Below are 288,358 nucleotides of genomic sequence, written 5' to 3' on the forward strand. Positions count from 1 at the left end.
CACCTTTCTGTGATGGAGATCAGCTGCACCACTTCCCAGATGGCTGCAGAGCTTCTCACAAAACTCATCTTTCTTCTTGCCTCTTGAGGCTCAGGGGATGTTTTGGAGTTGGATGGAGTTTCTCTGCCTCTAAATACAAATGGCCATTTAAATTCCAGCCTTTGGAAGTCATTGTTTCCTCTGGGGTGCAAGTCCAGAACGCCCTAGTGACAAAAACCTTAAGGTGTAAAACCAGTGTGGAACAGGGGATTTGTCTGCTTCCTTTTGCAGAGACTTCACCCAGCATCAGGGTTTTGCTGGCTGATGGGCTACAGGCACAGAGCAAGGCAGGTCAGCATGAGGAGAACTTGCAGAGGCAGCTGCAAGACTTAAAAAATGAAAAAAAAGAAAGAAGCAGAGCTTTAGCAAAGCCTAATTCATCACCAGGCAGCAATCACAACAGTTATATATAAATGCAGTCTGTGCAAAATGGAGCCATGGTAATTAAGCTTGTGACTTCTTTTTTTTTGTTTGTCTTTTTTTTTTTTTTTAATGTGGCTGGAGAAGAGGTTTTAAATTGTGATGTTTAAAAAAGCCCACCCTCCTTCTGTTTTTAACATCCATTCTGAATGTTTTGCTGCTTCTTCCAGAATGAATTTGCCTCCATATGTCATAGCCATTCCCAAGGAGAGATGTCTGATAGCATTAAATCCAATACATAAAACACTTGGGCTGTGATACCCATTCTGAATATTGTGGGGCTTAATGCCCTCAGCCACCATACAACACTCTGAAATTTGGAGATGTGTGGCTACAGTACAAGGTAAAAAATTCAGGCTGTCAGACTAAGTTGATGGGAACTGGACAGGCCACTTTTAGATGTTAAAAGAGATACAGAATATGTTGTACTTAATAACTGGAAATTCTAGGGCTTCTTTTTTGCCTTGCTGCTTCAGTCTCTTAGCTCACAAAGAGATTTACAAAATCAGCATGCTGAGTTCCAACCAGATCAAAAAGCAACATGAATAGTTACTGTAAACCAAAATGTGATACAAAAAGCTTTATTGCTTCCAAGATAACATAATAGCTCTACTTATAATAGGAAAAAACATTTAAAAAAGGATGAGAATCCTACTTATAAATCCACGGCTAAACCTAAGAAAGTTCTTGTTTGCTGTTGAGGCAATTCCAGATATTCACATGCCAACAACCTACATTATCCTGTTTCTTAGGCTGTAGGAAATTCCACTTACATCATTGACTTCCTGCTGCTGTGGAAAATAGGTTTTGGTAATGGTTCAGAGTTAGAATTATCCCTCACCTGCCTTGTGCTTCAGCTCTCCACCATGCCAGTTTAATTACCCAGAAATTATTCGTGTAGTCTTTTGCTTTCTGCTTCTTTCATTGCCCAGCATTTCCCTCCCATTTAACAAAATCAAGTTTTTGCAAACCAGACCAAAAGTGGGATTTAAAGCTGCTAAGAGAAAAAAAAAAAAAAAAAAAAAAAAAAAAAAAAAAAAAAAAAATCTCTTGGTCTTAAAGCTATACTGGCAACAGAGCATTCTTAAAGGGAGGAGGAAAATGTTAAAATGCTGATTTCTGCCACTGAGAAGGGCTGTGATGGCCCTTTGCAGAGCTCTAGAGGTCAGTCACAATGCCTGCATTGCCTGGGCAGAGCAGGGGGAGAAACATTTCTCATGATTTAATCCAAAATGCAGCCGTGAGCTGTTAGATTAGGAGTGCTGCTGCGTGTCAGAGGTGCCTGATAGGAGCTGCCCTTTCTGCTGCTGACAGTTTCCAGAGGTCTCCAGCAGCTGATACAGCAGTCTCAGCCCTTGAGGGATGTGGCAATGACCTTCAGTGAACCAGCTGGGGTGGGGTTTGTGCTTTTTGGTTGGATGGATTAATACAGGGTGGGTTTATGCCTTGTGCTTCAACCCCTCAGTCTCACTGTGGACAAGGTGTATTTGTTGGTTGTGTCTGGTAAGCAGAAGGAACAGATGAGAGAGCAAATAAGAAACAATATCCACAGAGGAACAGAGAGGATCCTGATGGTGCTGGCAGAAATTTGTGCTTTCTGCTATAATTCATCCATTTGCAGGATTATCAAGGATTTCTTAAGGCATCACAACAGTCAGACCAGCTGATCTTCCTACCCCTTTGCCTGCTGAGAAGGGATGCAGAGCCTAAAATGGCAAACATTATCCTTCCTTGGGAGTAAATGCTTTATTGGGTTTACATTCACACACCCAACAATGTATTTCAGGAAGGTGATCCCTACCTTAGCTCTGGAATAAATATTTATGGGTGAGCATTTTGCAACTCCTGCATTCCCAAGCAAGGGCACTTCCACATGAGCAGGAGGTGCCATGCTCATCCATTCCCACCCCCTCTTTTTGGGTTTGCTTTACATCTGATGTGTTTGACAGAACCTTCTTCCAAGGGCAGAGATTTCCAGCCCAGGAAATATTCTTGTTTACTCTGATTATTTTGCTGAGAAAGATGCCCTGCTGTGATATCCAATGAGAAGAAAACAAAGCAGGGGATGTGATTAATGAGCTGCCTGTTGATGTGGGGATGAGTGGGCAGATTAGGCACAAGGGCAAAATTAAGCAGCTAAATCTGGGTGCAGAGAGGGTTTCTCAAAGTGATAAGGTATTTGCATGTGCTTCATTCTCGAGCTTCTTTCATAATTCAGATCTTGGATGCCATTTATTAAGAGTGAAACTGGGAGGCTTTGCCATTTGCCAGCCTACATGGGTAGTAATTGGCCATTAGAGTGGAGTCCTGGTTTTTGTAATTAACTCTGTGTCAAAATTTCTTTGTTCATTATCTGTGGAGAACACTCACAAAACAATCAACATCCATTTTACTAGTTACTGCTCAATGACCTAATTTTCTTCAAGATGTTACCCCAAATTCCCTGACTGCTCGCTATCTGCTTCCCCTGAACATGCCTTGGAAGGATTGACTGAGGATGGCATGAGTCTGAGGACTTTTTTAAATATTATTTATTTATTTATAGCTGTGTATGAACACGCTGGAATATTTGAGAAATCTCATGCTGAGTAAGTAGATAATACATAATTTTAGTATTTGTGTTTATTGTCATATCCAGAGGCTTAATGGGGTCTGTTAGAAAGGATTATCAGAGATAAATATTCATGGCAGGCATTTCCTTCCAATGAACCCCTTTAATCACCCCCATGAATCACCTCGTTATTACACCATTTCCAGAATTCAAAAACCAGCAGAACCTCCCTGTTCCCCAAATTTTATTCTTTCCACTTCCCTCTCACCAGCTGGAGATGGGTGGATTGCTGGCTTAGATATCTAGGTGGTAGTAAAATATCCACCTCTGCAAATGCAGGCAGGGTCATCCTGTCATAGCCCCAGACAAGCCAGTCCACTTTACTGCTAGAAATGTCACCAGAAAAGGAGCTTAGTGCATTTCTGCTTTGTTCATCACTGAGGGAAATTAAGCCTAATTGACCTAAAGGACATTCTTCTTCTGCCAAATCCAAATGGAAAGCTCCATAGGAATTGTGTGTCTTTCTCATCCCAGGACTCCCTGATCTGCTTCCCTGCACAGAGCTGGGATTCACAGTGTTTATAAACCTTCCCCTGTTTATCCTTAGGCACTGCTTGGAGAAAAAGCATTTTTAGGGATAATGTGTATTTTTAAGAACTCCACCACAATCTCAAGGTTTCTCACTCCTAAGACACCTACAAAGGAAGAGCATCGAGGTCCCTCCAACACCTGGCCCTGGCCCTTGCTCTTTCTGTCCCCACCCTCTCAAGTCACCTGCTCAGGCCAGCATTAGTGTCCAAATGCTCACAGAGGAAGGCTCTCCACAGGGAAACTCAGAGCTGCTGCTGTGCAAGTCCCTGCAAACTACAGCTTAGCTGAGCCTTCTCCCAGATTTTCAGCTCTTTCCTTAATTTCCCTTTTAACCTTAAAGCAGTTGAAAAAGGTGGAATAGAGGGAATTCTTTTGTTTCAGGCAAATAAACCAGAAAGAAAGACAGAAATCAAACCAGATTTCTAACAGAGCTCACCTGCCTCCATTTCAACAACAGGCAGCCACCAGGTAGAGCCTTGCTGCTGTCTGTAATTGTCAAGAAGCTTGGATAGTATAACACAAATTGGCTCCCAGGAGTCATACAGACTAAACATAATAGTCTATCAGCTCTAATTTGCTTTGAAAGTGGTTGGTAGGAACTGCATTAGAGGAGGATGTTAAGAATGGTGCATTACAGAAGCTGCCTGCTTGAACTGCTCTCCCAAAGGACAATTTTTTTTCCTGGGTATGCACTCTTAATTGCAACAGCTCCCTTCTGGACCTGTTTTCTTAGGTAGGGGGATGGTTTTTTCCCTAAAGTTTTGATTTTTCTTTTGATTAAAAGAAAGCTATTTTTTAAAGTCATGCTAAACTTCTCAAAATGTCTCAGGGCAAGTTCCACCACTCACTAAGTGAACATGTGTTTTCCTTAAATCATAGCAAGCAGAAAAACCTTGTCCACTGAATGGCCCCTGCCTTTTCTGAGAGTGAGGAGGTTTAGATTAGATACTAGGGGAAAATTCTTTACTGTGAGGGTGGTGAGGCCCTGGCACAGATTGCCCAGAGGAGTTTTGGCTGCTCTATTCCTGGAAGTGTTCAAGGCCAGGTTGGATGGGGCTCTGAGCAGCTTGGTATGGTGTAGGTGTCCCTAACCAGGGCAGAAGAGTTGGAAGTCAATGGTCTTCAAGGATCTTTCCAACCCAAATCATTCTAGGATTATTTTTGTGTTTGTAAGAATGGCAAGCCTAGCTCACCTCTTTTATTTCCTCCTTTATTCTGCTTTGTTGCATGTTTACTTCCAGTCATCTCCTCCATAAAAGGACTCAGTCACTCAGAGCAGGCATCCCTGCCCCTGGGTGCTCACAAAAGGGCTTTTTGTGGGCTGACCTGAAGGCACTCATCCTGCTGCAAGGTACATTTCCATCTCCTTGTGCCCCAAAAATGCAGCAATTACTCTAAAATGAGAGTATCACATTTGCTTGCTTCAAAGCAGCAGCCCCTTGGCTTTCTCCTTCCCAGCCCTGCTCTCCCAGCCAGCCTGACTTCTGAAAAGAAGAGAATCACTTCACTTTAATGGTGGATTTTTGAGGTGAGTAGTGTATAGGGTACTTTGTGACATAGCACAGAAGACCATAAAGCTTTAGAAAAAAGGTTTCCCATTTATGGCAGAACACCTTGTTTTCCTGTGAGACTAAAAGACACAAAGACCTTCTTTCCCTCTAATCAGGTTACAGCATCACAATATGGCTCTCTTTATAAGGGGCCATTAGATCTTTTCTTTGGGGGGGGGGAGAGAGTTCTTCCCACAGCTTTGATGAATTCACTCTTTTGTCTGCACCAGAAGGTGCTTCCCTCAAGCAAGCTTTTTTTAGGCTCCACAAAACAATCTCAACTGCCTGGAAGTTGCATGTTTGTTTTACTCCCTTTGTTTGCAGAGATACTTTCTGAAGGAAACACCACACAAGCTTCACACTACCTCGAGTGGCTTTCTTTACCTGCTGGCTGCGTTTTTTATATGCCACTAGGTCTCTGGAGAAACCTGGAAAAACTATCACAATACTCTAACAGTGTAAAACTTTTCAGGAATTCTGTCAGTGAAGACACTTTGCTCACTACCCAGCCTGAATTCTGGACAGCAAAGGCAGCATGTTGGAATTTCTATCCACCAATGCCTCAATTTTAAGAAGGAATCTTTTTCAAATTCAATATTTGTCTTCATTCATTTGAGTAGTGTGTGGATGGCTTAGTATCATATGAGTTTGTTCCTGATTTGCAGCTTCTCTGCTATTTAGAGTTAAGCTCTAAATAAATAGATACAGATATGTAGAGGTTAGAACAGTTGCTACAGCTTTCCATTAAGGAAAGTCATAACAGAAAGTTACTGTTACTAGGTAGCTTTTTATATCTGAGGAATTCTTCTGCCAGAACCATTGAAAAATGCTAAATGTTCTTCTGAGCTGAGATTTACCTATCTGCCTGAATTTATGGTCAGAAATAAAAACCCTCTGTGCTTTTTATTGTGGAACTCTTCCATTATTGAAGTGTCATTGCCCTGGGGAGCCAAAGAGCCACAATGAAGCAACTTCCTTCTGAAAAGAGGGTAAAAAAATGCTATAACTAAGTAGGCAGAGGAGATGTTTTGAGGGAGCTGCAGTGACCTTGGATGAAGCAGCATTCACCAGGAGGGAAGCAAATCAGCCACCTTGCAAGCATGTGAATATACAACAAGTTTTTCTGTAGCCCCAGATGATATCTACATAATGAATAATATCTCACTGTGCTATACCCAAAGAGTTTAAAAACCAACCCATGCCATTCATGGGTACTCACTATAGCAGGCAGGGAGAGCTCCAAGCTCTTGGATTCTCTGCCTGTGCTCTGCTGCTGCAGAATTAGTGGGCAAACAACATCTGGGCTGGCATGAGGGTGAAGGAAATCAGTTTCTTGGCCACTCTGCTGAGCCCTGGCACTGAGGACAGTGGCCCAGTTTATCCACTGTTGGAAAGAGAAGGATCATTGCTAGCAAATATGATTCTCTTCACTTCCCTCCTGTTCTCTCTGCTCTGCCTGGCAGGAAACCTTTCTGCTGGCAGTGCCTGCACCTTACCTGCTGTCCTGTGCCTGTTCCAAAAGTACCAACACTCTTCCTGCTGTGAAAGGCTGAATTGGATTGGAAAATGGCAGTCAAAAATCTGCAAACTCCTGTCACATGCTCTAAACTTACTCAGTGGATGGTGAAATAGGGGTTAAATATGTCCAAAATGAGATTGGAAGGAAAATTGGAGGACACCACCTAATTGTGTATTATTTTTAAGGAAAAAAGAATTGAGGCATTAAATTTGTGCTATTAAGTGCTTTCTGTAAAGCAAAAATACGATAATGGCATCTGAGTAAAGGCTGAAAAATCCATGTTTTCAGTCATAAAATCACATCATGAAATCGCAGATGTCCATGGTGCACTGCCATGTGTGAGACTCCCTCTGACTACAGCCCACACAGGATCTGCAGAAGATCCTACCTACAGCTGCCAGCCTGGGCAGGTTAAGTTTTGCAACCCCCAGCACTCCTTAGGTAATTTGAGGTTTATCTGGCTCTGCTGGTTTATTTTTGTTAGACTTTATTTTAAAATGTAGCTTCACAAGTCATTCACCATTCTACATCTGTATCAAAATGATTTGGAATTTAGAAGAGTAATTAGTGTCTCAAGGATTTTTGCTGGCAGTACTTGGCACAAGTTAAAATGTTACCTTTCTTTCCATCTCATTCTTTTGTTCATAGATACATATCTAACACATGGCAATTTTTTTTCCACAATTTTAATAATAGTTTGAAAAATTAAACAATAACACAAATTATATGTTGCTTCAAAATTACTTCTGAGACAGAATGAGATTGCAAAAATGTTTTAACCTCGTGAAAAGCATTGGCTGCTACTCAGTATTCTGCTCAACTTTGTTATCACAAGGAGAAATGCATGATTTCTCTTCCTTGAAGCCACTCTAATTCTCCTTGCGTGTTATAAGGTTTCCTTCCTTCAGGAAATGAATCTTTGTTCCACTTGTAAAGGAAATTTTCTCCTTCCTAGATCATACTGAAAGAATTTTAGTGGTTTTTACAGAATTTAAGGCTCCTGTCACTGCACTTTAAATCCAATTCCAGCAATTCTGTGGGCTCTCCTCTTTTTGTTTTAGGGCTAAATGGCTTTTCGTGTTGTTTGTGACTCTTTCTTCCCTTTTTTTTAAGCTTGTTTAATTTAAATCTTGAAAACATTCTTTAAGGATCACCAGAAGAGCCTTTTTGCTATTTCCTTTTACCTTCAAGAGTACATACCTTCAGTACAGGTCTGATTATTTCCTCTACTCTTCCAGATTGCAGAGCTCCTTCAGCCTTAATCATCTTGTTCCATTTGATTTATTTCCCACATACCTAAATTTGCTAAACAGCCTGCATAGCCTTGCCTTAATTAACAGCTTCTGGGCCAAGCAGTCCTATAATTTAATTTATTATTCTTTGTACTTCAGAACTTTTAGTCCTGCCTTTGTGTGACTTCTGAGCTGTGACTCTGCTGTCCACCTTTAAAACTGAGACAAGGATGCTCTTGGCGTTGCATTAAGAGTAGAGACATTCAGAAAATTCCAGTTGAAGCTGGGGCCCATTTCAGGCATTGCTCAGTCTCTCTGAGGTGTCTTCTGTGAGAAGCTAAGCAGAAAAATCAGATGTGGGCACAGTGGTCAATAGAGGGGATGTGATCAGGGTCTGCTATCACCTCTGAAAGGAAGATGATATTCTCCAGGCTACCAATTTCATATCATCCTTTTGATCCCACTTCCTCCTAATAGTGTGTTTTGTTAGCAAGCAATACTAATCATTATGGCATAAAGTTGAATGACCCAAACCAAACAGATCAAGTGCAACCTGGTGGTAGAAAATAAATGAGACAGCCATGGCAGCACAACTGAAAAAGTAGTGGGCTGCTCTTCAAAAGTCCTTTCAAACCTGATGTTGCCATGCTGCATTCATTCAGCAACTTAAAGGACAGTACTTTTCAGCCAAATATTATTCTGGCAGGAAAACATAAGGAGTAAGCTAATAAATCTAGCAATGTTTAAGAGCATTTTGAAGCATTTGCTTCCACTCATGTCTCATTCTTATTTCTCTTGATTTACACTGGTGGCTTCTGTTTGTCCCACATAATGAACAGCAGGGTTAAGCAGTAGCAGGCCAGTAGTCAGAACCTGGTATGGCAGCAGGATGGTGTGAGATGCCAGCTCCAAAATCTGGAGGAAGATGCCCCACTCAGCTGCTGGCAGCCCATCAGAGCTGTGTGTCCCCTCTTTGGTGTGGCAGCCCTGAAGCACACGTGGTGCAAAACAGGGATGTTTTGATCCCTCCTGTGCCCTCCAGCATGATCACCACTGTGGTTCTCCATCCATGCAGACGTAGCTGTCTCATTGTCTCATTTACTGGTGTCACATTTGATACATCCAAATCTGTCAAAAGCCAGCCACTGCCTTTGGAGTCATCCAAGGACTCAGAGCTTATGACTGAGCATGCAACAAATCAAGCAGCAGGGATGGTGAGGGCTCATTCTGGCTTCTGAATGAGGTCAGCCCAACCTGATTCATTAATGTTTTCCATTTATAAACCTGCTGGTCTTCACCACAGCTGAAAATACAGCTGCAGACAATAAGATGTACTGCTAATCTTTGGGAAGTGCAATAACAATAACAATAATTGAATAGATGCAACTGTCTCAACAAAATCCAGCTTTAAAGCTGGTTTTGGACTGGCAGATATGTGACCTATGTTTGCCCTGATGTTAATGGGAATACCCACAAGTGAGGTCTGTCAGCAACAGGGACAAGGAGTGTGTCTATTGGAGAAATAGCAGCTGTAAAAGCAGGAATGCAGGTGGATGTTTCTGGATCTGATGGAGAGGGGAAGATGAGGAGGAAGCATCTGCCTGGCTCACCCTGGGTGTCATGTTTACACCAGTGCTAGGAAGAGCACCAAGCTGAGCTGAACAGACTTGCTCTCACCTCCACTCTGGGTGATGGGCATTCAGCAATTTCATACTGTAGTTATTTGAAACAGAAATGATCTCAAGATTGACAAATCTCCTTTTCACAGCTGTAATTATTCTAAAGTCTTCGTAAAAACACAGAAAAACAGGAGCATATTCTACTTCTCAATAGGAAAAAAAAAAAAAACTAAACCAAAGAGAAATGAACACCTTTTACCTTCGCAGCTGCTGCCCTCTTTTTCAGTGAGACAGCTTTGCTGTTCCAGTCTGTTGGGTTTATTGTATTTACTTTTTTCCTCAGATTCATTCATTACCACAGATAACCTCAGCTTTACCTCTTAATGATCTCAAAACAAGTTGTCGGACTACCTGGGGAAAAGGAATGCTCTGAAATGACTGTGCTGCTGCTGAAATTGTTGCTGGGGGTTTCTTTGCTATTTTGACTATTACTATAGTCATAGATTCTGACTTCTCTCCATCTGTCACCTTCTAAACCAACTAATGCACGCCATAAAGCCAAAGAGTGGGGCAGAGCTCACTTTTTGTGCTGACTTGATATCTTCTGTCCTCCCTTTGACCTCAGCCAAAACACTTAGGAAAGAAGAAATTCACCATCACCACCACATCAAAACTTCTGGCTCTGTAATATGCACTGGCAGTATTTATTTTTTCTATGCTACTCATCTTTATAAATCAGTCTTACTGTGGTTTTTTTTTTCTTCCTTCTTTCCCAGGCCTACAACAGTTAATTTCCCTTCTCTGGGGGAACTACAGAAAGTGGTGAAACTAATTATGTAGCTACAAAAATTATAATTTCTGGTAATGACTTCTTCATTATCTTGTCTTCTGCAGCATGAATACAAGACCCATAGCTTCTGTTGCAATTCGGTGTTTGTTGATAGGCAAAGAAAAGAATATCCTTAGCCTTGAAATAATAAAATCTAGGGCAATTCAACTAAACATTACACTGACAACAGACAAATAGTTGATGCTTTGTCTATGGCTTGCAGAATAGAACAGTTGTATTAAAATAAGAAAAATAAGAGCTGTATTTATTCAGATGCTTTTGTTTTTCACATGTTCCTTCAATATTTGAAGCCACATCCTTAGGGAAAACAAAAAGCAAACTGGAAAGCTGTAAGCTTGCCAGCAACTTTGCAGACCTCAACCTTCAAATCATCTCTCTGCAACTAGGTGACAAATAATTTATTGTCTTACTGGATTATGCAGATGTTGAAAATAACATGAGGTTTTCTTGGTTCCACTGTGTCCTGCTAGGCAGCCTGGGCTCGCCTCCACAGTACTGGGATTTGGCTGGCCTGGCTCTCTTGGATTCTTTGATGTTCATATGCTCTGCTGGACTTCCTGGGATTTGCTCCTTCCTGATTAGAAAAAAAGTAAGTACTTTCCCAAGCCCATCAATTCCTGGCACTTCTCTGAGCCATGAGTCACAGGAGGCTAATTGAATCAGTGGTGCTCAATTCCCTCCATCCCGAGACCTGTCTCTGGCAGCCCACACTGACTTCAGGGAATTGCAGCTGAGAGCTGCTGATATGCTGGATATATATAGGAGAAAGAAAGGAAGAAGGAGGATTTTGTGTGAAAAGGAGTGAAATGGTGACAGTTAAGTGACACCTGAGTAAATGGGGGTTTGCCACCACGTTTGTGAGGTCTACTCTTTGGGGTTTTTTTCAGACTGAGACAGATTTCACACCTCCCTGATTATTTATTCTTTGCCATCTATGCCCGAGCTTGCTGTGTTTCTGTGCTTTGCCCTGTCATCCCTTGTTTCAAACCAGAGAGACAGGTTCAGCCACAGCAGCCTCAGAGGGACCTTTGGGAAGCATGGCCAGAGGATGCTTCCAATTCCAGAGATGCTCAGGGCTGTGAAAGGCAGGCTAGCTAGGTAATGCTCCCAAAAAATGAGTCATCAGCATCTTTCCACAGAAGCCTCTTTCCCCAGCTCCTGTGGTAGCTGTTACACTTCTCAGGAGAGAAGGAGAAACTCCTCAGTCTGGAGCCTGAGCCACACAAGAGCCTGGGAGATGGAGGTGAGGCCACAAGTCTCCACCTGCCAGGCAGGGCTGCAGCCATGGGGCAGGCAGTCGTGTTCCTTCTTGCAGGCTTCCATTGAGGCAGATTTTGCAACACCTTTGATTGCAGTTCCTAAGGTTTTCAGAGCAGCCAAAACACACAAATTATACAAAAGAATGAGAGAAGTTGAATCTTCGTGTTTAGCTTGAATTTCCACTGGAGTCTGGAAGGAAAACGAGACTTTCCAAGAGGGTTTTGTTTGGATGTGTCCCTTTAGCATGTCCTCTTCCCCCTGGAAAGACAAAAGTGCAGGCACTCATTAGTTCTCAGGTAGTGACACTTTTTTTTTTTAATGCCAGAAAAAGCCTAAAGGAGAAAAACCTGCCAGCTGTGATGGTCTTAAAGAAAAGCCCTATTGATTTACATTTAAATGCAGCTGTCACTGTATATAGCCACTGTATTATAGCCAGCAAAGCAGAGGCAATACTAAAACACTGCAGGAGTCTCATGTGCTCAAAAATCACCTCCCTCTGCTGCCATCCCAATAGCACAAGGTGCCAGGGAGAAAATAGGATGAAGTGGATACCAATACATGGTGTTGGTGAGGGGTGCAAGTAAAGCCCAGCCAGCTCTAGGGGTGGCTTGGGGGCTCCATTTGTGTGCACAGGGCTGCAGAGCAGAGAGGGTGGGTGGAATTGGGCTGGACAGCAGGAGCTGCAGCTGCTCTCCTCCTGGCTGCCTCTCCCTGTGTCCTGTGTCAGCCCCTGCACACATAAAGCACTATTGTTCCAGCCCAGAAATTGTCAGGGGAGTGCTGGACAGCATCCCACCTCACAGCATTGGGAACCCCATGTGTTCCCTCTCACACCCACACAGGCGCAGATGCAAGCAGTCAACGCCAGGGTCCCACCAAGAGAGCTCCCAAAGAGAGCCACTGGCTCCAGGCTGTCCCTCAGGGAACTCATGGGGAGCACTTGGAGGGGTGGGAATGGATGGACACCTCCACTGGATATGAGCTCAGGAACTCCAGCTGACACATCCCAGCCCAGCAGTGATCGTGAGGAAAACCTGTGTAATGACTGAATGAATACCTGGTAGCAGACTGAGTTAATTCATGGCTTTTTTGTTCCTCACTTGGGATGGAATATTTGGCTTTTACGTGCAGTTCTGGGGTTTTTCGAGCCCTCTGCAACACTTGTGAGTGTAGAGTGACACGTACCAGCGATAAAAGGGACCACTTCCCCAGCACTAGGTTTTAATTCTGCATATAACAAACACTTCTTTCTTTAGTATTTCTTTCAACTCCACTTTTGAAGTTGATTTATATCTGCCTCCTGTTTCGCTCCAGTTTCAATCTCCTGGCGGCGTTCCTTGCCAAGCCAGCCTAATGCCCACATTAAGCCACATGCTTCTGTACAGGCAGCAGTACATGTTTTTTCTGGGCTGAGCTTTGTTTGCCAAATCTGGGCCTGTATTCACAGATAATGACTTCCTTTTTGTCTCCTTCTCCTTCTGTGAGCTTTTTTTTTTTTCTTTCCCCCACACGCAGCCTTTTCAAAATGTAATGTGACCCTCATACATCATTTTTATCAGCCTTATAAACCCAGTGTAGTACAGCATATGATGTATGTAAATTCATGCACCTAAAGGCAGCCAGGAATAAATATTCTAGTCCTCTGTCAGGAACAGAGGATAGCTCGATGTCATTCAGAATCAAGGTTTTTTCCTACCTGAAACTATTAGCTACAACAGTCCTATATTTAGAGTAAAAAAGTAGAAATACCTTCTTTTCAAGATGTCACAAGTCATTTTTCTCGGATGGCTTCAGATGATTCTTTTCATTTTGAAAAGTACTTTTATGCTATATTGAAAGGGATTTATACAATAAACCCCTTTAAGTCAAAATTTTAAAAAAAGGGGGAACAAACAAATAAAAATTATTTCACAAAATGCCTGGGAGCTTTAACCTGTTTTTCTCACTGATGAGAAAATATTTTGGGGGGGATGCAAAAATATTCTTTCAGCCTGGTATTCAACACAGCCATATTTGCAGAGTTGCATCTGCATGCTGGATACAGGATGGTACAACTGGGGCTGGGGTGAACGGGCCTTAGCCATGGCATCACGGGATGTTTTTGGGTTGGAAGGCGCCTTAAGGACTGCAAAGAACCTGATGTGTGTCAAGGCTGACCTAGAGCAGAGACTAGACAGAGCTGAAGGATAAAGTAGGGATTTATTAGGAGGCCTCACTGGATCCACCTTGGGCAGCACAAGAGCCCAGCCAGGGCTGCACCCCAGGTGAACCCAAAATGGTCACAAAATGGATCATCAGTCATGGGGTATCACACTTTTATAAGTTCTGCTCCATTTGCATATTGGAGTCAATTGTCCAGTTACAGCTTTAGATTATCAAGTCCCATCCTTCTTGTTTTTCTCTCTTCAGCCCATGTTGTTTGTGCTCTTGGGCCTGAGATTTGGGTCACTTGTCCTTGGTCCCCAGCCAGAGCAGGAATTGTTCTGTGTCCCTGCTCTGTGCAGAGCTCACCATCCCCTCATACAAAGCTCAGAGCTGCACACTAAAGCAGCACAGAATCTGAAAAATATAAAACCTGAGGCATCAAACCCATCTTTGCCACGGCAGCCAAGCACACTTTAGAGCTGGAAACTCACTTTTCAGGGGCAGAGTAAATTTAGTTTGGGAGGGCCGGGGAAGCGTTGCCTCAGGGAAAGGCCTGGGAGGGGAGCTCGGGCCTGCATGGAGGGGAGCTCAGGCCTCGGCCTCACAGAGGCACAGGGGCTCTGAGGTTTCACTTTGTCACTCTATACCCCTGCCTGTGAGACTCCCTGATAGCATCTGGGATTTCTGAGCACTGCCGGGACTTCTTGTAAATGGAGTCGCCTCACAGTGTTTGTCCTGGACTGAATGCGCCGGGGCAGACAGCTGATAAGGGACCTACAAGCTTGACATCAATACACGGTTGTGCTGTCATAACAATACAGCCTCAGCCTCTAGGTTACAGCTTCTCAGAAATAAGGAATGCTCATTTAGGGGGGCAGATAACTGGGAGTGGTTTCCTCGAAAGGAAAGCCACTCCAGGCACTGCAGTGTGGAGGGCAGGCCTTCACAATGGTGGCATTGTTTACAAGTCGTTGGCATCTGCAAACAAAAATCTGTTTAACTCACTGTAACAGTCTAAGGGGGACAAAAAAACCCCAAATCAGGAATCTGTTATCCTTCTGCCCCAAAAGGAGTCCACAGAGTCAGCAAATCTCCCTGCCTCTGTAGGTAAAAAAAACCCAAATCCAAATCAGGAATCTGTCATCCTGCTGCCCCAAAAGGAGTCCACAGAGTCAGCAAATCTCCCTGCCTCTGCAGGTAGAGCAGGGTGGTGTTTCTGAAGGTGTTCATGTGAGTGCCAGAGATTCCCTTTGAGGTATCTCCTCTCCTCTCCTCTGGTGGATGTGTGATCAGGCTCTCTTGGCACATATCAGCACTCATGGGAGCAGAGCCATAGGAATATTTTTCAGCAAAGACTGTAATGCAGAATACTGTGGTGCACTTTCACTTTAAAATATTTATATTTAGGCTTAAATGCAAGCATTCCTTTGAACTCTCCTAATCACTCTATACCTCTCAAGTTCTTTAAAATTTACAAGCACAAAATAAAGCCATTTAAAAAACCAAATCAACCTCCAACTGAATTAAAATTGTTGTACAGACAAGTGCCTCCAATATACAGACACACAGATAGTCAGTCTACTCTAGAGCTTTTTATTTTGAATCTTAAAAGCAGATTCTGAAAGACCTGCAAACCAAGTGAATATCCTTCAGTTTTATCAATAATTATGAAGTGCTACGGGGAGACTACAGCCACATTCTTTGGGCCATATCCTGCAGGGCCTGATATCCAGTGTTATGTCCATATAACTCCTTTTCTCCCCTCTTTCTCTCCTCTGCCATCAAGAGCCCTCTCCCTGAATCCCTCCCTCTCTGTGACACGCACCCATGGGCACACATTGTGGCTACAAATGAGAAGACAATGAAATGAAAATGAAAGAATTCACAGGAAGCTTCTTCAAGTGTCAAATTGCAGAATGAAGACAGTTCATTGCCTCTGTGGAACCAACATAACTTTCAGTTTCAAAATTATAAAATTTGCAGGCATGCATGTGTTTCCTTGTAATAAATAAATAAATTAATAAATATATGGCTGGGAAAAAAAATCCTTCCTAGCCACCAGTTGCACCTCAGTAGCTCCAGTTCACTTGACACTTGACAAACAGAGAGATAGAAGTGAGTTATATGTTGCTATGGTTTTCTGACCAAAAAAATAAGTCAAGGGGAACAGGTATTATAACATTTAGACATTTCTTTCCTCTCTGTCCCTGAGGGATTTTTTCAGTGGCAGTTTCTGCATTGAGAAACAGCAAAAAAGAGAAAAGAGAGAGGAAATCCTTTAATCGCATCCTTTACTTTCAATCCAATCCCTGGGACACCGAATTCATTATTTAGAGAAGAGGTTTGTACCTGAGATGGACCCTTGCAGTTCCTGGTTGGTGAGTGGCACAGCCTGTGCTGACCAGGGTGGACATTTCCCTCTGCAGTGACAGAGCACTCTGTGTCCCTGCCTTGCCAATCCAGCCAGAGTGGCCAAACTGCAGCCAGGGATAGCTACAGCTATCTCTGGGAAAAAAAATATATATTTTTTTTAATCCTTGCAGCTTCTATTCTATTATTATGGAGTTTTATGAACTGTTGCAGATGAATTGAGTTTTTTTTTTCTTTTTTTTGAAAATTCAGCTTTTATAATCTTTTATTCCTTCTTGGGGAGTGTTAATGGGTACAAAATGGAAGGATTGCTGTGACAGTGATGCCACACTGGGAAGCCCTCACAGCGGAGGTTCCTGAGCCAATTTGGATGTTAAAGCAGCTCCTCTCTGCTGCTCTTTCCATCCTGACAGAATTATGATGTGCTCCTCAGCCTACCATACATTATTGAAGACTTCTCTGGGTAAACACGTGCTACTGCAGTCTCTGGCTGCAGGAGAGACATTACCCAGCTGAAACTGCTGTGACAGCAGCCAACTCCTTGCATTTCCACTTCCAGCTCCTGCCCAAGTCAAAATGTGCCTCCACCATGCTGCTATGGTCACAGAGAATGCACCCTGAAGACTGAAGAGAGGATTTTGTCAGGCCCAGAGTTTCCCAAATAGCCTCCAGCTGTGCCAGGAGAGGTTTAGATTAGATTATAGGAGCAATTTCTTCCCTGAAAGGGTGGTCAGGCATTGGAACAGGCTGCCCAGGGAGATGATGAGATCACCATCCCTGGAATTGTTCAAAAGGGCTATGGATGAGGCACTTGGGGACATGATTTAGTGGTGTAGATGGTGGTGCTGGGCTAATGGTTGAACTCAAAGATCTTAGAGGTCTTTCCCAGCCTTAATGGTTCTATGATTCTGTGCTCTTTAATGACAAGCTTTTGCCTGTCTTCACTGGCCATAAATAAATTTAATGCTTCAGTCTCTGCAAGACTGATAAAACTGGCTTAATTTTATCATTGCCTCTCACTAACTCGTCATGGACAGTGTGAAAACCATCACTGAATGAACATCACTGAAGGTTTTAGATTATATGGACAGCTCAAAGGATCAGGGCAACTCTGATTAGAAGTGCTTGATCTCATCCAAAGACAGTTCTGTCTTTAGTGCCCCTGCTGAGGAGGTGGAGCAAGACACACTCCAGGCTACATCTAATTTCTGCTATGGCATGTGAACTAAAGTACTGCCAATTTTGTCCAGTGTTTGCATGAAATAGGGTAAAGCATCCTTCTTGCTGATTAATTAGTATGGAAATTTAATACTAGCTGATTTATTGGCTTACAAATATGTTTTGGCCATTACAAGAACCTACTGGACCCACTTGCAAGGTGAAATCCTGAGAATTTTTCCAATAATTCAAATTAAGCCAAGATTGACTTTGATCCAGTAGAAGTGAGAAGAACATTTTATCTCCTTAGGTATCTTTCAGTATGTTGAAACTCTTGCATGTATATTTCACATATGAACATATACAGCATTTTATGGTAAGCTGCTGGCTTGATTAATCCTATCTATATATTTTTATTCTAATTTACAATACTTGGATACATGGGAAATGCTTGGAAACAGATGAATTTGCACAAGATCAGATTTTCTCCACCTAAAAAATGATAGTAAATATGCCAGTGAAATTTATGCTCAAATAATCTCTGGTATTCTACTAAATTTAAAAAAATAGAACACTCAGATTCCTCTTTGTTCACAGCACAGACATTGATTTTATTTTACCCTTACCTCCTCTATTATCAAGTATAATTTGTGTTCCAGGTTCTGGTACCAGATGCTATTATCTTGAAAAGCTCTTGATATTCCTAAGTGTGTAAGAGCCAATTCTCTAAAATTTTCCACAGTTTCCCGTGTTTCCATGCAACACTGACAGCATCTTGTTAATTAGGAAAATCAGGTTTGCCCAAGGAGGGAGAAAACACTGTTGGTATAAACAATGGTGAGATCTTTCTCTCATTGTCTGAATCACACATTTTGTAATAGGAAGGTAAAATGTGATGTACTTTAGAGGATAGAAAGAAATCCAGTTTTGCCAGGTATCCACTGAGCAAGGATAGAGAGATGCTGTTCAGGCTATGATGAGCAAAGAGCATTTTAGGCTCTAGGAGCCTAAATGATGACAAAGCTCTCCTCCAGAACACTGGGTAACCCTGAGCTAGCAGTGAATAGAACAGGGTGTTTCATTTTTGTGGTGCAGAATTCCAAAGAGTAACAGGATCCAAGATGAAGTTTGGCTCAATAGGGTTAACCTTGAATGGGAAAGCAATGCACTGATGCCCAGTTAGCAGAAAGAGAGAGAAGAGAGCTCTGTAAAAGAATGCAAGTGTGGCTGTACTGCTGGCACTGAAGGTAAGCTGGGAAGGACGGGGCACAGGAGCTGGGTGCTGCTCTGCAGATCCAAGACACAGTCCACAGGGCAGTAATGTAGTGATGGTGGATGTCTGTTTTTTTTAAAGAGCAGGCTTATCAGGTGGCATCAGCAAGGCTCTAAGGAAACACACCAGCCTGGGAAACTGAAAGAAATTGAGATGTGTTGAGGGTGCTGAGCACAAACACTGTAGGAAATGAGTGAGCAGCGCAGGTGGACGATAAACAGGAGGCACCGCAGTGAAAGCAATTTATAGAGCATTTGCTCAGTAGCATGAACTGATTTTGTAATCAATGCTGATAAGAGAGCAAGGATCTGGGCTGCTTTTACCTTGAGGCTCCTTTGTTCAGGAACAAAGGGATGCAGGACCAGCCAGGCAGCATGGGGTCCCAGCGGTACCTCTCCTGAGAGCGGGGAAGGATAAGCCTCGGCAGCATTCCCGAAAATATGGGCACCTGCTTCAGTGCAGGGGGTGTCTTGTTCACCTCATGCACACAAATCCACCTGCTGCAAGCATCATAGAGCAAAATATCAGCTCCATTTGCAGCATTTCATGTTTATGCCATAAATTTATTTGGGGATGAAGCAGTGCACATGGAATAAGGCAACAATTCCTTGTGAAAAAGGAGTCAGATTGCTCTACAGCAAACTGCTACAATCCAAACATAATGGGATGATCCTAATCAAGGATTGTAGCTATTGTTCAGGAGTCAGTTATGAATGATTATTTTTCTACATTTAGTCAGCATATCCTCCAGAATATCCCATCTGACAGCGGTCAGAAAGCCGGTGTGCGTGGAATTTGTCTGCTGCAGAATTTAATTGTGCCTTATGGGGATTCCCTTCTGTCAATGATTTGTTGGATATTGATCCATATAACTGGAGGACCTTTTCCTTTTCTTTTTTTTTAATAATTGATCTATAATCAGGCATTTGAAAGAAAACAGACTAGCCAAGGAGAGCTTTCATCTTTCAAAATTCTGCTGTTAAAAACCCTACTAATAATCGATCGATATCTCGGATCATGTCCTTTGCTGATGGAAAAAAAATTAGTATTATTTCAGGGAGTGAACTGGAGTTGGAGCCATCTTTTAGGGCTTTTTAAATTATTTCATAAGACATCCCATTATTTTTGTGGTGCACAACAGGTGCAGGGAAGATTATTCAGCCAAGGGCAGAAAGACCTAAGCACACGGCTGCTGTTCAGACAGTGCCACCTTGATTATCCAAGCATCATGGGGACACTGAATATGTTTGCATAATTAAGGCCTTGGCTAATGGTAGTGCTTTTAAATGCAATTAATAGCTTTCTGGGGATGCAATTATTTTGAAAAACAAGGAGATTGTAGTAAATGAGGTTCAGATAACTGTGGTAGAACTAACAAGAGTGTTCATTTTTGATACGATCAAAGCATAATAGCAGATGATTTCCAATCACAATATGTATTAAATTTAAGAGAAAGCACGAAAGCAAAATTATGTTTATAAAATGTTGAAAATTAAATTTAAAAAAATGTGTTAAGTAGGACAAATTGAGAGAATCATTCCATTAGCAGTTTTCATTCTTACTCATTTGAGAGGTGGTCATTCTCACTTTGTTCAGGGTACCTTCATGCATGTGTAACAGAAATAAGATACTTCCTTACAGTACAATCTGCACTTTTTAAAAATGATCAGTCATAGAACAGTTTGGTTTGGAAAGGGCCTAAAAGACCTTCTAGCTCCAAACCCCTTGGGCAGGGACACCTCCCACTATCCCAGGTTGCTCAGAGCCCCATCCAGCTTGGCCTTGAACACTTCCAGGGACGGGGCATCCACAACTTCTCTCAGGAAAGATATGCAAATAACATGCAAATCCACCTTATGCAGCCCCCTTTTAGAGAAGGGAGACTACAACTGCACAAAGGCAAAGCATCCCAGAGCTGTTTTCAGCACCCCCAGGCATAGGGCAGACATCAGCATGCTGGCTGGGACTGGGGGTCAGGGGCAGCCCCTGGGGCTGGGCAGGGCAGGGCAGGCAGGATGGGGGACAAAAAATGCTGGCTTTGTGTCCAGAACTGCTTGGAAATATAGTCCATCTTTTCATATGCTCAGAGACAGCCAAAAGGGATATACATAGATGCTCCAAGAAAATACTTGGAGTATTAGTTTTCACAAAATCTTTAACTTTTTTTCTTCCCCCTTTTAAAAAATAACAGAGAGCTACTGTACCCTGCTGAGACCAACATCTGTGCAGACAATTAAACCCTTTGAGACTCTGAGCAGGGGGGAAACTCAGAGGAACTGGCCCTTTTCTACTACATCCTCTGAAGGATTACAGATAAAGAAAAGATTTTGCAAATAGCTAGGCACATACATAATTACAAAGAGGTCCCACTGATTTGTTTTTAAATAAATTTGGTTAACAATGAAGTTTTATTTTCTGAAAAATACTGATATTGGCACTTGGATCTCAAATACAGCACTAACATCTTTGTTGTAAACCTCTTTTGGTAGGAAGCCAGACCTAAGACAACAGAATAAGAAGCTGAATAAGTCCTTGGGTTTTATTCTTCAAATTTCTCAGGAAATGATTTATAAAACTTGATTCACAATGATATGACCCCAAGAGCTCATTACACAGCAGTCTGGTTTCTTTTTTTTTTTTTTTTTTTTTTTTTTTTGTTTAGCTAGAGTTGGGCAAGTGGGGCAGAATATTTTTTCGAGGTATTTTCACTAATTATTTTTTTAAACTTGGGATTTACTTAAGAAAATGACTTCCAGCATGGAGGGATGCCACTGTGGTAGTTCAAATGTGGAGTGAGTTCAGTCCCTGCTCTTCATGGCTCAAGATCTCAAAGAACAAGGTAAGCACTGAGAGAGGAAAGATGAAGGAAGATGAATTAAAAATATTCAATTGCAGACACCTTTTTATGAGAACTTTATGCTGAAAAAGAAAAAAATCTTTCTGCTGAAATTATTCTGACCCAGGGCTGTGTATTAATAGCTCTTAGTGCTAATTGCTTTTATGTGCTTCCTAGTGCACACATCATTCCACAGAAACAGACAGCCATACATCTATTAAATTACTTTTATTTCCCTGGGAAATGCCCACCAACAATTTCAGGTTTCCAAGCAAACAGAAAGATTAGCTGTGGTTCTCCTTCCCTGCATCCCTCCTGCCTGCCTGTGCCCTCCCTTGTGCTGCAGGAGGGAGTGCCAAAGAACAGGTGGGTGTTTTTCACACAGGGATTTTGGCAGTGCTTTGTAAAGCTGTGATGAGTGGAGGCAACACTAAGGAAAAGTGTGCTGTGGGAAATATGTGCCATCTTCAATTTGAGATGCTGGTGTGTTTCACTTCCTGCAACAGAGAAAATCTGACCTGCCAAGATGTAACCCCTTGGCATACACTTCAGCTGACTTCCATCCCTCTCCCCAACAGCCACATTTCCATGGTAGAGAAATCTGGGGGAAGAAGCTGGACTGTTCCCTGGTCAAGGTCTAGGTCATGCAGCAAAGCCACAAGGTCCACAGCATGCTGCTCTCCTCCTTGGCAACAGCAAGGAAACTGCTAACCCAAAAGCTTCTCTGCCTTCACAGGTCTTCTGCATCCCTTCCAGGCTTTGCCTCCTATTTTAAGGTCAGTGCTCTGTCAGGGAAATGATAAAGAAAAATTGTAGGCAGAAGATAAGGCAATTAATGTTTGGATGTGTCCCCCTTGTCACCTGTGCTGTCACCTGGGGTACCAATCTTGTCTGCAAACCTGAGCTGGGCTGGCTGGGGCACCCACAGCAGAAGAGAAGTCCAGATAGGGAGAAAGGTTTGGTTATAAACACACAGATAAACCTGTCTTTCTGAAAGCCTAAATATGCTTCTTATTTAAACATAAACCTTCAAACCAATCTGGCTCACAATAACACTGGGATATAAACATGATGGTTTCAAAAGACACCAAAACTGGAGCAATGGAAATGTTTATTTCAGTGTGAAAATACAAGGCTTCCTAATATTTAGTGTCTTTTTAAATATTTGCTTCAAAATGTGGCTTGGATTACAAAGAAAAGAATTTTAAGAGCAAATAATTGTTTAGTTAAGGTTGCCCACTGGATTAACTTCATAACAGGATTTATAGAACAGATAATTATGAGAGGTTGGCTAATAGATGCTCTCAAGGTGAAAGAACACTCCTGCCAAAACAGAAATAGGATAGGGATAGTCTGAAATAGTCAGTTTTAGAAACCTGCAGTGCCTCCCCATGGCCAAGCAGGTGCTCTCCTGCTCTGGTGTCTGCATTCGGTGGATTTTGTGCGAAGGAATTCGTTATGGTAGTTTGTAGAGGTATATTGGTCATGTTTATTACCCTGAAGGCGCTGAAACCTGTTGGGCCTCTTTCCTGCCCTGCCCTGGAATGGTGACTAGGGAACAGCTTTTAGCTTTTCATTAGGGTCACAAAACCAGAAACATTGACAGAAACATTTTAAGTGGGGAGGGAGGGTGGTAAATGCTCCTTACCTCAAAATTAAATGGAAGCAGTCAGCTGTAAAACAGAGGAATGGGTCAAATGGAATGGACAGCTGCTTTTCCATATGGATAATGACTCCTCAAGAAAGTCAAACAGCTTAGCCTCAAATGAAGCTTGCATAAAAATAAATAAATAAATTTAAATAAATAAATAAATCCCCCCCATCCCTTGCTAATATAAGTGATTGTGTACTACAGCAAAAACTTCCAGACAGAATTCATTGGCCCCAATGATCCTGATGGACCCTTCCAACCCAGCATATTCTAGGACTCTACTCTGAAGTAATGCAGAGCAGACACTGCAGTCTGTAAATGAGGATTTCTCTAAGGGAAATCATGGCAGAAATTTTAGTGATTCCCAGTGAAAGACCATTTCAAATATTGAAGAGGTGTAAAAGAAACACCTGCTGGGCTCATTCTCCCTTTTCTTTCTCTCTTCCTATTGCTATTTCATTCCCAGACAGACAGACACACAGAAATATCTATGTGAAATTATGCATACCAAAGAGGTTTATTATTAAAGTTTCTAACAACCTGAAGCCTGGGACATCAAAGACTTTTGGAGGGACTTTGCTCTCTGTTCTGGGTAGGGTTCAACTCTTGCTGTATTTGACCCAGGTTGCTCCAGCCCTCTAACCACCACCAAAACAAATTTCAAGAGAAAGTTATTTTTTGGCCCATCTCTGGGTTCACCTGTCATTTTGGTATTTAGATATAATATTTATATTTATAATAATATAGTTTATTTATATTTATATGTAAATTATTTTAATATAAAAATATAAATATTTTATATTTGGTTCCTTTGCTAAGGACATTGCCTCCCCAACATGGGGCATTACAGCTGCTTCTCCAGCCACAAGTAATCATTCCTCATTTATTGTCACCTGATGTGAGTCCCAGCTCTCACTGACAATTCCCATTCAGCACTTACTGTGCTATATTTCACCTCAGAGTAATGAAAGTACTCTTCAGGATGACATTAAATAGTGATATAAAGTGACTGTGACTTACCCTTGGGGTCCTTTCATAATGTGTTGGAATTCTAACATTACAGGTAATTTTTGTAAAAATGAAGTTCTTACCTTAGTTCCTTAATCAGTGAAAGACTAAAAGTTTAATTAACATAAAACATGATGTATTTCACCTTCTTCACAGCCTAAAGGCTCCAAGGTTTTTCCTTGGCATATCAAAAAGTCTTCCTAATAAATCACCATATGCTACTAAAAGTAAAGACATAATAAACTTGTTCTGTGGTATTCTGAGACTGATTTAAATATGTGATCCTTTTTTTTTTTAATCAATCATGAAATATAATAATTTACTTTAAGGTTATGTAGTATAAGGCCTGCTTACATCTCACACTGCTCAGTACAGAGCCTGTGTGCTGTTTGCCCTTGAATGCTTCATAATTTTTCTTAATATCTTTTAAAAGACCTGAGGGAAATTGTTGAGCTTTTTTTCCCCTTCTAGAGAGTGCACATTTCTGAGTGTTATGCAGATACTGTCTCTAACTTAAGTTCTCTCCAAGCAGACTTTTCCCCAGCTTTTCTTCCTTTATCCTCTAATCTATCCCCGCTGAAGTAAGCTGCCATTGTAACCACGTTCATACCAAAATTTTATTTTTCTGAGAGCCAAGTAATTTGGACATTCATGGCCTGATTTCTTCAAAAACTGCATTTGACATGTTATAGGTACTTCATTTCTCTTCCTTGAGCAACTGGCATCATGACAAGAGAGTCAGTAAAGCCCCACTTAGCATCAGGGTGACTACCAGTAAAGCTGTTGGGATGCAATGAACAGATTTAACTTCCAGATTTGTACATTTGCTGAGCTGTTTTACTGGATAAGAGGTGGCATTTCTGATTTAGAGACTTTAAGAGGTTTAGGTTTTAGAGATTTTAGGTTGCTTGGTTTAATGAAGACTGAGTAAGAGCCCAGCAGCTTCAGTGTGACCGTGTACAGTTGCATGATGATGTGTTTCAGGTTTTCTGGATTCCAGACAAACAGTTTATTTTCCCAGTGTCTTGCTGTCAGTAATTGCATCCCATTACTAAACTCCATCAAGAGGATGGAATACAGATGCTTGAAGGAGTAATGAGATGCATTCCTTCAAGTAGAAAACAAAGACTAAGCCAGAAAGGAAAAGCTTTCCAAATGTTTAAACAGATTATGAAAAAAAAAAAGAAAAAGGTCAAAATTGTTTGAGTTTCTGGGGCATAGCAAAATTAGTGCTTTTAACTAGTAACTATGTGCTCATGGTCCAGGCACAAGATTCAGGCTAGTTTCTCTCCTCAGCTGAACTCTACCATCTTGTGGGTTCCCAGGAAATTACAGTTTTAGTCTTCAAATCATCTTAACACACCAGCTAAAATAGCTGACAGCACTGCTTTTGGTTTTTTTTAATGACTAAGTAGCATATTATGGACAAAATACTATTAAAGATTTTTTTTTAATTTATTTACTCTTTCAATTTGTGGCTTTCTAAGCTATAACACTAAGTGTGCATTCCACATATTTCAGTATTTCCCAGTTACTTGGCAAACTCCTGATTTGATCAGTAGAAGTTTTACTGTGACAACAGAAAAGAGAATAATAGAAGCCCTTTGTTGCAATTTAGGGCTTTGCATCTTGTGACAAGGAAATCAGAGCACTTAAAACAAAAATGAACAAAAAAACAAGCACTTGCTTTGAGATTCTTTTTCTTTCTCCTGGTCATTTAAGTTATCCTTAAGTGCCAGAAATCAGTATAGTTTTGGCTTTGAACTGCAGGCTTTCCACTTTTTATGTGGTAGGGATTTTTTACAGGAACTTTTTACTTCCTTTTTCTATTCAGGAGTGATGGGACTCATCCACTCATTTGATGGGAATCTGAGTCAAATAATGCTGAATTTAACACTTGAACTGTAGAGGATATTATTCAAAACCTTTTAAAATGTGTTGGCTGCTGAGTTCAGCAGGGTTTTACCAGCAGCCAGGCCATGAGCTATTAAAAAAAACCCGAAACCTTAATTAAAAAAAAAAAAAAAAGAAAATAAGAAAAAGCCACAATATGCAGTTAAAAGCACTGTGAGGTGCTCTAGCTGTTAAAGGAAAAAGAAAACATGGTGTTGCAGAGCAGGTGTTGAAAAATTAAACTACTGAGTTCAGACCAGTACATTTCTAGGCTATAAAACATGACTGGAAAAACACTTTAATGTTCTTTTTCCAAGCAGAGTGAGTCTATTAAGTAATAAATATCAAAAGGCCAGTTCAGCTCTCATTAGTGAGACTGGGATGGGAACTGAGAATTGAATCAGGCTCTGTAAGTCAGATGCTGCTGTCTCTGTCTGGGAGGATGTGATGCTCAGTGACACATTATGACTACTCCCATCTGAATTGTTTAGTGTTAGAGCAAGTGAAACTTGAATGATATGCCATGTTCAGTCCTCATAACAACAGCAGGACCCCTGGTGTATTATCTCTCTAATAATGAAAAGGTAGAGTTCAACCCCTATTGATTTAAATCAATATTATTCTGCCTCAAGGACTGCTAAACTGCATCCTGAGAAAAATGTTACAGTAATATTTTTATTCCTGGAGCATCACAAGAGAAAGTGGTGGAGCAAAGGTGTTTTTCACTCTATCTGTCCCTAGCTGAAATACAAAGTGGTGTTAAAAATTCAAATGCAGTTAGTAAGAGGAACCAACAGAGAAAAAGTTCAGTAAGAGGACCAAAGAAAAATAGATTGACTCATTTATCAAACACACCCTGCACCCTCTTAAGAAAGAAATGTCTCTCATCAACGAAGACTTCCATGATGCTGGGGTCTGTAGATGATCATAGAATCATTTAGGTTGGAAAAGACCTTTAAGATCATTGACTAAACTGCAATGATGCAAGTGTGGGCAGGATTCCAGCTGCCCTCAAGGAATAAAGAGAATGCCCAGTGCCCAGTCTTGCATCACTCAGGAGCACGGAGCATCAGACAGAGCCTTTGTGCTCATACCTTCAGCTCATCAGACAGAAAACACAGAAACCTGCCTGCCAGATCTGCTGAATTCATAACCAGTTCCTGTTCTGGCTGCAGAATAAAATTCTCTCCCTGCTGTGTATCCAATTGCAACCCTGAGACCTCTGAGGGCTGTGCGAGATAATAGGTATGCATTCAATTTTCATTAGACTTACCCAAGGAAAAAAATTGCTTAGAAATTTTTTCTTCCCTACAACTCTTTTCACTTCATTCATCAGCCCTCTGCTTCTGTACTGTCTGTGCCTTCCAGCACAACGTTTCAGCAGCATCATGGCCCACTTCAGGCAAGAACAGCATTGGAAGCACATTAAATGTGACAGCCAGATGTGTTGATCTGTTGACAATGGACACTGAGGTCGTTATTAAGACTTTGCAGCGGAGCATGAGCTGGACAGTGTTGGGATTAGATTGCTTCTTCCATATCTGGAGGTGAAAGCCTGATGAAGTGTTGGGTGGTGTTATCAACAGAGCTGGAGGCAAGACAAAAAGTGCAGTAATGACCTATTCTTCACTTTATTTCCATTCTTGCAAGTTAAGAGTGGTGGAGTGCTTCTTAGCACAGTCTTAACTCAGTTGAAATGTATTTGTTTTAATCTAAAAGGGGTCAAAACTCAACCCACACTTATGCTGATGAACCACCAGAGTAATTCCACTGACATGCACAGACTTTATAATAAAGGTATTGCTTAATAACTCCCAAAGCTGCTTCAATTTTAATGGGCTTTTCCTTAGCCATTAAAATAACTTTTTAAAAAGTACAGTCGGTTTTAAAACATCTTCTAAGTTTGGCTACATTTGAAACAGCTCACAGTAAAAAAAAAGATACAGTTGTAATAAGAAAATTATTTTAAAAAAGCTGCCTGCAATTATTTTTGTAACTGAAAATTGTCTGTAAAGTTTTGTACAACTTTTTATAAGCATTTGGATTTAAAAAACATAACTTTCTGAATCCTAAGGAATGGAATTTTGATATATTGAAACACTTCAGGAATTTAAAGGGTGCTCTTTTTTCTTTCATGAACGACTTATCTAGAAAAACATTTTTACATCTACAGGTACAAAAGGCTTAAGCAAATTATGTTTTTAAAGAAATTCTGAAATATTTACATTTATCATATCAGATAATTTGATATAATTGCAAATATTAAATTACATGGCCTGCAAACTGTCAAATAGATTTTGTTTGATTCATTCTCATATACATTTTCAATGTATAATTTTATTTTAATATAATGCAAGGGGAACACACGACAATTCTGGGATCTAATATTGACAGACCTTAGTTATGATTTTCTAGAGTAGCAAAAATATGGTGCTTTAAAACCTATTTTCTAGATATTCTCCTGTTTTCTGGGTATTCTTTCTTGCCCAGAATTTTAGCAATTTTGCTTACAGCATTTAAAAGGCTGATGTTTTGCTTTCATATATTTGAATTTCCATACTTTTGCAGCAGCATTTCCTATTTTGACCTTTGAGAGAAGAACCCAGAGGGAAGCAAAAACTATGGGCACAGAAGAGCTTGAACAATGTCAGAACAAGATTGTGCCTGTTCCACATGAAATATAGTTGGCTAGTAATTCTAATCAGAACTGGGGAAAAAACCAAAGCCCCTTTCAGGGACAGAATGTTTCTCCGTGCTGTGTTTTGGACTTGGAGGTCAAATTTACCTGGCAGATGTGAAAACTTCCATGTAGTGAGGAGTGATTGGGACGTGATGAATGCTCAAAGACTTGCTCTAGTGAAGATGCTATCTTATGTTCTTGATGCTATCTTATGTTGGTAATCATCCCCCTCCAGCCCATATAATCTTATTTCTTCGCGAATCGCTGTTGGATTTTGCTGGCTCATAAGACACGAGCATTTTTGTGACAGAAGGTAAAGAAAACACCTTTCGAGAGCACCCAGCGAGCTGCTGGCTGCAGGCAAGGGTCGATGCACGCCTGTAGGTGGAGTTAAATATCAAAGAACTGGTGCAGAGCGCGGCAGCGCTGTGGGTCCCGGCGAGCGGCGGCGCAGATGAGCCGTGCTCAGTTGTCCCACGGATTTATCCCCCAGCTCCCCGCAAGAGAGGAGGATGTGTTTACACCAAGAATAGTTCGCAGATGACTTAGCTCCCACTGAGCTAGTGCAGCTAGGAAAGGCAGAGCGCTGCGAGGCACTAAAGCCCTTCTGCAGGTCGGTAGCAGACGCTGAGAAATGAAAAAAGTACAGGCAGACCACAGCGCTGCCATACAGGGAGAGGTGCTGTGTCCACGGGGTCGGGGCTGATGGCGGGTGTGAGGATCCATCCCTAGAGGAAACAGGGATTTGCAGGAATTACTGGCCCGAGGTAGCTCTTTGTGTTAGATGACAATACGGAGCAGGAGCCACCCGGTCTTCCTTACTGCTTCAGTCAAGATTGCTGCTAATTTTCATTTGACCTCCCTTTCTTTAATCATATCCAGGGTCCTAGCGGGGAACAAACTGCCTTTGACACCACATCCTTCAACACTTTCCTACTTTTGTTTTCCACTTATTTTCTCACTTTTCCGACTTTTCCATGCTGGAAAATACACTACCAGGTTCTTAAACTCACAGAGATAAATAAATTCTGTAATTTGTTGATCCCTTATGCGGCTATGCTGGATTTACCTTTTCACTTTAATTGCTAGATTTACCTTTGCGACTATAATCGCCGTCTATAGATTTGTGGTTTTGACCGCTGCTTGTATTTAAACGAAAGCTCACACAAAATTAAAAATTTTGCTGCCTGCGCCGCCGCAGGGAAAAGGATCCTCCTCGATTTTCTGCAGGCTTTTTGGGATGGAGGAAGGAGGGGGCTTTTCGCTCGGCACCGAGGTTCCCGTGGGATGCTTCGGCATCCCGGTGATGCTCCCGGGCGCCGGGAGCCGCGCAGAGCGGCGGCGGCAGAGGGCGCTGCCGGCCCGCGGGAGGCGCGCCCGGCGCCGCATCTTCCCGGGATAACGGGACCCGCAAGTTCCCTCCAGAGCTGCCTCCGAAGTGAGCGGCGCCCGCCGCAGCCCCGTGCCCCGGTACGCGGGGCAGCCCGACCCGCTCCGCTCCGCCCGGCCCGCCGGGCTCCCGGCTCGCTGCCCGCTCCAGGCGGGAGCGTCCCGGGGGACCCGCGCCCCGCTCCCGGCGCGGCCGGGGGCTCCCCCCGCTCCCCGCCCGTCCCGGTCCCGCCGGGGCGGCCCCTCAGGTGCGGGGGGCGGGCCGGGGCGGGGCGGCGAGGCTCGGCGGCCAATGGGCGGCCGTGGGGGGAGCCGGCCCGGGCGTCAAGAGGGCCGGGATCCATGAGCGCCGGGCAAAGTTGGGTCCGGGCGGGCGCGGATCACGGACCGGCTCGGCCGCCGTGCGCCCGGGCATGCCGGCGGGGCGGCGGGCACCGCGCGGGAGCGGCGGGCCGTGGGGGCCCCGGCGGTAGCGGCGGCTGCTGAGCGGCGATGCGGCGCGGCGCCCCCGGCCGCCCCCCAGCCCCGGAGCGGCGGCGGGAGGAGCGGCGGCAGAGGCAGAGCCGGAGCGTCCCGTGAGCGCGGCGCGCCGCCGGCTCCGCTCCCGTCCGCGTCCGGAGCGCAGCGTCCGCGGGTGCCGAGAGAGGCGGCGGGCAGGGCAGCGGGAGCGGGTCAAGCGGCGGCGCCGGGCCGCCCCCTCGGGGCGCTGCGCCCCCGGGTCGCTATGGGCCGCCCCCCCGCCGCCCGCGGGCCGCCGCCGCCGCTGCTGCTATCGCTGCTGCTGCCGCTGCTGCCGCCGCTGGGGAGCGCCGCCGCCGCCGCGGAGCCGCGCCAGGTGTTCCGGGTGCTGGAGGAGCAGCCGCCCGGCACTTGGGTGGGCACCATCGCCACCCGGCCCGGCTTCACCTACCGCCTGAGCGAGCACCACGAGCTCTTCGCCATCAACGCCACCTCGGGCGCTCTGCACACCCGCGCCACCATCGACCGCGAGAGCCTGGCCAGCGACGTGGTGGACCTGGTGGTGCTCTCCAGCCAGCCCACCTACCCCAGCGAGGTGCGCGTCCTGGTGCTCGACCTCAACGACAACGCGCCCGTCTTCCCCGACCCCTCCATCGTGGTGACTTTCAAGGAGGACACGGGCAGCGGGCGCCAGCTCATCCTGGACACTGCCACCGATGCTGACAGTGGCACCAATGGCGTGGACCATGGCTCCTATCGGATCGTGGCCGGCAACGAGGAGGGTCGCTTCCGTCTCAACATCACCCTCAACCCCAGCGGCGAGGGGGCTTTCCTGCATCTGGTTTCCCGCGGAGGGCTGGACCGGGAGGCCACCCCCACCTACCAGCTGTTGGTGCAGGTGGAGGACAAGGGCGAGCCCCGTCGGCGAGGGTACCTTCAGGTCAACGTCACCGTCCAGGATATCAATGATAACCCCCCCATCTTCAGCCAGACACTTTACCAGGCACGAGTGCCTGAGGACGCGCCCGTCGGGGCCAGCGTTCTCCAGGTGACTGCGGCCGATGCCGACGAGGGCACCAACGCTGACATCCGCTACCGCCTGGAAGGAGGCGATGGCAGCGGTGCTGGGGATGGGGCTGGCAACCTCCCTTTCGAGGTGGACCCCGAGAGCGGGGTGATCCGCATCCGTGAGCGCTTGGACTACGAGGTGCGGCAGCAGTACTCGCTGACGGTCCAGGCCATGGACCGCGGGGTGCCGGCGCTGAGCGGCCGGGCCGAGGCCCTCATCCGCCTGCTCGACGTCAACGACAACGAGCCCCGGGTCAAGTTCCGCTACTTCCCGGCCACCTCCCGGTTCGCCTCTGTGGATGAGAACGCGGCCCCCGGCACGGTGGTGGCCCTGCTTACGGTGAGCGACGCCGACTCTCCGGCGGCCAACGGGAACATCTCCGTGTCCATCCTGGCGGGAAACGAGCAGCGGCACTTCGAGGTGCACAGCAGTAAGGTACCCAACCTCAGCCTCATCAAGGTAGCGGCCGCGCTGGACCGGGAGCGCATCCCGGCCTATAACCTTACCGTGGCGGTGGCGGATAACTATGGGGCCCCGCCGCCACCTCCAGGCTCTCCCACGTCCGTCTTCTCCCCCGACGGAGCGGTGGCAGCTCCCGTGAGCCGCTCCTCGGTGGCCAGCCTGGTGATCTTTGTGAACGACATCAATGACCACCCGCCCGTGTTCGGGCAGTCGGTGTACAGGGTGAACATCAGCGAGGATGTGCCCCCGGGCAGTTACGTGCGGGGCCTCAGTGCCACGGACCGTGACTCGGGCCTCAACGCCAACCTCAAGTACAGCATCGTCTCAGGCAATGAGCTGGGCTGGTTCCGCATCAGCGAGCACAGCGGGCTGGTCACCACGTCTGTCCCCGAGGGTGGCACTGCTGCCGGCACGTCCAGCTCCAGCAGGCTGGACCGAGAGACCTCTTCTCAGGTGGTGCTCAACATCAGTGCCCGTGACCAGGGTGTGCAGCCCAAATTCTCCTACGCACAGCTGGTGGTGACCGTCCTGGATGTCAATGACAACAAGCCTCGCTTCGGTCAGCCTGAGGGTTACCAGGTGTCCCTGGCTGAAAACTCCCCATCAGGAACTGAGCTGCTTATCCTAAGTGCCACTGATGGGGACCTGGGGGACAACGGGACTGTCCGCTTCTCCCTGCAGGAAGCCGAGCCAGTGCTGGCAGCAGTTGGCCCCTCCTCTGTGATCCCTCGCCAGATGTTTCGCCTGGACCCTGTTTCAGGCAAGCTCAGCACTGTCTCACAGCTGGACCGGGAGGAGCAGTCTCACTTCTCCTTGCAGGTCTTGGCCAGTGATTTGGGCTCTCCTCCCCTTTCTTCGGTAGCCCGGGTTAACGTGACCATCCTGGATGTGAATGACAATAGCCCCGTGTTCTACCCCGTTCAGTATTTTGCCCATATCCAAGAGAACGAGCCGGCCGGAACCTATGTGACCACCGTGTCTGCCACGGACCCTGATCTGGGCCCCAATGGGACAGTCAAGTACAGCATCTCAGCTGGAGATACCTCCAGGTTTCAGGTCCATGGGCAGACAGGGGTCATCACAACAAAAATAGCCCTGGACAGGGAGGAGAAAACTGCTTACCAGTTGCAGATTGTGGCCACTGACGGTGGCCATCTTCAGTCTCAGAACCAAGCCATTGTCACCATCACTGTCTTGGACACACAGGACAACCCTCCTGTTTTCAGCCAGGGCACGTACAGTTTTGTTGTCTTTGAAAACGTTGCCCTGGGTTACCACGTGGGTACTGTTTTTGCTTCCACCATGGACCTCAACACCAACATCAGTTACCTCATTACCACGGGTGACCAGAGGGGCGTGTTTGCCATCAACAGGGTGACGGGGCAGATCACCACAGCCAGTATCATTGACAGGGAGGAGCAAGCATTTTACCAGCTGAAGGTGGTTGCTAGGGGTGGGGCAATAACTGGCGATGCTGTGGTCAATATAACTGTCAAAGACTTAAATGACAATTCCCCACACTTCATTCAAGTGGTGGAAAGTGTAAATGTTGTTGAGAACTGGAAAGCTGGGCATACCATATTCCAGGCCAAAGCTCTTGATCCCGATGAAGGTGTTAATGGTGTGGTCCTTTACAGCCTTAAGCAAAACCCAAAGGGCTTGTTCTCAATCAATGAACAAACTGGTGCTATAAGCTTAACGGGGCCGCTTGACATAAATGCTGGGTCTTACCAGGTCGAAATCCTGGCCTCGGATATGGGAGTGCCTCAGCTCTCCTCCACCTTTATCCTGACTGTCTCTGTCCATGATGTAAATGATAACCCGCCTGTGTTTGACCAGCTTTCCTATGAAATTACTATTTTGGAGTCAGAGCCTGTGAATTCCAGGTTCTTTAAGGTACAGGCTTCTGACAAAGACTCGGGAGTGAACGGTGAAATAGCTTACAGTATAATTGAAGGAAATGCTGGGGATGCCTTTGGCATATTCCCAGATGGCCAGCTGTATATAAAAAGTGAACTGGACCGTGAGCTTCAGGAAAGATACGTTTTACTGGTCGTTGCCTCTGATAGAGCAGTAGAACCACTCAATGCCACTGTGAATGTTACTGTGATTCTGGAGGATGTAAATGATAACAGGCCCCTGTTCAACAGTACCAACTATGTGTTTTATTTTGAAGAGGAGCAGAGAGGTGGGTCGTATGTGGGTAAAATAAATGCTGTAGATAAAGACTTTGGGCCAAATGGTGAGGTCAGGTATTCATTTGAGCATATGCAGCCAGATTTTGAGCTGAACACGGTAACTGGGGAAATCAGAAGCACTTATCAGTTTGACAGAGAAGCTCTCATGAGACAGAGGGGAGCTGCAGTATTTAGCCTTACAGTAATAGCCACAGATCAGGGGTTGCCAAAGCCTCTGAAAGATCAGGCAACTGTACAGATCTACATGAAAGACATCAATGATAACGCCCCCAAGTTTTTGAAAGATCTTTACCAAGCTACTATATCAGAATTGGCAGCAAATCTGACACAGGTGCTGCGAGTTTCTGCCTCAGATGTTGACGAAGGGGTTAATGGGTTGATTCAGTATTCTGTAATCAAGGGAAATGAAGAAAATCAGTTTGTAATAGACAGCAGCACAGGCCAAGTGACCTTAGTAGGCAGACTAGATTATGAGGCTACTGCATCGTATTCCCTTGTCATCCAAGCAGTAGACTCTGGAGCAGTTCCCCTAAGTTCGACTTGCATGTTGAACATTGATGTCTTGGATGAAAATGACAACAGCCCTTCCTTCCCTAAATCAACCCTGTTAGTGGATGTCTTAGAAAACATGAGGGTTGGTGAGCTTGTGTCATCGGTCACTGCCACTGATTCTGATTCAGGTGACAACGCTGACCTCCACTACAGCATTACAGGGACAAACAATCACGGGACCTTTAGCATCAGTCCCAACACTGGGAGTATTTTTCTTGCCAAGAAACTGGACTTTGAGACACAATCTCTGTATAAGTTAAATATAACGGCAAAAGACCAAGGGAGGCCCCCGCGATCCTCGACCATGTCAGTGGTCATACACGTTAGGGATTTCAATGACAACCCCCCTCATTTTCCTCCGGGAGACATCTTCAAATCAATTGTTGAGAACGTTCCTGTGGGCAGCTCTGTCATTTCCGTGACCGCTCACGATCCGGACGCGGATATTAACGGGCAGCTAACGTACGCCATCATCCAGCAGATGCCGAGGGGCAATCACTTCCGTATCGACGAGGTGAGAGGGACGATATTTACCAGCGCTGAAATCGATCGGGAGTTTGCCAATCTCTTTGAGCTGACGGTCAAAGCCACCGATCAGGCCGTTCCCGTGGAGTCCAGGCGCTTTGCCCTCAAGAACGTGACCATCCTGGTGACGGATCAAAACGACAACGTACCCGTGTTCGTGTCGCAGAACGCCCTGGCAGCCGACCCCTCGGTGGTGATCGGTTCCATCCTGACCACGATCATCGCTGCGGATCCTGATGAGGGTGCCAATGGGGAGGTGGAGTATGAGATAGTCAATGGAGACACCGAAACCTTCATCGTGGATCGCTACAGCGGAGATTTAAGAGTGGCTTCAGCGTTGGTGCCTTCTCAGCTCATCTACAATCTCATCGTTTCTGCCACCGACCTGGGCCCGGAAAGGAGGAAATCCACCACTGAGATGACTATAATACTGCAGGGGGTTGATGGGCCTGTTTTCACTCAGCCAAAATACATCACCATCCTGAAGGAGGGCGAGCCCATCGGCACGAACGTGATCTCCCTGGAAGCGGCGAGCCCGCGGGGCTCCGAGGCGCAGGTGGAATATTACATCGTGTCCGTGCGCTGCGAGGACAGGAGCCTCGGGCGGCTCTTCACCATCGGGCGCCACACCGGCGTCATCCAGACCGCTGCCATCCTGGACAGGGAGCAAGGAGCACGGCTCTACCTGGTGGATGTTTATGCCATTGAGAAGTCGTCTGTTTTGCCCCGCACGCAGCGAGCAGAGGTAAAGGTTTATTCAGTAATCATTGGTCTTTTTACTCCTGTCTTTATGGCTGATGCATCTTTTTACTCCAGGATTATGGCTGATTTTTCACTGAAGTTGTGGTGTCAGTGTTGGGCATGAGCATGGGCTCTGAACAGCTCATGTCATGGAAGTTCTTGCCATCTCTGCCTGGCTAAGTCCTTCAGATGATAGGTCTCCTCACGCACCTCCAATTTTGGTTACTTTTCTACCTAACTGACTGATGAGGATGGAAATGGTTTTGTTTCTCTTCCTGGATGTGACAGGTGGTAAAAGTGTAACGTTTTAGTTCAGAACTTCCCTTGTCACAAAGCCATTTGTCTTGACTGAAGGGTCTTTAAAGGTTTTCTGCCTGACTAGCTTGAGAAGCAATGGGTGGAAACCAGGTTTGGAACATCATCTGTGAAGTACAAGTGTTTTATTCACTCAATCTTCAGTCACAGAGCTGATCATTCCTGGTGCTTTTGCTGTCTTTTGTGGTAATATTGGGAAGCCAGGTGTGAGAATGAGTCTTGTGTTTGCTTTAAGTTCCAGCATGTCCTGGAGCTGCCTGCTGCACTTCACCACAAGCCTTTGACTTGCCATTCCTGGAAATTTGAGGCTGGCGCTGCTGAGTGGGCCAGCCAGGAGAGGATGGTGGTAGTGTGTAGTGGTTTAACCATTTCCCTCTCTGGCTGAACATACCCCTCAGTACTGCACAGCCCCACAGATCCTCCAGCCATACTTCCTCCTGGGAATTAAGTGTTAGTTTTGATACTGTGGTGGTTTGCAGGTTTGGGTTGTTTTTTTTTTTTATTTGATCTTAGCAAAAGTGGTATTTCCAATTCTTACTTGACAGCTGTGGATTTTTTTCTCTTCATAGCTGCTTTTGTTGTTTCTCCTGCAGGTTAAGTATGATCTGTGTGCGATGTTTCTCTCCCATACTGGCAGGGACAGATCCTCTCTGAAGTGATTGTCAGAGATTTTGAGCACTGGTACATCTCAGAGATGTGATCCCATCCTGCTGTGTGTGCAGTGTGCTGCTGATGGTCATGTTTTGACCAACAGTAGAGTATTGGAAAAAGATCTGTTTTAGTAGTGCTGCTGGTTTAAGTAATTCATGCTGTTTTTATGAGAATATTCCTGTTGTGCAGGGCTCTGTAACCCTGCAATTTGTAAAAGATACACCTTTATAATATTTTCCTTACTATTGTGTCCTATTTTGTCCTGATGGACAGTTGTTTTGAGGGTCAGGCCTTTGCCATTGGGCATTTGGATCATGACCCTTCAGCTCTGAGTTTGAGCAAAGAGTTTCTTGGCTGGGGAAGGACTCACAGGAGACCCGACCCTATGGGTGCAATATTCTTACATGTTGTAAAAGCATTTAACATGAGTATTTGCTGAGCAGGGAAGAGAGCAACCATTGAAACTTCAAGCAGCTTTTACATTGTTGAATGCAAACCACTTCTAAAATCACAAGCAAATGTTTTATTCTGTAAAGAACACTGAGAGGCATAATTGGGAGTTAGAATTTCCTATTACTGGTTGTATCTTTATAGCCTCTAAAATGTGCCTTCTCCCAAATGTAATTAGCTTACTGTGCTTCTTTATAAATGTATTATAAATTATAATCAGCTTTCAACTTTCAAAAACATAACCATATGCAGTCTTCCCTTTAACTGATGGAATTTCTCTGGAAGGCTTTTGCTGTCCAGCACAAGAACAGCTACAGTGACATTCTGTGTGCAAGCTGACTGTCAGTGGGTGCTGAATAAGCAACACAGCTTTTTTTCACATATTTATATATATTCTCTGTTTGATTTTGTTTGTTGGTTTTGGTTTTTTTTTTTTTTTTTTGTGGGGAAAAAACATGAGTATTGTGTATTTTCTTTCTCCTCTTATGAAGAGTGTTGGGTTCTGTGTCTCGGTATGGTTAAAGAAAAGGGAAAAACAGTAATAGGATATTCTTAACAATGTCTACATGATTATTCTTTATTGCCTGCCATCCTCTCTTCCCTGATGCCAGAAATCATCTTAATTGCAGCGTGGCATGTGAGTGAACCACTGCACATGGGGAGCTGCCCAGTGCTAGACGTGCTGTGTGAGATTGGCAAGGAGAGCAGTGGGACTAAGGAAGTTAATAGATCTTTTGTCTAATACAGACTGCAGCAATGGCTTTGGGTGACAGATACCTGGTGTGAAATAGAGATATTTACAGTTTTGAAACAGTGACTCAGCTTTGTCTGGCCAGCAGGCAGTATAATAGAAGAGCAGGCTTGCGTGAAACCACTTTGCCCGGGAAGTGAATTAATCCTTGTCCTTGGGAAGTGGTGTGATTTTCCCCCCCTTAAATTCTGTCACTAATTTTTTTACCTTCTAAAATAATACCAAATATATGGAAAAGTGCCCTTACTGAAGAAGAAAGTATCTTTTCAGTATTTCTCATCCATCCTTTGTGAACAGTGTCCAAGGGCAGAACTTTGCAGTGGCAGGACTGTGGGGAATCCTTGCTGATCCCAGAGCAGCTGACATGCCTTGAAACTGAACAGTTCTGTTATTTTCAGTAAAGAAACAATGAAAGTTTAGGAAACACAGGGGTTTGTTTACAATTTATGGTTTATTTTTCCATCACTAGCTTTTAATCTTGTGTATGTTTCCATGTTTGTTGTTACTATATGGAAAGAAAAGTGGTGGTGGTGATGGGGTGTGTGTCAGAAAAGTGCAAGTAGTGAGGTGTAAAGCTTTCTGCAAATACCAAATATTTGAGATTCTAAAGAAAACTCAAGTGCTTCTTTCAGTGGATTTTACAGCTAGATGGTGTAATTTTGGATGGTAGTTATTGAATCTGAAAGCTTGTTTTTTAATTTTACTTTGGATTTTTATCCTATTTATAATCTACAGTGACAGACCAGATGATTTGACGTTGTGTGAATGTGTTTGGTGGTCAGTCTCAGCTTTTCCCCCTGTTGTATTTATCGTTAGGTTAATACAATCATCACTCTTTATCTCAGGTAAAAAGAGTAATGTAGGTGTCCTAAAGGGGGTACCTTCAGTTTGCCATTCTGTACCTTTTTCAATGTTTCTGCTGGGGAAAAAAAACCCTCAGCAACTGCTAAACTCCTTTCTCTTGGCTTTCTGACATAAATCCTCTTTTAACCTTTTGGGCGGGGCTGAGGGTTTCACCACCATGATTTTATATTTAATATAGAATGGCTAATGCCTACTGGCATCACTTGCACACCTCCTGACTCCCCTCAGCCCTGCCTCCCCAAACAAGATCTGCATGCTGTGGGATATTTTGGGTGGCCCTGTGTTGTACCCTGCTTTGTGTCTGGCAGCAATAATAGGAACCCAGGGGCAATACCTCATCTTCTGTGCTGTGTAACCAGGGATTAAGAGGAATTAGACAGGATCTCCAGTTTGTGTGTTTAACCCTTCAGTGGGTGGCTTCCTTGAAGGGAGCTGTGTATATAATTTATAGTGGTTTATGTGTCAACTGTGCCAGTTGAGAGGGGGTAACACTTAGGGAGGTGAACTCCTCAACATCTTTCATACACTTTAAAGAGCTTCATAGCTCCCAAGGAAGGGAGGGGAAGGGTGTAAAGGAGCAAGGTGTGTATAAACTTCAAGTGAAAGATTTTGTGGTGGTATTGATTTGAAAATGGAAATACATGGAGGGGCAGGTCAGCGGTCTTGTTAGTGCTTTTTACTTGGGAATGTTAATATCCTCTCAGAAGAGGGGGATTGTCTTTGTTTGCAGGCAGGGTGAAATGAGACTCTGGGTTTTATTTTTGTAGCTTCATCTTGTGAGTGCTTCATGATTGCTGTAGGCACACAGTTTGTGGTGAGTGGGGTGGGGCTGTGGCTGAGCCTCATCCCCAATGGGCTACAGGTGTGCAGGACAGGTGAGCAGCATTGAAGGTAAGGAGTGCCCAGGGCACTGACCAACCACCCAAGGGAGCAGAGGGCACACAGGTGCAGGGCATCGACAGGAGGGGATAAAAGGCTGGGATAAGGACAAGAAGGGCAGATGTCTGCAGCCTTCTGGAGTGGTGTGGTATTACTCTGGGTGGGCTGAAGCCTTCTGGAATATATGGTGACACTCTGTGTGTTGTGGCTGTCTCAGCTGTGACAGATTGGCACTGTTGGGAATCTTGGACTTCCAAGCTGGGGAAGTGCTTCTTCCTTAATCAGGAAAGATGTGGGGATTTCAGACAATGCTTGGTAAAGATCTTGATGTTAATGAAGAAAGGCAGAGTGAATGGCCCTGGCCTCCTGGAAAGACAATCACAGGAACTGCAGCCATTGCCATAAACCTAGGATTGCACGGTGTAAGGAGCTGATGTGGAGATTTTTGTCTCAGCCCAGGTTGAGCTAGCTCTCTGTCACTCCTCCATCCTTTCTGGTGGGTTCTGCCTCAGGGGTGTGGTGTCACTCACCACCCCACTGGGAGAGCAAGAGGGGTGGCCTGGTGGGTCCAGACACTGAAGGTGCTGCTTCTCCAGCCAAGCTGGCTAATGCAGGGCTTCAAATTTAGTAAGGGAATTAGAAACCCACTTCAGAGAAGTCTTATCTGGCCTGTCTCATATTTACCAGCACAAATAAGAACAATGGGGTTCTCCTTGTATTCATGCTATTTATAAATTGCTTCATTCTTTAATGATACATGGCCCATCAATTGTTGCCTGAAAAAGGAAACTGCTTATGAAATGTTGGAGTAAACAATGAAAATCTAATCCCTTGTCCCAGCTCCAAAGACACTTTTTTTTTTCTTCCTAAAGCTGATATTGCTGGTTCTAAGAAACGTGCAGTTAATTAATTTAAGTTGCTGCTGTCATTTGCATGATCCGAAAAAGGATCTCCAAGCTGTCCTTGAACTAGAGTGGGAGATGAATGTTCCTTATGTGGAAAGTTTCTCAAAACCAATTAGTGTGTTTTGGTTCAAAGTTGGCCCTTTTTTCATCCTCTCTAATTTCTTTAATGAGTCTGCCTTGCTACATGTTCTTAATATCTAGAATTTTTCATTTCTTTGCTATTTTAGCAGCCTTTGAGCATTTTTGCATGTGAGGTCACCTAATAATTTTTATGTTAAAAATCACTCGACTTCTAAAAACAACATTCTTTATTACGGAAAATATTATTTTTCATGTGTCTCTAGTGCAAACACTAGAAATAATAGCCAAAAAACCAGGGCAAAATTTTCATGTGCTTATTTTTGCTAAGTGTTAAATTCTTCATACAAATCTCCAAATGGTTCTTGGGTCCTATAGATGTTAATAAGTGAGTCCTTTTCCACGTAAAATGATATCCCCAGGGCTGAGGGAGTGCAGTGTTCTTTCCATGTGTTAGGTGGAGCAAGGAGTGGCTGCCCATTTGCTCCAGGAGTTGGTCACCAAAGCCTGCTTTGCCCTCTTGGTATCCCCAGCTCTCACCTGTATCTTTACTGGGGCAAGACTGTGTTGGTGGTGGTGTCTGAGATCTTTGCTGTTTGTCCTGTTTCTTGTGCAGTTTTTCTGAGGCTGTACCTCACCCAAGGATGCTCATTCCCTTTGGACTGGCTGAAGCATCCACCTTCTGAGTCTTTCCAAGTTTGAATTGCCACTTCCCACCCCTCCAGGAGCAAGGTGTCCATTTAATTTATATCAAAGCAAGCCCTTGGCATGACATAGTTCTGCTGGTGCAGTTTGTTTTAACTGTGTCTAGACTAGGGAGCAGCACTGCTGTTAACTCAGTTTGCTTTCTTACTCTGTGCAGCACCTTGTGTGGAGACAAGCCCTAGCACACTCATGTCCCAGTCAAAAAAAGGAATTTATGGGGACTAAAACTGAAGCGAAACAAAGAGTTTTCCTCACGTGTTCTCCAAGTCTGGAAAATCAATGCTAGATCAGAATGGTGCATCAGTGCCATACTGATTTGTTTCAGTGAATTTATAGCCTGGCTGGGCTTTGCCAAGAATAATAGCAGATACCTTAGAGAAACTGTGTCTTTGTTTTACTGCGACGTTTCTCTCTACTCTCATAAATCTTAGTTTTAATTAGACCCTCAGTCTAGACTGTCAGGCAGGTTTGTTTTTACAGTGCTCTATTTTTGTTTACTTCCTCGCAGGGAAAACATTCCAAAAGGACAGTAGAACAGATGGAAACTGATAGCCATGATCACACTGTAAAAATACATCAAGCTGCATTAGTTAATGCAGAAGAATTTCAAAGGGCCTGTTATGAAGTGGTAATTTATGTGCCAGCAGCTATGCAGAAAGTAATGGAAACAAGAGTTTGCCTCAGCATTTCGTGTCTGTAGCCATCACACGTGCATGATGATGGTAGGTAGGCTGTGGCTTGTGTTGACACAGTCCATGTAAGTGATCTTGTTCCTAAATAAGGGTGCAAGGGTTCTGCTGCAGTTAATGCAGCCATCCAGAGCTACAGACAGAAAGGCATTCAGCAGCTCTGAGGCTCAGACAGGTGGAAGGAGCTTTGGGGGCTCCTTTTGGAGAAGAGCATCTTGTTGCAGATGCTCTTCTACCTTCCTGTCCTCTTCACTCTGTCCCAAAGGTGGCATCATCCCATGGCCAATTCTGGGTTCCCTGCAGTGGCCATGTGAGGATGATATGACTGCTAGGAGCCCTGTGAAGCTGATTTGGATCCTCTCATAGAGCTGAAACATGTAGACAGGGTTTTTCTCCCAGATGTGTAAGTGAAATGAATGGGAATAGGTTTGTGATGTGCCATATATTGAGCCTGGTAAATAGTCCCCCTCCAGCTCTCTTGTAGACCCTTTAGGTGCTCTGAAGTTTTCCTGGATTCTTCTCCAGGCTGAACAACCCCAGCTCTGTCAGTCTGTCCTGACAGATGAGGTGCTCCAGCCCTCATGTCATCTCCTTCTTATTAAATTGCTTATGAATGGCACTGATAAAACTGATGAGCTGGAGCCTCTGTGTTTTACAAGTTTCTTCTGACTCCTTTCCAGGCCCTTAGTTGGATCTCTCTTTTATGGGGCATCTTATGAGTACAGAGCGTGACTGTCTCTGTTGCTGATGGGAACCAAGAGGGGATTTATGAGCTGGGTTAGGACAGCAGCTGCTTTTGGAGGCCTCCATCACCAGATGGAGCCTCACAACTCATTCCTGGGCTCTCTCCTGGAGAGCAGAGCCGGACCTGCAGCACCCATGTGCGTGTCCTGCCTTTGGGAGCAGGCTCTGCCATCCTGCCAGGGGCTGCTCTGCCAGGGGCTGGGTCATAACTCTGCTCTGATACTGCTGCTGCTGCAAGTTTATCATCCCCTACTGAAGCAAAGATTAACAAAAGACAACTTTCAACCCAATGAGTTATGCTAATGAGTGCTTGTTTTGTTTATAAAATCGCTGTAAATTTTTTCCTCAAGGATTTCTTTGGAGATATTTGTTTGAATTTTAATGCTTTTTGAAGCCTTTTCAAGATTTTGTTTTGGTCTAGAATATAAATGAGAAGAACATTAATGTAAGGTTTTAAACAAGTGCTCCATACCTAGTCCACTTTGGGTTTTAAGGCAAACATGTTAGTTTTGGTCCCTGCAGTATAATCCAGGAGAAGACTATTAGTTCTAAGAACTAATGATATTTCACTTACCCAGATGTGCAGTCCTCTTTCTAGGCTATGAACAGAATTTATATCCTACTTGTACCAAATTAATTTAAGTAGCATCCAGCACTGAATTACACAGAGCTATGCTAATTGGCTTTCAAAACAAGAATTTGATCTGCAGCATCCTGAAGCATTTGAGGAGAGGAAAAAAAAAATCCAAGTTCTCATCACAGGGCATGTATGTCTATTAAGAAAAGAAAAAAACTACTTGAAGCTGGAGGGGTGTGTTTGCCATGGGCACTGTGCATGGGGAAATAAGTGATTCTATTTCCCTCTGAGTGTACTAGGGGATAAATTGTTCCTTGGAGAGAGCTGAGCTGGTGCTTTCCATGTCAACTCCTTTCTGGATCATTTTTGATAAATTAAGAGAATTCTCCTGAAATAGTTCAGAGGAATAAATAAGATGCCAGAGCTGTGCTGCACATCTGTAGTATATGTGTTTAAAGCTTGAATTTTCCATAGGGGTTTTCTTCTATAATATTACACTTCAGGGTTCCTGGTGTTTTCCCTATTTTCTTTCCTTATTCTTTTCAATATAACATTTCTTTTTAATCTATCAAAGTGTCATGCTCCCTGAAATATTGAAGACATGTTGCTGTTACAAGGCTGTTTAGAAACAGAAGGCAAACTCAGTAGTTGGTTGTACTCTTAATCTTTTGAGACTTGCATTTCTGAGTGTATTTAAATTGCTTTTTTTTTTCCTGAGCATGATTCTGGTCCCTTTGAAAGTTGCCTTATGTTTTTATGCCTGCTTGCTTTGAGGAAAGAATTTGAGCCTTTAGGATTTCAGTGAACACATTAATGAAAATCCAGCTTTTTAACCTCAGTAGGGTCATGTCAGATTGTCTGGAAACTGATTTATGGCAGTGGTGATTTTCTTACCACTGTGTTCTTTCTTTAGCAGTGCTCTTAGCTCCTGCACTTTAAACTTTTGAGGAATTAGCCTGTTTTATTTTATTTTTACCTGTACATTTCTAAGCTCCAGATAATTCCTATGGTCAGCACTGAAAGTTGTGTGGGTTTTTTGGGCCAGGCTCCCAAGTGGGGCTGCAGTTCCTCAGAGCAAGGTTAAGTGTTTGTGTTGAGATTGTAATTAATTAAACATAAGCACCAATACCTTGTTATGTCAAGTCCTGGAATTAAAAAACTCAGAGCATTGCCTGAGCTGCACCAGCAGAGAGGGGAGGAAGAGGGAGGGGACTTTTTCTTGCAGGGCAGGATGATATGGGGTAGGAGCAATGCCTGCCAAAGTGCTTGGATCAGACTAAAGGAACACAGATGGCTGAGGCTGATAAAGGTGTCTCTTATTGTGTTGGTCTGGTTTTGTGGTTTTTTTTTCTTTTCTTTCTCCTCAGCACTGTTTTGAGTTTGTGTGAGGGACTGGGTAAGAGAGGGGAGGAAGACAACTGCATTGTATGATGTGTTTATTTTGATACATTTTACAGCCTAGGAAAGGAGTTGTGTAAATTCAATACTCCTCAGTGGGACGCCAGAGGCTGGAGCTAAGCCCTCCTTTTAGGTTTCTGTAACAAATGAACAATAATGGATCTTCAGGGATTTATGTCATGCTGTCCAACCTTCAGTTCTTATCTGCTAATAGAAAAATCCCCATCCAGTGCCTAAAGTAGCTCCTAAAAATTGGACTGAGAAGCCTTGCAAGCACGTGGCTGCCTCTGCTCATAACCAGCTCTCCTCTTACGTGGTCCCTTCGTGTCTCCTGGACCCCCAGGTGATTTATCACTGATTATTTATTTACTGCCATGCTTTATGGTATCTGTGTGCAAACACTGGGTGCATGTGTGTATATAAAATACCCATGTACAAATAAATGTCCTGACCTCCAAGAAGGTGGTGCCCAGCTCTGCCTGGTAGAAGCCAGGCCACCGCAGGACAGGAATGTGTTAAGGAATAACAAATCCCACAAACTCTAAATCTGGGCAAAGCCTAGTTCTTCTTAGCATTTGGTATTTATTGTTCTAGAAATTAACTGGTCACTGCTATGTGGAAGTGTCATGCCTGAACTTTAAAGCTGCTTGAATGCCTGATGTGGTGGCTGTTCCAAGTCTGTCAGAGCTGTTCCACCCATGAGCAACACCATCCATCAGGGCAAGGCTGAGGAGAAGGGAGTAGAAGCAAGGTCTTTTTTCCCCTCCATCTATTTAAAGCAAAAACTTTAGAGAGGCAATTTTCATTCTAGAGGGCTCTAAGATTCCTGTCTTGTGAATGATGGTGGCAGTGTAGCTGGAAATCTGCAAGGTGTTCTTCCCAGTGAGCATGGAAGAAAAATGGCACATGAGACTTCACACCAGGGCAAATAAATTTAATTTTGGATATCTTTTTTTTCAATTTGCAGTCATTAAGTTGAAATATCACAGTTTTTTTTTCACAGAAACCAAGATATTAAAAACCTAATTGCATAGTCCTGCTCCAAATGGTGTAACTAAGCTTCATCCAAATCAGGGCTACTTTGCTCTGTTGTCTTCTGGGTATTCTTTTTGTCCTTCCTTGATCATCCCACATGGGTCTGTTTTTAAAACACACATGGAAATACAATTTAAAACAGTAAAGGTGCTCAAAAGTGATGGAGACAATCTTTCCCTCTGAGATATAGTGCCATAAAAATGAATGTGCTTTTCTGATGCCATGAGGTCTCACATGTGCAAACAGTCTCTTCTGAAAATATACCCTAATATTATGATTATTAATTGTGGCTACCACTATACAAATAGAAAAATAAATGCAGTCCAGCTACATTCCCTTTTCTTAAAAAAGAAAAAAAAACCCTTTGTGAAAGTAACAAAATGCTACTTTTTTTTTCCCCTGTGAAAATATAACATTGTTATTACAGCTTTGGCTCTCTAATGGATGTATGAAAGAAATTATTACTAAACAGTGGACTGGCTTTCCTTTGAGTTATGCTAATTTTCCTTCACTGTAACTCTCTTTTATTTAGTTAAATTGCTCTTAATTTAGATTATAATAACCAAACAGAAAATAAGGCCCCGAGTACAGGAGAAGGACCTTCTATTTGTGGAAATTAAAATCTGTATTGAAAGTGACACGGGGTAAACACTAAACATCTAACAAAAAGCTTGGCCCTTGCCAAGGCAGTAAGGAAATCAAGACATTCTGCAGTCTATGGTTAGGCACTTTCCATGGCTGGAACTCTGTAAAAAGCAATGGAAGGCAATGGTGGCAACACAGGGAAAAGAAATGGGGATAAACTTTGCTGTGAACTGCAGGGCAGCTTGATGGGGAAGAGTTTTGTGGGAGCCTGGGTTGAGAAGTCAAACTCCAGAATGCAGTTTGAAAACAAACACTCTGCTCCCCTCTCATATAATTAGAAATAATTGAGTATTAATTTAGAGGCTTTCTGTGGTGGCATAGTTCTAAAAAGTCAAAAATTGGCTGTTTTGTCTGACTTTTGTAGGGACTTGATGTCCACATAGGGACCTGTGTGCCTTGCTTAAAGTAAAGCAACTATATTTGGGATTTAGTTAAATTTCAGTAGTAGATCCCATAATAGATGCAGGTTTCTGTTTACACTGGGAATAGCAACCAGGAGATCCTTCTGGAATGCTTGAGAATGGGTTGGTGGTGACAGGTCTCCTTTCTGAGGCTCTAACTTCACCTGCAGATGGAAGGGTATGAAATAGACTGTGGTGAAATTCAGTGGCTCAGAAATACTTAATCATGTTTAAGTGGCAGTCTCCTGATAAGAAATTCAATTTACTAATAGTTATTAAAATTTTCATTTCAGAAAGTTATATTGGAATGAAAGAATTGTTCTTAGTGGGCTGAAATACACCTTTCACCACCACTCCAAAATCAATTTTATTATGATTACAGCAAGTAGCTGTGTGTGTATTTCTTCGTTTCTTCAGCTGTGTGTGTATTTCTTCATTTGAAAACCAGAAGGCTGGTGTTTAGAATAAAGGATTCTGAAACAGAAACAGTGCGTTAAATTTCCTTTGCAACTTCCAGAGACATTGATTAATTGGGACAGTCAGCATGGCTTGCTTTTAGAAAGAAAAAGCTTAATGATTAACTAAATTCTTTTTCTGTCCCCCCACTGAGCATATAAAACGGTTATAAAAGAATGTAGAAGAGGCACAGTTGGAGTTGTTGTTGTTGTGCACAATAAAAACACAGGCAGATATTTCACAATATACTAAATGTAGCCAGAAACATTCATTTCCATGTGATAGCTATCAAGATCTTAATATAATCATGTGTGCTCCAGGTCATTTGATGGTTTTGGGAGAGAAAAGCTGTCACACTCTGTGGATTTTAGGCTAAGTAACACCTACATTAAATGATTTAGCAACACTTCTTTTTGTGTTTGGCTCTGCTGGAGTTGCAAACCAGGGATTTGATAAATTTCTACCAATTCTAAGCCAAATGACATTGCTCTGGCTTGACATTTCTGAGTGCTTGGTGAAAAGCAACAAGGCTTGAGATGTACCCTTTGCAACATGAGATTTTTTTGTCATCTGGGCAGATGAGAACTTTGTCCTGGAAGCAGGGGAATTGTAACCTTGTCCAACACAATTGACAATGGCTATCATATTCCACTGGTAATTTCATGTTGTTGGTTACCAGCAGCAATGATTGCATCTTGCTAAAAAGTGTAATTATGTAGCTCCTGAATGAATCCTGCACAATATCCTGGCTTTTGGAGATACCAACATGTGTGGGGCACTACAATTTTGTTCTCTTCAAGAACATCAGTTATTGAACTGATTTAATATTCTCTGCTTTAAACCAGGGAGCTTGAGAGAAGTTATTTTTTGGAAAACTCTGCTCTGTTGGGGAGGAGTTGTACTTAATGTTGGCTGATATCACTTTGTAAATTGCTGAGATCTTCTCCCCTGGCTTCTCCCCTGGCTTCTCCCCTGGCTTCTCCCCTGGCTTCTCCCCTGGCTTCTCCCCTGGCTTCTCCCCTGGCTTCTCCCCTGGCTTCTCCCCCCTCCCCAGTCCTGTGAAGAAGAACAGTAGGATATAGCTGTGTGATCCACCACAGCTTTACAAGTACAAGAGTTTAAGTGATGTAGTGGCAGCCTTGAATCCATCTAACAGATGGTATGTATAGATTTAGGTGAAAGTCACACCAGGCTTTAATTTATATGTTTTGAAAGATCTATCCTCTGTTGAACTACTTTATGAATATGCCATTGGAGGCTTACACAAGTCAATGCCCATCAGCAGCTTCCAGCTCAGTGTTCTCATCTAATAAGTCCCCTAAAAGTCATTTTCCCTCTAAGATATTGAGCTCAGCCAGTGGTGATTTTCCAATTGTCAGCTTGTGCATGCTTAAGCATTTGAAATTCCTTTCTATCATGACAGAGGATGGCATTAGGTCTCTTAAGAGTGTGTGAAAATCTCGTCAGAAAGATTTACAGCTTCAATCCCAGCCTAACATATACTTCTGAGGGATTGTTTGTGTTACAGGCTGATAGGTTTTGTCTGGCTCCCCTGGATTTTGAAAACATTGGTGGGATGGTGACACGCTGATGGGATGGTCTGGTAGTCTCTTGTCTTGAGGATTTACTGTCTTTTGAGGAATGTAAATTCTGCTCCAGGCTGGTTTGCATTAATTTTTAATGATGACAGTGGCTCTATTTTCTGAAAATGGCCTGCACTGGACATTGGTATAAAAACATTCAACAGGTTTGGGGCATCTGCACAGTCTCCTGGGACTTGGCTCTTTCTTGTGTGGCTCTTTGGGGTGGGAAGGGATTCCTCTGTAAGGCTGGACCTTGCCCTCAAGGGAAGGGCCACCATACTGTGTATATATCTTTGACATAACTGGAGCCACAGAATAGCCCATTTTCTTTAGGACTTTCTCTATACCGAGCCTCCATCTATTCTGGTTTTGTCTATAAAATTCTGTTCTCTGTCCTTATATCTTTTTTCACAGTTGCACTTCACATTTCTCTTTAATCAACCCAAAATTCAGGTTTTAAATTAATTAAAACCCGAAACTTGTTGCTTTAATTTTTAACATAACTTCTGTTAGCAGCTATTCTTTTGAAGCCAGAAGCGCTGCAGTGGTTGGGTTTTACCAGTGCCTTGCAACAAAGCTGCCAAAAAATAAGAAAGCTACCTAAGATTATTTAGTGGTGCAACAGCTCTCTCTCATCCTGGGAGGATAATGGATTCCAGGAATGAGTGGAATGAAGGAATGTAGCTGCATCCCAGGGCTCCAGGACAAATCAGGGTTGTCCACAGCCCCAGTGGTTGTTGAGGATGAGCACTTGGCTGACTGCAAATGGATTTTCTCCAGGCATGGAGGTTGAGAGCTCTGGCAGCAGAGCAGATGAACACCCTTGTGTTGTGTACATGTCCTCTTGCAGAGTGTAGAGACCCTCCAGTGGGAGAGCTGGGGAGATGAGGTCAGGGCAAGGAAATGGGATGTGTCACCTTCCCCAGGGAAAGAGATGCAGCCTCTGATCCATTTAAATACCTTTACTGTAGAAGACAGGTGCTGTTCTTTTTTTCTTGAAATTCTAGTCTAGTTTTCTCTGTCATTGGTGGCACCCAAGGGACTTACTCCACTGTTAATTTCCAAATGTTAATTATCTATGTTTGTGTGTGTTTGAGTGAGTAATCATTTGTATTTATTGTTTTTGTTTAACACTTCTTCCTGCTCTGTTATTGGCAGCGGTATTTGATTTATTTCTGTGATTAATTCTTGCCCCTTTGAAATCCACAGAGCCTTTAAAAAAAGAAGAAAGAAATCCTAACAATAATAGTAGCATTCAAACTCCTTTATCTTCATTTTGTTCCAGTGCAGTGGTGGATATTCCAGATTCTCCATGGTAATAGCGAAGTATTTCAGAAGCAAATACCTTGCCAGATCTTTGCATTTTCACTACAATTCTTGCTAAGCAGAAAGAGTACTTTATCAGCCATAGGCTTTGTAACACCAGAACATGGACATTTCAAGCTGATGCAAATGAGAATTCTCTTTTCATTGTGAGCTTGCTGCCGAAGCAGTGCAAGTTTTTTAAGAAGCAGGGTTCTTTTCTTAGAAAAACTCGCCTGGCATCTCTTTGGTAAGCGAGCGGCGCGGGGCATCCCTGCGGTTCCTTCCAGGCGGAGCAGAAAGGTCTCTCCTTCCCTGGGCTGCCTCTGTTCCCCAGGGATTATGTGCTTTAGCTGTTCTCCCTTTGTGTGCTGCATTCAGGGCTCTGCTGCTGGGGCTGCACTGGCCACTGTGGGACTGTCCTGCTGACACGGAAAGAGCAAAGGCAAAAAAAAGAGCTGAGCGTTTCTCTGCTGCAAAGACAAGTAATTAACCGAGGATTTTTATGGGTTTGAATCGTGGAATGCTTTGGGGACAAGGGACCCTAAAGATCATCTGGCTCAACTCCCACAGGGACACTTCCTGCTAGACCAGGGTGCTCAGAGCCCTCCCCCATTCAACCAAATCAGTCCAGGGTTTATTTTTTTCTTGGACATGTGCTGGTCTCAGGTAGACATCTGTAGGATTCAGGGTGTCCCTGATGAAGGGGAGAGAATGATGAGAGGCATCTGTCCCCATCTTATCAGAAGGCTGATTGATTACTTTATTGTGCTATATTATTCTGTATTACATTACATCTGGACTGAATCTGCCAAGCACTCAGCTCTGCACACCTGCACTCCTCTCATGACTCTCACCCACACACACACACACACTTGGCCCTGACAGGCCAAGGAAACAAAACTCCATCACTTTGGCTAAACAATATTGCATTCTATTTTTGCACAAACACAGGCACAGCAAATGATAAGTAATATGTTTTCTTTCCCTGAGGTTCAGAGGATGTGAAACCCAGAAATATTCTTGGGAAGAGTTGTGCCTGCCTTTTCTCTCTGAAGAGAAATTGGGGCTGCAGACATCTCCCACCTTTGGTGTCACATCTGGCCTCCACTGCAAGCAGAGAAATCATCTGTTGCTCCTGGAAGTTCTGCCTGATCTTCCAGTGGCACGAATAAGGGTTTGTTCCTCCACTGTAAATCTTCCAAAATCAAGGGTTTGGAACTGCAGAGCTTCTCTTCATTAATCAAAGGCACATTCGAGTTGCAATAACAAGTACATTGTTTTTCCTGTGATAATGTTGTGTTTTTATTGTTTCATTCCTGTCATTTATTCCCATAACAGACATTCTACTTTGGTCTGAATTTAGAATTAGCACTTGTATCATTAAACTGGTGTAATATCTGTTTATTTTACTTTGAGACTTTATGAGATAAACGCTACCCTTTCAGAGCAAATAGTTATGTATTTATTTATTTTCATCTAGGCTTTTTATACTAAAAACAGCTCTTGTTGGGTAAGGAGTAGTAATGAATGCAGCACTGTCCTTGACCAGGCTAATTACCAAATATTTTAAATTAAGTATATTCATCAAGTAAACCCATGAAAGAAGTGATCTAATAAAAAAATTATGCTTCAAGAGCTTTCATCTCCAGTGAGATTACTTGCATGAGTCAGTTGAAAAACATTCACCTTTGTTCACTGACATTTAAGAAGTAAGTAGCTTGGAGCTACATGTTATGTTTTGGTTATTTAACACTTGTTTAACTACCAATTGGTTTGTCTGGAATACAGAGGATTAATTCTGGAGAAGTTTTGTATGATAGCTAATTTGATATTTAAGGCTTCCTTAATTGCTAGGGTAAAGGATTACTGCTGATAATTTAGAAGAATTGCTATGCCAATAATTAGTAGTAATAAAACCACCTCAATTCCCTGGATTAATATGGCATAATATCTTATTAAAAGTTAGTGCACCTACCAAGTCTTGCCTGCAAGGCAGTGGAACTCTGTGAGACCTGGGCAGACACTGAGTCCAGCCACTCCAGTATAATGCAAGACAGAGGGCATGGAATGGTCTGCATTTGGAATAATGTATTAAGAGTCTTTTTATAAATTAAACTGCTCCTTTCACTAGGGTTTGATGGGCATTCCTGCCAGGATAAGAACATGCATGTTGGGTGGAAGAAGAAACTAAAAAACTGTGTAATGTATTTGTGAGAGCTGAACTCTTATGAGAGCATTGCATTTGGGTCTGTGATGTATGTGTGCCCCTGTGTCAGCTAAAAAAATGTGTGTAGAGGAGAAGGAATTTTACCTCTCCTTACAGGCTTCAACAAAAATTTCATGTTGGCAGATTACTTTTTGAGACATAATTGTTTTGTGGATAAACATCTCAATCCAAGTGGAGTTTGGATCAAGTGTGTGGAGGATTGTAGAAACGGGTATCATCATTATATCATCACCTTTGAAATATTTTTATGGCTGGCACTGCAGTTTGTGTTGCTGCTGTACCCCAAAAAAGATGGTGTATCTTCCTAAGGGTAGTGTGTGGATAACTCCTGAGTGTTCCTTGTGATGTGCTCCTCACAGCTTTGTGTCATAGCCCAGGGGAATTACCAGGGAAGCTGAGAAAGGCCACTGTAGGGAAGGACAAACTTCTGGTGCAGCTCCACAATGCTGGGCTCGAGTCCCAGCGCAGGCTCTGTCCCACTAAGGGGATTACTCAGTCTGTGCCATGACAGCTCACCCAAAATGTGTCAGAAATATTAGTCACCTCTTAGTTCAGATTAATGAGCTTTACACGTTTGTGTTTGGCAGGTCTGGAGTAGGTGCTGCCAGTTTTTCCCTGTAGTTTGAGAGGTAAGTCAGCCAGCAGCACACCCTGGAGGGAAGTGATCTATACCAGCACTTGAAACCCCTGCATCTGCCCTATTGCTGGGACCTGGCCCCTAAAAGCAGAGAGCCCCAGTGTCTGCTGCCCATGGCCATGTCTAAAGGAAGGTTTCTATCCATTTGACTTTGAAATGCTCCTTTTAGCTAAAGGATTGCCAAAGACTGGGACTCTGTCGGTTAAATATTGTGGTGGTTTGCTGCTCAGTCTAGCTGAAGAGCCCACATAACAAGAATATAACCTTGCTGCTGAAAAAGAGCCATCTGTGTGGGTAGTGTTTGTACTGCAATGTTTTGAAGCATAATGAAGACACTAGAATAGGCAAACTAAATGTTGACTGCCTTCTAGATGATCTTACTCAGTTCTGAAAGCTCCCTGCTTGGCTCTGAAGCATCATGTTAACTTCTAGAACTGTTCAGTCCATATTACAGGATACTTTCCTATTACTAGTGATTGTTTCTAGCAGGTGGTTCCTACACCCAAAAGATTTTTGAGCTGATGTAAAAGACAAAGCAAATACTTGAATGAGCAAAAAAGGAATGAAGATGCAGGAGTTAAGAGTCAAAAGGATGATGCCTATGAGAGGAATCCTTGCTGCATGAACCAGGGGAGCTGCTCAGAACTGCAGGGAGTTGTATTGAGAGGAGCAACAAGTTTTGGGTACACTACACCTGGTGTAGCTCTGGAGACAGAAACAAACTGGAGGTGATGCCTGTTGGATAGAAGTGATGGTGCCTTGGGTGAATAAATATTTTAAGTGAGCTGTGACTCAGGTAGCCTTCTGATTAATGACAGATGTCATGTGGATGTAACTTATTTTCAGTGTTTCTTTCAGTGTCTACCTGTGTTTTGGCACTGCTGATACGGATAAACACCCTTTCCTAATGAACCTTGTTAGGTATTTGTTCTCATCCCTGTTTCATTGCATGGGGATATTAACTTCAAAATAATTTTTCATATATTTCATTCAAGGTTTGTCTTAAACTGTCCCGAATGAAAGCAAATGCTTGGTTGTCCACATAGTATAAAGCTTTGGAGATTTTTATCTAATATGAGCCTGCTTCTAGAGACATAGTTCTGTTGTGTTGTGAGCTGCATGGGATTACTCATTTCTTAGAGGCAATCAAGTTTTTCTTACTTAACTTGCTGTTGACAAGTGGCTTTTTTTAAATGTAATGCTCTTAGAAGGTCATTTGACTTTTGAGGGTTATTCATGTTGTTAGCCCAAACACTAAAACCTTGTGTCCTTGGGTTCTGATTAGTGACACTTTAATAAAGTCATTTGAAGTTCAGTAGACTGAATTTTCCACCTTTTCTAATGTTTCTATGGTCACAGGAAAGCGACCTGTATTCAATCTTTTAAATGCAAATCTTTTGAAAGTTACTGTGCAATTTTGTGTACCAGGCTTCTTCATGGGTTACAGAAAGCCCCCCTATTTTTAAAACAGCTACAGCAGTGTCTTTTCTCTTTCTTTTCTGTATTCCTCCTCTCTTTCTTTCTAGTGATGTGACAGCAATTGACTAAACTTGGGTCTTTTGGGATAACAAAGGATAGAGAAAAATCCTAAAGGTTTTTATTGCCTCACTTGTTTTTTTGGCAGGGCCAGGACAGACGAAGGCCTTTCCACTTGATTAGATAATAAGGCTAACGTAGTCTTTGAGTGAAAAATATCTTTGCATTCTGCTCTTCTTTTTTCACCAACCCCAAAAGAAGGGGGGGTGGCGAAGGAGAAAACTATGCCTAATCAGCAACAATTAAATCTTTCATGGGGAACTCACTTTGGAGGAATTAATGCATTTTGTATTGCCTAACAACTCGAGTGAACATTTCCAACACGTGAGAACTGAGAGGAAGAAAAATTATGGCTTTTTTCTTTTTTTTACTTTTTTTTTTTTTGTTTGGTTCTTAAGGACCAGGGAAGGGCAGGGCATTGACTTTTGATTTTCATGGGAAGGTTGACTCCGGAGCGCTCGCATATCCAGGAGCGGAGCGAGGGGGTATTGACAGCTGGGCTTTGGGGAGGGGGGCTGAGGGAGCAGGGATGGCTTGGTGGGGAAAAACAAGGGAAGATGGAAAACAAAGCCCAGAGAGAGGGAACAGTAGCTGCAGTGTCCCAGGCTGAGGGGCCGCTGCTCCTTGGTGCTGGATTTGTGTTGTGCTTGGACTCGCTGAGCTGTGGTGGGGAACTATCAGTATAATGAAAGGGGCTGCCCTTAAGTGAGGAATGGTCTGCTGTGAAAGGAGCTGGAGAGGTTGTGCCTGTCCCTCCATGCAGGCTGTGGAAGGGTAGAGAGGGTGCTCAGTCAGCCCTTTCACACCTTCTCACTGCTGAAGAGCAGCTCATGCCAAAGAAATCTGGGAAGCCAGGTGTGTTTTGCCAAGATTTCTTAGTAAGTTCTGCAAGCTAAGAACAATAACTAAAGGTGTTTTTTTCTAATTAGTATTTTCAATATTTCTTTCATCTGACACCTGCTTTGCTTGTATTCTGTGATTAGAAATAATCTGAATGCTAAGGTGGGCTCGTGTTAATACACCAGTCCATCTATTCCCCCCTCCTGGATCCTGGATGTGGACACATGGATATTCATCCAGTCTTGTCACCCCCTCTCCTGAGAGACAAAAATGCACTCCTTGTCCTGTGCTCCTTGTGACCCTTCCTCTGCCAGACTTTTCCCTCCTCCCTTCACCCTGCACGCTCATTCCCAAAACGGTCACAGCCTGCAGGACCTTGACTCGTCATTTGTCTCCTTTTATCCCATTAATCCCGTGTCTTTCTCGTCCCTCCCTCTACCTCTGCCATTATTTCCCACCCTCACTGCCTGCCAGCAGCTCTAGCCCCAGCCAAGTTTCCCTCTTGCAGTGGTTTTTCCAGCTTTTTCCTCTGGAAGGTTTTGGTCCCTTTTGAGCATCACGTGTGGGATATAAGATTGTTATTCAAAGTAATATTTTTTTTTTTTCTCCTTAAGAAGTCCACACTTCAAGTGGAGGATTCATTAAAGCCTAATCTCATTAGCTATTAGAGTAACTTCAAGGCAAATTAAATTTGTGTGTGGCTTTGCAGGTAAAGGAAGCATGGAAAGAGCCAAAACAAACAAGTTTGGCCCTTAAATGCTCCCTAAGACAGGACTCTCTCCACTCCTTTAGGCTCTTACCTTGCACCCAGGCTTTATTTTGGGCTCCAAAATGTTGACACCCTTTGGAGCAGCTAAACAAACCCCTCTCCTTGCTCAGGGTCCCACACCTGGTTGTGTGACCCAGTAGTGAAGGTTTCACCACTGCATGCTGAAAAACCACCACCTAAAACCTCAGAACCATTTCCTTTTTTTTTTTTCTCTTTTTTTTTTTTTTTTTTTTTTTTTTTTTGGTTTTCACCACTTCACCAAGTTCTGGCAGCAAAAACCTTGTTGGCTGTGTCAGAAGTTTCTTCATTCAGTTAACTCAGGTCATTTAGAGCTGGGAAACTGATTGGAAGCTGGGAAAATACTGAGAAATAATAATTCCCTTACCCAAAAATAATGAAGAAACTGTGAGGAAATGACATCTGCTAGTTGTGTGCTCCTGGAGAGCAGGGTGACAAGAGGTGATGGCTGGTTTTTTCCTTCCACTCTCTGAGGCCAAAGGAAAGGCAGGGAGGTAGGAGCTGTCTGCTAGTAGCTTTTTTTCTGACCTACAAACAAATAACTGGGTTTTTTGTTTGTTGGTTTGGTTTTTTTAATTTTTTCTGTATTTTTCAGGCAATTTAGCATGGTTTCACTGAGTATGACTTCACAGATGATTATGCAGTTAAGTACATCTTCATAGCCTCATCTCACAGGCAAATTTTCATTAATTCTTTGGAATTGCCTGTAGTGGGCTTGTGAATATGTATCAAGCTATGGAAACATATGAAAGCTGTTTGTTTTATTTAGATGTGTATGTGATGTTCCTCTGAGAAGTGCTGCCTCCTTTAATAAGCAATACTTACTGTTTATTTTTGGTTTTTTTGAAAAGAATTGTTTTGTCATTAATTAGCTGGTCTTGTGAAAGTATTCTTTAAGTTTTTTTAAAAGTCCATCAGCTGAATTTCCCTTTTTAGAGAGCTGGGGTTCCTTTCACACATGCAGCCTTTAATTTACAGAGTTGCTCTGAATTGGAGCTGTTCTCTGCAAAGGCACAGAACAGCAATCCAAGGCAGAGTCCATGGTTTTTGATGCTGGCTGAAAGCAAACCGACCCACACTGCCCAGCATCCAAAAAACCCTGGGGTTAGTGCTGCACAAAGATCACTATAGGAAGTGGCTGAGTTGTTTCTTTTTTCTTTCCTAGCGCTGCCTTTTATCTGAATCCCCGCTTTGCTTGAGCTTTAGAAGTCAAATGAGCAGAAGAAATGCAGGAGATGATTGGAGATGTGTGTGGGAAGAATGGGAGCTGAAAGATTGGCTTTCTGGGGACTTCGCTCAGTTCCTGCCATCCCAAAGAGACCACGGGGAGGTTTATTCTTCCTGACTGCATCTCTGCAGCAGAATAATTGCTTTGAGGATGGTGCTGGGGAAAAACATTTATTTGTCAGATTGTCTTTGTTTTATTGGTGGTTAAAGAAAAACCAAACAAAAAAACAGCACCAAAGGAACGGAAAGGCAAGCAGCAGTGAGCAGGGAATTGGTTTAGCAAAATGAAAGTGTTTTATGGATAATTTAATAGGTGTAAATGGCATTGTGAAAATCAAGCAGGAATGTTGGCTCCTGAGCTTTAATGAACGTTCTGTGTTTCACAAAGTGGGAACTGTGAGTGTTGGGACATCGCTGTGCCTTGTGAGCTCTTCAGTCTGTGTGGGAGCAGGGGTCTCTCTGTGCTTGTGGTGTGGTGGGGGTGAAAGGATGAAAAGGAAGGGGGAGGATCAGGTATCAGGAGGCCCTGGTGCACTGAAAGCTCAAGGCAGCTGTGTGGGCACCACAGGGACAGGACTGGCAGCAAGTGCCTTCTGTCTCCTGGAGTACCCCTTACTGGGTATTTCCATCTGGAACATCTGTCGGGCAAACCTGGATTCCATGGGATCTCCATAGCAGGGGCTGATCAAATGCTGTCCTCAGCTTAGACCTAAGGTGCCTTAATCAATTAGTCCTGGGGAGCAGCTCCCAGCTGTAATTGGTCTGATCTGTAATCTTTATCACCTCGCCCAGCAGATTATCCATTTTTAGCTGATTTTTGGGCCAGCAGCCATGCCCATGCTCTCAGGTCACTCCCTCTGCTTGCAGCATTCCTATAGCTGCCTCCTTCCTTTCTGGCAGCTCAGTGCCTCTCTGAGCTCGTGAGAAGAATTGACTGGAAAAGGAACATCAGGTCAGGAGAAGATGATGTTTGAGTGTTCAGAGAAAGCTGTGTATTTTTGCTGCTCATTCAAGCAAAAGAAAGAAAATCTGCTTTCGTTGAATCCAGAGCTAATGTACTAAGATGACAAATCGTGGTGCTCCATGTTGTAGGTAGACAAATGTGGTGCAGTGATGCTACATAAAATACAGTAACAGCTGAAAAGAACTGAAGGCACAAAAAGGGAAAAATGAATTTGTGAAGATTTTGTATTTCTGCAGGCAACTGCCATTTTCATAACAAGCTGTTTCATAACACCGTGGCTGTCACCCAGCATATTTCTTAAGTTGTAGCCCTTTTGTCTGAAGTGGAATGAAAAATTTCTGATTCAACCCATTGTGTATATTTAGTGAAATTATTCCAACAGGACAGTTAGGGTGGAAAGTAATTCCTAGACATTCCTAGTTAACATGATTTCCAATTATTTGTCACACCTTCATTTCTGTCTCACTACAAAGAGTGAGAGTGTTTTCCATTGCCACCCCCCAGGCTCCAGACCTCACTGCTGGCCTTTCTCCACCCCATGCTTTCTGACTGAAATCTTGGGTATTTTATATTTCTACCCTCTTCTAACCTCTTGCACACTGAAAGGGTGGAATCTCTGATTTATCACTCCCATTGTTTGTATTATGCTAGGCCTCAAGTAGATCTATTCTCTATTTTCAGCTTTTATTACTAATAGTATTCCCAAGTTTCCTGGCACTTTTTTTTAGTGGTTGTGTGGTTGGCTATTGCAGAACTGTAATTTTTCTGAAGTCACTAAAAATCCCATTGCTGTTGGTAGCAATTAGGATTTCACGATCCTGATGAACAAGCTGATTCTCTCTGTGTCATTTCTCAACTTTGTTCCTCTGTGCATTATTAGAATAAAGGCACACATTGCTCCTTGCAGTTTGGGATAGGCAACTGAGCTGATGCAGTTCTTGTAAGTTAGACAGCTTTTATTTCCAATGCATGTAAGTGATTAAGTGGCTTGGCAGCTGGTCAGTGATTGCTTAAGGACTGCAGTATCTTTCAAATGGAAAACAAGCCAGTAATTTAGTGATATCATTGAGAAACATGACATTCTTTCAAAGCAGGCAGAGATGTTATGCACAAGGGATAGACATCATCCCTGCTTTTGGCCTCTGCTGGCTCATGCATTCCTATACACTGCTTTGCTCCACGATAAGCAGAAATGAGTGCTGAGTATTTTCTTTAATCTAGTGCAAGCTTTCCTTTCTCTAAAGCCATAGGAGGCATTAGAGCACATCCACCCTGGAATTACACACTCTTGCTTTGTGCTGTGTTAATTGGATTAAGTTGTTAGTGTTATCTCTTCAAGAAGAAGAGACAAACTCTCCCTGGCTGTGCTAGTTAGCATGGGGCAGCCTGTTTGTGTGAGTGGCTGGGCTTTGTTGCAATCTTTGGGAAGCAAACTGGCAGTGGGGATAGATCTCTCCACCTATGAAAAACAGTAGAGAGGTGATGATCCAGAAATCCTTATCATTCACAAGGCAAGATGAGCAGCAGCACAGGAGGACACAGGCACACCAAAGTGAGTCTCCTGAGTCTCACTCCAGTGCCATCCCTTAGGTTTGTATCATTTTAAATTCCTGCTGGCTTTTTTACTGACAGTGCTTGCCCACCAGGGGAGTGTGGGCTGGTATGGACAGGGGAATTTCTGTTCTAGCTGCAAAAGCCACCTCGTAGTTGTACAGTGTTGCTCTAATTGCATGCTGTTCATTTTCAGGACTAAAATGAATCACTGTCAGGCTTGTGCATAATTCCATGTTTGGTCCTAATGCAGTGGTTGCAGAGCTTGTCTTTAACCACACACACACACTTGTTCCATGGGAAATACATTTTGTCAAGAGTGGACAAGGGAAAGCTAACAAAACATGTCTTGCTCCAATTTCCTTCACAGAAAGGCTTGGATGTGTAAATTGCCTTTTAGAAGGCACACAGCAGTGCAGGGCAGTGTGAAGCATTATTGTGTGTTTTGGGTGGATGCTGCAGGTCTGGCTGTGGCAGTGCCAAGGGCGCTGGGGATGGCTGGCCCGGCTGTGCTCTGTGAGCGATGACCCACTGAGGCTTTCCTTACAAATCAAAGCAGCTTTTAGGTCTGGCCCAGCACAATTCTCATGTCTCATTATTCCTGTGAAGGTAAACCAGTCTAAAATTGGCACTGGCTCACAGGCAGGAGTGGGGCTGTTTTGTCCAAGAGCTGCCTGCGTCGCAGCTGCTTCCTGCGATTGACGCCGTGGCATCCGGAGAGGAGCAGCCTGGCTGCCTGCACTGCGCAGGGGTTTGGTCTGTGCTGTGTCTCACACACTCCCCTTGGTGGGTGCTGGGTTCCCCAAGTGGATAAAAAGCCTCCTGGTCTGTGTCTCTGAGTTATTTGGGAGATGAGGTGGGTGCTGTGGCAGTGCTCCTGCCAGCACACATAGTGCTGCTTCCATACCCTCTCCTCTGCATGGCTTGGGTCTTCCCTGTCTGTTTTATCCAGCAGGGAACTGAAAATACCAATTCCTGGATAATTTGGCCTTGCTTGAGGGAATCAAAGACAAGAACTTGTATGTGTAATCTTCAGCAATGCCAGGGCTTTGGGGGAGGGAATGATGATAGCTAGAGGATCCATTTTAATGGGATTTCAGATCACACTTGCATCCTTTATGTGGCTTACAGCTCCTTCCTTAGGCAGGGCTCTCTGGGGGTGAGGGATGCTCTGTTCCCCCTGCCCATCAGCCTTGGAGGTGACACAGTGATGTCCCTGCATCCCTCAGGCTGGTACCCAGCCTGGGAGCACTGAGGGCAGAGAGGAGCAACTGACCACAGGAGACTGGGCAAATCCCACTGAGGAATTCCTGTAAATTGAGCAGCTCCTTGTGGTCCTGAGAGCAGGAGTCAGCCTGAAGGCTTGAGCAAGCCTGATGTTTAACAAGTCACTGTTAATCCAGCCCCTCAAGCTTTATCAAATCCCAATTGCTCTGGTTTTGCCTGTGTGATGTGATGGGAGCTTCCTTAAATTACATGGAATAAGGGCATTAAGATAACTTCTATTTTTTTTTTTCAACTCCCCCTAAAGGAAGGTGTTTCCTGAGAGAGTGCCAGAAAAATTCCCATTTGTTTGATAGGAAGTGTGTGTGATGTTAGGAGAAATTACAGCTTTAAGCAGTCAGTTTGCTCTTGAGGAGATTTCTTAACAGTACAAACTGTTAAGGCACACAAATGCTCTCAGTAATGACAAATTATAAAAGAAAAATCCCAAATCGTGTAACTAGCCGACAGTTTAGGCAAAAATTTGTTTCTTAAGCCCAGTACTTCCAGCTAGTAATTTGCCTGTAGTCTGGGATATCAGGGAGCTGCCACCAGTTTTTTTCCCCTAGCATGGCAGATTGTATCTGCAGACTGCATTGCTAATGTATCAGTTTTGATTCATGAATTGAGTCTTGAGGTAATTTGTTCTGAAGAAAAACCCACCGTGTAACTGAGTCAGAAATGGAGAAAAAGCTAGAATTCAACAAATGGCTTTTCATTCTGTCCCACAGGTAGAAAGTAGTAAGAGAAAAATTGACTAAGAGTGAACAAAAAAAAAAATTATACAAACTTACATTGCAGGAAAAAAAATACTAAAAATTTTATTAGCTTGATTAAAAAAAAAAACAAAAACAAAAACCCACAAACCTTGTTTTCAGTCCTATCGTTCTTCTTCCCATTAGCAAAATAAACCCTCTAGACCCTTCCCCCAGCTAATGTTATCCTGCACACAGCGACATTCAAAAGCCCATTGACAAGCTGCAAATGATGTGTGAAGCAAACTCCAGGATTAAGTTTATAACCTTTCCCCAGGGGGAAAGAATTTGGAGGCAGGAATGAATTTGGGATGGTGAAACAAAAAGGTACAACTGAGATGGTTTAGGAAAACTCATATTCATATTTAGCTATATGAAAAATACCAGCCAGTCCTGGTTTATGTGGGATCCCAGGGGTTTCCCACGCAGGTATGTAGGACATTATTTTGCAGCTCCTTGCAGGTTTTACTGCTTTTGCTAATGAGAAACCACATTTTTTTCTCTTCAGCTTTGCAGCTGGGATTTGGAAGCATGATAAATAAAATATAAATGGTAGAAGACAGAGGGTTTGTAGCCTGTGGATATTGTTTGCCTCTTGGGTTTTGAAAGGCACGTACCTTCCTCTTGGAGGGGTTGTCATTTCCCACTGAGTTTGTTGTGGGATGGGTGTGAATGGGCTCTGGAGGCCTTTAGACACTGTTAAATCTCAGCTGTTAATGAAGTGATGGAGCTAGGGACCTCCTTCCCTGCAGCAATCAAAGAAACAGCCCAGTGCCTTCACCTAGCCATTGGATTATTTCCTTTCATCTGCCAGTATCAGTTTCTTTTGAAGCCATTTAGTCTTTGCTCCCTCCCATATAAATTGAGAAAAGTTATTTTAAGCAGCTCAGTGGGGAAAAGCAGATTGTTCACAAAAAGAGGTCCCACCTCTGGAGTTACCCCTGTCACCACTGAGGACCCTCCTACTTAGTTGGGCCCTGCTGACAGCTGGATGCTGGGTGAGCTGTGCCCAGCCAGAAATGTGGCAGAAAATGTGGAAATAGATAATTGAGGAGATCTACAGTGAAAAGCAACTAAAGGCCTGCCAGAACTGCTGCTTCTTCAAAAAGGAAAAAACCCCAACCAAACAACAAAGCATGGGTTATAAAATCAACAAGAGGCATGAATTGGTTCCTGGAAGAGTTATAGGTACTCTGAAGTAAAGTGGAGGGTAAAGTGGAGTTCAGCCATTCCCAAAAAATGAGCTCACAGAAAATCATGGCATGGTTGGAGTTTGAAAGGATTTTGAAGGTTTTAACCTTCCACAACAGCAGGCTGCTCAAAGCCCCATACAGCCTGGCTTTGAATATTCCCAGGGATGGAATGTTTCCACCTCTCTGGGCAACCTGTGCCAGTGCCTCACCTGCCCTCATCATGAGCAACTATTCCCTTATGCCTGGTCTAAATCTACCCTCCTTTAGTTTAAACCCCTTGTCCTGTCACTGTGAGCCCTGCTAAAAGTCTGTCCCTGTTTCCTTTTAAGTTCCATTTGAGTCCTGGGAGGCCAGGGTGAGGTGTGGTGGTCTGACCAGAGCTGGCTTCCCACTTCCCACATGTTGCTCCACAGAATCTGACACTTGAGCTTTTGGCTTATTTTTGTTTCCTGACAGCACACTTATGAAAATGAAAAATCAGGATGACTTGCTGGTGGCTGCCAAAAATAGGAGCAGGGAGCTCCTGTGTGAAGCTGGGCTCTATCAGCAGGACAATGCAACAGGACACACATTCCTCCTGCCAAGTTCAGATGTATGCTTGGAATGAGAGGTCAGGCCCCCACAGGAATAATGTGTCATTATTCCATCTGATGCTCTATTATCAAAAATATGATAAATTACTGTCCTCTTTATGCTTGTGCCAGTCCTCTCCCCCTCTGGATATCAGAGCTTTGGATCACATGTCTTCAATTTTAAGGACAATAGCACCTTTCCTCTCTGTGGGTCACTGTGTGCTCTTGGCACTTCTGCCTGGGCCACTATTTTTAAGGGGGATTGTAGTTTGGAAAGCACAGAAATGTGTTCTTTCAAGAATTCAAGACAAAGTATTTGGCAAGGCTTTTTTGTGAGATATCCTTTGGAAATATGATAGTTCAAAAGTAAATATGAAGTAATAAATTCAGATTGACAGGAAAAAATTTTTAGTAATAACCAGTCTTTTTCATATAGGAGTGAAGTTGGTATCATCTATCTTTTTAATTGCAAAGCATGAGTTCATATTTGTGTTTCCAGCCCTTCTCTCCCCTCTCAGCCCTCACCGCCTGGATTGCAGATGTTCCTGCTGTGTCCACATCAGGGATGATGGAAAGAGGCAGCAAACAACCTACAGCAACTAGCCAATTGAATTATGGAAAATATGCAAACACACATTGTCTTCTGCTTTTCTCCCAAGTACAAGAGTTCCTCACCACAGCTTACTCCAAAAGAGTAAGAGTAATGTCTCCCAGAATTTAAGGACTGGTGTGCCGTGACTGATCCCTGTCTCCCTGTGTCAGAGGGGGTGGTTTCCAGTAATCTGTTTGGTGTCTCCAGGTGATAGCCTTAAGGGGAAAGGCTGTGGGCTCCTCCCCAGCTGTTGTTCTGTCTGGTCTTTCTGTCAGACATGCTTCTGTGGCAGAGAGTGGGGACGACAGGTGACTTTTTGCTCAGAGGTGGGCAGTTACCCTGAAGTGGGAAAACAGGAGAACAGCTGAAGGCTGTGTTTGTGTTTGGCACCCTGCAACAGCCTGTTCCTACACCCCAGCTATTTTTCCTGTGTTCACTGTCAAGCCCTGAGTGTGATATTTTGGCTGCATTTGCCAAATATCATGGTCAAAAAGCTGTATGGATTGTTGTGTGGGGAAGAGGCTGCACGTCATCCTGTGGCTTTGGGCTGTGATACACATCAAGCACTCCCTTCTGTGCTATCACTTAAGCCCCTGCACCAGAAAACATGGACATTCCACAGGCTGTCCTGTTTGTGTGTTGGTGTTGTTGCACCTGTTGCTATTGTCCAAGCCAGAGGTGGAGGTGATGGCAAAAGCAGACGGAAGCCGTGGCCATCCGCAGGGAGATGTGGCAGCAGCCAGCTGTGAGAGTCCCTCAAGCTTGGATGAGAAGCTCTGGCTGCATGTCTGGCTGCCTTGTTTCCAAACAGGCTTTTTTTCCCCTTGCTGTTCCTTTGTAGTCCTGTTTTATGAAAGAAATCAAAGAGCAGATTACAGTTCTCTGTTGGGAGAAAGGAAGGGGAGACCGTTGCCCAGATCTTCTTTAGAGGTTATCTCAGATGGTTTTCAGATGATGGTGGAAGGGGAGTGTGCCAAGAAGTTGAATCATACATTGTCATACCAGAGCCTTGAGTCTTCCAGAATACTTTTGTGTCGCACATAATGCCCACATCTTGGATGCTGAGCTCTGAAATGTTCCCTCAGTGTTCCTGTGGTGCTTTGATGAGAAAAAGTCTTTTTGAATTACAGGGATTGGTTAGCTGTCTTTTAGAAAAACAAATTCCAAGTGGTCTTTGTTAACCACTGAATGATAGGGTTTTTTGTGGCATAAAATAGGAGTTCACTTAGACTGCACATTTTTGTTCTGAAATCGGCGGGAGGAGGAAATGCTGATATGGGTGTATACTTGGGAGGAAGATTTATCAAAGAAGCATACATTCACACACCCTCTCTTTTTTAAAGTTATGGTCAGCAAATGATAGGCTTCCTTCCCTTGTTTTTGTCTGCCAAATAGATTTCTAACGAAATTATTTATATGCACTTCCATTTGAAAAATAGAAAGCATCACCGGGTCAGTGCAAGGCCTCAGCATCCCATTTAAAGCAGGAGATTGGGAAACTTCAGGCACAACCTCCAGCCTTTCCAGCAGCACAATTTCTCTTCAGGAAGGGAAGATGGATAAAGTGAATTTCACATTTTATTGTGGATAGTTTGCAAATCAGTTTCTTCCTGCTTGATTTAACGTGCTTTGATTGCAGTGGATGCTCCTTGCTGTTGGCTGGCTTAGCTCTGTAACTTGGACTACTTTTATGCCATTTTAAAGCCATTTTTATGGCTTTTTGGCTGCTTCTACTTGAATAAGGCTCAGGGTGACAGTGGCAGTAGGACTGGTTGTCATTCTCCACTCCTTGCAGCATGAGCAGGTTTTCTCCTGCCTCGTCCATCATGACAGCACCTCATGAGTTATTAGTCAGAATTGTGAGTTAGAGTTACTTAAAAAAAAAAATACAAGGAAACATGGAAAAAATGCATGTTATCCAACCTGCAATCCTAATATCCTAGATACTGAGGGAAGTGTTTTCCCCACACCAAGCAAAAAAACATGTATAGAAATACCAGACTTATGCTGTTTATATTGTTGAGCTTGCCAAGACAGTCAGGATGTAAGTTTTGAAGCCAGTGAACCTGTGTGTGTGTGCTTGCACAGCCTTTCTGCATCAGGGACATGCTTCCTGTTTTCTTCTCAGTGTTCCTCCTAAAATTAGTTTCTTTATGACAGTTGACACAATTGGGTACTTTTAGATAAAATTCTAGGAGTGAAGGGGAAAAAATGTTACTGAGCTTAGTCTTCCTTTGAGTCTGAGTGATGCAGGTGGTGATTAGTTAGTGCCACTTGTTTTAATTGGTGGTGTTCAAGCTGGAAAACCAAGGATGTGCTTAACCATCGATGTCCAAACCATCTCCTCAAAGGCTTGGTTTGTACCTGGGTTGAGCAAGATGATGTAATTCTGGAGACATGTTTCTCTTCTTACACTTTGTTAACAGCCTTTGTATTTTAATGGACAGCCACCATTAGTTTTGTGGCCATCCTTTGTCCAAAGTTTCCTACTCACTCTTCCCTCCCCACTGTCCCAAAGATGCAGTGGCCCTGCAGGGACAATGACATTGGCAAAGGCAGAAAGTCAGGCTGCCTGTCACTGCCGCCTTAGCAATGTGCCAGCCTGGCAGGGCAGCAGCCTGGGAGGATGAGGGGTTTGGGAGTGCTGGTCCTTCACACCCCCTTCAAACAGCTCTGCATCCCCCTGACAGCAGATACATCAAGCCTCAGCAGCAGGGCCACAAGGACTTCGGGATCCCAAGGGACTCTGAGTTCCACCTGGATCTGTCATCTCAGAGATCACTTTGTTTCAAACTCTACATGTTCATGCACTTCAGTACTCTGTTTTTAAATCTCCCCTGTTAGAGAAGTGCAGAAAAAAGAGTGAAATGGACTGAATCAAAGAGCAGAAGCCCCAGGGATCTTTAGGTGGGATCCAGCTGTGCTTTGCTGTGCTGCAGCAGGAGCAGCAGAGGGAGCACAAGCTAACACATCATTCCTTTACCAAGAGCTGTACTGTCATCACTGATGGCATTTCGCTCGATGGATGAAGATCAAGAATGAAAAAAAACAACCCCAGACTAGTGAGTTTGCCATAGGATAGGAGGATAATATCCTCTGTATTTAATGTGGAGTGATAGCAAATGGAAATGTATCCTATTACAGCTTCTGTTTTAGATTTTATGCTCTCTGTGAAGCTCCAGGTTGCATGATGTCAGTGCAGTTTCATGCCAGGCTGCAGCTGAGGGGAGATTGATGCTGTGTGGTTTTGGAGGGCTGTGGTGCCATCCTGCCTCGTGGTGTTCTCCTGAGACACCTGAAGCAGCAGATTAATCATTTTAGCTATTGAAAAGGAAAATAATGATGGCAAACAACTGGCTGAGTTGTCTTAGGTGGGTGAGATCAGAGCCATGAGCTGGTGAGGTTCTTTCAGCACACTGGAGCCTGGCCTGGCCTCCAGGCAGGGTTTAAAGCAGAGCTCCATTCTCCTTGAGTTTACAGTCATGCACAAAAATGAAATATCTTTCCTTGAAGTCCGTTGTGTCCTTTCAAACCTGGGCAGTGTGGGCTCTTTGTCCATGCAGTCCTTGCCATCCTGCCTGGGCTTTCAGAGTGGATTGTCATCAGCAATGTCACCAACTCTTACTTGTCACTGTTGCCTTAACCCTTAGGCGTGCAGTTTTGTCAGTTGTTTTCCCCATAATCAAAACTTTGGACAGCATTGGATTTCCTCCTGCCAGTTCCCAAAGCAAAGTCCCAAATAAGGTCAAAGAGGAGAGATATGCTATCTTTTTTCCCCCTCTGGGAGTTTTAATAAACCAAATGCAAGCTTTAGTTTTTTCCTTTGGATTAGGAATTGCCAATAGCAAATCTTTGCTGTGTTGAATTATTCAGCAGAAGTAAAGGTTACAGAAATGAGCTCAGATTGCTCTGGCTGGAGACCCAGAGCAATAACTTCAAAAATCCCTGGCAGTGCTGGGGGCAGGAGGCATTTTTGGTCTCAGAGAACAGAACTGTCTTTGTGCAGATAAAATAAAAGCAGTGGTGTGCTTGGGCAAATGCACCCTTTGCACCTTGCTGTTTTATTCAGCAGTCTGCTTTGTTTCTGAGGCCACTGCTGAGTGTGCAGTGCAGATAGGCAGGGGCTGCCAGGAGTGCACAGGTTATCTGAGCAGGTCAGGCAGCCAAGGGCATTGTTTTCCAGGAACACTTGTCCAACATGCATTGCACAATGCTCAGAAGCTGGATGCAGACAGTGGCCTTTGTAGTATTCATTCCCTGTGAAATTAATTACCAGCTCCATCGATTTCTAATGTGTGATTTCCTTGATAGCTGCTTTTAAGTTTCTTCTGGAAGCAGCTCTTTATTCTCTTAAGTGTTGATTTTTGGATTTTGGAGAAGCTTCCCTGGTGTATCTCATTCATAGTTCTTCCAAGAATCTCCACAAGGATCAAGTGGGCTCTGAGCATGTCAGCTGCTCTTCCTGAATTTATCTAGGGTTTTCTGTGGTCTACTGCTGCCCAGGAGCCCATCTCCCATGGCTGTGAAGGAATAGCATCAGGCTGAAAGGCCAGAGAGACCATGTGACATCCAGCCTGATCCCTGGCTTTCACAGGCTACAGGGCTCCTCTCCTTATTAAAATGTGTCCCTGGGACATCTTCTCTTCTCTAACTAGCTATTTACCTCCAGCACAAGTAGGAAAACCTTGCCTGGTTTTATTCATGCCAGTTGTTTTCCTTGTGGGCAGTCTCATAGTAAGTTAGAACAAGGTGAGATCCAGTTACAGACTCCTTTGTGTGAAGAATCTACTTATAAAAGCATGGAAAGTCTAGTACAAGACCTCTGGCATTGAACATATCCTACAAAACATGGTGACCTCTTATAGTCTGTGTTTTTACATGACTCCCTCTCATCTACCAGAGGCAGGAGACCAAAGACCAGGAGCCACAAATTGACATCACCATGGCCTTTGCTGTTGCCAGCCATTGGTGGAGAGGTGACTTTATTCAGTGGTGGTACTTTACCCATAATACTCTTAAACACAGTAGTTTTAAGGAAAACCTCCAGGTGCTGATATTGGAGAGGTAGATTTATTTTTTTTCTCCTTTAAAATGATGTTGGCTGTATGAGTATGATTTGTCATGACTTGGTTTAGCTATAGCCAGCTGTTTTTTATTGAAAAGCTGCTCTTGTTTCACCAGCAGGAGAGCTCAGAAGTGAGAGAAGTAGCACCCAAAGAGCATCATCTATAAGCTTCCAGCACTGGCTGGTTTTGCTTTTAACCTTTCCTGTTTGTTTAATAGAGAAGCTGGAGATTAATCTGTGGCATTCTTGTGTGAGTGAGCTGTGAAGGTAGTTCTCTTCATATGTGCTTCTGTCTTACCAATATCCTGTGTGGGGAGAGACAAATGGACATTTGCAACAGAAAACCACTGTAATTTGTGACTTAAGTTACTTTTTGAGGTAGCACAAAAAGCATTATATGAGCATACCCACCTGTGCAGATGTTAAAGAAAACTCCGAGCTTTGGGACTGGATTTACACAGACGTTTTTGCAATTGAAAGACCTCTCTGTAAATAATGAGGCAACCACAATTGGCTTTGTCACTTCTCATTTCTTTTCCTTTTTCTGCCCTGAGGAGCAGGGTTTGGCTCTGGGGCTCTGCTCATGGGCAGTGTTTGGCACTGTCCCTCTTGGTAGCTTGGCCTCTCTTCCCAGGCTGGATACAGGGCACCTACTGCCAGAAAAAGCAAGGAACTGAACAGTTGTACACCTGGCAGATCCATTTGTTCATTTCCTTAGATCCAGGGAGAGTTTACTTTACCCTAATCCCGTGTTCAGTTAGTAAATTCTGCTGAGGCATTGATCCTGTTTCCAAAATCCTTTTGCTGGGTCTTGGGGGAAATCAAGATGAGAGTAGGACTACTTGATCTATCAGAGCAGCACTTGAAACAGCACAAGCCATGTCATTTTAAAGAAGAAAAAAATGATCTAAGAAGCAAGAAGCCCCTTTAGTCTCCAGAAGAGCTGGAAGGAGGTGGTGGTTCTCTGCACAATTGATGGAGCTGCACAGTAGAGCTCCCTGCCAAAAAGCATTGTGTGTGCTGCAAGTCAGGATGGGTTCAAGGGAACCTTGGACAATGTATAGAAACCACATCCTGCTCAAGAAATCCTTGAACTGAAAATGGCTGGGAGCTGGGAAGTGTGGGGGGATTTATTCTTATATATGTCCCAGTGCTTTCTTTATTTCCATGGTTTTACACTTGCCTTTTCACTCAGAATTACTGAATCACAAAATCATCTCAGTTGAAAGAGACCTCTGAGATCACAGAGTCCAAGCATTAACCCAGCACTGCCATGGCCAAACAAACCCAAACCCCAGCAGTGTGATATATTTTTCTTAAAAAAAACCTTTTCTATGCATGCTTTTCATAAATTCTTTCACAAAAAGATATGGAATGCAAAACAATCATTATTTATATAAAAAGTGAAAGGAATGTATTGGAATTGAAGTTGGGCTTTTCTTGCTGCACTGGTGCAATTCCAGACCTGAGCAGGTGAACTTTTGGTCTGACTTAATCTGAGCATTCTCATGCTGCTGCATAGCAGTAAAAGCAAGGAGAGCATGGCTTCTGCAGCTCCATCTCCTTATTGGACAGCAAAATAAATGTTATTTTGGGCTTGGAGCATCAAGGGAGGGATTGCTTAGTCAGTTGGACAACTTTTTAATGGCAAAGCTACTGATGCTTTGTAAAGATGTGTCCAGGGAGTTTATAAAACAGTTCTTAGCATATGGATTTCTCAGAGTGCTTGCAGAAGTGCCTGTCTGGGATAGCACAGGTACAGTTGATCCTCTCTTTGGGCATGGGGATGAACCAGCCAGCTGATTTCCAGATTTTTCCAGTCTTACTTCTTTTGTGTTTGTAATGCAGGACAGAAGGCCTTGGCATAGCTTGGAGGACTGCTAATCCTAGCAGGGTTGAATAACTCAGATGTACTCAAATCTTAGGCCAAGCCATGGTATAGTACAATTAATAAATTGCAATTCAAGCTGCAGTGCCCTAAAATAGGAACAAATGTGTTCAAAGCTGGAAAATCAATTAAGGTGTTTACAAATGAATTGCAGTCAAATGCAGGAGGTTTTATTTTGTAGTGGGTTACCTTTCTCCCTGTTAATAACTGAGAGTCCTGTAAACCTTCTAGGGTTTTAAAACAAAATAAAGGTAGGTTTAAAACAAATAAAGACAAGATGTTTTTCTCCCCTCTTCTCCAGTAGATTGAAAAAGAAGGAATGGCTGGTTTCCAACCACTTGTGCTTCTCTAGCAAATGCTTACCTGGGTTACTCTGGGAAGGCACATGCAGCCCAGGGCACTGCATTGTTCTGGCAAGAACAGGGGCTGCCAAAAACAATACTGAGCTGAGGTTTCAGGTTCATTCCTTATCCACTGCTGCTTTCTTGATGTGCATCCCTTTTTCAGTCAAGAGGATGTGTTTCACAGCCTCAGGAAGGGCAGTGTTTTTCTGACCCCTGGGTTCATTTCTGATTTTTTTTTTTTTTGGGCCATAATGAAAGCTTTGCAAAAATATTTCTTTTGATTTGAGTTCACAGTTCTTCAGCTGCTGCATCTGTGCATGGGTACAGGAGGTTGGCTTTTACAGCATTGTGGGAGGCACAACAGAAATTCCTAACTTCAAAAGCCTGGGCAGAACCTGGTTAGCTGGCTGACTTTCTCAGAGCATCTTCTTTAGTGTAAAAGACACCAAGGGTTGCTAAAATATTTATGTTCCACTGTAACACTAGGGAGGAGGATGCATCACCCAAAGAAGTCAAAGTGGGGTTAAATAAATAAATAATGCACATTCAGAAGCTGTTGCTTTTAAGTAAAGGCTGAGTAAGCCATAAGTTTTACTCAGGTAGCATGAAGTTTCTTATCAAATCTGTGAAGTTTAAGGCGGGAGAGCTTTCATCTTTTGCTGCCTTTTTGGTGTAAGAATATTAGACCAGTGTGTAGATCATGGTGTTAATATTGCTTTTAAAGCACATATTTTGAAATACCTTCAGGTATGTGTACATATATTAGGGAAAGACAGCAACCAAACCTGAGATATTACTATTATTATTATCAGGTAATTGTTCTTAAAATTTAAAAAGTTATTATTTTAAATTTTATTTTGGTGTGTTTCTTTGATTAGAAGTTGAAGAAGCTGTCTTCCATCACCTACTCTGTCACCTAAATAGGGTTAAGAATTTCAGTCTTGGGTAATGATTTGTATTTTTGTGAATGTTTTGTCACATGATGTAACTGAAGCTAGAAATCCTAATGTTCTTTGCAGGTGGCATGCCAAAATAGATGATTAATGTTCTCTGAACTTTACAGATGATAATATGTCTACCAGAGACAGATTTCATCAAGAGAGTGAAAGGGGTAATTAGAATGAAGGACAGCCTTGCAGAAAGGGGAGACATTTGTTATTAAGAGTGCTATAAAAATATTTCCTTCTGTAAACACAGCTGCTGTATGAAATGTTATTTTAAAATATATTGTGAGTGTCATATAAAGGTCTAATTGACAGCTGAGATGTTGCAGAATGTCATCTGTGCATGTGGGTCAGGAGAAGAAAGTGATAATTCACTGATGGGCCTTTTTTGACACAGTAGTTGCAAATCCAAACTCTCTGTGTGCTTCATGCCTGCAGATTTAGATAATATTTAGCTTTTCTGATGGGATTTAAGTTGTCCAGGATGTGCCTCCTGCCTGCAGTGCTGGTTTGAGCTCGGTCAAGAGCCTGAATAAACCCTTGTGCAGGGCAGCAGAGCAGTTTTTCCCTGCGTTTTCCCTTCCCAGCCTGGCACAGCTGCCTTCAGTTGGCCATGTGTAGATGGCAGCATTTACCTACCGTGCTTTCCTCTTCAAAGCCTTCAGGTGATGGGGATGAGCAGTGCTCAGGGCTGTAAACAGCAGCCTTGCAGGAAAGAGAGTTGGCTATTTGGGCTAGAAAAAGGCAGTGCTGGGTGTTGGTGGGTGCTGGTGAGAGGCACTGCTCTTGGAGCATGCCTCATCCTACTGGAAATGGTGACTTTGCCTTTCCCAGAAACAGCATCCCTATTTGTTGGGGTCCCATCTGAATCTCACTGTTTTTCACAGTGAAAAATCTGTATGAGTGCCTTCCAAAGTGTTTTTGCCTATTTGAGATTTTCCCCTTTTTTATTAAATGGCTGCTTCCTCATTATTCAAGTTCAACTTGAATGAAAAACGTGAGGAATACATAAAATTTTACATGTGTCTCTTACATGTAGAAATTACAAGTAATTTTGTGCATAAGGATTAGATTTCCCCCGCCCCCCCCAAAAAAAAAAAAAAAAATCTCCCTTTCCATGAAGTCCAGATTTTCAACAATTGAGATACAGGTTTTGGAAAGTAAACACTGCATGGCACAGAATTTGAATGCAGCACTAATGCAAAAATTAAGGAGAATCTTCAAATTTCATTGCTCTTTTCTTTTGACCAAGTCTATCCCCCCACCCTGAAGGTACTTCTAATCTGTTGAACTGTTATTATCATTCCTCCCATCACTTTGCACTCAACAATCCATTGCAGGCAGCTCACAGGCAGCAGCTCTTGTGCTTCAGAGCAGGTGAGTTCCTGGGACATGTCTAATGCTGTGAGAAACACTCCAAACTTGTGATCTCTTGGGAAACCTACTGAAAATGACCAGATCTCTTTCCTTCTGCCAGCATCCCATAATCATGAGCCATCAGAAATAGCATCCCAGTGCTGCACAGATCCACTTGATCCCTGTGTGCTCAAGCCCTGTAAACCTGGTGGCCAGTTAGTTTCTGGAGCTACCTTGGTGATTTCCACCTTGGGAAACAACAGATTGAACTTGTGTAAAATTAAACAAATTTCTGCTGTGTTGCCAATGCAATACACACCTGGGGAACACCTTTTAACTTTCAGGTTCCAAACCAAGTGTAATGATTGGCATGTTGGCCTGAGAGGAAGAAGCTGAATCCATGTATTCCCTATCCTGCTGGTTCTGTGTTGTTTTATTTAAAGAAAGATTGCAGGAACAAGTACTCATGCAAACTCTTGCCTCTTGATAAATGCAGTAATCTTATTTTCAGCCTGTGGTTGTGAGAACACATTTTACTGCAGTGGGCTCAGCCTGCTGGACAACACTTAGGTCAAATGATGAGGGAAAGGGTCAGTATTTGCTAGCAGGGATCACAATTCATCCTTCCACCTTCTGTAAATTCATGTTTAGAATGTACTGCACAGACAGTACATTCTGCCCCAAGGAGTTTGCAGCACAAATAAAATCAGAGCAGAGGGCACCAATGAAAGCAGAAAGGAAATACCTAAGATTGAGGGGAAAAAAAAAAAAAAAGAAAAATCTTCAACTTACTATTGTTGACTCATATTTCTGGCTATTATATTAAATATAAAATGATATGAGAGCAAAAACAATACCTGGAAACTCCGTGGTGTCCAAGAGAAGGAGAAATCTCTGTACAGGGTTTTGGTATTATAAGATTTTTATAAGAGTCCATGACTTTGCAAGTTCTGTTGCCATAAGGATTGGCAGTGAAGCATAGTAAAGCAATAAAAGGGCAAGGCAGGGAGCCAAATACTTCTGTTTGTAATTGTGGTGGTGATGTGCAGAGCAGCAGGAAGAGCAAATCAAGTGCAGATGGTTTCTGTATGAAGGCCTGACTTTTGTTGGTGATAGTGCTCAAGGTGGTGTTGGTACTCCCCTACCCCTGGAAAAAGGCTTGCACTGGGCATCATTTAAAAGGGATTGCAGGGAAGTGTCCTGCACATCCTGGATGGTGCTGAGCTGCAGTCTGAAGCTGCACTTGGGTTATCCTGCTCTCTCACCGAGGTCTCTGCCAGCTCTTGCCCACCACTGGCAGTCACTGCTCACCTAAACTGCTTCCTAAGCTGCTGTGGTATCGACAGAGAGAAGGCTGGCAGGAATCCACACATTTTCCAGCACTGAGGCAGGACCTCACGTGCCTTCAGCGTTCCTGGCAGTGACTTCTCCTGCTCCTTGCTAGACTCTCCTTCCTCCCAGTGCTGCAGCATTTCCTCCTAGCTGCTAACCTAAATTGGTTTTATTACTGTAAGTCCTTTGGTTTTAGACAAAAATACCAAACCAAACCTTTTTGTGCTTTAGGGCTATTATAATACAGTTTCTCCCCATCTTCACTTTCCAGAGTGAATCTCATCTCTTTCAATATCAGTTTCTGGGTCATGTTCAATGACTGTAGTCATCATTGCTCCTCTTTTCTGAGTGTTTTCCCTTGGTTCCAGGTAGGCACAGAGTTTGTGGTGATTGGGAGTGGGGCTGCAGCTGAGCCTCACCCCCAATTGGCTACAGGTGTGCAGGACAGGTGAGCAGCATTGAAGGTAAGGAGTGCCCAGGGGCACTGACCAATCACCCAAGGGAGCAGAGGGCACACAGGTGCAGGGCATCAACAGGAGGGGATAAAAGGCTGGGCTGAAGGACAAGAAGGGCAGATGCCTGCAGCCTTCTGTATCAGTTGTGCTTCCACTGTCAGTTCCACACAGCTCCTGGATTCCTGCACTGGAATCTGATCCAGGGTTTGTAGCCAAGGTGAGCCTGTGAGCAGCAGCACAGAAGGCTTTTTCCCCATGCCAGACGTGTGGCTGGCCTAGCCCACATCTGGGGCATGTCACTGGCCTCTGTTCAGATGGGATGATCCCCTCTCACAGAGAGATGTGACATCTGTGGCTCTTCCCCTGTGGCAAGTGTTTGTTGCTCCCTTGCTGAAGGAAATTAGGTCTGTTGTACACACTTGGCTGGGTTTTATCTCCTGGTTTTCTCCTAGGTGCTTGTGAACCCTTTCCTTGGCTTTCTAGGTGGTATCTCTCTCCTTTTGTGTTCCTCTAGGAAAAAAAAATACATGCACAAGACCTTTTGTTGGGATGAGCAGGTAAATCTTTCCTCCTTACCTCCCTTGCTGCTCCTTGAGGAGCAATCCTGACGTGGAGCACAGGACTGGGAGGTAACTGCCCTCCAGAAGGGACCTGTCAGACAGCTCAGATCTCTCCTGTCAGGTTGGAAGGTTGCTTGTAAAACATTCAGCATCTCTTGACTGTGCCTCACCCACTGTGGTATTTTCAGGGTCCCCCGTAGCAGGAAGGAAATGATGAATCTGACTCCATGTTCTTAGAAGGCTCATTTGTTATTTTAAGATATTATATTAAAGAATGCTATACTAAAACTGTACTAAAGAATAGAGAAAGGATACTTACAGAAGGCTTAACAAGATAGTAATGAGAAACTCATGACTGAGGTCATTAAGTCACAGCAATTCCCATGTTGGTAAACAATCTCCAGCCACATTCCAAAGCAGCAAAATACAGGAGAAGCAAATGACATAATTATTGTATTCCTTTTTTTCTGAGGCTTCTCAGCTTCCCAGGAGAAGAATCCTGGGCAAAGATTCTTAATTATTTTCAGAAAATATGACAGTGACAGCCCACAGTGCTGGCTGCCAGCTCAGGAAGGCTATGGAATCATGCACACAAGAGCAATAAAAGCTCTGAGAAGACTGCAGGTAGAGAATAGGGCCAGTGAGGGAAGCCTGGGGGAGTTAGTTGATTTTTCAGTGGTTAGAAGACAGATGCTTTCCTAGTTTGATTTCCTAGTTTGCCTACTTATATACAGAGAGAGACAGATATTAACTGCAGGGGAATCAAAGTAGCAAGGGTAAGGAAATTTTGGAAAATTGTTCTTTGTGACACCACCACTGCCCCAGTAAGGGGTACAGGAGGGGATGGACTGTGGGTGATGCTGGGAATGACAGCTCAGGTGACCTGTTCTTCTCCTCTCCCTAAGGAAGTGTCAGACCTTTCCACTCCCACAGCACCACTGGGTGAATACTCTGCCAAGGAAACTAATCTTATTTTCTCTTTATAAATTATTCCTATTCAATTCATACTTTCATGTTCATGCACCCATAGTCATGGTAACTCAAGCCATTTATAGCTCTTTGTGCAGACAATGGAAGATACCCAACAAGGGGTCTTGTTGGAAGTTGCACCCCAAATTTGTGTGTCACTGCTGCTGCAGCAGGACAGGAAAGCACAGATAGACCAAATTGCTCATCTACAGAAATATTTGGACCTCTTCCACTTGGTTCTCATGTATTTGGCAGAACTGAGACTGAAACTGAGATAAAAACCTGGTTTGCCAGGCCTGGAATAATCCCAGTGGACACTTGAGAGAGGGAGCAGCCATTCCCAGAGGGTGCAGCTCTGCACAGTGCTAGCTGCAGAAAATAAAGAGGTGGTGTCTATTAAATATTGAATTTTTTTTGCCTTGTATTTGAAATAATCTTTCTGAGACTTTTTGTAGACTTTGAGGATACTCAGTAGCTTTGAGGTATGTCCCATTTTGAGTTCCCTCTGAACTAAGAATTAGTGTGACACCTTCAGAAACCTTCTTCCTAAAATATCAGGGAGGGTTGATGCTGACAGCACTCCTTGTTTTAAAATGTGGTGCTTTGCTTGCCCTGATCATTTTGTTTTGAGGAGATTTCTACTAAAATACATTTACCAGAACATTTTTATTAAAGTCTTTGTTTGTAAAACACAATTGCTAGACAATGAATTCTTATGATGCAGCCTCTCCCATGGAGATTATTCCTTTTGCTAATTCCTGGAAGGCAGCTCTTCAGTTTCACACAAATCTTTTTGTATTTGAAGCCATAAAACCCTCCCCACAGTTTTAAACTGAGCTTTTGTCCAGTGGAGCATTAGCTTAGTTACATCAGTGTGTTCATGTGCACTATGTGAATTTAATGTTTTGGTTTTTTGGTGGTTTTTGTTTGTTTTTTTGCTTGGCTTGAAGTTGTGAGATGCTATCTGGTCCTGGGTTTAAGGGTCTTGTTGACAGTGCTGAGCAGCTGTACACAAGCAGATGCAAAGGCTTAAGAGCAGATGCCATAATTACAGAATTGCAGATGTACTCATTAATTCTTGCTTCTAAATTTACCTCTTTCTTTTTCTTTTTTTTTTTTTTTCTTCTCTCTTTTTAAACTTCACTCTGTAAGTGCCAAGTGTATTTTCCAAAAGTGTCTGCTGAGGATGGCTCACTCTAAAGCCCAGCCCTGCATACAATCAAATTTAAGGCTGTATCTGGTAGTAAATGCATTAATAACCTGATTTTTCTTCTCCCGTGCATCATCTCTGTGTAAATTATCTAGGTTACTGGAGCATTTGGCACTCAGCAAGCATTGCCTGGCCCTGTGCCAAATGAGACACACAACTTTGGTTGCTGTGGTGCCTGAGTTGTACAAATAAGCTGCTTTTTAGGCCCTCAGGAAGAAAAACACATCAGTTGAAAATGGTTAGTCACCTTTCCTTGGTCACACTGGAGAGAAAAAAGATGGTATCTCAGCCAGTGTGCAGAGTTACACAACTGGAAGGGGCATGTGGTCAGAGGAACATAAATCTTCCCAGCTGGCATTATTCTCTAGCATGGTTGCTGTTTTCTGTTCTGTAGCAGATGACTCACATAATGGACCCCTTTCTGGCAGAGTTACTGCAGTCAGGAGGATTTACAGCAGCAGGAATTTTGATGTAAGTTAATTATGATTTCAATACCAGGAAATAAGCTCAAGTTCAGAAGAATTTAAAAAGAAAATAAAATTGAAGTGCTCCTCTGTTTCCATGCAGTCTGATGCTATTATTTGTCAAACTGATTATCAAATATGTGGTGTTAATTGAGTTAGTCTTCATAAGATGCATACATTTATGTACCCAAAAACCAGAGGAGCTGAGCTGTCCTTGTACATAAATTAGGAAATTTAATGAGCTGCAATGATATAAGTGTGGTACAGGAGGCTTGATTAGAAAGTACTGGTGAGCTGAATGCTGTGTAGTATAAAAGACAGTGCAAAACTTGATGTTCTATGTTGTTTTGTGATGATTTTATTAGTTCAGCACCATATTTATAATGATGTAGCTGTATATTAAATTAAAGAGCCACAGCACACTTCCTAAATCTACAAAGTACAAGGTTAATAAAAAACCAACATATGCTAAGCCCAAGAACTAAAAGTTTAGCGTTCATTGTGTGTGCTGAGGTGCAGTGAATAAATCTGATTTTGAAGCTACTTGCATATTTTTAATGACCTTCTGTGCAAAGAAAGTAGAGATGGTGTGCTTTGTAAGTTGCTTTTTAATGTTCTTCTGATGTCTGTGGGGGCTGCTAGAAATGTAGGAAAATACTTTTGTCTAACATAAATGGAAGAAGGATGTCTTCATAAGTTCCAAACTACTTTAGGTCAGTAGAAAGTTGTTTGGGGGCTCCTGTTTGATTTCTGCTGGTTATTAGGCACATGCTCATCAGCCTGAAAAATAAGAAATGGCTTGAGGCAGCAGGCAGGGATTTACCAGAGGTGCCAACAGGTGCTCATGTGTCCTGGGCATGGGAATGTCTGGGAGATCTGAAGATCCCAAAAGATGAAGGAATGTTGGAGCATTTGGGCCCCTCTGGCACATTCAGGGTCACCTGTGCTTGGTTTTGCCCCTCCAAGCTGTGCTGTTGGTCTGGGCTTACAAAGTCACATTGGGAGGCTTGTTCTGCTTTGGAAGGTTTTTCTTTGTAAGAGTTTTTTGGGTTTTTTTTTTGCTTTTGCTTGTTTTTCTCTAAGGGCTAAGATGGGAGGAGCTGTAGAGCCAACATGGATATAATTATCCAAGGGTTTAATTGTGTTGCTCTCTGAAGCTGATAGATTGTGGGGGAAATGAAGGGGGTTTTGCTCAACATGGTTCCCTGCAGCTGTGGGTCAGACCCAGTCTGCAGTGAGGGCTTTGTGGGCAGGAGAGGTGGCTCTGTAGCTCAGACATTGTCCCACCAAGGCCATCTGGAGCTGCTCTGCCATCCAAGCAGAACAGTGATGTCAAACCCAGAGAAATGAAAGGTTTCCCTGTGCTTTGGTCCATCCAGGATGGCAGAGCTGGGTATCAAGTGAATCACAGAATGGTTTGGGTTGGAGGGCACCATAAAGATCATGGGCAGGGACACCTTCCACTGCCCCATGCCCTGTCCACCTGGCCTTGGACACTTCCAGGGCTGGGGCATCCACAGCTTCTCTGGGCAGCCTGTGCCAGGGCCTCCCCACCCTCCCAGCAGAGTTTCTTTTCTATAGCATTTTTTAATGCAAGGCAGACTGTAGGTTCTGGCAGTCTAGACAGAACCATAATGTTTCTTCTGGCTTTTCTCATTAATTTTGACAGATTGGAGGGGTTTGCATTGCTGCTCAAAGAGGTTTCAATTAACCCTTCTAACTCCCTTGTATTGTAGGCTCCTTTTAATTCACTCAGCAGTGTTTGCCTCAGTCCATGCAAAGAAAGGCATTAACCTTGCTAGAGTTTTAGGATTTGTTTTGGGGTTGCTGAAAACAAAGTGTGAATCCAGTTATCAGAAAGTGTGTTAAATACAGCAGCAATTTATTCTTGTGAACAAAATTCATCATTTTGAGACAAAATATGGCATGTCAGCAAATGGCACACAGCAGGGAGTGTGTCAGTGATTCATAAACCATAAAGGAAAGGTAAATAACAGCTCCTGCTTTTCTGTACTATAGGTTGGTCATGGGAAAGGCCAAAGGAGTGACTTCAGTTTACACTTCAGGTTTTGGGGGCTGAGATTTCCTGCAGGAGGTTTTGCTCCTCCCTTTGTGGTTAGTGACCATACAGCTTTTGGATGATGTCCCACTGTGACTGAAAGTAAGGAGTGATGAGGGCTCAGGCTGGCAGCCAGGTCTGCCCTGGATGCACTGTACCAGTCACATCACCTTGTTCCTCTCTCCTTTGTTTTTCCCCCTCTGCAAGACAGCTACTATGATATTTATTATTAGAGAGATGCCTTTAGTCATGTTTGGAGAAAGTCTGCTGGAAGTTTGTAGAAGGCAGCTGTTGATAAAAGCAGAAATTGCCATTATTCATTCCTCACAAATGCTGATATTTCAAGCAGTGTGTTTCTAGATGGGTGTGGGTATTTTCAGCTTTAGAGTGGTTTTTAACAGAACATCTGCATCTCTACTTGCTGTGCCATTACTTGTAAGAGAAACAAATGCCATGTAAAGCACACCATGATGTCTTTGGGGCATGATGCTGTCCCTGTTGCCCTATCACCACCTGTCCATTATGAAATTATGTTGGTAATTACATTGTCTCCATGAACACCACGAGCTAGCAGAGGCATTTGAGTTGTTGCATTTTTTGATTTATTCAGAAGTCTTTGACTGCCTTATTTTCCTTCTCTCAGCTGCTTGATGACTTTTGTCTCAAAAAGCTTGCAGATTTATTGCACTTGTACCTAGAAAACACTTTTTTTACAGGAAAGTTTTGCTCCACCATCTTTCTGTATTACGCTTAGGAAAATAAAATAAGGTGTCCCACCTTATGGAAGGATCAAACCAGGCTGAGATTGAGGAATCTTGGCAGGGAGGGGGGTGTGAATGGTACAAAAAATCAGGAAACAAAACCCCTCACCATTGTTTTTTAAACTTCTCCATGATGCCCAGGTTTGTTGCATCATGGAGAAGTCTAAAAAACTTCTTACTAAGAGTTAATGTGCGGCTTTATTTGGTTTTTTTTTGTATTAAATTTTGCCCACTCTGTTTCTGTTTTCCTGCCCTGTAGTATAATATAATGTAATAATTTAACTGTAATCCATTCAAATTTTGTCCTCAAAATACTTTTTCTATTTTCTCAATTGTCTATAAAACTATTGAAATGCTTCAATTGTGAGCATACAATGAATGATCATTGTCTAATCTGTTCCACATGGATAGTGGGCCAGATTGTACATTCAGTACACAGCACTCCTTAATTCAGTTAAAACCAGAAAGACTGAGACTGTTGCAACCTACAAAACCTTTAGAAAAAAATGTACTTAAAAAAAAAAATCTCATGCCACATCACAGGCACCCTGCTGAAGACACAAATCAAAGGAAGTAAAGCAAGGGGAAAACACAAGGAAATTGAGCTTAGGTTCCATCTTCAAAAGGCAGAATTATATCTTTTAGTTGTGTATTTTGGGATTCTTGAACTCTGTTATGAATTTCTGAATCTTTTATGGTTACACTTGAACATTTATTCTGATTGGGTTTGTTTTGTTAGGTTTTTTTTTGGTTTTCTGTGTTTTTTTTGGTTTTCTGTGTTCCTCAGAAGGGAACTGATGATTCTCAGCTCTTCGAAAATTCCTCCTGTACATTTTAAATATCCAGAGACTTGTAGTAATTCACCAGTGGTCATTACTACAGTGGTCATTGGTGAGCTTCCAAAAGGATCAAAGATTTGGCACAATCAGGATAACAACTGAAAACCCCAGTGCTGTAACGCAAGGAATAGCTGAGTCACTTCAGTGGGGACATCAGACAGGGCATGAAAAGGTTCTTTGGTTTCTCCTAGGCTTGAAATGCCATGGGAACCATTCTCTTGTGGTATATCTGCTTCCTGCCACACTGAAATGAAGATATGCAGAAGTGCCGGTGTATTTCTTTCTTCTTTCTTTTTCCCCTCTAAAGGTTTACTAAGATGATCAGAACTCAAAAGTTTTTACCTGATTAAAGGGAGGCTTTGGTTTGGTACAATTGCTGGTGATTTTTCTGACCCAGTAATCAGGGCTTGCTTAGGGCTATCCACAATGAAACAAATAAATAAATAGAAAAAGTCAGTGAGAGGTTGGCTGTGGTGCAAAGTCAGGGTGCTGGGGGAGGGAGATGTGATACAGGAATATGTCAGGATCTGGGCTATTAAAAGTTCTCATTATTGATTGTAGCAGCCAGAGAGCTGAACTTCATAGTTTGATGTAGGTTCTGCATCTAGGGAAGATGTAGTGGATGGTTAGGAACCAGTAAAAGTCCAATCTCTGAATTTATGCTCAAATAAAACACTTCATATTCTTTATTAAGGAAGATGACTGTAAGAATCCCACATAAGCACACTGCTCCAGCTATTTCTGTGAAAGTGTGGGGGTTTTTACTTGGTTTTTCTTCAGTGCACAGGGTCATGTGTGTATTTACAAATATGCTGAAATTACATGTTTCAAAAAGACAATTTAATTAGTCTTTAATGCTTGATTTTCTAAATTTGCTGTGTCAAATCCAAAGTCTAGCAGCTGAGTAAGAAAATGCAAAAGGTGAGTGAGGGAAACAAAAATTGTTGGCTGACATGAAGAGTTCTCTAAGTGGAGTTGCAGCCACCTTTCACATTCCTGGGCCAGAAGAAATGTGTTATTCAGCTATTTAGAGTATTTTTGGAGATGAAAGCTTTTAATTATATGCAAACTTGAATCTTCATGGTTTGGTAAAAGACTAATATAGAGGTTTTTATTTAGCTTCAAGAAGGGCTTTATTGCAACACCTCATCACCAGAAACAACAATTTTTTTCAAGAAGAGATAATGTAGACATGTTGAATTTAGTTGGGGAGAAAAACTAGGCTTTGGAGGCATGTAGGACTTTTTTTTTTTGGTCCAGGTGTAGGAGTTGGTCCAACAGACAGTGCATCAGCCTACTATTATCATGGGGGACTTCCTTAATAATTGTACTGAAGGTTCCACAGCCATGGTGGACCAAAATGATAACTGGGGAAAGAAAGATGTGCCTGAAGGTCCAGCTGCCTAAATGAAAATTCTGAAATATGTGTGAAAAGCAGAATAAAGGAGGGCTGGTGTGCCCAGTGGGTTGAAGTTCTTGACCCTGCCCCTGTAGCCTGGATTGCCAGCTGGCTCTGCCGAGGGCAGCCACATCAAAAGATCCAGCTGTGGCCACAGAAAAAAAAGGTTTTCTGGCCTCAAGTGGCCTGTGGCCACAGGGAAGGGAAGGGACCCTCCCTGACACCAGATGTGAAGCTGCTGCACAAGGCTGTAGTCTGCAAAAGAGCAATATGGGGAGGAAGGCATTTCCCTGAAATTTGTGGGAGGATGCAGAAATATTTGGAATTTCTAGCCCTGATAGTTCCCTGCTAGCAGTGCTGTGGAGGGGAAGAACCTTTGGTCATTTCTATAAAATGGCCTTGTACTCCTAAATGTGAAACAGAAGAGTAACACGTTGGCCTTGTGTGTTTTTTGGCCAAAGTCTCTTTAGGTTCTTAGAGGGATTCTTAGGATGGTGCCACATAGGAAACCCTCGGATCTTAAATATATCTTAAGTATATCTCAAATATCAGATAGTTTTCTGTGAGTGCAAGGGAACATAGTGTCTTAGTGTCTACAGCAGTGCTTTTTCTGCCATGGCTCTGGGTAAAGAGGTTTTCATTTTGCTCTTTGGGCAGCCTTCAGTGATGGGATGGATTTATCACATCGTCCTGATGACTGCATGTGTCTTAAATGTCACACCTGTAAGTTTAATTAGGTGATTTATTTAATTTAGAGGTGTGACATTCCCATTCTTGAACTTCTAATGCTTGCATTTTCTGACTTTATCCTTTTTTTTTTTTCTTATTTTCTGGCACAGACTGAAATGTTCTTACCCATTCAATCCATTTCCTATTACATGGCAGTAGAACTCATTTAATTAAATGCAAAGTTATAAGCCAAATGGGTCCCAAATGTATACTGCTTTAAGAAAAAAAACAAAATTCCTAAAAGAAAGAAAGAAAAAAACCTCACTAGCAAGAGTTTGTGCTGGTTTGGCAGGTATTTGGAATGGAGTTTGTGACCAGAGGTGGAACTAGATGCAGAAGAAGCAATGTCTTTATGAGAAAGTCACCCCATTTATCTGGGGAAATGCTGTAGGGCCCTGTGGGTGTGCATATCCAGCATCCATGGAAAGGATGGGTGGGTGGAGAAGTTTTCATGGTCCTTAGTGCCAGCCCAGCTCTGCCCTGGTGCAATCTCCTGGTCCTTAGTGCCAGCCCAGCTCTGCCCTGGTGCAATCTCCTGGTCCTTAGTGCCAGCCCAGCTCTGCTCTGGTGCAATCTCCTGGTCCTTAGTGCCAGCTCAGATGTTCCTTGGTGCAATCTCCTGGTCCTTAGTGCCAGCCCAGCTGTTCCTTGGTGCAATCTCCTGGTCCTTAGTTCAGGCCAGCTCTGTCCTGGTGCAATCTCATGGTCCTTAGTGCCAGCCCAGCTCTGCTCTGGTGCAATCTCCTGGTCCTTAGTGCCAGCCCAGCTGTTCCTTGGTGCAATCTCCTGGTCCTTAGTGCCAGCCCAGCTCTGCTCTGGTGCAATCTCCTGGTCCTTAGTGCCAGCCCAGCTGTTCCTTGGTGCAATCTCCTGGTCCTTAGTGCCAGCCCAGCTGTTCCTTGGTGCCACTGGGTTGCAGTTTCTGGGAGAGGTCCTGTTGTGCTAATTAGTGCTGCTTAAATTGAGTTCAGAGTAACTCATCCCTACAATCAATCTGTTTTAAAACTCTGTGAATATTGACTGAGCTATACATGTTATTCATTAACAGTCCTGACAAAATAACCTCTATTTCATTATGGTTCTGGTGGTAAGAGAAGGGGGAAAATAAATGCTGGTGGCATTTCTTATCAGTTTTATCCCTTGTACCAATTTGGTGTTTATCTCTGATTTGCTGTGAAGCTGGATCCTACTGGGTTTCCATGTTTATGATTCTGTATGTTTTGATGTGTGTTTTAAAGTCAGCATGCTGTTACTTTGTTAAATTAGCCAAGGTTTGAGTAGTGCTTTCCCTAATCCAGTTTTAATTCCCTCTGCTGCATGTGAGACTGTGTCTCTTTTAAGAAAATGATGTAGTGCTTAAATTACCTTAAAATACTGATTTCAGAAAGAATTAGAATTTTAGCATTGCTTGCTTTGCCTTTAGCAAAACTTAATTTTTTTAAATCTTCTGTGTTGGAAATGTCAGTGTCCTGTCCTGGCTGGTGGCCTTCTGCTGGGGCAAGATTGTTTCTTTTCAGTGTCTTTCATCTGGACTTTGGCAAAAAAAGTTAGCTGTAGCCACAGTAGGTAACACATTTCCAGACAATGCCTTATTGTCTGCACAGGCTGCAGGCAGAGACCTTGCATACTACTTAGAATCAAGATTAAATTACCAACCTTTTGGGCATTTTTATGTAAAATGCTCTTTATTATGGTTTTCTCATAGCTCAAGTATGAGTCACTTGCAAGCCATAATAGATTTTGGCTATGCTGCATGATGAAGTGTTCTGGATGCAGTGAAACATTTAATCAAGACTCCAGGCAGTGCAACTCCCAGTGGTCACCTTAACAGATAGGGGGGGGGGAAAAGGGAGAGAAAATGAAACAATTATGGCACCTTTTTTTTTTACAGCACTAGGATCAATATTTCTTAGAGACAACAGAAGGAAGGAGCTTCTCTTTGAATGTTTATTTTAAATGATGATGAAAGCAGATTTGCAGCTGATTTAGGTGTAAGGAAGAAATTTTCCATGATGAGGGTGGTGGAGCACTGGCACAGGTTGCCCAGAGAGGTGGTGGATGTCCCATTCCTGGGAACATTCAGTGCCAGGTTGGATGGGGCTCTGGCCAACCTGGTCTAGATAAAGATGTCCCTGCTCACTGCAGAGAGCCTGGACTAGATGGTCTTAAGGGGTCCTTTCTAACCCAAATTATTCTGTCATTCTAGGATTTTTCTGATAATGCCAATTAAATTCCAATGGCTTTGGATCTCCCAGAACTTCATAATAATGCTTTATAAAAGTGTCTTGGTTGAAAAGCATCAAATCACCCTACTAAACTGTACATAAATAGGATATCAACTCCAGGAGGGTTCTGCAGTGTTAAAATGCTGGAGTTGGACCCCACAGATTAAAATTACCTGGGAAATTGCAGCACCACATATTAATCATAATAACATTTATAGGGATCCATACATGTCTGTTTAATGGACACAGCAAAACATGTTTCGAAGTGCAGAGAACCCTAAATTTCCAAACAATTTCAAGGCTGCTAATCAGCAGTAATTCCTGATTCTGTGAGGTAAAAGGAAATATTTCTAAAATCCTATTCTATATTACTGCTGCCATGTATACATTGTTCATGTTTTATTTGCTCTGGGGCACCTGAAGTGGGCAGTGGTGGAGCCTAGGACAGCTTTCACATCCTGTCTTTTATCAAGCTTGAACTCAGACATCAGAATTAAGTCTTTTAAACCTGGCTTTTTAAACTTCTTTTTTTCCCAAACAGTGCTTTTTTAGCACTTTCCCCCCACATTTTCTCCCCAGTTGCAATCTTCCCCCTGTTAACAGTGGGATTCTTAGCAACATTACATTTCTATTTAACAGGTCTGCTGGCCTGCAGCACAATAGACTAATGTGGTTTTTATTGTGCTAGCATGCACTGGGATTGTTTGCCTCCTGGAAAATGGGATATTCAGATGCCTCATTCAGCCTCAGCTATTGCCTTGTCCCAAGATATTTTCTTTATAAATGGGCTTTCCATCTTGTTGTGAAAATTGTAAATGTGCATGATCAGTAGTTCAGGTTTTTCACCTTCCTGAGCTCTGCTATTATTGGGTATTCAAGTAATTTCAAAGCCTAAGTGTTTATTTCTTTACCCTCAAACTTACTGTTTCCCAGTGATTCAGAGCAAGGTGGGAAACTGGTTCAAGATGGGCCATGGGGTTTTATATTTATTTATTTATGTCAAATTTTGTTACTTTTAAAGAGGATTTTTCTTCTTTTTTTCCTAAAAATATATTTCCAGACATGCATTGTACTCTGATCCTTTATCTCCCCACTCCCTTGCCTCTCCACTTTGGAGGAAGCACCCATGCCCTGCTCCTCAAGCACTGAGTGTAAAACCATGACTTCATTGGTGTGTGGCCCACCTGATTCCTCACATTACTTTAAAAAAGAAATCTGCACATGCATGTGTGTTTTCCAGGATTAGGGAATCATTGCTGGATGAAGGAGAAGGGTGAGCTGATGAATGAAAAAAAAAGGCTAGTGTTGGCCAGGTTCTTCAGTCAGTTACATGGATGGGGTGAATTAATAGTTGTATTCTTTCCTTTTACCATCATGAGTGATATTCCTTAGAATATTTACCAAGGGAGGGGGAAATAAAATCCTTCCTCTTTTATTCAGTTCAAATTGATAATGTGCTGCCATGGTCTCCAGCAAAAAAGAAAAAGCTCTTTAATTTTGTTTTAAGATGAAGGATCATCTAATGGCTTAGGCATAAACCAAAGTCTCCAGGGTGATTTGTGGGGATGCTGCTCGTGGATTATTAGAGGGGATCTCCTGAGAGAGGCAGCAAGCAAAGGGAAGAAGAATGACTCAACACCATAGAAATGGAAAGAAAAGCTGTTGCCTCTGCACTCTGTTTGATCTTTAATCAAATAGTTGTAGCTTTTGAAGAGGCACGGGAGGCGTGAGGCATCTGGGAGTTCCTCCTCCTCAGATCCTGCTCTATCTATAGATCTGTGACCCACTGTGTGCCATGCATAGCCTGGCTCCAAGCAGGAGTTGCTCTTTGGGGACTCCCAGGGAAACTTGCTGCTGCCATGTGAGCTCATTCATGTTTCCTGTGTCATCTTTTTTTTCCTCCTCTCACTGTCATTTGATAGGTGGGAGAGCTTCAGAAAGCTGTTCTGTCTGTAAAGGCTCCTGAGTTTGGAAGAAAAGCCAATGAAATGTTAATAACTGTAGTAAAACAGAAGGATGGGGTCTGGCCAAGTGAACCCATTGGTTTATGGAAGGTGTTTTGATTGGTTAGAATTTGGCACACTGCCTTGCAGGGCGATGTTTTATTTTACATACCTCTGTAGCTCATAAACCCAGCCACTAAAATAATTTCTTTTTCCAGAATAAAACTCTCATTTTAAGCTTTTTATGTTGAGAGTGGAACTTGTCTAGCCTGTTCAGTAATACTTACCTGGGGTACTGGTATTTTTGAAGTGGAATTGGTTCAACAAATTATTTTAAATAAGCTGTAGAATAGTTTATGTCTTAAATGTTTTAATAGATCTGTGTGCTTTAAAATTTGAGGTCTTGGTATGATTCCTATATCTGTTAACAGCTGAGGTTTATCTGAATAGAGAAAGAACTATTTTCCTAATATCTACATTCAGAGTAAATTGTGGCAGAACTGTTTGAGGTGAGTGCTGCCCTGCCTCAATCTGTTCTGAATTTGTTTAGGGAGGAAAAAAAAAAAACCAAAAACCCACAAGAGGCTAATTTGAACAGCAAATAAGAATCCTAACAAGATCAAGGCAATTAATACTTCCTCTGCTTTTAAAATGTCTGTGACAACAGGCTGCAGCAATCAAATTGTCACAGATGAGGATGAGCTGGCCATCTGTAGCTGTGGCAGGGGCAGGGAGTTATTGTGAGAATGTTATTAAGCCTGTGAAGGAGAAATTTGATTCATGCACAGGGAAATTTGTGGTATTGTTTGGCTTTCTATATTGCAGATCTCTGTGGTTTGTTGTATGCCTCTGTTTTTGCATCTTAGCTTGAGTCAAACATGAAACAAGCACACAAAAAAAACCTAATTAAAAAAAAAACCCCACACAAAGATGGTTTACATAGAAATTGATATGTAAAATTACTGTGTTTATTTTACAAGGGTTGGTAAATAAACAATTTGTATTTGTCTGAAGAATAAGCTCTGAGGGAAAGCTTTGAATTTCAGTCTGTTTTTTTTCTAGATGCATTAAATGTGTGAGGGAAAAGCATTGTACTAGAATCTGTACAAGACTAATTTTGTGGAGATGTATGTACAGGTGGATTGACCAAAGCTTTCTGATTTCTTTTCATTTTCCCTTGAAAAACAACAGCAAAACAATATTATGAATCTATTAATCAGTTTTCCATCACACTCTTAACAGATTTAAGAGAGTCTGTAGCTATTTGTGCTCTCATAGCTTCTGCAGAAATTCAAGGCTGTTCAGAGGAGCAAAGCCCCCATCGGTGCCTGGACCACAGGAGAGGGCAAGTTAGAGATTAAAAAAGGTGCAAAGATGCTTAACTATCTTTGCTGTTTCTGTATTTTATTATGTTTGAGTCCTGTGAGTGGCAGTAAGAACTTTTGGGTCCTGTATTAAAAGTTGCTGTTGATGCAAATGGGAATTGAGGATTTGTCCGATGGAAAGTGGCAGAAATTGTTGTTGCATAGTGCAGTACTTGGAGTGCTGTGAGGTGCTTGGTTTGGGTCTGCCTTTGCATCCTAGATTTGTTCTGAGTGATGAGTTTGAGGTCAGGGAAGAATATTCCTCATTTTGGATGGATTTGGACAAGGGGGTGGCAATCATCACTTTCCATGTAGCCTGGGCACGTTGCTTCCTGCAGTTCTACAGGGATTGGCATGTAATGGTTCCTTTCTTCCAAGGTTTGGATAAATCCCTTCAGCTGCCTTGTGGTGTATTTGAGGTTTCAAGGCCTTTGGTTTCCTGGATATTTGTTCTTGTACTTCTGCTCTTGCCACCAGTGTGAGCTGGGAGAATCGTGTGTGCTGAGATCAGCACGTGATCTGTGGGACCCTTCTGAATGTGACTCCTGTGGTGCAAACACCACCATGACCACCTTGCCTTGCCTTCTTTAAGTCCAGGGCAGAATTACACTTAATTTTTAATTGGTGGTTTATGATCATAACCAAACCATGTATTTCCTAAAGTGGCACACATTCATTTCTTTATGCAAATGTCAGGTGGGATTAAAAAAATAGGAGCTGCTGGTTGGGAAAAGGTTTAGTTTAGATCTTTGATTAAAGCTTTGTGGAATTTTCTCTTTTCTTTTTCTTCTCCAGTAAAGGTGTGATAAGATCCTCTGCAATCTTCCAGTGCCCCATGGCAATGGAAGACTTTGTGGTTGTGGTTCTCCTGTGGGCTTCTGCTTCATATTGGAATTTATGGAATAATTTCAAAGTGAAATTAATTGGTGAGCTCCTGGATATTCAGTTGACATCCCATCTCATTCAGGATGTATGAGGTCCTCTCTTAAATGAAATGTAACAGATTCTTGTTTGGGGAAAATGTGAAGTTTTTCCTCCAATCTTTTTTTCATAGATGTCTTAGACCAGGCTGGATGAGCCCTGAGGAACCTGGTCTAGTGAGTGGCATCCTCATCCCTGGCAGGGTGGGTGGAACTGCATCACCTTTTAGGTCCCTTCCAGCCCACACCATGCTGTGATTCCATGGTTGTTTCAGTGAAATTTCTGCAAATGAGTGCATCCAAGGATCTGACTCTCAGGTCTGCAGGTCTCTTTGGAAGCTGAAGTAGTTAATTCTAGCAGAGGTAAAAAGATAGCTTTAGACACAGATGCTAATTGGACTTAGCCCATGGTGAACTGTGAAGCAATACACATTATCTAAGCCTTGTGGATAAGTAATAAATCATGGTGTAAATGCTCTTTAAAAATGCTGTGGTTTTTTTTCTAAAAAATTCTGATCCTTATTTGAGAATTTCTTATTTTTTCCACCATCTAAAGCACATCTTTGGGATAAAATACAGTTTCTTTGTTTGCTTGTGAACTGATTTTTCAGAATAAAATTACCTCTTTTATTCTTCTTTTTTTTCCACTTCTCTGGAATCTGACTTTATAATTAACTTATTTGTCCCCAACCCTTAGCCATCTGTGTTCTTGGATCCTCACTATTTCACATTATTCAAGCTGTAGGCGATGCACAGCTCCTATCCCAAACCCCCCAGAAGTTGTCACATATTTTTCATATCATTTGTACAAAGGGCAATTTCTCTTCATGAAATTGGGTTCTGGTGGTGAAATGTCACCCTCAGCTGAAACATTAGCTGTGAATGACACGTATGGTAGGAATAGATGAATTGCAGAGCTGTGCAGCTGCTTTACCTTGAAACCCTGTCTGGGGAAATGCTGCACTTTGGGGAGGAAAGCAGGAGGAGTGTGCTGAGCCAGTTCCAAGGGCAAGGAGGGCTGGCAAAATCTTTCATCTGGCATTTCTACCACGTCCCTCCCATTTCTGTGATTAATTGTCACCCAGTCTCCTTGAAAACCAACCTGGGCTGGCTTCTTCTCCAAAAGTTTGTGTCTGGTGGGGTGGTTGTCAGTCTCTGCTGGTGATGCTCTGCTCAGCACTCCTTGTGCTTCTGCTGTCAGGGATATAAACTTAACAATAAAACCTTCTGGGCTGATCTGTCTCAGGCTGTGAATTGTTCTGTGTACCATTTTTGAGTCTCCAAAGGGATTAAATAGGGGATAAATAAATAATGGCCTTCTATAAATGACCCCTGTTCTGTCTCCATTTCCAGCATTATATTAATATTACACTAATATTGATATAATATTTCCTCTGTGTTTGGGATCATCCTGGTGATCAAGTCAGAACAGTTTGGCCACTGGTGGTCCCTGTGAAAACAGAACAGAGAAGAAAATGTTACGACAGGGGACTAGAAACAGCAGAAATCATAGACTTGGGATCACCAGGAATGCCTGTCTTGGTTATATCCAGAGCAGCCCAATCCATATATTTTCAAGTGAGTGCCTGGAGAATCCTTGTGGGTAAGGGCATAGCAGATACTGTAGCATAAATAAGGTTTTGTCTGTCAATCCAGGTACCTTCTTTAAGTCATCCATACCTTTGCCTTTTAACTTCTCTGTTCCTCAGTTCTTTCAGCTACTCATTTCCTCCTTAGTGGGTCTTCAGAGTTTGGTGATTGTTTAATATTTTGGGTCCAAAACCATACTTTTTTTTTTTTCCATGATAAATATAAAACAGCTGTGCCTTCTTTTTCTAATTTGGAATATTGCATTCCAGACCCAGCAACAAGAGAAAATGTAGCTCTGCATCTTTTTGAATTAGCATCAGCAGGGCAGCAATCTTGCTTATGAAAAACTAGGGATAAAGATCACAAAACAACCTTTCAGGAGCTATCCTTCTTACTTGGAAAGACACACAAATATGGCATGTGAAAAGAACATTTATTGAGTTTTGGATAGTCAAGGAGAGTAGATGCTCGTGGGTGCTCCTAAAGCAACGTTTATGTTTGCAATTAGAGGGGAGTTTTGAGAGAGAGAAAAGCAGATTATTTGTTATAAAATATATTAAGTGCAAGGGTGTTTTTTTTCCCCCTCTCACAACGGAGAGTTGCCAATATATAAACATTTCAGAGAGAATTTTACACCACCTCATCTTTATGTCAGGCAGCATTTAATGGTTGAACGATCTCCTGCCCCGGCCCTTGGCAGTTCCTCTCCAGGGGCTGACTTTGAGGATTACAGTGACAGTCTATCAGTGGATCTCTTCCAGTATAAACTAGACTAGGACCATTTAAAATCAGCTGCTATCAACAAGTCAAATTAACTTTATTTTTCTTAGAGGTTTTCCTAGGAGTATTTTATAACAGTGTGGAATTTTAATATCCGGATGGGCTTTTCCTATTGTTGGGGTGATTTGGGAATGTGCTAATTCATGTGATTAGGAGCAATTTACCTGATTTCTTCCAGAATTATTTTATTAGTAACGTTCAGGTCTAATCCTTGTCCAGTGCTCAAATTTTTTTCCTATTCCTGCTTTTTACAGGTAGAAATAACACTTCAGGATATCAATGACAACCCACCAGTATTCCCCACAGACATGCTTGACCTGACTGTAGAGGAGAACATAGGGGATGGATCTAAAATACTGCAGCTGACAGCCATGGATGCTGATGAGGTAGGAGCATGATTTCAGCTTTGAATATTGGTACTAAAAGTGACATTCTGGACATGTTTTTTACCTGTTTTCTTCATCCCTTGGTGTGAGCTTGGCCTTAGGAATCATGGCAGTCATTCACAAAGTTCTGTTCAGTACTGTGGAGGTCTGAGTTAACTTTGAAACCAAGATGTTGTAGTTGAGCCCAGTTCCAAGGTGAGCAATAAAATTAATCTGAGACAAGCCTTGGAGAACAAGTAAAGCTCTGATAATGCCTGCTTTCCCTTGACTAGACCTAACAAAGGTCAATAGAAGAATTGATCTTTATTCTCCTAATAAAGAATCAATAGAAACCTTCCAAAAGGTTTTATTTTACCAAAAAGTGGAGAAAAGAAATAAGGATAAAATGTGTGCTCTGTACATGAATTTGTTTGCAAAAGAATTTTGCCCTCTGAGATTCATTATTATGAGGATGCTGCAACTAAGATACTATGCAAAAACTACCATGCCATTGATGCATTCATTTATTTTAGAAACTTGAGTTATAAAAATGTTAATCATGTTATTTTTGTTTGCTTGAACTGTTGCTTTCCATGAGGAAAACTACTAAAAAGTGAATATAATCACACAAAAAGTTTGTTGTGTCATTAAAATACAGAGTTACACTTGACAACAACAAGCAGTTCTTGTTTTCCAATAACAGGGTGATTCAACCTCCTCAGGAGAATTTTATTCCTGGCCTTTTTTGTGTTAGCTTGGTTAGTCTTCCTGTGATTGTTAACTGGTGTACTTAATCTTACTACTACAGAGGGAACCACGGGAACACCCCCGGGAATGGTGTGAATGGGATTGTAAATATTTTGGTTTTCTCTTGATTTTCCAGTAGTAGCCTGGTACACAGACAAAACCCAGGATTTTGGAAAGGTGCAGTTGTGTAACAAAAATTCTATCTGCTTGTCTTTCTTTTAGGAAGCAGTAAATACTGAGCTATCACTCTGTGGTCTGGTATGGCAAATGTATCTAAGATTACAGCAATAATGCTCCAGCCTCTTTTTAACCATTCCTGAGCTGCCCCATATCTATTACCCCTTCTGAAGCACTCCACCCAGTGGGAAATGATCTGTTACCTTAGAGGGAAATCAGTCAGTGTTTTTATCAAAAGGAATGATCAATCTCCCTGCCAGAACATTTGTAACTCAAACTCTTTACAAGGAGCCCAAGTTTTCCTAGTGATGTGCAGCTTTGGACTGAGATACCCTTTTATTCCCCCTTGCTTTTTGAAGGGGGAGGGTTTTATATTGAGGGCAAAGTATAAATTAGGATCACACATGGCTGTGGTTTTAGCTGCACTCTCTTAGAAGGACTCTGGCTGGTCAAACATGGGGTGAAAATGTTGTCACCTCTGACAGTTCCCATGAGATGTGATGGCTAAGCCAGACAATTGGAGGAAAGCCTGTGACATCCCCTGGGCACACCTGAGCACACAGATGGAGCACTGCACACAGCTCTGCAGGGCTGGGCACCTGCAGAAGCCTGTTTTCTTTCTAAATTTCCTTTTATCAGTTAGATCAGTCTGACTCTTTGAAAGAGCATCCCAGAGAGAAAGTTTGGCACGGGGCACTCTGGTAAGGTCAGGTAACTAATGCTTGTGTCTCCTCTGACAAACACAAGCAGGTGTTTATCTCTGGTAATTTGCTTTTTTAGGCAGGAATATTTGAAACAGCCCTAAAATTCCTTTCTGTTTTATCTCTTTGATCTGCTGTTCATTGCAGCAGTGCCACTGGCATGTCAGCAGCAGGTTTCAGCTGTCAAACCTGAGCATTGCCCTGGCACCAGAGGAGAGTACAGTAAATATCTGCTTGAATTTCCAGGCACCATCAGCACACAGGGTTTGGAATACTGTATCTGATGTTAGAGGCTACCAAACCTTCAGTGTCCTTAAGCCTGCCTTGGAAAAAGAAAAGAATGTCATGTACTTATGTGACATTACTTTTCCTTAATTTTCCTTTCAACCAAAATGCTCAAAGTCCACATGAATGCTTCTTTTTTTCCCCCAAGAATAAATGAAATTTTGTGACCCAAAAGCAAATGCTTTTGACTTGCAGCACAACCCAAGAGATCAGAACTGTGATTTTAATGATGTGTGATTTGTCACTTTGGGGTTTTTTATTTACATGGGTAAATAGATTTCCATGCAGAAACTGACCTTTGAGGGGCTGCTGCAAGCACAGCCTCCATGAGTTTCTCCTTACCATGAGCTGTGGCTGGAAGTGTTGCCACGTGGCTGCCCCAGGTCCCCCTGCTTCCATGCCCCCCTTCCTCCCTCTCCTGCTCCCTCCATCCCACCTCCAGAGAGCAAGAAAGGCAGAGCTGATCCCACTGGCAGGGATTTAATTTAACCTTCCAAGATAATAAGGATCAATGTTTATTCTTGTTTTAAGAAGTCACACTGCTCGGTGATGCTGGTCTGAAACTAAAGCAGGTAACAGAGTGTGTTGGTATTGATTGGATGAAATCCTGTTACAAAGAGTGGAGCACAAAGTATCTGGGTAATCTCATCATTTCACATCTCATAAATAAAGGCTGTGTGCATGTGGGGCTGAAGCAGGGACTGGGCAGGAAGGCTGTTTATTAAAGGAAACCGTTCTGAAAAATAATCCCCGAGCGCAGTTCCTGGAACGATCCTTGTCTTACTGCAAGTTATGATGTGGTTTTCCTGGCGAGGGAGGCCATCTGACCACTTCTGTTCTGGCTTAGGGAGCCAATGCCCTGGTGACATACACCATCATCAGTGGTGCAGATGATAGCTTCCACATTGACCCCGAGTCGGGGGAGCTGATCGCCACCAGGCGCCTGGACCGCGAGCGCCGCTCCAAGTACTCCCTGCTGGTGCGCGCCGACGACGGCCTGCAATCCTCGGATGTGCGGATAAACATCACCGTCAGCGACGTCAACGACCACATCCCCAAGTTCTCCAAGCCAGTGTACTCCTTTGACATCCCAGAAGATGCCACTCCAGGTAAACAGGACGTGGAAATATGACCACTGAGCTCTGGAGTGGTTGTTTTCTTCGTTTGAAGCTGGTTTCGTATACAAGAGCTTCTTTTGATGCTTAAAATGGGGGCTGTAAATTAAAAAGTGTTTAGATCAAAAAAAAGTTTTCAAATACTGAGCTCTGTTACATGTCTCCAGGTGAGAAATGAATATTCCTTCCAAGATTTTATACAGATTGCTGGTACAAAAGCAGTATCTACCAGCAGCCTGTTAGAAACTTATTCTAAAACAGGAATAAACCAAGGAGATGCAAATTATGTGGTGTTAGCTTTCAAGCTTTATTAGGGTTTTCATAAGCATGGGAGTCTCAGTTTGGGAGAACTAAGGTTACCCCCATGCCTCCAACTTTGGCACTTTGCCCCACAGTCTGTGTCCCAAAATTTGGTGGGGCTTCACATTAAAGAATTACAGTGCAGTCAGCTGTGCTTCAGGAATCTGATCTGGAAGGAATTGAGATGTCTGTATAGCACAGAGTGCTTTGGTGGCTGATCCCCAGCCGTGCTCTTTTCTCTTAGAGCTTTGAGTCTCAGACTGTTTCAGCAAGAGGCAAGCCTAATTCCCTCCACATGAAAATGAGACTTCTCTCGTTAATCATTTACAGGGTGTACATTAGTGCTTTATAGCCAGCTCAGCAGTGATGGATGCTGAAGGAACAAATAGGCTGATTTTCTATTTAAGTACTGCATCTTCTCCTGCTCTGCTCTCCAGAAGTCTGGGAGCAGCTGGCAAGTTCACCCAGTAGGGAAGGACCATGAGGTTTCCCTTTTGAGGTTCCACTTTCTTTCCCGGAGAGTAATCCCCATTCCCCTTGCAGTTAAAGAAACATTAAAGCTTGAGATCATGAAATGGGTGTGAAAGACACCAGCATATCCAGCTGGATTAAAGGGGGTTACAGCACTCTTCTTTGTTCTGATGATATAAGCAGTTTTCATTATCATGTTGCTTGAAAGTAGTTAACTGTGCTGCACGTAGTTCATCTGGTTCCAAGGAAAGGAAACCTAATGATTTCTTTTCTTGGAAATGAGCTGATCTTAATTATAATTAGTGTTCGAAATACTAAAAAGTGACACTTGATTTCCAAACTGTAGTCAGATAGGTCAGCTATGCAGAAATGAAAACACTGGCACAAATTCACAGGGCGTTGAATTTCAGAAAGCAGCGGAGAACAGACCCCTATAGGGTTTCTAGTTTTCTAACCACAGTTACCCTGCAAAGGCACTGTTTCAAAAAGCAGAGCTGGGTTATGCGGTTTGTACTCACATCTTGGGTTCTGCATTTGGAAAGAAGTGTCTAGAAGGTTCCAGAACTTGTGATTGTCTGCGGCAAAGGGAGGGTCCTTTGAGTCGTAGGAAGGCAATGCCTAGCAGGACAAAGGTATTTTTGCCCCTGTTGATATCCAGTCTGCTATCTAGTTGATATCTAGTCTGATATCTATCTAGAAATGGCTGTGAATGTTTTTTATTACAGTGTTTGAGTAAAAGCAAGAATATGATGTCCCTTTCAGCTTGAAAAACCTTTTGCAGTAGTTATTCAGACAGTGTTGAGGCTTCAGTTGCTCTGGGAGGGCGTCTCTCACCTGTGGATCCACTTGATGCCGAGCTGGCCCTTGCCTGTTGCAAGGTCCTGATGGTGCTCTGCTGTTGTGCCACGCAGGTTCCTTGGTGGCAGCCATTCTTGCCACCGACGACGACTCGGGCGTCAACGGGGAGATCACGTACACCGTAAGTGAGGATGATGAGGAGGGAATCTTCTTCCTGAATCCAGTCACCGGGGTCTTCAACCTGACCCGGGCCCTGGACTACGAAGCACAGCAGTATTACATCCTCACCGTCCGTGCTGAGGATGGGGGAGGCCAGTCCACGGCCATCAGGGTGTACTTCAACATCCTGGACGTCAATGACAACCCACCCGTGTTTGGCATGGCCTCCTACAGCACTTCCCTGATGGAGAACCTGCCCCCAGGATCCGCCATCCTCAACTTCAGCGTCACCGACGCCGATGACGGTAGGAGTTCCCTGACATTCCGTGTCTGTGCTCCTCAATCTGTGCTTCACCTCAGCAACGTGTTAGACTTACTAAAAAAAGGGAAAATTTGGGCTACCTGAAAGTTGCTGCTCTCATATGCTTAAATTCAGATTTAAATTAGACCTCAGTCTGCCAAGTTCTTTTTTTGTTTTTTTTTTTCCAAGTTTGTTATAAATTCTGAAGAGGGTTGTGGTAATATCAGATGTTATCTGCAGTCATCTTAAATGCACTCTAACTTTTAAGTCCATCGTGAAGACAGTTGTCATCTACAAGTTGTTGATAGTGGAGGTTAAAAAACTTACTGAAAGAGATCTTACACAACTTCCCATTGAAATAAGCTTTAATATTGGGATTATTTGTGGGATCTAGAGGCTGTTAATGTTTTGAGTGTAATAGGTACAATTTTTGTAGTTTGCTTAACCATTTTGCCATATAGCTTGTGCCCAAGCAAGAAGAAGTACAGAATATGGCCATAAAATGCATAAACAACATTCCATCCTGTACCTCATTTTCTGAAGTGCCCACAGACATTACCCTGTGTAACTTAATGCAAAGCTCTTCATAACTCACAGGGACTTTACAGGTGAAGGTTATTTTTGTGACATGTTGAGCAGCCTTGTCTCCTCTCGACTTGCCAGGGGCTCAGTGGAGCCCGTGGAAGTGTCTCACGCTGAAATGTGCTTCAAGGACAAAGCACCTGCGTGCTTCCAGGAATCCCTCTTTGTGCACCTAAATTGACTGAACCTATCAAGGTTGCTCAGCAAAGCAGTTTTGCATCAGGAAATGCTGAGTTGTTGGACTCCAGCATTTTTGTGGGGGGATAAATTTTCCGCTGATGGATGGAATTTTCCATGGTAAAAATTGTGTAACTGGTTTTGAGATCAAGCTGAGGAAGGGAGAAAGATTCCATAAGATAAGCCAACAAATGAGAAGGCTTCACTTTGTGATACTGGCGGTTTTTGCATGAATCTCTTTCACTACACTTGTTAAGGCTTTTATTTTATGTAAACTAAACAAGTTGGAGGAGGAGCTTGCTCTTGTATCATGCATACCTGGGGAAGGGCTTGTTCCTCCAGACTTGTAGATAAATTGGTTTGTGTCTATCTTCTCTTTCATATCTTATTTTCCTGTCAGGACTACAGCACTTGGTTTCAAACCTTTCTGGAAGTTAATTTCACTTTGCTGTTACGAGCCTATTTTCCTTGTCTCTTGCAGCTCATACATTAATTTCCATCTGTGCACAGTGGATGGGAACTCTATCATAGCACTGATATATCAACTCACATTCATCACACACTCAGCTATCAAGGAGGCACATGAGTACTTGAGGAGCAATGCAAGGAGAAGTCAGCTATCTTGCCTTTTATATTTTCTGGCACTCTTGCTTTTCTAGCAGGCTGGATTTAAAATTAATAGGGCAGAAATATCATTCCAGGAGCATGCCAGGTTGAGTTCTCCCATAGGACTGTAACTTGAGCAAATGTTTTAATCTATTGTTGTTTCTGTTTCAAGCCCAAACTTGTTATCTTGTGTTGTCCTATGTTTATCTAGAGCACAGAAATAGCTAGTGCTAGTATTATACTCTTCTCCATGTGCTCACAGATAATGCACTCAATACAAATATAATTTGGTTGATTATTTATGTTACATGATCCTATAGTTTGAAAGAGCTCTGAAAAGACATTGTTTTATAATGAGGTATGGCTGCTGTTTTAGGATAAACACTGATAAAAGACAGAAACATGGTGATAGTGAAACTGCTCCAATTCTCAATTTTCTTGTTCAGCACACCCCTTGGGAAACAGCAGCTGTTTATCTCAGCTTGGACTGTTTCATATACAGGTCCATACCAAATATCAGCTACAGCTCTTGGATATTGAATATAATAATATAACAATATATACTAAAGGATTCAGTTACCCTAAACTGATTGATTTTGAAATTCAGATTTTATTTTTTAACAAAGAATTAACAGGAAAAATCCCAGAGGAAAGAACACTCATGTTTGTCAGTTTGTCAAAAATTTTGATTACATATTCCACTAGGCAAAGCTGGTATAATTTCCCAGCTGAATTCTACAGGTATTTATAGAATGAGAGGGGGGAAGTAGTTTTGTTGGGATTTTTTTTTTAGTCTTATTAGTAAATAAATAAAAACAGAAACAAAACCCTTTAGAAGAATGTTATGATGAAATTGGTGACTCCATGTCTGTCTTCTCAGAGTTTTATCAGATGAACCCTCTGATTAAATAAACCCAAGGTTCAGCAAAGAGGATGTCCCTACATTCTCCCTAAGAAAAGCCCTGCTCCAAACCTTGGAAGGGGGGATGGATGAGGTGCACAGTGCCAGCTTGGCATGCTGTGTTTAAAAAGGAGAATAGTTCATTAAGTGCCCTTCCTGGCTCCACTGATATTTAGGCAACTCTTCTGTTTCATAGTTTAATTTATATAAGAATTAGCAGCATGGAAACCTATGAGAATACAGGACAAAGAATGAAATGTTCATGGAGGTGAGATAAGGAATAACAATTTTTTTTCCTTAGGAATAAACATCATAGAAAATACTGGAGGGGAGAGGGGGAAATAGAGTATTTTTTAAAGTTATTTTCTTTTGCAGGACCCAAATCCTACCATCTCCAAAAAAAGTACTTTACTGAAATCAAGGCTTTCATACATAAAACTTGTCATTTTAAAAAACAACTGAACAAAAAGCAGAGTAGCATTAAACTCTCACTGTCCTTCATTAGATCAAAGTAATGGAGAAACACTAATATCTGGCTGATAAATGTATTATTTTATTTAATTGCATTCCAGTGTTTTGTCTTTCATGTTTGGTTCTATTCATTTTATAATTTGACTCTTACAGGAGGAAAAAGAGAGAGGGAAAGAGGCCAATTACAGTAGCCACTGGGGGAAAAACACATAAAACTAGATTTCTCAAGTCTGAGCATAATAAACAGTAGAGATTAATAAATCTAATGCAGGGATAATTTTATTATCAAAGCAATTCACTCAGAGTGAAAAGAGCTTCTGAGTAAAAATGAGAAAATGCACAGCAGTCAGTGAAGTGGACAGCTTTCTTTGCATGAACAAGGTAGTTTGAGAGGTAAATTAGTAGCTAATGGTTGGTTAATTTACTAATCTTAAACACAGTCTTGAATATGCAAAGCAAGAGCAATTTTTGAAATTAATTAAAATAGGGGTAAGATAGATGGAGGAGAGAACTTTTTCCACATTTGGATGTTCCAAATGATTAGTTGTTTAGAGTGAACTGTGGAATTGACACAGTAGCCCACATTGTTTCCTGCAAGGAATATTTAAGGATATTTCACAGCCCTGTCCAGGTTCAGGATGCATTTCCCTTACTGGAATGATAAATCTCTCCCCTGACCATAATTGCTGGTTTTGTTTTGATCATGAGATGAGTGAGGGCTGTTCATTTGATATTTTGGAATACCATGCCATATATGGGAAGCATACCTTTCCCCAGTATTCACTCTTGGCTTGCTCCAGCTAGGCTTGGGAGTTTCTGCTTGTGGCTTTTTTTAATTGAGTGGAAAAATTCATGAAATAATTACATTAATAATAACATTGCTTAGTTGAACTGGGAAGAATGGAGGAAACCAGATGTTCAGTGAGCAGAGAACTACTGAGTCTTGGATTATGAAGGAAAACACTCCAAATCCTTTATCCCTAACCCTCATAGATGGGGAAAAATTACTTGTGGTGCCACCGTGGAGCTCCTGCTGAATGAAAAGCAGAGATGAACCCTGCCAAGCTTTCCCTCTGTGGCCTCTCCAATTAACATCCTCCCTCTCTCTTTCATGAGTATTATCTTGTCAGAAAATAATAATTTCAAAGGCTTCTGCTCCACTGTGAAACTTGGCTGAAATTAGCAGATGGATTTAAAAAATGGTGGTGAGGAGGCTGAACACTCAATGTCCTGTTGTGCAGGACATTCAATGACTGTTGTGCAGTCCTTATTTCTGTGGGAAAATGAAGGAAAATCTCCTGTGGAAACAAGGCCAGAAATATTGATACTTAGGGGATACCAGGGGGATGAAGTCATGTTATCTACCTTTCTTCCCCCTCCCCATCCAGGTCCCAACTCTCAGCTGTCCTTCAGCATCGCGTCCGGGGACAGCGCGGGGCAGTTTGGCATCGACAGCCGTGGGGTGCTGAGCATCCGGCAGCCCTTGGATCGGGAGAGCCAGTCCTTCTACAGCCTCGTCGTGCAAGTCCACGACATGGCCCCCCTGCCAGCCTCCAGGTACACCAGCACAGCCCAAGTGTCCATCATCCTGCTGGATGTGAACGACAGCCCGCCGAGCTTCATCTCTCCGAAGCTGACCTACGTGCCGGAGAACACGCCCATAGACACGGTGGTGTTCCGAGCGCAGGCCACCGATCCCGACAGTGGTCCCAACAGCTACATCGAGTACAGCCTGCTCCGGCCTCCGGGAAACAAGTTCAGCATTGGCACCATTGATGGCGAGGTCAGGCTCACCGGGGAGCTGGACAGAGAAGCTGTGGCCAACTACAGCCTGACCGTGGTAGCCACAGACAAGGGCCAGCCGTCCCTTTCTTCGTCTGCGGATCTGGTGGTCATCGTCCTGGACATCAATGACAACAACCCGCTCTTTGCCCAGAAGCTTTACAAAGTGGAGGTGGCGGAAGATACTTTGACAGGGACGGATTTAATCCAGGTGTTGGCTGCTGATGGAGATGAGGGGACAAACGGGCAGGTCCGCTACGCCATCGTGGGCGGGGATGCCGGCAGTGAATTTCGGATCGATTCTGTGACGGGGGTGATAACTGTGGCCAAGCCTTTGGATAGAGAGAAGAAGCCCTCCTACACGCTGACCATTCAGTCATCTGACCGTGGGAGCAGCCCCAGGACTGATACCACAACAGTCAGTATTGTCCTGAAGGATGTTAATGATTTCATTCCCACCTTTGAGCTTTCCCCCTACTCTGTGAACGTCCCCGAGAATTTGGAGATGCTCCCAAAAGTTATCCTTCAGGTGGGTACATTCAGCAATAAATACGTGTCTCTGACCATTGCTGGCATGCCTACATGGTCTTAATGCACAGTGTCCTTCCTCCAACATTAAAAAGGGGCAAAACAGTGGAAGAGTTGCCCCTTGGCTTTAATTGAATTTGCAGTCTTTGTTTGCTTGTTTTCCTTTCTGTGTGTATGGGTGGGGCTTTTTGTTACTAAAAGTTAATATTATACTTTGGAGTTCTGTTTGTGCTTTCCCTGCCTATCCTCACACCTCCACTGGGACTTTGAGAGCCTGCCCTGTCCTCTCATCTCATTCTCAACTTCCATGCAACAAATCTCTCAATCTGGTCGTTGCCTACATGGGATGGTGCTGTGTGCCAAATGCTGAGAGAGAACTAAATGGAATCCGACAGCAGGACATGCAGTGCTCGCTCCCATACAGAGCTTAGCTTATACCAGGTTTTCAGTGAGCCCCAATACAGTCCTACTGTATTTACACTTGAGAAAAATAAAAAATCAACTATATAGTAACTGTGTTAAGTTTTTTTTTTTCAATTACAGCTAATTTATACTTGTAGCATTTGCATTAATTCAACCCGTTAATTTGAATTATTATTACAGAGAATGCTTTCTCTATCCCAATATAATTTTGGAGTCTTTGATATCCGTTCTGTTTGCATTGCTTGTGTAGGTTGTAGCAAGGGATGATGACCAGGGGCTGAACAGCAAGCTGACCTACGTGCTGGTGGCTGGCAATGAGGAGGGAGCCTTCACCCTGTCGGGCAGCGGAGAGCTGCGCCTGGTGCAGAGCCTGGACCGGGAGGCCAAGGAGCAGTACCTGCTGCTGGTCACAGCTGCTGACTCAGGTGAGGCAACCAGAGCATCTCTTCTGCTGAGCTCCTGTGGGGAAACGTTGCATTCTGGACAGAAAATAAATGTTTTTGTGGTGGTCTGAAACTTTAGTGGATGGAGGTTGGGTAGTTGTGTTGAATGGGAATCTCTGCAGGGAGAGTTGGGCATACCTGATGTCAAAGGGAATTTGGTTTCTGGAAACCAGGATTTTATTCCTATGTCCAGTTGTCTGCTGTTGGTAGTGCTCACTATGGATTTAGGTAGGTGGATTTTTGCCCTGCAGTAATAAGTGGTCCTACCTAAGTAATAAGAAATTCATGCATGACTACAGAAAACCAATTTGAATGGCAATAGAACCCTGTATAATGTTGGCATAACAAATGTGCAGAGGTCAGTGGCCAGAAAACAGCTATAGACCACTCAGTTAATCCTACTGAAATCTTGGCCCTGGAAAGAAATAAGAATTTGCATTTCAACATTTTAATATTCTGCTTTGCTCAGCATCCAGTCATATCTTTGCACCACAATACCAAATGTATTCCAAGTTCTTTCATTTAAAACAGGACGTGAAGTCTTGTTATGAAGATTAATTACACTTTCACTTGAGGTGTCCAAGCCCAAAATTTTGGTTTCAGATTTTGGTGTGAGTATTATTAACAAAGACATCCTGCATCATACTTTGGACTGATCTCTGGTCTCCCATGGTTTGATGGATTTAATTTACTGCAGAACTTGTTCCTGCAGTAAAAATAGAAGCAGAGCCGACTTGTTGACAAGTGAAAACAGTTTTGTTTTCTGCCATGCTGTGGGCAGTATCTTGTGCCAGTGACAGCAGCTATGGCTTGTGTTTTCCTGTTGCAGCAGTGCTCAGGTATTCCACAGCCTGAGCACAGCTGAAGCTGAAAAACACAATTTTAAAGCTTGAGGTATCATTTGTCTTGTACTTTGGCTAGAGATATCTGTGTGCTTTATGATTTTTACACTGGCTTTCTGTTACTCTGTAGCCTCAAACTGCTCACTTGTGACTTGGACTTGCTAGGCTTGAATGTCCTTGTGCTCCTTCAGAAGCTGAGGCTGGATTTGTCTTGATGTCTCTTTGGTCTCTCAGTCCAAGCTGGCAGAAGTCAGTGAGGGCTGTACAGAGCAAAACAGCCAAAGACTGAACTGATAAAAGTGGTGTCGTGCAGCCAACAATTATTGTCCTTCTTGGAAGAGGGAGGGGAGCAGAACCCAGCTGTTCCCCTCGCCTAGCACTGTGTGTGACCAAGAGCTGGACCAGAACACAGGCCAGTTTTACCTGGACTCTGGTTCCTAAAAACCCCACACAATCCAGGAGATTTAACCAACAGTTAAATCCAGCAGTCCCAAATGAAAATATTCACCTGTGTTGGGAGATCTCTGAGTTTCAGGTAGTCCAGGGAGACATTAATACATGAAGTGTGCATGGACCCTTTGCCATAAGTGGCTGACAAGAACAGCAGCATGTTTTCTGAGTTCCTGTGTTTAAACGCGTAGATATTGCACTGATTAAACACTTTGAAACTTCTTTTGAAATTTGCTATGTTCTTTAAAGCTAACTCACAAGTTCCCATGGCCTCCCATGCCAGTGTTAAAATGTACTAGCAAGAGTGTTCAGCAGTAACTTCAAGCCAAATGTAACTGCTCTACTGTGCTTCCGTTTACAACCTGACTGATCCACAGCTGCTGTGATTTGGGATAATTTTCAACCAGGCTGGTGAATGACATTAGCTGTCATCTTCTGGTTGCACTGAAGACTTGTTCTGAATTCATACCAGCAAAGAATACATTGAAAACCGTGCAATCATGATTTATCTAAATCACACCAAAGTGGAAGTGTTCAGTAGAAGTCAGTGGCTAAACTTAACTTGATTTCATGCAAGTGGGATGGGAACCATAGGCACAGTAGATATCCAGGTGGTGCCACACTGGCTGCTGCTAGTCAGTGCATTTTTCATTAAATGATGTATTTCCTGCCACACTGCAAAAAAGGTGGGAATGACACAACCTTGAAATGGATAATAAAAGCGTTTGGAGTATTTATGCTCTTGAGCAGCTGTTACATGTTTGTAAAAGAAGCTCTCACAGGCATATCCAGCTCTTTGCCTAACATAACCATTTCTACTGTGTCTCTTAGTTTGTGTTTGTTTGATAATTCTGAGTAAGAAGGATTTTGCATACAGACCATTCATCCAGAAATATTCATGCAAAACAAGTAGGGGAGCAGTGCCTCACAAAGTGTTGGAAAAAGCTGACTTGTCTGAAATTGTCCACATCCATATTATATTTGAAAAGGAATTAAGGAAAAGGTATCCTTTGCACTTTGAGGTTGGCTTTTATTAGCTGTAAGAAGCAGTCTTTCAAGTAGTGTTGAGCAGCCTAAAGAACAGTCTTGCCATATATGGTGCATCTGATTTAAGGTTTGGGGTTTTTTTTACAGATAAAAATCATGGTACCCATCCAGATGCAGTTAACTCATGAAAAGTCCATCAAGAGCAAAATACTGTCTGTCCAGCCCTCTTCCCATTTTTCTAAGGGTCTGCATCTCAATTTTTATAGGCTGCACTGACTGGTTTGAAACATTCAGAGATGATATCCTGCTCCTAAAGAAGTCTGTGCCAACTCTTCCTGTTCTTTCCAGGAAGCAGACACAATACATTCTGAGAAGCACCCTCAGACATAAGAACTAATGGATTCCCAATTTAATTTTGGCTGTCTTCCTGGTCTCCTTATCCATAATCAAGGATTTCTTGCTTTTCTTACGTTTATTTTCACTTCATCAAGTTGTGACTGTGGATTCTTGCTGTGTTACCTTAGCCTGTGTAAGGGAAGCTGCTGGAAGAAGGATGACTTGTAATTTCTCATTATTTTTATCTGGAGGTGTCCATCCAATGCACCTTTATAGATTTATAGCATGTTTTGGCAGCAGGTACGCTGAGTATAACAGCGAGGGAAGGATTAGGACGTGGCAAAGTGTGGAGCCAGCGGGGCTGCATAGGATACAGTGCCTGTGCCCTCAGGGATCTCTGTGCTCTTTCACTGCACACAGGAGTGCTCTCCCAGAGCAGATCTTAGCCCTGGCTTGTGAGTTATGGAGAGCTGAGCTGCTCATAAACACAGGGGACAGGTCAGGTGGGGGACCGCCGGTGGGACCACGTGCCCCAGCCATGGAAACCAGCAGTGGTTGTTGAAGAAGTGCTTTCCCAAGCAAGGGCTCCCTCAGGCCCAGGGAAGTCAGTCATGATCTATGCACTGTCCTGGCTCTGGCCCAGCTATTCCTTGGCTGCTAATCCTCCACCCGCTCCTCAGGGTGGATCGCGGTCGGTGGAGAGTCCTCCCTGCGCGCTGGGGGAGGCAAAGGACAGACAGAAGGACTTCTGGCGCTCGGCTCAGTGATTCGTGTCCATGCAGCCTGCCTCGTGCCCAGCCTCCACAAGGCAGCCTGCACAAAGGGTTTTGATTCCTGCCTTGGTTTATCATCACCCTTCCTCACTGCTGCGCTCTCACTGCGGCTGGGCTTGGATACTCGGCTGCAGCTCTAGGCAGGGGGGATTTGTGAGGACACGCAGAGCATCCAGCACTGGGAACATTCAGCATCTTCCAGAGCTGTACACCTGTGGCTTTGGTCGAGAAATGAAACATAATTCAACCCCAAAGCTCAGCCATCCCAATTTAGAGACCCTCTTGCAGCTCAAGCTGTAGGAGCAGAGTGCATGAATTATAAATACAGTGACAGGCAAAGTGATGGACTGTGGAATAACAGGAGAGTGTTTAGATTGCAGATGCTGCCCCAGAATGTCTGCTAACACAAACGCCAAGAAACCTACACACAACTATTTGAATGTGTCTGCACGGGTCTGCTTCTACCACATAAATCTGTTCTGCTTTGCTACACCTTTCTTCATGGCAAAATGGTTGGGAAAAGAGACTTTCTGCCTTTTTTTCTTTTTCACCCCATCTGGTGGGGATGCGGCACTAGGTAAACATTCAACTCTGGCAGCATGACAAGAACTGGTGCAGCTGCTTTTATCATCCATGTCTTTAACTCTTTGAGCAATTTTCTGGACAAATGTTAGCATTCCAACAGTCCTCCTCCTTTTATTTATTGATTGCAGGGATGTGGAGTAGCACATCTGGAAACCTGCTCACTGCCCAGGACTACTGTTTAAATAAACTGCAGCCACCATCTCTTGATTAGGTTGGCCAGAATGGCACATTGCCACTATAAAACCAAAATTAAATTGTGATGTTTCTAATTAGAAGCTGTGTTCCTGTGTTTTGGGGGGGCTTCTTATCTTATTTTTTTAAATAACCTATTTACTGGTTTAGATAAATAGTCCTGAAAGAAATGAATCAGTGGACTGGTTTTTATATTTATTTAGCTGTCCTTTGTATACATCCCTGGCCTGGATGAAAACAACCATATGTTTTTTCTTTAGGAAATGTTGGTTCCTGACTTCTGCATTCTTTCCTTCAAGAATGTAGGAGGGAGACCAAGCAGAGAGGTTATATCCTTCTCAGGAATTCTCTTCTGAGCTAGGCTTTTGGTTCCCTTCAATCCTAAAATCAAATGAAAGGTGACAGTGCAGTTGTGTTGGTTTTTTAACACATTTCAAGATGTTTCCCAACAACAAAAGGACAGCTGTATTTTCTAGTAATGTTTAGAAAGTCTTAAGACTCAACCTTGTGTGAGATTTAACTGGCTAGACTAAAAGACATTTGTACTCATCCTGTTTCCTTAGCAGACACTGTATTTCTACCTAACACCAAGCCTGCAGTGTGAAAAGATGTTGCCTGAAAGGAATGAATATTATTTTCACAACAGATTTACTAGTTTTAAGTTTTGGTGCTGTCAAAACAAACAAGCAACTCACTAATTTCAGCTAGAGACATCCTGTTTGCCAGGTTTTCTGTGCAATGTCTAAATACACCCATTGCTGAGGCTTTGGTGAGCTAAATGAAGCTGATGTCTGCTCACCTTGGTGCTAAGCAGTAGACAGAAGGATTTCTCTCTTCTGTGGTCTTGTTTTATGTTTCAAAATGAATTTTGGGTTCTGTCCCAGCTCCATTTATTTCCTTGTATTCATGGAAGCTCTTCCTTGTGTCAGTGCCGTCTAAAACTGTTGATGGAGTCGTTCTGCCTGATTTTTTAAATTTATTTCTAAATGGCACCTCAGGACAACTGAGATGGTGACACTCGTCAGTGAGTTCATAGTGTTCATATTGTCTGACCATCCTCTAAAATCAGGAGACAAGAGAATTGAGAGTGGCATTTTGTGGCTGTGGCAATCTAACAGCAGGGTCTTGCCCTATCACAGAGCCTAGAAACTGTTAGCACTTTGACATTTTTCCCTAGAAGAAAAAGCTCCAAAAGCTATTTAGGAAGAGTGTTTGTGGCAGAGTCAGTCCAACATCCCCTGAGGAGTTATTGTCAGGGAAGAGAGCATCTCAGTGGCTGTGGGATGTGACATGTTTCCTCCCCAAATCCCCTCAGAGAGGTGCACAGTACAGCCCCCAAATGGCAATTGAGACATTTAGTCTTCTTTTTGGACTTAGAACTTCATTATTAGAGCACTGTTTTCTAAACAGTCCTGCAAGATTCTCTGAGCTAAATCCAAGTATAAAACTTCCTCTGGGGTGAGGTGCAGGAGAAACTTATGTTCAGGCTGGCAATGGGCTCAGGCTGGCCAGCTCAAGCTAAAATATCAGTGAAAACAATGAAAGATTTTCACTCAGATTAAAATAATGCATAGCACTTCATTTTCAAACTAACTCAAACTAGTTTTGGGGAGAAAAAGACAGGTATAGCTCTTAAAAAAATCCAGGTTAATTTATTTAAACTGGAAAACAAGCTAGAATATAATGTTGACTATTTTAAAATTTTCAAGTTGGAATTGTCTGCTTTTCAGTTTGCAAGCTGTTGCACTTCTTCCCTTACCTCTTCATTCATCCATCTTGCTCTGATTAGTTTGGAACTTCTACATCAAACTTAATTTTCAATTGTTCTTCTGCTTACATCACTTGCCTGTGAAATTCTATTTCATATCTGCTGATGAGATCTCTGACTGTAATCTGTTTTGCAGAAGTAGTTTTGGAGTAGTTGTTAAGCAGTTTATCAGCCTTTGAGAAATGCTAAGGTTTTTCCAGCCTTGGTGATCTTAAACCGTTTTTCAAATTAAACATTACACCTTATAAATTGTAAGTCTGCTAGCTCAATCTTCAAATGCACAGCTACAATTTCAGGAAGCCTTAATTGCAAGGATAAAACAAGTAAAACATGCACATATGGCCTGAACACTTAGCCTGCTGGTTAATCTTCTGTATTTCTACAGGGTGTTTTTAAAGCCTAATTCAGAATTGTGCATTACAGGAATTTCTCTATGGGATATTCAGGAGTCACAAGCTGTCAAAAACTGCCTTAGTCAGCAGCCCCTGCATGAGCCAGCTTCTCTGTTTTTTCTGTTTACAGAAAGAACTTATAACAAGGAGGAGTAATTTGGTGGTTTTTAGAAAATATTTTTTTAAATGGCTCTGCCTTTATCCTGTTACAGCTCCACTTTCTTTCAATCTCACTTCTGTCACCTGGGGCCTTGGGTGGGGCACGTGGCCATGCCCATTCTTCCAGCACTTCTTGCTTTTTGCAGGCACAGGGAGATCATAAAATGATTTTGGATGGAAGGAACCTTAATCTGGTGGAATTCCAACCAGCTGCCACAGTCAGGGGCACCTTCCATTAGCCCAGGTCACTCCAAGCCCCATCCAAACTGGCCTGGGACATTTCCAGGGATGGGGCAGCCACAGCTTCCCTGTGCCAGGGCCCTGCCACCCTCACAGAGAATAATTTCTTCCTTGCACCCTTAGAACCTGTCATGTGCCACGATTTTTATGAACATAAAATTCAGCATTTTTCTTAATTTTTCTTGTTTTGGAACATTTGGTAGAAGGCAACTCCTTGCTCTGGAAATAAATGCCTTTCTGGCTAAAAATTGTGCAGTATGCACATGTGAGATGGTTGAACATCTTAAAGCTGTGCTAAATATATATTATACTTTTTCTTTACTGCAGGGGTTTTGTTCTCAGTCTGTGTCTGTGTTCCTGTAGGTCTGTAACAGTGCTCCAGCCTTTTTTTTTTTTTTTTAACCTCTCTGGGTTAACAGCTGCAGGAAACTGCTCCTGATCAGAGGAAGAAAAGAGGGATAGGGAAATGTGTATATACACCAGAGGCCTTAAAATTGCCTCTCTGTGTGCCTGCAACTCCTGTTCTTTCAGCAGCATATTACATTTCTTGCAATGTGGTGTTGCCCCTGTCCTGAAGCTCCAAAGCTTAATGAATTCATAGGATGCAGTCAGTCAGGAATTTTGGTATCCAAATTTAAAACCCAAAGAGTAGATGAGAGATCCCATTGTGCATCACTGTTTTGGGGCAGAGTTTTCTTTTGCACTCTCAGACCAGGTGTGAGTTTCTGTGTTCATGCACATGCACCAGCCTAAGTGTGGCTGGACGTGCTGCTGCTTGAACAAGGCTGGGCTCTGGTCTAGTGACTAATTTATTATTTTGTTTTTACTTTTTATCTTCTCAAATTCAGTTCTGTTTGCTCCCAGCTTATTTAGGCTGCTAGATGGGCGTTGATATTCTCTTTTCTAATACCTGATGTAGTACACAATGTCCCTGGTTTTTTTTTTTTCTTTGTTAGATAATCCTTGCAAAAGTATGGATCTGTCCTAACTATCAATCTCTTCCCTTGGTTTTTGAAGTTCAAGTCCTGTTAAATCAGCTTTGGGATCAACTACTGCTTTGTACCTATCTATGAGATAAACTCAAATTTGACACACTCAGAAATTTTGAAAATCTGAGTTTCCTGCATGTTTCATTCAGTCACCCACTGAACTGACTGAGAGTACAGATTGCTTCTAACTTTTTAATATCTTTTATTAGCCATTTATTTCAGCTTTTGTCTCAAAATAGTCCTGGTTCACAAGTTTTTCTAAGACTTAGCATGACAGCCTGTGGTGAAAAATTGAGTAAGAAGAAAACAAAGCCCAGTCACCATACCCAGCCAGGACAAATATTTGTGGTGCAGTCTTGTAGAAAGGACTACTTTTTCTCATTTCACAGATGCAGTTTCTTCTGTGTTCTTGGAAAATTAGTCAAAGTCATGCATGCTCCAGATCAAGCCTCGTGTGCACTAGAAATGCAAAGTGTAATGCAGGCTAGTTGCATTTTCACTTAATGTAGCCCTGTGTTTATTTTAAAACTCACCAGCTGAGTGAGGCTCAGCACACTCTGTCTGCATTTAAATGCCTTTAGAAAGATTGGCCACTTTATTGTGAGAAAGGCCTTGTTTACTTGAGTGAAAAAGTTAATTCTCTGTGATAACACATACAACTCCTAGTCCTGGGACTCATTCAGGGAGTGTTTGACTGGAGAAGTGAAATCCTCTTTGTTGCAAAGCAACACGTTTCGCTGAGGCAAAAATTCCATTTCTGTTAAATCGCTTTCCAATTTTCAGGATAATGATGTGTTTAATTTACCACAAAACATGGTAAACTGCTTGGAGGATGAGTCTTGATTAGTCAGTAAGATTAGTTTTATTTCATTTTAATCCTTTTTTTTTTTTTATTTTAGTGAAATGTATCTGTGGGGTTTTTGCTTAAGTTTATTGTTTTCTAGCACGTGATTTTGGTATTTTAATGCTGGCAAAAACTTCTGAGCTCCTGGTTTCTGAAAGGAATGATGGTTTTACTATCTGCTGTGCTAAGCATGGTGCAGACAGGACCTAGAAACCATTAAGGCTTCAAACAATATGTTGATGGTGTGCTGGACACATTCTCCTATTTCTAATTTCTGCTGTGAGCCAAACAGCACCACGCAGCCGAGATAATTTCCAATAGCATCATCTTTTCCTGAGCTTTCTTGAAGAACCTAAATGGCTTTGCAAGTTTCCTTTCATGGCTTTTTCTTGCTGCTCCAGTGCACTAAGTGCTCTGATCATTCCCCAGTCACCCAGATGTGGTGTGGAGAGCTGAACATGTACCAGAGCAGACACTGCCACGGATTGGGGGATTCCAGGGAGCCCAAACAGCTCACCTTCCCCATTCCCCAGAACAAGGGACAGGCACATGGTGCTCCCTTCTTCCAAGGCTGCATGGATGGACTGAGGCAGAATGAAAGCAGTCTTCAGGTGCACCCCTTGTGGGTGACTTTGTGGCAATGAGTGGCTTGTGATGAGTTCATCCAGAAATGTGTATTGACCTCTCTTTGCTGGTTATCCAGCATTTGAAAGGCAGAGATTGTCAGGTTAAATGGTATTTCTCCCCACTGTCACCTTCCTGCATTCTGTGTCCTTTCTTCTGTTTGAATTACTGCACAGAGCCAATATTTTTCATCCCACCTCTCCCGGACAGAGAGAAGAAAAAATTCAGGTTGCTTGTTACAACTTTTAAAGTAAAAAATTACAAATATCATCATATTTTTTGGGGTGATCAGCCTCAAGCAATCATGGGTGAATGGAGCAGAAGACCTGCTCGTAGCCCTTCATCAGTCCCAGTCCCATCTTGCTGGGGAGAGCAAGAGAGGGGAGCCACAGCCCAGTGCTGGCCCAGCCCAAGGTGGCCTCTCATAACCTCTCTCTGTAACTCATCCTCCACCACAGGCTCCCTTGGTCTGCTCCTTCTCTTCATCCCAGACACATGTTTACTTGCAGATGTAAGCAAAAAAGCTGAAATTTTTGGAAGAACATCCGTGGGAAGCAGTTTTCCCCCTGAACTCAGCGTTGCTATTTTGACACTATCCCAGGTTAATCTCTGTTTCAGCAGTGACGTGTGTGGGACTGTCTGCTTAGTGTATATGTACAGCTGCCACCTAGGAAATAAACTGTGCAGCTCACAGAAACAGACCTCAGCACTCAGAGATGGGAAATCCACAACTAGAATGACAATAATATATGAGTGGCACCATCTTATACATTGTAAAGATGTGATGCTCACTGAACCAGAACAGACAATTCAATCTCTCCCATTTAGTTCATGTAGTGAATTTTATGTTCTTTCATTATTCATCATTTGGTTCCTTCACTCCTCCATCCTTCTAGAAAACTCTTTTTCCAGCTTGGATATTCCAAGACTCTGTGAGATGTAGTATTTTGGGATTTGGAAAAAAAAAAACCTACTAGTTGTATAACACTAGACAAATGCTCTAAATGAGGAGTGTCTGACAAAGAAATAGTTGCTGCTTCTGCTGAAAAATAGTTCAGGCTATCATGAAAAATCATAGAAATATTTAATGCAAGTTCACTAAGGGAAGAGTGTATGTTTCTTTGTGGCTTTAGCCCTCAGGGCTGTTTTTAAAAGTACTCAGAGGCTTGTGTGGCTGTGTACAGCAATTTTAGATAGGCTGTAACATGTCTGGTTTATTAAGAATGGTTTGGGGTCATCTTGTGTGTTTGGCTAATATTGCAGAAGTTACACTAAATTTACTGCAGTTATTTATGCAAAATATTAAAATAGGGATGATGCTCTACCCTAATAAGAATTAACTGACTTGGGGAAGATTTGCTATTGAAGCAAAACTAAGAAATCTGGGAACTCAGCCTGACCGTGGAAACTACTTCTCTCACCACAAATATGACATGTACATTTTATGAAACCTGCTTATTACCAAGGGCCAAATTCTGTGGTCCTTGTGCAAGCACAGCTTTCACTGGAAGTTCACTGAGGACGGTAGAATTTGGCCCTGAGCTATTTCTTTTCCATATGAAATTACTTCATTTGTAATTTCCTCTTCTTATATTTCTCAGTAACTGCAGAAATGTGAGCTAGTCATTTAATTTCGACCGAGTAAAAGCTTTGAGGACTCTCTGTGAAATTGCAATTTTGTCTTTCTGTGTAATAGAATAAAGGATTAAATTTGTGGACGTGATATTTTGCTTAGAGGGAAAAAAAAAATCCCATATCTGGATAACTACACAGACAGGAAACCAATGTAAATACGTGAGTTTTTCCATCCAAGTAAGATGAGAAAGGTTTGGGGTTTAGAACCGGGGAGCAATGACTTGGGATGTTACAAACAGCTGAATTAAAATGGGACTTCTGGGATGTCTCTGTGAGCACTCTGCAGCCACAAGCTAACGCTGATGAGGTCTGGGTTACTTATGTTACCCCAGCTAATTTTGTTGGTGTGCTGCTCAGCCTTGGCTGGTTAAGTCCCTTCCCTGAGGCTGACACAAATGAGCCCACGCTGTGCTGCATGGTGCCTCACAGACACTTCCAGGGAGGAAGGGGAATTGGAGAATAAGGCACTGGGGCATGAGGCAAAGCTTGGGATCTAAAGGCACTGCCACCTGTGTTCCTTTTTGTGACTTAACCCACGGAGTGAATTTTCTGGCCTTGGCTTTGTCTTAGCAAATACATCGGAAAGAGCGAGTCTCAGGTTTTAGCTGTGAGTTAGCTTTCTTTTCCAGGCTGAATTGCATTACTGATGCTCTTTGAATGTGACTTACCCAAGATTAATTTCTGAATTATATATAAATTGTTTAATCAGCTGCGAAACTTTACAACTTTCAACCTTTCATTTCATTAGCTGCGAGATGAATGTCAATAAAATGCGTTTGGAAGGCCAGAGCTTGATGACACACACAGCAAACGCCGCTGAGGACTCTCTTTCCTTTAATGCAGTAATAATAAACACTTCACAGGCAATATTTCAGCAATCAAGAACACTTTTGCAGGATTTTCTATCTATATGTGTTTGGCTGAATGACAAAATCGTGAGTTAAAAAAAAAAAAGGGGGCTAAAAAATGAGTCAGACTTATTGCCTTAATGTAACCTTCCTGGCTGAAAGCGTTTTAATTGGCAGAGTGAATTACCTCAGAGCAGAGCAGAGAAAGGCCTCTATTGTGTGATGTGAAATCTATACTCCTTGGCTGGCACGTTCTTTCCTCGGCCTTGTGATCCTTCCCCTCTGATCAGCAGCCTCCAAGCCCAGCCTTGTGAGATTTATAACACCTTTCAATTGGAAGCTCTGTCATTCAGCCCATTTGGGCATTAAACCACGTTAGTGCAAAGCATTTTTGTGGTGCAAAACCCTCCTGCCCGTGCTGAGGCTGCTCCCAGCTTCTTCCCGCCTCGCTTCTTCAGCCTTCAAGGGTTAACACGTCGGAAAATGGGTTGCTATTTCTCCTTTTATGTAAGAACTGTGTGTTTGGAGCCCTTGCCAGGAGCAGATGAGACCCAAGAGCAGAGCCTGCCTCCTTCCCAGCCCCGAGGCTGAGCTGCAGCAATCCCCTTGGATAGCAGTGACCCAGTCGTCGGCGGGGCTGGAAGGACCGGGGCGGTCGCGCGGGGCAGCCTGCGTTCCGTCAAGTGACGGCTCCGTGTAATATGCCTGCCTCGCAGCAAGGACTCCACCAATCTCCAGCCCAGAGCATTTCATTATCCTCCCTTTATCCCAGTCCAGCAAATGCTGAATTGGTGGGTCTGAGATGGAAGGGGAAAGCTGTGCAATCTTGGGTGAAAGAGGCATGGTCGTCATCTGTCTTTTGAGTAAAAGCAGCCATAACTTAAGTGTTTTGTGCTCTGCTATCACTTTTTCCTTCTCCTTCCTATGTATTCAAGGAAAGGAATGATCCCTTTTCTCCAGGGGAAAAAGTGGGTTAGCAGAAGATGTCTTGCTGATTCTTGGCCGAAAAGAAGGGTAATGAATGGACTGACAAAACTAACATGAACTTGTAAAAGTCTTCATTGTCTTTTTTTGGATTTGACAAAGGAAAAGCTGAAGAGGACAAACACTGAGAGATTGCACATGAATAAACATGCTATTTCATGCTCCTTGCTGCTCATCAGAGTTAAGTTTAGAATAACAAGGAGGATGAAAGCCCTGGGTTAAATAAGTTCAGTCCGATTTCCCGTAAGCCAGTATCCCATTGGAGCGAGCGTTATTTGCTGCTATGGATGGTTGCTTCTAGGGAGAGAATGAGTCTGAACAGGGCTGGAGACTCACTTCAACCTTCTCACCCGCTCCCAGAAGGTCTCCCCAGGTCAGGGTGCGACCGGCAGTGGAAAAGCCACGCGGAAAGCTGGGTTTTGCCACTGTTTCCACTCTATTTGTTCTGCGGGTGAATAAATTGAGGGCTGGAGTCTTCACGTCTGTCAGCGTGCCACCTTTGAAGGTCTTCTTGCAGAGGAATAGGAAAGTCAACCACATCTTCAAATTGGTCCTAATTGTTACAGGAAGGCTTTCTGAGCGGTTCCAAGACCATCTTTTTCCACTGAGCTTGTATTACAAAATATTTCTGGAATTAGATGTAGCAAGAAAAATAATAACTTTTTTTTTTTTCTTTTTTTTTTTGTCTTTCACAACTTGTACTTTATGTCAAGATGACTTTGAAACAAACCTGACCCTGTTCTCTGTGTTGAGCCGGCTTCCTTGCTCTGTGACCTGTGACATGCTCAAACGCTCGGCTCCAAATCGGGGCTGGCAGAGCTCCGATTAGCATGCTGGTGTTTGTAACCTCTAGCACTTTGTACCCTCCCCCCTTTCCCACAGGATCTCCTGCCCTCACTGGCACTGGAACCATAGCTGTCACAGTGGATGATGTCAATGACAACGTCCCCACGTTTGCCTTTAACATGTATTTTGCCACTGTTCCGGAGGATGCTCCCACGGGGACAGATATTTTGCTCGTCAACTCCTCGGACGCTGATGCTTCTACAAATGCTGTCATTAGGTAGGTCGATTACTGCTGCTCTGTGTAATACTGCCTCATATCTTGCCTGAAGATTTCTTATTCCCTAGTGTCCATCACCAGCGTGCCCTAAAGCTGTAAGACAAAAAATAGAACAGCTTTGTGTGTGTAACTAAATTACTTGGGCAAATCTGTCTTTTTGTTGTTTACAGGCTTTTAGAGTTATATTGAGGACAAATAGAGTTGTGGAGTTGTTTTTTTACTGAGTGAAAAGCAAGCTAGTTTAATTTGCAGCTGCACTCACTACAGGCCTTGCTGCTGCATTCACACCTTTTCATGTAGTGAGGAATTTTCAGTGAAAGCAAATGTGCTCCTTGAGTACAGCTTTAGTCAATTAATGTCTTCAGTTTAGCATGAACATTACTCAAGGTGAATCATAAAGTTTAGGCCATTCAGAAAACCAGTAAAAAGTTGGAATTTGGCAGTTTTGCACAGGGCTCAGTGGATGGAACTTAACTGGGCACTGGGCTGCATGCTGGCCATTCCCAATTCCACAGGCAAGAGTAAAGAAGATGCTGAGTGGCAGAGACAAGCTGAAGATTATCCACTGAGGACAGATACATTGCCAATGCAATGTAAAGCAAGATTAGTTCTTAATCTTACCACATTTTACTATTGTGGCTGTAAACATTACTGTTTCCAAACTTACAAAGCAGGATATAAAAGTAGCTTCTTTATTTACCTTTGTTAGTTCACCTCAGTTCCTTCTTCAAAGAGCATAAGAATGCCACTGTGTCACTTTTTTAAAAGGAAGTAAAATAGAACTATGTTATGGCAAAACACTATCTACAAAATAATGAAATATTTTCTTTCCAACTAGCTACAAGCCAGAAATAGAAGCTTGACATCTAGACATCTTTAGATACTTGAAAATCATCCAAAAATACCATTTATTAAATTGTGGAGCAATCAAGCTTTTAATTCTGTTCACTCATAGTCTAAGGAACTATTTCTGGCAAGCTCCTTTATAAAAAAAAAGAATTCCATGCAGAGCATGAATGACTGTAATGATTGTGTCCTGTAATCAAAAATTATCAGAGTGCTCTTGGATTTCTTTAGTGTGGTTAAATTGCTTTAATATCTCTGCCATTAGTCTTTGTCATTCACTCAGTACCGCATCGTAGGGTTAGTTGATAAAAATATTTTCTCCCTTCATAAGTAGCTATTAAAACATTGTTTTCAGGTTTTGTTTTACACTCTTCAGGCTCAGGAACAGACTTTGTTTTTCTTGGACAGAATTTGTCCAGATTCAGCATTTAAAGCAGATCTTAAAGAATGGCTGGTGTTACAAAACTGGTGAAAGCCAGAAGGACCAGAACATGTAAGGTCGTCTTGTCAGAGGTGCTGAGCACTCAGAACTCCTTTTCTGTCTTGTTAGAGTCTGTTCAAAATTAAACCTTTGGTTTCCAATAGGGATATCTAAGATCCTTGGCTAACATTTTCATGCAAAGTCAAAAAATGTGCTGTGCTTTGAAAGAAGTGTTTAAGTTTCTGCAAAGCTGTCACCTGTCCATACGTGCCAATTCTTGTTCTCTTGTTTCTGGTGACAACCTGTGAAGCCATTAAATGAGGGTTATAAATGGCAATGCAAACTTGAGCAGTCCTGTTAAAAATAGTAGACATAAGAGTCAAAAGGCCATATTTTAAGTGTTTAGATCAAATTCCTTTTATGCCACTTGCCAGCATTAGAGTTTCAAGGGGTTTTTGGTTTTGCTTCATTTTTTGGGGGTTGAGTCTGGATTTTTTTGCAGTTGTGTTGAGACACCTACACTGTCAAGTTGGTTTGCATGCAGGTACAATTCAGAATATCTTACGACAAATGTAATATGTCTTTATCATTTCCTTTTAAAAAAATTATATTTGTAGTATCTTTCCAGTGCTAACAAGTGGAAACACAGAAAAGAAAGTTTCTGTCTCTGCAATATCCCACTAAGGGTTAAATCACTGCAAATCACAGATGAAATGTGCCTAGTGCTGCTGTTTAGGGAGAGCTAAGTGGTGCTTTAGGCTTTGTGCACATTCTTTCTATTCTAGGTGCTCATTGCTATGGCTGGAGAATAATTACATATGGCCATCACATTATATCACAATTAAGCAATTAAAGCATGCTTGTGGCGTTGTGCAGAGATTAATGACTGAGCAGGAGAACTTGCCACAGCTTATTACACAGGCTGGCTCTCAACCCTCTCAGTGCAGCTTCTGGGCTGTGTTATTACTGCTGTCATAACCTGTTCTGGTCTTAAAGAGGTGAAGATAGGAATATTAATTTCTTTCATTAAAGCCACTGTATTCTGAGTCTTTGGTGGAATCATACCTCAGAAGAGCTGCTGCTGTGCTGTAGCAGAGGGGCAATGCTTAGCCCAGCTGTGTTGGGTATGATATTGAATATGAGAATTGATCATTTGAGCCAGTTTTTGTTTTCATTGTTTTCTCAAAAATCCAAATTATTAAAAAGGGTAATATTAACCAAGTACCTTTAAAAACACATCTTTGAGATTCATGCTGTATGAACACAAGCTGGATAAGTATTCCAAGAGAAGGGACAAATCCAGTGTGGTAGGAAGGCAGAGGCAGCCTCTACAACATGCCTGTAGTGAGCACACAGTCAGTTCTTATCAGATCACATGGGGATGTGTGCACACACAAACACACCCACCAGTTTGAGGGTTAAACTCTGGTCCCTATTAGCCTCTGTTAACAGAGCTCTGTGGTTACTAATTTGCTATGAATTGCTATAAATTCACATTGAAATCTTGAATAGCAAAACTAAGGATCAGGAAACAATATGGGTATTAAATGTTCTCTTTATTTTGTAAAGCTGTCATCATTTTATTTCAAAAAACAGTACTTTTTCTAACTGTATTCTGCAGGTTCAGTTAAGAGGAACATCAGCCTTTTGAAGTAACAGCTAATTCATTAGCCCAGGGAAATCAGCACTAAAGGATGCCTCCAGCAGGCAGTTTTGAGAGTATGTCCAATGTTATCTTCAAATATCCAAAAGCTCAGTCAGCTCATGTGTTGGAAATCTGTGTTAAACAGCTGGAAATCCCCAGAAACGTTATTTATGACAGGCCTTGAAATTTGGAAAAAGTCAAACAGTGAAGACAGATGGAGAGTCAGATGAAAATGGGACAGTCTGTGTTGATACCCATCAGCATGGTGGTCTGAAGAGTATAGAAAATTAGTATAAAAATTATCTTAAGGCAGCAGGCTGTCTTTTGAAATACGAATCCAATTTTTCTCCCTTGGTTTTCCTCTCCAACAGCTACAGGCTCAGGGGCGGCAATTCCCAATTCACCATCAACCCTTCCACGGGCCAGATCATCACCAGCGCTCTCCTGGACCGGGAGGCGAGGGAGAACTACACCCTGGTGGTGGTAGCCAGTGATGGGGGCTTCCCCAGGGCTCTGTCCAGCTCTACCAGCGTGCTGGTGTCCGTGGCCGACGTGAACGACAACCCGCCCAAGTTCCAGCACCACCCCTACGTCACCCACGTGCCATCGCCCACCTCTTCAGGTAACTCTGGCACTTCCATCAGCAGAGAATCATGGGATGGTTTGGGTTGGAAGGAACCCTAAAGATCATCTAGTAGCACTTGCCATGGGCAGGAACATCTTCCACTAAATCAGGTTGCTCAAAGTCCCATCTCAACCTGGCCTTGAACGCTTCCAGGGATTCTGAACACATTCACGGCTTCTCTGGGCAACATCTTAATGAAATGCTCAGCTTTGCCACAGAAATTATTCTGTGATGTTTCTCTGCAGCTGTTTTCCTGGGATTGTCTTTGTGCTGCATGGGAATGAAGAATAACAAACCTCAAGTTACCATCCACAGTTTAGCAGGTTTTTACTGTTGGGTTCCTCCCATCCAAATTCAGTTATGTTCCTGTAGTTACATAAAGTACACGCACTGTAAATGATCACCCACTCAAAAAAGTTATTATTTTGCTAGGGTTAGGAAGACAATGGCCTCTTTTTATTTCTGAAAGTCTCCTCTGAGCAATTCCTAAACTGGATTTCGACAGCCTCTTCCAAAAATGCCATGTCTATGTCAGATGTTAATTATGTTGCCTTTCCTTGAGCCAAGTGGTGAAGTAAAATAAAATAAAAGTAATCAAGCAGCAATCTGCCTTTTGTGGAGCCTACACCCAAATTCAAGTTACTTCACTCAACACAGGAGTTAATTTCTGTTTTAGTTCATGTTCTGTGTTTTCACATACATACACATACATGGATATGTGATGCCTACAGAGAGCATTCCATGACAAATGGTTCACAAAACAAATTTTCTTTTTACAGAAGAAAAGATTATTTCCATGTCTTGGATTTTGTCTCTTAATTTTAAACAATTGCAAATACTTCTCCTTTTTATGGAAGAATGAATTTGTTTACAATTCTTCTCTCTTTCCAGAACAACATTATGAAATTGTTTTATTATTGCATTGGTGAAACTTCGTGTAATCTGACTAGTGCCTTTGTCTGATTGTTTTTGGGATGTTTCTTCAAATTCTTTTCACAAGGGGTACACATAGGTTGACATGATGTTTTCTGGCAATAACTTTTTGGGTGCTTTTTTTTTTTTGTATGAAATCTCTTATAACTAGAAACCTAAGCTATGTTTACTCTGTTTTTAACTTTTCAAAGACGTAGGGATGTATCCTCTTTTCTTACTCACAACTTCCTTTACATTTTGGTATTTTTTAATAGGGTTTAAAAAGAGGAACTAGTAATAATATTAGTATTATAATCTGAATAACTGAAGCACAAAATCTTCATTTCTTCCTGTCCCATTTTTCACAGGGGTTTGAATACTGTTCTTGTCTAAATATTCCTGCCCCTGGAGTATACAAATCACTGCACATGACAAATAGTGACATGAAGTATAGTTTTAAGGGATGCTGTCAAAGTCATTTTGCCTCTAAATGATTTTCCCTTTAGAGGTGGAAAACAGCATTATTTTTATACAAAACTGGGTATTTTCTAAATTTTAGTAGCAGTAAAACATCAACAGTGTTCTGCAAATGGGTTAGACAGTGTCAAATTTGAAAGGCATATCATGCTTTAGATCTGTAATATCTGGTGAAGAAGAACACCCTGGGTTCTCCTTGTGAGTGTGCAAATGTAGAGGATAATGCAAATGGTGCACATACAGTCAAGCTTATTGTGAAGCACAAATTTAAAAGACCTGAAAAGTCTGAGTATAATCATGTTTTTGCACTTTTGTGCAATAGTTTTGTCTTTCTGTTTTACCAGCATGCTTTTAAAAATGCAGTCCTCTTAGTTACTGTCCTTGGAATACTCTTAGGAATAAGGGGCTAGTGAGGAGAAAGAAGCAGCACCTGGGGAGCAGGAAGGGAAGGGACTGCAAGGGACTACTGTGGTGTAGGGTAAATGTCTGTGGATGCTGCCTGTTCTCTTAAGTAACCTTAACAGTCCTTGAATTCCAGGGTGGAGGTTTTTTCGTGGATAAATAGGCTCAGAGTAATTTAAAAAATCAAAATACCATTCAGTCTTACTGGGTTTATGGTTTTTATTGTGTGAATGTTCTAGAAGCAGGCTTTCCCCTAAAAGGCTGAAGGTCTTTCTCCCAGTTACTGAGATCTGTATGTCCATCTCTCTGAATGCAGTGTCTTGTTTTCCAACTCAACATTTTTTGGCTGCGTGCATGTCTTGTGGACTCACAGACTCACCTGCCCCTTGCTGAACTCACTTTGTTGTGACAAAAGCAGTTCATTTTCAGGGCAGTGTGGGGAAGAGCATGCTGCTCCAGGATGTGCTTCCGAGTGCAAGGCTGGCATGATGTTTCTCACAGTCAGTGCATTCATTAAAGGACTGACCTAGCTTTGTTCTGCATTTCAGGCTCATTCGTGTTTGCTGTGACTGTCACCGACGCAGATACTGGCTCCAACGCCGAGCTCCATTATTCCCTCGTGGGGAAGAACTCTGAGAAATTCCACATTGATCCAGCAAGGGGGGCAATCCTGGCTGCAAAACCACTGGTGGGAGAGTCCGAAGTCACCATTTCTGTTCACGTGAGGGATGGTGGCCGGTACCCCAAGACAGACTCTACCACTGTCACCGTGAGGTTTGTGGACAAAGCCGAATTTCCTCGTGTTCAGGCAGAGCAGGAGACCTTCACGTTCCCTGAAAACCAAGCAGTTGGGACACTTGTCACCACTGTCTCTGGATCTTCAGCCAGAGGAGGCTCCTTGTCCTATTACATTGCCAGCGGTAACCTGGGCAGCACCTTCCTGGTGGACCAGGTGACGGGACAGCTTTCTATCGGGCGGGCTTTAGATTTCGAAGCCGTGCAGAAGTACGTGGTGTGGATTGAGGCCAGAGACACGGGCTTTCCCCCCTTTTCCTCCTACAAGAAATTGGAAGTATCAGTGATTGATGTCAACGACAACGTGCCGGAGTTTGAGCAAGATCCCTTCATTGCAGAAATAGCGGAGAACCTGTCCCCACGGAAGATACTGACAGTGGCTGCTGTCGACAGAGACAGTGGTCTGAATGGACAGCTCAATTATGAAATAATTGAGGGCAATACTGAAAACAGTTTCAGTATCAATCGAGCCACTGGTGAGATCAGAAGCGTCAGGCCCTTGGACAGGGAGAAACTGTCTCAGTACACGCTAACCATAAAAGCTTCAGATAAAGGCACTCCGCTCCAGAGCACGACTGTCAAAGTTATCATTAATATTTTAGATGAAAATGACAATGCTCCGAGGTTTTCACAGATATTCAGTGCTTCTGTGCCTGAAAATGCTCCTCTGGGTTTCACAGTAACGCGAGTCACAACATCAGATGAGGACATTGGGGTGAACGCGGTCAGCAGGTACTCCATAAGGGATACGAGTCTCCCTTTTATCATAAATCCCAGCACTGGGGACATCACCATCAGCAGACCACTGAACAGGGAGGACACCGACCGCTACAGAATCAGGGTCTCTGCACATGACTCGGGGTGGACAGTGAGCACGGACGTCACCATATTTGTCACAGATGTCAATGACAATGCCCCACGATTTATAAAACCATCCTATTACCTGGAGTGTCCTGAGCTTCCTGGGATTGGGCTAAAGGTCACCCAGGTTTCAGCCACCGATCCAGATGAAGGCTCCAATGGTCAAGTCTTCTACTTCATAAAATCCCAGTCCGAGTTCTTCCGCATTAACGCAACCACGGGAGAGATTTTCAACAAGCAGTACTTAAGGTACCAAAACTCCAGCGGTTCCAGCAATGTCAACATCAACAGGCACAGCTTCATCGTGACATCATCAGACCGGGGCAGTCCCCCCTTGGTGAGTGAGACCACCGTCACCATAAACGTGGTGGACAGCAATGACAACGCACCGCTCTTCCTTGCCCCTAAATATTTCACTCCTGTCACTAAGAACGTGAGGGTCGGCACAAATTTGATTAAAGTTACTGCGGTGGATGACAAGGACTTTGGCTTGAATTCTGAAGTGGAGTACTTCATCTCTGAGGAGAGCAAAACGAATAAATTCAGACTAGACAGGAGTACAGGCTGGATTTCTGTGTCATCTTCACTAATGGCTGATTTGAACAAAAACTTCCTGTTGAAAGTGAAAGCTAAAGACAAGGGTAATCCCCCACTCTCATCCGAAGTAGCTGTTGAAATAGTAGTGACAGAAGAAAATTACCACACACCTGAGTTTTCCCAGAGCCGCATGAGCGTTACTATCCCGGAGAGCTACTCTGTTGGAACGGTGGTCAGGACGGCTTCAGCACGAGACAGAGATGCTGCCATGAACGGATTAATCAGCTACAATATTTCCTCTGGAAATGAAGCTGGAATCTTTGCTATTAACGCCACCACTGGTACACTGACACTGGCCAAACCACTTGATTTTGAGTTACACCAAAAGCACGAGCTGGTTGTTACTGCCACGGACGGAGGATGGGTGTCCCGAACAGGCTACTGTAGTGTCACTGTTAATGTCATTGATGTCAATGACAACTCCCCAGCATTCAGCCCTGAGGAGTACTTTCCCACCGTGCTAGAAAATGCCCCCAGTGGGACAACTGTTATTTGTTTAAACGCCACTGATGCTGACTCTGGTTCTAACGCTGTGATTGCGTATGCCATCCAGTCCTCAGACAGCGACCTCTTTGTCATCGACCCCAACACGGGAACCATCACCACCCAGGGATTTTTAGACTATGAAACAAAGCAGAGTTACCATCTAACAGTAAAGGCTTTTAATGTTCCAGATGAAGAGAGGTGCAGCTTTGCTACTGTCAACATCCAGTTGGAAGGGACAAATGAATATGTGCCCCGTTTTGTGTCCAAGCTTTATTACTTTGAGGTTTCAGAGGCAGCCTCCAAAGGTACCGTTGTTGGGGAAGTTTTTGCGAGTGATCGTGATATGGGCATTGATGGAGAAGTCCACTACCTCATCTTTGGCAACAGCAGAAAGAAGGGCTTCCAGGTGGATGAGAAAAGTGGCCAGATCTACGTTTCAGGACCTCTTGACAGAGAAAAAGAAGAACGAATCTCTTTGAAAGTCCTTGCAAAAAATTTGGGGAGCATTCGTGGCGCAGATATAGATGAAGTAACCGTTAATATCACAATCCTGGATGCCAACGATCCTCCCGTTTTTACCTTGGGAGCCTACAATATACGGATCAGCGAGGGTGTTCCCCCAGGCACCCACGTCACGTTCGTCAGCGCCTTCGATTCAGATTCTGTCCCCAGCTGGAGCAGGTTTTCCTATTTCATCGGGTCTGGCAACGAGAACGGCGCCTTTTCCATCAACCCGCAGACGGGACAGGTGACAGTCACTGCAGAGCTGGATCGAGAAACGCTGCCTGTCTACAACCTCTCCGTGCTGGCCATCGATTCGGGAACGCCCTCTGCGACAGGAAGTGCCTCTCTGGTGGTGACTTTGGAAGACATCAACGACAACGGCCCTACCTTGTCCACCAGCCAAGGAGAAGTCCTGGAGAATAACCGTGCGGGAACCCTGGTGATGACGCTGCAGTCGTCGGATCCCGATCTCCCTCCCAATCAAGGTCCTTTCACCTATTACTTGCTCAGCACTGGCCCTGCCACCAGCTACTTCAGCCTCAGCACGGCTGGAGTCCTGACAACCACGAGGGAGATTGACAGGGAGCAAATCAGCGATTTCTACCTCTCGGTGATTACCAGAGACTCTGGCGTTCCTCAGATGTCTTCCACAGGAACTGTGCAGATCAAGGTAATAGACCAAAACGACAACCCATCTCAGCCCAGAACAGTAGAAATCTTTGTTCATTATTATGGCAACCTCTTCCCAGGTGGAATTTTGGGCAACGTAAAGCCTCAGGATCCGGACGTGCTAGACAGCTTCCAGTGCTCCCTCACCTCAGGAGTCACCAGCCTTTTCAGCATTCCCGGGGGCACCTGCGAGCTGCACTCGCAGGCGAGGTCCACAGATGGCACGTTTGACCTGGCCGTCCTCAGCAGCGACGGGCTGCACGGCGCCGTCACCAGCAGCGTCCGCGTCTTCTTCGCGGGCTTCAGCAACGCCACCATCGACAACAGCGTCCTCCTGCGCCTGAGCGCCCACAGCGTGCGCGACTTCCTCACCAACCACTACCTGCACTTCCTGCGCATCGCCAGCTCCCAGCTGACGGGGCTGGGCACGGCCATCCAGCTCTACGGCCTCTCCGAGGACAGCAACCACACCTTCCTGATGGCGGCCGTCAAGCGCGGCAACAACCAGTACGTGAACCCCAGCGGCGTGGCCACCTTCTTCGAGAGCATCAGGGACGTCCTCTTCCGCCAGAGCGGCGTGCGGGTCGAGGCCGTGGACCACGACTGGTGCCTGCAGAGCCCCTGCCAGAACGGGGGGAGCTGCCTGAGGAGGCTGGCAGTGAGTGCCACCCTGAGGACCCACGAGAGCGTGCCCGTGATCGTGGTGGCCAACGAGCCGCTGCGGCCCTTCGTGTGCCGGTGCCTGCCGGGCTACGAGGGGAGCCTGTGCGAGACCGACATCGACGAGTGCCTCCCGTCGCCCTGCCACAACGACGGCACCTGCCACAACCTGGTGGGGGGCTTCTCCTGCAGCTGCCCGGAGGGTTTCACCGGCATGGCCTGCGAGAGGGACGTCAACGAGTGCCTTTCCAACCCCTGCAGGAACGGTGCTGCCTGCCAGAACTTCCCAGGGAGCTTCAACTGCGTTTGTAAAACCGGGTACACAGGTATGCTTTACTCCTCCTCCTACCTTACAGTCCAGAAAAGATGGCTAGAGTGCCTTCTTAGCCCAAGATTGTCTGAATACAGGCATCTCCAGTGGATGAAGAGGTCATGCAAGATGAGTGTGAAAGCTCAGGATACCCAGGTGCCTGCAATGTGATTTCATTTTAGCTCTCTCCCAAGGCAAATCTCGCTTACCTGATTCGCATTAGGGCAGAAAGATTTTTGCGAGGGCTATTCAAAATTTTCAAGTGTGGGGAAACCATTTCCAATGCTTAAGTATGATTTCTCTGTACATGTTATTGTTATGCATATTGTGGGAGCATTTCAAGTCTGCTAGAAGTGTGCCAAGCAAGAAAATCAGCCTCTGCCCCAAATTACTTGCAGACCAGAAAACAGATGAAGATTATGGGAAAAAAACAGAATTCAGGCAAAATGGTCAACCTCTGTGTTCTGTATTTTGTCCCTTGGTAATTTATTTTTTTCATTAAGTGCAGAAATGTCTGCAGCATTCCTACCCCTTCTGAGTATTTTTTCTCTCATATTTATTACGCATTCAAACACAGCAGCATTGTAACCCAGAAAAGCAGGCTGCTCTGTGCTTCTGCCATGAGTAGGATATTTAAGGAAGGTCTGAACAATTTTATCCAGTGCTTATAATAGCCACTTTTCTTAGAAATCTGAAAAAAGAAAAAAATCTAACCAGAGGAGATTAGGTAAGGCTTTCAGTGCCTTTTCTAAGGCAGAAATGCTCCTTTTCTAAGGAGTATTTCTGCCTTGAAGAAGCTTCAGGGCAGCCCAGCTCAGCACAGCTGTGTCCATTGGGACTTGGTGTGGGACTTGCCACCATCACAACTCACCTGTAACCCACAGAGGGATCAAGAGATCCACTGTTCCTTTGGGTTTTTTACCTAAAGCAGGTCTGTGCAGGAGACAATGAAGAAGAAAGTTAATTTCAAAGTAAAGATTTAATTACTTAATTTAAATCACAGCTGCAGCAGTGGATACATATTCAGTGCAGTATCAAGGACACAGATGAGATCTTCTGCATGAGCCTCACAAATATGCTCCTGAGCCTCAGGTCAGGAGCAATTGCTGTTAATTGACAAGCAGTTCTAATTAAGTTACAAATCCAGGATTTTATTTCACGTTGTATTAGCATATCAAATTATTTTGCCAGGAGCATGGCAAAATAATTCTAGGGCACCTATGCCCTGTAACTCTTGTGGTCATTAGCACCAGAGAGTACATGGGCATGTGTTTGCTGCTGCAGTGAGGCAAAACACTTCATTAATTCTAGCAGCAAACTGCAGTGTATGCCTCTAGACTGTAATTTGAAACATTTATGAAGCATCCAGCTGATTTCTTCTGGTATTAAATTCGTACATTAATGCTCAACCCTTATGTCAGCTAAAAATCAGGCACTGCATGTGACAAGTTTAAAAAAAAAAAGAGATGAGTATTTTTGCTAAGAGAATGTGATGAGACACTCTTAGAGTTTGAAGTGTTGGATTTCTTTCATGCCATGGATTAAATGTGGCATCTGATAGGAGCTTTCCTAAACTCCTTGTCAACACAAATAACCTTAAAATGGAGTGCCACTGAGGCAGACGTTTCTATTTGGGAGTCAGATGTTGTTTAATCAGTTGGCCATTGCAGAATCAAGAGTTATTAAAGTGTCCTGAGATTAATTGATCAGGACAGAAAACAAATGGCATCAGTGTAATTAAAAGACAAAATATCTTTTGAGTTTAATATCAACAGAGCTTGTTAGATAAGATCACAGTTATCACACAGTATATTTAGACATTTTATGTCTGCAAAAGCATATTTGAAATTCTTCAAATTAAATATTCAATAGGTTCTGCAAACAAATGTCAGTGTACTGATTGTTTGAGAATGCTTGACATAGAGGCCATTATGTCATTATTATACTGCCAACAGAAAGAGAGCACAGCTGCTTGGGCTCTTAATTTGCATTCATATGTGATTAAAGATAGCCACACTAGATGTAAAAATAAAGCCTCAAACTGTTTCTTCATGAATCTAAGCCTTGAGTGCCTCAACAACAACAAAACAGAGGCATCCAAAATAGTGGATTTCTAATTCAGTTCCCCAAATACATAGTTTTGCTGATTCTGTTGGAATGAAAATACAGTCTCATAATTGAATTTGCATGCTTGGTAAAAAAATAACATTTACATGGTAGTGCATGCAAATAGAAATTAGAATTTTCTGGGACAGACTCTCTGTTCACTGTAAATTAGAGTACATGAGCTGTAGACCTTTATATTGGTGTACCTGAAAACTGAGAGTCTTACTTTTCCTTGATTTATTGTGTTTTGTCAGCTGCATTTCACTTCATCATCCTGCAAAAGGTAATCTCATTTTTTTCACTGGATAGGATTATAAAGACTGATTACCTCAGAGCAACATCATTAGGGTTTGAACAATCTGTTATAATTATATCTCTTAATGATGAACAGGTTTTGTTTTTAAAATAATGGCTTTCTGGAGGGAATATGCTTGGTGATTTACAGTAGTTGTCTGCCCTTCCTTTGAACCCTTCATTTCCTGTTTTCCAGGATTCATTAAGATGAAGGAATGTACAGTTGTGAAGTTGTTTCAAATGCAAGATTAGAATGCTAGAACAACCACTGTAAAAGATGGACACAGAGAGCCACAAAAACTAAAACTCCCAAAGCAGCTGAAATCCTAGCTGAAGAGCATTCAGCTGATATCTGTTCCTGATACATTTTTCAATTAACAAAAAAAACCCCAAAACTCTGAGGAACTTAGATTTTTGCATAAGCCCCTGCCTGTGATAACATCAGCTGGAGGTGATGAATGATAAATGTTGAATGCTGTCTGTTGCCAATTATCCAGAATTCTCCTAATTTTCACGGTCTTCAGTAAAAGATCTTTCTGATGCAGAAATGAATACCTTGCATCTTTCAGAATTTCAGCCTAGAATTGATCTGTAAACTCAGTTAACTTCAGTTTTCATCTAGGCTGATTTGGATGGGCCTTTGAGCAACTTGGTCTCGTGGAAGATGTCCTTGCCCATGGTAGGGGGTTGGAATAAGATGGTTTTTAAGGCCCTTTCCAGCCCAAACTGTTCTATGATTCCATAATTCTGTTATTCTAAACACACCTCTACTCTAGTTTCAAGAGCTCTTCAAAAAACAGTTAAGCATAAAGAAGATACTGATATTCATTGGTTAAGTAAGTGCAGCTGAAATAAATATCCATATTCTCTTGCTGACTCAGCAAATGTGCCAGCTTTAATGTTAGCTGAGAAAAAGAAGAGTATTTAGTTAGATTGAACTGCAAAAATCTGAGTAAGCCTGTTTAGCTCCGCTTGATTTTTGTGAAAACTGAGCAGCATCACTGAGCTGTTTTAAGCATATCTGTCTCACTCTTGCTCTGTGCTCTCCTTCATGACTTAAAGACCTCTACTACAGACCATAAATTGAAAACAAAGAAAACAGCAAAATCTCACATAAAAAGTTAGCTCATCCTTCAGTCATGCCCATTAGAGAATAAAACATAAATAAATACCCCCAAAGCATAATTAGATTCAGACACTGGAAAAGTTTCCTGGATTTATGGTGCATCTACAAGTGACGTATTAACCGCAGGAATCCTCCAGCGCTCCATTTCCACCCTGCTCGCAGTCACACATGGAGAGCTGCTGCTCACATGCAAGAGCTGCTTGCAAACTGTAGGTTAAACAAAAAAAAAAAAGTAGAAGAGGGGTGAAAAACAAGAGGTTTTCTTCCTTAGGTGACTCAAGGTGTTAAACTCTGAAAAGGGTTTGTAAAGCAGAGTCCTGGTTTGTAAAGCAAAGTCCTGGCTTGCTACAGTTTTAAGTTGCACCAGCAGCCTCTAAGGGCTGGTGCATTCCTGTCCTGGGAGATGTAAAACTACAAGATATATGTGACATACAAGAATGGACGCCCTCTGTGCGAGCTCATGTTGTACTTTTAACTTAAACGTACGCATATGGTGTAAGGAGTACAACAATTAATTCTCGATGCAGAAAGGGGCATTCAGACAATCTTAGCCCTTGCTTTGTGCACATAGCCTGGCTGAGATGAAGTTCAGGAGAAGTCTGGAAGACTGTGGCTGCTTTTGTGAGTTTTTGCAGTGAAATAGGGAGGACAAACATAACACTTTGAAGTTTTTGCTGAGCACAGTCAGTGACAGCTGGCACTGCTGGCGACAGGAAGACAGGTTCCAAGAGTGGGATGTAGTGGAAGTGTTGCTAAACTCATCAAAGCCAAGCGTTGAAAACCTTAGAAATGAAGACCAATATTTTTTTGTAGTTAATGTTTCCATGCAAAGAAAATTTTAGTTTCATACGTAGAATATGTGTGTCTGTATTTGGTGTCTGTTAAAATCTTCACTTCTTCTCTTGGTTCCCTTCCTTGCTGAAATGAATTATGTGATTTCAGTTTGTTCTCTGGGGAATAATATTTACCACATGTGACAATGTCTGCTTAGAAAAGGACTGTATCCAGGGTAGCTTGCTTTAGCTCCAGAGGACTGTGGTCTCTCCATGTCAGGAAGGAGGTTGTAATTGATGAGGAAAAATAAGAAAAATCATATAATGTACAATAGCAGCCTCTGTTCAGCATGACCTGCTTGTGCAGGGTCCAGCAAGGGCTGTCTGTATCTCCTTTGCACTTATAAGTACATTGCACTCAACAAGGAAAAAAAAAAAGATACATTTTTACAGTTCTTTATTTCAACGTTGCCTTTAATTGCATGATCTCTCTTTTATAGACCCCAGTTAATAAAATAATTCAATTAAAACAGCAGTCCACCACTACCTATAATCACAATGAGACACTTGAAATGTAGAATTATTTTCTCAGGGCCACACATTATGCCTATGGCAGGGCTGGGAGCAGCCCAGTGTTCTGTCTGTGATTCCTCTCTCCAGCCCAGAGCTGGTCCCTGGCACCCTCTCTCCTGGCCATGTGTCCGTAACCTCATTACCTACAACACCAGCCTGACTTTCCTATTTCCCTGAATAATCTGACCTGGACATTGCTTTTGTTCCCTCATCACAGGGAAAACGTGTGACTCCACTGTCAACTACTGTGAGTGCAACCCCTGTTTCAATGGTGGGTCCTGCCAAAGTGGGCTGGAGGGGTATTTCTGCCACTGTCCCTTTGGTGAGTACCCTTCTCTCCACCTCCCCTTTTCCCTACTCATATTTCCATATTTTTTTTTAGAAATAATAATAAATGCATAAATGATTTCTGGTTTGAAAATGATTCCAGGTCTGGAAAAACTGCATGTATTTAGAGGTTCAAGTAACTCACTTTTCTTTAGAAGAAAATTAAAAAGCGATGTGGTCACTACAAGTACATATTTGTCATTCCTACTAGCAGGTCCTTTATCTCTCATAGAAAAACATAAGATCCAGCCAAACAACTCAGGGCCTAAAAATTAGAATATTTCTGAACAGATAGATAGAGATAACTGTCCAAAAGTAAGAATGGATGCTTGAAATACTTAAATCCAAGACTATTGGCTTCCTAAAGAAGCAACTTAAACACAGCTGGATCAGGGCTGAAGTACCTTCACCACCAAAAATATCCAAAGTTCAGACTAAAGGAGGAAGTATGATGATAACAAAGCTCTCCTGATGAATAACAGGCCCTTTTAGTGGAGTTGAAGAGTAAGACCACTGTAAATAACATCAGTATTTTACATCAGAGAAGCATATAGCAGTGCCAAAATAGTTTCATAATTTTTTAGAATTTAATTATCCCAGATTTGGTTTGTGGAACGGACCCAATAAAAACATAGAACAACATGGATATTTTAAGGCGTCATGACACGATTGCAGCAAGATTGATTCTGAATGCAGATTAATCCAGAATTGCTATTGTTCATATGGAAAAGTATGAAAGTAAATGTAACAAATTAATTAAAAAAACCAGAAGTGTCCAGAAATCATCTACAGTGTTTCAAGGTTGCTGAAAACCCTCTTATAAAAGTATAGTTCTCAATATGCATTTGTAACTAGTGCTGAAAATGTTTTTCTATTAACATGTGGAATAATTTCTCTATTCTCTTTTATTTCATTTATTGTACATTTCCTCAGGGTTAATTAATTTCCCATTGTAAATGTAACTAATATTCATAAATTAAATCTGGGGTTTTTTTCCCATTGTTGCTGCAGTAAAAGAAAAACCAAGGGAAATTATGTGACAGAGCTCTGAAAAGATGTATGTAAAATGCACCAAAATATGAATATCAGTAAAAACATGAGGAGACATAATATTTTAATCACACATATTCTTACTTCATAAGTATAAAAAATGAACCACCCAGTGAGAAACAGTTCAGATAACAGCCACAGAGCGAAAAATAAACTCAACTTCCACATTTATTTCCATAGCTGGATTAATAAATGCCTGATGATAATTAACAACCATGTCTTGACAGAGCTGTCAAGCTGGCTTGGTTTGGTGTTTTCCAAAGAAGCCATGGAGGTCGACAAAGTGCTTTCCAGTAGATGCATCTGTCCTTTGTAATTCAGTTTTTAAGTTTAAATATAATGTACCTAAGCCCCCAGCTGTGGGTAATAGCATTCTTCTGTTGGTTTTTGATTTTAATTGTACATTAGGGGTTCCACAGCCATGTGGAGGGCACATCCATACTTCACTCCTGTGAGAAGGCACAGTGAGGAAAAAACTCCCCAATTCCAGACTTCACTTTTCGTTTTTCAGGTGTTTTTGGGAATCACTGCGAGCTCAACAGTTACGGCTTTGAAGAGCTGTCCTACATGGAGTTCCCCAGCCTGGATCCCAACAACAACTACATCTACATCAAGTTTGCCACCATACAGAGCGACGCCTTGCTGCTGTACAACTACGACAACCAGACGGGGGAGCGGGCGGAGTTCCTGGCGCTGGAGATCGCGGAAGGCAGGCTGCGGTTCTCCTACAACCTGGGCAGTGGCACCTACAGGCTCACCACGGCTAAGAAGGTGTCTGATGGACACTTCCACACCGCCATCGCCCGCCGGGCTGGAATGGTAGGAAATGCTCCAGTGGGGATTTTAAGGCCTGTTCAGCCAAATCACTTTGGCTTCCAGGCGAACTCAGAGGGATGTGAAATTAGCGACGTCGTGTTTGCTAGCAGAAACTCCAACTTTGGGAAAAACCTCCTTCATTTCTGCCTTACTCCAGCTGACTCAGAGCCCTGTGGTGGTTTGTTCAGTATGATGATGATAAAGTGTAATGAAAAAAACATGTGCAAAATGCCCCCAAACTCTCAGTGTGAAAAATGAGAGGCAGGAATAATTAATGACATAGATGACTACGCACGGGGCTAATTAACTGCTGTTAGATTACAGGGATGATTATCAGGGAATGCTAATAACCACAATGTTTGCAAAAAGCCTCAAAATCATTTTTCTCAAAGTTTAGAAAATAGAAGTGGACAGACTTAAAATTCTGGGTGTCCACTACCTCCTTGAGCTAATTCAGAGATTTTTCCTATCTTATCAGACTGGGAGCCTGGTTTTCCTCTCTAGTGTACATGTAAAGAGTTAAAAGGTGCTACATTAAGAGACTTTTTTGAGGGGGAAGGAGGGAAGTTATTTCTCTCTCTGTCCCCCAGAATGCATCTGAGGTGAGGAATTCTGCCAAAAACTGGGACAACTGATTATCATATGCCTGGCACTCTGACCCCTCTCCTGCCTTCATTTTTTTCTCCAGTAAATATTTTCTATTCCTTTTCTCTCCTTTTTTAATAATATTTCCAAAGCAGAACATAAACCAAATGCTCTTTGAATCCAGGCCAAGTTTTTTGACTCCACAGTGTTTGAGTTAGAAAGGAAACCAAATCTATTTGCCATCCATAATCAGTAACTATTGCCCAACAGTTCCCTTTTCAGGGAGACATGGCCAGCATACGTGGAATTCATGTTTGGAATTAAAGTCATAGAGCAGTAATACACAGTGGGGTTCCCCGTTTTGGTTTGTATATGTCAAGCTAGAAGTGATGGAGGGAATAATAGCAGTAAAACTCTTCTACCCAGTGCGTCTCCCTTCTAGTCCTTGCAGAGTCTTGAGCCCTAAACTCCATTTCCATTTGTAGTGCAATACCTGATATCTCCATTTGTTCTGGGTGTTGGTCTCTTCTCCCAAGTTACAAGCAACAGGAGAAGAGGAAATGGCCTCGCGTTGCAGCAGGGAAGGTTTAGACTGAATATTAGTAAAGAGTTCTTCCCCAAAAGGGTTGTCAATGCCTGGAAAAGGCTGCCCAGGAAAATGGTTGAGTCACCATCCCTGGAGGTATTAAAAAGTAGATGTGTAGATGTGGCACCTGGGGACATGGTTTAATGGTGGCCTTGACAGTGCTGGCTTAGTGGTTAGACTCTTGAAGATCTTTTCCAGCATTAGGGATTCTATGGTTCTGTGAAATCCAGTCTTCAGCTGGATTTGCAAATCCAATTTGTGTGTGTTTTTAGGCCTTATATATCCAAATTAGATGAAGGATAATTGTGGTGTTGAGCAATGGCTTTGGTTTAATGTGCTTTGATACCAGATATTCAATTTGCATCTTGCAAATTTAGTAATTTACATCACAGCTTCCTAATGGTAAAGCCCAAAGGTGCACTTTAATCTTGATATGCACCAGGTTCCCATTTTAGAAACTAAAGTACAATGTTACTTCTATAAATAAGATATAAATGGCAAAGAATAAGGACACAGAGTAAAAGTTGCAACAAATAAATGAAGTACACTGAAGAAAAAAAAAACAGAGAAGGAAAATGTTTTACTTGTCACTGTGCCAGAAGACTCTAGAAGAAGAGAGAAAATAAAAAGGGCTATTTATAGAAATTTCAGCTATGAATGCTTCAGGCTAAAAGCAAATATTTAAGACAACCTATAGCTTTGCATGATTTTTTTGTTTGTTTGTTTTTAATGTTTAAACCTATTCAGAAATGTCAGCTGTTTACAAACAGCATGTGAAGAGAATCGCCTTTGTCTCAGAGATTTCTGCTGCAGGAAAAATGTCTCCCAGGTGTCCAAAACTGTATAAAATAGGCCCCCTTTAGGATTCCAAATCTGTCATTTCCTACAGCACAGTGGGATTTTATCGGAAACTGGTAAAATCATTAAGTTGTCAGTCCTGAGCTATTGCAAAGTGACAGGATAGAAAGGCTCATAATGTGGCAAGGTAACTGTAGAGTAATGCTTAAGTAACAAGCAGGAACATTTGACTAACATTAGAAAATAAATTGTATGAACTCTGTTCCAAGTAAAATATATTCTCAAATATCCAGCCCTTCAGCTGGGGCTGGAGCTTGGCTTGCAGAGCACATTGCAATGTAAGTTAGGGAGATTATGCTGATTGAGCTAAGAACAAAAAAACTCATTTCAGTTTTTGTTGTTGATGTTCTGAAGGAAAAATATGTATGCATGTGGTGGCATACAGAGCAGCCAGCTTATTATTCTTTCTCTGAATTGTTTCATTTACACAGGGCTATAATCTGCTTTGGAACTGCAGACTGACATTTCTTGGGAGAAGCACTTTGCTCATTTGTATGGAAAGAAATTCAAGATAAGCTTCCATTAAAAATAGCAGATTGAACAATTTAATCGTACTGTAGGGCATGATTTAGGGCTAAGAGCTCTGAATTTATTTGGTCAATGCAGTGTGTCAGCTTGCAGCATTTATTTGGAGCTAGCATGGCCAATCTGTGGGGATTTCAACAGGCTGTTGTTACCAAACTTATTTGCAGGCAGTAGAAAAAACCTCTGCAGAGTAATGATGTACTGATAGCCAGTGCTGCTTGCTCAGCTCCCATAGAGCAATCTAAATCAAAATATAAACCCAGGCATTTTTAAAGGTGGCATTTGATTTAAATTTGCTGTAAAACTCTACCACACATCTAGCTGAAACATGAGGAGATGTACAACGTGGAGATTATGTTTATTTTTCTGAAAATTTGTTTTAAGGAATAACTAACCTTCAGGGTTGGTTGGGGTTTCTTTTTTTTCAGCGCATCTGTTATTAATAAATCACTGTGGGGACAATTCTTTGCTAAATAAGGAATAAAATAAAAACTCCTTTTCAAATCTGCAGGGGTTGTTTCATGATTTTAGTGACAGCTTTGGTTAGACTTTTATAGATTACAAATAGAAGTGCTATGAGTAGCTTTAGTGTAAATAAGTTGGATGGGTAGTCTCAGAATCACAGAATGGTTTGGGTTGGAAAGAACCTTAAAGATCATTTGGTTCCAACCCCTCTGTCGTGGGCACAGACACCTTCCACTAGACCAGGCTGAGGCAATGTTTTTGTCTAGGACTTGATGGCTTGGGGGTAAAAATAGTAATAGTAATAACAATAATTAAAGAGCAAGACTGCTGTAAGTAGTGGTAATGCCTGGTACTTCTCTAAACATCAGCTTGGTCCCGCTCTAGGTGTCCAGATGCTTCTCCATTATCAAAGTTGAGATCCCTCGTGACCTCTTAGTCAAGGGGTTGCCTTAGGCAGGTCCATTTGGTCACTTTTTGACTTTTATTGAGTGGTTGGTTATTATTTTTAACTAGTAATCTCAGTGTTTCTACTCCCAGGGTCATTTCTTTTAGCTGATAATTTCAATGTATGTACTCCCAGCTTTTGTAACATACTTTTTATCAAGTTCAATATGTTTAATATCATGGTTAAGCCCCTGAAGGAACTCCCTTTGTAGGGCAGTTTTTTTGCTCAGATTATCTGAACCGTGTCAGGAGTAGGATATGGTATGAGCCAAAACAACTTCAGTGTCCAGGAGTAAAGCAAACAAATATGAGAGAAACCCTGCCCAAATGTGAAAAACTGGTGTTCAACTCTGTATGAAGCTCCCTCTCTGTATCCACACCTTGGTGGTGTCCCTGCTGTGCTGGCAGAGTGTGGAGCTGAGCAGTGGCTCTGAAGCACCCTGCAATCCCAAGTGACATCATGACATACAAGTGCTCCTTTCTGGCCAAGTTCTTGATATAATACACTTAAACATGAAAAATTCATGTGGTTGGGGACTAAAGCCTTGTAATACTCAGCATCTTCGTGTGTGTGCCTTTTGCAGGCAGCATCCCTGACAGTGGATTCCTGCTCTGAGGACCAGGAGCCAGGCTACTGCACTGTTAGCAACGTTGCTGTTTCAACTGACTGGTAAATATTTCTTCATTTTGTGGGGTTAGTTTGGGGTTTGGGTGGGATTTTTTTTTTTTTTTGAATAAGTTAAGAAGAAATCCCCCTGTAAAGCCAGAGAACGAGTAATGATAAAGCTCCCAAGTGTCAGCTTCTTCCATCTTTGTGGAAGCAAATTAAATTTTCTGTGTGTGCTGCTGCTTGCTAGTTTAGGCTACATTTCTGCATGGAACTGGATCATAACAAGGAGCTTGCTCAGAAATCCCCAGTTCTCTACACCATGTCTGTCCCCAGCCTCTGGTGGCAGTCAGGAAATGCATGGCCATGAGTAGTTTGCACTGTGGTATGAATGAGATTAAGATCTATTGCCTAATGATTTGGGGTCATGTATTTATTTAAACTGAACTTCTCATTGCTCATAAAGATGTAGGAAATGAAATCACCTGATTAGTGCTGTTGTTAAAAAAATATTAACAGTAATTACTTTGATATAGTTTTCAGGTGTTTTCTGTTACAGTTTTCAGTTCATAGACAGTGTCCAGTAAAGAAATCAAAGTTTATTTCTGGTGTTTACTGTAACTAACTCAGTAGCCTTTGGGTCACATCTTTGGAGATAACATTACCTTTAATCCAAATCACTTTGGCTAATTTCTTAAAATAATCACACACGGTTTCCCTGCTAGCAAATGTGTTACATCTTTGTAAGACAATGAGTCCATCTTCCTGCTGTTTAAGTATCATCTACAATCTCAATTATAGTTGGGTAAAAACCTTATTTGTTGGGATCTCAAGCACAGTGCTCAGTCAAGTGAACAGAAATTTTGACATGCAAGCTGAGTGTGAATTTAGAGTTGTGCCCACTATTACTGTTAGCTCAAGTGATGGTAATCTCTGTGTCCCCTTCGAAATGTGAAATACCAATTTGGGAAGAGGAATTTTAGCCACAGGCTGTAAGTGATGGCTGCAGTTCCTGGGCTGTCATCACTATCCTGATGTCTGGTACTGATTAGTCATTTTTCTCTTTCACAGGACTCTCGACGTGCAACCAAATCGAGTCACTGTCGGTGGCATCAGGTCCATAGAGCCCATCCTTCAGAGGAGAGGACAGGTGGAAAGCCATGATTTTGTGGGCTGCATAATGGAGTTTGCAGTCAATGGACGTCCCCTGGAGCCCAGCCAGGCTTTGGCATCCCAAGGAATCCTAGATCAGTACGTCTGCTATATTTGGGATCAAATGGACCCCGTTTGCAATACAGGAAGCTGTCGTGAATGCTGTTCCATTCAGACACCAACAGATATTTCTTGTTGGAAAAAAAAACTACCATAGAACCTACAGTAAAATGTGGAAAGTGTAGGAAGAAAGTGAATGTGGATTAAAGGTTCACTGAAGATTATAGAGTCTTAAAAACAAAAGCAGCATCATTACATTTCTATTGTCAGTGATTATTCAAGTTGTTTTGCGGGCTGAAATTGAGTAGCCCTTGTTCTTGGATTTCTTTATAAATTCCACCTGGTTCTGACTGTACTCATACTGTTTGCTAGCCCTCTACTCCCTTTTATTTCCTCATAATCCACCACGTCTGTTCTCTCACTTTGCCTCTCAAGTAAATTTCCCTCATATCCTCTGAGTGCTCTTTCAGAAATGATGAACTATCCGATCCTATTGTTTTTTCCATCTCACTATTTGAAGACACAGTTGTAGCAATAATGTCTTTCTTCCATCCAGATTTCCTCATTCACACTTCCTCTCTCAACCCCCATGTTTGCACTGATCATTGTAATGCAAAGACTCTGGCAGTCTGCAGCATAAAAAAATGCCTGCAAAGGTTTCTTCTCTCTTGCATCACAGATAGTAGGAGTTTGGCTGTCTCTGAATTCCCTCCTCTTTTGTAAGACTGCTATAAACTGATGCTGAAAATTTGGATCTGCTTAGAAACTTGAGCTGTCCACAGGGATTCTCTAGAATTACAGAATGGTTTGGGTTGGAAGGGACCTTAAAAGGTCACCTAGTTCCAAGGACCCTGCCATGGGGCTTCTACTAGACCAGGCTGCTCTGAGCCCCATCCAGCCTGGCCTTGGACACTTCCAGGGATGGGGAGAAGAGCCACTTTAGCATCTCTGAGGGGAAGAAAGGGAGTACCATTTAAACAGAGGACACTTCCCAGCACACTTTGCTCTGCTTATTTGTGTGCACCTTTTTCAGCATCTGCTTTTCTCCTTTCTTCCAGGTGTCCCAGACTGGAAGGCGCCTGCACGACCAGCCCCTGCCAGCACGGTGGCACTTGTGTCGATCACTGGTCGTGGCAGCAGTGTCACTGCAAGGATGGACTGACAGGAAGGCACTGTGAAAAATGTGAGGAAGAAATCACTGTCTTTAACATGCACCCAACTGTGGTTCAACCAAAGGCTGTTAAGAGTTTCTTTTCAGGGCCTTGGGATAATGAATTTTATAAAATAATGAGAACAAGCAGCACGTTGCCTCAAAAGTCCACAATGGACTGTTGTCCTTTTGTGAGCTAAAAATGGCAACAACCTGAATACATAATGTTTTCTGGACTGTAGATCACATTTCAGGTAACTTGCACTCAAAGTCCTGCTTCCCAATACCATATAATCCATAACTAAAATAAAGGGATCCCATAGGAGGGATTTGCCTGCTACGGGGAGGTAAGAGAGTGAGCGAAAACCCCTTCACGTAAACACTGAGTTCATGTGCTTATGGCTTCTCCAAACTAAAGTCCTTTTCATCAAATGGACTGTGGATTATATGCAAGAAAATATTGTAAATGTAAATGAAAACAAGGCATTTACGCTCGGGGGTGATTAACTCTCATAGGAGTAGCCCTGTAAATCAATATGGGATTGTTCAGGGGAGCAAAGTGATTTATTTCCGTGTAGTTGTAGTATAATGACTGGGCTTTGTTTTTTTACGTGTCCCATTATTGTTTAGCTGATTTATATGCTTTTATTGCACCAGTTTACAAAAGAATTTAGCCATAATTTTAACAGCATTTGGTAGTCAATGCTCTGCCTTTTTTATTCACTTTTTTTTAATGCCATAACAAATAGAAAGTCATTATCTCTGCCCTGAAGAGCTTAGAGTTCAATATATCATGAAACCCCGATGCAGTAATGGAAACAGTAACATCCCTGGGAAGGAATTACAGTTCTGAGAGCCAAATTTTTTTCCCTACTCCCTCACTTGTTCCCTAGCGAGTTTTAATTTACTCTTGACTGATAGCAGCAGTAAATTACTCGCACACTCCCACTCTCAAACACACATTCTGGTGCAAGCCAAAGAATAGAGGGGCTACAATTGCCATTCACTCCTGCTCCCCCCTGCCCTTGACCCGCTCTGAACTCGATCTCTGCTCCAAGTGGTGAGGCAGATGATGGCTGGAGCCGTGTGCTCACGCTTCCCTGTGCTTGTCCCAGATGTCACTGCTGACACGGCCTTGTCACTGGAGGGCAAGGGGCGGCTGGACTACCACGTGAGCCCCAGCAGGAAGCGGGATGCCCTGATGAGGCTCGGGGCTCGGGGCCGGCCAGGCGTGGAGCGCCTGGAGGTGAAGTTCATGACGAGGAGCGAGAGCGGCGTTCTGCTGCACGTCCAAGAGAGCAGCAACTTCACCACTGTGAAGGTGAGACTGCAGCTAAGGCTGGTTTGGTTTGGTTGGGCTGCCTCGTGTTTTGTGATCGAAATCGCGTCTTTCCATTACTCTTTCTGTTTCCTTTATGAAATATTAGGTCTTTAACTGAGACTAGGCGCTGCTCCAGTATCATTCATCTTCTCAACAATTCCCTTCCTATTTGCCAAGGTATCAGAAGATCTTGATGGTTTTATATCTAATCACTTTTGTCTAGACTCCAACTAGTGACTGTTTTAAGGCGACGAGAACGGTGCTCATTGCCATGGTTATTATCATCATTACACTTTACAGAACAAATCATTCTGTTATTGGCCTTTTATCTTCTGATTTTTTGAGCCTTGAACCCAGACCCTCCTTAAGCTAGCAAAGGATTGCCAAAAAGTTTTCATTAATTCCTACCAACATGGCTCAAGCTTATCAAACTAGGAAGTGAGGGATAACTCGAATTCATGAGGTTACTCACAGACCAATGTCGATATCAAATTATTTTGGCATACATAGCTGAGTTAATGCTTCAAATGCCACACTGTTTTGGGGCTTTTTGCTGTTTTTTCTTTCCTCAAAGAGCTTATTGCTGCAGAAGTTACCTTTCTCAGGAGAAAGCGATGGTTCGGTTCCTGGCGATGACTCAGTCCATTTACTCATAACTCTAAATGAGTACAGCAGTGATGCTGGCAAGCCCCTTTATTGGGTTGGTGTAAGCTCCAAGTTTCCTTGACTGCTGCAAGGCTTTCCAACTTCTTCTTCCCTGACTTTTAGAGAAATTCATACAGAAATTCACACTTTCTAAGCTTCAGCCCCGTGGATGTCCTCCACCTGCCTGGTCAGAGTTACAAAGCTTTCCTGACACACCGGCTGCATTTAAGAAGCAAGTCTGCACTACTTCCCTGGCATATGCTTTTACCACATAATTTCACAGCAAGTTTCTGCCTAGCTAGTCTTAGCAGATAAGATCTCATTATTTTTGACTTCTGGAGAGAAAAAACCTTTTTCTCCCCCCTCACAGAATTTGCTAGGTGAGCTCTCCAAGACTTATTAAAAAAAAAAAAAAAAGAGAGAGAGAGTTTCCTTTCCTGGCTAAAGCCCTGGTGCTGTGTTTATGCAAACACTCTTGTTATTGTTAATATTGGTGAAGTTATACAAGCAAGCAGAGGGTGTCAAGTCCCAGCCCCAGCTGTGCAGGGGAAGAGAGCAGAGGTTTGCCTAGTACCAGATGCAGAAGTTTGAGGAAGGAGAGCCGAGCCTGTTTCCAAGCAGTTCTCAGGTGATGCTAGTTGGTAAAACTGCAGTAATTTAACTGTAGCTAGTACAGTATGGCCTCTGCACTGATCCTCATTCCCAGAGTAGGTGTCACCACGAGTATTCCCCTCAGTGGTGGCCCAAGATGCCAATGAAGCCAACCCAGGAAAATGTCTCCATGTCATCTCCATGCAATCCTGGTGCAGAAGTTGGACCTTAGGGACCTTTCTTTACAGTCCTTGTCATCCTTCGAGACTGACAATTTTATAACTTGATTTTTGTGTCTTTTAATATGTCTGTTATCCAGAGTATTAGCATTCAGAGAAAACCTGCCATGTGTTTTTAATATTGAGCCATGCTAGGGAAAAGCTACAAGTCCTGTGGCTACTTCTATGCCTTCACATTTTCCTCTTGTAGCTAATTGGTTTTGGTGTGGCTGGGATTGGGGTAGAACTAGAGAAGTGGTAATAAATCAGACCCACTGAGATTGTGAGCAGCTGATTCACTAAATGATAGATGTAAACTCCCTGCAAAGAACCCAGGAGGGGACTTCATCATATAAAGGGATCCTTAATCCAGGAAAGATGCAAGCGTTTCCAGGTTACATTAAATAATTGTCAAATTCAGATGGAAAATGCTTCCTCCAAAATCCACTACAACGAAGAGGGTGGGGCATTCCTTATTACTGGAACTCTTTGTCACAGCTTCTTTTCCTACAAGTGCACGTTGCAAGTAATTCAGTTAGAGGTAATGGGATAAAGACAGAGGGATAAAGGTGAAATTGCCCGTCTTGTCCTGCTTTACCTAGAAATCTCATCTGCAGTCAGATTGAATTAGCATAAATGGAGCTCTGAAATCTCTGAATTGTACGGGTAGAGGGTGTGGATTATATTTTACATTTTTAGTTATAGTAGCTAAAATAACTCCTGTGTGAGGGGTGGTTGGGCCCTGGCATGGGTTGCTTAAAGAAGTTGTGGCTATCCCATCCCTAGAATTGCTCAAGGTCAGGTTGGATGGGTCACTGAGCAACCTGGGATACAGAAAAGTGTCCCTGCCCAGGGCAGAGAGATAGGTACTGGATGATCTTTAAGGTCACTTCCAATGCAAACTGTTCCATGGTTCTATGAATATATCATGTTATAGGAACTAATCAGAACATAACCCTTTTAAATGACATCCCATTCAATAGCTAGTTTTAAGACAAAACCCAATTTTTTCAGCAAATGAGTCTTGGAATATTAGTAAAGTTGAATCAGCCCTGTAGTTAGAAATAAGCTTGCTTTAGTGGTTCATTCTTTTCATTATATTCTTCTTGTCAGTTGCTCAGCCATTTAAATAAAACCCAGAAATCTGTGTTACTCAATGCTGTCAACTTCAGCCTTTGTTTCAAATTTAGAAACATGTTCTGCTTCAAGGCACCATTCCATATCTTTTCCTGGTTGAAGCAGTCATGGACGAGTCCTGTCTCTGGAAATTTTCTTTTCCAAATGCCTCTAGTATGTTAATTATGGGTCTTTTAGCATTAGTCACATGCCATTTTAAAGATATAGAAATAGGGTTAAAGAATCATGAATTATTATGGAAAATATCAGTTGCTGACTGGTAGATAATTCTACAGGTCTTTTCTAAGGTGAAATTAAAAATTTTGTTTCTGTGCTCAGTCCTCCCTTAGGTTTGGAGGGTATTGTCTGACATGGTGTATTCCTTTCTGTTTGCATAAAAACTAAAATACAAGGCAGTATTTTTATGGGGCATAAGACAGAATAAGACATAACAAACCAATACAGGTTGCAGACATAAATATATGTATATATTCAGCTCATACAAGCTCTTTATAAGTTATTCTGAGAAATGGTGTTTAATATGTTTTAATAGCCTGTGGGCTGCATTTGTAACTGGGGTTTTCCTTGGGCTGTGTGATAGTTTTAACACATGCCACTTGTGTTTTATCAGTAACAAAAGCATCCTGTCTGCGAGGCGAGCTTTATCAAGCAATACAGTTTCAAACAGTCTAAATTACTGCCTTTGAAAATGAAGTGGATGCACATATTACCCGTTGTTGTATCCTCCATCCAAGTGGAATACGTGCTAGATGCATTCATTGAGGCAGCTGCCAAGACACGAGCGTGGTCTCACAGCCTTATTAAAGCTGGAGTGTCTGAACAAAGTCCTCAGCTTGCATCACCGGAGAAGCAAATCCAGAACATTTAACAGTTTCTGGAAAGGAGAGCAGCATTCTTGTAGCCAGTGTGTCACCTCACAGTTCTTCCCAGGTGAACCTTATTTTTCCTGGAACAAAGGATGCAAGGCTTTGAGAGCTTCCAGCAAACCTGGGGCTGTGACCTTTCCTGGACTCTGCCTGCGCACGTCCCGCACGCTCGGGGTACGGATCTCGGACTGACTGAGCTGCAGTTGGGAGTGCAGGATGGAGAGCAGTTGTTCCATTTAATGTGTGTGACCAAACATGCAGGGACATGTGTGACCAAACATGCAGAGCACCAGAGGAAACTTGCAGCAAGTCCCAGAGCCATCCTCCGTGAGTTTGTGAAGCTCTGTACGCCCTTAGGAGGTCAGCCAGCATCCCCAAATTTATGCAATATTTGAGAAACTGGCAGGGTTGGATGTTGGGGATTCTTTTTAAGCTCCTACATCTGAAGTGCAGAATTTGCACTCATCTCATTTTGGGATCATAAGAAGAGGTTTGAAATCCCACATCTCATGATTCAGTAGAATTGTGAGGCATCAATCTTAAGAGAAAAAGCCATAATATTCTTCCTTTTTTCCCTGGCTGTTCACAAGTTTTAAAGCAGTTCACTCAAAAAAGTACTGTTTGAAAATTCTCACAAAATCACGCACTTTGCAACTCTTCAGAAAGTTTTCTGAAATACCACAAAAGTTTCCTGCAAAATACCAATTAGCAGAAAAAGCAGATACAAAATGGGGCTCTTGCTCAAGCCCTGCCATGCCTTATGCATTCCTGCTGTGTTGTAATAAAAACTGGATGCAATTTTCTTGGGCGAGGACGACATCTGTTCACTCTGCTAAGCATTTTCCACACTTGCCTTGAAGAAGGAGGAAGAATTATTCCTTCTCTGGTTAAAATGTGTTGTCATGTGCATGACCTATAGCTGGCTGCTCAGTAGGATTAGCCAGGGGTTGAATGGATGGCAGCTCTAAGATGCAAATTTTCTGCCAAAGTTTCTACTATGTGATGTATTTAGTTCTGGCCCAATTTTTTGTGCTAAATAATTAATGCCTTTTTACAACAAAGCAATTATTTGGGGAAAAAATATGCCCACCCCAGCTTTCTATTAGACCAAAGCCACATGTTACTGTAGCTGTACTGAGCAGGCATCACACTGGTTACATGTGTGTAGGAGTTATGTGACACCATTTTAAAATTACGTGTCATGTGTTCTTCTGAGCAGATAAAAGGTGGGAAGGTGCACTACATATCTGATGCTGGAGTTGCTGGAAAAGTGGAAAGGAACATCCCTGAGGTGTATGCTGCAGATGGCCAGTGGCACTCGGTCCTCCTGGAGAAGAACGGCTCTGCCACCATCCTGTCGGTGGACAGGACCCACAGCAGGGACATTCTCCATGCCACCCAAGACTTCGGTGGGCTCAATGTCCTCACCATTTCTCTGGGAGGAATTCCATCCAGCCAACCTTTCAAGAGCACAGCTGCAGGTAATTTTTTTTTCCCCCCCCTAAGTATTGTAATTCTTTATCAATAATTACTGTACGTCCATCCTTTGCCAGGAAAAATGCAAATTGAATGAATAAGGATTACAGACTTTGTTCCTTTAGTACACACTGCAGGCTTCTTGTTTCCAAAAGCAGACACTCCATCTGCAGGGCTTTTTTGAGACAGGGGAGTTGTTTGTCTGTACATCAGTTACTATATTTTTGTTACCTCTATGGAGAAGAAAGGACGTATTCTTTACCTGAGTAATAACCTGGAAAATCAAGGCAAATCTTTCATTTGGGCAAAAATGCCAAACAAAAGCTTCGTAGGGATTTGGTAAGTACTGCAGGATTTACCCTGTTACTTATATGATTAAAATATTTTCTGCAACTCCAAGGTCCTGCTGCTTTATCCTGCTGTCAAATGAAGAATAGGATTTATTTCTGAGCAAGGACAATAAGGAAACACCCTCTGACTGATGTCTAGCTGTTAAGGAGCAAATCAGTCTCCCTTAAGAGTTAAAGGAACTGTCTCAAACCCTGGCAAAAGAAGTAGATAACACATATTTGATATCATTTCCCAAGTGCTAGGTAAAGATGGAAGTGATTTTTTAGCTGCAAAACGTGAGATTCTCCAGACAATACAGTTGTACTTTTCACATATTTCTATATTGAAAAATCTTCCTGGCTTCATGAATTGTGACCAGATAAAGTATTTTTGAGTGGAGCAAATTCACACTTTACACTTGTGTATTATGAATATGTATGAAATGTGGTATAAAAGCTTGTGGATGCTGTGCTGACCTTTACCCTTTTTACATGTATGTTTTATGAGCACCATGTGCATGGAAAAAGCAGAGGCTTTAGGAAAGCAGAACAAGGAAAACTGAGGACACTAACCTCTCACCACTGCCCAATGCTGTGGCAGACAAATTAGGAATGTCTGGCTTCCATTAAAAGGCACACAGTCCAAAATCCCTTATTCATATGATTTTATTTTATTTTAATATTGGATTACATCGGGTATGACATACCAAGGATTTACAAAGCTCTGGTATAAAACTCTGCATGAACTCAGAGTCAAAAATATCTGCAGTGCTGCTAAAGGCAGACAGGGCACGAGGTGACAGGGCTGTGAAGTTGCTGTGTCCAATAACATTTCCAAATCCAGGTAGATATGACAAATTGTTTATCACATCAGTACTACAAGGAACCACCATGCAAGCAGCAAAGTGATTGTCACTTTTGCTTGGGCTCCCAACTGAAACTAAATCTTCAGTCTTGAGGATTCTAAACCTTTAATAGTATCTCATAGAACTCAAGTATATTTGCTGTTTCATGACAGAGTGGTATCCATCTCTGTGTGCCATTTTGCCACAGCTCCAAGCAGAGATCACCAAAAGGTTGCACTACCTCAAAACCCTTCCAGAAAGGATTTAGTCAGGGGAACGCAGAGGATTATTATGCTGGCAAAAGACTGGATATTCCTGTGACCTCACTCAACCACTGCACACAGCCTGGGGATAATTCCATCTCCTGGGCTCTCACAGCACTAAAACTTGTAGGGTAGCACTGCAACCAAGGCATGGGAAGTTTGGGAGAAGGCCCCTCAAGATTCAGAGAAACAAAAGCATTGCCATGAATTTGGGGGACAGAAGGCTTAGCTGAAGGATGGTAGGCAAACTCAAATGTTTGGTGCTAGCACAGCCAAGTCAGCTGCCCTCGGGATTCTCTGTGGAAGTTTTAGAAATATGAGGAAATAGGGCGGCAAAAGCATTTTTATATATTGAATATACTGAAATACATTGAATATACTGAATATATTGAATATACTGTATTTCAGTCATTAGACATTGTATTTATTCAAACTCAATTTAAAGACATTAGGGGCTGTTAGAATAGCTGTTTTCCTATGGTAACCATGTAATTCTTGGCTTATTTAGTGAACAGTGGAGTATGTACTGTGCTGTTGACAGTGCACACTCAACCTTCAGCTTCCAACAGCTCTGTCCCTTTTTCCCCTCTCAGGCTTCAGCGGTTGCATTTCCTACATCAAGTACGGCGGGGAGAGCCTTCCCTTCTCCGGCAAGCACAGCCTGGCCACTGTCTCCAAGACAGACCCCTCGGTGAAGATGGGCTGCCGCGGCCCCGACGTGTGCGCCAGCAATCCCTGCTGGGGCGAGCTGATGTGCATCAACCGTTGGTTCGCCTACCAGTGCGTGCCGCCGGGCGCCTGTGCCTCCAGCCCCTGCCTCAACGGGGGCAGCTGCGAGCCGGGGCCCCACGCCGCCTTCACCTGCAGCTGCCCCGAGGCGTTCGCGGGACGGACGTGCGAGACCGTGGTGGCCTGCCTGGGCGTCCTGTGTGCCCCCGGACACGAGTGCAGGGCGGGCGTCAACGGGGGCCACGTGTGCCTGCCGTCCCCGCACCCCGCCGAGCTGTCCCTGCCGCTCTGGGCCGTGCCGGCCATCGTGGGCAGCTGCGCCACCGTCCTGGCGCTGCTGGTGCTCAGCCTCATCCTCTGCAACCAGTGCCGCGGGAAGAAGTCAAAGGGGCCGAAGGAGGAGAAGAAAACGAAGCAGAAGAAGAAGAAAAAAGGGAGCGAGAACGTGGCGTTCGATGACCCCGACAACATCCCACCCTACGGTGATGACATGACCGTCAGGAAGCAGCCCGAAGGGAACCCGAAACCCGACATCATCGAAAGGGAAAACCCTTACCTCATCTACGACGAGACGGACATCCCGCACGCCACGGAGACCATCCCCAGCGCCCCGCTGGCGTCCCCCGAGCCCGAGATCGAGCACTACGACATCGACAACGCCAGCAGCATCGCTCCCTCCGACGCTGACATCATCCAGCACTACAAGCAGTTCCGCAGCCACACTCCCAAGTTCTCCATCCAGAGGCACAGCCCGCTGGGCTTCGCCCGGCAGTCCCCCATGCCCCTGGGAGCCAGCAGCCTGACCTACCAGCCCGGCTACGGGCAGGGCTTGAGGACGACGTCCCTGAGCCACTCGGCGTGCCCCACTCCCAACCCCCTGTCTCGGCACAGCCCCGCTCCCTTCTCCAAATCCTCGACGTTCTACAGGCACAGCCCAGCCAGGGAGCTGCACCTCGCCATCAGGGAAGGCAGCCCGCTGGAGATGCACGGTGACGTCTGCCAGCCCGGCATCTTCAACTACGCCGCTCGGCTGGGGAGGAGAAGCAAGAGCCCACAGACCATGGCGGGCCACAGCTCCCGCCCGGGAAGCCGCCTGAAGCAGCCCATCGGGCAGATCCCTCTGGAGACGTCTCCCCCCGTGGGGCTGTCCATCGAAGAGGTGGAGAGACTGAACACCCCCCGCCCCAGGAACCCCAGCATCTGCAGCGCCGACCACGGCCGCTCCTCTTCCGAGGAGGACTGCAGGAGGCCTCTGTCCCGGACCAGGAACCCGGCCGACGGCATTCCCGCGCCCGAGTCCTCCTCCGACAGCGACTCGCACGAGTCCTTCACCTGCTCCGAGATGGAGTACGACCGCGATAAGCCCGTGGCCTACACCTCCAGGATGCCCAAGTTGTCCCAGGTGAACGAGTCGGACGCGGATGATGAGGACAACTACGGCTCCAGGCTGAAGCCGCGGCGGTACCCGGGGCGTCGGGGCGAGGGCGGGCCCGTGGGGGCGCAGGCAGCGGGCAGTGCCCCTGGGGAGAGCTCCCTGCCCGGGAAGCTGGGCCAGCAGGCGGGAAGCTTCAACTGGGACAATCTCTTGAACTGGGGCCCGGGCTTTGGGCATTATGTGGATGTTTTCAAAGATTTGGCATCGCTTCCTGAAAAAACAGCAGCAGCAGCAGCAGCAGCGAGTGAAGACAGCAAAGGTGGTACAGCCAAGGCTGTTTCCAAGGAGGGGGAAGCAGAACAGTATGTATAGGCTTTGTCTCCTGGTACTGCCGCAGTGCAAAGCCACGGGGACTGCTCAAACCATTATATGGTTGTAGACAAGCCAAGGTCAGCATCTGATCCCCAGGCCAGTCTGGTTGGAGGAGACTTTAAAAATAATAACCATTATGCTGCTGAAAGAGACTTGAGACATTTTTAATTTAATTACGCTTGGATGAATTTATTTCTCCTGCATGCATTGTATTTGCAAACCAGATATTCGGCATGCAGCCTTTGGAAAGGGTTTTCCTATTTACCATTGTTTGGTTCGTGGTTCTTAAATTAATAATGCTTTGTTCTGAAAATGAACTAATTTTTTGTTTCAATTGTGAAGGATGTGCATATTGTCTCCAGCTACTAACATGTTTTACGATGCAAGAGTACTGAGGATTCCATTTTCCTTAAGAAGTGCATGGAAGTAAGATGGTGAATGAAGGAATTACAGTAGTGAGGTGTCTCAGAAAATGTAGTTACCATATCCTGCAGTTGCTCACATGTGACTTTATGGAATAAATCAGCTTGAATAATTGCTGGCAACAGTGCTTGCTGTAAGTCTTATTCCATACAAGAGGTGCTAGAAGCAGCTCAAGCCAGTCAGCACTTTAGGAGTTGTTTATTTTTTTTCTCCTTCTCAGTTTGTTTATTTGTTCATTTCAGGTTTCTTTTCTTTTTTTTTTTTTTTTGTTTTTTTTTTTGTTTGTTTGTTTGTTTTTCTTTTCTTTTTTTTTTTTTTTGGTTTTTTTTTGGACAAAGTTGTGTGAGAGCTTCTGAATCTCTATGAAATATTTTTGGGGATGCTTACTTAATCCTGGTCCCTTCCTGCCCCCTCTCAGTGATTCCTGATGGTCATTTGTCAGCCCAGCCCAGCCCCCTGGCTCACAGCAGCGAGGGACAAACCTGTCCATTCCCACATCTCTTGGCCTCCCAGCTTAGCTGTGCTGCTGCTGCAGCCTGTGCTTCTCCCATAATCCCATTTTCCCACCTGTACCATGGAAAGGTAGGAAGAACACTTGGTTCCCTGCCTCACAGGGGTGTTGGGAGGACTAATTAGTTAACTCTTCTGAAGTGCTTCAACATTATAAAGCACTATAATAAGTATTATCATAATTATTAATAAAGCACTGCCTAGCCTCTGTGACCTTGGAGTGGCATTTTCTGCATTCTATGATTTTCTCCGGTGGAAACTTTGAAGAATTATTTATTGTATAGAAAATTACTGCACTCTAGCATTTTGGAGCAGATATGAGGGAAAACTACTTGTAGGTTCATTAATGTAGCTTACCAGTTGCCCCCAGTTCCCTAAAGTTGTAGGTGAAATAGAATCTCACAAAGTCCTTACATCTTCATGCAAATCTGATGAACCTGTTGTACTGTGTAAAAACTTCAATTTTTTTTTTTTTTTACCTAAGCTGTGTTTTTTATATCAATATTTTCCTATGCTGAATAGTTTTCTTACTTTCAGGGAAGGTAAGAAAAATACTTTTTTTACATTTGTTACTTATGTAACATCCATATTTTTCACATTTTGATAAAATTGTAACATACTGTATGCTTTCTACCTGTAAATGCCAATAATAGAATTAAAATATTTATTTAAAATCTTTAGTGTGTGTTATTGGAAACCTTTTGTCTTTTCTCTCTAATTTCCACTCCTTGATCTTCACTTTTGGGGTTTAAGTTGTAAGGTTTTTAAGCTATATAAACGTTGTAAGCAGAAAACAGGTTTTAAGAAGCAAGTACGTATCTCAGGAAGAAGGAGAAGAGTATCATGAGGTTGTTGAGCATAAGATAATGTCAAAGAGTACCAAATCTACTTTCAGATTTCTAATAAAACAATAAAAGCTGTATTTTAATCCATAGGGTTTTATTAGCAGCAATGGTCTGACATTTGTTAACCACGATTTCCACCTCTGCTCCAAGCTGGAGCTTTCCAGTACACAGACAGTGAGGAGTGTGAGAACAAGGTCTTTCTGTCATAAAGCAGCAGTTGAACAATAAATATCTGCATTCTTTCATACTTACAAAGGGATAAATCAGATTTGGACAACTTCTTGGAGAATGCAGAGAGTGAGAAAGTTAAGGCTACAGGCAGGAGGTGAGTTCTGAGGTTAGACTTTGAATTTGTGGTAAGTGTAAAGAACTTAGAAAAAGGACAACAATTCAAGGGGGGGGCAGTTTATGTATGTCTTGTTTGGTTTGAAGTTCATTTTGTCTCAAAACTGGCAATTAGGAACCAGCTCTTTTTGGATAAAAGTGCTCCCAACTTCATCATGCCCCACTGTCGTGGTTTGAAAGGAAATGAAGTTTTTGTGATGGTGTGGGCAAGCCAATCAGTGTTCAGATTTAATATTGGCACCTGGTTTGTCCACTGAGGGCAGGATACGCCTCTGAGAACACAGGGGTTAAAAGCTGTGATCTCCCAGGGGAACTTCCTCTTGGAGTCCCGCTGGAGAGTGAGCAGACCCCCCCCCTGCCCAGATCTGGCTGGGCAGGGGGGGAGGGGAGCCATGTGGCCGGAGAGAGAGGTAGGCCAGGCCTGGGCCCAAGGGTGGAGGAGAACATTGCAAGGGCTTTGGGCAGCCATCCTCCATTCCCCCCCGCCCGGAGAGGGAGAGAGAGCCAGAGCCGGTGCCTGTGATAGTGGCCCGGCGTGAAGGAGAAGGGGGGGGTGCCCAGCAGGGCAGCCAGGCGTGGGAGTTGACGAAGTAAACCGGCAGAGAGAGCTCGGGACTTTTAACCCCTCCAAGGAAGATGAGAACCTTGCTAATGCTGATTCCTCCTGAAGTTGATGAGATTGAGAAGATGTTGAGATTGAGAAGATGTTGAGGAAAATTCTAGGTGGGAGGAGATGATGGAGTGGCTTTGGGCTGGACTTTTCTTGTGTAGCCACGGCAGAACCACGGGTGTTTCTGTGCCACAGAGACTGCGTTCTAGGGGGAGGCGATGGCTCAGAGCCAGGAGAGTGCAGTGATGTGGAGGAGTGAACAGAGACGACGGGTGAGGAGGGTGGTGGTGGTGCCCTCCATCTTTGAAGAAGAGAAGAAGAAGAAGACGATCTCTGTTCAAGAGACCCCTCGGCCCTAGGGGGTGAAATTTGGGGGGGACAAGTGTCCCAGAAGGAGAAGGACTGTGCTCCCTTTGGAACTGGTCAAAGTATCCTTAAAATGAAAAACCCCAGAAGCAGCTCTGATCCATGTGCAGTGGTGAGAGCACTGGACATGGAAGGCGTGTGGCGCAAGAGGGACTTCTCTCTCCTCGAGAGACTGAGAATCGATTGTCTGAAGGGTGGCAATGAAATTGGAAATTTGGTGGGGGGAGGAGGAAGAATTTTGGAAGGTTTTCATCTTATGTTCTATTGTGTTTTGTGTGTCTTCCTTTGTAGTTGTAGGTTAATAAATGCTTTTTTTTCCTTTTAACCTTAAGTTGGAGCCTGCTTTGCTCTGTCTCTGATCATATCTCACAGTAGGTGCCAGGGAAGTAGGTGTTCTCGTGGGGGCACTGGTATTGTGCCAGGCTTAAACCATGACATTTTTGGTACCCTGACCGGGAAATCGATTTTTGGGTGAGTGATAAGGTGAACTGTGAGATGTGATCAAGAAGAATAAGAGCAAAGCATGTAATGTATTAGGTTAAGATGATAGATTAATAGAGATTTTATTGTTTAATTAGAGTTTGTCTATTGTAATTTGGATGATAATTTTAGAAAATGTGTTCTCAGAGGCGAAGGGTGGAATGTCGTGGTTTGAAAGGAAATGAAGTTTTTTGTGATGGTGTGGGCAAGCCAATCAGTGTTCAGATTTAATATTGGCACCTGGTTTGTCCACTGAGGGCAGGATACGCCTCTGAGAACACAGGGGTTAAAAGCTGTGATCTCCCAGGGGAACTTCCTCTTGGAGTCCCGCTGGAGAGTGAGCAGACCCCCCCCCGCCCAGATCTGGCTGGGCAGGGGGGGAGGGGAGCCATGTGGCCGGAGAGAGAGGTAGGCCAGGCCTGGGCCCAAGGGTGGAGGAGAACATTGCAAGGGCTTTGGGCAGCCATCCTCCATTCCCCCCCGCCCGGAGAGGGAGAGAGAGCCAGAGCCGGTGCCTGTGATAGTGGCCCGGCGTGAAGGAGAAGGGGGGGGTGCCCAGCAGGGCAGCCAGGCGTGGGAGTTGACGAAGTAAACCGGCAGAGAGAGCTCGGGACTTTTAACCCCTCCAAGGAAGATGAGAACCTTGCTAATGCTGATTCCTCCTGAAGTTGATGAGATTGAGAAGATGTTGAGATTGAGAAGATGTTGAGGAAAATTCTAGGTGGGAGGAGATGATGGAGTGGCTTTGGGCTGGACTTTTCTTGTGTAGCCACGGCAGAACCACGGGTGTTTCTGTGCCACAGAGACTGCGTTCTAGGGGGAGGCGATGGCTCAGAGCCAGGAGAGTGCAGTGATGTGGAGGAGTGAACAGAGACGACGGGTGAGGAGGGTGGTGGTGGTGCCCTCCATCTTTGAAGAAGAGAAGAAGAAGAAGACGATCTCTGTTCAAGAGACCCCTCGGCCCTAGGGGGTGAAATTTGGGGGGGACAAGTGTCCCAGAAGGAGAAGGACTGTGCTCCCTTTGGAACTGGTCAAAGTATCCTTAAAATGAAAAACCCCAGAAGCAGCTCTGATCCATGTGCAGTGGTGAGAGCACTGGACATGGAAGGCGTGTGACGCAAGAGGGACTTCTCTCTCCTCGAGAGACTGAGAATCGATTGTCTGAAGGGTGGCAATGAAATTGGAAATTTGGTGGGGGGAGGAGGAAGAATTTTGGAAGGTTTTCATCTTATGTTCTATTGTGTTTTGTGTGTCTTCCTTTGTAGTTGTAGGTTAATAAAGCTTTTTTTCCTTTTAACCTTAAGTTGGAGCCTGCTTTGCTCTGTCTCTGATCACATCTCACAGTAGGTGCCAGGGAAGTAGGTGTTCTCGTGGGGGCACTGGTATTGTGCCAGGCTTAAACCATGACATTTTTGGTACCCTGACCGGGAAATCGATTTTTGGGTGAGTGATAAGGTGAACTGTGAGATGTGATCAAGAAGAATAAGAGCAAAGCATGTAATGTATTAGGTTAAGATGATAGATTAATAGAGATTTTATTGTTTAAGTAGAGTTTGTCTATTGTAATTTGGATGATAATTTTAGAAAATGTGTTCTCAGAGGCGAAGGGTGGAATGTCTTGGTTTGAAAGGAAATGAAGTTTTTGTGATGGTGTGGGCAAGCCAATCAGTGTTCAGATTTAATATTGGCACCTGGTTTGTCCACTGAGGGCAGGATACGCCTCTGAGAACACAGGGGTTAAAAGCTGTGATCTCCCAGGGGAACTTCCTCTTGGAGTCCCGCTGGAGAGTGAGCAGACCCCCCCCCCGCCCAGATCTGGCTGGGCAGGGGGGGAGGGGAGCCATGTGGCCGGAGAGAGAGGTAGGCCAGGCCTGGGCCCAAGGGTGGAGGAGAACATTGCAAGGGCTTTGGGCAGCCATCCTCCATTCCCCCCCGCCCGGAGAGGGAGAGAGAGCCAGAGCCGGTGCCTGTGATAGTGGCCCGGCGTGAAGGAGAAGGGGGGGGTGCCCAGCAGGGCAGCCAGGTGTGGGAGTTGACGAAGTAAACCGGCAGAGAGAGCTTGGGACTTTTAACCCCTCCAAGGAAGATGAGAACCTTGCTAATGCTGATTCCTCCTGAAGTTGATGAGATTGAGAAGATGTTGAGATTGAGAAGATGTTGAGGAAAATTCTAGGTGGGAGGAGATGATGGAGTGGCTTTGGGCTGGACTTTTCTTGTGTAGCCACGGCAGAACCACGGGTGTTTCTGTGCCACAGAGACTGCGTTCTAGGGGGAGGCGATGGCTCAGAGCCAAGAGAGTGCAGTGATGTGGAGGAGTGAACAGAGACGACAGGTGAGGAGGGTGGTGGTGGTGCCCTCCGTCTTTGAAGAAGAGAAGAAGAAAGAAGACGATCTCTGTTCAAGAGACCCCTCGGCCCCAGGGGGTGAAATTTGGGGGGGACAAGTGTCCCAGAAGGAGAAGGACTGTGCTCCCTTTGGAACTGGTCAAAGTATCCTTAAAATGAAAAACCCCAGAAGCAGCTCTGATCCATGTGCAGTGGTGAGAGCACTGGACATGGAAGGCGTGTGGCGCAAGAGAGACTCCTCTCTCCTCGAGAGACTGAGAATCGATTATCTAAAGGGTGGCAATGAAATTGGAAATTTGGTGGGGGGAGGAGGAAGAATTTTGGAAGGTTTTCATCTTATGTTCTATTGTGTTTTGTGTGTCTTCCTTTGTAGTTGTAGGTTAATAAAAGTTTTTTTTCCTTTTAACCTTAAGTTAGAGCCTGCTTTGCTCTGTCTCTGATCATATCTCACAGTAGGTGCCAGGGAAGTAGGTGTTCTCGTGGGGGCACTGGCATTGTGCCAGGCTTAAACCATGACACTCACAAAAGTGAGAAGGTAATGGGCCAAAGTAGCCCATAGCAGTATGTAAATATTTCCATCTGAAATAACATGAGTTCCACAAGTGATTTCAGAGTTTGAGGAGCTGCTGTAATTAAACATCTGTTAAAAAGCTGCATGTTTAGTTTGAATATTATCCTTTAATACAAATTGTACCACATCCAAGCGGTGATTTTAATAACACATGAAAACTTTAGCAAATGAAAGCTTTTAAATGTAACACCAAACATATTGAGGGCTGTGTTATGCCTGTTAAGCATTCTGAATTTATCAAAAAGTTTTGCTAAAGGGGAATAATTTGCAGTGTGGACTTACACAAAATACATGTCATAACTTTAGCACAGTTTGCAATTTATTGAGGGTAGTGTGTTCCTCTAAATTTTGACACTTTATGGCAGACAAATGTATATTTTACTGGTTTCCTTGTTTCCCTGTTTCTGAAAGGCGTAGAGATGTTTTTGACACTTAACCATACGATCCATTCCTGCCCTTTTTCTATAATTCTTTCACGATGAGGATCAGCAAAGGGTTCCAAGTGAATCATGTGGAGCAATCATCCAAAGTTACCAGTTGTGAGGGAGTGAGCTGCATAATTCCCCTGGTTCATCATCACAACTACACGGTCCTGTTTCAAGATCTGGGACATATTATAAGTCATAAATATGTGGAAAGAAAAACAGTCTGCGCCGCTCTCTGCGGTGCACGGGAGCCTCCACACACATCTCATGTCAGCAATTTGTCTCTGACCTGTCTTTCTGCTGGTGGAGTGCTTGAATTGTCTTTGCCAGCTCAGGTGGAGATGTTTTCTCCTGATGATGTTACTAAGTAGATGAAAATGGACAGGGAAATGGCAGATTTACCTGGTTTAGAGAATGGAAAGGAAAATATGAAAAGGAAAATATAAGAGTGCTGTGATTTGTGGTGGATGAAGAAATGAATAAAAGGAGTGAAATCTAGATTTATCCGATCCAAGACTTTTCAATATTTTTCATCAAAGTTTTGTAACTTGAAAACCACAAAATTAAAAGTAAAGCGCCTTACAGTGAAAAGTAATGTGAAGTCCCACGTTTTGGTGGAAACATCCCCCATCCAGGATCAGACTGTGAGTCTGTGCTGCAGACCACAACCTGTGTCAGGGAGTATCGGTTAGCAGTGCAAAATCCAGCTGGAGCCACATTACTCCAGTCTGGGAATGAGAAGGCTTGGGGCTGGAAGGGGGTGCAGGACCTCACTGATGTCTTCAAAAGCAGGAGATGGAGCCAGCCAAAGGACTCGAGCTGCCAGTGTTCATAAGGTAAATTAGATGTGGTGGAAGCTCTTTGAGAGTACTCTGTGTTTTTATTGTAGGCTGTGTTTTTGGAGCACAAAATTCAAGCAATAGTATTATTCTTCAGTGTTAGAATGTGTAAATGGTATTTTCTTAACTGGATTCTGGAAGAGACTTGTAGTTATGGATCCTTTGAAATTGGGAAGGACAATTAGGAGAAGATGATGAAGAGAATAAGTTGCTGTTTTATTAAGTAGGATTGAGGGAAGAAAGTGAAAATGTTGATTTCTCTGCTTTATCATCCTAGCATTTTACTTTTCACCATTTTTATCCTTTTCTATGACCATCTGTGTATTAATTCCACCATCTCTGCTCTGTGAAATTAGTGCTTTGTTCATCCCAATGTGCTCACTTTGGTTTTCTGTAAAAAGCACTTAATGAGGATGACTGACAGCTTGTGTTTAGGTTGTCAAGACCACAGCCTGTCTTTTTAAAAAAATTAGATATTGGGCCTTTCCTACATTTTGCATGAACCTCACCTTCCATTCAGCCATCTTACAAGAGCTTTTTCCAGCAGTAAAATATGGTTGGATTCTTAGTAATTTTTACAGCCTTTTCCCAGTGGCTTTCAGGTTTCATCATCCTGTATTGAGAGGATCAGCAGTGAACAGAATCTTTCTAAGTTGCATTTTGAGTTTAAAACCACCTTTGTCTTTGGGCTTCACAAAGTAAATCCTCAAGAGACTCACTCTTCACTTTTAGGGCTGTGTGTATTTCAGAGGTGGCTTCCACCAAGCCCATTTTCTGATGAGAACCCTCAAAGGGAAGACCCTGCATGGTGCCCTGAGGCAGTCAAATGGCAGCATTCCATTGGCATCCATAGGGATTGCACTGTGCCTGCTTGGAGCTGGGTTTCATCCTGATCTTCCACAATCCTCCAGTGTGGGGCAAAATGAGGGTCCAGCAAGGTGCTGCTTTCCTTCCTCCTCACAGCTGGCAAGAGATGGAGAATGAGTGGAAATGGCTCCTCCTAACCTCTGGGAAACTTTATTTTCCATCCTCTCTGAAGGAGCATTTTCAGGGAAACCAAACCATGTCAGCTGGAAGAAAATAAGGATGAAAACCCCACGTCAGAAAATTTGTGTCAGTCAGGACAAATCAACAGCAAAGGGGTTAAAAACATTCCAGTCTTTCTAGAGTGAGCCCCAAGGATGATGTGTGGTGTCTTGGATAACTCACATGTGGTGTCATCATTCGGGAGAACAAAGTGGAGCAGACATTGGAACAGGCTTTTGAGGGAAGTGGTGGAATCATCATCCCTGGGAGTGTTCACACAAGGATGTGTCACTGGGGAGGTGCTTTAGTGGTGGACTTGGCAGTGCTGGGTTAATGCTTGGGCTCTGTGACCTTGGAAGTCTTTTCCAGGCTGAGTGAGTATGTGTGGCAGCACACACCTGTGGATGTTCATTCCACGTGGCAGTTCATGCCCTGCCAATTCCCTGCCAGGACTCCAGGTTTGGAAAACAGATCAGCACCCTGCCTCTCCCCAGCCACAAAAACCCAAGCCACTGTTCCCTGTGACTCCGTGCATTCCCCTAAAGCCCTGTGATTCTTTATGCAGCCCGTCAGACAGGGAACAGGGAAAATAAACAGGTCCCTGTCTTCCCATTTGTTGGTTTATTTCCCCTGAGCCTTTTAAAAGCCAGAGTCTGATTTAGTAATTAGTGTTTCTCCTTGCATATCTTGTGCAATTAGCTAGAACAGCAAATTAGGGAATAAGAGATAAACATTAATATAGAAAACAAACATTAATATAGAAGAACATGGGGGATGATGAATGGATATTGATGAATCATTCAAAAAGCACATTTTGGTGCAATAATCTAGAATCCTTACAAATAAGCATTGTAATTTCCTTTAAAGTACAAGTCTCTTTCAATAATGCAAGTCTTTATTAAAACAATTTGTTAAACCTTGGCAAAGAAACTGTGTGACAGCATCATTTTACAAGAATTCCTTGTAGTTCGTAGAAAGCTAAGGGAGAGCTGGAATGGTTTGTCTCTCTTAAAAACAGCTGATGTTAAGCATATTAAAAAGGAAAATGAATCATGTTTTATATGTATATTTGTTTTTACACCTGTAGAATTTATCACAATCATCAGGACCGGCTGGACCTTGCAGAGCTGCATAGCCCCCTGTGGCAGGGAATGCCTTTGCTGTGATGGTGACACCTCCCTGCTTTGCAGGAGGGGCTGTAATCAACATGACAAGTTATTCTCAGCTCCTGCCAGAGGCAGCCTGCTAGGTTTGAGAAAGAGCAGCAAATTCTGATAAAAAAAACCCACCCTCAGCCTTGGAATGCTTGGACCATGCTGGTGTCCCAAGGCAGACACGGCTTTTGATATTGCCGGGACAACATTCCTAACTGCCTGTGAATTTCTGCCTAAATGCTCTTTTACAAGGGAGAAAATGCTTTTGTGAGGGGAAATTGATTGGTATTTCAGTCTGAGTCTGTTACTGCCACCAAGAAAGAGAACAGGCAAAAGCTTTAGTTTAGGAGGGGCTTTAAAAAATCACCCAGTTCCAACACCCCTGCCATGGGCAAGGACGATTTCCAGAAGGCCAGGCTGCTTCTAGCCCCATCCAACCTGGCTTCCAGGGTTGGGAAATCCTCAACATCACCCCTCTATGGTTTCTTTTAACTCCTGTTCTGGTTTGGAATCTGTATAGTTTCACATATATATAAATATATATGGTTTTGAGTCTATATAGGCAAAATAGGCTGGAAACTAAGGGGACTTTTTTTGGGATTTAATCAAAGCTGAAAGCACTCAAAGGTAACAGTGTGTAAGAATGCAATCCTTTGAAAGCCAAAAAATTAGTGCATCCAATCTACTGGAGCACCCCAACATTTCAGCAATTGTTTTATGGGATTGCATTGAACTCTGGCTTCCCAGAAATGCCACGGGAAATCCAAATAACCAGATTATTTTATCCATGTCAAATACACTTTTATTAGAATTACCCAGAGTCTCCAGTGCCCTGGCTGCACTTACAGCACCACCCAATCACTCAAAGCACGAGCAGGAGAGAGATCCTGATGGAACAAATAGGTCCCTGAGGATGACAATTGCTCTCTAAGGCTCCTGAGGGAGGTCATTCCTGGAAAGTGCCAGTGATGCTTGAAACTTGTAGTTTCAGGTTTATTAGGAAATTCATTCCAGCTGGGGCAAATCATGCCCTAGCTACAGGTGTCACTTGGAGCTTTTCTACTCCTTTTATGTTTAGGGATTTGATCAATTTTTTTTTCTCCAAAGTAGTTTGCAGCTTGAGTTGCATGAAACAGGAAAGAAATATTGCTGTTACTTCAACAGAACCGATTTTTGATTGAAGTTTTTAATTACAGTGAGGTGGCAGTTTATTATTATGAGAGATATTATATTAAATGGTGTTCATTTTTACCCTTTTCTTGCTGCTACCAGAAATTCTGTTGCTGTTTGTTGTTCTGTATCCCATTTGGCTTTCTCAGGGTTGGTTTTATCCACCTGTTCTTAGCATTAAAACCAAGGGCAGCTTTCTATGAAGCTAAGACTGCAAATACCATCCCCCTGAAACTTTTCAGTGCTTTCTGTGGCAAAGGGGGCCCTTCTTTTCCATTGATTTGAGTGCACTCGCTGAATAATTGCATCTGACGAGCTTCTGAAGCTTTGTCAGAGTTTCCTCTGCCTTCTCATTTGGGTTGCTTCTGTTTTGACTTTAGGATGTCCCTGGATGTTTGTCACGGGAAATGAGCTTGGCTGTTTGCTTTGGTTTAAGTGACATTCAATACCCTGAAGAGAGAAGTGGAGTATGGCAGGTCTGCAATTGGGTCAATTTTTTCTTTTTCCATCCATGAAATAGCCAGGCATGTACAAATCTAACTGTTCTGCTCATGCAGTACACCATGTCCTGGATTTTTAATAGGGTTTCTCTGTAGCAAACGTTTTGAAATGGTTTTTGGTGTTTTTTTTTTTTTACACTTACAAATGGATCTTGTAGAGCACTGAGAGTTTTTAATCTGGAAAATGTCAGTGACAAGAGAAAAGCTGTGGTATGACAACTAAGAGAACCTTTTCCAACTTGTCTGATCAGCACTTCCCTGCCCTTTGGCAGGAGACATTCACTTGGTGGAAAACAAATCTGCAGACTTTATAGTGCCTGGAAAACAAAGGCAATGGGCAGAACTGTGGGGGTCCTCAGCTACAAGCAACAGGTTGTGAAGCTAAAATCTGCCCTTCATAAATAGGATTAAATAGTGCAGATTCCTGGGTCTAACCACTGCCTCATGGTGCTTTTTTGCTCTGAAGGGATTTTAAGTGCTGGTGCAAAACTCTTTTTGCTGAAAGCAGGGGCACTTGGCTGGCTTGTAGCAGCTGAGGAGCTGGCTCTCTGAGGTTGGTGAAGAACAGCAGCACAGCTCCACAGACATCTGTGGGAAGTTGCAGTAGGGGAAATATGCATTAGTAGGAAAAATTGTTCCCTGTGAGGGTGGAGAGGCCCTGGCACAGGGTGCCCAGAGCAGCTGTGACTGCCCCAGCCCTGGAAGTGTCCAAGGCCAGCTTGGATGGATGGGCCTCTGAGCAGACTGGGATAGGGGAAGGTGTCCCTGCCCATGGCAGGGAGGTTGGAATGAGATGGGCTTCAAGGCCCCTTCCAACCCAAACTTTCCTGGGATTCTGGGATTCTATTCTACCTGCTCTCTTCTACCTAAAAACAGAAACGGCTTCTCTAAAAAGAATTACACCACTTCTGCATCTTTGACTTAAAAAGATGACGTGTGGGACACCAAGGGATGAGACAAACTGAGTTTTGGTCAGCTGTGGCCTGACACCCAACTCGTGTGATATTACTGACAACATTTCTGTGGCACCACTGGATTGCCTCCTCAGCTGCCTGAGTACAGGGAGGAGATTAATCCTCCCCCACTGCCCCCAGCCCTGCTTTGTATTTTAGACACCTACAGCTGTAGGACATCTGCTGAGACAGAAGATCCTACATAAATAAGATGTTAATGTAAAAAATGTTATTTACATTACCTAACATGAGAACTGCTCGGGAAGTGTCCAAGAGCCTGTGTATCTTTCCTGTGACGGCTGGATGGAGATTCCTAAACAAAAAGCAGCAGGCAACCCAGTGTTTTCAAGGGGTCCTTTACCTTTTCCTAAACTCTTAAGGGTTCCGTAGAACAAAACTTTTAAGGTTCCTTCTAAGTGGAATCCTTTATGGTCCTAAGTGCTCTATTGTGCTTTACTTTCTTTTGGTTCTAGTGGGCTCTGCTTGGCTTTTTGAGGATTAAGAAGTGATGGGGAGGGTGACTTGCAGATGACCTCCCATATTGACATAACACACATGGAGGAGAGAAATCCCTGCCCACCTTGGAGAAAGCACCAGGGTGCAGCTTCCAGCGTGAGTCTTTCCTTGTGCTTCCCTTTCTCCCAGGCCAGATTTCCTGCCAAGATAGTCAGCCATCCACAGATCTCCCCTGTCTCACCTTTTTACTTCATCCTGGGGTCCCTTTTCCTTGGTTCTGCTATGTCAGGTGCAGACATGAGTGACCCACAAGGATTTGCCCATGGATGATGATGAGTTTTGTTCTGGAGCAAGCAGCCCCCGGGTTTGGCAGGTCCCAGTGCCGGCGGGGCAAGCGCAGGGTCAGCAGGAGAGTGGGAACCAGCGAAACCAACAGATTGTTTGTGGTTGGATGTTTGCTTCATGACTCTTCTGTCACTCAGCCTCCCTTCTCTTCATTCCCTTCACCATGATTTTTTTTTTTTTTTTTTTTTTTTCCTGCTGAACTGCTCTGACATATTTTCCACTCCATACATCACTGAGGATTGCTGCCCTGGGAGCGGCTGCGGTGGGACAAATTCCTTCCTCTTTATTCCTGATTGCTGGTGTTTCCAGGGAGGAAATGGCCCCTCAGAGGGTGACTGGGTGCTCCTGGGGCTCAGGGATCACCTTGCAGCTCTTCAGCTGGCCATGTTCAACCAGCACTCCAAACCTACTTGCTCACCAGAGAAATAAAGGTAATAATATTAAAGACAATAGTAATACAATTAATAGGAGGAATAATAAAGGTTATGAGCACAAGACAAGTTGTGAAGTGTCCTGCTGCTGAGGATCTGGTAAGGCCCTGCTGAGTTTTGAGGTTGTTCTGGTCATTTCCCAACTAAGTTGATCCCAAATGTTCAGAACTTCCAAGAGGCAGTCAGGTGTTTGAGGTCATCCCTGCCCTTTTCAGTCTGGCTGTCCAGAGCCTCTCTGATGCTTTGGAGCCAGTGCAGGACTGCTGGGTTTGCAGCCCACTTGGAGCTGATTTACATCACTGCATCCCCATTTCCCAGCTGGAGCAAATCAAGCAGAAGAGAATCAAACCTGGCTTCTTGTACAACCCTGGGTGCTTGGGGAGCTCACAGAGTCGAACCAGCAGGGCTCCTCATTCCCAGAGCCAGCCTGCCCAGAGCCAGATCCCAGAGCAGTGTGAGGGGTGCCAGGTTGGTGGGAAGAGGCAGGCTGTAGAAGTGGGAGAGCCACAGCACTGCTGGGTGGAACCAGAGCAGAGCCAGGAGGGAAATCCAGCAAGGTGAGGCTGCTGCAGGATGAGGCTGGAACTGGAGATGCACACACACTCAGACTGCACGGGGATCTCCTCCAGCACAAGGTACCACACGATGTTCCTGAAGTCATGAGTTGTCTGCTGTCCCAAAAGTGGTGTCTGTGGAAGGGCTTCCAGCACTGGGAGTGACAGCAAACACGCTGCTTGTCCTGGGATGCTTCAAGGAGCACATGTTTGTGGCACTTGCTGATCCTGGGCTGAGTGTTTTGCTTTTCCTTTGGTGCTGTTCCTCCATAAGCAGCTGCAATAAAGAGAGCTCAGTCAAACACTGTGCTCCAGGTTTGTGTGCATGAAAAACAGCATGCACGTGCGAAACAGGCAGAGGAGAACTTGTATTTTGTTTTCTTAAAAAACCCCAGATGCTGCTGCCTTTTACCTTGATGGAAATTCAGATTATTCCACTAACCAGCCCCTGCTTCTGATTATTCCACAAGCCAGTGCCTGCTCTGCCAGGGTGTGCTGCAGTGGCTGGGGGGCTCTCCAGTGGCTGGCAGCTCCAACCCCCCTCCCAAACCCAGGCTGCTGGGCACAGAAAACAGAGATGCATTCCCCTGACAGTGTTTACCGGTGAATAAAGGTGCTGAGACATCCTCCCTGGGATAAGAGAACCTGCAAAAGTTCCTAAGCTGAAGTGGAGGCACATGAGAAGTGGTAATGGGTTAAGCAGCAGGATGCAGCTTATGGCACTGAAACTTTCCCCTCCTCAAGTTCTGCACAAAAATACTGCGGTAACCTTCATCAATATATCTAATTAGCTCTTCCCAGGGCCCGTGGGGATTTGGGGTCAAGAATAAAGAACAAAGAGAAACATATATAAAAGCTATGTTTTACACCATAATGACCTGGTCACCCTCTGACCAAAAATGCTGAAATAGCTCAGTAAATGAGTTTGTCTGATGCAGAACCACATAAAAGACCCTTTTAAGGAGTTCCCCACTGCAGACTTGCCACTCTCTTGGTTTTTTGGTTTTTTTTTTTTTCCTTCTGAGGACACCAGCTGTGGTTTTTCCTCTCCTCCTCTCCTCTCCCTCTTTAAAAAGTGCCACATTCTTGCTGAAAACTCCATTCCCAAAGCCAAGGGAATCGCTAGTTCCTGACACTTAAAAAAGCTTTCTCACTCGAGTCTCATCTTAGCAATGCATCAGGAGGATATAGCAGCCTTTGCCAGAGCAAGTTTTGTCCAGAAGAACTCAGGTTATGGGGTCCTTTTGGGATTTCCTTCTGGTTTCTCCTCAAATTAAAGAATGATCCTCCAAATCATGGATATATGTGATATGTGAGTAGCATTTAGGCCCATTTCCTAGTTCCACTGGGGTAATTATCTCCATCTTCTTGTTCAGTCTTTCCTGGCCTGGGATGGCTTTTCCCCTGTGTTAATATCACACTTCTTTGAGCAGTTTATGGATGATCAGACAGAGCCAGAAGCTGTAGACCTAGGAAAAACTCCAGAGAACATGCAGCACTTACCAAAGTGCTGGTGGAGGGACAGCCAAACCAAAATGTGACCTCTCAGTGCAGCCCCACGTGAACCCTGTCCTCTGCCCACCTGGTCCTGCAGAGAATCAGAGAAGGGTTTGGCTTGGAAGGGACCTTCAGGATCATCCCTTTCCCAGCCCCTGCCTTGGGAAGGGATGGCATTCACCAGACCAGCTTGAGCTCCATCCAAGCTGGCCTTGGACACTTCCAGGGGTGGGGCATCCACAGCTTTGTGCATAAAGCAGGGCCCTTCCATGTCTTACCCATTATATCATTCCTGGCTAAACTTTTTCTTCTATAAAATCAAAAAACCTTACTCAGCACCCAGTGATTCCAGAGTTATCAAGACCTAATTACTTTAGTTTGCTTTCATAATAACAGGAAGCATAGCAGAGCATTGTCAAAGTGGCTTATTTCCATAAATACTGTTGGAAGAGTCTGCTGGCATTTACATGGGGAGTGAGTTCATTGAAATAAAGATAGGCTCATTATGGATTAAGTGGGAGCAAACACTCAGCCTTAAAGCAGGAAAAAATAGCAATATTATTCTTGCTATCTGCACATTGTCTTTACAAGAAAACTCCTCTTTGTGCTGCTGGGTGGTTCTTTTATTTGGAGGGGAAGGGTTGTTTTTAATATTCCATGATAAGAAGACCCTGAAAAAATAAATAATCTTGCTGGGACTGGGGGGAAGGGGGGGCTACCCTCAGTAAACCATTGTGTTCCCAAAGCTTTCCTCTATCAACAGCCTGGCTCTGGAGTCATGACTCTGGATGTTTATTATTGTATTAGCATTGTATATATTGACAGTCTGACCAGTAAAACTCTGCCAGAGTCACTCCACAAAATGCTGGTGAGAGAAAACAGCACTGAACCATCCAAAATAGGATTTGCTGGAGCTGTTTTTGTCTCTCGAGGAACTAGCACACTGCAGTTTGTTCAGATGGTCCCTTTCTTTCCCATTTTCCCTTGCTTTTTGTGACTTTCTCCTCTCCTATGTCCTTTTCTTTTGTTTTTAAACCCATCTGTCGTGTCAGGTCACAGAACACTTGGTTGCATTTTTTGGGAGGGAGGGAGATAATCAAGCTAAAATCATCCCAAAGCCCCTTGCATTTCTATAGTCTTGAAATGCAAACAGAAGTGAAAATAATCCTTTTCAGAGAGACAAACTGATACTGGCACTGAGTGAAGGGAACAACCTACTGCCCACCCAGACCTCAGTGCTTTGGGAAATCTGTTTGCAGGTTTTCTCTTTAGGCTGAGTTATCTGCATGGTGTGAGGTGGTATCCATTTCTAGATGCTTCCCAGCTGAGATCATCCCTTTCCAGGTGTCCCCTGGCTGAGATCATCCCTTTCCAGATGTCCCCTGGCTGAGAGCACCTTGGTGCAGGGGGCAGGAGTGGTGGGACCATGGCTGCAGAGCCACCCTGGTGCTCTCAGGGACAGAGACAGAAGCCAGCAGTGCTGCTGTATGAAATCCACCTCAGGCTTGTAGCCTCATAAGGAAAAATATGCCCCCACAGAAGGCAGTAATTGGCAGAAAATAAGGCAGGAGGAGAGCTCAGCTCGAGTCTCTGTTCTCATTAGTTCTAAATTAGTGGGACTCTGTTGGCTTCATGGGAGTTATTTCTGATTGAGGCTCAGATAGCTGAGCTCACAGTCAGATGCAATATTGAAACCTTTTTTTGGGCACAGTTGTGTGGCTTCCTGTGAAAATATCCTGGGAAATGGTGGGCTTTGCTGGGCTGCCTGGCAGCTCCATGCAGCACCTCCATGGTGCCCTGCCCACAAAAGAGAAGGGAAGCACTCACACATTTTGCATCACCCCAAACCCCCCTGGTTTCCTGGGTGTCACCACCAAGCACACAATGCCTTTTCCACACAGGGGTGAGGAAGGTCCATCAGCAGAATTAATCTGTGCTTTGAGAGAAAAACTGCTTGCTCAGCTAAATGCAGTTTGCTGATGAATAAATAGTCTGTGAGGAAGGTGCTGAAGGCCAGCACTGCTGTGGTTATTTGTGCTTGTTTTGGTCTATCTGCTGGGCACAAACTGCACTGCTGCTTCTGCAAGCCCTTCCTGCCATTCCTCCAAATGGCATCTTCACTCAGCAGCCAAGCTTGTGCTCACCATTAATTACATTTACAGTGACAGAGGCTCAGTTTCTCCCTACAATGTTTCTTTCACTGCAGCATTTATATTGCAAAGATCCATTGACTCCTCTCAGTCAGTTCCAGCTGAACATGACCAAACATTACTGAGCTTTTTCCATTCCTTATTTTTTTTTGCCATTCTCTATTTTTTTCTTGTTTTTTTTTTTGATACCTCAGTGACACTGATTGCATTTTAATCAGAGGGAAAATCAGCAGAATCTGAGGAGGGAGAAGAACTGAAACCTGATAGAGTCTGTGTGCCACAGCAAGCCAGGCAGCTCCAAAAATCTCTCAGCTGGCAGCCAGATTTTCACACTGTGGGCTTTGGTGGGTTTAAATCTGTCCCTCTGTAATTCTGTCTGAGGCTGTGCTACCTCAGACATGCTCAGGAGCAGAATCTGATCAAAAAATTAAGAGTGAAATAAAAATAGTGTTACAGCAGTGGAGCTATGACTGCAATTCAAAAACCTTTAGTTAAGCTACAGGTAAAATTTGTGCTGTTTTGCTCATAGAGTTTGTGCTTATTCAATGTCATCAGAAGAAACAGGTAATTTGAAGGAAATAGGAAGTGATAAATGTTGTAAAACCAGAATACCAGAAGCTGTTATTTTATTTTGAAAATCTGCTTTTGCTAAAGAGGCAGACATTATAAAACCAAATAACTGTACATTTACCTCTGTGAATAAACACTCTGAACAAGCATGAGTTTGTTTCTTGACCATTTGCAGTTATTTAAGGCTCTGGCATTACTTGAAGTCACTTGAACTTATTGAAAATAGTTGAAATCACAGTGAGAAAAGCTGTGATTAAGTAAGGCCTGAAGCTGCTGGACCTTTCCAAGCAGAACAAGATCTTCAAAGTCCCAGGAATCCATCATGAAAGTGTAGTCCCAAACTTACCTTTTAAGGAAGTTCGCGATGTTGCAGATAAGACTGGAAAGAATTCCCCAACTTTCCAGCATTTACCCATTTCTATAAACAGATGTAAACCCTGAACCTTTGACAAATGACTTGAAGGTTTACCCACTGCATGTGCAATAGCTGTGGGTGCAGTGCTGAGCTCTTCTGCCCCGGAGGGGGAATTCAGAGACGCTGCGGTGATTTCACCACCAAAGTCACCCATCTCGGTGCTTTCCCTCGTATTTCTAGCACAGTCTCCAGGCACACAGCTGTGCTTCAGCTGGGACTGGAGAGGGTTTGTTTGCAGTGGCATTTTGGGCAGCCTCAGAGCTGCCTTTCCCCGGGCTCAGCTGCATGAGCTCCCTCTCAGCCTGCCCTTAGCCAGTGCCATCCAGCTGGTCCCCGTGCGCGCCCCGACCTCGTGTCTCCAATTCCTCCTCACTGAGGAAAGGCAGGCACAGTTCCTCCCAAGAATATTTCTGGGATTCACACTCTCTGAACCTCAGGGAAAGAAAACACAAGTCTTATCTCATTTGCTGTGCCTGTGTTGGTGCCACAGTCGAATGCATTGTGGAGATTGCTCACCCAAGGTGATGGTGCTTTGTGTGTGTGTTGGGAGTCCTGGCTGAGAGTCACAGGGCTCTGTGCAGGTGGGCAGAGCTGAGTGCTTGGCAGGCTCAGTTCAGATGCAATGTAATATAGAATAATAAAGTAATGAATTAGCCTTCTGATAAGATGGAGTCAGGTGCATCATTCTCTCGCCTCGTCAGGGCTGCCCTGCAAATTCTGCAACCCTGAGCGCTTTCCCTGCTCCGCTTCTCTTTCCAGAAGAGGAAACAGGAGCCTTTTTTCTTGGCTTTGTCCACCAAAATCAGGCATGAGAAGCATCACCTGATGACTTATACCCTGAAAAGGAATGAGGAAAAAAGCAGGAAATCAGAGCTAGGGTTTGCTCTGGCTGTCCCTGGTGGAGGGGCTCTGGTGCTGGAGGGTTACAGATGGATTTGGATACCAACTCCTTCTGTCTCCAACATTACTTTAATCCTGTGCAGTCCCTGCTTTTGAGTACCTGCTTTGCAGTAGGATCAAGGATATTGAGGTGTTTGGCAGCCATTTCACAAATATTAAAGTGGATTTGCTAGGAAGGCATATGGAATTTCTGCTAATGGTGTCAAACACATTTTCAGCTGGGCACTCTTCTGAGGGGAAAAATCAACCAACCAAACAGGCAAATAAAGTGAAGTTTGCAGGGTTTTTTTTAAATTATGACCCAACCCATTAAGATCAATTCATGATCTTCTGCAGAAGGAGATTTAAAGCGAGTGGAAATTGGACTTTTCCGAGCAGAATAAGATCTTCAAAGTCCCAGGAATCCATAATGAAAGTCTAGTCCCAAACTTACCTTTTAAGGAAGTTCATGATGTTGCAGATAAGACTGGAAAGAATGGAGGGGAGATTTAAAGAGTGAGAAAGGAGGAGAGAAGAGACAAAAGCTGTCAACAGCCCAAATTCTCCTCATGCTGATGCACTTCCTTCCCAGTCAGCTCATCTTCCATGAGGGCTTTCCACAAATCGGTGTAAAACAATTATCTGTGGATCTCAAGCCTGACAAAAATGATCCTTTATTGTTTAGCACTTAATTGCAGGTCACCACTTCAATTTTAAACAGAATAAAAGTGGCTGTGACCTGTAGGGGAAAAGGAAAGCACATCCTACACCCAGTCTAGGGGGAATCACTGAAGTACACAGGAAGATCTGGGAAATTATTTTTCTGCTAATTTGAAAATCAGAATTTTGCAATTATTGCATGAGATAAATTTGGCAATGGTTGGATGAAAGTCTCTTCAGAATGGGCTGAGATTCCACTGAAAATTGCTTACTGTCAAGTAAATTCATCCTAGTGTCCTCCTGATTTGGAAGACTGGAGCAGTGCAAACAAAAAGAAAAGGTCCTTCCCTCATGGAAGACACTGAATAAGTAATTCATTCACCACATAAAATTATATCAATACATTTCAATAATCAATGCCTGATTCCAGAAACAAAGTTGCTGCTGGATGGTTTGAGCACCTGGCAATTAGAAAAAGTATGGGGCAAATTTTTCCCTGCTGTGACTTTAGCAAGGCCGTTGATTTTGGCAAAGCCAGGCTTTGGGATGGGCTGTCATAAGGTTGGGTTATCAATCTATTTTTCTTGAGCATGTCCAGCTCCATTTTCAAAGCAGTCTGGAAGGGGTGTTTTAAACTGTTGCTTCTTTACAGCAAGTAAATTTAATGTAAAAATTACTGTAAAATATGAAGGGTGGACTTTACACTGTGACAGAGACTTTAGCCACAGCACAGCCCCACTTTGATATGGCTGAAATGCTACCTGTTCTTTTTTTGTCCTCTGATCTCATTCTGCTTCCCCCTGATGGTCAAATAACGTGGGTCTAATTAGAATCAGGCGAATATTTTGTGTCGTGTGTAAGAGGTAATATAAAGTACATATGTAATGATTTAACTGAACATCTGAGTTCTGGATAAAGAGAAGCTTTCATCTGGCATTAACTTCCCAGTGGGAGGAGAGCAGTGACTGTTGCCAGGCCCATCAGAGCTCTCTGATGGATGCTCATTCTATAGGAATTATTCAAGCACAGCAAACTAAAGTGGTTTCTTTTTATTTTCTCTTTTTTTTTTTTTTTTAATTGGTAGCTATCATTTATATGGGAAAAGTGATCCTCAAAGATAACAGAAGAAAATAGCACACCAGAAAATTTTTGTGATATTTCTGTGAGAGTGTCCTAATAATCTAATCTCTGTTTGATTATGGGAGTTGGATCAGTATAAAACATTAGCAAATTGGGTCTCTGGCCTCACAAAGCCAAACACAAATATTTAACCTGGCAAAGGATTTTTCAGTCACAATCCCCCAAAAGCCTCAGAGAAAGTAGGCCCTGAAATACTTTGAAAGTGATAATATGCTGATGTGCCACTGCTCAGGAATAGCAGGCAGGAATTCTCTCCAGCCAGGGATATCAGAAATAGAGATCTGGGTGTTGAGAAAGAGCCCACCTAAATTCCTACTCTTCTTCTTCAGGACTGGAAGAGGTGAAAAGCAAACACAGGTAACTTTCTGTAACTCTGGCTGTGTCCACTGTGGCCAAGTTTTAAAAGGGTGCAGGGAGAAGAGGTGGCTCCAGAGGAATGGTAAAGGGAGAGGCACTTTACTGCTGGAAGAATGGTATTAATGTTTATATTCCCTCCAAGGTGTATGGCTCTGTCAACAGCAGCATAAAACTATAAATCCTTTCCCCCCTTTTTCCATATTTATAGATCAATGGTGTTTTTTTCCTATTTTCTCCCTAAATAGCTGGTTGCTGCTATTTCTGTTTCTCTTGGCTTATTTACCAGAATCCACAGAACACAATGAGAGCACTTTAAAAACTTAGAAAATATGCACACACAAACACACTCTTATGTGTATTGGCAGGTTGTAAGAAATGTGTGAGTGTCACTCTCAGAAGTCATTAACCAACATAAAGGATCTAACAGGAACTGAGAAATTTACTTAAATTCCCATCTGTAACGTGCAGGATTAAACTGTACTGTGGGAATGAAAAGAGAAAAAAAGAGATCTTCATGCTTTGTGAGAGAAACCAACCATTCACAGTGTTTTCCATGGGGACCTTTTTTCCACTTTTATTCTCCTTTTGAGTTCTCTTGCCTGAGAGAAAGGATAGAGTGGATCACTACTCTGAATCAATATGGAAATTTCTCTGCTTATATTTCTGATGTTTCTCCCATTCTTCCCTCTCCTGATTTGGACAAGAGTGGGAGGAACCTAGATGAGGAATCTGCTCTAGCCAAAGTTCCCAGAGTTTGGTCCCATTCCCAGCAATTCCAAAGGCATTGGGGTTTATATGAGGAAAGAGTGCCCCAAACTGAGCAGACCCCTCAAGGCAATCCTGGTTTTCATGAACCCTCCTTCTGCACTTGCCCTGGAGCACTTGCACAGCACAGCCAAGGTGCAAACAAGTGGCAGGCACTTTGCTGTGAGCTGCATGATCCCCCAAATTACTTCAGACCAAACATGCCAAACCTGCAGAGAAATACCATTGCCAGGAGCCCAGCTCTGTAAAAGCAAGCACTTCTTTTATTTAAAAAAAAAATTTAAAAATCACTGTGGATTTTTAACCCACCTTGAGCAGAGTTTTGAAAATTTCATTTGTTTTTCAGAGACTGTAAATTGCATTAGGTTTGCATTTAACCAAGACTCCAGGCCTAAATTCCAAATATATCTGAAATGATGCTCACAAGCATGACCAGTCAACTCCTGCCCTAAGAACACACAGTGATTTTCTCTTATGTCCAGTCAGGAACTGGACATAAGTGAAATATATTAAGCATAGCTGTCTCTATGAATTTTCAATACTATGAAAAACAAAAATTGGCTTAAGGGATTGAATTGCCTTGATCTATCCCCCTGCCTCATGGAGCTGCACTCCATGCTCTGGTGGTATAATTAATTTCGTGTAAAGCAGAAGGGCCTTGTTCTGTTCTGATTTCCAGAGGCTCAGTGTGAAAGCAGGGCTGTCAGATAAGCTTTTGCTGCTGAATTTAGGGGGAGAATGTTGGGATGCATGACCTGAGATGCCTGGTGATGTTGATGTTCAGCTGACTCCTGACTGTTTGCCATCATTTGTGCCATTGCTGCTGACTGTGAGGAGCCAGATTTGAAGTGCTGGGTGTTAGCAGAAAGGCTTTTTCCAGAATCAGGACAGGAGAAGAATAAATTTGTCTAGGTGTTTCATAAGCTGGATGGGAGCTCCTCTGTTAATTGAGGAAAGGGAAAGTGGGCACAGCTGCCTTATTTCCCTAAATTAAAAATACCTTGGCTTAATTCCCCCCTGTAGGAGCCAGCCCAACCCTAGGAATTGTAAGAGGATGGAAACAGCTTTGCACCTTAGGGAACAAAGGGTTCTGAGTCCTGCTCAGCTATGCCCACGTGATGGTGCATGGCATGGCCAAATTTAAAACCAGTCCATAGGGTTAGGGGGGGACAGAAAAACTCCTGCTGACACCTCCAGCCAGCTGGACCCTGCCATCCCTGAGTGTCCCACGGGAGCAGACCATGTTGTTCCAACCCTGTCCAGCCTTGGCCTTGAACACTTCCAGGGATGAGGCATCCCCAGCTTCAATTTCTTCCTAATATCTAATCTAAACCCACCCCCTTCCAGTTAAAAGCCATTTATTTTTGGTAATTTTATCATTTTGTGGCCTTGCTGCTGAGGAGAGCAGCACCAACACTGAAAGGGGCTGGGCTGCAGCTTCTGCCTCCCCTCTGAGAGCTGTGCTTGGCTTCTAAGGAAGTGGTGGGGCAGATTCCTTTGCAGGAGGATCTGGCAGGGGCAGGGTTAAAAAAAATGAGTGCTTCCCAGGAAAATTCCTCTTGCAGCAAGAGCCTGTTGCAGGGAGAAGAGCCACCTGCAGCCCATCAGCAGGGGAGGGGAGGGGTGGTGAAGGACAGTGGCTCTTCTGGGAAGTGTCAAAAAGCTGCACCTCCATGGAGATGCTGAAACTGAGCCAGGAGGACCTTGGAAGGGAGAGGCTCGTGCTTAACCTTTTATAAAGATTGAGGCCTTATCAATGCTATTGTTATTATCATTGTTGAGTTATCATTATTAGTTCTTCTTTACAGCTGGGTATCTCTTGCTTATCTCCACTTCAGGAATCTTCTTGAACTCCAGGGATTTTTCTCCTCATTTCTTTCTTCTCTTCCAGAATTCCTTTTGTTTTTTATGTTTGTTTTTTTTTTTTTTTAATTTAATGACAGTTTAAAATAAATAAAAATAAGAAAATAAACAAATAAATAAAATAAATATAAAATAAATATAAAATAAAATAAATAAAAGCATTTTTACCTCTGTACCTTGGAGAAGGGGGTATTTGAAGGGGAGCATAAATGTCACCTTTCATGGTGCCTGACTTAAGCAAGCTAAGCTTGTTTTTACTCAAGGTTGGCGTGTCTTTATCAGCTCAAACAGAGGTTCTGCACCTGAATCTCTGGGGCAGGGGTTTACAGACCCATCAGACTCTCTCCTCAAAGCCATCACCTTGAAGGCTGGCTGGGGAGCCAGGGAAGAGGCAGCAAAGTGCTGCTGTAGCAGGAGCACTGGCTGTGCCTAATCTGTGCTGCTTGCCAGAGCTGCTGTTCCTGAGCTGGGAGAGAGCAAACCATCCAGATACCCTCTGGGCAGCCAAAACAGCACAAAAAGCTAAACCCAAGGAGGTGTTTGGCTGCCTTTCCTATTGCAAATAGCATAGTCTGAGATAGAGGGCCTTCCTAGGGGAAGGAAATTAAGTGTTTGCTTGATATTTATAGAGAATATTTGCTTGATAATTATAGAGAGCTGAAGAACGTGTTTGACTCAGGAAGGTGAGGGGAGGCACAAGGAAATCAGGCCTCAGTGGGTCAGGCTTAGCTCAAGGTGAGGATTATCTCAGAGCATGGGATAATCTCTTTCCAGAGCTGAGAGCCAGTTGCTCCATGCTACAGGCACTGGGCCACGCTGAAAGTGGTGGGAGGTGATGGTCAAAGTGCAGGAGAAAATCCAGGAGATCCAGGGATGAATGGGAATTTATGGATATGGTAGACTGCAAAAAAGGGGTCTGATGGTGATACTTTAAATTGACTTCCTAGAGTAAATTAATGCTGGGGACACTGATTTGCTCAGGAGGTGGAGGTTATGTTCCACCACTCCAAATATCAGATGGATGCAAAATCCCAGCCAGCAGTGATGCAATAAATGGTTGATCAATAGAAACTGGAGAAGTTTGAGGAAGTGTTTAAGAGCACCAAGCACCATCCATTTGGAAAGCAGCAAACAGATGCAGCAGGCTGGGCTGGGTTGGGATCAAAACTGGAGGTTCTTACCTAAACTGCAGACCTAATCCCAAAGAAATGCTGACTTGGGGTGCAAGATAACATTTTCCCCTCTCTGATGGGATCAGAAGCAGGCTGTTACTCTGTGAAGAGGAGTCAGCTTGATTTTCCAGTTTTTCCTTGTTGGCATGTAGTCTGTTGGTGTTATCGAGGTTTTCTTTCTCAGCTGTAGTGTGGAACCTGGGAGGAAACACAAATGGCTCTTCTGGGGTAGTGATCTAAACCCCACTCTCCCTCCTGTGCCTGTCTGTCATGATTTATTAATTCATTCCCTGATCATGGAATTCTCTTTCCTTCACAGCCCATCCCGCTGGCAGCTCTGCCTTGTGAACCCCATCCCAACAGGCCACGGGATATGGAAAATGCAGTGTCAGGACTTGGGGAGTTCAGGACATCAGGCTTAGATTTGGAGGGGGGAAAAGGTGATGGAAGGAAGCCTGGGGCCTGGATGCCTTTGGAATGCCATCTCCACGTCTGCTGCACTCCTAATGGAATCCTGCTCCCTCCCAGCCTCGTGCAGGTGGTGCTGGAGGGTCACTGGAGCCAAAGGGGCTTAGGAAACCTCTGGCAGCAGCACTGAGATTCTGCCTGAGTTGTTTAAGCTACCTGGCATTGGTGAGGATCTGGAGGAGGACATGATGCAATGGTTTTGTTGTTTCATGGGGTTCTCCAGGGGAAAACACCTTATCCAAATTGTCATCTTCCATCTCCAGGGGAGTGCAGAGCTGGGAGGGAACCAGCAAAGAGTGAGAAAGTCTCTCTGCTTCTCTGTCAAGAACATTCTGAGCTCTTAAAGAAGAAGTCAAATGCAAGATAATAAACAGCCAACAAATAGAAATTATAGATACCACATCATTGGTATTTTTAAATTTTGTATTAATGATCATGACATTCATGTGACTTTGATAAATTATTTAAATGGAAATTATAGATACTACAGCATCGATATTTTTAAATTTTGTATTAATAATCATGAGATTCACATGACTGTGACAAATTATTTTTATGTAGCAATGACCCTTATAATTACTGTAAAGTTTAGTTTAACCTTTGTTCTACTTCCTCCCTCATTTACTGCTTTTCATTCCATTATTTAGCTTGTTTTTTGGAGTTGACTTGGGTGTTTTTAAGTCTGATACATGTGTTTTCAATATACTGGGAAGATAAAGCATTACCTCTTGTCAGTCCACTTGGAGTCTGTGGCCAAATCTCAACCTTACAGAACAAAAAGGAGTCCCTGTTATTCTGTGGATGTGGAATTATTTCATTCCTATCACTTTTTGTCCAGGTTTTAGTTAGTACAAGGGCTTCTCCTTTTTTTTCCCTTTCAACCTTCTCCTCCTGAGGGAAGGTGTGGCTGCCTGCTGGTATTTTTCATCTTTCTGGGGCCTGGGATGCACTTGAAGGGACACAAAGAAAGAATGATTTAGGGATTAAACAACAACAGAAAAATTGTCATTCTGTCAAATGAAGAAGATTTCTGCTTCTCTCAGAGAGCACCCTGAGGATACTTCCTTCAATGCCACCCAGTTTTTCCGCCTTGGAATCTGTTCATTCAGGCCATGGCTGTTCTTGCTGTCAGTAGGAGCTGCTCAGCACTTCCAAGGTCTCTGTGGGATAAATAATATCCATTCCTGTCCCAAAGCCACGTGAACAATTGCAGAGGTCATTATTCTAATAGTGAGCTACTCTTTCCTTACCTCCTGAAAGTACAGATTCACCCTGATCTTTACATTTAAAATATTTTGCCAGGCAAGTCTTTCAAGGCTGATTTTTATTATTTCTTTTTTTCCTTGGAATGGTGCATTGGGAAAACAATGTTTTATAACCCTAGTGCCTAATTTCCAAAACAGTATATTCATAGGACAAATGCCAATAAGCTGGAATGCTGCACAAACAAGGATGCTATAAATTGTGTGGGGACTATTTACATAAAAACTTCAGCTTGAGAATTTACACAGTAATTCATTTTTAAGCATTTTACAGCACATCCAGTAGGAAAGAGGAAGGTAACAGAGTTAAGCCATTCCTTTTGTAACTCACAAGTTTAGAAGGGAAGATTTCTCAGATGGTCAGTCATATTTTGCATAGTCATGAACAATAAAGCCTGAAGTTGCTACAGCTGTAGCTGTTTGACAGAAAAGACTGCTAGAAAAGTTCTGCTAATATGTGGCTCCACAGAAACTACATTAATGTCTATTACAGCTGAAACATAAACCCACCTGTATATACAAAAATGAGATTTTTTTTTGTTTATCTTCTGTTTTTTCCCCTCCCCTGACATAAGAGGCTGTAATAAAACAAGAAAAATTGTGATTTACTTAAGCTTTTTAAGACAAGGGAGAGAAAAGAACAAAATTTCTTATTGTGACACCCTCCTTTTTGTGAAAAGCTTCAAAACTTGTGATGATCTGACAAAACACAAAACTCATTTCACTTCCACAGAGTGGCCACTGCAACACACACACAAAAAAGTGACTCTGAGTGCTTCAGTCAGATTTGCTGCTTGAATATTCTCATTTAGAGGGAATTGTTTTATTTCTATCTCTAACAATATTTTTTTTCTGTTCTCTCTGTTCAGCTCAAAAAAAAAAAAAATCCCAAACAAAACCAAAACTATAAAAATTATCAGAAACTTTATATTCTACCATTTCTCAGCACCCATGGTGTAAAATAGTCTGAAAAGATGCCCTGATCTTAATACATTTTTAATACCTTTTAGCACCTGGTATTCCTGGAGTTGTGGTAAATTCCTGGGCACTGCTTTTATTCAGCACAGCCTTCACAGATTCCACAAGAAGTGTAGGAAAAAGAATTCAACAAGAAGTGTAGGAACATGTTTTGAGAAGAACTCTTTACACTGAGGCCAAATCCAGCCTATATTTTAACAGAACCATTTCTGAAGCCACCCTTCTTGGATGGAAATGGGTGGCTGGTGAATTCCCCAGCTGAACTCCCCATCTCCAGCCTGGTTTTAGGTTTCCATTGTCTTCCTGGTGACCAGTTACACATTCAATAGCATTCAGTAACTTCTGGGTTTGCAAACTGAAAAACAATTGTGCTTCAGGGCAGCATCCCAACTCCCTTTGTTTCTTTGGGGGCAGCGTGGTGCTTGGGAAGAGCATTTCAAACAATGAGGGTTAAATTAATCCTGGAATTCAGAGGCATTTCTTTCATTTGGCTCTTTGAAAGGAGAATACTCTTTTATCTTCTTCTGTTTCTGCTGTCATCTTTGCCAGAACTAAAGGCAGGAATTTAGAAGCACCAGTGCCTGTATAATTTTGTTAAATGGGGCTTTGGGTCTGTGAAGTTATGTAGAGACAGGGAAATGAACCAATTGTTTTGAGTCTGTGACTGACTGAAAGCTGGGCTCTCTGTGTTTGCACTCATCTGATCTGTTTGGGTTTACATGTGTGAACCTGACTGGAAAACTCCTGGGAGCTGGAAGCTGAGTCCTGCTGGAGTCATGCATAGGAAGGAAAGGCCAGCTGAGCTCCAAGACAGACTTTCTGTAATGCTAGACAGAATTGATGGACTGGGGATCCCTCATCCCATTTTTCTTCCACAGTGAATCCTGATTTTGGCCACTGTGTTCTAGCAAGCCAACTTGATTTAATGTACAAACTGCTTGAGCTGTTGGATATGCCCAGAACTGCTTTTTATCTCAGGTTCAGGGTTTAAATTTTATGTCAGTAATGAGCACCTACATTTCATTACAAGTTAGCAGGACTGTCTGATGGTAAATCATTGCAAATCTTTTTCCTTCCTTAGTAGAGGAGTAAACTTCATTTTTTTTCCCACGAGGCTCAAGTGCAGCAATAGGATGAGAGAGAAAACAGTTTACTTGAGCCTTGGATATAAATACAAATTCATCCTCTCCAGGATAAACTTCAGTCAGGGTTAATCCAAATTTAAATTTAAGTCTTGCTTTGGCCAGCACTTCAGTGTGCTCCTAAGTGCAGCAGTCATAAATAAAATTCCAGGAGAACAAATCACGTTGAGTGACATCTCTTAGCCTGTTCCCTGGAGCTCTTTGTCCTGCCTCTGGTGATGTGCAACCTCCTCTAACAGACACATCCACAGATCTCTGTTCAGCTGATGAGCATGCCCAGGTACAGCTGCATTGAGCTCAGTCTGAAGGTGTGGCATGGGGACATCTCTGCTTGATTTACTGCATTTCTGGGTCTTCCTTTTCTTCTCAGCTTTGCCCATTGTTCTCCAGCTGTGTCAGTCAGTCTAATAAAAAATATTGCATCTTCTTACTGGGCATTCCTGTGCTGCAACAATACTGCTGCTATTTAACTATTTACATCAACCTCTTTTGTTGATCTTGCTAGTTTTTCTCAAAAAGAGTAAGGAAATTCCTTTTCTTTAGGAAAGTGTAAGTCTGTGGATAGGTAGTAACTTAATTGTTCTTTCATGCAATTTAACTCTTTGATTTTTTTTTACCATTTTAAGAAAGGCTAATGAATTTCATACTAATTTATGCAAGCAAATCTGGGTTGGCCTTTAAGAAATGTTAAAGAAACACCCTATGAATATCAAGTTATAAAATTTTAGCTCTATAAAGATTAAGACAAAAAACCCAAATGCTACAAAATTAAACAAGGGCATCAGATATTCTCTCTGCTCCACAAATCCTAAAGCTCAGCCTAAGATGATCCAAGTCAGCAGCTTCACCATTGAAAGGCAGGTTTTCAAAATAGGAAAGAGCTCCGGTTGTCAAATATGTCCTGTTTAGCACAGGCAGGGCTCCAGATGTTGGTGTGATTTGGGGTAGGATGAGGCAGTTTAGTCTCTTCTTCATCAGCAGACTTGCTGCATCCCTCCCTCCTCTGGGTGGCCAAACACAATTTTTTTTTTTTTGCCCTGACCTCATGGAGGGATGGCTCAGCATGCTGGAATGGTTTTCTGGCACTGCAATGACAGGATAAAATTCAGAGGAATCCAAGCACAAGAGCTGACTCTGCTATGACAGACAAACCTCGGGTGACACAAGGTTTCAGGGCACTTGCAAAATACATTTGAGCTTTGCCTAAATTCTCTTATTAACACAGAAAATCCCATAAACAGGCTTTCTGTTTGGCTGGGGGTTCAGAGCAGTCAGATTTGCACTTTGATCACTCATGGTTAAAACCAGACAGCTCTCCTGCCAGGAAGATGTCTGTCCCACAGAGAGCAGGTTAGATGGCAGGGTTTTTTTCTAGGACAAAAAGAGAACCAGCAAGATGCTCCTTTCTTATCACAGTTTGGAGCAAGGAAAGAAGAGATCAGTGTGTCAGGCTGTTACTCAGCTGTGGTGAGACATGGTGGTTGGATGGGGTGATGGTATTAAAAAGAATCTGAATAATTTGCTGGTTTAGTGGAGAAAATGTTGAAGGCAATTATTTTTCCTTTATGTTTTCAAGATGCGCTAATGTCTTTTTCAAGCTTTCTCATTTCAGTTTCCTCCCTCTCCCTTCCTGGTTTCCTCATCAAAACTGATCATTCAGATACTGGATTTTCACCTGAATATTAGCAAAACTGTCCCATGGTGTAATCAGCTTCTCAGAAAGAAGATCCATCATTTTATGATGTAGACCCTGAGCAAGTTTCCAAAGACAGCATCACTGCAAGTGCCTGTGTCTTGCAACACTGGAAGTATTCAGCTTTAGGAATCTGTTTCATGAGCCTCACTGAAGGAAAAAAACCCTATAAAATCCCCGTGGAGAGGTTCATCTCTGCATGTGTTATCACAAGGATTTCCCTTTTAATGGGGAAAATATTAATAAGCCCAGACTGTTATGAACAATCTAATTTGTCTGGGCATGTGATATCCATGAGGAACAGATAAAAGATTTAATAGTTTCAGTCCTTGGCAGTATATTTTGTTCCAGTAACCACACAGAATTTAAGCTGTTTGTGTTAAACTTGAACAAAGCTAAACAGAAGAGGGATCATGCTGATTTTCACAGCCAGTCAGAAGAATCCTTTTGGAAACTTACAAAAGGGTGAAATATTCCCTTCCCCAGAAAAAAATTCTTTAGCATGAGTAAGCTCCCATTTGTGGGGGTCCCCTGAGGTTGTTCAGGACAGGAGAGTATCTTTCTTCTAGATCAGCTGAGTGGCTGCCAGGTCACTAAGGCAGAAATGTGGCACCTCCTGCAATCTGAGTTCCCTACAAATTTCTTTATAAACCTCTTTTTACCACCCCCTATTTTGTGTGAGCATCAGATGAATCCCCAAGGTCGATCTTTCTGGTGCATCAGTCATTTCCCATCTTTTGCCAAGTTTTTCATCAGACTGAGCACAGGGCAGTGAAGCTTACTTGCTAGGGAAGCAGAGAGAATTATAATGTATGAAGGTTTTGGCACCACTGAAGTGCAGCTTAGGGGGTGTGTTAGAGCTTCTGAGTGTAAAGGAAGAAAATGAGGGCAATCAGAAGAGGATTAATGGTTGAGCAATAAGTCCAGGCTGTCTTGAAGCACCTTTGCCTTGGTGGAAAAGCTCAGAAAGGAATAGTCAGAGCAACTCTGTCTCTCACTTGTTCTGTCTCTCACTTGTTCCCTGGCTCTGCTCTGTGTGCAACAAAACTCACATTTTCTGCAGAAAGGAGCAGAGGGGAGGTTTTACAGAAACTCTGTGATCAACCTACCCTGTAAATAGGGGATAGAGAGATGATTTGCTCCCCATCTTTCCTGTGCTTCCTACTGGCAGCCCACCTTGTCAGAGCTGAAAAAACCATGAGCCATGGCAGGGATCCAGGTGAAGAAATTAGAGGGCAAACAGAATATTCAGTTAAACGTTGGTAAAGAAATATTTGGAGAGTTTGCTAAACTTCTCCTCAGCTCCCATGCATTATTAAAGTCACTTGGAATTAATAACTTTCCAGTACTGGCTGGCAGCTGAAAGAACTTCCATAAAGATGAATTAACTAAGAAACGAGGGAAAAGCTCACATCAGAGCATAATGGCATTATAATTTGCACAAGAACATTTGTCAGAGAGGAAATTATTACTAAATGCTACAAAAGAGTCCTATAACAAAGGAATCTTATGGGAGGAAATGTTGAGAGTTTTTTATGGTCTGTTCTCTATTTCAGAGCCTGATGTAACAGCTCGCTCTAATGTGCACAGTCAAGGTCATTCCGTGGAACTGGAGCCAGCAGCCATTTGTTCCAGCAGTCCCTCTAGTTCTTCTCAGGTCTTACTGAATTCCTGGAAGATTTTCTCCCCATTGTTTAACAGAGGCTGTGTGAGGTCTAGGAGTCGTCTCCCATTCTTTTCTTTTTATTGCCTTCTTCATAATTTCTCATTCTCTGTTTTCGCTACCCCTCCACAGTTCATTTTCTCCCAGAGAGGCTACATGCAAATTCTGTCCCAGGAGGACAAAATCTGCAGATATAGATGCAAAAATCCTGTCTTTGCTTTCACAGTTTTGTGCCTCTTCGAGATGTGTGGTTCCTGTTTGAATTTCTCCAGCGTGCTCCAGCATCAGAGGAACTTTGTGTCGCTGGGAAATTCTCTCAAGCCAAGAAATCTGGCTAGAAGTCATGATGTATTTTGCCTCCTGCTTGTGTGTCTCCACACTTGTGAGGTCCTGCAGTGTTTTGCCAGTTGTCATGCTTGGAGCATAGCTTGGGACTATTTGGCATGACTTGATTATAAAGGCTGACTCCTCAGACTGCGCTGCCTTCTGTCAAACACGAATCCCTGAGCTTTCCCTTTACATGTGTCTTATAAAAATTCCTCTCAGACATGTCACTGCTGCTCCTTGGAGGCATCTGAGCACCCCACTATGTCATCCTGGAAACCTGCCACAGATCCCAAAACCAGACTAGCAGCTGTAAATTTAGCATGGAGCTGGGCTTGTCCTTTGGCAGGAGCAAGAGCCCTGTCCTGCCCTAAGGAAGATGGGAATGCAGCTCTTGACTGCACATCCAGTGAGCACTTCCTGGCCATGGCGATCAGCATCTGCAAGTGTCTGCCTGTCCAACTTTACATTGATTTAAAGAAGCAACATTTTTAAGTGGTTAATTTTTTTTTTTTTAACAAATCAATTTATCCAAGCTCTTTCCCAGACTGGGTTGTGCTAGAGTAACTCTGCTCAGCAAAATACCAAGTTGTTTTTTTTCTAGTTGCTATGATTTTTTTCCTGGTTATTTCTGGATTATAATATAGCTCTGTTTGAGCTCAAAGAAACAGTGATGTTTTCAGTGTGGAGCTTGAAGTGTTGGCTAAAAAAATGACAAAAACTTTTCTGATTTTCCAGATCAGCCTGATCCTCAATCCAGAATTTAAAAGCAGATTTTCCTCTGTTTCATTTTCATTTTCCCTCAGAAATGGCAGTGTAACTAAGAGATCTTTCAAGACCGTGTAGTTACAAGCAACTGCACAAAGAAAATAGGTAGTTTATAAAAATCTCTCCCATCACTAAAAAAATTAGCTACTCCAGTTCTTATTGAGGAAAGTAAGTGCCATTAAATCATGAAATTGCTTATGATATAACCAAAGAAAGTGTGAGTGGAAATGTAAACACAAGGAGGACTCGTTGGTGCCAAAATCAAAGCTTATGTTACACCAGCTGATAGCTAGCTGCAAGTCAGAAACACGATACATTAAAATAAACAGTTGGAGATTAATCTTCAGCTATCTGGCAGAGCATGAATTAAAGCACATTTCAAATAATGTCAACATCAGTTTAATTCTCCTTCCCTTACACTCTCTTCCATTACTCAGCCTTATACACATGTTTTTAGTTGGAGCCCAAGGTCGGGAATGGACTTTTAGCTGGTGGACCCACTTCACGTGCCCAGACGTCTGGGAGCACAGCAATTTAGCAGGAAATCCCCCAGGTCATCTGGGAAAAGACTGTGACTCTCCATCACTTGCTTTTTGGAATAGTTTTGGGTTTATTATTTATCTCAGTTTCTAGAAGAAATCCATCTGATGTTTGAAATTCAAGTTTGTCTTGGGGCTCTCATTACTGGAGATCACCTACAAGAAAACTTGAGGGTCTCACTGCAAAAAGCTGCATGCCAAGCAAAATTGAGTAGTGTTTGAATTTAATATTGGAGCGAGGGCAGATCATAAGGAAAATAAAACCCACTCCCCTGCAATGCAAGATATACTTATATGGCTCTGTTCCCTTGGAAATCTGCTCTCCTTGATCTTTGTCTGACTCTCTGCAGGGTTTCCTTGGTCAAGGAGGCTAAAATTGATTCAAGGCCCAAAGCTCTTCAGCTCAGTGTTGACAAAACCTAGAATCCAACGTCCTTGTGTCAACACGCTCTGACTTTCTTGGATCCTCAGACCACATTCTGCTGTATGACCAAAAATGGGAGGTGGATCACAATGAGAAACATATGGCTGGGAGTGGAATTTCAGACTGGAGGAGAAGAAAGGAGGAGGAATAGGATGGAGATTGAGAGGAAAAGAGAGGAGTAAGGTAGAAAATGAGAAGAGAAATTAAATTGAGGCTCCTCTGTTAGGGAGAAGGAAAACAACCCCCTCAACTCTTCTGGTGACCTTACATGGGAACCTCCTCCAGCTTTCTTTTATGTCTTCTCTCTCTCTCTCTTGCATTTATTTCCCTTCACTGTTATTTCTATAAGGTGCTAGACAAATTTTGGGTTATTTACCTGCTTTCCAGGGCATTCCAAAGGGGTGTGCAACATGTCTGAGTTTAGAGGCAGCAGCAGCTTTTCAAATGAAGATGTTTGGCTGTGGCTCTGTAGTTCGAGGCTGTTCGCAGAAATGGCAAAAACTCACTCAATTATTTCAAAATTAGAGCTGACTGAAGGGCAACAACAGCTCTGCTGTGTGGCAACTTGTGAGGTCCAGCGATTTGGGTTTGCTCAAACACAGCCTTATCTCCTGGGAATTTCAAAATGTCCACTATTCATTCTGAGGCGGAGCAAAGTTTGGGGCTTTTTGTTTGCTTTCGCAAAACGCCGGTGTGTTTTTACAGGGTGCTGGAAACGGCCTTTCAGCCTGGAAATGTGCTCCCAATGTGCTTCAGTCCTTACAGGAAAGGACAGGGCATGGCCTTGCCTGGGCATGGACCACGCTGTCCTTGGTGACACTGTTGGCTGAAGAGGGACTGGTGGCCAGGGCAGGAGGAGCTGTCTGGTTTCTCTGGGTACAGGTTTCAGCTGTGACTGACTCTGCTCATATCACATAAAGCTGCTTTTATCATGTTTTGAGCAGGGTTCTCATTTTAAAAGGACCAGAGAAAATGGGGCTTTCCCAGCTGGATGGAGATGTTCCTCGCTGTAGCTTTCCAAACTGTGTCATACAAAGAAATAGGGGGGGAAAAAGAACACCAGAAAAGAGATGCACATGATTAACACCAAATTCCCCATTTCTGGTGATGATACAATGCAGATTATACAATTACACTGCTAGTAACACTTGATAAGCAAGATCTCATCCCTTGTTTTAACAGAATTCCCTGTGGACATCGTGGGAGCAATGGCTCAGAGGTAACATTTTAAATGTAGTGTCTTCAGCTGGATCCTGCTTCTAAATTCACTGCACATCAACCCTCCTCTCATCTAAATCCTTAACAGAGCTCCTACTGATTGCACCAGGAACAATATATACATAATTATATTTCATATATATCATATATAGTAAAGTGCAGCTGATTCTAAGTGATTCTTGATGCATCAGCTGAGATTTTAGGGGTGGAACACAAAACCAGGTTCCTACTGACAAGTGACTCTTTGCACGTTCTTGAGAGTGTAAAGGGATTTTGATATGGGTAAAGAGCCTGGTTGAACACTGATGTGTCAGCCTGTGCTGACATTTCCAGTAGGGAACCAGATTATATCTTTAATGAGCAGCCCTACAAGATGTGATAAACACACTTCAGGTTCTGGTTTATAAAATTAATGATATGATATTGGTCAAGCTTTGGTGACTGCTAACTGCATTTGCAAATGGATATCTTGGAGCATTCTGTGTCTGCTTTTCAAACAACAACAGCAAAAAAAAAAATCTGGTTTTGGACAGCCTATTAAACACTGTGCAGTGCAGGCTGCTTCAAAAATAGCAGAGGGTAAACACTGATGGTTTTTAATAAGCCAGACTTAAACACTGAGTAAGTTTAATAAAGCGGATACTTAGGACAAGCGTAATGAAAGGTGAAGGTCTGTTTTCTTTTTATTTCATTTCTTAACCTCTACTCTTGGATCCTGTGTTTGCTTTGGGGTTTAAAATAAATCATTCTCTCAAATGAAGTAATAAGAGAAGTAGAGCGAAGAGCCGACCTGTGCAAAGAAATTTATTGCAGAGGAACCAGCAGGCAGGTAGAAAAAAGTTCCTGCATTAACTACAAAACAGTAAGTGCTAAGACTTTAATAACTTCATTGCAAGGAAAATGTTTTTCATAGAGTCAAAACAGATTAGTTGCAAGGAAAAATATTTAGCTCTTCTACTTGAAGCCAAATGGTGAAAATTTCAGTTAATCTAAATAGATTTATGGCTCTCATCATGGTCTGTTCCCTCTGATGATTTGGCACGTTTTTTGCTGAAACCAAACACCTTGAGACTGGATTCAGACTGGAGAGAAAAGTGATCATGCTTCCCTTTTTTAACTTCCTGTCTCCCATCTCCCTTGAGTCTCTGTGACTGTGATGCCCTCACTCCTTTCTCAGAGGTGAGGATAAATTCCTGCCTCTTCTCAGCTTCAACAAGTTGAGGGGGTATTGGACTTCAAATTTTAGGATGTTTGCCTCTTTTTGCATTAGTAGTTTTTGCAGCTGCTCCTAATTTCTTTTGCTAGCTCTACCAAGCTTCAGCAAAGGCAGAGAATTCCCCCCAAAGCTTCTGTCAATCTATTGAAAACAGCCTTGTGCTTTGAATGTTTCAAGCAGAATTGTTTCTAGACACAATTAAAAAAAAAAAAAAAGCCAGTTTCAACATAAAATGGAAAGGAATAAATTTTAGTTTTCATTTCAAAGAGATGTGCAAAATCTAGTTTAAATTTATTTAATTTGTGTACTTAAGTACAGATGGACATTCAGCTATGACCATTAACAACCTCTAACCCATTTATCAGGAGGTGCCTCTGTATATCACAGTTGTACAGGATACAATTTGAAATTGTTAGATGAGAGTGCTGTAGTAACATATGACTTTAACAGTATATTTTTTTGTAATTATTTTGTTTCTAAAATTTCCTCCTAAGGACAAAAATCACAGTTTTCCCAATAATGACATTTAAACAGGGATCACTGGGTTAATGGAAGTATTTGGTTGCAGTGGACTCAGACAACTGTGAGCTGTTGACTAGAAAAGATGCCTAGGACACATGTGGGTTTTGCTTTATTGAAGAGAAATTTTAGAACTGGGGTTGCTTTTCCAAGTTTAAGAATGATGTGCTGCTAAAGCAGAGGGATGTCAGTGTAGGTAAGAGATAACTCCTCTGACAAAAGTGTTAGTGAGGCTAATTAGCAAAGTTATCCAAGAAGTTTTTCCAGCCAACACATTATTTAGAGGTTCTACTGAGCTTCTATTTAGTCTGTTTTTCAGACAGGCATTCCAGATGAAAGCAAATCAGAAAATTATGTAAGCTTCAGATGATTTCCCTAAAGAGAATCTCTTTTAAATGAATTTAAAATTTACAGATAGACAATGAAAAAAGAAATGATTTGTACATTTTTGTTGGTAAGGCAGCCCAGATGTCATGAGATTTCCACTTGTTTTTGTTTTCCTGCAAGTGGGTATAAATTCTCTTCTTAGATAACCTACACAGGCTTAGGAGTCAATGGATGATGATCTGAGAATAAAACCTAATCAAGACTTTGAAAAAAATACAGTCAACAATTGGCAAAACTTTTGCTTTTAGGTATAGTGGTGTCAGTATTGAACTTGACTGACAGCCTCATTTATTTTCTCCTGAGTGGAAAACCATTTTCCTGTGCTCCTACTGTCACCAAAGTGCTCCAACTCTCCAATATTCTAAGCAGGAAAATAAATGTGGTCTCAGATAGGCTGCATTGTCTTTCCTGAGACATTTCACCTGTCCCTTCTGTTAGTCTGAATTCATAAAAAGAATTCACAGAAGCACAAAGAGAACCTCATTTTAAGAAGGATAAACATCCTTGTCAGGCTGATGCAGAGGGGAGGTGGGATGGCTGCGTGCTCAGCAGGTGAGGTGGGACCATTCCCAGGTTTCTTTAGCACCAGATGGAGGAGAAAAAGAAAAAAATCTTTCATGTTTTTCCATCCCCAGTGCTGATAGGCAATGCTGGGAAATTCTGGTTACGAGGCAGCAGCAATTTGGGGAGTTTTGTTTAGGTTTCTTACTGGTTTACTGTGACAACAACCTCAGTTCCTTTGGGAGATGTCCTTGTGGGAAAAGGGGAATTTTTAGAACTGTGAAAATGTGCAAGTCCTGTGTAACATCACTGCAGTGGTTCAGACACTGCCTCTGACAGCCCTAACAGTGATCACATGCAGGGATGAATCCCAAGGGAGTGTTTATACAAGATAATCTCCTTGCAGGACACCAGAACACCTGCTAGCCCTCTCTGCACCCTGCACACCTTCCCAGCCTCATCCTGGTGATTAATTTCATGTGAGCCTCACTTTCTGCTGGGTGGATCAGCTACTTTTGCCCCTTCAGCTGCAAATCCTGAATTTGTCATGTGGCACCCTGAAGTAACACCACTCCTGACCCCAAAGTCATTATCTGTGCAGGAGACTCAGTGCAGAGCTGTGAAAATCCAAATTCTGCCCTTTTAATTGGGCCCCAGACTTCTCTGAGAGGGGAGGATCAGCTTCTTCCTCCAAGTAACAAGTGACAGGACAGGAGGAAACAGCTCCAACTGCAGCAGGAAGGTTGAGATTGGATATTAGGAAAAATCTCTTCACTGAAAGGGTTGCCAAGCATTGGAACACATTTCCTGGTGCTGGTGATGCTGGGAGCACACAGCTGTGCTGACTGCACTGCAGCACCAGAGCCCAGCTGGGACAGCCACACTTGGCTGGCCTTTCCTCACTGCTCTCACCTGGCAGAGAGGGGTGGGTGCCTCTGCCTGCCCACAGCACCTGGGAACCTCCAGAAAGTCCCAGGATTTCCCACCCATTCACTCAGGAGCGTGGCAGTATCGTGTCACAGCATGGACAGTGTCCTGATGGGGGATTTATCTGCTTGGAGAGGTTGGAGGCAGCTCTGAAGAAGGTTCTGTGCAGGTGCTGACTTGGGGCTCTAAATCAGTAATGTCACACTGGGCTGGGACTGGGAAACCTGCAGGGTTCATCATTCCCAGCTCACCTTTGGCTCAGAGGATGCCCAATTTTGGTGGTCCCATGGGTTTTGTACACCAGCATTGACACTCTTGGCTCCCTGGTCACTCAGTTTTCTTCTGTGTCCACCTCATTTCTTTGATCCCATGGGGTTTTTTCTCTCTCTCTTTGTTTTTTTTTTCCAGGTAAGGTTTGTGGTGGGCATAATGGAATGAGTTAAAAGGTGCCAAATTAAATCTGTTCAGAGATCTGGAAGGAAGCCAGTCAGGAAATAGCAAATGCTTTTATAGGAAAGGGAGAGAAAGGGAGAGAAACAGGGAGGATCTGTCTGCCTGTGTGCAAGTGCAAATGTAAATCATGTGCCCAAAACCCAAAGTCAAATGATTAGAAATGTTTTGGATCGATGCAGCACATTTGTGAGTGATTTCCAATACTTCTTCCTGGAAAAAAATAATTTAAAAAATCCCCTTTTTGCTCACAGAAGCAGCCAGATGTGCAGGAACTCGTTGGGAACTGGAGCACTGGCATTTTGGACATTTCAGGCTCATCTTTGCTGCGCTGATGAGTGAAGAGCCCCATCTCCACCTCATTAACTGGATGCAGGGTGGGAAACAAGGATGGTGTGCTCACTGGCTCCACAGCAATGCTCCACATGGCTGTGGCTCTGCTCTGAGCTCACAAGCACAGCAGCCATGAGGAAATCTTTCCAGCCCCAACTCTGCTTCACAAGTTGATCTCATTTCATCTGCTCATGTGACTTCCAGCAAAGTCAAATCTGTGGAGGCTTCCTCTCACTTCATTCTGCCCTGAACTTAAAATAGTCAGAGAGCTTTTATATGGCTCGCAGCAGAAAACAGCCCTGGTGGCTTTCAACCAATTACATCATGATTATGCTGTAATCTGTGTTTTCTATGTGTTCAGAAATGTATTTTTTGCCACAAGTGCCTATTATAGTAGATTTATGGAAGAGCAAGGGGCACACTTTCTGCTTTGTAAACCGAATATTTTATTATATCAGACGCCTGCCAAAGCTCTCCTCATGTATTTTGTGTCAGGCTGTTGTGGGAAACAGCACCAAATGGAATACATTTCTTAGGTTCTCATGAATATTAATCTCTGAAGAGAAGCACAGACTATATTCCACCAGCTTATTCTTGGTGCAACACAAAACCAAACCTATGAGATCTCTAGATGAGATTACAACCCTTGAGAGATTTCACTGTGCTCCTCTAATTCTCTGTTTTCCATGGCACACAATGCATTGAAATACATGGATGAGCAATTGAAATTGTGGCTGTTAAAAATGGCATTTATGCACCTCTACTGAAGGTCTCCAGCCTTTTTTAGAGTGTGTGTTTATTTATGCTAATATTATAAAGTGTATAACACATGCTTCATAATAGATGTGTTATACATCTCACATCAATGGAATGTTAGAAATCAGGAGAAACTAATTGAATGACTTTCCAAAGCCAGAGAAATCCATCATAAAACTGCATTGAGGAAGTTTCTTTCAGCTTAGAGGTGTTTAGATGGAAAGAATCATACAATCACCATATCCATACAGAAGTGGTTGATAAAGGCAAGCAATGGGTGGGAATCTTTTCTGTCTTTGGCATTTGACTGGGCAGAAGAGAATCTGTTGCACTCAGAGGAGAGGTCAGAGCATCTTTCACAAGAGAAACACTTTGGAGCTCAGTATGGGATCTGTCCCCTTTGGGTCTTGGCTTCCTGCCCCTGTTTCTCCTCATCTTCCTTCTCAGGCACTTTTATTTTCTTATATGAAGGTTATTAATAGAACTAAACACTAGGATTTTTTCATCTCTAATTAAGCCTTGGTCTGACACTTTTTTACAATGATTGCAGCTAAAATCCTTTCAGGTATTATTCCACAGCCCATAGCTCCTTGTGCTGAGACAAGAAAAATCCATAGAATGCTGTGTAAGGACATCAAATGAGACACCTTTCCTGTGCTTTCCCACTGAGACTCTTTTTTACCTACTTGGCTTTGAAAACATCCTTCACCTGATTTTTCACACAGCTGAATGACAAAGTTCTGGGCACTCTGAGATGCTTTTCTGGTAACAGCACCTTCCCTCACTGAGCCCAAAATGAGAAAATAATTAACCTGCCTTTCATGGCATTGATAAGGGGTTTGTTTAGTCCCAGCAAAGGAAGGTTTTGTGAGCAGCATGGAGTATTTCAGGTTTTCTTTGAGTTACAGTGGGACATTGTTAATATTTGACTGTTCTGCTGTTGGATGTTTTCAGTCTGTGTCACCACTCTCAAAAGTCTTTCTAATGCAACCAAGAGATGTATCAGAGCATCTCCTTCCAGTACATTCCTTGAAGGCATCCCAGTGATGAGTAAAAATCAGGTAAAAGTATGAGACATCATCCATGGTGTGTTAAAAAGGGCCCCAGAGTTTTTGAGACTGGACATAATTTGCATTTCATTTAAATGAATGCTTTGCCTCATTACTTATGTAGACAATCCTGGGAAAACCTCATATTATGAGCTTTATTTCAAGCTTAAGTTAATTATTCATATGATTATTTTTCTTTTCCAGGTACCACCTTTCTCCTTTTCATAGTCTGACAATAAATAATGTGCCTAACATGCCTGCATTTTTGGACCAAGAAAAACACCCTCAACAGTGACCTTATTTTGTGTATGGCAGTCAAAGTTCAATAAATATCAAAAATTAATCTGTTTCTCATTTGTGTAAGCACAAAAATGTATTTAAGAGAATTCAGTCCCCTTCATATTTTACACTCTTTAAACTCCAACTTGGCTTTAGTGACATTTTTTCCAACTTAAAACCTTGTTTGCCAAGATTCAAACTGAGTGAATTTTTATTGCATGGTTATAAACCATTGGCAGGGGGGGTGGGGGGGGGAGAATTATATCATGGAAAAAAGTTGAAATAGCCTTTGCTCTAAAAGTGCAAATAGCATACAGCACCCATTAGAGAGGGAGGGGAAAAAAAAAAGGTCCTTGTTAATATTTTCATAGAAATACTCCTGAAATGCTTGAAAATGCACCCAGGGTGCTTTTCCCAGATGGAACCACTGCACATCATTAAGGAGCAATGGCCAAGGGAGAGGGCAGCTAATGACAGAAAGGGGCAAAAACCCTGGTGAAACCACCAGCCCTGAGCCTCACTGGTTTTTAGCAGCCAGGAAATGCCAAACTTTTGGAGAAAAGAGGAATATTCTGGTCCTGATGGTGTTCAGGTGTGGTGCTTTGGTGGCCAGATGAGCATCATGCTGCTCCTGACTGTACCAGAGGAGAAAGAGGGGGCAGAAATACCCAGAGAAAAGTCAGTTCTGTAACAATCACTCAGGAAAATATTCTGTTTTGTAATAATTGCTCAGGAAAAGCTGGAAAATATTCAGATTCTGTTAACAATAGTTTGGAGAGGCTTCCAATTCCTTTTCTTTTCAGGGCTGGCAGCTGCCAAGACCTTTGCTGGTTGCTGCTTTGCATTCTGGGGTGCAGCTCTCAGTGATGATTTATCCCAGCCAACCACAGCCTCCAGTATTTTTCAGCATGACCTGGATGGTCAAATCTTTGGCTAGCTCAGTGATTTAAACTGAAATACCATCTGGCAGCAATAGAAAACCCAGCCTGGTAGGAGGTGAAATGGAAAAGTGGGGAAGGATTGGTACAAAAGATATGAAAGGAGAACAAAAATGTGCATCAGGATGGGTGTCAGAAATTCCTGGTGCCATCTCATGGTTAAGTTTTATGAGGCTTGTCTTCAGGAAGGAGAACACATAGATTTCTGGGGTTCTCCTGTGGTAGGGAACTATTTTTCTGTGGTGGAACATGACTATTGTAGTTTAAAAATGCATAATAATGGAGGGGAACAAAATACATTCATTATAATGCTCTTGAAGCAACAATCAGAGCCGGTTTTAAAGTCAAGTGTCCCACAGTACATGAATTAACTTGACAGAATTAGGAAAATACTATGGAAACTGGAAAATGTACTGCAAAAAGCTGACTCTGTTTTGCCAATTCATACTCCAGTGCATTTGTATAATTTCTATACATAAATGAGGCAGTGTGTAATCTGTGTAAATCATTTCTAAGTACTGGGGGCTGCAGTATCTAGAGCATGAAGTGTATGGAGCCAGAGGAAAGGCTCTGAAGGAACAGCCATGTCCATGTGATGACTGAGAAGTAACTGCATGTTTAATTGTCTGTGAAACACAAAAAGGTTCACTGCTTCATGAGAAACATAATTATTATACTGCAGCTTCCCCATGGCTTTTAAGGACACTACATATACATATACATATATATATATATACATACATATATATATACATATATAGATATATATATACACACATACATATATACATACATAGATACATATTTATATATATATACACATATATACATATACATATTTTATATATATACATACATATATACATATACATTTTTATATATATATAAATATAGAGAATTTGTATTTTTATATATATATATATATATATATATATATATATATATATATATATATATAGTCATGATTTCAAATAAATTTGACCATCAATCTATGCACAAACCTGGGAGCAAACAAAACATTTTGCTATTTTTTTATTTTAACCTTTATTTTTCTATTATTATTTACAATTTATTTCTGTTATCCCATCTGTGAATGGGAGAGCAAAATGTTCTCAATTCATGCAGTTTCATGTGACTTTTATTAAGGTTTGGTCTTTATTTTGGTGAAATTCCTTTTGCAGTACGTCTTTCCCATGAATATGATTTAAATCAATGTCTTCAGGTTTCACTGACATAAAACTTTAAAGAGAAGTTTGCTAATGCTTGCTCTGTTCTGAAAGACAGTGGCCAGGACAGCAGGAGCTTTGGGTTTCAGTCTTTAAAAGAGAAATTTTTAGAGGCAGAGTATGATCAAAAAGCAAATACCCAAAGGCTCCACACTCAACACCTGGGGGAAAAAAAAACCATGGTAAACTCTCTCAAGGTGCAGTGCACAAAATCTTTTGCTCATTCAAGGGAAATCTCTCAATTTAAAACAGTGAAGCCTTTACCCTCCATTGATCAGTAATTCTGAATAGGATGGTTCTTCAGTAAGCTTCAACATGAGATTATCCAGAAGCATAAAAATAAGTGGATGTTGATATTCAGTAAATCAAACCAGACTTGTATGCTGCAGAAAGAATAGGATCTAAAGCATTTGGGAAAAAAAAATAAATAAAAGGATGAAATGGCTTTATAAGGAACTGAAAGGGGGTGAATAGAAAAAATAAGTAGAGATTATTAGAGGAGAACAGGTAAAATTTCTGTTGAGGGCCAACCAGAATAGAGCAGGAATAATCAGTTCATAAATTCAATTTAACAGTTTTTAGCCAAAAGTTCAATTATGCTGTTTAAGGGCTTTCAGGTGGTCCCACAGGATAACAATTTCTTTCTTTTTCCTGGGATAACTGCAGTCCACTCTTCCTAGACTGCAGTTCCTTGGGTCTGCCATGAGCAGTGGCCCAGCTCTCCAGCACAAACCAACCCTTTCTCAACATGGCTAAGTCAGTAGACACTCCTGCCATGAAATTCCTTGACATGAGCTGGCATGGGAGTTTTGCTCAGGCCACATTATGGTGTTTTAGTCCCCAGTAGAGATCACCAAAGGGTTTCCTGTTGGGTTTCCAGCACAAACCTTTTCAAAAACCTTGTCTTCCTGGATGTCTTCACAGGACATGCAAAGACCAACTGCTTTCTCCTTTTTCAGATCAGGAGGAACAAAGGGATTCATGTCAGAATTTAGAACTGTTTTCCACAGCAACCCACCCATTCCCTGACACAGGTATCAGACTAATCAAAGGCTTGGTGGGGACTGTTTTTCCTTGACATATCCCCACAAACTCTCTGCCTCCAAGAATTAGATGGGTCAAAGAACCTTTTCATGGTGAAGCTTTTTGGTTGGAAATGGGATTAGCTGGGGACAGAGTGGTCCTCGGGCAAGCAGGCAAAGACTTCAAAGGCAAACTTGGCACTGGAGGTTTGGCAAGGAAAGCCCTTGAAGCCTCTGCCAAGCATCCCATGTCCAACAGTGCCCAGCATCCTACACAGAAGGAAGCTGAGGGAGACTTTTGATACCTTAATGAGCTAAAGAGGCTGTAAAAAAGTGGTGTTTATAACATGAGTGTTGTGCCAGAGACCAAAAAGAATCCATTTCTTCTCTCCCTGTGCAAAGGATAAAGAGGTAATTCATGGCAGGGAAATGAGTAAAAATTACCTCAGGCTTGCAAGGCTTTTGTTTCTAGTTTTGTTTTAAACTTTTTAAATCTGCCTTATCAATTAATGACCATAAAATAATGTTTACCTTTGTTGCATTTCAGTGGCAGCTCTGGCTCTTTATGATTTCTGTCCAAAGTAAATGTTTGAGCTTTCTCAGCTGAAATGACAGAATATACCATTCCCATTAAAAACCAAAGTCATGAAAGCCATGCAAACAGCTTTTTCTGGCCCTGTAATCACCTATCTATGTTTCTATAAATGGGACAGAGGGAAAAAAAGGTGATTTGGAGTGCCCCTGGCACTGCAGGTGGGTGTGAGTGGGCAGGTGCCCGTGCCACTGCCTCTGCCAGCAGCAGGGAGAGGGAGGATGGCTGGTGCCACTCTGCTCCAAGAGCCCATGGAGGCTCCCCTGGATGCAGCATCCCCTCCTGGAGTGCTGCTCATCCAACAAGCCTGGCTCAGCTTCCCCCCTAAGCCAAAATTGGTGGGAATGGTTTTGGTGAACTCGCTTGATGTGAATGTTTGCATGGACAGGCTGAAAGGCCCTCTGAGAAAAAAAGGTATAGAATCACTGATGGTTCTACAATGAGTTAACAATGCTGGTGATGATCAGAAAGCCCACTCATTGTTTTTAGAGGATATGATAATATAGATTATTATTAGAAAGCCTGTATAGTACAGATTATGTTAGAAACATAAGATCAGAATCACTCATTACATCATGAATGAATGAATACAGAATACTTTCACTTTGCAATGAGGCAGCCTGTTATCTGTGGAATTTCCATTCCTTTTCTTCCTACCAACATTTTAAATATACCTAAATATTTTATTTCATTTTTTTTATTTTAAATTTTTGTTTGATTTCATTTAATAGTTTATTTTATGCAATATTTTATCTCATATATATTTGTATATTTGATCTGTCTTGATGGAAATGTGTCCTTAAACTTGCTGCATAAGCCCTTCTCCAGTGAGAAATACAAACATATAAATTCTTAAAATGCACTTTACATTTTGAAGTACAGCTGCAAATGGACACATCAGCTTTGCTCTACCTCTCCTTCCCCCTCTCTTCCCATTAATGCAATGCTTCAGGTCTGATGTGCTGAGCTTGTCATCTCCTGCAGGGGGATTAATTTTCCCCCTGCAAAGGAATTTGTGAAAATGAATAATAGTGTAAATCATCACATTTTATTGTGCTTTGGTGCATTTTGTGCTACTTAAATTGCAAGCTGGTTTCGTCTTGCTTGGATGGAAGCTCTTTCCCCCCTGCAAGAAGGTCTCTTCTGACTTCAGCAGCTCAGCTTAGCTGATTGCTACAGGCCTTACCCTCATTTTCCTCCTCCATTCATCCCTAATGCCCAAAAAATAGGAAAATGCAGGAAAAATAGGAGAATGTAGGAAAAATGCTCCATTGCTTTTTTTGCTGTAGTTTCAGTTAAAAAAAACATTTGCTGGCACGAGTGCTGCTGCTGAGAGATGAATTTCTGTGCAAGCACCCACAAACCCTTCTCCCTGGCACCTCCTGAGCGTGGCTATCCCAAATTCTGCTCCTTGCTGACACGAGGCACATGACTGCCACCTGGGATGTCATCCTGCTGGCTGGAGATCCCTGCCCCAAGGGGCTCTGCTGGGCTCTGCTCTGAGGAGTCCCCAGTGCCAGGCAGGCAGCTCCTTGCATGGGGCAAGAGGACAAAACTGCGGTGGTCTGAGGCTGTTGAAAGCCTGGGGTCAGATTTTCCATCTGTAAACATTCTCCTGCCTGTTTATGCTTTCAAGCAGCTTGATTTATTGGAGGTGAAGCCCACTGTATACTAACTAACTGTGTACTAACCCTCTTAGTGAAACTGATTAATTACTGCTGATTGCAGAATGTGCTCATCAGCACCAAGAACTCAAGATGATCAGCTCACAGCCCCACACTATTAAGTTCAGCTGCATGATGAGCTCATTGCTTAAATGTTAGAAAAGTGACTGTGGACTATCCCACCTTTTGAAAACAAAAATTATAAAATTAATAATTATTATGTGGCTCTTTTACACCATGCCTCCAGAACAGATGAAAAGTGTCCATTACATTTCTGTCTGGCTGACATCACAGACCTCTGGTACACTCCATGCATGTTTCTTAGCAGAGTTAACAATTTCAGAGTTAATTTTCAGAGTGAAAAAAAAAAAAATTATATCAAGAGCTTTGGATCATTCCTGATATTTAGACACACACACCTTCTTAATGTGTATCTTAATGCATATATTTTCATTTTATATTTCTTGGCTTTGTGGTGCTGACATGCATCTTCTCAAAAGGCTGGATTTTCCAGGAGAGGCAGTAGATCTTCTGCTAAAAGCATGATTTACCTTTTCCTTTGTAAAACAAATTTTGACAATTTTTGTGTGTCTTCTTGCAAGACCTCTCAACTTTCTGAGGGATTTCTCTTTCCATGTCTGTGGCATGATCTGCTCATCTTTTGCAAATTATTCAATGTTTAGCAAAACAAGTATTTTTCATGCCCAACTTTCCTTTTTTTTACCTCAAAAGCCAGATTGACTCTCTTCAAATCCAGAATGTCCCAGCTTTATAGCTGAGGTGTGGAGCAGAGAGCACCATTACTGCTGTTCAGTCCTGCCCATCAAGCTAAGCTCCAAGTACATAAATGTAATGAAGTGATAACACAGGGATGAAAAATATTTCGTTGGGAATATCCAGCAACCCTCTCTGTGTCTGCTAGCAAAAATAAAATGGTGGTGAAATGAAACCTGAAATCAGTAAATATTTTTTATTTTTTCTCCTATTTTGATGAGAAATTTACCATGTTGTTCCATTTTTTTTCCCTCTTTTCAGATGCCTTTGTGGATAGAAGTGTGTGTTGGCTATTTTATGTGATCACAGGTACAAACAGTTTATGGCTCTGCAGCCATACCTAGAAACATCCAACATCAAAAAAGAGAACAGCCTCTCTGGCTTTTACTGTTACACTGCTCAGAAGAAATTTAGTTCCTGGACCTGAAGTAGCAAGCAGGCATGAAATGTGATATTGTTTAATGGTGAATTTGAAGCCTTTCACAGGGGGAATCTGAGAGAAAAATGACCTCTGAGCAGCCAGAAATCACTGGCTGCCAACTGCTGACATCTGAACTGCTGGTGATGCTCTGAGATTCCTGACACATGAGGGGCTGAGTAAAGCAGAGCAAACTGATAAACCAAACATCCCAGCTCTGGATTTCAGCTCAGTTCCTTCATATTAAAATAGTGAACAGAAGGCTTCAGCAGGGGAACTGGTTTTGAAGAGGGCACATTTGGCTTTGATGCTCCTGCAGCCCCACTTCAGCTCTGTGTTTGAGCTGGTTAGTGCCTCCTGATTGCACCTCTCCTGCCATGTGAGGAAATGTTCCCTCCCTGACCTGGTCTTGCATTCTTCCAGTCTGAGATCTTCTCAGTCTCAAAATATCTTCTAGGAACAACCCAGAATTTCAGGGCCCAAATCAAAACTTTCAGTGCAGATCCAGATCCAAATGTTACAGCTCCGTTTCTTTATGTTCATGACTTTCCTACCGATACTCAAACAGCTACAGGAAAATCCAGTGCATTACCCTCATTTTCCACTTTCTGCTACAAAGTTTTTATCTTCCTGCGTTTGTTTTTATGGTAGGACAGTTTCTGGTTTGAATTTTATCTAGCATAAAAGCTGCCTAAAGGCACAGACCTCGATACTGGCCTGTTATTCCTTTCAGCTTTTGGCTGAAACTGAACCATGGAGGAAAACCAATTGTCCTCCTTTTCCTGCTCTGAAAGATAAGTGTGACATGAAGCACATGCCTCTCCTAAACGCTCTGGCATGTGCCTAGAATTTGAGGTCAGCAAAGCCAGCTCTGGAACGGGGCTGAGGCAAGCACTGTGGGTTAAAGATTTGTCAGGAGGGCCAGATTCCAGGCAGAGGTTTCTTTGTTCCTCCAGAGGGGTTTGCTCATGCACCTTACTCCTTGGTTTATGGCTCTGCCTTTCAGTGCTTGGCCACCAGATCCTCCCAGGATGCAGATGTGCTGCCCCACTGCCCTCGTGCCTTCCCCACTCTCCTCATCCTCACTGGACAAACATCCAGAGCATGTAGATATGGGTGTCCATGTCAGGACTCTCTTGGCAGACTGGAGGATGACATCACTTCTGCGTTTCCAGGACTCCCAGCAACCCAGAATTTGCAGATCCTTTGTTGTCTTCAGCACAAGGGTTGACCTCAGTGGGCACCTGAGCTTTTAGACATTTTTGTAGCACCAGGAAGAAACAAGCCCATGGATTCATCCAGCTGAAATAAATTAACTTCATTTCAGGCAGAAAAACTTGTAACATGGCTGGTGAATTGCATCCACTTTCTGCTGCTTCGTTTCCAAGCACTTTTCCATTCTCTTTTCCTTCATATTGGTGTGGATTTTGCTCCTGGAAGTGAAGTGGCAATGGCTGTGCAAGTCCTGTTCAGAGAGGGTCAGGAATGCTCATGAGAGAAAAGTCTTAGTTTTGCCTTCCAGTGCCTCCAGTCCTGGGGATTTCCTGTTGCTAAATAATGCTCTTGAAATTATTTAAATCTCCCACAAAAATAATTAAATTAGCTCTGTCCAAAGACTGTTTTCCTTCCTGACACTAAGATGGGAGATTAATTACCAATTGATTACCTGTTCCTTGCTCCCTTTACATCATAAATATGGATTTCAAAAGATATGAGAGAGGTGAGAAATGAAAACTAAGGACAAACTGAGGTTTGTTCTTGCTCTGAAGAGCCTCAAGCACTGCCTGGGGCTCACCATAGGAAAAGCTGATTGCCTTGCATTGCTCACCTTGCAGTTTGACTTAACCCCTCTTCCCCCAGTGTTTTTGCCTTTCCTCCCCCTTGACATCTACATCATTTTCATTTGTCCTCTGGTGACATCCAGGCAAAAGGTTTCTCCTTGATTTCAGCCTCCTGACCTGCTGGGAGGTGCTTGGACAACCTTCTCCAGGCTGAGAGTTTGGAGAGAAAATCACTCTGGGTGAACCAGCCCCAGAGGGATTGAAATGCAGAAATATCCTCACACAAGGACAAGGAAAATTAAATAAAGGACTCAAATAAAATGTCTCTCTTCAGGTTTGAGTGCCAGCTTAACACCTGGGTGCTGAAATAACATTTCCAGGTAGAGAGATGTGTGCATCCAGATAAAACCATGCCTTAAGTAGCCAATCCTGAAATCCCAGCCTTCAAAAAGCAGACCTGACTGCTCAGCAGCCCTTTAAACCTCTGCAATCCAGATGTGCTTTGCTTTTAGAAGCTGCTGTTCTGATTTCACCTTGCAAGTATTTGATACCTCTTTCCCTTAAATTATCGTGCCTGAGTGGGTGTGCAAATGTGTGCCTGCATATCTTCCACATTTAGTGGCTAAAAGGGACAAACTGAACTTAAAACAGGGATTGAGGCTGAGGAGGAATTTTTCTATCCCAGGCACTGTCCTAATATCCAAGTAAAACTTCTTTTCTTTCTTGCTGACTCAGCCCTTTAATGAAAGGGAGGTTTTAATTTGACTTCAGGGCTGAAGAATGTCTTTGAATTTGCCTTCTAGAAGAAGTAGAAGAAAATATGGTTCTGCAACTTCTACCCCCTCTGCTTAGCTGGAACCTCTTCCTCCACAAGGAGAACATGATGGATTGCATGGTCTTAAATGTAAAAAAAAGCCCATTAAAGTATAGGGGTCTTTTTTTTGCCTTTGTATTCTTTTGAAATGTAAAATATTATTCAGCCCCCAGGTTTCTTATATATTTACTTTGGCCCTAGTGTAAAGAAGGCAAATGAAGTTAATTTCTGAGAGGAAATAATGTTATTTCTCCTTAGAAGAAAGGAAGTTACATACACTCCAAGAAGCTTTCTAGGAGCTAATTATCTCAGCACTAATAAGGGCAATCTTAATGGCCAGGTCTTGCTTCTGGTCATTTAGGAGAAGCCTTTAATAACAAAGTTCTTTGAAGAATCTTCTGTACAATTTTTAAGTTGGGATTGCTCACTTGCTATTTTTAGCTGTCCTTTGAAGAGCTCCCATCTCTCCTGTGCCATTTCCTAGGAATTGCCTCATGAGTTCTGCCATTTTTTTAATATATTATTTTAGATATGTAGTTTTGCCAATAAAGGTAAATTCTGCTCTGTTCAATAAAGGTATATTCTGAAAAAATAAAAATTAAGGGTTGATTCTGATGTTTCCTGTACCAACCATAAGTCCATCAGAATCAATCAATTAATTTCACTAAGTCCAGAATAAAAAGAATAATTTATTTATTGCTTTTAATATTTCTGATATGAAAGGTAGGCTTTTGAATGAAATATAAAACGACTGATTACTGGAGCTGCTGACCAAAATGCCTGTACATGCACATTTTTATAACTAGCACGCAAATTTAATATTCAAAACCAAAAACTAAATTTCATTTCTCCAGATTAATTCCTCTAGAATTTCCCTTTCAGCAGCAAGGTGGAGAGTGTGGTGTCTTTCATAGTCCCTCTGTTACTGCTGGCATTTTCAAATTGAAAATTCCCAGAAAGTTCATGTCTTATTCCTGTCAATATCTGCTTTGCCCCAAGGTGTTGGCTCTTTTATTATGAACACCTAAGGGCTGATTTCTAACAGCGGGCATGCAGGAAGGCATGGAATAGAATATCAAATATAGAATATCAAGTATAGAATATCAAATATAGAATATCAAATACAGAATATCAAATATAAACTTATAACCAGTCCTTTGCTTGCATCAGTTACTCCCTGGAGTGGCAGGCATGGAAAAGGCACAGAAATAACTGCTGTGCACCTCTGAAAACCAAACCAGCACTGAAGAAGGAAAAATTGTATTTATTCCAGGTTTTTCTGCACCAGCCTGGAACTGACTGGGCAGAAGGACTGAGAGGCATCACAGTTCCCATGTGAGTCAGCCTTGGGTGCAAAACCTGGGAATAAAGCATGTCAGTTTGCTCTTTAGCAGCCTGCTGAGCTTCAAATAAACACAGAGGGATAAACTGCATACCAATAATTGGGAAATATCTAAATATTAATATTTCAGCTCCTCCAGCTCTTGTACTGTTTTATTTATTCCCCTCCTGTGTTTTGAGCTGCGTGCTGAAGGCACAGACCCTTCCAATGGAAGTAATGGCCCACCCCTGGCTGGCCTGTCAGCACTGTCACACAGCCCAGTGTCCTGGCAGTCCCCCCAGGTCCCCAGGGCTGATCCTGCACCTCCTCCTGGCCCTGCAGCTGCTGGGGATGAGCTCATGGGAGCTACAGCACTCCCTTTATTTCAGAAGGACTTCCAGGATCAGTCTCCTTCCCAAGTGAATATTTCCATAGCTGATGTAGCCCTGTCATGGTATTTTCTGTTTAGCTACAGCTGAGAGGAGGGTGTATTAAATTACTTGGTAGCAGCTAGGGCAGACAGTTCCATTTTGTCTTTATTAAATCACACGTCGCTGAAAGTTTGAACTGCTTGAGCAAAACAGTGAATCAAAGTTCAGGGCTGCTCCTCTGATTTCAGCTGCCTTATATCACTTTCCCTGGGTTGGAATTATTTGTGAAAGCAAACCCTTCAAGGGTATTATTGTGGTATAAGGAATGGAATCCCACATTATTTTATACATGATATCTGTTTTTTTCCACTTCACGTCCTGTTCTTTACAAAAGCCTTTGGTTTAATTGGCTTCAAAGAAGAATTTGCCTGCATTTAAGTTATCAAAACTTCAGGCAGAGCAGATAGGAGTAAAGCCAGTTATTTATACTTTGTTTGTAGTGCACCAAATTGATGAGAATATAAAAAGCAAAAAGATTAACCCAAACTCTCTAACATTTTAAGGTCTCAAAAAAAGATTAAGGCTTTGAGAAGCATCCAAGTAACAAATCTACAGAACCAAACACAGTTTTAATAACTTCATGACAAAGAAACACAGGAGCTGATGGACACAGATGCTAAGCTGGGAAAACATCTCCTGTGGAAGGCTCAGTGTCCACGGGGCAGGGCATGGAGAGTGCACCTCAGTGAAGTGCAACTTCTGCCTTCAGACACAAATCTGGTTCCAAATGCAAACATCCTGAGCTTTACTGAGATTTCTGTCAGCAGATTTGTTCCTGGGTTTTGCTCTGCTGGCTTTTGGGGGAGGGAGGTGTGACATTTATTCCCCTACAGCCTTGTGGATTTTGCTGAGAAGCAGAGGAGATGATTCTAATTCTTCTGAACACCAACAAAGCCACTTACAGATGTTGAGTAAGCTATTCTTCTGCAAATCCACTGGAGACTTCATTCAGTCTGCCGCACTCACGAGAGAAAATAAACTCAGCTTTACTTTTTGAAATTTCTGGATGCATCTCAGGACTGCCAGGAAGCACAGCTCCAGAAAACAGCAATTTTGACACAGTAATGAATGGCAGATAGGAACAGTTTTGAGTGTGATGCTTTCTTGCATGGCACACAATTTGCATTACTCCTTCTCAGAGTAATACATACTTTGTTTTAGTATCAGACCTGGATATGGTGGTTCCTTTGTTTTCCTGCTTTCCCTCAAACCACAGATCTGTACAGTGATTTCATGCAGTGAAATGAATGGAATCAAATCCCTTTCCATCTCTTTCTTGCAGTCTTTCACTCTACTTCTTGCTGCCTCTAAGAATCTGGGTATGAGGCTCACAGGTTGAGCTCTGTCCATTTCCTGGACAGAGGAATGACAAAGGAGAATTCTTTTTCTTCTTCTGTGTTCTTTCACTTCTTCCATCTTCTCTTCTCTTTCACCCCTTGTCATGATCACAGTTATTTTGGGAAGTAACTGGATGGAAGAGCTTAGAAATGAGGGACCTATTTAGACCCGAGTGAGCCACCCCTGAAGGTGGCATCACATTTTCCTGTAAATGTATATTTAGCTGGAATATCCCACCAAAGCTCTGTGGGCAGCACAAAGTGACAAGGGTGAGAAAGGATTGATTGGCACTGCAGAGGAACAGAAGTTCCCCCACCAGCCCCGCATTTTCCGTGCGCCTGGGCTGCCAACTCTCACACCTAAAGGGTCAGCCCTGGTTTGTCTTGCTGCAGCAAAATTCCATCAGCATTTCCAGGCTGATGCCTGCACCCAGGCATTTCCTAGCTCGCTGAGCAAGGGGCTGGATGCTGATGGCTCTCCAGTGTGGCATAGTCTCACTCACCAATTATTCTTGGAGGCGCTTCTCGCTGCCTTTCCAGGCAATCCTGGTGCTCCTTGTCTGTTTTATTTATTCTCCTCCTATGCCTCCTTTATTCTCCTCTCCCATAGCCTTGGACTGCTCTGTTTCATTTCTGTTTAATTCCTACTGTTCTTACAGCAACAGCATGGCAGAAACACATCGATTCTTTCTTCTGGCTTTTCTTTTTCCTTCTTTATTTGGACCTCCTGCATGGGCTGTTTCCAGGCATTGCTGCCAGCAGCACATTTTGGGGAGTGTTTTCATGATCAGAGATATTCAGTGCAAATCCTGGAGGCCTCTGGCATTATCTGACAGATGAAAACATAAATTCAATTTATATTGAAGGTGAGGAAAAGACTTGTGGTGGTGTTCACAGAGGTCCCAGGAGGAGGGAAGAGATGAGAATCTTGACTCCATGTTTCAGAAGGCTGATTTATTATTTTATATTACATTAAAAGAAAAGGATATACTAAAACTACACCTAAAGAATAGAAATTATTTCATCAGAAGGCTAGCAAGGAAAGAAATGGAATGATAACAAAATCTTGTGACTGACCAGAGAGTCTGAGCCAGCTGGACTGGGATTGGCCATTAATTAAAAACAACCACATGAGACCAATCAAAGATGCACCTGTTGCATTCCACAGCAGCAGAGAATTGTTGCTTTCATTTCATTTCTGAGGCCTCTAAACTTCTCAGGAGAAAAGATCCTAGCAAAAGGATTTCTCATAAAAATGTGTCCGTGACAAAGAATGGCTCCAAAGTAGGAGGAGGATGTTCTGCCTGCTCTGATCCAAGTTTGGAGTAGGCATGGCTCCTCACCAGGGGCCCATGGGCACAGCACATGGATGATAATTATTAACTTAGGATCTCTGGGATTGGTGTTTGTGAGATTAATTTTCCATCCCAGCAGCTCGGTCCCTCTGGGGATGTGGCTGTGTATCCCATCACAGCCCTCAGCTGCCAGCAGCAGCAGGGAAGGCAGGCTTCAGGGCTGCTGCCTAGCCCTCCTTTGGACTTTTGCTCATTGATCTGGGGGGAGGAATTGGGGCTGCTCAGTCAGAGGAAGGATGCAAGGGACCAGAGTGCTTGTAATTTTGTCTGCTCCACTCAGACTGAGAAACCTGAGATACAAAACTGTAGGGTGCAAAGACTTTAAAAAGTTTGGCAAAGCCTGGAAAAGACTGAAAGGTTAATACATTCCTGTGCTAGGCTGTAGCCTTAAGTGGTTTGCAAGTATTGATGGAATTAAGGAGGGAAAACACGCTTCCAGGCTTTTTTTAATAGCAGTTGAGGAGCACAGGATAAGAATTCTGCTTCTTATCCCCATTTTTTTTTCTCTCTTGTTCTCTGCATTGAGAGGCAACTTTTACCTCAAATTACCAGCCTTGCACATGGTCTTTTCTAAGCCTCAACTCCTACAGAGGCTGCAACATCAGTTTATACATGCAAAAATCATTTCTGAAATGGATTTTCCAGGTGCAAGTCCAATCATCTGTTTAGCCAGGTGTGGGAATCTATCAGCTGCGCACGCAGGTGTCGATGCTTGAAAAATGACCCACTTTACTCCCCCACAAAGGGTTTGCACATGGATCTCTGTCACTTCAGTCTGTTTTTGGGCTGTGTTCTGAGGATTTAAGTGGAGTTTGGATGGTGGTTTCTGTGCTGAAGGCTCTCTGTGCAGGGCAAATCCTTCACAGAGCTTATGCACAGATGGGCAGATTTGGCGGCTCCCGAGTGAGTCCGGGCTGGGTGCCCAAGTTGATGATCTTGCCCCAGATGTGCCTCCTTCTAAAAAGTGTCTACCTCTTGTCAGGCTCATTAGAGAGGGGTTTTGGCTAGTTTGCCTCTTTTTTTTTGAGTGAAAACATAGCATTTCTGAGTGTTTCAGTGTTCCTGAACTCAAGTATTTAACAACCCCTGCTATCTAATACCTGGCTTGGCCTTGCATTAGAAACAATTGCTTGCAAAGTGTATTATCTGTTGAATGAAAACGATTAAAAGAAAATACAGAGTCCTTCATGTACTATTTTTGGGCAAAAGAATGAACTTGCTGCTATTTTAAATATTTCAGTATAATTTATATTAGCTACAACACCATCAATAAGGCTGCTAGAAAATTAAGTGTCATTCTTGGCCTGAGCTGCTGGGTGTGTTGTGGGACCAAATGCCATGTGCCAGAAAAAAAATTAAAACCAAAACCACGGTCAAGTAGCTGAATTTATGGAGAGAGCAAGCAATATGGGCCTGAAGAGCACAGCTATTTTGGACAAACAGCAATGCTTCCACCTGGGGAGAACTTAGAGTTCTCCTCCACCTTAGCAGCAGCTGTGGCACGGAGGGGGGAGCAGCAGCAAGCCACAGCTGTCACGGCTGGTGATGCTGTCACCCTCCAGATGGGCAAAGCAGGCCATGCTGGAAAGCTGGATGGGAAATAGCTGCCATTTATGTCCCCAAGTGTCAAAATAGAGTGATTATTTCTCCTTTATGGGGAAGCTAAACCACCCAGCTCTGTCTTTCCCTGATTTATTCGGTGTCAGTCTCTCCTTTCCCCGATTCCTTCCTGCACAAATCAGTTTTCCTCCAAAGTGGAGGACACTAAGTACACTGTGCCAGACAAGGGATCAATGCTTCCTTATCTCCCCTGGAAATCCCTGCCCTGCTCCATCCCAGGAGAGCATTTTCCTCTCTCCCAGCTGCAGCACACCGATGGTTTCACGATCCTCCCGCGCTCTGCTGAGGCCATGCGAACATTGGGGGATTTGGCAGTGCTTCCCAGCTTCTGGCTCCAAGTGCAGCTCCTGGACACAGCCCAGATCTCTGCTGGGATGGGATCTGGATGTGCACTTGAGGTCTTTTCCTCCTACCTGTCCATTCCATAGTTTCCATGGAACTAAGTGCAGAAATGCTGGCCAAAAAGGAGCCTCAGTGCAGCACATTTTGGCCGGGTCTCCCGTCCAGATAATCAGTGAACAGAATCTTGGAGAAGTCTGCTCCTTATATCAGTTTAGACACAGACATATAAACCATTTTTCTTTTTTTTTTATTTTCTCTCAAGTGTTTAGAATGGACCCTGCTCTCCCCAGCTGATCCCATTTGACATCTGCTTTTTTTTTTTTTTTTTTTTTTTTGTTCACCCCTCCTTCATGTCATAGAAAATTTTGTCATTGCTTTTTCTACAGAGCAGCAAAATCCATATTCTTTTTCCATTTAATCTATTTATCTCCTGGGCATCTCCCACTCTGGTATTTGTGACCTTCTCTTTTCTGAGCCTTCCTGAAGAACCATCTGTTAAAATTATTCTCCCTACTTTTGTCGAGCCACTTTGCTCCACATTTTGAACAAATCTAGCAGCTCTTTTTTCACACACTATCAGATTTCAGCTACCTCTGTTGTCTCTTATGCAATCTAGACTGACATGGTATAGCTGCCTGCCTTCCTTGTACAGCAACCTCTTCATAATCATCTGGGGGTGACAGACTGCTTGAAATTATTTCTAAATTCAGTTCACTCACAGATTCCCCTCTCTTTTAAGGGCACTGGCAGAAAAACTTCCTGCTTTCGTAGCATCTCCAAAATCAGAGGCAGTGAGGGCACTGGGAAGAACAGAGGTGCTGCTAAAATGTTCTCAGTGAGAAAAGTGATGTGCTCTTTGAGCTGATCCACTCACACACTGAAGTGTCAAGTCCAAAATTAGGATAGAAATCCCTTGAGAGAAGAAGAGATGTACTGCAGCGTGTTTGGCTTCCAAAGGATCATTCTACCAGGCATACCTAATCACTTATAAATATTCACTGCTAATGCAGTTGCTTCCTTGCAGATTTCTCCCATCAAGGCATAATTCTGGGCATTAATTTTTCTTCCTAAAAATCTCAGAAACAATCTGGTTTTGTAGCTTTGCAGTTATTCATGGTTTTGCTGAGTTGGTGAACCTCTTTAACTTTTTAGTATGCACAAAAGACCCATGACACTGAGATTTATGGCACAAGCCAATAAAAAAAAAAATACCTCTGGTGGAATGCTAAATATTCAGAGGGGTTAGCAAAACAACAGCCTCTATCTATATGTGGCAAAGCAGTATTAAAAGTTAAAATCCCCTCAAAGAAAGCTTTAATTTAAAAAGCAGTATAGCATTTTACCTTCAGAAAGAAGAAAGAAGTTTTTCTCTTGTATCCTCAGATTTACAAAGACTTGTGATATACTGCAGGGGGAAACTTCAGGACTCTTCAGACATGTGGAAATAAGACAGCATGTAAAACCTCATACCAGAGCTCTGGAATCATGGCATCACCAATCCACTCAGACACTCAAGAGGAAAGTAAGATCTGAGCCATGCTGTCATGACATCACAGAGTTTTTCCATTAGCTTGAACCCCCCCAAGACATTTTGCTTCTCTGAAACTTTCTCTAGTGGCAGTGAATGTGCAGATTAGCAATAGCCTGCAAACAGATCTTGTATCAAAAGTCCCATTAAAGTCAATGGGAGCCCTGTGGCCAACCTGTCTGTGTAACACACTTCAAGTCTGGGGCTGGATGGCTGACTGCTTCATTTCACATGTGCAGGTCTTTTAAGAGTTTATTTAAAAACAAAGCAGCCATATTTTTCTGGGAACACAAGCTGGGTTAGCCAGACTGGGTTTTTTCTGTCACTTTCAGTGTCCTTGCCTGGATCAAGCAGGGAACACGACGGAGGGGTCTCAAGCTCACACTGCTGGGAGGACTGAACTGCCCTAAGGGACAGAGAACAGGATCCAGCTACAAAGATCTGGGCTCCATCCCAGATACTCAGTCTATTAAATGAGCCAGGAGGTTATGACTGAGGAGAAATTAAAGAGCCCCTCAGCAGAAGTGTGTTTTGCAATCTGCCCTCTCTGGAAAGGTGCTGGTGCAGAGGCAGGCTGCCAGCGAGGGGAGCAGCACTGATGGATGTTGGACCAGGTGGGACAGCAGGAAAAGAAGGGGGAAACAGGCATTTGCAGGCTTGTTGATGAGGGCAGAAGTCATGCTTTCCTACACCTTTAGGTACTGACTTCCCCCTCCAGACAGGGTTTCAGCAATACACAACATGAGGCTGTCACACTCTAGGTGGAGGCTGTTCACTTTCTGTGAGATGTGGCTGAGGAGCATGGGAGGTCCAGGAGCTGGGAGCAGAGGTCCAGGAGCCACTCAGTCACTCTGTCACTGCAGGGCAAGTTACTTGACCTTCCTGCATGGGCTTGAGCTGTGTCTGATACCGAAAATGGCTCCAGACCAACATTTCATGGAGCATCTGAAACCTAACCTGAAAAAAAACTTCCTGCAGTTCACTGAAGAGGTCACCTGAATCATCTTGAAATGTCACCCCTGTCAGCTGGGTGAAAAGACTGAAAAAATCATCAGTTCACCTCCCAAACACCATCCTGCCTGTGCACTTAGGACAAAAATCCAGTGCTTGTAGCAGACAAAGAGCATTTGTGGGCATAGAGGAGGTAACTGAATTGTGACTCTGCATTTGTATGCTGCAATTCCTGGTTAAAATCTTTTAAATTAGACCCATGTAAATCTAAAATTACTGTTTCTGAAAGCATGGGCCTCTGTAGGTTTTTCATATTAAATCAAGTAGTTTTTAAGCTGAAACAAGGCTTATGAGTAATAAGCCTTCCTTTTCCAGTTCATTGTTAGACTGCATCAGCGTGGAGTGAAAAAAAAAGTCTGGTCTGAAAAAAAAAACATTGGAGCATTTGAATAATTAATGGGCATCAAAATATTACAGTTCTTGTTTCTATTTTCTCCTTAGGTAGTAGAGAAAACCTACAGTCCTCAAATATAATTTCTACTTGCACTCTACTTGCTTTCCCCCTGCTCTGGCTGAAAGGGTGGATATTTACACACTACAGCTTGCAGCTGAAACTGCTCACAGGAATCAAAGAGAAATCATTTGAGGGCACTGAGTAGGTAGAAACAACTCCTGTAATTTTGTGGGCATCATTGTGAAAAAGGAGGGGATATTAGGAATCTTCAAACCAAGTTCATTTGGGGGGTGGGGGTGGGGGAGGGGGAAAGACAAATAATTAAAGAATTCCAAAGAGGAAAGGGAAATTAATTGCAGGTTAAAACTGGGGAAACAGACTTCATGTCTGTTCTACTATGCTAGATACGCTGCCCACTTTAAAAGTGATTTTCTCTCGTTATTAATAGAGAAAGCACGCTTGGTGATCATGTGAGGAGCCCAGTCAAATGGTTGAGTTGATGAATACATTTGCTGCACCCTAATCCCTTCAAATCAAGATTGCTTACACACAAATAAGTGTAAAGGGCACCCTCTTTCAGCGTTTGGAATGGACTCCATGTGAATTTGCCTTCCACACTGATGACTGTTTTTAAGCCTGCAGTGCTTCACCACTGGGGTTGCCTCTGGAGCAGAGATCATGCCAAAACACCCATGTAGCTGCAGAGCAAGTGAAAGTACTGCATGGGTGCCTTTCAAAACCACGAGATGTTCATGCAAGTTGGCTTGAAACATCTTTCCTGAGCCTGAGCAGGCAGCAATTACCCTGCAGCTGAAGAGCAGAGGTGCCATATACCTTGTGGTTACATAAAGCACTGCCTGTTCTATTTTTTAGTAACGATCCCCTCGCCCCTTTTTTGGGTTCAGACTCTTTGTGAAGATTGGAAAAACTGTGTAGGTGATGTTTCCAAATTGCTGCAAGGCTCCTAAAGGGCAGTGAGTGCCTGGGGTGTTTCTGCTCACAGCACGTAGGTCGCTGGAGGAGGTATGGCTGAGGAGTCAGTGGGGTTTTCATACCTAAATATTTGCTCCTTAGGCTAAGGAGAGATGAAAAGATCACCTTGCACAGGCTTGTGAAACACACATCTGTCAAATATTCTGTGTCAAGACCACAGACTTCAGTCAGCCTGCGTGTTGTTGCCCAAAGTGTAAAACATGACTCTGCAGGGAGGATGTCTGGATGGCTACAGGGATCCTCTGCAGGGTTTTCTTCCACCCTGGTGCTGTAAAGAAACCTGAAAGCCAGAAATCTTTCCCCATCTCTGGTGGGAAAGTTTCTTCTGTCCCCAGATATAGTATGCAGGGAATGATTGGTATCTGACTCTATTGATTCAGAATGCTGAGCAAATGCTTCATTAAAACTCCATTATATTACATTAATACTACACTATACAAATGATACACACCAAAGAAAAACCCATGTCTGTCTCCAGACAATCAGGACACAGCCTTGACCCAACTGGCCAAGGAAATAAAACAATCCTTAGCAGAATCCAATTGCCAAATCACCTCAGGTGAACAATCTTCCTAACACCTTCTACACGTGCAAAAACAGCAGGAGCAGCAAGTAGAGAAAGGAATTGTTTTCTCTTCTTCTCTCTGTGCTCCTCCAGGAAAAATCCAGTGAGAGAGAATTCTGTCTGTCCCTGTTCAGAGAAATGTGGATGGCACACCCAAATAGGTGGGGTCCTGAGAAGGAAGCACCAAATATTCTGGGATTCCTTTGTGATGGCAGGACATGCTGTCCCCTGGCCCCACACCTCATCTCCTGCTGCTGGGGAAGGAAGGACAAAGCAGGCTCATTCCTCCAGCAAAAATCATTCTCAGCCATCCTTTGAATTTCCAGTTTACCACCACCTTAAACACCCCTCTTTGGGAATGCCTGTATGGATATTGTTCCCCACCTCTTAAAGGAGATGTCTATCATTATAATCTGAATTTCAGCCTCGCATTCTCAATCAAGGGCTTTCAGTTATACAAAAACGTTTCAAATGGAGCAGCAACAACAACAACAAAAAATTCATCTCCCATTGCTGAAGCTTGGAGTTCTCCTTCGCAGGTATTTTTCAGGATTCTTTTCTTAAAAACCTATGGTGAGTTTTTTTTCTCAGCTCTCTGCAATAGAAAGAATGCGAGGAATTTGACATTACTGTAATCCTTTCCTTACTCAGCAGGTAATGGAAAAGCATAAAAAAGAAAAAAAAAATAATAAACCCTGCTTCCCAGAATACTGAACAAGATTTCTAGGAATAGATCAAACAGTAGGGTTAAATAATTTTCAGCCTTTAACTTCATCAGTTGCAGTTGGATCACCATGACAATGTTCACCCAGATCTGAATGCCAGCAGAGTTCAAGGCCAGAACATCACAGATGACCTCTTTGCTCACTTCCTTGCCTCTCTGGGGCCTGGTGAAAATTAAATTTCCTTTTATACCAATGGAGGAACCAGCTGGGGCAGGAGAGCAGTGTTGTTTAGAAAAGCAAGGGTGGAGGGAACCACCCGAGGTGGCCACCTTCCCTTCCCTGGGGCCCCAGCTCTGCCCAGGACACCAGCTGGAATCCCAGCCCAGGATTAGTAGCAGGGCTGGAGCCTGGAGGGTGCCCTGGGACAGCAAAAGCAAAGCAGGAATAGTGTTTCTACTTTCAGCAGTAAATTCAATACTTGGAAGATTCAGTGCTGTCAGCTGACAGAAAATAATAGATGCTGGAAAATCCTTCTGCAGCCAGACAAAGTGTCTAAATGCATGTTTGTCTCCAAACTGGTGATGAATGTAGTTTAAACAAGGCAAACTTTGGGGACTGTAACCTTTTTTAGCTTCCTGCAAAAACAGTTTACTGAGCTTTCTAATGGCTTTAATACATTTTGGCCATTAAACATGTAACTTGAATGCAGATTGTTTCTGGTCTAGTGGGCTTACTTTCTGTTCCATGGATGTCATAAATAACAATTAGGAAAAAAAAAAAAAAAAAAAAAAAAAGCTGATTTTTTTTCAGCATTCATTAGAATGGAAGTAAAATTTAATGGCAACTCTAAATCATCAGGATAAATATGGCTAATTTGCTGTTCCATGTGTTTTCTGGGAACCATGCAAACGTCACACTCTGGCTGAGGTCAGCTCCTTAAAAAGGACATTCCCTGGATGCAGGAGCTCCATGGTAAAGAGACAGGAAGGAGAAGCCCATGGGAAGTAGTTTGGTGTCCCAGCAGGACTGATGGCACAGACAGCTTGCCAGCTGAAGGATTGGCAAAGATTCCTTTTCTGTCCTGCTTATCTTGCTCCAAAAGCCCTTCCCAGGCTCAAGCACTTTCCAGAGACTCGGGAAACCAGGCAAAGTGGGGCAAGTGATAAGGAAATAATGGGAGAAAGGCAAGAATAGTGCAAATACTGCCTTTGTGGTCCTTTAGGGAGTCGTATGTCAAGTCAGACAGTGCACAAAAGGCTCCCAGCCTGTGTCTGGGTGAGCTGGTGAAGCTGCCCAGCATTTCCAGACAGAGGTTGGCTTTAATTTCTCCCTGTGAGGTAGTTACTGAGCTGCAATAACAAAAGGATTACACGGATATGTGATTGGATATTGGGAAAGGGCCTTTGTAACCAAGCAGAGGAGGAGGCACTTAATTTGTTTAAAAACAAAAGCTCCCATTTCCAGGGAATCTACATCACAATCTGTGTGAAGCCCTAATTCCCCAAATCCATCTGTGCTTCCACTGGTACAGGGAATTACTGACCCCAGCAGTGCCCAGATGGCAGATAAGGATGCAGAAAAGGATTGCTGATTTTATTGCTACCTGGGGGAGGGGCTCAGCCCCCACTGCAGAGTGGGGACACAGCAAATGCACTGTGACAACTAAATCCAATTAAAACATCTTTCACGGGAAATCATGGCAGAACTCTGCTTCTAATGTCTTTTTCTCTTGATGTGGCAGAGGAATGTGGGTAAGGCTGGAAGAGTGAGTCCTGCCCCACAAATGGAAGAAGAGGAATTAACAAATTTTGCAGCTGGGGTGTGGGGGGAGGTGGGCAGAAATCTGTTTCTTTTGTGATATTTATCTGGGAGCTAAGGATTTCCATGAAGTCTAATTCTCAGAGTCTAATTTAAATGCCTGGTTTCTCTGTGTAATTACTGGAGACACAAAGGCTTCTGCACATGCACTTGGAGTTCTCTGAGGAGGACTTCTAGATTGAATTGGGAACATTAGCTCCCAGCCAGCATTCACATAAGACATGGAAAGCTTGAGAGCAAATACCCTGAAAGGTCTTCTAAGGTCCTCCATTCCATTTTTTGGAAAAAGGGCTGGAAGTCTTGTACACCTGAGATGAAGGATCCCATTCACTACATCAAACACAAAGCTTTTATCATCTGCCAGCATTATATGGAGTAGCATATCTGCATTTTTGTGTAATCAAACACTTGATACATATAGAAATTATTCCTTTCCCATATGAACCTTCTTTCCCATGCTTTTGACCATTTTATTTTCCAGTAATAGGAAAACTGTATGAATCACTGATGTGAATTTCCCAGTTTTGCCATTGACAAGGCAGATGCAAAGCTGGTTCATCAGGCTTTAATTTTTTTTGTTTTGGTAATTGTTTTGGTGGTAGAAAGGAAAACAAAATTGTACAATGGGAAACATGAGTTTGGATCTTCATGAAAGTGAGTTTTGAGTAAGAGGGAGGTGCAGACACACCATGTCTTCTAAAATCAATAGAGGGACACAAAGGCTGGAAATTAAAATTTTAAGAGGGGGTAAAAAAAGGTAGAGTGTAAGATAAAATCTGTTGTAAAGCTGTACTTTCCATTTGGTAGCCTCTGAAATGAGCCCATGGTATTTTCACTCTACAGTTTAGAATGGGCCAGGCTGTGTTAAGTTTACAACACACATCAGTGCATCAAAAGGTCCTTACAAAAACATCAGGGAGTGAACAGGGCTGGGCTTGTTCACCCACCAGACAAACCCAGAGCACCACAGAAATGTTAGCAATAAAGGGATTAAAATATCTGTCATTTGATGAGGGACAATTGCAGTGATGAGATGAAGAATGTAAATGAGCCTGAATCTCATTGCTGTGGTGATTTTTTTAAAATTAGCATTTCCAGTCTTCATCTTACTGTGATTTTTCCTAGCACATCTGCCCTAGAACCATGTGCTTTAGGGATGAGTGACACTTTGTAGAAACCAGCCCCCTGCATTAAGATTGATGATGACCAAAGCAAGGCAGATTGGCCCATGTAAATCTCTTTGGTGATTACAAGCCCAGCTGATGCAGGATGGATGCCAAATGCCCATTAACATTGGGCTTTGTGAATATTTCAGCATTTGCCTGATGTTCCAACCTCCCCTCCAAAAAAAGACATATGAAGCAAACAAAACCAGTGCACTTTGACCTCCCTTTACTTTTGTGGATAATGGTTAGCTTGGCTGGAAAGGTTTTATCTTGGTTTACTCTCTTAGCAGAAAAGAGATATTTCAGCTGATGCTTTCCTTGCTTATTGAAAACAACAGTGCAGAGTTTAGGCAGAAAGGCAGAGCTGAAGCCCTGGTGGTGTTTCCCAGCTTTTTGGCCGTGGCTGTGTGTCCATCAGCACTTCACTGGGTCCTGATGGCCCCTGGAAGAGCAGCCACAGTTTGGAAAGCTGGAGAACCACATGGCTTTTGTGTTCACTGCTGATGTGGATGGAGCAGAAGGAATCTGTAAGATCTCCAGGAGTGAGGAGGACATCCCAGCAGAGCCCTGGAGACTGGGAAATGCACCCAGGGTGCTGTGGGTGCAGAAACATCCTTAGGCTGGGAGGGATTCAGTGCTTCAAGGGAAAAACACTTCAATAAAAAAAGCAAGCAGATTTCAGGTGGCTAAAAGGTGTTTACACCTTGCATTATTGTTTAAATTCTGTGTTTGCACAGTGCAGTGCAATCTCTTTCATTGGGGATAACAGGAGAGGCTTTAAGACCAAATTTGTAAATGCCATATTGCCAAAAGAACATGGCACATAGCCATTTTACAGAAATGTTACTGGGAATAGCAGGATGAAATCAGAAATAGGATATGGAGCCTAACAGAAGGACAAAATGATAAATCTGTTTTGTTAAGTGAGCTGTGAATAATCTGCTAAGGAATAGAGTGGAAAGGTAATAGGATGCTGGCTGGTCAAAACTGGCATCAGTTTTGATCCCAAAATACTCATTAAGGCAACCTTGGGATTGCAGTCAAAAACTTGGCAAGGAAAGATGAACTTTGTAGGACATAAAGGGGCTGTGCATGTACCTTACTGGGCAAAGAAAAGGGGAAGGAAACAAGCACTGGTGGGTCCGGGCATCAGTGTTTAAACAGCTTGAGGAATTTGGAGCAGCTCATTCTGAGAGACACCAAAGGAAAAAGGGAAGGTAGAATTACAGATACATGACTTGTAAGCAATCCTTGAAGGGGAAGAATACACAGGGAAAATATTTGCCTGCATGAGAGTATTCGATGATTTGATGTTTCATCTCCTGACCGCTACCGAAAACTGAGCTGTCAGCACTGCCTGCTAAACCTTGTTCCTGGGTGTTAATGAGCAGATCAGAGCCAAACATTTTATACATCACTCTAGGAATGTGTTTTCCCACATGAATTGTTTTATGTTTGTGCAAAAGGGTTCCTTTCATTAAATAAAAGTAGCACAGTTTCTTCTGAAATCCCCGTGGGAGTGCAGAACAAGGCGTGATGTAGATCATCAAAGGTTTCTGAAATCAAATATGCTCCTGTGCCATGTGTGCAAGAAACCTACAGCAGACACTTAGGAAATCATCAACCAGGTTAACCAATGTATAATTTAGCAGTTAGTGGTTCTACTTCTCCCTGAAATAGGAGAGACCATAGCTCCTTTTAGTTTGGTTTTTTTCTTCCTTTTTTTGGTTATTATTAGCCTTACCTAAAAATATTTGTTGTGTACACCAATGTTAATCCAGATGAGTGAGGTAGACCTGTTCATCTTTTTTCACTCTTTAATTGTGCATTGTTGAAGGATGGCTCAGGGAAGCTTCAGCTGCAGGAAAAGGTTTTTCCAAGCAGTTTATTTTCTGTGGTATTCAGTCATTATTGAAACCACCCATAAGTTATTCAGGAATGTTTTATCTCGTCTTGGGAGGAAAGGAAGGGATAGAACACTCTGTGTCTCACTGAATCCATCCTGTTCTCCTGCAGGTAGAAAGGCCTGTGCAGGGCAGGAGGAACATGGGAACATTAGGAATGGTGCTACCACAGCTCCCCAAAAGTCAAACAAAGGAGAGTGGTCTGGCTGGAGCCTGCGGTCACCTGCAGAGGAACAAAGGCAGGCTGTAATTGCACCACTGAGCTAGGCTGATAAAGCTACCTTTCAAACACAGGCCTGGATATTTTTTTTCTCCACCACTGAAATCTCTGGAAAGCCCTAAATAATTGACTGTTCAGGAGCCAGCAGCCCAAATAGAAGTTGGAAGTGCTGTTTGCACAGGTGGCTGGCCTGCTGGGAGGCTAAATGCTCACCCCCTTGCCCATATCAATTATTCTGAGACTGTCTGTTTAATGTCTGCCAGTTTTGATAACAACAAAATCCTTTCAGAAAACTGCTGATGCAACATTTATTGTGTTATCTTTATGGGATTTAATTTTTCCTTTTTTTTTTTTCCCCCTTTTCTTTCCTGTTTTCCTTTTTGCAGCACTATAGTGAGCAAAGGTACTGAAGGAGCTGCCAGGAGAGTAAGGTAACAAGTCAATGAAACTACCACCCCCAATTTTCCAGGAGTTTAAAAGCAAACAGTCTGAGAGATCCTGTGGGGATCTAGGTTGGTTTACTTTGAAAGTGTGGGTATGGGCTTCTGTACAAACAATGAAATTCAACCATTCCTCCTTGCAGTTACCAAGGGACTTACCTGTCCCTTGGAAAAACCTGACTAAGGTGAAATTTTGCCTTCTGGTCCAGACACTGCAGCAGGTCTCATACCACACACCAAGATTTGCTTAATATGAAAGCTGTACCTTTTATTAGCTTGTCCCTGTGCAAAGCAATAACTGGGATAAATCCTGTGAGATTCCCCCAAATAAGAAGATGGTGAGAGCAGAGCAGTCCTGAAAACAAGCCAATGCCTCATCTTTCCATGGAGATCTATCCAAGGTGCAAGTGGAAAGTCCTCTTCAGAGCAGATTGAGACATTTGGTGGCATCACAGGTCCTCTGCACTGGGTGTTTCTATCCAAGCCTTGACTTGCAAAGCCAAATGTTTGTGGGAAAAGCAGATCCGCTTCAGAAAGAAAAGTAAAAAGCAGCAATAAATTGCTAGATGTCCAATCTAAGGAGGAAAGCAATTAAAAAAAGCAAAAAACCAACAACCCAAACTCTAACTTGTGGCCTCAGTGCCAAAACTGCACAGAAGTTTGGTCCTGATTCCTGATTGCAAAACACTTGGGTTGCCAATTCCGTGCAATTCGGAGCAGCAAGAGGGAATCGAGCAAATGCCACCCACCAAGTGTCTGGGCTCAGCTGCAGCTCTGTTCCTTCCTCTTGTTACCTCAGTTAACCTAGACCTGTTCCCTACCCAAAATGTTTGTTTAACCTAAAGAATAATAATGATCCAGTGCTGCCAATTTGTCATGTGGGAAACGTTATCCAGTCCCTTTAAAGGAGCTCGTGGGCCAAGGCGCAGGAGAAAGTGTGAAAGCCAGCAGTGAGAAACAGGAAAGCTCCAGTAAAGGAGAAGTGGTGGCTGAAAACTGCTGTAAAATCCATGAACATCTCAGAGGAGAAACCCAAGTTGCCATTTTAAGGTGTGTAAGTCTCAGTAGTTGTCTTAACCCTGCTCGAGGAGAGAATTTTGGATAAGGAACCACTTGCACTGGGACACAGGCTGGTAATTAACTTTATTAACTTATATAACTTTATTTTATCCATGCCTTTGGATGCCCCACAGGTGGCACTGGGTCATGGGTGAGTGACCTCAGAAGGAGGGGTGTCACAGGAGACAGCACTGCTTGTCAGGGCTCCTTTGTGCTGGAGCTTCCACTGCTCTCTCTGCTGTACATTCAGTTCTCTTGCACATTATTCTGACCCCAGCTGCCTGTTTGCTTGGCTATGCAGAGCTGGGACTACTCTGCTGTGGGATGGAGAGAAGCCCTGTGTAGTGAAAAAAACCCACTTAAAAATAGTTGGAGTGCTTCCCTCATGCAAAGAAGCTGAAGCAGTGATACTGGAAGTTTTTGAGGCCACTGGTATGTACCCAGCATACAGAGATAACCAGAAATTCAGAGAATAACTATTTTTATGAACTCCAAATGATATTACACAAACACAATCAAAGAAAAAAATCTGGGGACTGTGCTAATCCAGTAAATGTATTGATGGATTTTCTTCTCCATTAACAGGAAACTTGGAAGAGACAAAGTAGACACTGCAAATGCATAGCACTTAGGAGCTCACATGGGCTAATTTCATGGGCAGTTATCATTTCCTGATTTCTCAGGTTCAGTGTTAATGAGAATGTGATGAGATATAGATTACTAAGAGGTTCATCAAATTTGCAGTCACGTACTAATGGTTGAAGGGGGGAATGCTGCTTCCCCTGATGCCAATTCCGCATCCTGCCTGAGTATGTGGTCTTGCTTTTAGACAGAAAGTATGAGGGAGATCAAATGGTAATGTTCCCACTGTAATATTTTGTTTTGAAGCCAAGTCCCTCTGGACAAGGAGCCATCCTTGACAGGCTGTCATCAGGCTCCTGCAAGGTAGGCTCCAGAGCCCACCTACCAGTGACTAATATTTTCCTTTTTGGACTGGGCTGAGTGTGTGGTTTCCAGGTCAGACAAAGTGAATCCCCCAAGGAGAAAGATCCGACTTATGGATTTCCTGTACTTTCCTATTGTCTAGCAGAGTCTGGGAGCTCATGTCAGTACAGTGCCTCGTTATCATCAATCCAAAAATTACAATTCTTTAAAGGCCAAAATGTCCTCTCAGAGAGCTCTGCTTGGTTCAGATTTCTGAAGCAAACATTCTCATTTGTCCGTGACAGTCTGGGCAGTGATGACTTTTCTCTGTGCAGATCACATTTTAAAGTTCACCCTGTAATCAGATGGAATGAAAGTAATGTCTTCCAATGTTTCCTTGGGTTAGTGGGTTTTATGTGACTCTGTGGCATCTGGCAATTTCTTATCATTATTGTCCAATTGCTTTGTAAAAGAAAAGCACATTCAGCAAGTCGTAATGATTGAGAGCTGGAAGAGGAGCACCCATTTTCCTCTCAGAATTCCATCTCTTGGGATGTCCTGGGGTAAGCTGGCATTATCAATCCACAACTACACATCCTGGATGTGTTTAAGGCCAAATTGGATGGAGAGCTGTTCAACCTGGTCCAGCAGAAGGTGTCCCTGCCCATGGCAGGGGGTTGGAACTAGGTGATCTTTAAGGTCCCTCTCAACCCATTCTGTGATGAACTGAGATATTTTATGGAGAAAATTGGCTTCTCAGTCCAGGAGGCCTGAGACAAAGAGCCAAAAGGAGAATCTCAGCTCCAGTTATGCTTGTGGACACAGATGCTTTAATAAAAACCAGAAGAAACATGTATGGCCTCAGGCAATCTAAGAATACTGTGAAATAACAATCAATTTACTTAATTTCTTGATGTTCCAGCTGGATATATACACAAACACTGCTGGTGCCTGTTGTGTGCTTGGTGCAAGTGATTCTGGAGAATGAGACAGGAAAAGAGCAGAGTCCTCCTTGTGAGCCTGTCTTTAGGCTTATAAACATGCACATACAGTACAAAATACTGGGGGTAAAATCCCTGCATGTCGATGTGTTATATGCAGTGCAACAGGGTTTAAAACAGATGCAGTGGGGTAACAATGTCACGATGACAAATTGCAGGGTCCCTTGATAAACTGAGCCCTCCTCTGTTAAAGGGCACCCCACTTTGACCTCTTCACCTAAAAAATATTTTTGCACCAGGATACTTCTCAGGGCACTGAGAGTCTCTGTCTAACAACAGCTGCCTTGGAAAAATAACCAAAAGACATGAATTGCCCCCTCCCACACGAGGTATTTATTTAAGATAAATGTATTGCTCCAGATTGGAGTCTGCTGCAGCAGTTGGCGCTGGGTTTATTACAGGTTTCAGATCCAACAAGCCATTGCTTTCAGTGCTAGGAATGTGTTACATCCTGACCTGGTTCCCATCCACACAGTTTGGGTCTTTCCATGATGGCCCTTTGCAATCTCAGTCGTTGTTCCAGTGGTCTGTGCAGTGGTGCTCCTAATTACTGAGTACTTCTTGGAAAGGAGGCACGTTCACGTCAGCCCTGCGTGTTTTTCTGAAATCTGTTCGTATGGTTTTGTGGTGCAGGGCTTCACAAAAGAGAGATGGAGAGCAGGAGCCTATAAAATGTATTTTGAGTCTCTAAGGAACATCCAAAATAAGGGTTCTATAAAATAAGTGCCATATACAGAAGGCAGAGTGATCTCTTTTGCTTTCAGTTTTACTGGCAGTTGTTGTAGCCAGTTTGTACAAACTCCTTGTAGATGTCTACTCTTCAGGGTAACCCCACAGATTCTACCAAAAAGTATTTTTAGGCTGTTCTCCCATTCCATGGTGCATAAAGTATCCATTCCAAGGTCACTTTGAGACAACAGAAACTCTTACTGGAAAGATTTTCAAAAATCTGGCTATTCAAAAGTCTGGGGTTCAGGTGAAGATCACAGTAATTTATATTTTTTTTGCCCAGGAGATCCACAGAATCACAAAATTCACTGCAAGGAATTCAAAACCTTGAGCTGTTTTGTCTTTTCATCACTCATATCCTTACACTCTCCCCCATTATTTCCTATTGTCAGAGTTATCCATCTCCAATGATATTATAATTAACAGTTCTAAAGGCAAGGATGGATGGATGGATGGATGGATGGATGGATGGATGGATGGATGGATGGATGGATGGATGGATGGATGGATGGATGGATGGTGTGTTTGTTCTTCCTGAAGCTATCTGCTGGTCAGTGTCCTAATTGTTTCTCAGTTAGAATTGATGAGTTGTAGAAGTTAAATTTTCCCTTCTGAAAGGACCAAGGATCATCAGGAAACTCTCTGTACTGTTAGTACAGCAAAAATAAGGATTTATCGTGTAGTTCTCTTTCTCTCTCTTTTTCTTTTTTAATGCAAACATGTATGAGTATTTCTTTCAGTTTTGGGTTGTGTATCATGCTTCCTTTAAATAGGGTGTAACTGGTATCTGATCTCCCACAGATTAAAGTACAACACATTGACCCTCAGCTTTTAAATCTTGGTACCAAAGACAGCTTTTACTTGCAATATGTTTTAATATAAGAGGTATCAGATAGGACTTGACAGCCAGTGACCCATCCACCTTTCCACATTTTTCAGTGGCAAGAACTGAGCTTCTTTCAAGCCTCCTCACACAATTTGGTGTCAGCTCTTTACAAGCCTGTCATAAAGGTTTGATTTTTGTGATTCACAGAAATCCTTTTTTTAAAATGAAATTGCCCAACTTGCCCTGCAGAGAGGCAGCAGTTGCAGACACTTGTAAAGAAATGTAAATGAAATTAATGATATCTGTGACTAAAATTCAAGTCCAGTCATAATAATTCTGAAAATAATATGATGTGACATTTTATAATGCCCTTATAATTTAGGCATTTATTTCTCGCTGCATCTGTTTGGAGAAATTACCTGGGGCAGGCAGGAGGACCTAAGAAACCTTTCTTACAACCTGAACCTCCACTCTTCTGCTATAAACCAGATGCAGAGGCATTTTCTCTCACTGGTGTGCACATCTAGCATAGCCAAGACCCTTCCTGCTGGGCCTTGACCCCTGTAAAATCTTCCTGGGGTAGGTATTGAAGCAACATCTCTTTGAGGATCTCTTCTTGTAGGGCACATTGCCTCTGCCTCAGTCTGAGGTTGTTCGTAGCATCAGGGACTTAATTAAGGACTGATTTTCAAGACAAGAGCTGCCATGGCAGTTGTGAAGTGTTATCTGTCATCCTGACAGAAATCCATAAACAGAGAGTGTCCCTTTCCTTCGGCATCCATGATGTGCCTGGCGAACGTCGCTCCCACAGGCGTGGAGAAAATTAATCAGCCGCCTACTCATTGGTGCATCCCCTAATTGCACACGCAGCTGAAGGAGCTGTCACCCAAACTGCCAGAACAGAACTGGGCTGGTTCCTGGAGCATTTGGAGAAGCCTTTCTAATGAGCAGCTCTGATGCTGATCACATAACGAGCGTGAAGACAGAAGTGTGACCGTGACACTTGTGCAAACACGTTTGGCTCGGCTCCTTTTTAATTAGCGCCTGCAAGCAGGGCTTGCCAAATTCTGGGGGCTGCCTGTGAAGAGGCAGCTTGATTGAGGTCAGCATCCAGTCGTGTGTGCTGCTGAGCACTGGCTGCTGCTTGATCCCTACTGAAAGCTTGCAAGCCTGCAAGTTTTCCCCGTCCACATCCAGCTGAAACAAAAGCGCCTTTTCAGGCAGCTGAGGGAAATGAAAGCAGTGGGAAGGAGGCAAAGAGGTTCTCATCTCTGCCATCCTTCCATGAAAATGGTACCTTTCAGCTCCCTGAGAGTCACAGCCTTTCTTTGTCATTCTAGGACACAAAATAAAGTGATGCAGACACAGGACTTTCCAAGGTAAAAAAGGGGAGGTTTAATTTCTGACTCCAACGTTTACAGATTTCCAAAAGTGACAGTGGATTGGGGGATGACAGTGCCACCTCTCCAATGACACTGGACAAACCAACAGTCCATCAAATTTCTCTTTCTCTCTAGAAGAATGCAAAACAATAAGGTATTTACATAAAGTGTGTGAGAAAGTTCATTACAAGAATGTAAACACCAGAAGGCTTAGGAAAACTTAAAAATCCAGGGTGACATTTCTTCCCTGATGTTATGTCAGCTAGGGCCCTTTTGATATTAAATATTAATCAGCAAATTAAAATAGTGCTGTTTCCTCATGCATTATCAGAACTGAGAATATCATCCATAAGCTGTGTGGAACTTGCTTTCCACCACACACAAAACACAGAAAAGGACTGAAATTGCACATAACATGAAGCCCATAGGGTGAACTCCTTTCCATATACACATGTGCTATTTATAACTTCTAAATTTGTTTTCTGGCAGAAAGTTTAAGGAAAGCTTGTGCAACATCCCCCAATTGCTTACACTACAACACTGTTTTTGGAAAAGAGTCTGAGGAAGAAAAAGGGGTGGATCTTCAGTTTTTATCCTTTAAGGATGACATGGCCAGTTGAAGAATAAGGGGAGAAATGAAAAGACATGGAATGAGATGTTTTCTGAAGCCTCACTTTTTACAGTTCTTTTGACATGTCTTCTTGAGAGACTTTGAAGGACTTCAGAGCTGTCACATGATTTGTGGATGCCAAAAAAAATCAGAAAGCCTTGGGAATAAAGTCTTGGATCAATGTGTTTTTTTCTCCAGAGTGGTATGCTCGATGCAGAATAATTCACGTTTGTGAGAATCCTGAAGAACAAGGTGCACATTATGGGCCATATTTACAGAGTAAATTTATTTATTTTCACTGAGAATTATATGAGTAACTCGCCAAGTTTAAGTGATGAAGCAAATGTGACTGCTGGGAAACAGAGTAGCCAGGCTGTTGATACAAGAAATTAGCAAAGAAAACTATTTAAAATTTTTTTTTTTTGCTCTAAGCTGAAGGAAATTGTACAAGAATTTAAGCCTGGAAACATCTGAATATGTCTTCATGTATTGTTTTACTTGCAGGCCTGGGGGCTGGAATACCAAACATAACGGGAAAAGCTCTGAAGTTTCTGTAACTAAAAGCTTTCAAAAAGTGCATTGGAAATCAAACTGAATAAAATAGCTTCAGATAAACAAGAGTTGGCAGCATCTAAGAGACCAAATATCTCTTGGAAGATATTTTGTAAGAATCTGGAATAGTTGGTCAGATAAAGACCTTTGGAGGACTTGCAAAAGCGTGGAGAATTTGAGGAATGGCCTGTTAGGCAGGAAGTGTTGAGGGCTAAATTGGTAGGCATGATGGGTGATGTTTGGTTTTCAAAGCTAAACAGATGGGAGGAAGCAGTAAGCAATTGGGAATGGGGTGGAAAGGAAAGGAAGAGCTATTGAGTCAGTGCTCACAAACCACTGGGACCAGAGCTCACTGCCTGGCAGGTTCCAGCTCTAATTTCCAGCCTGCGGGCCCTTTCTTTTTTTCCAAGGTTATTGTGATTTGCAAATGGAAACCAGCCAGACTCAAGGTGTTCTGAACAAAGGTTTCATACTCTTGGCACTTTGTCTGCTCCTTGGACAGAGGAAGGGACCAGCAGAAGATATTCTTTTCGAAAGTGAGGTGTATTTTGAATTCTGTTTTACAGCCTGTCTTCCTTCTCTGTTTAGACAAGGAAAAGTTCTTTCTTGACCAAGAAATGTTTCCCAAAAAAAGTTACAAAGCATCTGAGAGCTGCTTCCATGGGTCTGTGCTTTATCCATCACCCCACAGCGTTGCTGGCACGGAATGCACAAAGTTCTGGCACCTCGTGGAGATGGAAGAGGACAGTGCTGCAGGAAGTGGCAAACAAAAGGGAAATGGAGCCTTGAAAGCTGTGCAAGTTTGGCATCACTTTGAAAGCCTTGGTATTGGGCAGCCACACTATCTATGAGATCTGGCTTGCTTAAATTGACCAGGAATTTATGGCAGAAAAAGAAACAAGCTACTACAGAAGACACTTTGTCAGAAAGACTCCATCCTTTTATGAAAAACATTTTTGAGTGAGCAGAGTTTATTAAACTTCACATAATCTGACAACTGTGGTCTTAAAGTAAAAGACTTTCCCCTTTCTACCCCTTATAAATATATTTTGACCCTTTTTTTTTTCTTTTGCCTCCCTTAAGGGACGAATGAGTTCATGAACTTTATCGATAAACAACGTTGCTCCTATCTGGACTTTTGTTTTCCTTTCAAGAGTTTTGCTGAGCCATCTGCAGTTAAATCTTCATTATTCTGGACATATACTTTTCCAACGATTCCCTTTTCCTAGCTCCTACTATAGCAGAGCCATTCCTGTTCAGTCATGCTCATAAACATTTGCATAAAGTGAGTTGTGTACTTGAGTTGGGGCCTCCGACACATCCTGTTTGATGGAGCAGACCTCATAAAAACAAAGACAAGACAGATGCAATTTGGGCCTGTCTGGAAGTGAAGTGCTTCTCTGCTCCCCTCACATAAGCAGCACAGTCTGGCAGAGAGCAGAACATCTGGGTGCTGCCTGCTTTCCAGCCAGCCCTGACAGAAGAGGAATCCTTTTATAATGCAATTAAGTACTAAATGTGTGAAAACCATATCTGTAAAACAGAAATAGTTTCTGAACACTCCAAAGCATTTTTGGCTTTGGTTGGTGATATGAAATGCTATGTGCAGATTCTGAAAGCTGCCGCGCTGCTGCGTCGAGTGCACTTTACTCCCCTGAGAGCGAGGGGGAGGCGGCACGGCTAGCTGGGAGCACAGCAGCAGCTAGCAGCGAGGGCACTACCCTGATGCGCCAGGGCGTCTGGGCAGCGCCTTCGACAGGGCAGCAATAACAAGAGGAGCGGCAAAAGCGGAGACGCTTGAGAGAAAAGAGGGTCTTAACTCGCCTGGTGCAGTCCAGAGATTTATTATCTCCAGGGTATCCAGGCGGGAAAAGGCAGAGAACAATGGGCAACAGCAGTATATAAAGGGGGTGGAACATAGGTACAAGAACCAATGGGGGAAACTGAGGAGGGGAATCGGACATAACTGACACAGGTGAGAACCAATGATACAAGAGCTAGGGAGGGGCCCGGAGCACCTGCCCAATCACCTTGTGAGGAAGGGAGAAGTTTCTGGAGAAATGGGCAGGGCCCCGGGAGATGGACAGGGACAGGGAGGAGGGGAAAAGCAACAAGAGGGATGGTAACCGTGGAAACGGGGGTGGAGACAAGGGCTTGGCAGTATGCCCAGACTGGGAGGGAACCATTTCAGGGAGAGGGGGAAACCAGGACTGAACCATCAAAAAGGTTTAGGATTACAACTGGGGGGAACATTACAAAATGGGGAGAACAATACAAACAGGGAAGATAACACAACTGGAAATTGGATGCGCACCACAACAGAAAGCTCTCTGTCTGTATGTCTAAAAATGTAAGGAGGAACCTGAGATAATTTTAATTTTTTTTTTTTCTTAACAAGGAAGATATAAATGCCTGCAGAAGTGGTAGGACATACAAAGTTGCCTTATTTTTTCCCAGCACATGGGTGCAGAAGCTCTTGAACAAGGTCACTGTATTTTTCCATTAAATTCTCAGTTAAAATGTAAACACTTCTTAGGGTAACAACTACTGTTCATGACTCTGGTCTCTCTAGTGGGTGTGCTTGGAGGCCCTAGTAAGGCTTAGTCCTTTTTCTGGGTACAAACCTGTCTTATGATGAAAAACTGCTCAATAATAAGGTGAAGAATGCCCAGCAGCCAATTTCTTGGTGCTGGCAAAAACATCTGTACATCTGATATGAGCTTGGACAGCCAGAGGATCTTCACTGCTGAGGGTTTTGCCTTGAAATGTACCCACCTTCAAGAACTATCTTACCCACTGCTGAAGAGTGTGGGTGGCCAGGTAGGTTGGGAATCTCTGATAGAAATGGATTTAACACATTGAACACCTCCTTGCAGACACCAGTGTTGGAAGAAGCTGCTCAGGTGTGTCCTTGCCCATCATCTCCTTCTTGGCCAGCCCCAAGGGCTGGGTCCTGTGCATGCCCTGGGAAGTACCAAACTCTCCATCTCCTCTTTGCTGAGCCACCAGTGCCAGCACTCAGGTTAGCACTTTCCAGGGAATACAGACCTAAACCTATGAAAAAGGCAAACTCTGCATTCTGCCTTCCTGTAAAATCTGTCTTGGGGCAGAGAGCTGAGCCTGGATCTCTGGAAACTGGCTTATATGGCTGGGCCTTCCTGCCTTTACACACACTGAGGACCTCAGACAAGAAAATTTATCGTTTATACATAAAAAAAGTAAAATCTTGGGTTATATTCCTTGTGTGAGGTGCAGCAATACCCACGAGCAAAACACTGAAGTCCATCATTAAGGATTAGCTATGTAAATATGACCTATCAAAGAGATTCAGTGAAGACATTAGTGCTCTGTGGAGAACTGAATCATTTAGGTCAGGGGATTTTATTTTTTTTTTTTTTTTCACTATTATTTTTTAAAAGAAAGAAACAATTGCAAGGTGGCCAGCCAGAAAGCCTGGGGGAACCATTCATGCTCAAGGTGTTAGTACTAAAAGGCACAATAGGAAGCAGATGTGCAGAAAAACAAAATAAAACTGCAGGCAGGAAGGACTACCTCGGGCTATGGCTGTTCCTACTGTTACTAGCTAATGAGAACTCCACAAGGAATTGCTGATTTAATTACAGCTCAGGGGCAGCATGCTAGCTTATCCTTTTTAAATCATGCACTAGAAGTGTGCCCAGCAAATGGAGGCTTTTGCGTGGTTCCACGTCTCACAAGGAGGAGGAGACCTTTGGTATTAAAAATATTCAGTGTGCAGGGACCAGGCGTGGTGCCAGCTGTCCAGAGAAGAGCAAAATGCCATGTGGGAACAACTTCCATGATTCCAGGTGGGAGCTGGAGCTGCATCTGGCTCAGAGACTTGCCTGTGCTAAAAGGTCAAGTGCTTGGGCTGAATTAGGGTTACCCTAATTAATTTCTCTGTCATATATCAGCAAATATGGCAGGTTCTAGATGGAGGCACACTGAAATTATTGCATTGGTAACAAACCTGAAAAAAAAAAAAAGACTTTGAGTGAAATTTCAGGCCATTCCCAAGGTTATATGAATCAGCAGCTGTTCCTAAAATATCACTAAATCCATGACATTTAAGCTGAAGGATGAAGGCTAAACCCAGGTTTCTAAGGTATTTTAGAGGCCATTTCCCTATTCAGATAACAAAAAAATTTAAGTTTTTGGTTTGCAAGGGTATTGCAGGAAATGTAACCCAGAGATTTTCCATGGTTTCTGCTCCTCTTGTCGACCTGGTCCAAAAAAGGAGAAGGCAGAAGAGTAAAAAGAAAAAGCCTGTTGATATGATATGGTCTCCTGAAAGCAAAAGATACCATTAGGAACTTTAAAGGAAATTTATGTACAGCTCCTGTGTGTCAGGGCTCAAATTTTTCCAAAAACTTTATTGTTCAACCGGATGTGTCAGGAACTAAACTGAGTGCAATCCCATGCCAAGAAACTGATGGTAAAGAGCATCTAGCACCATAGATCACTGAGAAATCATTCCAGAGGGGATAAAGATATGCAATGATTGGAAACAAAAAAGTAAGTTTCCCTATAAAATGGGCTTAGGAAGCACTTTTCTGTTATTTCTTACAAAATTTCTTCTTAGTAAAAGATTATGGGCTCTCAGTATGAATAAAGAGGGAAAAGGGGCATGCTAGGCAGATTTTGACAGCAGGCAGAGTGTCACATCAGTAGCAAAGGGTTGGGTATGTACCTGGGCAGGCACTCCTGGCAGGGAAGAGCATTGATCCACAGATTTCTGTCAGATAGTTGGGTTTTCCCTCCATGTGCAGACAGATTTTAGAGCATGGTTAAGAGATTTCCATGTCAGGATTATTCTGACATTTGTTCCACATGAGATGGAAAAGGGCCAGGCTGGAAAAGCTGGAGGGAAGAAACATCCTTCCAGGCAGGAGGCATTTAGGGCATTGCAGAGGTGCCCTCCCTGTGCTTTGCTTTGTTCCCTTAACATGAGAAGGAGGGGGGACAGCTCAGACCCACTCATCCCATTTCTCACTCTAATTCAATATTTGTTGCCTGGGTAATGTGCAAACCAAAGAGTCCCTTGGGTGTTTTCTGCATGTGTTCTGGGCTGGGTGTGGGAGCTGGCTGCTCTCCTGCCTTCCTACACATCCCACGAGCCCTGGACCTGTGAGTGGTTTGTGTAACTCTGTGCATGCAGTATGGAGTCAGCTTAGGCAGCCACAAATAGGTTTTAGTTTGTCAGCAGCATCATATTAATACATGCATGTGTGTAAACATAGAAATAAATTTAGAAATAAATTTAGAAATAAATTTAGAAGTAGAAGTGTCTATTGGCAGTCTATGAAGCTGCCTCAGGTGATTTTCAAGTCCTTGTTTGTTCTCGCTGACCACAGGGTGAAGGTTGGAAGGAACCATTGGAGGTTATCTGGTCCATCACCACTGGAATGAGCAGGGACATCTCCAGCTAGACCAGATTGCTCTCACACAGGTTTTTTCATGCTGAGCAAGCCCCAGATATTTTCTCAGAACAATTTCCTCAGGTCCATTGAATAAATGCATAGCAAAGGTAATGGAAGGCTGTCACTGAGCAGCCTGTCACCCTGGAGAAAATCATCATTTTGGCCAACAGCAGCAGGTCAAAATGCCTTCCTGAGTTTGTTTTTTGTTGGTGCTTTGAATTATGTTTATTTAGAAGAGAAAGGATCCTAAGTGATATTTCCATTGCCACACGTCGGATATTATGATCCACAAACAAACACCTAGGCAGCCCGATTTTTGTCAGGTTTTCAAAAATCAAACAATAAATTGCTTCATCTCTCTAGGTGACTAACAGAGAACTGAATCAGGATTGCTGAGTTGCTTTTAATTTAGTTTTGCAGGTCCCTTGTGAAAACCAAAGTGAACTCCAAAGGACAAGGCTCCCCAGCCAGCTGATGCTCTCTGTGGATGTTGAACTGAGTGGGCTGATATTTATTTCTCCCTTTTCTTAAACTGACTAAATGAATTAGGGTTCAAACTGTATATTTGCTCTAGAATTTCATCTAAGTCCACTCTCGTTGCAGCACAACATTTAAACATAAAATAAAACAGTAAACTCAGTCTTTCTGAGCCCATGGCTTGTTGACACTGAACCTCACACAGTCCTTGCACCGTCTGCTTGGGACGACATGGCGCTATTAGATCAACAATACCAGCTGGTTTTTTAATTCTCTTGGGAGCCAATTTTTAAATAAAGCTAAATATTAGGTCTGTGCTTAGATCTGTTCTATAAATATTGTCATTAATTTAGGAGACATTTGTTTTGAGGGTTTTTTTACATTTGATTTTTATTGTTGATCTTTGCGATCTTGAATTTGTCATTGTTTTTTGAGGTATTCATAGTAAGTGTTTTGTTTAGCATACTTCTGTGGTGCAATTTTTCTGTCATGATTAGATGTTTCTAATCTGCTCGGGGCTTTGTTTGCTTTGTCTCTGTAGTAATTTTAATTACAGGACCACATACTATTTGTCACTGAGTGTCAGAAAGAGCGGGGGGCTGAGACTTGAAAGGATTTGGAACAATTTGTCTTGTTCTGGGTGTTTCAGTGATGTTTTTTGACCGTCCCCAAAATCTCTTGCATCTGTTATCCGAAGTGTTATGAGTTCTCAAATGGACAGCAAGAATCATGGGATGATTTGGGCTGGGAGGGACATTAGGGATTGTTTAGTTCCAACGCGCTGCCATGGGCAGGGACACCTTCCACTAGACCAGGTTGCTCAGAGCCTCATCTAACCTGCCCTTGAATATTCCTAGGGGTGGGTCATCTTCTCTGGGCAGCCTGTGCCAGGGCCTCACCATGCTCACAGTGAAGAATGTCTTCTTAATATCCAACCTAAACCTGCTGTCTGTCAGGTTAAAGCCATTCCCCTTTGTCCTGCCACTACAGGCCCTTGTAAAAAGTCTCTCTCCAGCACTCCTGTCACCCCTTCAGGTACCAGAAGGGACTCTGAGGTTTCCCTGGAGCCTTCTCCTCTCCAGGATTAGCACCCCCAGCTCCTCCAGCTGGTGTGTGTGCTCTCAGAAGCAGGCAGAGTCGTTCGGTAGGATGACACATGACGGAAGAGAAAACCAGGAATACCTAAGACTAATGGTCATTTGCTAAAGGGAAATGGCTTTCATGCATGAAGATGGTGAGGATTAATCAGCATTTACCACCAGGAGATGAGACATTTTCATAGCCCAGCTGCTCATGTGTCCAGCATGATGTGTCCTTTGACACAGAGCTCACGCAGCGAGCGTGGATTGGCCTCGCGCGCTCGCTGCATTTCTCTGGCAGAATTATCTCAGGTCATGCAGGCCCCAGAGAAACCCCAGCAGTGCCTTCCTGCCATTGTACACCAGGAAGGGCTGGCTGAATGCCTGCAACTTCCCTCCCTCGGTTCTGGGATGCATTGTTTTTAAACAGCCAGAGGAACAGGAACAGCAAGCTGCTCCTCCGCAGCGTAGCAACAACCGCTGAGTTACGGGACAAACAGATCCGACTCGCAGCCTCTTCCAGCTGGTACCAACACCTCCTTCACCAGGGTTATAATCCAACATCCCTATTGCCCTGGAGGTGGAAAGGTGGAAAAATAACCCCACCTTCACGTCAGAGAGATCTTCAAGACTGAAAATCTGCGGCCAGATGCGTTAAGACCCCTCTGTGCCAATCAACGTGAAAATCAGAAGCAAAATCATTCAGCCCTTGCATCCCTTCCTTCCCATGTCTCTTGGTCCAGGACATGTGAAGGGATGAAGTTCTGGCTTCTCATGCCACAGTGATCTACTCTTCCCTCAGAGCTCAAATACTGTCTGTCTGTGCTGTTTCCTGCAAGATTAAGTTATCATTTTGGGCTGGAAGGTTGTAATTTGTGAGGTTTCACCAGAGGTATCTGGGGTTTGTTGGTTTCTGCCTCAAATGGGAACATGGATAAGACTTGACCACAGAAAAAAGCATAATTTCCAAAGTATTAGGGAGGATGAAGGACAATAGCTTGAGAAGAGATGATGATGTTTTAAACCTGACATTCCCACCATTTATAGCACAGTAAATCCACAGCAATTGTGATTTTCTCTCAAATGCAAAGAGACACACCATCCTAAAACCTATGAAATTGTGGGAGGAAAAATGTCAGGGAAAGGGCACCAAAAGAGAGATGTGAAGGGCTTTATGTTGGCAAAAAGTTAAGAAATAAAGCCTGTGTGTTGGATGATTTGAAATGTCAAATACCTCAGTACTTACCCATTGATTAAAAGCACACTCAATATACCCCAAATACCTGTGAGACTCATCTGGAATTAGAGATGTGTTCCACTGCATGAAGCAACTAAAAACTTGATATCAGAGTTTTGAAGCAAATTAGAAAAAGAAGTGATTTTCTGCTAGTGATTTCACTGGCTGCCAAACAATTCTTGAATGTATGCAGTTTCCCAATCCAGACAGAGAAATAAGTTTATCAAGTTAATTTTTGCTCATTATTGCAAATAGAATAAAAAATAAACAAATTTTTTACTGCATTTTGTTATATAAAATCATGATTGAAATAAATGGAGGAAACTCTGAATACACCCTAATACAGAAAAATGCAACTGCCCCCTTATGTGTCAGGCAACATTTTTTATGTGCATGAAATAATGGTCCCATTTTTTATAAGCATTTGAAGTATAAAAAGGAATGAAATAGTGACAAAACTGTTTTAATTAGTTTTAATTGTTTTATACTTAGCTAATTGGTCAGGTTGTTTGGGGTAAAAACGTCTCATGTCCCAAACCTTTTATTTCTCAATCTCTTTCAGTAACATCCTCCTGTTTGCCACAATTATAGAAGGAAGTTCCAAAGTGCTTTGGCAATGCTGTTTTCAGGTTTTAAGGGTCCCCTCTAGGAGCAGCTGTGTCCCCCTGAGCTGCCTAGAGTGGGTTTTCGAGGCTCCAGCCTTATCCAGTCTTGTTTTTGTGGTGCTTAAGTTTTGGAAATAAAGCAGCAGAAAATATCTGTCTAATGAACAGCATCCAAGACTTAAAGACAACCCAGATTAGACATTGCAATTAAATCCTTAGCCTGAAAAATCCCTGCTAAGCCTCTGAGCAGTATCAGCAACAACAGGAAAAAGCTTTTCCTCTCTGTACCTCCAGCACTTAAACTTGGGAAAGGCTTTTACTGGTGAGGCTGAAGTGGGATTTAGCACTAAAGGCCAGAGCAAAAAGGGTGTCATGAAGGTAGGCTGATAAATCAGACAATTTATTCCAGCTGCAGATTTGGCTCCAAATAAATTGTTAGTTTTACAGAGACATATTAAAACAATAAAAGTCAGTGAATCAGCAATCTTCACAGCAAACCACGTTACAGAAAGTTCAATCCCCACAAGAAGCTCTCTTTCTCCAAACATTTGGACATCATCTCTGATTGCTGTGTCTTTTTGAGTTTCTCCTTTCTAATTCTGAGCAAATTACTGCGTGGAGCTACTTCCATGTGTCAGAGGCAGTGCTGAGCAGCAACTGCAGCCAGGATACACCAGCTCTGCCCCAGCCTGATGCAGCCAGGGAAGCAGCAAGCTGCTGTCAAGAGGATCCTCTTCTCTGGGTGTTTGCACAAAAAAATTTGAGTTTCTAAAAAGTGCAAGACTTCCCTCCCTCTTACTCACCCCCAAAGAGCATAATTTAACCAAATAAATGGCTTTTCCTGTGGGGATTATGTTCTTTCTATTGCAGGAATCATCTGCAAGTAAAAGAGGGAAGAACAAGGGTTCAGGCTGTGACCATTGGCAGCATTAGCAAGGAGCAGCCCTGGGTACCTCAGTGTTCTCCTGAACAGTCTGAAAAGTGCCTTCAAACTGATGCCTATATATTCTATAAGTAAGATCTAATGCTTGGTAATATAGATCTGTAGGTCTTGGGAGAAAAAGTTCTTAATTACAGTTTGGAAGCAATAGAAATTTACTACAGATGTATTGGGAAAGCAAGGAGCTATGCCCATAATCAGATTTCTTCTCCCCCTGTTTCCATCTCTTTTGGCTTATCCATAATAGTTGGGTTCTGCTTTTGAAATGGAGGTAAAGAGTTGTGAGTGAAATCACACACATGACACACAAGTGGAAAAAAAAAAAAAAAAAAAAAAAAGCAGCTAATTTTAGAATAAAAATCATTGGTGTCCCCTTTCACTCTGTTTTCAGCAGCTAATCATTTTTAATGAAAACATCTTTGATGGATAGGAGGAACTTGCTGGCAACTAAACTGGAGGAAGCTGACAGGGAATACATTAGCTGGGGAGAGTCATCTGTTCTGGAGCTCCTTAGCAAGGGGCCATATATTTTAAATTTGTGTTACATCAGGGCTGGTAAAACTGCTGAGCTGCTCTGCTGAGTGCATTGAAGTCGACTCATGGACGTTGCATGCAGAGATTTTTGTTCATGTTAACCAGAGAGAAACATTACATTTAGTGCTGCTGTGACTGAAACCCATCTGTCCTGACACACAGAAAGGAAGCTTAAATCTGGCCTGTGTTTACAACAGCAAAACTATGTGTGTGTGTGTAGTTATATGCATGTCTTATATAGAAAAATATGTAGGGATTATGGCTGCTAAATCCAGGTATCATGCTGGCTTATGGACCTGCAGTAATGCAGACATGTAAGAGAGCCTGTGTGGGATTTTTTTATACATGGTTTCAACTAAAATAATAGTCATGGCAGTGGGTTTTCTCACAAAAACTGACTTGGCACACTCCTGACATATTTCTGTTACCAAATGACACACAAACCTCATCTAGATCTTCTCCTGCTCACACATTTTTTTCACAAAAAAGAATTTATTCCGAATGAATGAGAGCCATGAGTTTTAGTTAGAGCTAATGAATGAAGAGGAGGGGGAAGAAACCAGGTGTTGTTTTGCCATAATTTCTTCACATATTTAAATTTTTAGGGAAGATCAAAAGCTTTGTCTTGTTAGATATAGGTGAAGAAAAGTCAGTATTGGGTTCTCCTGAGTACAGAGAGATTTGTTGCAGGTTTCCTTGCAGTTTGCTGCTTTGCAGAGGATTTTGTATGTGATAAGAGGACAGATGATGCTCAGGCTTAACTGTGGCACATGGAACAGAAGGAGAGGTCCCTGTTTTGGTTAAATAAAACTCTTTGTGTATCATGGTGAGCCAGGTGTCTGAGTTCTCATTATGTTATTTAATTTAAAGTATTACTGGTGGAGGAATACCACAGGAAGAGCTGTTTAGAAGAAGCTTCCTGGTGCAGTGATAGATATTAGTCTTCAACTAATAAAAAAGCTGTTAAAAGCTGAAGATCACTCTTTTTCCAAGCCAGCCCTAAACCTTGCACTGACAGCAACAGAGAGACCAGCCATCCCCACAGAATCCCTTGGCCCACATTATTAATCAGGGCTGCAATATTTAAATAAACCTGCATTTGAAGACCTGCCAGCCATGCCAGAGCCCATCTCCATGGCTGTGTCAGTGATGCCTCAGGTTTTAGCTTTTATATTTTTCAGATCTCTGCTGCTTTAGTGTGCAGCTCTGAGCTTTGTATGAGGGGATGGTGAGCTCTGCACAGAGCAGGGACACAGAACAATTCCTGCTCTGGCTGGGGACCAAGGACAAGTGACCCAAATCTCAGGCCCAAGAGCACAAACAAAGTGGGCTGAAGAGAGAAAAACAAGAAGGATGGGACTTGATAATCTAAAGCTGTAACTGGACAATTGACTCCAATATGGAAATGGAGCAGAACTTATAAAAGTGTGATACCCCATGACTGATGATCCATTTTGGGTTCCTCTTGGGTGTAGCCCTGGCTGGGCTCTTGTGCTGCCCAAGGGATGTTGGGGGGATGGAATGCAAGAAAATAGAGATAGTGCAGGAGGTAATCTCACACCTGAGGAGTTGCAGCTGTACTAATCAGCAAAGATTAGGAGCAGTCCTGCCCTTAATGGGCCACAGCTGTGCCCAATAAGAAGGAGAGTGCCACAAAAGAGAGGGTTAGCTGGTTGAGGAGGGACTTGGGGTTTGCTGGTCGTGGTGTGAAGAAGGAGTCAGTGCTGTGAGGAGCTGCTCATGAGGTATCACTGAGAAGGTATGGAATTTTTGTAATAACATGATAACAAAGGTGCATCCATTGAGGCCTTTTACTAAATCCCTAATTTAGTCTTTAACTCTGTCTAGCCTCTGTTCTAGGTCAGCCTTCACAAGGTATCATCAGTTCAGCACTAGGGTTGCAAATGCCAGATGGGAATGAAGCAGAGCAAGCACTCAGGGAGGTGTGGTGGCTGGCCAGTCCTCTCCTGGAGGACCCTGAGTGCATTCAGTATGCTACAGAGCCAAGGGATTGATTTTAGGATTTATTGGCTTTGCAGTAATGAGTGGATGCAGTAGGGAAATGATGAGTGGAAAAAAACCAGGGCAATTAAAGCCATGAAATATGATTGCAACTGTCCAGCCTACACCTTCCCCCAAATAAATAGAACTGACTGCCAAGTCAGAGACGGGAGCCAAGGAGTTGTGGAGAGGGTAAAAAGAAAAAAGGAAAGGCATCCCTTCCATCTGGGCATGGGATTTATATCCATAATCTCTGAGGAAACCAAATAAGAGAAGGATGCATTTTTCATCCCTCTCCCACCCTGAGAACTGCAATTGTGGTGGAGGTTCCTCCCCACTTTCACGTGGGAACGGAGAGCGCATCCCACCAACCAGCGAGGAGCCTTGTGCTCAGCATTCCCTGGAGAACAGAAAAGATGGAACCAGTAAAGCCCCATCAGGTTTCTTTGTTTCTGCTGGAATGTGGGAAACTGAGCTTGTAGGTATTGTGAAATCTCAGCTCCTTCTACCCAATGAACTTAGAAGAATTTATTGAAAGAAGAGATGATATTGAGGTTCAGTTTTATTTGTGTTCAAAAATCTGGTTTTGAACTTGGCAGGACAAATTTTTTGCAGGGTTTGGCTGTTCTTGCAGAGCCTAATCCAAAGCCCATTGAAGTCAGGACAAATCTCTCCCCAGACTCTAGTGAATTCTGGGTCAGACCCCTACAGTAACATTGATTCTGATGGTTGCAGAGGTTGAGATTTTATTACTGCAATCAACATAAAATATGTCTGGCTTTCATTTTGGATATTTCCCTCTTTCTTTTGCATAGAGTTCAAGCAATAATAATATTTGCTTTTTCTGGGGAAAATATTTATTTATAACTTTATAAAATTACGAAGTAGAATTATTGTTATATGAAGTTACAGAGAATTCCATGAAAAACTGTACTCAAAGTTCTGTGCATTTCTCTTGCTTAATTTCCCTGTGTCTTCTGATGTTTATTCCATTTATACATTACAAGACATGCAGTTTTTAATTCCTTTTCCAGACTTAGATTTTGCCCCAGAAAAGAAAATGACATAAGCAGAGACTACAACAGGCTTCATCCAGGCTGGAGCCCTAATTCTGCAGATAATTCTGGCTATAGTTTTACTGACAATAATATTGGTGAATTCTGCACTCAATACAGGGCTATTATCAAATATAAATTGGGGTCTGCTGAGCCATTTTGAGGCCATTTTAGAGTTTACACCATGGCAAAAAGCACATGCAGGTGATCCTTCCCTCACAGGGGGTCTGGGATAATAACAGGGCTTTTTGTTGTTTATGAACACTTTTATGTTTAAGCAGCTTGGTTAAACACTAATAACTTAGGGCTTAACTTCTAAAAATTTTTAGTTTACTTGATCTCAAAAGAAAAATAGTTGTTAGACTTTTTCTCTTTTTTTACGTCTTTCTTTTTTAATTCCTGTATTTGACAGCTAATTATCAAGCTAGACTTCTAGTACAAAATTATTATTTTCTATTTTAAGTTTTTTTCCCTGTTTTTTATTGGGATACAAAATCAAACACTTTCTGCATTTGGGGTTTAAATCTTCTTGGGCCCCCTTCCCATCCCCATGCCTTCTATTCAGGTGACTCCAGTAATCAGTGCCTTAACATTCTGAGGTTTGCAAATTCAAACCCAAAATCATTAAGCAGGGAATTCTGGAAGGAGTGAGAGGTTGTGGAAACTGCATTTTTCCTTTTGTGTTACAGTCTCAAAATCTGCACAATGCAAATAATGGGTAGAAATATTCTGTGTCTGGAATGACAAATTTATGCAGGTGAAATGGTTGTGTTGTGAAGAGAGAAAGGTGAAGTGATTTCATCCCCAAGGTTACTTTCAGATGGAGGAAAGAGCATGTACATCTAAGTGTTGTGCAGCTCAAGGAGTGATGGATAGGGCTGCTATAAATTCAAATCACCCAGCCCTTGATTTATTCAGGAATTTTCAAGAGTATGGCAATCTATATTTCTAATTTCCACTGAGGATGAATTTGGTGAAAGGAAAGAGAAATTATTTGCTGAAGCCTAAGCTGGAATGAGGGAGTGGATGCCAATGTTAACACTCCTAAAGAAGAGCTGCTTCCTGAATTAGGCTGCAGAGCAAGGAGCACTTTAGGCACTGAATTGCCAGGGCTGCTGACAGACAGTTCCCTTACAGGTGGGATTGATTAAAAGCTGCTGATGAGAGCTTTCACTGCCAGTCCTGCCAGAGCTCCTGCCCTCCACAGCAGCTCCTGGCTGAGGAGACAGCAGCAAGAGGGGAAAGAGGCTGTGGGCATTCCTCTAGCCCCTCTGGCTCCTGGTAGGATTATGGAAAAGAAATGATGGATTACAGCTGCATCAATATGGGAAGTGACACCTCCCACTTTGATGGGAGGTGCTCGGTTAGCTCAGAGCTCTGCATTTCCAGCAAGGAATGAAAAGGCACCTGAGTTATAGACAGCTGAATATCCCCAGCTCCAAATATAATAATCTGAGTGTGAATAGCACTTTTCAGCTGGAGATATTAGCAAATTTCCCCTGTCACTTGTGGAGACAGGAAGCACTAATATTGCATTTGGGATTTGGGGAAGACTGAGATACCTAGGAGTGAGTTTGTTCAGGATGGCAGGGGGAATCACCGGCAGAGCTGTGAGCACTGTGCCTCTGTTGCTGAGCTCTTGCTGCTTATCCCTTCTTATTCTTCCACAGAACATATTTCTGATTTAAAAAAATACTTTCTCACATGTCAGACTGCAGGAAGGGTCATGGGAGGCAGGGGGTGACCCGTGCTGACCAGCACACATTGCTAGGAATGACCATGGCTGTGCAATATATTCAATTTACAACTTGGTAGAGTGAGTACAAAGTGAGCATAAGGCACTGTGACCACAACATGTTCTCTTATTACTCCAAGAGGTGGAAGACAAGGTCAGGCTTTTAGAATTGCAGGGGTTTTTTTTGTGGTTTTTTTTTTTTTTTATTTATTTTTTATTTTTTTAGAAATTGTCTTATTTTTTATTGCTGCTGTGAGAGATACCAATAAAGCCAATATTTAAATTTCCTTGAAACTCTCACTCATAAGGAACAGAAAGCCCACACCAAGGGGAGCTTTCTAGACTGTTGTAGGGTACTGTGAAACTTCTCTCAAGCTTGGTCAGCAAAGGGCTCTGCAGCTAATTTCTGCTTTTAAAGAAAAGAAAATAGCTGGGCCTTAACCTTAGGAGGAAAACAGAAATGCAGTGAGGGAAAAGCCTGTTTCTGTCAGTATTTAAAGAGCAGAGGTTACAGCCAGCCTCTCTGCAAAAACCTCATGTCCACAGATTGTTTCTTTTTAAAATTTCTAAACAGACAAAGGCAGTGCATTGATCTAAATTTCTGCGTCCCCCACGATTTCTTACAGCATCCACCAGCAAATGGAGGGTCTGGAGCAAAAGTCTGGTGGAAGAGCAGCTGAGGGATCTGGGGGTGTTTAAGCCTGGAGGAGTCTCAGGGGGATGTTCTCACTCTCTGCATCCACCTGCAGGGAGGGTGCAGCCAGCTGGTGCTCCCAGGTAACAAGGGACAGGAGGAGAGGAAACAGCTCCAAGTTGTGCTGGGCAGGTTTAGATTGGTTATCAGGAAAAAATTCTTCACTGAAAGGGGGGTCAGGCAATGGAACAGAGAAATGGTGGAACATCCATCCCTGGAAGTGTTCATCATGCTGGGGACATGCTTTAGTCATGGGTTTGGCAGTGCTGGGTTTGGCTCAGTGATTTTTTTTTTTTCAGGCTTGTTGCAAACCTCTCCAATTCTGTTCTCTGAGTCTGTGGGCCATTTGCAACGCAGAGAAAGTTGGTGGCAAGCAGTGTATTCTTGATGGAAAAATCCAAATTGTATTCTTGATGGAAAAATCCAAATTGTATTCTTGATGGAAAAATCCAAATTGTATTCTTGATGGAAAAATCCAAACAGTTTGGGAAAATAGAATCTCCAAACTTTGAGGATCTGTTAACAGGCTGTGGGGAATATAAAATAATATGTATGTATTGAAAAGGCCTTGATGAAGCCTTTTTGAAAGCCTCTGCATTTAAGAACCAGAGTATTTTGTGATTTGACCTCCCAACAGCAACTTTTTTTTGCAGAGGGAAAGAAATGTTGAATGCTGTGACTGCTGGACTGGGAGCTGAGTTCAGCTAACATCAGGTTTATGACCCAGGATGGAGGTAAATGGCCAAACCTGATCAACACCCCATTAATCCAAGGATGATCAAGTAACATTGCATTTGGCAAAGCCACAAATAACCATGTAATAACACTGTAATTCTATGGTAATTCCTTACACATGGTTACTGATGCCCTGTAAAATAATGTGTTACCAATAATCCCATATTACCTCTCTGCTCTTAAATATAAGGTCACTGACAGACCATGACTGTTTAATGTACTTTCAGTCTCAAACAGAAATCTTATACAATGGTTATAAAAATGAGCCTCAGTGGGTGACCCTCTTTGCTCTCCTTTAGTTGTTTTTTTCCTCAGAGCACGTCACACATACATCAGTGCTACTCCAGATAGTTTGCTGGGTATTGGATTTCATTGGCATTTAACATTTCCTCTCCACTTTTCACCTACCTACTTAAAATTAGGACTCCTCTCAAAAATTTGGATTGTACCCACTTTCAAACCAGTGCCATGCTAAGTTTATCTCTCTCAAACCTTGACCTTATTTAACTCAAAATAACTGCAATGTTTAATATAATCTTTTCCACCTCTGTGCAGAGAAATCCATATTCCTCCATATGTTGCTGTTTTTACATGGAAATTTTGGGTCCTTCTTTATAGTAGGTCTCACTCATAGTCTAAACTTTTTTATCATGGAATGGTTTAAATTGGAAGGAACACTAAAGATTATCTCTTTCCAACTCTCCTGCCATGTGCAGGCACAACTTCCACTTGACCAAGGTGGTCAAAACCTTATTTTTTCCACTTTATTCTTGTCAGAAAAAATGGAAAAAAAAATTATTAATTCTGACCTTTAACTTTGGTCTTGAATACTCTTAAAATTACAAAAGATTTTGAATTGAATTTACTTTGTATTTTAGGCCTGACCCTCTTGTCTTAGCGAAAAACATTGGAAAATAGTTATTTGAATCAAGTTTTGTTTTCTCAATTTATATGCAGCTTTAATTGGGAACATCTAATGAATTAGCAGTCTGGCCACAAAAACCTTGATCAGGCACACCAGCAAGAACACATTGTGCTCCCACAGCTGAGGCTCCCCAGAGCATCTCCTGCTGCTCAGCTTTGCCTGGGCTTCCACCTTCCACAAACCCACAGGCAAGGGAGAGCTTGCACACTCTGAAACCCCATTTTGTTCTTTTGCTTGTGTCCAAATTGAGATTGTGAGAGTTAGTTTTTATGTCTGCAGTTCATCGGGGCTGGTGTGCTTTGTGCAGCGGGGTAGCAAAATTCAACAGCAGTTATTGTCATTCCTAGGCAGAGGAGATGTGTAACTGGGGGTTTATAGCATTCTCCAAGAAGCTGTCCAGGACAAGAGCAGGTCAGGCTTCTCAGGAAAAAACAAACAACAACAAAAGTGCTGCAACACAGAAGAGGAATCCCAGGAATGGGGATTCTGCCCTCTATGCAGAAATGAGTGGAGAAGCCAACAATCCAGCAATCCCATCAGCTTCATATTCCCTAGGGCCTGACTGGAATTAGCATCTGACTGGGTTTCCTCTCACCAGCTGTGACTGTCAGGTAAACAGACCAAGGGGAAAATAGAGACATCTGTGCCTGGACCTGGCAGAGTTCCCCTGGAAGTCACATTCCCTGGGCTGTGCTGGGTGCTGATGAATGGGAGCAGTGCCTCTGTCTCTGGCCCAGCACCATGTTCTTCAAACTGCACTTCTGAATTTGATTAGCTTCTAGGAGCCTACTTATGTTTTCTCTGTACAGCTGTGGAGCACAAGGAATTGTGTGGTTTCTGTGACCTTTCCTTGCTCCTTGCAGCCTTTGCTCTGATGCTGCCTCTCAGCCATTCCTTCCACCCCATTGTGTTATCACGTGCATCGTTCATCTCCTTTAAAGACACAGCTGGGGATGCAAACATGATTTATGTGTTTCACAAGGTCTTCTGCACCAGTAAGAAAACCACAAGGCTCCTTTCCAGTGTTCCTCACTGGGACTTAGCTGGGGCTGTCTGTCACAGTATAGACAGCCATGATACACAGAGTAGTACACATCCAATTCCAGAAGGCTTCAGCCCACACAGAGTCACACCACACCACTCCAGAAGGCTGCAGACATCTGCCCTTCTTGTCCTTATCTCCCAGCCTTTTATCCCCTCCTGTTGATGCCCTGCACCTGTGTGCCCTCTGCTCCCTTGGGTGATTGGTCAGTGCCCCTGGGCACTCCTTACCTTCAATGCTGCTCACCTGTCCTGCACACCTGTAGCCAATTGGGGATGAGGCTCAGCCACAGCCCCTCTCCCAATCACCTACAGCTGTCCATGGCATGGAAAGCTCTGCTGATCCTCAGAGATGTGAGCAGCACTCACTCCTCACTCCCACCCTTACGTGTTGGGTTTTGACCTGGGCATTGGCAGATCAGAGGATGTCACTCATCCTGGAAGTTCTCTTTGGAAATGTCCTACTGCAGTCACTGGTGAGCCAGTGCTGGTCATCAGAGCTAGGGTCAAATGAGGAGTGAGCCTCCAGGCTGCACTAATCTGTATTTGTTCTCCAGTGGACAGCAGAAAAGGGCACAGCAAGGCAGGTATCAACTCTGGTCCCTTGCAAGCAGATTCTGACAGGCTTTGTATAAAATCTCACGTAAAAACACGTGTTCTTGTGAAGTTAAAGCATGAAGATATCATTCCTTTAACTTATAAAACAAAATTCCCTTAGTTACTGAGTCAAGAGTATTTTAAACTCCATGTTTTAATTAATTATTATTAAGAGATTGGATAGAGATTCTGTATGACTCAAGATTACATGTCAGGCTTTTGAACCTGCAATGAAGACGCAAAGTTAAAAACCTATTTTTTCTGCTAATTGTCAGGCTTATAGAATTTTTTGGGTTTGTTAAGTCCATTTACATGTCTGATAGTCAGTAAGATCATTTACTGGCAAGATTACTACAGGCAGCAGTGCTTCCCTTTTTTTTCTGCAGCTTCCATCCCTCTTCCATAATAATCCTTGGTCCTGCCACTGGAAATTAGCCTTTTCCCACATAGAAATACGGCTGCTCTTCTCTTTCAAAGTGCAATAATATAAATTCTTTTTGGTGATTAGCCAAAAGTTGCAAGCTATTCTTTTTAAAGATTTTGTTTAACGAGGGGAGAAATTAACCATAAGTGCGTTGTTCAGGTTCCTAAGCCACCTTCAGTCTCTGAAGGGTATACCTGGGCATCAGGGTATAGAAACAGTTCTTAGCCCCCTAGGATTCAGCATTAACTTCCAGGCACTTGCCAGCAGTGAAGTGCTAATTTAAAGCCTTTTGATTTGGCACAATCCACTTCAGCAGGAGGAGAGAAAGAGCTCCAGCCCCTTTGGAAGGGACGGCGTTCCAGCACCAACAAAGCCTCATTGTTCTCCTGCCCAGAGAGCCTGGAAGCACTGGTGACCCCAAAGCAGTCCCTTTGGAAAGGGAAAACTGCTTTGCAATAATAATTATTCCTAGAGTTCAAAAGACTAAGCCTTTCCCCGAAAGAAATCAAATGATTAAAAATTCGCACAACAGCTGGCTGGGCTTGAATGAAGACGTCAATTACACTGATAAGGAAGAAAGGAATGGTGCCTTCCAATGCTTCAAAGGAACAGCCATGTATAAATGTGTTTGGGCTTTGTAAAAATAGATCTAGGGTGCTATGATTGGCCTAATTAATGTTCCTCTTTTGTGTGGTGCTCCTGCCTTAAATGCTTTCAGTTACTTGAATGAGCACAGATTTCTCCGAGTGAATAAACCCTCCTGTTACCTTTTCAAAGGGCCTGATCTAAAACATTCCTTGATCCTCTCTGTCCTCCTCGGCCAAATCAGCTGTTCACAGATAGATCAGTGTCTTGTGCTCACTTCATGTACAGCAAGAACAGGCTCATCCACCGTTTTCCCTGAGGAGAAGGCACAACCCATTTATTCTGTTAGACAACAGACCTTCCCTCCTGTAGTTAAATGGCACAAAATTTGGCCCAAATACTCAAGATGCAGCTGAAATTTGAAATACAGGATGGCTTTCTGAGCACAATTTAAAAAACCAGCAGAAGTCTGGTTTTGGTAATTTTTTTTCCTTGTAAGACCTTAGGGTGCTTCAATCAATGAATGTGTGAAGAATTAAAATTGATGCTGTGTTTCTTACAACTCTGAGTGTGGCAAAGTTACTATGCAGAATCCATTGAAACATCGGCACTTATGCTCTGGGGACTAAGCTGTGCATGAGAAAGGGGGAAAGGAACTTTTCAGGCTATTTAGGAAAAGTGTTCCACATGTTTTCCACTCTTTCCCTTATCTGTGTGGGCTTTGTCTGTGACAGAGATCAGGGGTTTACAGCAGCCCCCTCCATGCAGGACCATGCAGTCACTCAAGGGGGAGTGATTTTTGTACAAGGGCATTTCCAAGTGTAAAGCTCAGGAAACTTATATGGCATATGATATCCAAAAGAAACTGGGTTTTCTGTGTCACTTCATAGAAGGGTTTTTTTGGTTTGTTTTTTTTTTTTTTTTTTTTTTTTTTTTTTTTTTTTTTTTTTTTTTTTTTTTTTTTGGTGTTTTTTTTTTTTGTTTTGGTGGGGTTTTTTTTTGGTGGAAGGGCTTTGAGCAGTCTCATATCTTGCAGGTCAGGTAAAGGGAAGGGCTCTGCATTAAATAAAGAAATGGATTCTCTGCAGCCCTGGCTTCCCAAATAAGAAACCAGCCTTCAAATCATACGTGCAGTTACTAGCTGGCAAACTGTAAATGATGCTTTCATCTGATGTAATCTGGGTGAGATTTTGTATCTTAGTTTATTCTTAGTGCATTTTCACAGATGAATGATCTTGCCAATGAAGTTCCCTTCTACAGGGAACTATTTGCCTTCCATGGGTTACCTATGTGTTTTTTTGGATCAGACATTTTCTTTTAGAAGTCTAATGCTGGTAAATGTTAAAATGCCTTTTAAGCTCTTTTCCCTCTTTTTGGCTTCTCCACTTCTGCGTATAAAATTCCCAAAAAGATGGCTGTGCAGTTCCAAGATGCACTTGCATCCAACGAGACAGAATAGATATGTAAAATTAAAAAAAAGGGGCAGAAGTTAAAGCTCAGGACCTTTGGGAGTCATGATCTCTCCAGGTCTCACCAACCCACCACTGTCCTCAGCCACCCTGACTTGCTCATGTCTTGTTTGGTGTTACCATGGATCTGCCAGTGAATAAATTCTCATCACTGATGGGATGAAATGTGGGACAGAGCAGCAGAGCCTACTCCCAAAACATATCTGTGAGATTCACTGAGCTTGTGAAGTTAATGGCAAGCAGATAATCCTTCAAATGGCCATGCCTTCATAGCCCTGCTACCTGCATTTATTTATTTTCAAAATGTGCTATGAGTTCCACATGCTTTTCTGGGCTGGTTCCAATATCCAGGGCTTCCACCTTCACTGGCATTGCCATCATTCAACAGCCAGTATCTTTCCTGGATTGTGTTCTTCCACTCCCTGCTGGGGAAAATGACTTTTTGAATTTTATTTGTGTTGTTATTCGCCTTGTGAAGTATTTGTTCCTGAAAAAAATCTATGAGAGACATTCAGATTTTATACCCACCAAATGATAGGTAAAATAGCTGGGGTTTTTCTCATTTCTCACCTTCTTCTTTCAATCACTTCTTATAAAGGTGCTAAATATCAGAAGTACCTTGTGCCCAAGCCTTGATGGCATGACTTAGCTTGGAAATTCCTAAAACTTTGCTGAAATATCACCTGTACTGATACTCAGGCAAATTCTGCATGTGGATGGTCTTCAGCTGACATGGGAAATGAGGTCTGTGTGAATGGCAGAGGTTGGTGTAGGGAAAATAAATTCACCTGGGAAATTGAGGGAATAGAGTTCAGCTGGAAATATTATCAGACTATCCAACTTATCCAGTAAGTGCTGGTATCTCTAGAAAACCAACACACTGGCTCAGAGCAGATGGGGGTGGTGGAATAGTAATTCTTGATTGGGTTCATGCTCCTGTGTGTGTATACAGGACAGCATTTTTTGGTTTTGTGTGCATGGCACATTCCTCAGCTGTAATTGCTAGACTCTCCAAGTTTCTCTGGCTGCCAAATCCCCCCACTGTGACTCTAGCAGTGTTTTGCATTAGCTGTACAGAACAGTAAATATTATAAAGAAAATAGCCAGCCTTGAATATTCTGCTAATGCATTTAAACCACCAACCCCCTGAAATCACTTTTGACCAGTTGTGTACAGCCCCAGATTTCAAGGCCATTTGTGACAGAACCCAATTTATCTTTAGTAGTTGTAGCCATTACTCTTAGTCCACCAGGCACTGCAAACTCTGATAGCCTCTTTATCTTCCTGCGCCCAACCTGCAGTATTTAAAATGTTAACATCTCTCCTTTGTTACTGGTTCAGCACATTGAATATTGAATGTGTGCTTAAAATGCTGAAACCTTCAGAATATAATACAAAAGAGGAAAAAAAATAGAATTTCCTGTTCTCTAGGATAAAATAAGGACAACAGAAATCTGTTGACACAGTCTCCACTGAAAGAATACACTGCATAAAAGGAAGTTCAGCAAAATGAATGGGCACCAGTGCTTGGCAGCATCCCAGGCTTTAAAATTAAACAGCAACTTAATTTTCTTTAGAAAGAATGGAGAGATAAAACTGGAATTATTCTTCCTGAAGTTAAGAACCCTGAACTTCTTAAATGCTCTTTAGACTTCCAAAATCCAAAGGCTATGATACTAAACACCAAAGGCCTCCTTGTGGCAAAATCAAATACTCTTAACTGAGAAAGTAATGGGGATTGTACACCTAATGTACACCTGTGTGAAAAATGGAAGGGGCACTGCTTAAGGTCAGGCAACAAATTTCTTAGGTTTTGTGGCATGGACTAAATTTTCTCAAGGAAAAAATGCCTCTGTTCTGTCTGTGTTCTTTAAATCAGCTTTTTGCAGAGCTCATGAAGCATTCTGTGGATACACAAAATGAGCTTGGGAAAACTATTTTGGATTAGGAAGATTGATTTGGTAATGACAGAGCTTGCTGAGGATCAGAGGAGTGGCTTTAGTAATGAAGATGGGCTTGGGGCTGGAGAAGGGATACAGGGCAGAAAAAGTATAATCAGAGGAGGGGGGGAAATGGGAATAATTTGCATTAGGATTTCACCTGCACAGTGGGAAAGGGTTTCCCCCTGTGGGGCTGCTTCCAAGATACCCAGTGAGCATCCTGTGAAATGGCAGGCTGAGCATGCCCAGCCTTTTTCTCTCAGTTATATGGAGTCCTCCTTTCCAGAGGGGTGCAGGGAACACCTCACTGGGAGGGCTCACAGCTCAGGAAGGGTCAGCAGAACCCGTGCTTGAAAGAGCAAGTTGGGTTGGAAGAGATAATTTGCCAAGAACAATAAAAAAATGGTGGTCTTCCTCACCTCATGGAAGTTTTATTTCACCTTTTGGACCTTTTTGTGAGAGACAGGGATGATAACTGTTTCTAAACCACTCTTTTTGGAGTGCAGCTTTTGTCCCACCAAAAAAAAAAAAACCAAAACCAAAAAACCAAAACCAAAAACCACAAACAGAATAACCTACAACTTTTCCCAGTTGACTGGGATACAGGAACATGTGGAAGCCAGACCTTCCACTAATCAGAAGGCAGAAAGCAAGAGGGGCTCTTTATTTGTTCCACTGCATTTGGAACTACAAATCTTAGTGGATACTTAGAAAGGCAGAGCAGAGCATCCACGATGCTGCATACTTATTTTCCTCTAACTGTGAATTTGTCCCTATTGTCTGAAATTACATTTCTTTCCTGCTGGGTTGATACAGTAAGGAATGGGACTGAACTTCATCAGCTGAAGTGAGAAATGGTTTGCAGTTCAGCTGGGAATTGGCAGTCCTCAGTTTAATACTCTCTTTCAAGATACACAAGGTTTAGGAGAGCTACTTGCTTCATATTTATGTAATGCTCTACTAACACTGCACTGTTTGAACAAATCAAGTCAGTTAAGTGTTCTCTTTGCAGGCTGTCAGGTTCCACAAAAGAATACATAAATAATTTGCATCATCCAGGCACGGAGAATTGTGGTTGTGGCTCCCTCTACTTGCTTTTCTTTTTTTTTTTTTTTTTTTTTTTAATTAAATGCTGTGCTGCCCCACTCAAGTGGTGTGCCAAAGCTGTGTGGTCAAAATGCTGGGCTTTGTCAGCTAAAACTCCCTCTCTCTTTTAAAACAATGTTACATCTTTAATTTATTACCACTTCTCTGTGCTCTGGGAAAGCTCCTGTGAAGGAGGGTGTGGATTTCCAGACTCAGCTCCTGAGGAGTTTGCTTTATAAGGTGAACTCAAGCAGTGCTGTGAACATCTCAAGGTCTTCCTTCATCTGCTTAGAGGTCAGGAAAATGTTGGTATAAGCTTTCCCTGCCAAATGAGTCTCAGGTTCCCTCCTGTTAAGTGATGCTCCATGTCTTGGGGTGAGTCTCCTCTGAGACTGATGTCCACTTGTGCCACCACTCTGCAATCTGCACAGAATTTATTCTGGATTAAGAATAAATTGTCAGATTTATTCTTAATAATAAGATTGTCTGTTCTTTACTCTCTATTATGCCAGGGTGGCAGTGAGACTTTACAGGCTGAAAATGGCACAATGTTTGAAAAGCAAACGGCAAAGTTAAATACTGTAGCAGAAGCTGACTAAAAAATAAAGCTTCTGAATCATATTGCAAATGTTTGTGGTTTGCAAAGCAGCAAGAAAAAAGACAGAACTGCCATTTAAGAAAACATTTATAATTCAACTGGATGACTCTGTGACAGATTAAATGTTTTCATCCTGGAAGAAAACTTGGCTAGCTGGCCAGAATTAAGTAGAGATGAGGAAATCCTTTGCATATATATAAGTGTTATACTTTATAGGAAATTCAGGTGTTAGATATGATTTAAGGTGGCTCTGATATCATGCAAATGTAATGGGGCAAGTGACAGAGGATTTTTTTTCATTGTGCAGTCAAAACTAGAAAAAACTGCAAAATGACATACCAGATTTATTTCATGTTCTTTCCAGTTATTTTTGCAATACCTACAGCTACACTAAAACCACTTTTGTTTAGGGGAAAAGAAAACCAGTTTTGCTTAGTGCAGAGTTTGAGTATTTTGATTTCTTGGCTCAGGCGCCAAAATTCATTTTACTTCATGAATTTCTTTCTGATGTAGTGAGATTTCTTTCTTATGGTGGTGAGCTTTTCACAGCTTGGGACTCTACATCAAAATAACGAGCTCAGCTAAATGATCTGCAGGCATCAAGCAGCCAAGCCTGTCTTTGCCATTATGCTCAGAGGGCAGCAGTGCATGTGTGTGTGTGTGTGTGTGTGCAAACACCAGCCTGGTCACAGGCTGTGACTGAGGGCAGCTTGGTGGCCTGTTTCTGGGCAAGGCAAAGCCAGAGGTGCCATTCTGGAGTGCTGGAATACCACCCTGCTGCTGTATGTTCTGCCTTGTGGTCTAGGATGGCAATCACCAATGGTTTGGGTCCTTTTTGCAGCTCATTTTTATTTTAAACATGTCACAAAATAGATTGGGTAATGATTTCATTCCTGTGCATAGGGGAGGATTTAAATGCAAAGTTGGGGGAGTTTTACTGTGGATGTTCCCTTCACATGCCCAACACAACCCTTTTTTTACCCTCTTTTCAAAAGCTGCGTCGTCGTTCATGCTCTGCCCCTTTACATGTTCATCTTTCACCAAAAGTCTGAGAGCTTCAGGCTTGAGTACAGTCCTCAAATTTAGTCAGATTTAAGAAGGACAGAGATATTCCTGCAGATTCACAGCCACCACAGAAATCACAGACAACAGGACTTTTTCACTGCTGAGAGGACACTCAGTAAACTCCAATGTGGTTTTTTTTTTTTTTTTTTTTGATTGTGTCATCAACAAAAGTTTTGGAGAAATTTTAGTAGGATGTTGCTAGAGAAAATTGTGTTTGGCTCATTGGAGATGAGAGGTGTATGTATGAGCAGATGGATTAAACAAATGCCTCCCCTTTAGCCAACTCTCAAAAACCATTAAAGACAAACCCTGTCTTCCATATTTCATGTTTACCCCATACAAAAATCTTGGAGATTTTTATTTTTGGGAGAAGAGGAGGGATTTGTCTAGGAATTGGAATTGCTCTTAAAATGAAAATGAAATGTAGGAAGGTTGCACAAGCACATACCACACCTTGGGAAGCACTCGAGGGACATTGCTAAAGTCTGAAATGGACACACAAAATAACTTTTTCCTCATATGCAGCAAACACCTGGAAATGGCTTGTGGAAATTAAAATGAAACTGAAATTATTTGTAAAACTCACAGAGTGGAGACTCAGCAGCACACACACGACATGGAGAAGTTGTTTCCAGCATCCTCACTGTTCTTTTTCATACTCAAATTATTGACAAGAGTCCTAAAACTTTCAGGAAGAAAGAGACTCCTGTTCTGAGACTACAAACAGAGGCTGAAATTGGGGGCTTGGTTATTAAACAAATAGGTCAGTCAGGAGATCTGAAAGGGGAGATGTAAACAATCGACATTCCTAGTGAAACTGGAAGCCTTTCCACAATGTTTGCTTTTTTTTTTTTTTCCCCACGGCTCATTTGAGCTCACTGGAATCCCACCCAGTAAAACCTGAGTTCCCAAAATGAGGTTGGTGTGTGTCAGACCTGCACCAGCTTTGAGAGCTGCTGAAGGTCTGTGGTGCCAGACTCCTGGTTCAGAGTGTGCACCTTTGTGTTCCAGCCCCTTTGTGTAGGGCAGGAATGCTTCCAGTAGGGCTGAATTTGCTTTTTGCCAACAAGGGGCCCATAAAGATTTGCAAATTTAGCAAAGGGTTGCTTTCATAACAAATATTCTGGCTTGTGCCCTGCCTGATCTGTGAAACACCACAGCACAGTGATTTCCCTCAAATCCAGGCAGCACAACAATAAATCAGGGAAAATCTAATGCACTGGCTGCTAAAATGGAATGTGCCATGTTTGTTTTTTATAAGAGGAACAGATTAATCTTAAGTCTTCAACCTAATACACTGTAAAACTTACAAAAGTCTTCAGATATCTTTAGCTGCATTTCCACTGCTTTCACTGAGCTTTGTTGTCCAGACTCTGGTAGCTCTAAAATCATGGTGATAGGACAGAAAAAAACAAAACCTCTGCTGTATCTCACTGTAAATTGTATTTAAAGGGTTTGTTGGGTCTGAATTCTTTTAGAAGAACTTGCCTTTTTTGGGGTTTTTTTTCCCTTTGAAGAGCATGGGGACAACTTAATGGTTTGGTTGTGATAGTTATGGGTAGGATTTTTGAGGTAGGCATCAGTAACATCCAACATTATTTCCTACTTAGCAGGGAAGACAGAGGCAAAGACCTCAGCACTGAGTGGTTGTCTGACTCGAATTTCTAGATTTCTGACTTTTTTCTGATCCCCAAAGTGCTTCAGTTACCATCCCTCTAGTCCAAAAGTTTTGAAGCCAATTCACTGCTGTGTTCGAGCAGCCATACAGAAGTGCCAACTCAGTCAGAGTTATGATTTTGCAAAGAAGAAATACAGGCTAATCCCATTTATTTCAGCATGACTTTTTCTCTCACCTACTAAATCTTGCTCTTAGTATCCCCAGATGGGATCAGGAGAACACAGAATCATGGAATGGTTAAAGCTGGAAAAGACCTTATCACAGTCTGCTCTTCCTACATCCTTCCACTTGCTCAGATTTTCCTCTGAGTGAGGAGAAGGGTGCATTTTTAGGGTGATCTTCTTCCAAAGGGAATGTCCCTCTGAGACCACATTAAATTGGTGTTGAGATGCCTAATTGGAAGCGATTTGGTCTTGCTAATTACTTGCTTGGGTGTTTTATTTTCAGCTGTCTGTCCCCAGCATTCAACAGCCATCATCATCATCATCGGGGCATTGTTTTTGCAGCTCCCTCAAACTCCCTTTCAAGTGATGTCTAAACTCCAAACTGTTTTCCTTGCAGGCAGGTCTACAGAGATTTACTGGAATCATGGGAACCACCAGCAGTCAGCAGGCGAGAGGGAAAGGCCCCATTATTGGCTCTGTCAGGAAAACTCTGCTGGTAATTAAATTCGGCTTGAGATTTATGAACCCAGTGCAGTGGGCTTGATTGGGCTGCTTATCAGTTATGGGGAACCTCATTATTTCAATTTTCAAGTGAAATCTGTTTCAGAACAGCCACAGCTCAGCAGGACCTTTTTATGGAAATATTTGGTCTGCTTAATAACGGGTGGCTACTTGTTAATTATTGGGGTGGGGAAGCTGGGCTCATTATTGGGATGAGTAGTCACGTCATCCCAATATTTTTCACATCAGTTCTTTGAAAAAGTCAAGTAAGACGTGAACAAAAACAAGAAAGTTCATGCAAGCTCTGAACTTTTAAGTGAAACAAGTATTTTTTCACTTCAGAGTAAGAAAAGAAGAATTAAAATTTCTTTTTTTCCCTGTTTGATCTGTATAAGGACATTAACACTTCTACCAGCTACACCAACAATAAAAATAAAGTAGCAATTGTTTCACATTTGGAATCAATCTATTAAAACCTTAAAACACATCTCTAGTCACTTGTTAAGGCAAATACAAGTAAAAGATTAGCCAATTTGAAAACACAGTGAGATTTGGTTCAAAAAACAGGAGAAAAGTGAACATCATTGGAGCAAATCCCTGGTGTTCCTTGAGAGCCTTGTTAAGGTTTTGCAGCCAAACTGAAAGGAATACTGGGGCAGTTTTCTAGCACTACTGGAGCTGGGGCTCCCCTTAGGTGCTTGTTAAATCAGTTTATTTCTTTTCATCCTCTTGTAACTATATTATCTAGTGACCAGCCCCTGTACAAAATCTAGAGCAGAATTATTTTCATTTAAAAATGCAGACTGGTCCAGAATCTCTTATTGTTTCTTCGTTGTTTTTGCTGCCCCACTCCACTGGAATGGATGGAATTGCTCAGGACAGTCAGGTGAAGAAACTTCTTCCCCTCCACCCAGCCCATTCCTGTTCTTGCCACACTTGAGAGTGCCAGTTTTGTTGCTTTTCAGACTTTTTTAAAGGGTGCTTTTCCTGAGTTCTCAGAGTGCTTCTCAAGGAGTGCTTCTCCTGAGCTTTCACAGAAAGGTAACTCCGTATCTTTGCTGCTACCAACTCTGATATCACAAGTCAAACATCACTTTATAAGTGCTCCAGCTTTTTTTTCTTTTTTCCTCCTGTTTTCCTTCTTTTCTTTCTTCCCTTAAACAGGAATGAAGTGGAGTATAAACATTTCCTGCAAAAGTACATATAATAGAGGTTTGTTTGCCAAGTGGTTTTATTTTCCTCCTTGGCTGTGACTCTCAGAAAATGTTTAAACAGCAATGTAAAAATAAATGAATAGATTTTCTTCATTACTATTTTCTTTCCCTGCAAGAATGTGTGCCTCAGGGACACAAGGGTACAGAACAGATTAATAGGGAAATTTTAGTGGGAGCCCCTTGTTAAACACTGGCAGTACATCACTGAACTGGAGAAAAATGAAAGTTGGTGCCCATGGAGCTCTGCCTGATAACTGATTGCAAGACGCCTTCGAGGCTGCAATTTATCTTCAAGAAATACAATAATTAGATCTGTGTAAGCTTGGGCTGTCTCTCTTCAGCAAAGAGGCAGATATGATTTCACTATTCAGTTCCTGTGAGGTCATTAGTGAGCCTGGAAATCTCTTCAGCCTGTCTGTGTTAGCTTGGCTTCCAAGAGTGAGAAGAAAGGATAAATCGATCCCTAACGCTGCCAGATGAGAACCAAAGCCCTACAGTTTATTTGGACACACTTGGGAAGGAAAAAGGGGAAGTGTTCCTTGGTGCTCCCATGCCATCATGGATCTCAGCAAAGTGCTGCCCACACAGGGCTGTCTGCTTCCTAAATCTGAGCTCCTCTCCTACTCACAAAAGTAACTTGCAGGATCTTGCAAGTTCAGTGATATTAACACACACTTCTTAACTCCTGGGCGTCATCAAACACCTACACTGGCCAGGTATTTCTAAAGTAAAAATGAGTACTTACCCAGTGCTTTCCAAATACATTTTTTATTTTTTTTCAATGAGAAAAGCTTTTACTGAGAGAAAACTCTTCCCATGGGAGAAATGGTATAAAAACACACAGTTTGGGGTTTTATTTTTAAGTGTCCATTTACATGTATAAGGTTATCATCTATCACCATCTCCAAGTGTTAGCTCCTGTTTCAATGAAACAAGGTGTTACATAAGGCTTAAATCACTCCAGCAGCCTCAGAGAGGAAAATCAGATGGTGTGCATTTGATCTATCCAAACTGCTTCACATTTATTACACTTGGGCAGCACCTAACACCTTCACCCAGCCACAGGGCAGCCGAGGAATGGGTTGTCTTTTTTGCATTACTACCAGGTGTGTAGGAGTTTTTCCATCATACTCAGGAATACCTGTTAGGAGAAGATAGAGGGAGGTAGGAGCATAATTAAGGACTGAAACATCTCAGGGGGAATTCATTCTGTATTTAGAGGAGCACCTGTATTTCAGGCTAACCCAATCCAGCCCTCCTGATTTCAAAGTGGTAGCAGAGAGACGAGTGTGTTTTCATTGAGAATGCCAGCAAGGGAAATGAGAGGAAGAACTGCGGAGTGGGATCCAAACCAAGAGCAGGAAGATCAGAGCAATAACGATGAAAAAGCACTTAAAAAAATATAAAAGGGAAAGCAGGAGAAAAGCAGAAGAATCATGTTGGGGTTATCATAGCAGAATTTGGAGTTCTGTCCTTTTTGTATTTTTCCTGGAGGCTGCGGACACGGTGAATAGAAAAGCAGAGCATTAATTCAGTCTAAAAAATCCATTTGTCAACTGTGTGATCTGTAGGAATCCCTCCTATTGTTTTTTCAGCTTGAATTCCCAGAAGTGTTAAAAGTTACTTTTTAAGTGCCTCTCAAATCTTTCTTTTTCCCCCCTCTGTATACCTACAAAGCTCCCAAGTATTGCTTATTTATTTATTTATTTATTTATTTATTTATTTATTTATTTATTTATTTATTTATTTATTTATTTATTTTTGTTTGCATCTATACAAAGGGAAATGATAGCCCTGAATGCAATTAGGTATTAATGACACTGCTAAGGGGAAATGTTTCCTTTCATCCTTCCCTTCTCCGTTCAAGTGCTGTGCTGGGCTTTTCTTGCCAGCTGCATCACAAATGGAAACAGCCAGAGGAGCCATTTACGTGTCATTATGAGGTTGTGAAACAAGTCGGCCAAGTGCCTTGCTCTGGAAAAAAGTCACAGCCGTGTCACTGCTCAGGGCAGTGTTACTGGTTAAGTGGGTTTGGGCATGCCACTGGAACCAGCTCAGGAAGGAGCAGAGGGTGTGCAGAGGCCAGCGTGCAGAGCAGCGCTCGCTCGCATTCCCTGTTCCCTGGTTTTGATTAGGCAGCACAGGCTGAAACCCACGGACATTGCCTGGCTCCTGCCTGGGAGGAGCTCGCTGTTGTGTGCATGGCTGTGCCAGTTTTCCAGCCTCCTTTCTGGACACTTATTTAAATCAGATGTCTGTGCTGTAGGTCCTGCAGCTCGGCCCTAGGGGGAAGGGTAAACAAGCAGCAAACATACATACATACATGGTATCCATACATTCATGTATGGATTCCAGCCTCAAAAGGGCAGGAGCAAGGATTTTTTATGGTCAGATTGGAGAGAGCTCAGGTGTGAAATCCCACAGCAGCATCTGAAGGGGCTTGTGCCCTGAACAGACAGGAGTGGCCCATGTGAACTTTGTCCATAAACTCTTGGGTTTCCTTCAAGCACATAAACCCCTTCTGTGAGAGAAACGTGCAGAGCTGGTGGCAGCAGCGAGAAGGGAGCTGATGAAGGCAGGGAGCAGCTCTGTTGGTCTGTGTCAAGGAGCTCCCTGCATCAGCCCAGATGCTGGAGCAGACGGTAACCACACATCGCCTGGAACACGGAATTTCTGCACTGAGCAGCAGATTTTGTGTTATGACTGGCCACCGAACAACAAAGCCATCCAACTCCACGTTTCCCTTAATCATCACAAGTGCTTACTTTGTATTAAAATGAAATGCCTCCAGGACTAGATCATAGCAGGAGAAATGATAAATCTTGTCAGAAATCCTGCTTGCCCTGGCGGGATGCAGGCTCTGTGGTTTTGGCCCTAGCGCATCCGCGCCCTTCGCTGCACCGAGGGCATCGCGCCTGCCTATTTAAGGTTCAGGTTTGGCTCTCCTCCAGCTGCCCTGGAACCTGTTTCATTTTCCCTTTAGAGACCAAAAAGTTCATTTTTCCCAGGGTAAACTGAGGGCCAAAGGAAGTGCTACAGCAAGATGGTCTAATCCTCTCTTTTTGTCGACTGTGACTGTTCTTGAGAGGCTGATGCCAAACGGGGAGCCCGTGCTGGGTCCCTGTCCCTTGATGTCCTGAGGTCCTGCCTGATGCTGGAGGTCTACCCCCAGCTCCACACCTCCCTCCTGCATGCCTAGGTTTCCTTCCCAGGGAGGGCCAGGCACAGGCAAAGAAGAAATATTTGTGGGCAAATCCCATCCTGATGCAAGTTCAGAGCCCAGCTGAGCTTAGTAGAATTCCTTCTTGCCTGTGTGTTTTTGATGAAGCTTGCCACCAAAGGCATTCTCCTAAGTGCCAGAATTGTCTCTGGGGAAATAAACTGTGTGGTAGTCTGGATGTTTTCTAGTTTTTATCTTTTTGTAGCAAAATGCTTCTTGGAGGCTTGTATCTTCTCGATATTTTATCAGGGGATTTCATACTGTCCTTGGAGTTATTTTGGTTTGCAGGGTAGAGAACAATGGGGGAGTGATAATATCAATTGCTTCCTCACATTGTTTTTATTTATTTTTTTTTTCCTCCTATGTTTTGGGAAATAGTTGAATTTTACATGAAGCAGCACACTGAATAATCATCTGTTGTCCTGGGTCAGTTCATGCCAGACAAATTACTCTGGGAAACAATTCTCTTCTGACCTTCATTTTTATGGATACTTGTACTAGTTGCTCATGTGGATTAAGTGGAGAAGTTTTGTAAACATATTTTTACCCTGTGCTTTTCATCACATATTTTGTGAAGTGCAGTAAAAGGACAGCACATCTTTGTAGAGTTTGGGGGTGTTTTTTGCATGAAGAACTGGTAATGAATCTGCAAGTTAGATTAAGGGCTTGATGGGAATTTACCACAGATTGCAATGTAGGCTCTATTCAAAATACATAATTTTCCCCAGATTTTATTTTGTTACTCTTAGTATTTTACTGAGACTATTCAGTAAATAAAAATGATAATTCCACAGCATTTCATAAGATTATCTGCATTTCATTTATTGGTAAGAAATGCTGGCCACCAAATTCCAGATGTGAAACCGTAAAATAATAAAGTGAGTTCCAAAACCATCCCTCCAGGGACTGTGTTCTTTTTTTTCCAGAAGAATAGCTATCCACTGATCTCAGAAAGCACGAGAAGGTGCCCATCAAAAAGTCAGAGGGATTTCTGATTACATCCACTTGTACCCACTTCTCCTTCCTTTTGTTTTGTTTCCTTTTAATTTTGCCAGTTTTTAAGCAAGATGACACAAAAAAAAAAAAAAAAATTCCTTCACCGCTTTTGAAAGTTTATAAAACAATTGCACAAACAGGGTTTGTTCATCCAGCTCAGCCATGGTTCAGTGGGTCTTTTCTGGTCTTAGGGAAACAACCTCAGCAGATGTTTTTCATCACTGCTACATTACCAGGAATGTGACCAGGAAAGGAGGTAGTGTGCCCAGAGAATTCCGACTCCTCGGTCAGCCTGGGTGCTGCAGTGGCTCAGGGAATATTCAGAGAGCTCCCTGGCAATACACAAAGGATGATTTGACTGGCACAGAATTATAAAGGAATTTAAGTGCCCTATCCTAACTTTGCACACTGTTCTGTGAGCATAAAGACAGAACAAACAATGCGGGCCATTGTGTCAGGGAAGTAAATCTCCTAGCAGGGATGTCCCTACTTTGTCATCTTGTGGTTTGATAACAATTTTCTCCACTAATCCCTCTTCCCTAAATAAACTGAACTGCTTTGCTGTTTGGATTGAGATAGCCCAGACTGGCTGTGAGTAATTTATTTTTGTCAATTGAGACATCTTTATGATTTTTTACATTTGTTGACTGGGCTATGAAGGCGAGTTCCCAGGAAACCTTTGAGATGCTGGGGTGAGGACAGGGTGGGCAGAGGGGCAAAAAGGGATTGTTTCCTCCAGCATGTTGGTTTCTCTGTGACACACACAAACCAAACCCGAGAACCCCTTTCTGGCTTTTTGTTTGTTTGTTGGATTTTGTGGTTTGTTTGCTTGCAGGACGAGATCTACAAGGTGTGTCACAGAGATTTTCTTTGACATAAATGTCCTTTTCACTTTTGCAGCAGCAATCAGGCCTGTCTGATCAGGGAAGCTGTATATAGCACACGCCCTTGGTGTGCAGCTCTGGTGGAATCTCATGGTACAGGACATGCCTCTTCCAAAATCCTGCTTCTTCATGCACAATGGTCCCCTGGACTGTCACAGACCTTGCTGCTGCCATCCAGCCACATTACTGCTCCTTGCCTTAAAATGAATGCATGTCAACATTTTAAAGTCAAATCGGGCAAAACTGGCCCAAGTGACAGACAAAGGGGCAGGGACCAGGATGGGCAGGTGTTTAAGGTATCAGACTGAGGCTTGGCAGATCTGGTTTCAGTTTCCAAACCTGTCAAAGAGCTTTTGTACTATCTCCAACAAGCTGCTAAGTCTTTTGGGCATGGGTTCCCCTGCTGTAAAGCGGGGGATGATATCATCTTGCCTTGAAGAATAATTGAGGGGTTGAAGTTGTTTGCTAGGGCTCCACGGTGAGATGGCAAGGGCTATTGCTTGCAGCCTGATCTCACAGAAATGATCTCATTGCTTCGTGGTTTAGGTTCCAAATCTGCCAAATGGGAACAATAACTTTGCTACCTCTTCAGGTCTGGTATGGAACTTACTTCAGGAATATTTGAAAAAAAAAAAACCAAAACCAAAAAAAAGCCCACTTTGCTTTACTTTCTACTCTCAAGGGACTCCAGGGTAAAACAGCAGCTTCCTCACAGCCACCAGAGAGTTTTATGCTGAAGGGGTTTGGCTCAAATATCTGAGCCTGTTAAGGCTTTCCAATGTAAACCCTCAAAGAAGGGATCATTTAATGATTCCCATCTTCATTTAGATTCCTCTTAGTCCTTTGCCTTGTATGTTGTAACTCTGGCTCGTAAGTTCCCCCAGCAACTTTCTCATGTTGAATTTGTTATTCCAAGAGCAGGAGAACTGGATTCATTAGTTAAACTCCTGTACAGCAGGAAGAAGGATGCCAACAACAACTGATTGTCAGTGCTTTTCTCTTCAAGACTGCACTTTGTCTCTGCTGTCGTTTCAGCACTAAATCACTTTTTAAAAAAGGAACACAGAAGTGATTCCCAATTAAAAAAGTAATAAATAAGAAAGATGATGATACCTCTCCCAGTTTCTTCAAGCTAGAATCTTGGAAATTAGGATGGTGCAATAAGTTTGAAAGATGCAATCAGATGTCTTATGTGCACTACAGGAATATTTCCTCTCCCACCATAAATTACACATGTGTGTTGTTATCCAATTTCTTTCTTGTCCAGCCACATTTTGTTGCATCTTTTGGACGTCCAGCTGATCTTCTTAAAACCTTAAGCCAAACCACAGTAACTGGAGTGAGATTTGCATTTTGAGGCAAGATAGGAACCCTCACTTCAAGGTCTCCTGAAATTCTGAAGTCAATATTTCCATTATTGATGGCAATACAAAAGTGCAGCTTGGATGAAAAACAACCCCTGTACAGAGATGTCATTTCTTACAAAAAGATCTATGGACTGAATAGTTTTGCTTTAATAATCAGAATATGTGACAACCCCAAAATTTTAGAACTGCCTTGGTAGCAACACATGCAAGCTATATTTTTATTAATATTATTTATTGATCACTGTTTAGAAATTACCTGTTGTAAGTTCAGCTAAAAAAATCCTGTGTCCTGAGCCTTCAATCCCTATACAGAGCCCAGTTGTGCTGTACCAACCTTTTCTTTCTCAGCAAAATTCCTACAAAGGGAAATCATGCTACTCTAGAACAAGGGAGGGTTAACAGGATGAACATTTCTTTCAATTTTTTTTTTCATATTTTCTAAGCTTTCTTTTATATTGGCACCTCTTTTCCTGTGTTTTTCAGTTTTTCCAATAAATAAAGATCTGTCTATTGTTTTCATTATTCTGGTTCATATGAGGGGTCTCCTAAACAAGGAGGGGAAGAGAGAACAAATTTCTCTGCAGGGGAAGAGAGAACAAATTTCTTCAAGATTTTTGGAATGTGGGGATGTCAGCCAAGTCTCAGGGAATTTGCTGGGGGGTTAACAGCAGTTCTAGCTGTGTTTTCTGATGTGATCTGTTTTAGAGGGGTTTCCCTTCTAGGAAACCCAAGGAATTGTTCATGAATTAGGCTCTTCTTCAGGGCACATCAGGAAAGCAGAAGGAATTAGCACTCCTCAGTCCCATCTCAAGGCTAAACAAGTTTGCCCAAATCTACAAGGGGACCTGAGTCTGACAAACAAATGCCAGTCGTGCTCATGCTTACAATGCTTCAAGATTGAAAAATTAATGCAAAAGATACCTCAGTCTCCAAAGCAAGTTGTGGAACTCTTTCATGTTTTTAAGGAAATAAAAGCAAAGAGATAAAAAGCCTGAACTCTGATTTGGTTTAACATGAGCCAAGTAGGACAGTAATGTTTTGTTGTCCAACCCTATTTGAAAGGAGAAGATATGGAAAATGGAATCCCCTCAAATTAATTTTGTTTGGTTGGTTTAAAGAAACAGCAAAACAAACATAACTATTTGGTTGAGTTATATGTTTTTTCAGACCTAGATTTCTCTAATTTTAAAAATTGTCTAAGATTCTCCTCTTTCTTAAACAAAAATATTTACCTCAGCTTATAAATTAAAGGGCAGAAATAACCATGCTTAAAAGTCAGCAAAGGTGTAGAAGTTACTGAGGTTTCCTTTGCACTTCTGTTAAAATTAAGAGCTAATTAGTGAAGTCACACAGAATTGGTGAGAAGGAAGAAAATATATTTGTAAAAAAAAATCTGTCTGCAATTTTTTTTTAAAATATGAAAACAGATATGGGGCTGTCTCAGGTTTTTAAAAAATACTCACCAACTTAAAATTTTATTATAGAAAAAGCAATGAGGAAAGTTATATTTGTGGGTCCATGTGAAAAGACACAACACAGTGTGATTTCTGTCACAGATGCACGTGGTTTTGGCAGACAGAGAGTCACGGATTTTACAAATCTCTCTGGCAAATCATGAGAAGAAGAAAAGCCCTCGCATCGCATCCGCGCTAAATTATTTCAGCTCTGGTTTACAAGCCAAAAGTTTACACTGCAGCTAGATATTATTTCTTCTCTCTGTACTTCTGACCTCTCCACTCTGAAGAGCCAGAAAATCTCCTCCCTTTCCAGAACAGAGCAATAATTCAGGATGGAGCAGAAGGAGCTGCGTTAGATGGCGGGACTTGGTTACCCCTGGTGCAAAGCTGACCTCACCTGGGCTGCTCACTATGTGGGATCTTATCTATTCCTTTAAACTTTAATTAACTAATAAAGAAATATATCATTTCTTCAAATTTTAATTAAAATATTTATACTCCACAGGTGTTAAGAGCTCAGTTTGGGCTGCGTTGAGCTGGGCTGGTGAGTCCCCAGTGCAGCTGGTCCCCATGGAGTGGCTGGGACATGCCCTAACCAACTCCCTTCAGGATTTTGTGCTTTCCTACTCCCTGTGTGCTGGTGACCTTGCCCCACCGCAGTCAGGAGTCAAATAAGGGCTGGTGGGTACACCTTTCCACAAGAAATGAGGAATATCCTGGGTCCTACAACATTGTCATTGTCCCTTGGGGGTCCAGCAACCAGCAGGGTCATGCTGCAAAGAAAATGCAACACCCTTGCTTGAAACCTCAGACTGAAAACCAAAACCAGACTTTTGTATAAATGTTTTTTTTTGCTCCTCAGAAAAGATTGTATTTCAATCCTCTCTAGCCCTGCTACTATCACAGAATGACAGAACTTTGGCCCAGCTTCAGTTCTACTAGTATTAATCAGAGGGGTGTCTCTCCCTCTTTTTTTCTCCTTGAAATATATTTTCCCTGTAAGAACCAACACTCCACTTTATCCTAAATAAATCCTGTTGAAAATGATGCAGTCTGAAGTGTTTCAATATATCTTTTGTAGAGGTCAATTTAACCATAATGCCTCGGTCTTTGGGATATAAACAAGGTATCAGTAGTACAGGAACAGATCTTTAAACAGCTTTCTGAAGAAATTTGCTGCATTTTACTAACCAGGACTATCTCAGTGCCAGTATTGGAACTTTCTAGACAAATACTGCCCTTACTTTTAAATAATTTTCATGAGACAAACAGCAAATTCTCTCTGTCAGGTTGTCACTTATATGAATGTAGCCTTCTTTCTAAATATTTTTTATCTACTGCCAGGAGAAGTCTAATTTTATGTCCCTTCTTTTAGAAGCCCTGCTAGCCCTGAGTGTCTGGTTTAACCATGTTCTGATCATATGGGTTGTTTGATACTGAATTAGAAAGCTGGCAAGCAATGATTTAATGGATGACACAAGTGTTGCAACGTGTGTTCTCCCTTCCTTAAACACACTCATATTCCCTCTATATCCTTTGGGGTGCTAAAAGCAGCAGTTTATTTTGGCATTGGAGCTGCTTGTGGCTGTCTCTGCCCCAGCCATGGAGGCCTGCAGATGATTCCCTATCTGAGTGTCTCCCTTCTTTTCTTTGATGTGCTCTAACACACATGACTTCACTGAGTAAGGATAAGATTGAAGCAGGCTCTCCTCCCCAAGCAATGGGGGCAGGAATTAAATGAACAGCTTCTCTGATTCAATCTCTTTCACTCTGATTCTACAATTTCTCTGAATTTCAGTCCATCTCCTCAGACTGAGGCTCTCAAGTCTCAGTTGCTCATTGCCACTTCCTCCAGGTTGCCTTTAGGATATCACAGTTGTTGTCTACAGCCAAATATTAATACAGAAGTCAAAACAACACAACTTCCAAAGTGCTCTCCCTGTTCTCACTGGGGAGGCAATATCCAAATATGGGATTTTCTGACTTTAGGTGGATTTAGAAATGTTAAACTAATAAATGGATCAAATCCCCTTACAAAATATCTCCTCCAAATTCCACTGAAGTTAACTAGGAAAAAAAATTCCTGTGTGACTCCTGAGGGATAACAGTTGTTAGCATTCACAAGCAATGCTAGCTGGATATTGGGTTTAATGCCATGCCTGCTGGGTTTTAACCCTCACTCCACAAGCCCTGTGAAAAGCTTGATGGCTTTTCTTAACAAAGCCCTACTTTGCCTCCACCATTCCCTCTGAGCTCCAATCCTGCTCTGCCACAGATGTCAGGGCAAAATCCCTTCCCCTTCAAATTGCTGTGATTACAGGCTGAAATCTCTAGCTCCTCATTTTATCTCCACAGATAATCTATGCCAGATAAAGCCAGGGTAAAATAGTCTAATGATCATCTGATCAGTTTCTAAGGTCAGATTCATCTTCAGGGAAAAAAAAAAAAAAGACAGAGCAATTATGAAGTGGAAGGGGCATGTTCCACAGGTCCAGACAGATCTTTCAGGCCAAAGCCACACCTTGAGGGTTTATGTGCAACACAGATATAAAGCCTGGGACCTTGCAAGAGCATTTACTCACATGAGTGCTCAGAATTTCTTAAAACGAGTGTGAGTTTGGGCATAAAAAGATGGAACACATGGTCAGCAGCTGGAATTTATGAAGACCTCTGTTTAATAAAACAGTAGTAACCACTTTGTGCTGCTGCTGCATTCTTTTCTTGGCGGCAAAATGGTGGCACACCAGAAGAAAAACTCTGTGGTTTTCAGCAGAAAAAGCATTTCCCAGAGGCTGAGGGGGTGGAGAGGACAATGCTGCAGGAAAGGGCTGATTTTCTAATAGTGCTCTATAAGTTGTTGGGTGGTTTTCAGTTGGGTTTTGGTTTTTTGGGGTATTTTTTGTGGGTGATAGCTAGTGTCCCCACTTGTGGCTGCTCACTCACGCCCTTTCCTCTGAGGTTTGCAAGGCTTTTGTGCACAAAGCCACCACTGACTCAGTTTAAGGTTGGTTTTAATCCTGCTTAGGACAGACAGAAGGCTGGAGTAGATGGTGGCCAGGAGTCCCTTCTGAGCAATATTTCTATGAGTCATTAATTTTGTGCTGAATTTGAAAATTGTTATCGCATCATAAGAAATTTCTCAACACAAAAATGGTGATTGGGCTTTCTGCCAAAGGTAAAAAAAGCCCCAAAAGCTACACACTCCCCATTTCAAGTACAGCTAGCTAAGCAGTGTGTGTTTCCCCAGACGTTGGGGCTTCCTTGACAAACACTGCCTTTCTCAGTTCATTGCTTTGTGGGAAACCATTTGTTCCAAATCCCACTCCAGCTTGCACCCAGAACCAGCCCAAACCATCCATTTGGAGCTCAGGAGCTCGACCACTTGAAAAAAGGAAGCCAGCAGTGCCAGCTCTGTTGTGTGCAACAGGCATGCATAAACAGATTGAAGGACATTTGTCATTGTTTCAGTGTTGGCCTCACACTAAAGACCAACAAACATTTAAAATAATGCAGTTTGATGGGCTGGGTTGCTCAGGGAGGCATTTTCTGGCTGTGGCAGCCTAGAGGTGAAGAGGAATTCTCAATTCGTGTCTGGATATGTTAAATAATTCATGTTTGAAATAATACATAGATTTATATTGGAATCCAGCAGAGAAGGTAATACTGGAAATTCCCTAATTACCTAATCCCAACATTATTTTCAGCATACCACATTTGCTCAGCCCTCATGATACTATACAGGAGAACAAAAATTGCATAAATTTATAAACAGTGAAAGGAAAATATAATGCCAGGTTCTCCAGACAGAAACATGAAAAACAGTGTAAGAGATCCAGTAAGAAAAATAATAAAAAACTACTGGAGAGGGGAATAACATTATGGAGCCAACAGTAGTCAATCTGAGAACACCTTCGTAAATTAAAGAAAAGATGTGGAGTTAGGTTTTAAAAAGTTAGAAGGGAATGAGTGAAATCAGTTTTTAGGGGGACTGCAGTGCCCCCCACAGTTATAAATACCATCACCTGCCAATTTCAGAAGTGATAGCAGATTCTTGAAAGAGCAGGTATTGTGTTACCCCGTGTCTAAAACCCAGCCAGGCCCAACACCTTCAAGGCTTTCAAAAGCAATAATCCCAGCTGAAAGCCAAGCAGCCACACTGCAGCAGGCTGATGGCAAGAACAGAAGGGGAGCACAATGTGGTTACAATAAGCTCAGAGCAGTACTTGCACACTGATTCCTTTCTGGGCACGACCCAATGGCTGACATACCCCCATCAAAGGTTTGGAGAGAGGAAAAGCTCTCTCAAACAGTGCACTCACCATGAAAAGTGCCAAAAGAAACAGTGGGAAGCAACAAACTTTCCTCAGTAGGTTCCTTAAAGTTTCCCTGTGGTGGAAGGTATTGCTGATGTATTTTTCATCCCTCCTCTTTTGCCTGGGAGGTTCTGGTTTGCTGCTGCTCTCAGCAAAGGAGTCACAAATTTGCCTACCAGTGCTATAGGCTGTGCCAGCTGTTTGGCTGATGTTAGTGAGAACTGATTAATGGCATTGAGTGGTATTTCTAACCTGCACCAACCAGGAATTCTGCAAGGAGCAGCTTTCACTGGAGAAACCTTAACTGTGATTCAAATCCATAGGGAAATTTACAGGAAATTTGGTTGTCTAGAGTTGTGGAAACAACAAACCCAAACTCAACATTTTGCTTATGCTTGTTTTTCTTTTCATGACTGTTTGCCATTAATACATAAAAGAAAAAAAAAACAACTGAGAGACAGAAATGATCACAGAAACAATTTTGCCAAACAGAGATGGATTCATGTAAGACATATAAAGTTGCACATTTGTGAACCAGTGCTGACGATGAATCTGTCATTTCTGGAGTGTGGCAATGCTGCAGTGACAGGAGTGACTTGCTGCAATTGCAGGTAGCCAAGGCAGGTAAAACTGAGGGGTTTTTGGAGCACACTAATTCAGGTCTCTCTTGGCTGTCTAGTAGAGATTAACCACAAATCCCTGGAAGTGTCCAAGGCCAGGTTGGATGGGGCTCTGAGCAACCTGGTCTAGGGGAAGATGTCCCTGTCTACTGCAGAGGAGTTGGAATGGGATCCCCCTTAAGGTCCCTTCCAACCCCAACCATTCCATGATTCTGTGATATCCCAGACCTGATCCTAATGTATATTTCTATAAAAATAGATACGGATGTATGCGGAGTGTAAGTTGCATGTATGCCTATAAATCCATGGATGCTCTGCCAGGAAATGCAACTGCTCCACAAGATGAAAGCCAGCAGAGGCAGGACTGCCTGTGATAGTTATGTTTGCCAGGCCCATGAACTGTTTGACATTTCTCCAATGAAAAATGATAGCCACAGACACCCCACCAACGGGGCACAGCATTAAAGGCCACCACCAAGTCAATTGTCCAATGTGCATTGCTTCTTTTCAGTAATATGTCACAGCTTGTGCTTTCTGTTTAAGATTTAGCTGGTGACTTAAATGGAAATGGTATTAATTATATGCTAGAACTATGTCAAGCTCCAGAACAGCTGTAGGCTTTTAGCCCAAGAGCAAAAAACCATAAAAGCATTCTAAGCTTTTTTTCTCCAAAGGGACGGGGTTAGGATATGACCACAAGACCTTTCATTATCTCATGAGGAAAGCTTCCAGTGAGTCCATCCTCATCCCCTTTTTTGCACCTCTCAAGGGTCAATTTTTTTTCACCTCTCAAGGGTCTCAATTCCCCCCTTCCAGAAGAAAAAGGGAACACAGGGAGTGAATTTGGGTCCGGATCCTTTCTGCTGCCTGCGCTCGGCTTTGGCTTTGTAGAGAAACTGATCAAAGCTGCCAAATTTCTTCTTCTTCTCTTAATTCTGCCTACTGCATGAGCTTCATCTGCTGCACACCCTGGCTAGGGAGGACTCAATGGCCACTCTGTGTTTAGGTTTCCTGCTCACCCTGGGGTTATCCTCATGCTGTAATGAGGCTCTTGGGGCCACTGGCACTGGCAGAGCACAGTTTTCCTAATAGCCTTTCAATAGGGAAGGAAAGTGCTGACAGCCAGGGACACAACCACTAAGACACTGAATTTGAGGAATGGAGAGGGGTTTTTTTTTCTCCCCTTCCCTTATTTTTTAATTTATTTTGCTGGTGGGCTGCATTTCCAAGCCAAGGCACATATTTTGAGGATGACTGCGTGATAATGAAAAGCTTGTAACTCTTTTACAGGTAGCTGCATCACTTCAGAACATCACACTTGGTTTCTTGTCTGCTATTTTATTTTACAAAGCCAGTGATATTTGGTCCAGATATCACCCAGAATTTGGTTCTGCCCTGACACTGCTTTGGGGAGACTCCTGTTATCACCTGGCTTTCTACTGAGCCCACAGCCTGTTGCCACTAAATGAAGCATCACTTTAAGAGGAGTTGTTATGGACTCACTGTAAGAGGCAGGGATCTGAATGAGCTACCAACCCAAGGAAGGTGGCAAACATGAACCCAATGCAAGTTCTAAGCCATCATCTGATCCCATTTGAGGTGTTTGATTGTGATAAACACATTTTAATTCCCCACATTTCTCTCCCAGTCACTGCTGGTGGGTTTTTTTCTGCCTTCTTCCCTGATTGTGTCCTCTGAGTAGCTCAAAATGTGCAGCTCTCTGTGCATGTTTGGCATTTCTGACTTGGCACAAAGGCACTTTTGTGAATGTTCACTCCATGGTCAGTCCCATGGGCAACATCTGCTACAGGTAATACCTGCTAGTATACAGATGAATTTGCTAAAGCATGAATTTATATTTTATATTTTACATTGGGCAGGCATGGTTTGGTTCAGTTGTCTGTAAAAATTCATTGGTTAAATTTTAAAATAAAAAAAAAATTAAAATTAATTAATTGGTGTATGTTAGCCAGATTTCTTTATAATTTTTTTTTTAATATGCATATCTTGGCCACATGCTTGTTAACCCTCTTTGTGTTTCTTCCAAATAATATCTGTGTTACCTGATGTTAAAGCATTTCAGTACTTCTCCTTACTCATTTCACTTTTTATCATTTCATGAAAAAACCATCTACCAGCTTTGCTGCACCTATGGGCAAGCCTCTCAAGCTTTCCACCCAAAATAATTCAAAGATCACTTCTGTCACTTGGAGGAATTACTGGTTTCAAATAATTTTATGGCAATCTGTCTGCTGACTCAAGCTCCTTCAGGAGGCGTGAAAATTCAGGAGGTTTTAGCTTTTTCATCTACGTGGCAACCTTAGAAGAAAAAAGTTCTGTTCTCTTTGTAGCCACAGACCTACAGTAGGGATGCCTAGCTTCCAGTGAAAACTCTTTCTGGACTTTAGCCATTCCTAGGAAAGGAAGTTTGTAACCACAAGCAAAGTACACATGAAAAATGTGAGGAACTTACATCTGCAAAGCCACACTGAAACACCCTCCCTTCTGAGACACCAAGCTGGAATGGAATATTTGGGAAGTAAATTCAAGTGCTGTCCTTTTCCTCTCACTGCATGGAACTGATTTACTAGGATGGACTGCTAAAGACTCATTTAAAATCAAACACTTATTCCATTTTCCTTGCACATCTTGAGAATTATCAGCATCTACAGATAAAGGAAGGTATCAAGCCTTGTATTCCCATGAATTCAAAGTTAAAAACACTCCTAAGTAAACCACCATGATTTAATACTCTCTGTGCATTTTAATAATTTAAATTATCGTGCAGATTTAAAGCCAGAGATCCTGGAAAGTCTGTGTGTGTATTCCCATCTTACTTCTCTGATCTGCTCTTTCTCATTGAAAAACTCCCCGGGGTGATGACTTCTATTCTCCTACTCTAATTCTTAGATATGGTTTGAAGTTGACAGATATACAGCTTTTGATCATGGTTTGGAGATTAAAATTAAAAAAAAAAAAAAAAAAAAGGAGAGAAGAAAATGATAAAATGAAAGAATACTTTTCTCCATGGAGGATAAAATACCATGTGAGGCTTTAACTGATGGTAATTATAACATGATCTAGTTATCATATCAAGTAAAAGGGTTTTAATGCCCTTAATTTAGCTTGAGTTTTTTTTTTTTTTTCCTTTTCTCTAAGTTTATTATATCTTTTTCCAAACCTTCCCAAGGTTTGGGGTTTTTTAATTTTTATGCTTCTGGACCATGAATTGATGACTGTGTACCATTCTTACATAATTTTACAGCACACAGAAGCTTTGACAAAGAGCCTTTTGGGTTGTTGAGATTCTTTGTTGCTGGGTTTTTTTCCCCCTATTCTTAATTTTTTTCTTTATTCCTTCTTTAGAATAAAAGAAGCAGAGATTAGTTTGTGAAGTTGAGCTGGGGAGATTAAAATAAAAGGATTTAAACCTGATGAGATGCACTTTAGTATATTTTAGTGATACAAATGGCCTCTGACTTTGAGACTTTATCAAGGCAGGGAGATGCATTTTCCTCCCCTCTCTTTTGAATAGGATGCATTAAAACGCAACTGGACCAATTCAGACAGGGCCAACAATTCTGGAATGTTCAATCTGACAACTAAAAGTGGGACCTGGGGGTTCTGTCTTGTTGTGTTTGGGGTTTATTTTGTTTGCTGTCTTTCAGTACATAGGGATGAGCAAAAACCATAAGATATTTATCCTTTCTTCAGCTCTTGAAACTTTTGCTCAAATGAAACAAAACTCAGATTGACTTATTCCTTGATCCAGATTCCAAATTCAAATCCAGCCAAAAAAAAAAAAAAAGGTATAAACTCCAGGTTACTTAATTTCTAATTTTTCTACTTATAGAAAAAATATTTCTATTTCTATATATTGAAAAGTTGCTACTTTTCAACACATATGTGGCTTAGTCAATCATTTTTAGGTGTGTGGCAGAAGCCAACAGATTTGAGCCTGCAGTGCCCTGGTGGCCAGGAAGGCCAGTGGCATCCTGGGCTCCCTTCCAGCCTGATCCCTTCTGTGAATTTGGGATTTAGATCAGAATCAACTTCAATTTTTGCATGCTTTATTGACAGGCTGGTTATCAGCAGCTGTCAGACCAGTGGCTAAGAGTCACAGCAGGAAAAATCTTCAGTTTTAAAACTTGGAAAAATGAATGCTTTGCTTCTGTCTCTCTTCAGTTGTATCTTGATAGAGGAACTCATGAAATTACTTGGAAAGCTCTTTCCTAAATTAATCCTGCTAGGGAGGAAAGCAGCAAGTTCTATAGCTGAAACTCTTTTGTTGCATTGATGAAGTAGATGTGAACTGAATTTTCCTGTATAACTTCCTCAAAATGGAATTACACTACAAGTTAGGAAGGAAATCTGCTGGCTTCATGCCACTTCCCTGAGTCTCCAGAAAAACAGACCCACCTGAAGAACTGTTTTAACCAAGGAAGAGAATTTATGTCTGAATTTTTCCCTAGCTGTGTTAGCAGAAATAGTTGGCCCATTGACACTGACAAATACAGGAATGAGGGAAGAAGCCATAGAAAAGGTAAAGTCTTTTTGGATGTCACCTTGCTATAAAAGCTGATTTTCTAGAGGTTCTCAGATGCTCAATGATATCCTTTACACTATTTTTCTGAAAGGAAAAGGTGAGGAAATAATTATTTTTTAAATTATGTAAAGGAAATTTAAAAAACAAAACAAGAAGAGAATTGACAAATTATTTAAGCTTTGAATCTCAGACTGTAGAACCCTATGTCCAAAATGCTCTAGTAAAGCTAGGAAGGCATAAAGAATATAACAGCTATGACCAAAGCCCAAAAATGTCTTCCACAAAAGAAAGTTTTGTAAGGTAACTGGGTTTTAACCAAAATAAATGAAATTCATAGGAAACAGTGGAAATGGAATTCTGCTGAGAAAGAGGAAACAAAGCAGAGGGTGTGATAGAAGTTCTATTAAGATGCTGAGTTCCTGGATATTAGCTGGTTTTCATAACTGAGAATGAAATTCTGCTGTGGAAAAGACCAGATGGAGGAGAAGAAGAGGAAATGTCTAGGTTTGAATGTTATATGAAATTATTTTTCCACTCCCTGCTTTTCCATACCTAAGCTGCTCATCCTCTCCTGGTGAAGGAGCAGCAAGAATCCCTTCAGTGAGAAAGAGTTGTTATCTCTGCTCAGCTCTTCTCCCTTGCAAGCATTCTTTGCATACCCCACACACTTGGCAAGGGATTTGCTGTTTTCCACAAAAACTTCCCAACTTTTGCTCTGGTGATTCCCCAAAGTCACCATTAGTGTGATGGGGGTGTGGGATGGGAGCACTTTCCTTCAGTTTCATTTTGAAAATTAGGCACAGTGGGAATTAATTTCTTTTTAATTTTAACTAGAATATCAAATGCTGGAGGAGAAGAAAAATGCACATTGCACGTGGGATAACAAAGCAGCATTAGAGATGGAAATAAAATGGAATAACCTCCCTTGGTTCAATCAAAATTCCTGCATACCTTTAAATTGTATGGTTTAAAGGGTGGCTATAGTGGCTGCCCTGGGATGCCCAGAGAGAGCTCAGCAGGAGATTTGTAAACTCTGTATTTCTTCAATTTCATTTCTCAGCAATTATTTCTCAGTTATTCCACCCTTCGAGGCGACTGCTAAAAGCATCTTCTTTCTATCAAAGAAGGAAAGGTCACTAACATTTTTGAGTATAATTTCATCTGATTATGCCAACAATATGATGGCTAAAAATCTTAGTATTACATTCCCTGAATGATTAAAGGAGAAGGGACAAAACACAGTGAAACAAGATCATTTCCCTAGAAATACATGATAATCTTTATACACCATGCTTATTTGACATCTGCCACTGCTCTGGGTTGATTTTGTTTTTATTGTGGACATTTTTTACCTTGATGTATGAATGTCAGCCATAAATCAGTTATGCCTATTCATCTATTCATATATATATATATATATATATATATATATATATATATATATATATATATATATATATATTCATTTTTATTTTTATTTTTATTTATTTATATATTTTATATATATCTATATATATCTATATTTATATATATATATATTTTTATATATATATATATATATATTTTTTTTTTTTTTTTTTTTTTTTTGCCAGCTTTCTTATTGTGGTTTGAACAAATGAACTTGTTCTCCATCTAAAGAAACACCTTGAAGACAAAACACAGAAATAGGGGGGGATTTACTTGTGTTCCTTTGGGGAAAATTTGTATTTTCCATTCCTTTTGTGTATACAACAGCAGAATCTACCAACAAACATGACAAGGTTTCCATTACCAGTAGCCAAAGAAACTGACCCAAATATTAGTTACACCCTTACTGAGTTACAACACCACTTAAAATTAATTCAAATTAGCACAATTTTGCTGAGCACACCAGTGGATTTGGGATCAATTCCATAATTGCTCATATATCTGAGCTGATGGTTTATAAAACCATAAATGGAAAAGGGGCAAAATGGTTAAAAAATAATGAGAATATGGCAAAAATTCATGGGATATGTTGATTTAGGTTTTCAGCACATCATCAAGCACACTATTCCCCCTTTTTTATCAAATTTAAATGGTATACATGATTTTATTTGCAGTTTTATGTGCTGAGATGCTGTTGGAATAGGCATAAATGATTTTCATACACAAACAAACAAGAGTTTTAGGGGTGAGATAATTCCTGCCCATTGTGAAGACATGCAGAAAGTGCAATACTGAGGAAGAAAAACGTGTGTTTTAAAGGTATTAGACTTATTAGAGATTTCAGACCTTCATTCATGTGTGTGCTTCAGTGGAATTCAGCTGCCCCAGGACCCCATAAATCCCAGGCTCTTTCCTTTTTTGTGAAAATGAAGCCTCCATAACCTCCTCCGTGTAAAACACAGCTCCAGGGCTTATTTACAGAACCACTGGGGGGACACCCCAAAGTGTTTGAAAGCCTCCTGAAGGGAATGGATGCATTCCTGCTGTTCCCTGAGTGTGAGCTGAAATGCACACTTGCTTTGTGGTTGGGCTGTTTGGATTAGAGCTCTTAGATTATTCTGGGCTATGCCAGAGGAGAAAGGCTGGGAGCTGCATGATCTCTATCAGAGCCCTTCCTCCTCAAACAATTTCTGCTGGTTCTGGAGAGAAAATAACCAGCAGACATCCCCAAGTGCTGCCACAGTGCCATTGCCAACCAGGCACTGAGGTTAAAATGATACTTTTATTTTTAAGGGCATTTTTGGTCAAAAAAACCAATCATTTATATCAGTATAATAACTGCAAAGAGACTTTCACAGGGTTTTAAAGAGTTTTCTGAGACATCTAACCAAGGCTGAGCACAACAGCAGGGGTCTGACAGACAATTACACTTGGGGCTGTGGGATTTAGTCATTATTATCAGAATTATTAGGAATTATTATTATTATTATTATTTAGGACTAAATAATAATAATTATTATTTAGGACTCTTCTATTTAGGTGGGCTACAATTTTCACTCTGCATTTTAATGAAAATAAAAACCAACTCTGATTATTTCACTTTCTTCTTTCTTTCATAGTTTTCCTGTTGTTGCTCTTGCCTCTCAAGGCTCTCAAGTTCTTCTCTTGTTTGGCAATTATCTCATTTCTCCTTTGTCACTTTGCTATAAATATGTGTTTCATCTCCCCTCCATCCTTTTTATTCTCATTTTTCTTCTGCTGTTCTTTAGAAACTCCTCCCTGCACTGAGTATTGACCTACAGCTCTTTCCATTACCCTTTCAAAATTCTCTTCTGTTAATCCAACCTCACCCAGCTACTCAGGAAACTGATTTATTGATTGCATTCATATTCATCCCTTAAACAAGGAACTTATATTCAGGGAACATGTCATCTTGTATGACTTATAAAGTACACCATCCTTTATTGTTGGACAAATATTTTGGCCTAGAAAAATGCTGCTAGTGCAGAGTGACCAGGAATTAAATTCAAAAAAATGATGCTAATCTTCTGGCAAGTGAACTTTTTATAGGAGGATATATATTCATGACAATTCTTCCCAGCTGTGATAATCATAAAAAATAGTATGTGAGGGTTATTCCTTCTTACTGCTTGGGATAAAATAAGGATAGCTTACTTTTGGGGGAAAAAATATACCAAGGCCAAAATTACTAAGTATATTGGACAAATTTTCTGCCTTTTCAAATTATTTCATTAAAATTTATGTTGAGCTTTTAGCTAGGGGACTGTAATGAAAAAAAATGGGGTAATTTTTTCTAAGTTTATCTACAGTGGGATTTCAAAGATTGTCCACTGAGAATCAAATCAATCACCCCCTTATTGTATTTTCTCTTATCAGCATCATCTAGGTTGCTAAAATTGATTTGCTAAAGTTTTAGCAGGTTAGAATTAGCCCTTTTAAACTTTGAAGAGACTTTTCAGTTGTTATTAACTTGCAGTACTTTTTCAAAAGTAACATTTTCCTTGTGGATCAAAAAGCAGCCAAATTGTGGAGTTTATGACAAAGAATGCTGCAGAAGATTGCACTGCAAAAATAATTGAATTAATAATGAAGTATAAAATATGCTTTTAATGCATGCTCAAGAAAAAATGTGCTAAGTTCTAAAACAAATATGTTTTGTGGTCTTCAGGAATTTTGCTAAACTTCTGTACTTCTGTGTGGGTCCTGTTCCTTTTCCCAGCAGAGTTTATGTCAACATTTATGTTGATGTCAGCAGGAAGGGATCAAAACAAATTGGTAAAGCTGATGATTTGTGTCTGCCTTAATTGGCAGCTTTTAAAATCTATGGTCTTGTAATATTATTAACTTCTTGGTTTTCCCCTCAAAATTATATTTCATCCATAGTTTAATGAATACAAGTAACATAAAAACAGGGTTTATATTTCAGTGATCAGGCTTTTCTGTCATTCTCCTTTTAAAGCCTTTAAAGCTTGTTTTATTTCACTACTGTGGGGTTTACATTTTAAAAGGATTCAGTCTCACCCCCTATTTTTCCATGGAAAGTTTCTCTCAAATTCCAACTGCAATGAAGCCTATTCAGGGAAATGCTTGTTCTGAGGAGTTATTTTTGCCATGTTGCCAGTTCTATTGTGGAGCTACAGCAGGGAGAAAACACCAAAAATACACCAAAGGTAAAAATGGAAGGCTCTGCTGCTGCCTGAAGAACAAGAAGTGTGTGATCTTTCTGCTGCTATGTGGATATATCTTTCCAAACTCTAACACATTTCAATCTCTAAAATATTCTTGTTTCCAGTGATGTGAATTTAATTTTTCCCCATGAGTATTTTTATTTAGTGCTTCATTCAGGGTTTGCTCTCTTTCTCCTCTACCTGTCTGTAAACTCCTGGCTCAGCTCTGAAATGGAAGGATACTTTTATAGCACAAGATGAAAACGGCCTGAGTTAAAACAAGCTTGTGTTTGACCAGTCTGGAAATGGCCCAGGGTTCAGGGGGGCTCTTTGGAGTGGCACCAGGCACCTTGGCTGTCACACGGGCACTGCTGCCCGTGATCAGTGCCTCGTGTGTCACTGCAAGCTCAACAGCCACACAGAGTGTCCCATGTACTCCACTGATTTTGTTCCTAGAAAAATAAACTCAGACCTTTGTTTTCATTTGTTGGTTTGGCTTTTTTTCCTCCCTCCCCCTGCTCTTTTTTTGGTTTTTTTGTCTTCTGCAATCTCTAAAAAGTCCGTGCAGATGGGAGGTGCACGCTCCTGCTGCTTTACAGCAAGGCTCCCCACTGGCAAAGACAGCAGTAATTAGCCAGAGAAACAATGATCACATTATAACACAGACATTTCTGCAGGGAGGGTGGTGGGGTTGGGGCTTTTTTTGTAAAAAAAGCTCAGTTAGAGCTGTTTGTTACCTACAGTGTTTTATCAGACAGTCTATTCAGGCTCTGCAATCCACTTTAATGTTAAACAGTTATTTAGAGCACTTTACCAGCCACTGTGTGGTTGATAAATAACATTATTTTATGTACTATTATACTATGGGTAATGGTCTCTAACCCCTAAAAATAAATTTGAAAAAGAAAGAATTCATGACATTACTAACATCTCATGTTTTCCATGGGTTGAGCTCACAGTTCAAATGACGAGCAAATTAACCTATGCAAGCCATAAAATTCCTTCAAACTTAGCAATGACCATCAAAATTCTTCCAGTTCAGACATTCATGACCTGTATTTTAATGGATTTTAAAGTCTGTTTAATGTTAGGCTTCTTTTCTTCTTTCCCCTCTCTTTTGTCCTTTCCTTTCCTCGCCTCTCTTCTCTCTGCTTCCTATTCCCTGGGCAAATGCATCTTAATTTTTTCTGACCTCATCTGAGGTTGATTAGTGTGTAGGAAACCTTAGCAAAAATTTAATTTTTTAAATTTCTGCTTTCCTTAAATTAGTCAAAGTATTCCTAATGCCACAAGCAACTTAAATGTTCTTCTTCTCCCTCAAAATTTGAATCAACCAGATTAAATTGATTATTATTCTGATGCACCGCTGACTTTTTTTAAACTCTTTCTCTTTCTGAGTATATATTTATATATATATACATATATAAATATATATCTATATCAGAGATGTTTCAAGTTTTGGCAGTTTCATTTTGCTGAGGTTTGTGCCGATATTTCCTTCGGTTTTAGTCCACATGGGTTCACACCCCTAAATTTAACTTTGACTTTCAGAATTGAGAAAACTCAGACTTTCAACTGAAATTTAAGGAAAATGACCTGCACTTCAGAGACATATGAAACCATTTAAATCCAAACCTTGAGCTGCTTCATATTTGTTTGAAATGTAGGGCAAAGGTATGCATTAAAGCCACAAAGATTACCTGTCTTTTGTCAAATTGACCTAACTTTCAACTAAAATCCAGATCTATTTTCTTTGCAAGCATTGAAAATGCTGCCTGTGGTAACATCAGAGCCTACACCCATTTTTTAGCACCAAGATGGAGCAATTCAAATCCCTTTTTTCTTACCAAAGTAACAATATTGGGGTGAGGTTGTTTGCAGCTTCCTGTTGGAAATTAAGAAATGAAAACCCAGCCCAAATCACAAATTTTAACTCGAACAATAGTCTTAAGCCATGCTGAAAGAAAAATCATGGGATGGGGTTTGTTTTATCTCCTAGTTTGTTCCTTTAACTCTGAATGGTCAGTTGACTCCTTTGGAATGAAGAGTGACTTAAGAAAATATATCTTGAATTTACAAGATATATTATCCGAATGAATCTCATTATCAAGCACTTTCCTTGTGGTATCTCTTGCCTTTCCCAAGTTTGGCTGTAAAGAGACACATACACACACATTTTTCCCTCTGTACCTGAGAGAGCAGAAGGACTGATCAGTAAATCTGGTGTACCACACTGTGAGTTCCATTCCATGATAAGCATTTCCCTCCCAGAGGAGTCATTTGTTGTCCTGAGTAAGTGTTGGACACTTCAGGCCTGTTTTGAGATTTGGGTTAAGAGCTTTTCTCCAGCAGTGAATTCACTGGCAGCATGTGTGCACCTGCAGAATGATGGGTTTGTCTTGAGATGCCCTCCCTCAAAATGTCTCTAGGTAGGGAATTGATAATTCCCCACCTTTATCTTGCAGAAACCCCCAGGAGTGAATTGTCCAGCACTTTGGAAAATTGCTCCACGAGATGTGTGAACTTGCCCACGTGCCTCAAAGCATCTGTTCTGACCCAGAAAACTATTAGACTGAAATGAAGAAATTACAGTTAGGAAGTGCTTTTTTCCTGCCAATGAATAATTCTCACATCTCTCTCTCTCTCTGCTTGGGAGCATGGCAGATCAAGCCTGTGTTTCCTTAAATCCACTCCCAATTCCTGACATTATTTCCTTGGTCTGTGCTTCCATTCTCAGCCACCAGCTCAGAAAACTCAAGCTTCCCAGATGTGCACATTGAGCAGACAGAAAAAACCAGGGAATTCCTGATCCTCTAGAGGAGCAGAGCTCCATGGACACCCCTAAATCCTGGTGCACACCCATGCTCAGAGGGGGAAAGCTGAAGCTTTGGGAGAAACAAGAAACATCTCAGTGCTGTGCTCACTGATCCCATCATAGGCATGAGAAAGGAGAAAGTGGCTTTTTACCTCACACCTCCCCCTTCCTCCTCTCCTGCTGCAGCCACAGATCCTCCATGGATCCAGGAATATCTTGGAAATCTATATGCTGTCAATCAAGTGAAATCAAGGCTGGATGCCCAGCAAAGCAGGATTCTCTGGATAACACTCAGAGGGTCAGAGCATAAATCGAGTCTGAGGCTGTGCAGGGCTGACAGGCAAGGCACACTCACATTCCCTGCTGCAGCTGCAGCTGCCTTTGCATGGATGCTTTTTCATGTCCTGTTAACTGGGTGTTCCTAAGGGGCCATGGAAGGCTGGGGGATGAGCAGAGTCAGTATTTTGTTGGAATTAAGTGCTGTTCTACAGCTGCTCTGAGACTCACTGCCATGAACACTGGAGGAGTTTTTTATTTTTGCCCATGCTGGAGAATGGAAGGGACAATCAGATCACAACTTTTCCCAGGTATCCAGGGACACCTGTGTGGTTTGTAATAAATCCTGATGATGAATGAGATATGCCAGTCAATGTTAAAATAGGGAACTCCACAGAGTTAACTAAAAATACCTGTAAAATCCAAATTGCCAGGGAGGAAGTAAGGGTTGTGTTCTCCTTTTTGTTTACTTGTCTGTTCATATCAATTTATATGTTATTTATAGCAATCCAGGAAAATAAGCTATTCAGCTAAGAACTGTGATTTATAAATTGCTACCTTTGGAGTAAAAGGAGAAAAATCAAATGAATGCCCTCCTTTATCTTCAGCAGAGACACATGAGGTGTCCCTGCCCATGGCAGGGGGCTTGGAACTGCAGGATCTTTAAGGTCCCTTCTAGCCCAAACCATACTGTGATTCTATGAAAGTGCCACTCCTCACTCATTCCTCCTCTGAGCCACATCCACGTAGCTGCATCATCACTGTGAATGTTCTCTTCACAGCAGCAAAAACATGAGAAGTAAAAATGATAAAAATGGATTTTTATCCCCAGAAAATGGATCTTGCCCATTACCAGAACAGCAATTTGTAGCTCCATTCTGGTGGAGCTCCAGGCTGCTCCTCCAGTGGGGCTGAAGGAGCAGCAGCCCCACAAGAGCTATTCCTGCTGAAGCTGTGGAATGTTTTGGTGTGCTGCCTGGCCCCAGAGAACACACTGGGAAATACAGTGTCTAGCAAATGCTTTCAAGATCTGGGGTGAGATAAAAGCTCCACTGAAGCAATGGCAAACTTCCCAGTGTGTCTGTGGGGCCAGGACTCCACACCTCCAGTTTTCCACAGAACACTCAGACCTGCTCATGTGAGATGTGAGCAGTGCTTAAACTGAAACAGGATCTGCCTGTGGCAGCTGTAATGCACATAATGCCGTAGTTACTTGCTGCTTAATTCTGCTTTTATATAAATGCTGTGGACAGACAATCTGCAGCCACTAAATTCTGTATTCCTCTTTGGTTTGCTGCACACTTGGGCTCAGTGAAGTGCATTAAATTGGTTGTGCTGGGACAGAGAGATCCCATGAGGTACCTGCATGTGCTGTGTGCTAATTAGAGATGCAATCGGCACAATGCATGTGCACACCTTCCTGGGAATTCTTTTCACTGTTGAAAAAGTTGACTTTGTGTCATCTAAAAGCCACAGAAGGGTTCTGAAAACTCTTATCTCATGAGAGACAGACCAGGTTTTAGGCCACTTTAAAGATGAGTTGCCCTCAAGCCTCAAAAAACTACAATAAACATGTGAGGCTCTTCACTGCTTTTTTTGTTTTCTTTGAAAGCTTGAGCACAGATTCCAAAGTGCATTCTCAGCTTTAGCTTCACACCAGCTACATTCATATGGACAAACTGTGCAGTTCTCAAACTCCTTTCATTTCCAAGGGGCTTTCATGCACATCTACATCATCATGTACAAAGGAGGTTTTCTACTGCTGAGAGCAGTTTTGTGTCCAGTTGACATGCACAGGAGTCCTTTACATATTTCTCTAGAAGTTAATTATGAGGATTTGTTTGTTTGTTTTGAGTTGATATAGAGTAAACTTTCAAACATTTTTTTCTCCTTTTTATTTATCATTTTAAGGTTAGCTCCTGGAGCAGAGTTCAGTATAAGAAACAGTCAGGATTTCTGCCAGCAGCCTGTCTATTTTATAAAGACTGAAAGATTTTATTATTTTTTTAAATTTTTTTAGCAGTCTAGGAAGAACAAAGAGCAAGTTGTCATTATTTATTGAAGACCTTGCACATTTGGAGAGGGAAGAGAATGGTTTAGCAGCTGGTGACTTATCTAGACTGAGGGCACAGCCTCTGCACTCCAGTTCTGAGTGATCTCTTTCACCAAGCAGAACATGTTTTCAACACACTTTTTCAAGTTTGCAAGTAAGCTGGTTTGCTGCCACAGTGCCTAAAGGGAGCCTACAGAGCTACACAATAAACTAATATATTGTCCATCAAAAGTATTTCAGTACCAGAAGGACCTTCAGGAAAAACACTGTTTTCAATACTATTTGACAGGATTATCCAAATATTTGTATTTTACCTGTAGGATGGCAGTTGCTGCAGTTTCACAGCCTCTCTGACTTGTGTATGACAAAGAGAAGAGGCTCAGAAGCAAAACAGCTGATGGCAGCTCAGAGGTGAGTACTTATCTGTTTTATTCTGCTCACATGAGGCCAGATTTACCATGATTACAATGCTGAAGAACAAGTCCTTGTGGTTGAAAATCAGCTAAATTGTCCAGCCTTCCTTTTTCTGTTGGCTTTCTGTGGGTAGCAAGTCATCAAAGAGAGAGGCAAATCAGACTTGGGTTCAATTCCATGTTCTGCCAACAAGCCCTACCCCTAGGATATGTCTTTGCACGACTCATTGATGTGTAAAGGTCATTTTCCAGTCCTCAAGAGACATCACATGTGTCTTGTGGCAGAGTCTCTCGTGTCCTGAGGCAGCATGCCCACTTCTTCCCTGTGAAGTTTGACTCCTGACTGGTGGGATGTTAATTTCTTTCATCTTCATCAAGCAGAATGCTGGTGAACTGTGAAGCCATGCTCATCACCACGCTCAGTTAACATTTCCTTCCCACAGCAGCCTGCTCCAGGAGCTCCACAGGTGGCCTCCTCAGCGGTGGTCAGCAGCAAATAAAAAATCCAAGTGCTGCAAGCACACATTTATTCCCACCCAGTGGTTTGAGTACCTGCAGGCTTAGTTGGGAGCCAGTTCCTCATGGCTCCAAGGCTTGTCTAAGGTTTTTGGAACTTCACTCGTGACAGTTTGGAAAAAATGTTCAGTGTTACTGTCAAATGTGCTGGTCATTCACCACCCCAATCCTGCAGCTCATCCACTCAGCAGAAATAGTACCCTGTAAGATTATCTGCATTATTTTCTCCCCAAAGATTAGAATATTCACTGAGTGGAAAAAAGTTTGGGAAGGGCTATTTTATATAATAGCCCTGTAGTCAAATTCTTATTGATGCTGAAGACACTTTTCCTCTATGCAGTCCAAGAAGAACAAAATCATTTTACAGCTGTATGAGACAAGAAATATGATTTAAAAGACTTTTCTGCGTATTACAAGAACTTCTGGAGAAGTTAAAAAAAGACCTAGAGAAATGTGTCTTAAGGGTCCTTCACATAAATATTTTCCCTTAAATTTCAGTCCCAAGATTAATTGTCTCCAGTCTCCAGCCTTACTTCCCTTGCATCAGAGAACAGTCCAGAAGCAAGCTCAGCATATTTTTTTTTTTTTTTTGCCTGCTTAGTGGAGCATTAATCTGTGATTTCTGTGATTTAATAACATGCTTAAAGAAGTTTTCTTGGCTAAAATCTGATGCACAGTGCTGGAGACCTCCAATGCCCTTCCTTTCCCTGAACCAAAGTTTTTAATTGTTCATCCTCCAGTACGTACAGAGAGGCCACTCGAACGGATGGGATCCAAGGTAAATAAATGACATTTGCTGATGAGGTCAACTTTCAATTTGAGATTTATTTCACCCAGATGCCTGAAATGAGTGGCCAGACCTCATTCAAGGTTCAGGGGGAACTCAGTAGGAATTTATCAGTGAATTGAAGGGGTAACATGTTGAAGGCATCTGTGATAAACAGCGTTTTAGGGAGGCTACTCTGTCTTCAGCACCTTCAGGCCTTCTGCTGCCATCCTTCATGAGAATGTCAGATCTGAGAAAATGGAGAGCTGGTAACCAAAATAAAAAGGGATTATGATAAACAGGATCCAAGGTGCCCTGTACATTTGACTACTGCAGGATGGCTACCAGGTCACTCCTGCTAATGTCAGTGGGATGTAGGCTGACATTTCTGTGGGAATGGCCTCAGGTTCCCACTCAATCTACCCTTAGGTAAACTCATTTAACATGGAGATCATGTTCATTTTAAGTGCCTCGAAATCCTCCTCCTTCCCACCCTTACACAGCATTCAGCTAAGCAGCATTCAGATGTGCTGAAGACCTGAACCCAAATGGCAAAGCAAGGGAGCGTCCGGTTGTGTGAGAGTTAAATGCATGTTAAACTGTGTTTGTATAGTGACTGGGGTTTTGGTCTTCATTCTTGCATTCCTTTCCCTTGTATTTCTGGTAAACATGAAAAAATCTTTTCTTGTTCATAAATGATATCAGTAATCCTATTATAATCTAATTTACTTCATGCTACTTATGACATGTTTATTCTTTGTAATTCACTTGGCTTTAGTACTCAGGAAAAGTACTTTAGTAAAGTTCATTTTGTTTTATTTTCAGTTCTTGCTGTAGATCTT

General features: G+C 42.6%; 1 protein-coding gene and 1 long non-coding RNA gene across 2 annotated transcripts; one reads left to right on the forward strand and one right to left on the reverse strand.

Annotated features, from left to right (window-relative positions):
* Positions 1-30,758: 30,758 nt before the first annotated feature.
* Positions 30,759-156,158, forward strand: FAT4 (FAT atypical cadherin 4). The gene is made up of 17 exons (XM_050973694.1): positions 30,759-36,044; positions 94,066-94,197; positions 96,934-97,195; positions 98,884-99,234; positions 103,356-104,278; positions 104,951-105,125; positions 118,674-118,854; positions 122,138-122,388; positions 124,731-129,080; positions 134,154-134,258; positions 135,825-136,132; positions 140,177-140,262; positions 141,271-141,450; positions 142,470-142,594; positions 143,677-143,882; positions 148,559-148,820; positions 150,846-156,158. Exons 1-17 carry the CDS (start codon positions 30,759-30,761, stop codon positions 152,726-152,728), a joined length of 15,066 nt encoding a protein of 5,021 aa, XP_050829651.1. The 3' UTR covers positions 152,729-156,158.
* A 19,243-nt stretch (positions 156,159-175,401) lies between these two features.
* On the reverse strand, positions 175,402-188,371 carry LOC127059534 (uncharacterized). Its single transcript, XR_007777458.1, has 3 exons — positions 188,182-188,371; positions 178,554-178,742; positions 175,402-177,405 (listed from the first exon to the last, which is right to left on the reverse strand). It is a non-coding gene; the product is annotated as an uncharacterized LOC127059534 (long non-coding RNA).
* Between the last annotated feature and the right edge of the window lie 99,987 nt (positions 188,372-288,358).

Source organism: Serinus canaria, chromosome 4 (genome assembly GCF_022539315.1).
Source record: "Serinus canaria isolate serCan28SL12 chromosome 4, serCan2020, whole genome shotgun sequence".
Taxonomy (NCBI): Eukaryota; Metazoa; Chordata; class Aves; order Passeriformes; family Fringillidae; genus Serinus; species Serinus canaria.

Excerpts from the sequence above, each read along its gene's own strand:
- FAT4 (XM_050973694.1), top strand. The coding sequence starts at position 30,759 with ATGGGCCGCCCCCCCGCCGCCCGCGGGCCGCCGCCGCCGCTGCTGCTA. Across the intron at positions 36,045-94,065 it reads CCCGCACGCAGCGAGCAGAG|GTAGAAATAACACTTCAGGA; the intron begins GTAAAGGTTTAT and ends TGCTTTTTACAG. Across the intron at positions 140,263-141,270 it reads GTTGCTGTTTCAACTGACTG|GACTCTCGACGTGCAACCAA; the intron begins GTAAATATTTCT and ends TCTCTTTCACAG.